General features: G+C 27.2%; 6 protein-coding genes across 13 annotated transcripts; 2 read left to right on the top strand and 4 right to left on the bottom strand.

Moving 5' to 3' along the window:
• Nucleotides 1-28,386: 28,386 nt before the first annotated feature.
• On the bottom strand, nt 28,387-64,791 carry LOC135922138 (diphthine methyltransferase-like). Its single transcript, XM_065456554.1, has 7 exons — nt 64,674-64,791; nt 64,479-64,632; nt 64,316-64,436; nt 64,030-64,199; nt 37,101-37,239; nt 36,868-37,058; nt 28,387-28,595 (listed from the first exon to the last, which is right to left on the bottom strand). The coding sequence occupies exons 1-7, from the start codon at nt 64,782-64,784 to the stop codon at nt 28,441-28,443; spliced, it is 1,041 nt and encodes a 346-aa protein (XP_065312626.1). The 5' UTR covers nt 64,785-64,791; the 3' UTR covers nt 28,387-28,440.
• A 31,053-nt stretch (nt 64,792-95,844) lies between these two features.
• Nucleotides 95,845-97,304, top strand: LOC135925724 (uncharacterized). The gene is made up of 2 exons (XM_065461220.1): nt 95,845-96,129; nt 96,285-97,304. The coding sequence occupies exons 1-2, from the start codon at nt 95,996-95,998 to the stop codon at nt 96,718-96,720; spliced, it is 570 nt and encodes a 189-aa protein (XP_065317292.1). The 5' UTR covers nt 95,845-95,995; the 3' UTR covers nt 96,721-97,304.
• Nucleotides 97,305-97,496: 192 nt separating this feature from the next.
• On the bottom strand, nt 97,497-157,740 carry LOC135925418 (E3 ubiquitin-protein ligase RNF185-like). Of its 6 annotated transcripts, none has more exons than XM_065460911.1 (5): nt 157,657-157,740; nt 157,550-157,616; nt 157,276-157,449; nt 148,362-148,771; nt 97,497-97,742 (listed from the first exon to the last, which is right to left on the bottom strand). In XM_065460911.1, exons 1-5 carry the CDS (start codon nt 157,703-157,705, stop codon nt 97,651-97,653), a joined length of 792 nt encoding a protein of 263 aa, XP_065316983.1. In that variant the 5' UTR covers nt 157,706-157,740; the 3' UTR covers nt 97,497-97,650. The 6 variants fall into 6 exon arrangements, with proteins under 6 accessions (XP_065316983.1, XP_065316837.1, XP_065317102.1 ...); XM_065460765.1 differs by lacking the exon at nt 97,497-97,742 and adding an exon at nt 113,117-113,277; XM_065461030.1 differs by lacking the exon at nt 97,497-97,742 and adding an exon at nt 125,577-125,790.
• Nucleotides 157,741-158,722: 982 nt separating this feature from the next.
• On the bottom strand, nt 158,723-167,100 carry LOC135928906 (KRAB-A domain-containing protein 2-like). The gene is made up of 5 exons (XM_065465363.1): nt 166,897-167,100; nt 166,558-166,851; nt 166,332-166,488; nt 165,974-166,027; nt 158,723-158,838 (listed from the first exon to the last, which is right to left on the bottom strand). Exons 1-5 carry the CDS (start codon nt 167,098-167,100, stop codon nt 158,723-158,725), a joined length of 825 nt encoding a protein of 274 aa, XP_065321435.1.
• A 2,536-nt stretch (nt 167,101-169,636) lies between these two features.
• On the top strand, nt 169,637-221,166 carry LOC135931440 (sarcolemmal membrane-associated protein-like). 3 transcript variants are annotated; one of them, XM_065468551.1, is made up of 19 exons: nt 169,637-169,885; nt 169,926-170,067; nt 170,113-170,179; nt 170,220-170,367; nt 170,408-170,479; nt 183,240-183,317; nt 197,704-197,766; nt 197,807-197,944; nt 197,995-198,132; nt 199,280-199,369; nt 199,594-199,636; nt 200,021-200,236; nt 200,307-200,372; nt 207,593-207,790; nt 217,446-217,574; nt 217,619-217,704; nt 218,103-218,198; nt 220,464-220,701; nt 220,899-221,005. In XM_065468551.1, the coding sequence occupies exons 1-18, from the start codon at nt 169,688-169,690 to the stop codon at nt 220,665-220,667; spliced, it is 2,172 nt and encodes a 723-aa protein (XP_065324623.1). In that variant the 5' UTR covers nt 169,637-169,687; the 3' UTR covers nt 220,668-220,701; nt 220,899-221,005. The 3 variants fall into 3 exon arrangements, 2 of the variants coding, with proteins under 2 accessions (XP_065324623.1, XP_065324624.1); XM_065468552.1 differs by lacking the exon at nt 220,464-220,701 and having other exon boundaries at nt 220,899-221,166; XR_010573042.1 differs by lacking the exons at nt 220,464-220,701; nt 220,899-221,005 and having other exon boundaries at nt 217,446-217,573; nt 217,617-217,704; nt 218,103-218,141.
• LOC135922034 (dynein light chain-like) lies at nt 183,698-184,446 on the bottom strand. The gene is made up of 2 exons (XM_065456441.1): nt 184,259-184,446; nt 183,698-183,851 (listed from the first exon to the last, which is right to left on the bottom strand). Exons 1-2 carry the CDS (start codon nt 184,396-184,398, stop codon nt 183,725-183,727), a joined length of 267 nt encoding a protein of 88 aa, XP_065312513.1. The 5' UTR covers nt 184,399-184,446; the 3' UTR covers nt 183,698-183,724.
• Nucleotides 221,167-288,358: the final 67,192 nt, after the last annotated feature.

The raw sequence follows: 288,358 nt of genomic DNA, 5'->3' as shown, positions 1-288,358 counted from the left end.
TATTTACTATAAATTTAAAAGAAAGTTAGGGATAAAATTGGAATGCCATTATCATTTGAAGGAAGCTGTAGTGTATTGTTAATAGTAATAGAAATATAAGTCAATTAATAATTCTTGAAATTGTTAGTAGTAATAGAAATATAAGTCAATTAAAAATTCTTGCAATTCTTTTTCTTTTATTTCATATCAAAATAATATTTTTTTCTTTCTATTATTCAAATTCTATGATAATATAATAATGAAAATAAAAATTTTACAAAAAATACAGAAGTAACAATTCAATATATATCAGAAGCGATATTGGAATCTTGGATGAAATTGTATAGCCATGTAAAGGCTGAGTTATTAAGGGGCGGCGCTCCAGAAGCGCCGCTACACTTTTTAAAAAACACCTGGAGTGCACTTTTAAAAATCAGAAGCGGGAGTGGGAACTTGCTTCTTTTAGGGCTAGAGTGGAGGAGCGCCGCTCTACCGCTCTTTTAATTTAATGTATAAATTTAATTTATTTTTTAAATATAAATATAAATCTATTTATTTGTTAATTAAAATTCAATAAAAATGAAATTTTATATTATTTAAATTTATGCAATATTAAATGTTGAGCCGAGTTTTATATTGGTTTTTCATATAATCAGTTAAAATATTAAATATCAAGTTTTTCTTTCTTTTTTTTATTGAAAATTTCTTGAAAAATCTTGTTAGCCATATTAATATTCATTTTATAGATATATGATAAAAAATAGTTTATGATATTATGGATCAAGACATCATAGAAGAAGAAATCGAAATAAAAAATAAATTATCTATTTAAATAATTTATTGCAGATTTTCAAATGTTTATAATAATGAAAATATCATTGCGGCTATTATCCATCCTGCATTCAAATTGAAGGATAAAAATGCACAAAATATGGAATTAAAATACATAATTAATTTTTTAAGAAAACAAATTCCTGATGCAAAAATAGTTATTAATTCACGGGAACCCTGCAATGATTTGGAAGATTTTTTGGATTCCATGAAATTGATCATCAGGAAGATAATATATTGGACAAAATTTTTTAAATAATGATATCAAAATTACTATTTTATTTCCTGAATTAAAAAATATTTTTATAAAATACAATAGATCGTTTCCCTCTAGTGCTCCTGTTGAGTCTGTTTAGTTTTGCTAAACAGATATTAGGGGAGAGGAGTGGGTGATTGTTAAATCCAAATTTAGAAAATTTATTACTTTTAAAAGCTAATAAAAGATTATAAATATTTTGATATATCATTTAATATAAATAAAACTTTTTTGATAAAAAAATATGATTTTGTTTCATGTATATTCTATAAAAAATGAAAATCAAAGGAGCGGTTATGGAGTTGCACTCCATTACTAGGAACGGGAGCTAACTCCATTTGAGAAGGTAGGAGCGGGAGCTAGATACTTTTAAAAGGAGCGTTAACTACTCTATGTAAAGGTAAATGAGAGAGGGAGTTTCTTGAATAAATGAACATTTTGTTGATGTAGTTATAGTGGATGTTATATTTCTTGTTATTATATATGTGAATTTACGCGGTTTTAAATTTTGTCTTTTGTATACGATAGATCAATAATATTAGAATATGAACCAAAATTTATGATGGGTGAAGCTGAAGATACTTGTAATATACATAAAGATGAATTTTTAGATATTATTTAGATGGACGTTTTATGGGAGAAATTGGAAATTCAGGTAATGTTGTATTACCAACTCTTTTTGAACAAATAGAAGGGGCTGAAGAAGTCATGTGAAAAAATAAAGATCTTTTGGTGACGTTATACTTGTTATATTGAAAAAAGACAACTTTAGTTTTGCATTATCACCAGCTATCTTAAGTTCTTTACAAGATTTATTATGCAATTTTTCTGTTCCACTTTTTTATTTTATTTTATTTTATTTTATTTTCTTTTCTTTTTTTTATTATAATGATAATATAAATAATTTTTTTTAATTGAAATTTAAAATGTTATTTTAAAAAATAGTTATTGGTAGGTAGGATATCAATAATATAATTTTTCCCATTTATTTCTTTATATTTAATGATTTAGGTCAAAATTAAAATGTAGATGTTATGTTTTAATGAAAAGATAATTAATAATCAATATATTTTAAGTAAAAGCAAGCTGATTAAAATGAATATAAATTAAAAATTTATATCAGTTCAATTAAATTCTAAAAAAGTTATATCATAATATATCAAGTAATATTTTAAATTTAATTTAAATTTTATAAGGAGTGGGGGGGGGAGGCGGTGGAGGGGGGGGGGTATTATAAATTTTATACTTAATACCAGTAGTGGAGATGTGAAACCCCTTTAAGAAAGTATGATTAGGCATAATTTTTGATATTTTTAAATTGATAAAACACTTTCTTTAATTTGCTAATTATATGAAGTCATCTGGAAATTTTTTTCTTCTATTTAAAAAAAGTGGGTAAAAAAATCTAAAAATTTTCTAATTGATAATATTAAAAACACAAAAAAATTGTAAAACGGGACGCTTCCCCAAAAACACTATGATTCGTACGGGGTCGACGTTTGACCTTTTCTATTTATTTGTATAAGCACACTAAGTTTTAATAAAACCTTTAGCGCTTGAGGGTACAAATGAGCTATTATAATCGTTTGCAAATTTACCATAACAAATTCTTCAAATTTTGGAATCAAATTTTCCTAAGATTTCACAAGTCTATTTGACTACTTTTCTATGTCACCGTTACTAAGTATAAAGTATCAAAGCTACAGTCACATGGAGTTTCATATTTTGAAAGAATATAAGAATAATTTTTTATAAAGATGATAGGAAATTTTTTTTTTAGATATTTCGTTTATTTAATTTTTATATTATAATTGCTTTGGTGCTTCTATATTTGTTCTATCTTGAGTATCACTTTTAGTAATTTTCGTAATTTCTTGATAACCTTTTTTTAAAATACTGTTCCAGGCAAATTAATGACTTAAAATATTTAAGCACTACATGTCAGGACTGTGAAGATGCCATAAATATTAAACATAATGACTCCAGATCTTTGGCTGACTTTACACTTTAGGCAGGATATCATAGTTTGGATTTGGTTCGTAATTCGGGCAATTTTTTATAGCTGAAATTGATAAATAATTAATAAGCAGGGCGCTAAATATTAACGCAAACCAAATAGTTATAACTTCAATATTCTCCGTTCTGTCATATGCCAATTCTTTTTATTTTTACCAATAATATAAAACAATAAAATGTACTAATAAAGCCCTGCTTAATAGTTTGGTATAAGTTTCAGAATTAGAGTTTCCAAAAGCTTTCTCACTTCACGTTTAAAGTTTGATATCATAGTTTTCATTATCATAAGGTTAGCCAAATTCATCTTTTCCTTTACACTAACTACTTGATTAAAGTCAGACCCTAATAAAGTAAAAAACATTGGCCTATTTTAGAATTAGTATCCAACTGTTCAGCTAACTTTAACGGAGATGATATTAAGACAACCAAGAAAAATCGATGATGTGTAATTATTGTTGAATTTTGACTTTAGAGTATAATTTGTATAAAATACAAAGTAAAATATAATAATACCTTTTAAGGATATCACTTCTAAGGATATGACTTTATAATTACCAAATATAAATTATATAAAACCAAATTCAAAAAATTGAATTAATATATATTTATAAAAATTACGAGTTTATATAAAAAAAATTAATATGCAAAAACATTTTATATGCAAAATTACAATAAACCATAGTATTATCCGTACATTCAAGTTCGTTAAAAATAATGGGTTTTTATATTCAAAAAAAATTCTTTATGCAAAATTTAAAATAAACAATCATATTCTCCGTACATTCAAGTTCATTAAGGATAACTTTAATATTCATCTCTTATTTAAATATTCAAATCATATCATAAAAAAAAACTATTTTTTTAAATAACTTTAACAATTATTTTTTATCGGAGAGACCCGGCCGAAGGCCGAGCTGAACGGGGTAATTCGACCAATAAGTATTTTAAATCAGGGATAGGGAGAAGTTTTCTGGGCTAGACTGGGTAATTTTTATTTTAACTTAAAATTAGTGTTTTTTTTGTATGTCTCAAAATTTAAAATATTTTATTTTTATGCCTTCATTTTTAAAAATAAAAATTGATATCTAATATATATAATCTCTATAATCAAAACATGATCGTTTTCGTATCTTCTTAATGTATTTAAAATTTAAGGAGACTATATAGTGTTGTTATTTTTTTGAACCTCCCGTTTCAAAGGCGTATATCTTAAGCATGCACCAACTTGAATATAACTAAATTTAAAATATTAATATATATATTAATTAATAGTTGATATTTTTAAAATTTTGCCGTTTATTACCATACTAGCTGACAGGGTTGAAGGGTAATTATTTAGTTTGTGTGTATGGTTACTAAATATACTTTATTAATAAATTTAATATAAATATTAAAATTTAGGAGAAAAAGAGGTAAAATTGTTTGAATGTATACCGTGATTTATTAGAAATATCAAAATTTAAATTTGTGATAGATATCATATTGGGTAAAATTAAAAATAGATGCTTCAAAATTTTTGAATTTTAAATATGGGGTAGACATTGGTCTGAAAATTTTTTTTTGCAGACATAGCCAGGCCTGATCAAAAACCAAGTCCCATAAAAACTTTCATAAAATTTTGCCATTTATTTTTATTTTAATTTAATAAAAATGTCTTAAATTTAATTTTATATTTAGAATAAAATATAGATTTGTGATAGAAATCATATTAGGTAAAATATAATAGAAATGCTTGAAAATTTTTTAATTTTAAATATGGGCTAGACATTGGTCTTAAAATCTTATTTTGCAGAAATCGCCAGGCCTGATTAAAAAACCAAGCCCATGCAACTTTCATATTCTGATTTTATTTTTAAATGAATTATGACTTTGTTCTCAACTAACAAAATTATTATTGTCTTTGGCGGGCTTGAGAAAATTTTCCAAACAATATGGTTTTCAGAGATTTACCTATCTCTAGGCTTGGGAAAAAATTACAAAATTATTATGGGTTGGCTATGTCTGCAAAAAAAATTTCAGGCCAATGTCTACCCCATATTTAAAATTAAAAAATTTATAAGCATCTCTATTTTAAATTTTATAATATGATTTCTATCACAAATTTAAATTTTATTCTAAATATAAAATTAAATTTAAGACTTATTATTAAATTACAATAGAAATAAATGGCAAAATTTTGGTTGCATGGGACGTGGTTTTTTGATGACGCCTATCTGAGTCTGCAAAACAAAATTTTGAGGTCAATGTCTAGCCCATATTTAAAATTCAAAAATTTTGTAGCATCTCTATTTTTAATTTTACCCAATATGATTCCTATCACAAATTTAAATTTTGATATTTCTAATACCCTTAATGCTCACGGGTTACATTGCAACAATTTTACCTCTTTTTCTCCTAAATTTTAATATAAAACATATTTAGTACCATATACACAAACTAACTAATTACCCCTCAACCCCGTTATTCTTGACGGGTTATTAGCTAGTTATCTTATATATGAAGGCATAGTATTTTTTCCTACAATGTGTTATTTTTTCAATTTTAAATCATTTTGCCCTTTTTTATAATTTAAAAATCTCATTTTATTCGAAATGTATTCCATCATGTTTGTAATACCTACCCTATTAATCTCAGAAATGCTGGAACAAATTTCCGATAAATTCAGATTTTTAAATTTAAAAAAACGTGCTCAAAAAATGAAAGTTGAAAAAAACACATTGAGCGGTAATTTGTTTTTTTCCGGCAGAAAATTATCCCATCCAGATGGGGGAGTATATTAACTCTGCTAGAAAGCATATCTGGAGCTAATAAAAATAATCTAATGAATAATGTTTTGAAAATTGGAAAGCATTATCTTAAACTCTCAAATTATGATTCGGATCTCATAGACGAACTATTAATTTTTTTTTCAAAATTTAAGGAAAAGGTTAAATTTGGATTTCCATCTATATAAAAAGGTCTTACATTAAACATGTCATACTTTTCAGAAGTTAAATATAAATGTATTTAATAATAAATGATAATGATAGCCCGGTTATTTTACTTACTAGGACAATTGTTAAAAATCTTGCATTATGATTTCCTATTTGGATCCGGAAGTAATATAATAAGTATTTTAATTTACCTTTTATTTCAGAAATTATCTAGGTGTTGGTTTCTTTTCTAGACCCATTATTATAAATAAAAATTGTGCCAGAATATTTAATAGAGCAAGATAGCACATAGTTAGAATTTATTATTAAATATTTTAAGCATATAGATATGATAATATTAGATTAGCGAAAAGTAAATATCAAATACACGTTATTTGACAAGGTTAATAAATAAACATTCTATAACATGCAGTAATTATGATTCCACTTTATGACTTAGAAAAAGAATGCTATACTGAAAACGCCATTCACAAAATGATGTTTTAAATCTTTTGAGAGAAAAGAGATTCAAACTTCGAATCTTTCCATGCTAGCCAGAAAAATTCTCTCACGCAACTGGCACATCTAGTGCAAAAGTTTTTCTAAGCTGGGGACGTTGAATTCAAGGAGATCATCTTTATGCCCAGCAAATTTAAATAAAATTATTTTTACACATGGTAATTATAAAATAACAAAATTGAGTTTGAATTTATAAGTAGCTTTCTTTTCTATAAAGATCTAAAAATATGCCGATAAAAATAGGTGCCGACAAAACAAGTTTAAAATTAATCTACAAAAAGGTATACAACCCCTTTGAAGTAGTAATAGTTAATAATTTTCGTATTTCTGGCCTCATCCGCAATTGCAAGCTTTTAAAGTTGTAACTAATTTATGCATTATTAATTAAAAACATCTTCACTACGATTAATTTTTGGATCAAAACTTTTCAACTACGTTGTTTAAGGTCGTGCCCTATATTCATAACTAACCCTAAATAAACGGCCTTTTTTTAATACTTATTTTAATAGTTGAGATCTTTTGGGGATATACGATTTAACTTTTATAATCGCTTCTGTGAGCCGGTATTAATGATGGCCATCTAATTAGAACTTTGAAGTTCTGACCATTCAGTATCTTGAGAATACATAATTTTCATTAATATTAATACCCTGTTTCTGAATCTTCGAATTCGGCATAACAGTTTATATCAATTATTTATATGGCATGTTCTATTCTTTCTGCATTATGAATTGTATGACTCAAGCAAACAATGGGAAAATGTATTTATTACACTTTGCCTTTTCCTGAAATTCACATTCGTCAGCACAAGTGGCTATTATATTTGATAGTGAAAGAATATAATTTTTTAAGCTTGCCCAAGGATACCTACGATATCTCTATTTCTCCGAGTCCGATAAAAAATTTTTTAGAATATTTTAAACACCACTTTCTTTATTAAAATAAGGCAGCATTATTGGAATGATTTAATATTTCCCTTATTTGATGCACTCATTAATAAAGAAAATGGATGATTTTTCTACCAATCCTCCAAGATTTGTTTCTTAGTTTCAGGACCTAGCATATTTAACACTATTTTTGAGGTTGTTCATTCACATTTTATGTTTTTTGATATTTTTGAATCAAGAAAGAGAATAGGCCATAAGTTTGTAGTGCAATCTGTAGATACTAAATTACTAAACGAATGTTATTGCACTACCATCACATAAATAAGTAAGGCTGAATATGATTTGATGATTCTTTATTTTTTAAGGTGGACATATGTTTTTGGCTGGTTGAATTTTTACAATTTGGACTCCTCCATGGGCTATTAAATTATGTATTGCATATTATTGCTTTTTTTTGTTTATTAATGTTACACGTTTCTGATACATCACGAAAAATATAAGAATGAATAAATAGATTAGTGTTCTAAAAAATAAATATACATCAAATGGCATTCCCAAGGCAGAGCAGTCCAAAGCACCACCAATTTGGACTAGCTAATGCTAGACGTTTAGATTTACCATACTTATTTATTTTAAAATTTTGCAGATTTAATTTTAATTTTGTTTACCTTTCTCACTATTGTCGTCTGCTTTATATTTTTTGTTAATAAATGTTAACACAAGTTACGATTATTGATTGCAATTCTTTATCGCAAAATCATATATATCTGATCAAATCGGCTCTCAAACATACATTGTTAATGCTGTATAACCAAAATCAAGCACCTAATTTAATAATGTTCGGGTTATATTCCATCGATATTATTCCAAAAGTATTTACTTTACATTATAAATTCTTTGATCTTTAATATATTCATCTAAATGGTTTTCTTTTAAAACAATAAAAATTTAATTATCCAAATGATGTTAACCTATTGGGAAAATATTTTCTAATAGACAATTTGTTCTTCATATACATTATACATATCAACTATTATCATAAAAAATAAGTTGTGTATTAATATTATTGTTAAGATATTAATACCGATCAGTATTATAAGTGAAAAATTACCTTACATTTACACCGATTTGACAAAGTTGAATATAAACTGCAATTTGAATAACAAGAATACTAAAACTAAAATCTATATGGAAGCATGGATTAGTTGTTTATGTAATATTATGCAAGATTACAATAACACGCTGAAGTCATTTTCAATGAAAATGTCAATAGTTAATAAAAATTCTAAATTAATTTAAACTATTATTATATTTAGCAAAAATTAAAACATGATTTAAAAACAAAAATAAGTTTAGACATAAATGTATTCACAAATGCTTACGATGAATTTTACATAAACGGATTCAGTGAATTTTTATCAAAGCCTTTAGATATTACTACTAAAATGAAGGTTAAATCCTTAAGTTGTGATTCTTTTTATTTTAAAATTATTGCCATAATTAGTTGAATATCTGTGTAATTCAAGACGATAGGATTGATTTTAAACCACAATCGAGTATATTTCTAGATAACTTTCAAGACCGATTAAAAGACATGGTTACAATGCAAACATTACTTCCAAGTTTATGATATTATTTATTTATTTTCTCATTTCTTTTTATTTCTAAGATCTGTTTGTAAAAATAAACATTACTTTTTTTAAGTTTATTCTAAAAATGTAAAATTCGTCACTTTCAAAATTTTGTTTATAATATATTGAAAAGTTACATTCACAATATAAGTTATTTATTATTTATTTTATCATTGGAAAGATCCTCAAATAAAAATTAATTTTCTTAACAGGCAGATGTATTTTTAAAATTATAGAAAGATAAATTTTGGGGTCAGAGCACAATTATACTTGCTGTTAAAAAATATTATATGGAAGTCAGAGCAGAGTTTTAAGTACCTCATCGGTGATACTTCAAAAATTTTGATGTATCGTAGTCTTTACACGATAAATTTTTTACGTAGTTACTTTTTTAAATCTTAAATTTTAGTTTAATAATCTCTTTTTAAAACAAATATATATTTATAAATAATCTTTAATTTTACATAAATTAAAATGAAAAATATTTAATTTTACATTATAATAAAATTTATAAATAATTGTTATATTGATGAACAATTAATTTTTCGGACTTATTTTACAAACTATTTCTTATTTTTTAAGAATCAAATATCATATCAATAGTAATTCTAAAATTATATTATATGATTATTAATTTTTGTTAACTATGTATAATATTAAATATTATCTCCTTTTTTTACATAAGTTAAAAATTTTATATTCATTACAAATTACAATAATTTCTAAATATTTACATAAATGATTATGAATAATGTTGTAAACGAATGCATTTACGCGTTTTGAACGAGTTTTTTTCAGGGATTTTAAAGTAAAAAAAATAGGTAGGTTCGGTTCAGGTTCGGTTATTGAACCCAGGCTTGGTTACGGGTTGAGCTCGGATTTAAGAATTTTTGAATTGATAAAAAAAATTCTATATTTAAATCATAATTAAAAACTTAGACATAAATTTGGTATAAAAAATAAATTTTTTATTTCATTATAAGTAAAATATAATTAAAAATACAAAGCTTAGTTATGTATCAATTTTAAAAATTTTATTTAGACGTATTAGCATAATATCTTTAAAGAGTTGTTCACTCATCCTCGATCTATGTGGTGAAAGAATGAATTTCAAATGTGAAAAGATCTTTCAAAGTTAACCTATATTAAATATATATGCGAAAATATGATAAATTAACTTGAGTTGCAGGAACAGCAAATAAGATTTTGGATAAAATAAATAACAGACTCCCAAAAATGCAAAATATGTTTCTTCTTATATAATCTTTTAAAATCGCTAAGTAGTTGTAGTTTCAATACTTTTCTCTGCAATCGTTGGCCCTCTTTTAAGTATTTTCTCCTGCCTTTCTTTTATCAATTTCTCTAGATCATCTTCAATAACTTCATCAGAACTAATATCATCATATAAAATCGGGCTGTTATGTTTTTAATCCGACTCCATAAATTGACAAGATGCCTTTTCGCTCATATCTTATCATCACCACCAAGTAATACTTGGAAAATTTAAGGATTTATACTATTTATATTTAAATAAATGGCAATATATAAAATAACAATTTTAATGTGAATCCAAAATAATTAATTTACTATGCTATTAATTAACCATGTATCTTGGGTCCAGGTATATGGCAGGAGAATTTCATTATCTAAACCTATTGAGAAAAATGGTTTGAATTTTTTTCCAGTTCAATGCAGCATCTTAACCATTCTGCATAAAAATCTGTCAGTGTTAACTGTTCAGATTGGAATCATTTAGTTGCGATTTTTAGTTGTTTTAAAATTTCAACAATCGTTATTATCTCATCAGATTGCTCTGAATATAAATCTTCAAAATTGTATTGAGTAAAATCAACCTTTTTAACATATCATGGGTTGAATGCCATCGATGACAATCTAACTCAGCCTGAGGGAGTCATATTTTTTAATAACTTTTGGTAAGTGGGATGTCTTCAATTTTAACTTAAACTCTAATTTATGGGTGATAATTTTATTGCATCTTAAAGTGCAGGAGCAGCACAACGAACATTATTAATCGGATAGGATTAAATAGTTGATAAAAAAGTATTCAGTATATTATATCATCAATATAATATTTATATACATTCACATCCATATTTTCATCATCTGCTGATTCACTCCTTCAGCGTCTACATGAGCGGGAGGGGTAGGAACAGTTTGCATCCTATTTTTTTGAGGGGGTATGAGGTAAGCTGCTTTAATGGGGGTAGGATAAATTTTTGGGGGGTTATCTATTAAATTTTGAGATGAAATAGGACAAAATTCATTGCTGTAAAAATTAATACTTTTATTATAGTATTATTATAATAAAATTCATCGACCAAATCTATATATTGCAAACAATCATACACATTGTTTACCAAATAAACAATAATTTTAAATGTAATTTAAAAGGTTTAGATATTTCAGCAAGCTCATAATGCCATAATAATAAATTCATTGTAAATAATTGAGGTTTTAATTGAATTTATTTTCTAAAAAATAAATTCTTTATATTCTTAAAATATCGATAGTTGGTAGTAGAGATAGATTAATTTAAGTTATCCTTTATAAATTCTTTGAAAAGAGTATCAATAAATAAATAGGTGAAAATAATGATAAAGTGACACCACCGCGGCGGCAGTAATTTTTTTTTTGGGGGGGGGGGGTGTAGGCAAATGTTTTTGAAGGGGGTTTGCATCCAGTGAAAATCCTGTCATGTAGACGCTGCACTCCTTATATCATAATCAATTTCAGGCTGCAATTTAAAATTTTTGTAAAGTTTTTAGTATATTCTCTTTTATATACTGTACTTCTTTCTTTCAGCTCTACAATTCCAAGAGTTCTCAAAATTATAATGGACATTGATACAAATTGAATATTTACACCAAGAATTGACCTGTTTAATAATAGAATATATCAACTTTTAAAGTTTTCCTTCTACCTCTTTTGATTTCTGTCTCTAATGGATTGGGCTGTTCTATTAATAGTTCAGAATAAATTTTCTTTGTTAATAACTAAATTGAGCCCAGATAAAGTGGATTTATAATTCTATGAAATCCTAATCTTCGATAATTGATAGATGACGACCATTTATCGTAACAAGTTCTATGATAGAACTCATCAAATCATTAAATGTAATATTTTTATATAAATTTTTTTTTGGAAAAAAGTTTCTATATTAATTTTGGATTTTTTTCAAATAACACTTCCTGATATTTTGTTTTTTCATTCAAATAATTTAGATATTCATTGTTGTGATTTCTTTCCAGATGTCTTTCTAAATCTGACAAATGATTACCAGACATTTTTAATTTGCAATATGAGCATACTGATTTATTTTCTATTGTATCAAGAGTAAAATGCTTCTCAAATATGATTTTATCTTTGATCTTAAATCTATATAATAAAATGATGAATTGAGGAACATTTATTAAACTTCCATATAAAAGAGTTAAAGAGAATAAATTTTTAAATAGCAATGATTTCATAGAATTAAAAAACATATATAAATTTAATTTCATTTATAATATGAACTTCATTAATTTATGATAAAAACTAAAATAAATGATTAGCATATATAAATTATAAAATGGTTTTAATAAGTTTACAAAAACTGCCTTACATTTTTATTTAACAATTTATAAGTTAGATTTTGAGAATTCTTTAAATTAACAATGTCCAATATAATAATTTTTACCTTGACTTGTTCACTTTCATTTTTCTCTAATTAATAATCTTTGAGAATAAGTTAAAAATTAGAAATAAATGGCGTAAATAAATTTGTTGTTTAAAATTTATTCACACTCCAATAGGAATCTTTAAGAATAAATTTAAAAAATGGCGTGAATTAATTAAGTTGTTTGATCAAAATTGACACAGATTATTTTTTCCAATTTATTTCCTTTATTTCAAAATTTATATAGAAATACAAACAAAATATTTAATAATTATTACAAAAATATTAAAACGTAATTAAATTTTTCTCAAGAGTCAAATAGTGATTACACTTTTAAAACAATATCTCTTTTTAAAAAAAACTATAAATTATTGACATTCTATAAAATATATATATTATTTTTCAATTATTACAACATGTCCACCCTTAAAGGGCCAAGGACATATACAGTCAAATTAATCAAAATATATATATTTATTTAAACTATCTAGAATCTAAATCATTGTATTCCTAAGAACCTAGGTATGGTTGTTATTATTTTTCATTGAAGCATGGCCCCTTCTTCCATTTCACTCATGTTGTTAACATTTTATTTAAACCCTTCTCTTCGGCATATTCAGTCGTTTCATTATTTTTTTTTTTTTCTTAATCTCTTTGATGATTTGTTGGAAATCAATATCATATTGTATTATGATTGTATTTCTTAATTCTGAATTTCCAAGATCCATGTTATAATTGTTTGAACACATTGGCCTAATTTTCTCCTACTGAATATGACATATTAATGATTTAGGACATAAGCTGATACATTACACTCAGCCAATAGGCGATGAAAGGAATGGCATCAAAGGTATTGTCGTGAATTGGAAAATTTTGGCTCTTGCATGACATATTTTGAATACTTTCTAGTTATTATTCTTTATTATTTTTTTATTTATCCCTCCCAAAATATTTGCGACTCTCTTGGGTTTCTTTGGTATAATAATCAATTGCAAGTAAAAGATCCACAATCTGCTAGAGGCAAATCGTTATTATACTTAATTTAATAAAAAAAATTGTTTTTAATTTACTATACTAAATTAATTAATTTCAAAAAAAATTTAATTTTCTATATTAAATTAAATAATTACAAAAAAAAAATATTTTTAAGTACAATTTTAATTTATTAATTTTTTCAATTTTTAAAAACCAAAATAAATCATTAAACACTTTCACACATATGTAATATACCCTCACAAAATCTGCAAATCGAAAAATTAAGTAAGTTCCAAATGAGACTCATTAATAAACACATTCACACATTGTATATATCATACCCTCACCAAATAAGCATTTAAAAAATTAAATACATTCAAAATGAGACACGTTAAAAACCATTTTTAATATTTTATTTTTATTTCTTTTACATAATAGTCTGACTTAACAAAAATTATCACAATAAATAGCCATATAAAAATCTTCTTTTCTTCTATTATTATCTTCTTATTTCACTTGACATATAATGGCCAATTAAATTTTAAACCGACAAACTTACAATAAAACTTCACAATTTTTCACAATGACACATGTTAAGTCTACCCCATGAGAAAATCTTTGAAAAAATGAAAAATAGCAAATTAAATTTTAAACCGATAAACTTACAATACTTTACAATGACACTTGTTAAATCTCGAATGAGAAAATAACTGAGAAATTGATATTATTTCCAATTCAATTATTTAATAAATATTTAACAATATCTTTTAAATAAAGTAAGATATCGTTATTCTCTTATCACATTAAGAAGTCGACATAATTTCTAATTCAATTAATTAAGGAATATTTAACAATATCTTTTATAAGTTATCGTTATTCCCTTAAAAGAAATAATTTAAGTCTATTAAGTAAGAAATCTTTAATAATATCCTTTACTATTAGGATATCATAATTCCCTTATCACATTAAGGAATTGTAAAGATTTCTAAGTCAATTAAGAAATATCTAACAACTATTACATTAATTAAGATATAAAAATTTATATCTATTATAATTTCACATTCCTTATTATTCCCCCTTTTTTAAATGGTCATTGTGGCGGATTCTGGTAGTTCCGTCCACAAATTTTATGCGATTCAATTATATACCTACATTTTCCCATTATTTATTCTTATTCTCGAAAACACAAGCCCATATAATTTGTCCCACAGAAAGCTTTATATTTACTCTTTCACATGGTAATATAATAGCACTGCTTTGGTTTTAAAAAATCTAAAAACTCTGGTTCTTCGATCCAAAAACAATTCAACAGGAGTAACACCCTCCCGATTTTTGGAGTTATTATAATATAACAGGGCCATCCAAACCTCATTTTTTTCTTGTTTGGCCTTTTTAATCCATTATTTTACTATGGCTACCATTCTTTCAGCCTGGCCATTAGAGCTAGGATGATATGGTGGAGCCAGCACATATTTTATTTGTAATGAAGGGCAAAAATGTCTAAAATCTTTACTTATAAAAGCCGGACCTCCATCAGACACAATTGTTTTAGGAATCCCAAATTTAGCCCATAATTTTTGTAATAATTTAATAACAACCTTGGTCGTTAACCCATGAACTTCTTCATATTCAATCATTTAGAATATGAATCCACATTTAAGTAAATATGTTTTTTAACCAACTCAAAAAAATCAATGTGGACTCTTTCCCACGGTTGACCTGACCTTGGCAACACACCTCTCATTTCTTTACAGGGCATGGAGGCACAGACATTACATGGAACACATTTATTTGTAATTTTTTCAATTTCCATATTCATACCAGGCCACCAAAGATATTCACACACTCATGATTTCCTCTTATCCAAAATATAAAATTTTATCGCGCAATTTATATGGTATTACAGCACGATTTACACGCATTATACAATCGTCCACAATTGACATTTCTTTTTGTATTTTTTTTTATGAAATATGTCTTCTTTTCCAGTTTTTTTTAACCGTTAAACACTTAACTGACTTAAATCCTTGTCCTTGAAGGTATTTAATTTAAGATTTCCCCAAATGGTAGGACCTCCCTTTAACACATACAATATAAAGTACGAATTAACGCTTCTCTATCTATAATTATATTATCAATTACTTCAGGATTTGCACAGTCCGATCCTAATCTAGACAAAATTCTGGCAAATGATTCTCTTTTCCTCGCCGATACAATGGTTTATGATCAGTATAAATCAAAATATTACCAATTAAATATTCACGACATTTGGTTAATCCAAAATACACCGGTAATGCCTCCTGTTTAATAACAAAATACCGAGTTTCAACTTCATGAAAAATTCTTGAAAAAAATAATTGGTTTCCCTAAACCATCAATTAAATGTAATAACGCGCCTCCGACACCTTTATTAGATGCATCTACGGCTAAGATTATTTCTAAATCGTTATTAAAATACCCTAATATCGGTTCTTCGCCAATTTTTTTCTTCAAAATTTCAAAAGCAATTTGTTGTTCTAATTTCCACTCAAAATGAACACACCTTTCTTTAATAAATCATAAAATGGAGATACCATTTTTGCAAAATTCTCCACAACACTATGATAATAATTTACCATGCCAAAAAAGGACTTCAGCTTTACTACTTGGCTGATTCATGTTTAAGATATTTTTTAAATTTTTGTTAAGAAGTTTCATTTCAATCCCATTAATTTGATGACCCAATTAAATAATTTCGGTTACACCAAGAACAATTTTTTCTTTACTAGCCATCAAACGAATTCTCTTGAAGACTTCTTCAAGACGTTGATTATGTTGCTCTGGTGTCACCCCAGTTATCAACACATCATCCATATAATAAAATACACCTTCCAACTCCTGGAAAACAGATGCCATAGTACGTTGAAAAATAGGTGCTGACACACTTTACCCAAAAGGTAACCTACAAAAGGCAATAATCCTTCGTTATCGTTAACAATTTACGAATTTCCTCCTCCAAAGGTAACTGTAGCTGAAGAAAAATCAACTTTGGAAAAACTTTTTGCACCTTTTAAATTGGTCAAAATTTCTTCCATTTTGGGCAATTGATATTTAACTTCAACAACCCACCCGTTTAAAGTTACACAAAAATCAAACGTAAACTCAATTTTCCATTTGATTTTTTCAGGAACCAATGGTGTGGCCCATTCACTATATTCCACCGGATCTTTGACCCAAAGGTCTAATTCGTCTTCGATCTCCTTTTTCCACTCAATAGGAACTCGTCGACATGCTAAAAAAAGTGAAAACCTGATAATCATTAAAACATCCCATAGTGTCTTCAAAAATTATACCATATTTCTCCATTAAAATGGATATATTGTCACACATTTTATTTCGTTTATTAAATTCAAAATCAGTAATCTGATTTTCATTAATTTCAATGTTATTTTTAAAACTATCCGACTCCACAATTGATGAATTTTCAAAAATATCAGAATTAATGAGGGGATTCACTTCCACTCTTATTAAATCTGGCCTTTCTATTATCCACAATACGTTCGGCATTATTTACTGTCAAATCACTATTTATTGTAAAAATATTCCAATAATGGTAATCCAATCCCAACCCATAATAGTTTCAACATTTTTTTTCTACTACTCATAAATCAAGAAAAAAATGTCCTATTATTGAGAATCACTCCCAATCTTGTTTTACCCAAAACCACAATTTAAGACCCATCAAATTGTCTGACACACATAGATTCTTTTTCAAGTGCACCCTCAGGTCAATATTTATAATAATTTTCCTTAGTAATTATTGAAATCTTGCCCAGGTATCAAATAACATTTCAATATTTTGTCTATCAATTTTCGCATTAACACGAGGCATGAACATTGTCCATCCTCTCTTTCAGTCATTAGAATTTTATCCATTTTAATCTGCTGAATTATGTTTATTACATAATTTTCACTTTCAATATATTAATAATTATGCCCAAATTCGTCCCTGAATTTAATATCCTCTTAATATCAATAATTTTTTTTATTATAAATTACCCATGGATTTTTCCTACCTTTCTTAATAATCCTTTTTATTCAGATTATTATTCAATTAAAAAAATTTTATGTCATCGGAATGACATTAAAAATTTCCAACACTGCAACTCTTTATATTCGATTAAAATTCGATTTACAACTATCAATCCCATGACAAATGTCTATTTTATTTTATGTATCCACAGAATTTTTAACAACAATATACGTACTAAAAATTTATTATAAATATATGGTTTCTCAATTTTTATATGCTTTTCTCGCAAATCATATAGTCATAATCCACTCATAGATTTAGCACAATTCATAGCAATATCACTCATTTCTTCACATCTAAAATTGGAGTACTATCCATATTATACATATCTATTTCACTTAGATTTGAAATAATAAAATTTTTTATGTAACGAACTACTGGGTTTATCAATACTGGTGGTCTTTGCGGAAAACCATTTTTAAAATTTATTTCTTTCACCATGCAATTTCTTTTTATAAGACCTAAGAAGCCACATCTATGACAAATCATATCATTTTTATCACTTATTTTTGCATTAACATTTTCATTAATTTTCCGATCATGCGAAAAATAATTTTTTTCAGTATGACCCTTTCGGCCACAAATATTACAATTTCACTAAAATTATTATTTTTAAGTGTATATATGTCTCTAGAAAGATTCTTTAAAATTTCTTTAATTTGACTGATTCACGTAGAATTAAATATTCGCTTTCACTTCGCTTAATTATTAATAACATTATTACTTTTTATAACCTCCACAGGTTTATCAATCACCATCTCAATATTTGCTTTCTAATTTCACCTACAAGCGAATTTAAATTATCATTTATATCTTTCGATATACGTGCACTTTCTGAAATATTAGATACAACACCCATATCTAAACCCTTAACTATGTTATTTTCTTACTACTTGAATTTTTAAGCTCAAGTAAAATTAATTTCAAATATTTTTTATATTTTCAGAAAAATTTGAAGACTTAACAGATGCCATAGAAATTACATCCACAAAATTTGGATCATTTAACTTATTCATCTTATTCAGAAATTTCTTCTTAATTTTATTAATTAATTGTTGAACAACAATTAATGCTACATATAATATGAAAAAAATGAAAGCTGTAACTATACTATTGGTCATATCCAATTTATTAAATTGCATATTAAAAATTTCATAAACATTATTCTTAGAACTTGGCATTTTATTAAAATTAGGCCTCCTATGCGAACTAATGAAAGAATAAGCCATATTTTCATTAAATTACTTGCAACAAATCCAAAAATCAAAAATTTTCATTAATTTAAAAATTAATTATCTTCAACAATTGTATTAATTAGGAACCCTTTCCTAATATTTTCTTATGATATGTGAACTTGTCACAGAATGAATTCAAAAATATCTTCTTTTCCCTTTATAATAACCGCACTTATCCAGGTACGGAAAATCCTGGTTTAACAAGCACCATTTATTTAAAAGTCTACTTAATTTAATATATTCTAAAATTTTAAACATTGACACAGATTATTATCCAATTTATTTCTTTTATTTCAATATTTATATACAAATTACAAACCAAATATTTAAAAATTATTATAAAAATATTAAAACGTAATTAAATTTATTTCTAAAAAGTTAAATTGTTATTACATTTTTAAAACAATATCTTTTTTTAAAAAACTATAAATGATTGACATTTATAATATATATATTATTTTTAAATTATTACAACACTGAATCCGGTTGAACCCTGGTTCAGAAAAATTCCATATTCCCGGATTCGGTTCGGGGTTTTGAAAATTTTATAAAAGAGGTTCAGCTTCTCGGGTTCAGATTTTTTTCAAAAATCAGGGTTTTTTTAAGGGTTCTGTTCGAATCCCTGGTTTTTTTGAAATAAATGATTATAGGCGTTCCTTTTTTTTGACGCATTTTGAATGGGAACGCGTTCCTTTTTTTAACGAACGCGTTGTTTTTATGTTAGTTCAATTTTAGAAAATCTTCTTATATTATTCATTTGAAAATAAAAAATATTAATCCAAATTTTTTAAGAAAAAGGGGTTATTTTTTAATCAGCGGTTTCCTTTATCTCATTTGAATTTTTTTTACCCCGCCATTCTATAAGTTTATTCATTTGAATATTATTTATATTTTATAGATTATCATAAGCATGGTTTTGTTATTTCATCATCGTAATCTGATTCTGAATTATTACCATGGCCCGAATATAATAAATACTTTACATTACATTTTATATTTGAACTAATTCTGTACTACCAAATATAAAATGTGTACAAAAGAGTGTTGTTAAAAAGCCCGATTCAGGTCGATTTTAAAAAACAGCCCGATTAAGATTATAACCAAAATAACCTTATGTAAACCTAAAGATTTTGCACATAGCTAGCAATGCTTGGATATCGATTTGCCAAATCTCAATGCTTACATAATTTTATTTTAACTAAAATCTTAATCGGGTCTTTTTGAAAAATCTACCCAACTCGAGCTTTTTAACAACACTAGTCCAAAAAGTATATCGGTTTTAAAATTTTTAAGTTCTAATTTAAATAGGAATTTGATTATAATATTTATTATTTTATGTCATAATATAAGTAGCCTGTTAATAATTTATTTTAGATTGTTGTTAGGCTTATTAAATTATTATAATAGATACATACAGTAAAAATCATTAAATATTATTTAAATAGATATAAAATTGTTAATATCTTTCGAGGGGCGTACGCAGGAATTTGGTCTGGGGCTGGGGGGGGGGGGGGATAATAAATTTTTTTAAGAAATATTGTTTTTTAAAAAAATCAAGCATAAATTTATTAGAGCTAATAACTATTTCTAATACACAATTTTAAATTAATGTGAATTATAAAAAAATATATGTATAAACCGTCATATAAAAAACTATAAAATAAATGTGAATTAAAAAATATTAAACAGATATAACTGGCGATATAAAAAACTATAATAAATGTGATTTATAAAATATTAGGTGAATATAACCACAATATGAATCACTTAAATGACCCAAAACAGAAATTTGAATTTTTTGAGCCTTTAAAATTTATATATATATAAATTTAAATGTTGGAAATATAAATTAATACACAAAAAGTTACTTAGGAATAATTATATTTTGTATGTTATTTATTTACATGTAAAATCCAATCTCAGGTGGGATTGAGCTAATTTTTCAATTATCTTATCCTTGCTTGTCGTCAAATGCCCATGAATATTCAAAAGATCCAAACCTTTCAATCTACTTTCAGAAGTTGTACTTCTTGGTATGTTTTTCAGAAACCGGGGGCAGGACCGTATTTTAATTTTTTAAATATACCCGGGCCGGGCTCGAAATTCTTTTTAAAAAAACACATGGGCGCCGGGTTGTATATTTTAAAACAGCCTATATTTGAAATCGTTATTATTAGCTATAAAAATCAAAAAGAAATATAATTTATTTAAAAAAAATCCGGGCCGGGCCTGAAAATTTTATTTTAAAAAAAGCCAGGGCGGGCCTGAAATTTTTTTTAAAAAAACCAGAACCGGGCCGTAAAAAATTTTTAAAAAAATCCGAGCCGTGCTCTGCCTTAAAAAAGAGAATGTTCTCTCATTAGTTTACTAATGGGAAGAGTTGCTAATATATATATAAACCCTTTTAATACATTGAGAATATAATCTAAAATGTGTTTGAAATGCAAAGCATGCATTTTTTAGGACTATATCAACCATAGTTAATTTTATAAACATAGTTATTCAGCTAATAAGGCATCATATGATACTTTAACATCTTCGTGATAAAAATCTAACAAATAATTTTTTTCCTATCACCATCTGAAAAAGGTTGGTAAGGCTTTTGTGGAAGTAATATCTGCAGATTGGTAAGTGCTGCATGATGAATTAAAAACCATTCATTTATTTGGGTTATAAATGTATCTAAGAGAGGGGGAATTTGTTTTATAATACTTTTCTACTGATCCTATAATAATGTTTTAACGATGAGCTTGCCTTGCTACAGGTCGAGGGAGACAAATATTAAACACGTATAGCTCTACTTTTGACTCAACAATAACATATAAAATATGAAATTCTTCATCAACATTAGCCCTGTCATGTTTTTGAAAAGTATTACATAGTTGTATAATTAAATAATACACTGACGAGGAAAAAAATCTGGAATAAGCATTGAATCCAATAATTTTCTTGCTTCTGAGGAAATATTTCTTTCAGGCCATTGTGATATTTCAGTAATAGCAAATAATCAGCTCTTCTAACTCCATAAAAATTGTTACTGCTTGATAGCGAAGACTTTATCTCGTTGGACAAGCTTGCAATTTCTTTCTCCCTGTTGGACAATGAGTTTCAGAAATAATTATTATTTAACTAGAAATTTGAAATTGGTAGATAAATATTACGCCATTAAACTTTTGAAAATAATAAGTAAATATAACGTCGGAAAACTTGAATTCGAAATTAATTGATAAAATAACTTAGTAGATAAATGTGATAAATAAATGTAATTAAATATTTAATATGAGATAGGAATAAATACTAACAAATATAATTAATATAAACAATATAATTTTTGAAAAATATATCTGGCATTTGCATTTTTTGGCCTTCAAAGGGGGGGATTTGCCCCCTGCCCCCCCCCCTCCCCGCTGCTTACGCGCCTAAGTGTGCTTCTTTGTAAATTATAATTTCATTGCTTTTATTTTTAAATTTTTATCAAGTGTTTTATATTTTAATTGGTGAACACAATTTAAGATATTATAAATTTTTATACTTTATAAATAATTAAATGACCTTGATCCAACACCCAAATAATACAGAGAATAAAGAGCTGAGTGCTAGAACTTTCAGATTTCTCATTTAAAAAAAAAGAAAAATTATTTATATTTTGATGTCGATTGTTAAGATGATTAAATTTCAGAAAAACAAACATTCAACTTTTTTCGCATAAAGACTGAAGATTTCATGATATTAAATATTTTTTTAAATATCTGTTGTAATATACATTACTACAATTCCTTCTAGCCGGTAGAACACTTCTTCAGTAGGGTTAAGTATTTTTACTGATAGGAATATCTCCCTAATAAAAAACTATAATGCATCGATGTTGTTATGAAATCGATATCAAATACATTTGGGGAAAATATATTTGTTTGATTTGGTTTTAATTACGTTTATAGTATCGCTTTATTATTATAAGGTATGTCCATTTATGGTAGAAAATGAGTTATGGCCGAAAATATTCTTAGAAGTTCGCTCCATTCTTTACGTTTAAAAAACCCCCAAAATTAATTAAATATGTTTTTTCTGTATAATAATAAAGTGGCCTAATGTTTTAATTCTTATATGGCCCATTTTGTTAAACCAATCATAATCATTAATTTTATCATGTGATAACAAAAAAAGAATTAATTTTTAAAAAATTTAAAATTGCCATTTTTAAAAATTTAGAAAATTTAAGGTACAATAGTTAAGACTAGAAAAAGTTAGTTTTGTAACTTATTGGCCTTAACCAACTTTTTAAATTTAATTATGAATTTTAAATAATATCAAATTTAATATTCAGATTCACACATAGGGCTGATAAAATAAAGAATATAAATGTTGTTTTTATATTTTAAAATATATTTTGTTTATATGTGATTAAATTATACTTAGGCAGTTTTCAAAAAAAGTAATAGTATAAAAATAAATTTCTAAAAATTGGATGTTATAGTTTAGATATATCTAAAATAATAAAAAAATAATTTGTCTAAATTTCTTAGTTTTCGCCAAAGAGCATGGTGTTTTCTTTAAATCACTCTCCCGAAAAATTTACCTGAATGATAGGATCCTATTATAATCAAGCAACGATATCTAAAACTAACGAGAAAGTAACGCTACTTTCCCCTCAATCTTATTTTATACGATTATATTATAATTAAATCATAAATATTTTATATAAATATTAGATTCCGTATGTTTAAGAAATCATTTCAAACAATGGTTGCATAACTTTTTGGGAAGTGAAAAAGAATATGTATATATAAGACTCCTGAAAGAAGGTAAATATGTTATAATATTACCCGATATATTTTAATTTCATTAGATCAAGCAGGCTTAATTTTGAAATGTGATTATCATAATAACATGCTAAAATTGGAAAATACTTTACACAATGAAATATATGTACATAATTGTAAATAATATTCTGTTTTCTTCGTAAGGTTCACATAAAGGGTGGACAAACAAGAAATTCTATAACCAATGTATTTGGCTATATTTTTAATATTCAAAAAATAGATAAAAGTACTATGGCTAAATTATATATTAAATCAAAATACATGCGTTAAGTTACGCAACTTCAATGCTTTGTAAATTGTAAAATAAAACTTTTTAAATGGTGCCCGCCGATTTTACAAAAAAATTTAACATGTCGCCGCTAGAAATTTTCAAAAAATGTAGGAGGCACGGCGATCTCCTTCCAAAATATCCAAATATTTTTTATAATGGTATCTTATCATATTGATATCTTTTACTATGAAATAAACATTATAAAATATTTTATAAACAAAATGGTAGTATAATAATGTAAATGTACATTTTTAATTCAAAAACTAACCCTTCCCTATTTTAATTGATTATTAAAAACTATATACGACGATCCTACCCTGGTATTGTATAAAAATGATTTCCAATACAATAAAAAGTGATATAGGCGTTAAATATGTTTGTAAAATAAGCGACGCGATGACATGCCACCCCTTTGCCTTTATTGAAATAAAATATAGTTTATATAGCAAGTTTAACAAAAATCAAAAGGCATTAAATCAAATAGCGTCTGAATTGACATTCAGTTTCAGAAGATTGGTAGGGTACTTGATGTACGATGGGTGTCTAGCAGTCTACATACTGTTAAGTCAGTTTGGAATAACTGAGGCCATGTACATGCATTTCAAAAATTCAGCCATGCCAGCCTACTATTTTATTTAGAGTAATATTATGCACTCGCCGCAAATTTTAGGACTACAGCACTAATAATTCCTATTGTAGACTACTTAAATAAATAAATTTAATTTAAGAGAAATTAGAATAATATAAAATATATTTATAAACAAATAAAATATAAGGGTCAACTATTTTTAAACTGAGTTTCCAAGATGGAATCATAATTGTATTTGAGAGTTTCTATCTCCCTTTTCTGTCAGAGAAGAAATTCTTCTGGTTCGCTTAAAAATGTCTCGATTTTATTGCTCGGTTAATTAATTAAACCTGCAAAATAAAATAAATTGAGCGGATATGGAAATTAAAATAAAGATGTTTCCTTAATTTATAGATACAATATAAAAGGAAGGATCGCTTACAAACAATTTAATTTTTTTTGCTTAAGATGTTGACTGCAAAGCAGTTTTTTGATAAGAAAAATATTCTACTATTATTGAAATATCGGGGGACTTAGCGATTTCATATTTAAATTACTCTTATTTACTTCATTGAGGTTGTTCTTATATGATTTACGTATTCAATACATTTGGTTTACAGATTGGGAAAAAAGTAATCGAAATAATTACCAATTATTCACTTTAATATTTTAATTGGAAACCTACAGATGTCCTAAATTTCCGGATCGACCCCACAATAAATTTACGACAGGGCCGAGTTTTTTCAATTGGTACTTCTTACTAATTTGCTGTATTTTGTAAATGATTACAATAGTTAAATAGAATAATTGATAATTTAAACTATACGATCCAGCACGCGTACCCGTGATTAAATCATTTAATTTATTTTGATATTTGTTACAAAATATATTTTAATTTTTAACTATTTAAAAAAATTTACGGCATTCTAAAAATGTAATTCACAATGTAACTTTTACTAATGAAATATGTTTCATTACTGCCCGACCCCAGATTGAGGCTAGTATTGTTAAATGGCTCAATTTGAGTCGATTTTTAAACGGCTAACTCAATATTTTATCCAGAATAATATTACGCAAGCATGAAGATTTTGCTCATAGATGGCACAAAGGTCTAGACATAAATTAGCGAAATCTCGGGCAATACTTTTCTGGCTAAATTATTGAGTTCGCCGTTTTTAAAAATCGGCTCAAAACGAGCCTTTTAACAACACTAATTGGGGCCAATTATTTGCATTTGTTTCTTACAAATATATTTAAAAATTTTTGCCAAAATTTGAATTGATCAACCTTTACAACTTACCCGTGGGGATGGCGGCCTCCGGAATTTGTAAACATACTTTTTTGTTAACTAATGCAACTTGTTCCACTGTAAAATTATGACTTGTAATTACTTTTGTTTTTCTATTTCTTTCCTTTTTTTAGGTTTTAACTAGGGATGTACCGATATTTTATATCGGATCGATATTTCGCTCATTTTAAAATATCGGTTATCGGCAAATATTATAAAATTTTCCGATCCGATATAAAATGGCGCTTTTAACAAAATTTAAAAAAAGTTATATCTAAAAAACCATTTATTTTTATAAATAAAATCGAAATACATTTTTATGTTTAATTTTTTAAATAGAAATAATTAGTTAATAAACATTCTGCAATATAGTTATTTTTTTTCGCATTCTGTTTAAAAAAGTGTTCATTAATCTCTTCAGTATCTGTTTTTAGTGATGCTAGTGATATTAACAGTCCCCATCACCGCCGACATATCTCTGATATAAAAAGAAATCTTCGATATATTAATTTTAAATAATAATTTCAAATTTCATAATATATTTTTTTATTACTAATTATGTAAATAGATTAATGTTATTACTTCTTATATAAATAATAGCAATTGAATTGAATATAAACTATAACTGACCATTATAATATATTTAAATGACATATGTTATGGTATAGTAAAATTATAGATGTTGTACTAATAAAAAGTATATTAAAAATTAAAACCGGTATCTTTGCGGAATACAAAATTAGATATGATATCGGATCGGTTATCGGCCGATATCAATTTAATATCTGAAATATCGGATCGGATCGGCCTCCAAAAAGTGGTATCGGTACACCCCTAGTTTTACCGAAGGATATTGTTTTTTGATGGATGCCTCTAAATAATTATAATTCGTTCTTAATTTGATTATTCCTCTATCTTTGAATGGTTTGTTAAATCAAATATATGGAATACCAGTTTCTTTATAAAATAATTTTAATGCAACATGAGACTATGGATGCTATTCTTATTTAGCAGGTTGAATAATTTAATTTAAATCAAATATGATGGAGCAAGGGAAATTCTTCCCATATACATTATTCCAGAAAATAAAACATTTTTATTTTATCCTTACGTTTTCTTAAATTTTATTCATAAGTTCAATTTGCAGAGAAAGCACTTAACGTTTATAGATCACAAATATAATGTGCATTTTCCAATAAAATTAAACTATAATTTTATATCACAAAAGACAAAAAAATATATGTTAGTTAAGTGAGTGGATTAGTAATAAAATAGTGTCACTCTATAAACCTTAAAAGAACGAACTAAGGGACTTATGTCTAATCAACATAAAAATTATGTAAACCAAATTCAAGAGTAATTCATGAATAATTTAACTTTAATAAATAATTACCAGAATAAATTACTTGACCAAAAGCCATTATCCAAAAAACTATATGCTAGATCATCCAATATGAAATTTAACATGCCCAACATAAAGAATGCAAAATCGATTTGCCCCGAAAATGATATACAAATGTTTAAAATGGTGGCTTTAATTAATCAGGGAGGATTGTGTGAATCTGTGATATTCGGGGATGTAAATTATTTTCATTATACTTATGTTTTAAACTATTTCACCAAAAGTCGTTTACAATCTTTCCAACTTACAACTGGAAATTAGATTGGAATGAGTTAGAAAACAATAGAAAAGCATTTGCAGCTCTATGCCAATATCTGAGGAGAAAAGTGATTTTAAAAATGGTAATGTTTTAAATTTAATTTTAGAACAATGCTATGGTGGTAGAATATGAATGTGACTCTAATAGGCAATGTAAAGGACAAGATCTATTGTAAATTTTTTAATAATTTTTTTAGCCGACAAATTTCATATTTAAAAAAGAAAATTTATTAATAATTAATGATAATATTTACAAGGAAACACGGTCTAAAACTATTCTTCATTGTCTTACCATCATATAATAACACTTTACTGATGAAACAAGCTCTCAGCGAGGAGATATATATGCCAAAAATAGGAGATGACATGCTACTTTACGATATGTTTGAAGATGAATCGTTTCACGAGTACTACAATCATATCGAAGATATTTGTAACAAAGTAATATAAATAAGAAAAATATAATTGAATAATGGGAGGCCAAGTCAAACCGCTTAATTTCTTTTCTAGCTGTAACAAGAATAAATAGATTTTAATTATTGTGTTTGTGGTCTCCTTTTTAGTTATGTTTAAATTAATTTTAAGTTAAAAAATTAAATATTATTTAAAAGTTGCCCCGAAAAGAATTCTACAACCCGCTTGAATATCGATCTAATCTTGATGAACATTTACCCCAACCATTAATAATGAATGATAGCGATAACTTTAACAAATTTACCGGGAAAAAATATTAACAATGGAAACAATTTGATTATAAAAATATCTAGAAACTATTTATCTCCTAGTTTATTAAAATTATTTATAAATATATTTATCGTTTTTATAAGAGGTATAATAAAATAATTCACAATGTGACGCGCAATAAATGGAAATCATTCTCGTAAAAAGATGATGTTGCCATTATAAATGAATCGTTTTCTTTGGATTCCTCCCATCTAAGCCAATCGACTCCGTATGTCAGTGATTTGTGTTTATCGTAATGAGCTAAAATTTTTAAATCTGTTTTGAATAATTTAAAATCAATTAAAAGAGCAAAAACTTGATCTTAATTACGAGACATATCAAAATTAACATTATAAGCACCAAATTTTTGTCCTACCTAAAACAGCCAAAAGCGTTAATTTAAAGGTTTCTATAATACAATTTAAAAATTTTTTTACACCTTATTTGAAGTTTTATTAATATAATATTATTAAATTAAAAATAAAAAACGATATTTAATAAAATAATGATAAAATATTAACTCCATCAGGTTTGTTCCATTCCATACATTTGGACATGTAATATCACGTTTTATCTTGCATTTTCCACATTGTTTTGATCTTACCTTCTTATTTTATTATTTATATTCTTATTTGCACCAAAATCATCGTGAACCTTGGTCAAATTTTCAATCAACATTTACATGAATTTTTTTTAAAGATTTTGTTTTCAAATGTATTTTTAGATAATCCAAGAATTTATGATAGCGAAAATCCATAACAATTCGATTTCGCAAAATATAAATTTGTCACTATTATCGATTAGGCATCTGAGATACGACCCACAATCTCAGACTCCAGATTTTGTTAAATATAATCTAGTTATCTAAAATAAATCGAAATAGTGATAATAATTCATATATATGATTCAGCACTATCTTCCTGGTGAACATATATTCAGAGATAGAAGTGTTATTAGAAGCCTCGATTTATCCGATTTTTAAAAACGGCTAAAATCCTATTTAAGCCGGTATCACATCAATTCGGCGCAGCGTCAATTCGGCGCGTATCTAATACAGCTGCAATTTATTAAAAATTTATTAGTATGAAAAAAAAGGATGATTAAATAGAATTCATTTTAAATGTTAGTCCTATTAATTATTTCTTTGTATTTTTTTAATTTATTTACTATATGTGTAATATCAATAAAATTTAATAGTATTAAAAAAAATTAACAACCAATACTTATATATACCGATTAATTTAGTGGACAATTCATCACATTATAAGGTATACATATTATTTTGGCTATGTATTTAAAAATAGACCCAAATCGGTCGTTTAACATTTTGATTTGAATTTATAAAGAGAGGTCTACTTTTCTCTGAGATTTTGCTAATTCATCTAGAATCAAATTTTTATCTAGAATATAAATATTTAATAGGGCTAATCCAAAGATTTTTCACCGGTAGTATTTCTTAAATAGGTTTTTAACCTTTTTAAGTTGAAACCTTCATTAGTGCAGGTACTAATTGGTAATGTAGCTAAAATAATTAATAATGTTTTGATATTGGGAACCTAAAGTGCAATTACACATGGAAAGGGTCTGCAGAGCATTTTTTGGTCTCCAAGAAAACTCTATTCTGTCATGATTACGAAAATCAGACATTACAAAGTAACTTATCATATGAGCCTACTATATTGAGATTTTCCTAGCGTAATCAACAGTTTAGACTCAACCGGCAAAAGAAAAAAAATGCTTTTTAAAATAAAAATATGACTAATAAATCTTTCCTTTAATTTAAATAAAAATGTATCAATAAGATAAATAAAAATGTTTATTTTATAAAAATCCTCAATCGTAAATGCTATAATATTTGAGCAATTGGATTGTCTAGAAACTACTCTAGGGTTAAAAATTTCAATAACATATTAGCAATCTCCTTTACTTTCTCATATTTCATGAAATTTTTATCAACATTCTCTCTAATATTTGTTAATATTTTAACAATATCCTTTGCTCTATTCAGAATCTCCCTTAAATCCAAATCAATTTTTTGAAGCATTTTGCTAAAATCATATGTATAATTAAATAAAAAATAAACACAATGAATAGATATTAAAAATTAAAAAATTCTCAGGATCTGCTGAATCTTTTTCGTAGCTTGATATATAAAATTCCAGTGCTGCAAATACAACAATATAGTTCAATAAAGAGTTTAACCTACTTTTGTCTTTCAATGAATCTAGTCGGACAAAATCTTTTTAGTTTCTTTTTTTGATTTTTTAAGTCAAAGTCATGATAAGCCAGTTAATTTTTTTATCCATGACAATTGGAATGTCAAATTTCTCATATTTAATGACACTGGAAATTTATAATTTTATTTTCAATTAGTATATTTATAATTTCAATACCTATAATATAAATAAATAAAAAAATTGCGCATTATGTTGTCGGGCCGATTTGGGCTTATTTTTAAAACGGTCGATTATGATTTTGGCCAAAATAATATGTAAGTTTAGAGATAGAGGTCCAAATCTTTCTTTTTCTTTATTTCTTTCATTCTTCTATGCGCAAATTCTCCCAGGTTACATAATATTGGCTACTAATCAACATACCTTTTAATATGGTAAATTAGTCCACCAAGAAATCGGCATAAATATTGGTTAATTTTTTTTGATATCGGTATGACTAAATACTTAATTGCTAAAATGAATTGCTAAAAAGCAATTAATCATAATCGATCAAATTTTTATTATGTATTTATTTTATGTAAAGAAAATTTTTAAAACTTTTTTTAAAATATACTTAAATTATTTTTTTATTAAATGAAGGATACTGATTAAATATCATATAATATATAATTTTATTTTGAGTTAATATTATCATAAAAGAAATATTTTCATAGCTTATTAAAACATAAATAAATTTTTTTCAATTTTAAAAATTAACAAATATATATCCGTAAGAGGGCGTTATATGTGTAAATATGTAAGTATCATTTTAGGAAACCGGAATGATGATTGGATAGCGCTTTTTTTATATTTGGGTATATATACATATGAAAAACCTAAAAATTAAAAAAAAAATTTAGGTTTCTTTGATGTTTAATTTATGAGTAGGTTTAGAATAGTAAAATAATGGAAATTTTCTAAGGTAAATATTGCTGGCGTTATTTATCAAAATCTCTTAATTTTTGTTTTATATGTGTATATTTACGTGCTAATCATTATCCTAAAAATTTTTTGGAAAATATTATGATTTGACCGAATGCCGAGCTTAAAACCGACCACTTACTAAATATTTGATTGACCAAATTTACTAGTAATACAATTTGAAAAATGTTGATTTTCGTTTTATATATCTATAAATACGTATAAAACATAATCCCAAAAAATATTTTTAAAATATCGCTATTTGGCAGATAACCGACTCGTAACCGACCCAATGACTAAATAGTGAATTGCTGGCGTTTTAAATCAAAATATCTTATATTTTGTTTTATATGTGTATATTTACGTGCTAAGCATTATCCTAAAAAAATTTTTGAAAATAATTTGATTTGACCGATTGCCGAGCTCAAAACCGACCACTTACTAAATATTCGATTGGCCAAATTTACTAGTAATATAATTTGAAAAATGTTGATTTTCGTTTTATATATCTATAAATACGTATAAAACATAATCCCAAAAAATATTTTTAAAATATCTCTATTTGGCGGATAACCGACTCGTAGCCCACCCAATGACTAAATACTGAATTGCAGGCGTTTTAAATCAAAATATCTTAATTTTTGTTTTATATGTGTATATTTACGTGCTAAGCATTATCCTAAAAAATTTTTTGAAAATAATTTGATTTGACCGATTGCCGAGCTTAAAACTGACCACTTACTAAATATTCGATTGACTAAATTTACTAGTAATATAATTTGAAAATGTTGATTTTCGTTTTATATATCTATAAATACGTATAAAACATAATCCCAAAAAATATTTTTAAAATATCTCTATTTGGCGGATAACCGACTCGTAGCCCACCCAATGACTAAATACTGAATTGCAGGCGTTTTAAATCAAAATATCTTAATTTTTGTTTTATATGTGTATATTTACGTGCTAAGCATTATCCTAAAAAATTTTTTGAAAATAATTTGATTTGACCGATTGCCGAGCTTAAAACCGACCACTTACTAAATATTCGATTGACCAAATTTACTAGTAATATAATTTGAAAATGTTGATTTTCGTTTTATATATCTATAAATACGTATAAAACATAATCCCAAAAATATTTTTAAAATATCTCTATTTGGCGGATAACCGACTCGTAACCCACCCAATGACTAAATACTGAATTGCTGGCGTTTTAAAACAAAATATCTTAATTTTTGTTTTATATTTGTATATTTACGTGCTAAGCATTATCCTGAAAAATTTTTTGAAAATAATTTGATTTGACCGATTGCCGAGCTCAAAACCGACCACTTACTAAATATTCGATTGACCAAATTTACTAGTAATATAATTTGAAAATGTTGATTTTCGTTTTATATATCTATAAATACGTATAAAACATAATCCCAAAAAATATTTTTAAAATATCGCTATTTGGCGGATAACCGACTCGTAGCCCACCCAATGACTAAATACTGAATTGCAGGCGTTTTAAATCAAAATATCTTAATTTTTGTTTTATACGTGTATATTTACGTGCTAAGCATTATCATAAAAAATCTTTTGAAAATAATTTGATTTGACCGATTGCCGAGCTTAAAACCGACCACTTACTAAATATTCGATTGACCAAATTTACTATAAATTCTTAGTTATAAATTTATATAATTTTTGTATTAACACTTAAAATTTATGCAATACTATATGCTTAAGTATTTTTATATTTATATAATAAATAAAATCTATAATACTCTCTAAAAATGTGTTATGTGCAAATATTTCAGATAATTTTAATTGTCTAAGAGATAAGCAATTGAGATTCAAAAAAGGGGCAAACCCCATCACCATGATTATATTCTTTCTAATATTTTTTTTATTTTCCTTTATTATTTATATTCGAAATTATTATATTTTCCTGAATTTAAAAATATTTTGCATTATTTTAAAAATAAAAAAATTTGAGTTAGAAGTATATAAAAAATAATAAACAAATAAATAAATAAATACTTTTAAATAATAGCCGTTAAAATTTAAAATTGTTTTATAATTATAAATCATATTTTTGCTATTAAAATGTCTGATCTGTTCTCAAAGTTTTTATTTTGGTAAAATATATATTTAATAATATATTTTAAAATTTTATTATAGGTTAAAGGAAACGATTATCCGCCAAATAGCGATATTTTAAAAATATTTTTTGGGATTATGTTTTACACGTATTTATAGATATATAAAACGAAAATCAACATTTTTCAAATTATATTACTAGTAAATTTGGTCAATCGAATATTTAGTAAGTGGTCGGTTTTAAGCTCGGCAATCGGTCAAATCAAATTATTTTCAAAATTTTTTTTAGGATAATGCTAAGCACGTAAATATACACTTATAAAACAAAAATTAAGATATTTTGATTTAAAACGCCAGCAATTCAGTATTTAGTCATTGGGTGGGCTACGAGTCGGTTATCCGCCAAATAGAGATATTTTAAAAATATTTTTTTGGGATTATGTTTTATACGTATTTATAGATATATAAAACGAAAATCAACATTTTTCAAATTATATTACTAGTAAATTTGGTCAATCGAATATTTAGTAAGTGGTCGGTTTTAAGCTCGGCAATCGGTCAAATCAAATTATTTTCAAAATTTTTTTTAGGATAATGCTAAGCACGTAAATATACACTTATAAAACAAAAATTAAGATATTTTGATTTAAAACGCCAGCAATTCAGTATTTAGTCATTGGGTGGGCTACGAGTCGGTTATCCGCCAAATAGAGATATTTTAAAAATATTTTTTTGGGATTATGTTTTATACGTATTTATAGATATATAAAACGAAAATCAACATTTTTCAAATTATATTACTAGTAAATTTGGTCAATCGAATATTTAGTAAGTGGTCGGTTTTAAGCTCGGCAATCGGTCAAATCAAATTATTTTCAAAAATTTTTTTAGGATAATGCTAAGCACGTAAATATACACTTATAAAACAAAAATTAAGATATTTTGATTTAAAACGCCAGCAATTCAGTATTTAGTCATTGGGTGGGCTACGAGTCGGTTATCCGCCAAATAGCGATATTTTAAAAATATTTTTTGGGATTATGTTTTACATGTATTTATAGATAAATAAAACGAAAATCAACATTTTTCAAATTATATTACTAGTAAATTTGGCCAATCGAATATTTAGTAAGTGGTCGGTTATGAGCTCGGCAATCGGTCAAATCAAATTATTTTCAAAAAATTTTTTAGGATAATGCTTAGCACGTAAATATACACATATAAAACAAAAAGATATTTTGTTTTAAAACGCCAGCAATTCAGTATTTAGTCATTGGGTGGGCTACGAGTCGGTTATCCTCTAAATAGAGATATTTTAAAAATATTTTTTGGGATTATGTTTTATACGTATTTATAGATATATAAAACGAAAATCAACATTTTTCAAATTGTATTACTAGTAAATTTGCTCAATCGAATATTTAGTAAGTGGTTGGTTTTAAGCTCGGCAATCGGTCAAATCAAATTATTTTCAAAGATTTTTTAGGATAATGCTTAGCACGTAAATATACACATATAAAACAAAAAGACATTTTGATTTAAAACGCCAGCAATTCAGTATTTAGTCATTGGGTCGGTTATCCGCCAAATAGCGATATTTTAAAAATATTTTTTGGGATTATGTTTTATACGTATTTATAGATATATAAAACGAAAATCAACATTTTTCAAATTGTATTATTAGTAAATTCGGTCAAATCATAATATTTTCCAAAAAATTTTTAGGATAATGCTTAGCACGTAAATATACACATATAAAACAAAAATTAAGAGATTTTGATAAATAACGCCAGCAATATTTACCTTAGAAAATTTCCATTATTTTACTATTCTAAACCTACTCATAAATTAAACATCAAAGAAACCTAAATTTTTTTTTTAATTTTTAGGTTTTTCATATGTATATATACCCAAATATAAAAAAAGCGCTATCCAATCACCATTCCGGTTTCCTAAAATGATACTTACATATTTACGCATATAACGCCCTCTTACGGATATATATTTGTTAATTTTTAAAATTGAAAAAAATTTATTTATGTTTTAATAAGCTATGAAAATATTTCTTTTATAATAATATTAACTCAAAATAAAATTATATATTATATGATATTTAATCAGTATCCTTCATTTAATAAAAAAATAATATAAGTATATTTTAAAAAAAGTTTTAAAAATTTTCATTAAATAAAATATACATAATAAAATTTTGATTTATGATTAATTGCTTTTTAGCAATTTATTTTAGCAATTCAGTATTTAGTCATACCCGTTTAATTTTTTTTGATATTATTAAATTTTTTATTGATATTACACATATAGTATTTTTGTAAAAAAAATACAAAGAAATAATTAATAGGACTAACATTCAATGACTTCTATTTAATCATCTTTTTTTTATACTAATAAATTTATAATAAATTGCAGCTGTATTAGATACGCGCTGAATTGACACTGCGCCGAATTGACGTGGAACCATTAAATCCACTTCCCGTCAAGACGTTTTTTCTAAGAGGTCTTCTAGGCTACATTTATAAAGGTATTTGAGCAAAAATTATTTAGCCGTCAAATAACGGCATTGGTGATGAATTTTAAAACCGAACATTCTATTATCATCAGAAGCGAGATACATTTTGGTATATTTATTATGAAAATAAATTTATAGGAAATTAAAATATTATTTATATAAAAAAATATTTTCTTTGTCTAAAATTTCTTACGTGTTTTTTTAAATTTTATTATGCAAAAAAATTAATTGACAAATTAAGTTTTTGTTTGGAAAAAAAATTGCTGGAAAAGTGACTCGGAAACCGTTTTAAAAAATACCACCTGTCTCGCCTTAGCCGTTTAATCACCAAAATTGAGGCAGTTAAATTTTTAATATTATTCTAAGTGGAATTTTGTGGAAATGTAAATAGAGTAAAGCTTATCTAATTTGGGCTCTTGATAATTCAAGCTACAATTTGACCAAAATTTTGAGTAACAATCAAATTATATACAGGAAATGCCTTGATAAATTAGGCAACTGTCTAAGTTGGGCAAAAATTTAAGGTGTCTAAATTAGATAGGTTTTACCGTAGTTGAAAATAAATAAAAGTCATGAAATATGAGATATACATAAAAGTTAATAATTAAAAAAAAACTGTCAAATGCTGGTTTTGATGCTTCTAATGTTAACTCTAAATTATTTCAGAGGATTATTAACCACTTCATTATATAATTTATTAATAAAATGACATAAATAGAAGAAAAAATTTTTGAAGATCGATTATCAAAGCATGTTTATTTAAAACGAATCTAATAATTCAATTATTATACATTACCACTATTTTGAGAATATTCTAATATATAAGAGCCAGCATGTGTGCAAGCAAGTAATATAAGATCTCTTCGATTTTTATTACTATCAATAATCCTTCTCCATTTAATCCTCCATATTCCACTATCTAATTTTAATGAAGATATAGGACTTTTATTATTTCTTTGATCCCAAATACAAAATTGCTGATCAAAACTATAATAGAATGTAATTACTTTATAAAAATATTAATTTAACCTTCCAGAAGAGTAAATGAAAGGTGTGTATGAGCTACTTTGAATTGCACAGACCCCCATTGTATGGTATCTAGATTCAAACAAAGGTTTAGACTTGTTATTTCGTATGTCCCATATTTTTAATTTACAATCATCACCACCTATAAATAATTAAATTATTCTGAAAGACTTGATAGTCTAAAATCTTAGAGTAATAATCAATCTCAAATTTTTTAAGTGAGTTTTTTTAATATTTGTTGAAACAAATTTGATATTAGATGCGGAGCTTCCCCCCTTCTGGGTGACTTTGTATTTTAAGAGCTGTCTAACTAAAATATTAAATCCAAAGACAGAGTTGTTAAAGAGATCGACGATCCTGAATTCGATCCTTATTTTGGTAAATTGCAAGGATCCAGGGATGGACTGACTATAAGACCAATGGAACATTTTCCCACGAGGTCATGAGAAAATGTCGATTTTTGAGGTCGATCAAAAAAACAATAAGATAATTTTTTATCTTACAAATAATTACTTTCCTTTTATCATTATTATGTTCATATATTGTAAGTTATTTATAATTATATTTCCATTTTTAGCTTTTGAATATCATATCAATACATTTCTTGAAGATTATCATTTAGATATTGCTTATTTTATGGGGTTTTTCAATTTTTTAAAAAGAGATGCGTTTGCGTTTAAACGAAAGTCAAGTTTTGATTAATTTGCATTTTCCTAGATTATTTTATTATTCAAATTTAATTAGCTTTAAAATAATGAAAAGAATAGACAGATTCGCAATAAAATCTGTGTAATGAAGCAAATATTTGAGATAATAAATTTTTTGAAAATAATAATTTCAAATTATGGAAATTTCATTGAGGATAAGAATTAAATTTAAAAAAATGATAAAATATTCTGAGACCACTTAGAGAATGAGTTTCAGGAGCAAGCGTAGAAAAGGTAAGTCGAAACTTTCCGATAAATCAAAATCCACGGGAGAGGTTCTCTAACAACTTTGTTATAAAAAACAACCGTTAAACTTAATGCTGTTCTAGGGTAAAATTAGGAATTTAATTTAAAAAAAGGAGATATGCAGCAAACGAGTTAGTTTGAATATATTTTATACAAGAGAGCAGCTGATTTTAACGAATCAAATAAAAGTAATAATTCAATATGTCCGGGCCAGGCCTAAAAAATTTTTTTTTAATACCCGGGCCGGACCGTATATTTTAAATCGCCATTATTAACTATAAAAATAAAATAAATGTAATATATTTTAAAAATCCGGACCGAACCAAAATCTCTAAAAAAAAATTGCGGAGGCCTGAAAATATAAGACCCGTGCCGGTGTCGCGTGATTGATTAACTCCACTTAACACATACCTCTGAGCAGAGTTATTAATCGCTACTTTTAAAAGTAGCGCGCTATCGCTATTTGTCAAAAAGGTAGCTCGCTATTAGCTACTATTTTTTAAAAGTAGCTTTAGCTACTTTTTTAAAAAAAAATTAGAAACAAATTTGTTTTATTTTTTGCTTATAATGTTATGTATAGTAAATATATAAAAATCAACATTTATAAATATTAAAATATAGTTATTTTGATTATAAAAAAATTTATGTTATAAAAATAAATATTTATGGTAATTTGTTGCATTTTAGTAGTTTTTATGTGTCCAACTATCTGCCGTGGTACATATATAAGATATCTCTGATCTACTATTAGAGCATCTTTCATCACTTTAAAGTTATCTGCTATTATATTCATTAGTGTCTGGCGACATAAAATTGTTGCACCAGGGGATAGAGTTTTAATCATCATGGTAAATGATGGATTATCAACCAAGGACATTGGCTGAACTGTATCAATTATAAAATCAATAATAACTTAATCAGTCAATTTCTGAGAAATATTGGCATTTGAATTATTAATTAATTTGGTTTGAATTGAATTAGTCTTTTTGGATGTAGAGTCGCCTGTATCAAAATTATTTAAATGTTTCTCCATTTCCTTAAAGCTAGTCTTATAAAATAAATACTAGAATGTAAAAATGCAATTTACCTTTTGGTGTTTCTTGAGGTTATAACTGGATTGATTTGATGGAAATATTTTTTTTACATTTTAAACAAATAAATTTGAAGCCAGTTTTGGGTTTTATATTTATTTTAAAAAAAATTTCAAATCTAGGGAATGGGAAATTTGTATTATAGCTATTAAGAACATTTTCTTCCCTGGTATCTTCCATTTCATTAATATCATTGTCTGAATCACTTTCAACGATTTGGATATCCATAGGCGATGACATTTTAAATTATTAACACGTGATTTAGGTTTATAATACAAATGAAAATATAAATTACAAATTGAAAATATATTTCAATTTCAAAGTTCTGGTGGCTGTGAAGCGGTGGTACATATGACTAGATTATATCTTGAAAATTTACCCTCTAATGAATCCTTAATTAAAATTGAATTCTCTAATGCTTACAACACACTCTCCCAAAACTCCTTCCTGAGTTCCTCAAGTAATCTTTTTCCCAGTTACACTAAGTTCTTTTATTCGTGTTATCAACAGCCCTTCACTCTTCAGTTTACCTTTAAAATTCCTTCCATTGTGGGCATTCAACAGGGAGACCCTCTAGGTTCCCTATTCTTTTGTTTAGGTATTAATAACATCATTAAATCCATAAATTCGGTCTGCTCATTATCCTTGCATTCTTGGTAGGGGAGACCGGGGTAAAACGATAGGCATTTTGCATATTTACCATAAAAATTTTAAACAAGAGTCAAACACAACAAATTATAGATCAATGTGTAGCCCCATCTCTCTTCTACAAGATAAAAAAAAGTGTAGCCCTCTACCTATAATATTTTAGGAGCTATGATTAGTTATGTAAAACTACTCATTTTCGTGGATAAGCACTAGGGTAAAGTGGTTAAAATAATATTTGACACATATTTATTGTTTTATTTAACAAATATTACAAATTTAAGATTTATTTATGATTTATATTTAAAAACTATTCGATACAATAAGGACATGTAAAATAATTATCATAATTAGCACATTTAGAATGTGCCCATTCAAGGCACATTGTACATTTTAGCCATTCATCGCCCTCGCGACTATTTTTATAGTTTTTATTACAAATAACACATAAACAATTATTTTTTGATATCTTTTTTTTTCTCTGAATTAATAATTTTTTTTTATAAGGTGTAGATGTTAATATTTTTGAATTCTTTTTTTTAGATATTTTATCCGATGAAATATTGAATAATTTTGGAATAGGTATTATAGATGAAGGATTGAATACTTTATTATAATTTTTTGAGCATGATGGTAACATATCTTGATAAGGTTCATCAATATCATCTGGAACAATTTCGTTCAATAATATAGATAAATCACTATCATTATTTTGAGTCACTGTAAGATTTTGAGTCACTGTAATATTTTCATCATTATTTTCAAATTCAATATTTGAGTTAGCATTTGAATTATTACAGCAGATATAATCTTGTTCTGTAAATATATTTGGGTTTAAAGGAAATATGCCACATGCTAAGAATCCATTTAATATATTATTTGATGTCACTGCCCTTGGTATTTCATTTTTTAACACTCCTGGAATATCATAAATCTGAAATTGTTGCCCCACATGATTTTTAGATTGAGCATTATTAAAATTATGAAATACAATATAATTTCAATTGAGCATTTTTATTAAAGTTACCAAATTAATAATATTTAGATTGAGCATTATTAAAATTATGAAATACAATATAATTTCAATTGAGCATTTTTATTAAAGTTACCAAATTAATATTGATATTTAGATTGAGCATTATTAAAATTATGAAATACAATATAATTTCAATTGAGCATTTTTATTAAAGTTACCTGATATTTAAATTGAGATTAAAATTATGAAATACAATATAAAACAAACAATATAATTTAATTACTTGTTTAGGCGTTAATCCCATAAATGACCTACTTGCTTCTAATATGTAGTCACACAATCTAGATTCTTCTTCATTTGTAAATATTTGTTTATGATGATCTGAACTTTTAATACCAATTTTACATCTCCTTCTCAACGTTGTATAAGGTATGTTAAATTTTTTAGCAGACAAATTTAATGAAGTATTATTTGTTATTTTATATTTTATGGCTTCATTTATTATATTTACATCTCTGTATATGGTTTATCTTTTATAATTTCTCATTATTTGATTGATACAATAAAAATTATAATAAATGAATTAATGAAAAATGAATGTGAATAATTTTATATTTTAACCGTTTTACCCATAACAGCTTTACCCCTAGGTGACATATATTATAAATATCGTTATTGCGTGACTTCTAATATAGCTAAAGATGTCAGATAAATTTTATTTTATAGCTAATACATTAAGGAACATGTGTGCCAAATTTTGAATCCTGAGGATATGTAAATTTTACTAAAAGCAAAATATACTAGAGAATGATTTTTATATTTTTTTGGGTAAAAAGCAGTTTTTTGACAAAATATATAAAACCAGGTAAGTTTTTTAAAAGATGAACATAGGTAAGAAATTAGATATATAAATACATCTTCACATTAAATTTAAGGTCTTTATACTCAATGGTTAAAAAGTTATTCGCGTTAACATTGTTACCCCGTCAATCGCTTTACCCCGGTCTCCCCTACATTGATGATGGTATCCTGGGAGGATCCAATGTTGAGGTCAATAAAGTCGTGAATATCATCAAGGAGGCCGATCCTGAGAAATCAGAATTTATCACTATCAATACTATCGAACCTAATTCAAATAAATTCAAACTAACGACCATTGATGGACTTCATCATTTGGGAGTCCTTGTTGGTGGTAACTCTGCTATATCTTCCTTCCTTCAGTCCACTCTGGATACTTTATTTGAGTTAGCAGATTTATTCTCCCTACTCATCTCTCATAAAGCCTTTCTTTTTCCTTGTGAAAATTTTTTTCAATATTCCCCGTATTCTTTACGCACTTCGTTCAACCGCCATATTTAAATTCCCCTTCCTCTTGGAGTTTATGAAAATGGGATCAAAGTCCTTATCGAATATTCTAAATCTTAAATTTGATGAAATAGCAAGGACACAAGCCTCTTTACCCACTAAGATGGGAGGTCTCGTTTCAGATCTCCGTCTGATCTCGCCTTAACAGCCTTCATACCCAATTGTCTTTTAACTAAAAATATAATAAATTCTAATTCTTTAAAACCCGACTCGTCTTATAATGATGCAATCAAATGGAAGATTCAAATTATTGTGGATCACCCTCTTCTTGAGCAGAAGGACTGGATAGGCCTATTATTGCATTCTGCGTTGAATCACTCCTTTCCAGAATGCAATTATTGACCGCCCCTTATTCTCCTCACTGCTTAATGGTTCAAGCCATAGTTTCTTGAAGCTATTCCGTCTGTTAATCTGCAATTACTGAACCAAAACGAGCTTGCTCACGCGCTCGGCATTCGATTAAATTGTCTAATTACCCAACCCCACACATGTTCAGGTTGCAGTTCTGCCGTTTTGGGTAGTGGTAGACATAGTCTTCACTGTCGCCTATGTAAAGGTCGAATAGTTAGACATAATCTGTGAAATTCAATAATCCTTAGAGCTCTGAGATCTGCTCAAATCCCCTCTACTCTTGAACCTTCCGGTCTTTTCAGATCTGATGTGAAACGGCCTGACGGGATTTCTCAAATTCCTTGGAAGAGCGGTCAATTCTTGGTCTGGGACTACTCATGTATTGATCCACTTGCTCCATCAAACCAAACATTTAATATTCTTGAGAAAAAGGAGTCACTCAAAATAGCGAAATATTCTTAAGTCTCTCAAGAATATATTTTCATTCCCATCATTTCCACAACCCTTACAACTTTTGGGAAATATGCCTTATCTTATTTCAAGGAACTTGGCTCTCACATTCGTCAACTAACCGGGGAACCCCGCGAAGCTTCTTAAGACAAAGACTCCCATAGCGATACACAAGGCAAATTATATTAGCTTAATAGGCAGTCTCATTCCACAAGATGATCCGTTTTAACCTCAATACTTTTTACTACCCCCCCCCCCTTCTCTTTTTGTTTTTTTCCTCCTTATTACTAATATATATAATATTGTATATTAATATAGTTTATATGAAAGTACTATAAAATATTTTTATTATGATATTATATTTAAATTTTCATGTTTATACTTACCTTCATTATATTTTTAAAAGTAACTAAGTAGCGCGCTAAAAAATTAAATAATTACAAAAAAAGTAGCCGCTATTAGCTATAGCTAACAAAAAAGATAGCGCGCTAAGTAGCTCGCCACTTTAACAACTCTGCCTCTGAGTTAAAATATCACTATGATAGATTAACTCACCCTTTGATAAATAGTGTTAAGGATGGAGTTGATTAATAACAAAGATCTTAATTACAATGTAATTTGATAGGGAGAGTTATATGATCATGCAGTTTTTTTTATATGACTGAAATTCTTGTAAATTTAATTTTTGATATTAAATTTGATTTTCGAATTTAAATTATGAATCGAATTTTAATTTTATTTATCTAATTTGTAAAAACCTGCATCCGAATTCAAAAAGTAACATATTTTATTATTTTAATATAAAAATGATTCAATAGTGAATCTCGATGTTATCAATGATATTTATAATTACCTTAAATGCAAAACCTACCCAACCTCCTATATCGGCGATCATGGGTTAAAAAGAAACTTTAGATTCAAATGTGCCAAGTTTTTCTTAGAGAATGACAAATTATACTATCACCTACATAATGCTGAAGTTATCTCACTCTTTAGCCAACAACAAAAACTTTTAGTCTCATTCCATGGAGGATGTGAGACAAATCTCACAGAAATGTCATTATCAGGTCACTTTGGAATCATCAAGACATAACTATTTATAACATAATTTTATAAACTGGTTTAAGTATTGTTTCTGAATTTTTATGAATATTACTGATAAATTCCACAATTTATAAGCAAGGATACAGTACTCAATATAAAAATCTCTTTCAATTAATAGAATATTGTTTTAAAATATTGCTCAGATTTAGCCTGATATGACCCAAAAAGCTTACAACACTTCTAAATGTACTTTAAAAACATACATTAGGTAGTAAATATTGCTCAGTTTTAACCTGATATGACCCAAAAAGCTTTCACCACTTTTAAAAAAAATTTATAACTTTAAAAACATATACATCAAGCAGTATCAATATACTCATCTCTCAATTGATAGGAAAAATTTTTTAAATTTAACCTTTAACAAATTTCTTTTAACATGCTTAAAACTTTAAAAAACAACATAGCATTTCAATTATGTCATTTAGATATTGGTGGCAAGGAATGAGGCAAGATGTCATTGACTTTGTAAAATCATGCGACCTATGTCAAAGATACAATTCCCGATTTGACAAAACAAGTTTGGAAATGCAGTCTATTCCTATTCCATCTAAGGTATGGACACAAATAGGGGTAGACCTGTGTACATTGCCAGAGAGCATTGATGGATACAAATATATTGCTATTGCTGTTGATTATTTTTCAAAATATATCGAAGCACAGCCTTTAAAGGATAAGACAGCCCATTGAGTGACCCTCTTTTTATATTCACTGTTATGCAGGCATGGCAGGATCTGATGAAATTTTTATGGTTGGTATAACTTTCATATAAATAATTGCGACTTTGGCTGCATTCATAGTGGAGACGGATCCGATTTTTACATCCGTTCTGTCAAAAGTCAATCTCATTAAAAATGATATATATGTTCATAGTGCGTCCGTTCCGATACCTTCCGTCTTAAAAACGGATCCGGCAAATTTTGAAGTCAAAACATTTTGACTTTTTGATCCGGCAAATCTTATAGAGCGTTATAACGTTACTTACAATTTTTTTATAGTCTATGAACATTTATATCATTTTTAATGAGTTTGACTTTTGACGGAACGGATATAAAAACGGATCCGTCTCCACTATGAATGCAGCCTTTATATGGTTAATGAGTGAATGTATGGAAATATTCTAAATACCAACCTAATTTGCTAAATACCGACCAAAATTTATTAAAATGTAATAAAACTCTTATTATTTAATATATTAATACGGAATTACGTGGTGTCCGGCCTCCTATATATTATCCCCCCACGGATGGAACCACCAAGTTAGAATAAGAAAAAAAACATGACCATTCCCGGGATTCGAACCTGGGACCATGGGATAAGTAAGCCAAGCTCTTGTCTACTAGGCCATAGAGGCTTTCCAAAAATCACGATTTTTCAAATATAATTATAAATACGTTTAATTTTTTATAACCAATGGGTATAAAGTCGCAATTATCACAACCAATCATAAAAAAAGTCGCAATTATTCTCAGTCGCAATTTTTTATATGAAAGTTAGGGAAACGAATTTTTATAATATTATGATATTTATCATATTTATAGATCCAAATTAATGATCAGGGGAGCGAGTTTGTAAACCAAGTGAGCAATGAATATCACAAACTCGTGGGAACCCAGCAGAGAGTGACAAGTGTCTACCATCCTCAGGCTAATGACATGGTAGAGAGAGCCTATCGTACTCCTCAAAATTCACTTTTGAAGTGTACAAAAGGCAATCAGAAAGATTGGCCCGGATTTCTCCCTGGTATTGTATTTGCCTACAATATATCAAGGCATGAATCCTCAAAATTTACGCCATATGAGATGATGTATGGCAGGAAAGCTTTACTGCCCTGTGAGGTATGATAACTATTTGTATAAAATTATTATACATAATAAATATTTAATTTTATTATTAAAGGATGATAGAGAACCAAATACAGATCTTGATGATCTTTCTGACATAGAGTATGAATGTAATTTCCAAAGAAGGGCAGACAATATGAAAGGCATATTCAAGACTGCAACACCAAAAGCCCGCCCACCCAATGTTTTAAAAAATTTTTAACCCGCTGGCCCAGCCCGCCCATAGTTTTCAAAAAAATATATACCCGCTCGCCCATTAATTTTTAACCCAAGCTCGCTTATAAAATTTAATTATGGCCATTCTTTCAATTTTTTAAGCATTTAATAAAAATATTTCAGCATTACAACCTCTACAAAAAGTTTATAATTTAGGTAATAAATTTAATAAATTTAATAATTAATTTAAATTATGGACAATTTATTTGATCAAATAGAATATTTATGAAAAAATATAAATATAAAATTGATATTATATGTAATTATAATGCAAAAATAATAATGAATCGACATTTTCTGGATTCAAACACGTTCTTCTTTGTTCTGAAAACCTTCCAGCAATGTTAAATCCTCCAGAAGAAGCATTAGTTGTAGGAATTGCCAATATTTTTCTTGCTATTCTTGATAGCTTTGGCAAATCTCTTTCTTGTCGTTTCCACCAAAGTAGGATATCCGTTTGAAGTATATTCTCTTCCTCAAATCAGATCCGGATTTCCCGTATGCAATATATGTAAAACTCTTTTTTGAAGTGAGTACGGAATGATTAATCTGCCATTCCAAAATAAAACACCATGCTATTTTTGTAATCGTTTTCATGCTATTCGGAATAGTAACAGAACAAAAACTATACACTTTTATAAACCTGACCTTGAGTTAACATTAGAAACAGATGCATTTAACCAAGGATTTGGAGCTGTACTCATGCAAAAATATGATAATGGTAACGAATTTCCAATAGCTTACACCTCAAGAATTTTACAAGACGCTGAAAAGAATTATTCTAAAATAGACAAAGAACCAAAAGCAATAATAAACGGCGTAGAAAAATTTCATAACTATTTGTATGGACCAAAATTTAAAATACGAACAGACCACAAACCTGGTAATAGCAAAAATTTAAGCTCATTAACAAACCAAAGATTATTACGTTGGGCTTATAAATTATCTGCATATGATTATGATATAATGTACAAGAATGGCGCTAATAATATAATTGCAAATGCTTTATCGCGAAACCCAATAGAGAAAAATGATGATAGAATAACAAGCGAAAATAAAACAGTCTTTCTTTCTTTCTTTCTTACTTATGACACATTAACTCTATCAAGAAAAGAACTTAGAGAGGAAACCGCAAGAGATCCAATTTTAAGAAAGTAAAAATATTAATAAATGGTACAAATATATAAAATCAAGTACCAGAATTACAAACTTTTAGAACAAGAATAGATGAAATAGAAAATGATGACGGTATTTTATTTTGGAATGGCAGATTAATCATTCCGTACTCACTTCAAAAAAGAGTTTTACATATATTGCACGGGTATTAAATCAATGAAATCCATTACGAGACATTATATATGATGGGAACAATTAGATAAAGATGTAGAAAAAATAGTAAAGTGTTCTTCACTTAAAAAAAACGATTGGTACTATAAAAAAAATAAATTATTATTGATCATTTAATTAATTATGATTTTTCTTTAGTTTGTTTTTGAACAAAAATTTTTAATTTCCTTAACCCGCCCGCCCATTGTTTAAATTTCTTAACCCGCCCGCCTGTAGTTTCAAATTTTTTTAACTCGCCCGCCTGCCCATTCTCAAAAAATTTTTTACCAGCCCATCCGCCAGCCCACTTAAATGGGTGGGCGTGGGCGGGCGGGCCGAAACCCCGCCCAATGCAGACCTCTAGCTCAGCTTAAGCAGTAACGAGATTATAAAACTCGTAATGCTGCTAAGAATGCACTTTATCACATAAATGATAAAGTGCTTGTGTGGAATAATCGTCGGGCTGACATGGAGGGAAAATGTTGCAACCTTGGGTATGCCCATATACAATTGTTAAAATTTTTAATAGTAAATTTATAATTTTTTAACAAAATATTTATACATATTTAGGCAATGTAGAAATATCGTCTTCAACAGGAAAAATTTTACAAAGGCTAATATAAGTAATTTAATGCACTATATAGAGGGGAACAAAGGTATTATTTTTTAAATATATGAATATAACTTTTTTAATGGTAAAGATACAGTCAAAAAAATTGAACATTGTGAAACTATAGGGGTGTTGAAGATCAAGGTAATATAATCAGTTAATTCATAAAATAATATTGAACAAATAATTAAGTTTGTAGGCTTATATAGTTGGAGAAGGAGAAGGTAAACAAATGCATTTGGAAAAAAAAAAAATATATTTTTAATTATTATATTTCCATTAGAAGAAGCACTATTTGAAGTGTGGAATAAAAGTTTCAGGAGAAAGTTTTATTTTTTAAAAATTGGAAAAATTTTATTTTTGATAAAGCTAAAATTCTAGGGTTGGAAATTAGAAAGGAGGACCGTGTCAAGAGAAAGGGTATAATATATAAAATTATTTAATATATTTTTTTGGATACAGATACTTTTGGTGAAGATCCAATAATAGCTTTTAAAAGTATAGTGAGAGAGGAAGGATATATAGGTGTACAAGATCAGGGTAGTAATATTTTTTAAAAATATGTTATTATTTAATTATCAAATTTAGATGACGAAATTATTGAGGATGCAATAATACCAAAGATAATTGGTAAACTTTTTCTGCCCACAACAAGGAACTGGTTCAATTTCAAAATAATTGGACGTTATCCCAAGATAAAATGTGGTAAATTAAAAGAGATTTTCACAACCGATCATATTGTGGGTGATGGGAACTGTTTTTTTAAGTTAGTATCTTTATATAATATTTAATTATTTACCATGTTTATAGATATATAAGTCAAGAGATATCAAATAGCCAGGATAATTATGATTGCCTGAGGGAGGAATGCGTTCTCTTTATGAGGAGCAAAGATTTCAAATTGGAAAATTTATAGAATATCCTGTAGAGGAATACCTAGTTAACAGAAATGTTATGGAAAACGGTGTCTGGGCAACAGAGGTGGAAATATTATCAGTGGCCACATTGTTGCAGAAAAATATATTAATCTATACCCAATATAAGCGCCCATGAAATTTTTTAATAATATTAAAATATTTATTTATGCAATGTAAATAACAATCATTTTGTTAGAATTATATTCCGAATCCCCATCTCCATGTTAAAATCTATTAAATCACCTTTTTTATTTCTAATAATTATTAACTAATTATGTACTACTGTAAACAAATTTATAATTAATAGCTGCTTATTTTAAAAAAATATATAATACTTTGCCGTCTGGCTGGCACCAGAAAATTTCATATTTTAGAAATATTTTATTTTCTTTATTTGTTATAATAAAATAACTGATGTAAATAGTATAAAATTAAGGCATATGATGAATGAAAAGGGATAGGTTAAGACATTTTTGTTTTTGTAAATTTATATATAATCATAAATATTTTCACATGAATATATATTTTAAAAAAATCGGAATTAAAAAAAATTATTTATTGCAACAATTCTTCTGCTATATGATATTTTGTCATTTAAGGTTGTTCTTGAAACACTCACACATTTTTCAATTGTATAACAATGTTTTCCCATAATTTGTGACATTCCGGGAAGCTCCTAAATATTTTTAACAGTTTAAATAAAAAATAACTATATTTAATGCGGAGTCAATTTATCACGACGACACTTTATCATGCTACACTTTATCACGCGACACTTAAAAATTATATATAAGAAAATTTAAGTGTAATGTTTTTGTTAACAATAATAAAAAAATTTATCTCTTAAAATTCTTAAAAAAAATATATTTATAATTTTTAAAAATTAAGGTTTTACATATATCCATAAATATAATAAGATTTTTTTCTTCTCTGTATATAGCTCAATTTTCTATATTATTATATATTAAAGAGTATATTTTTATTAATTATAATGTTAGAATTCGGATTTACATCAAAAAATAAACCTACCATCCTATATCAAAATAATGAATATACGAAATTTGGAACAAATAAAAATAAATCAATATGCAGGAGCGCCAAAAATAAACTCCAAATGCGATTCTTTTAAAACAACAAAATTGGGCACATCCGAGGAAAATATTTGTGATTTCGAACAGGAACCGATAAATGAGTTTAAGGCGGGATATCCATTTGCAGCTATGCTTGGATGTTATTTTCATTTAAAACAGAGCGTTATTAGAAAAATAGATGATTTGGGATTAAAAGAAATGTATGAGTCTAATGGTGAGTTTCGATTGTAGAGCAGGTGTTTATCGGCCCTTGCATATGTCCTAGAGGATGATGTTGTAAATTCATTTGATACCTTGACAGAAATATATGAAGAATTGAATGGCTCATCGCTTATTTCCTACTTCAAAGAAATAATTTTGCAGCTCCTCTCTATAATGTAAGATTATGTAACAAACAAAATTCGACGTTAGAAGGTGTCGCCAAACAACAAATTGTGTAGAAGGGTGGCATTATGGAATTCAATCCCTATACCAATGTTATCACCCAACGCTTTGAAAGTTTTTAGATGGGATTCAAAAAGATATGCAAAATCAAAATCTATATCTTCAAGTTATAATGCGGACAACACCGTACCTCTCAAAGAAATTATGAAGATATAGAAAAGATTTCAGATATGTGTTTTGAATTATCGACTAAAGGATCTTTAACATTCTTAAAAGCTGCAAGTAAATATTTTATAAATAATTTATTTTTTTTACTCGTGATATATTGATTTATAGTTATTTACTAATAAAAAGTATAAATTGATTCTTATTACTTATGTTCCTGTTTCCGTTGATAAGATGATAATTAAGTTAATGTTGTGTTTGGACCGATGGGTCCCCCAGTCTGAATGGGAATAATACAGTCCGTGATCGGGGGTCCGGGATGGTCAATGACTGGATCCAGGGGGCCGGGTTTTATCGATTTAGTCATGGAATCACTTGGACAACGTAAGTTTCAAAGTTTATTCGAATAAGTGAAATTACCACAAAAAGAAAAATTCAATTTAAAAACACGAAAAATATTTAATGATTAATGGTGTTTTGTTTTCCACCTTTATAATTTTTAAAACAAAAGGGAAAAAAAAATTGTTATTTAATCGCGATATAATCATTCATTTTCAAATGCAATATAAAAATAAGGTATAATATATTAAATTCATAACAAAATAAAGGAAGATGGGAAAACAAAAGAAACAAAAATAAAAGAAATAAGGGGGGATAGAACATAACACTCCTCCCCTCTTAAATAAGGCTACCCGGCCGTCGGCGCCGATTTCATTCTTAATTCTTACAAAAATAAACCAAAAGGGCATTCGCCGCACCGCTGGTTTAGAGCGGATTTAATAACGAAGGTAGATCCTACCTTAATAAAATAAAATAAACGGCATTCGCCGCACCGCTGGTTCAGAGCGGATTTAATAACGAAGGTAAACCCTACCTTAAGTCAATAAAATAACTAAAACGGCATTCGCCGCACCGCTGGTTCAGAGCGGATTTAATAACGAAGGTAAACCCTACCTTAAGTCAATAAAATAAATAAAACGGCATTCGCCGCACCGCTGGCTTAGAGCGGATTTAATTACGACTAAATTTTTAAAACCCGTGGAGGACATAAAAAAAAAGGGATTTGTAACAGGTGGAAGACCACACAAAAAAAAATCAATATATATAAAATCAAAATAAAAAAAAATGTGTTTTTGTGGGAATACGGCATTTTCCTCCCCTCTTAAATACGGCTATCCCGGGGTGGTAGGTTGTTGAATTTGTTTGTACGCTCTTCTTCTTGATTTTCGGGTTCCCGTCGAAGTCGGATATCTCGGCGATGGTATCGTCGGGCTTTTTGAGCTGTTTCCGCGTAATAAACGACAGATTCTAGAACCTCTATTATAGTTCCTTTTTCCCATCGTGGGTTGGGAATGCTTGGGGGTGTACGCACCCATACTAGATCCCCATTTCTTAGATCAGGCTGAACCGGGTAGTGTGTGGTGTGAAATGCTGATTTTTCATGGAGGAGGTCTAATGGTCGTCTGATCTTGCGTCCTAGATATCGCATGGCTGGGGTTTGCTTCGTGGTTGGATGTGGAGTGTTTCTATAGGCTATTAGAAAGTTGGTTAGCTGGGTTTGAATTTCTGTGCGGGGAAACCCTCTTATAGCATTTTTAAAGGTTCGTACGAATCGTTCCGCTATTCCATTACTTTGGGGGGAGTACGGGGGGGGTGTAGATATGGGTTATTCCATGGCGGTCACAATATTGGTTGAATTCGTGGCTCTGGGGTCCGTTGTCGGTTATGAGGTTTCGCGGATAGCCTAGGTGATTAAAAATGCATTCTAACGCTGTTAGGAGTGCCTTGGATGTAGTGTTATTCAAGCGGGCTATTTCTGGCCATTTGGAATAGGCATCTACTAGAATTAGCCAATGTATTTGATGTATGGGTCCAGCGAGGTCGACTTATACAATTTCTCTCACTGTGCGGGCGACGGGCCAGTGGTGTAGTAATCTCTGGGGGAAGTTTTCTTTGAATAGTTGACAACGGTTGCACATTTCACTGATTTTTGTGATATCCTTATTTAATCGGGGCCATCAGACATAAATCCTTGCGGTTTCCTTCATTCGAACAATTCCCGGGTGTCCACTATGAATCTCTTGTAAGATAGCGGGTCGTAAGGTTTTCGAATGTACGTTGGGCGCCAGTGTTGTGTTGGGACCGATGGGTCCCCCAGTCTGAATGGGAATAATACAGTCCGTGATCGGGGGTCCGGGATGGTCAATGACTGGATCCAGGGGGCCGGGTTTTATCGATTTAGTCATGGAATCACTTGGACAACGTAAGTTTCAAAGTTTATTCGAATAAGTGAAATTACCACAAAAAGAAAAATTCAATTTAAAAACACGAAAAATATTTAATGATTAATGGTGTTTTGTTTTCCACCTTTATAATTTTTAAAACAAAAGGGAAAAAAAAAGTTGTTATTTAATCGCGATATAATCATTCATGAAATTGGAATAATAAAATTATACTTATGAAAATTGAAATAAGTTTTTTTCAATAAAAAAAATAATTTAATTTTTTTAAATATCGAAATTTAAATGGAAAAGTGAAAAAATCAGATATTGTCAAAATTTAACTTTTCAAATATATTAAATTAAGTTTTAAGTATATCATGATAAAGTGTCGCGTTATCAAATGACAGAGTGATAAGGTGTCGCATGATAAAGTGTCGCATCTCGCATGATAAAATGTCGCTAGGCGATTTTATGTACATAAATTAATTTGAGGAGTATATGTGGTTACTATAAAAATAGCTTAAATTACCTATGATTGATATATCTTTGTTGGGAACTTTAAAATCAGTTAATTTTATAGTTTTATATAGACTATAGGCAATAAATGGTGTTGAAATTCTTTCAGCACATGTTCCTACCAATATTTTGTTTTGTTCAATTTATAATACTTTCCCTTCTAAATATTTAGGACAGATATTAGTTCTATCTGTTCTATGGATAGATAATAACACGTGATCACCTAAGATAAAGTTATTTCCAATTATTAGTGAATAAATTATATTTTGACGCCCACGATCAATTAAATATGAAATAAAAAAAGATATTAGAAATACTATTCCCAATATTATTGTTAGCACAACTATTTTTCATGTAATTTTGTGGCCAATATTTTTTGAACGTGGACTATTAGTAATATTGACAATCTGGAAGCGCGAATTTTTGTTTTAAACCTTTGCTATTTTAATAGCAATGTATATGCGTTCAAATAGTTTTCCTCATTGGTAAACAATAAAAAAGTCACGGCTTATCTGTGAATATATAAATAAATATATTTAATATCCCCTCTTTCCCTAATCGTTAAAAATATAATCAACATTTCCTTAATATCAAGGAAAATCGCTATCGATATTTAATTATATTATATATAGTTTTTAATAATTTTCTAAATAAAATAAGATCGCCCTCGACTCAGTCTAATTTTTAGAAAAACTAACTTTTAAAAGGGAGTTAATATTTTTCCAGCCTAACCCAGTATAAATTTGTTAATTTATATTATTTTATGGCCTTTGGATGTTTGTAAATAGTTTAAAAGGAATTTATTGGTAAATAAAAAATATTAATATTTTAAATTTTATAACTCAGAGCCCTATACAGAACTAGTATAATGTATTAGAATACAATATTTTTAATATCTAATAATTATATGATAAATATCATTTTTATTTCTTACTCCTTATATTCTTCAACTTGAAGCAAAAGAGCATGAAAAGGCTCAATAATTGTTAAATCTAATGTCATTTTTTTTATAAAATATAGTGAATAATTTTACCTTTGCAATCTGACTCTTCTGATTCACAAGTAAATAAACCTCTGCTGCCAATAGTATCTAAAATTAGGACAAATAATTAATTAATATAAATGTTGTTATTTTATATCTTGCCCATGTCGGTATATTCTCTGATTGGACGAGTTGCACTAACAAGTTCAATATGTTAAATCTCTAACAATATTATTAAGAAATATAAACTATTACTATTTGAATCTTCTTCTTTAATATAAGTATTTAGATTTTTATATTCTCTAATATCTAACATTTCATGTACAATAAATTATTTTTATAGCTTACCTAATTCTGTAGGCTCGGTAAGGTGCAGAGAATTGTCAGGAATATGATTAATAATGGTTAAATCTATTTTATTCGTGAACAAATATTTGGGTAATTTTTACCATTGCTATCGATCGAGTCCTCCACATCAAACGTAGTGGCATATTTCTATTTTTATAGCATCTAAAATTTAGACAAATAATTAGTGGAAACAAAAGGTTTATATCACCAATTTCAATTATCGAATAAGTTATCGAAATCGAAAGATGCATTGTCTCAACTGATAAGGTGTTTCAATTACCCACATATCTTATATTTTTAAAAATTATTCAATTTATGCATTAAAATTTATCTTTAATATAATTATTAGATCTTGAGGGTTCGTTAGAATCGTTTAAAAAAAAATTCATAAATAACATTATTTTTTACTATTGGCCTCCCTTGTATTGGATAATCCTATATCCTTAGAATATGAAGGAGATAAAAAAATAAGTAATCGATTATCAGAACATGATGTTAAATCCATTTCATTTGAACTAGATATTTTTTTGATTATCATTACGAGCATAAAATACCTGGTAAGGTGTGCTCTTAATGATTCTACTATAATTGTTATTTATTTTCGAAACAATTTTGGGAGGCTGGTGGGCCCTGTCAGTTTTGTAAATTTCCAGCATATACGCTGGTATGCGCGTTTCCAAAGTAAAATGTGCTCTTTCGATAAGGAATAAATTTTTTAAAATTTCGACAATTCCTTCTGCTTTTTTTGATAGCAGAGCACTAGCGCTGGTAAATTTGCTCATATGTTCCTTAAGGTGAAATATGTATTTAGAGATCCGATCTGGGGTAGATGCTGTTGTAATATTCAGTTATTATTATTCAAATTGTGATAATATTCAAACAAATATAATGTTTTATTAAAATTATTTAAGTCTTAGACTATGCAAATGAGATGAAAACGCGTTATTGTCGATTTTTCATACTTTGAGGGTTTAACAATTGGAGTTACTTTTTATTTTTTAGTTATAAATTTCTTAATTTTTAATATTTTTTTTAAATTTCATTTTTTATAATTTTATTATGTTTTCACTGTATAATAATTATTATATTATTTATAATTATTCAATAAGGTTATGGTTATATATATTTAATTATTTTATTTTTCTTTAAGGGGACATTCATTTTTTACAATGGTGCTGGAGTGTAGATGTGTTCTTGAGCAACTTCAACATTCAGTCTAATTCCAGGCAATGGTTACATGGGAACAAGAAGTGTTGTCAAATTGCATTCTAATGCAAATATTCGAAAAAAATAAAGAAGTAAGAATAATAGTTTGTAATAAAAACATTTCGAGAATTATAATTAAAATTTAAAGTATTGGGAAAATTAAAAGAAGAAAATTTATCATTAAATAAATTTGAAGAAAGAGATTTAGAGTTATTTTAAAGTTGTAGGTTGAAAAAAAAAATTATTTTACGGTAGCTCATTTAAATTTCGAACTAATTTTTGTAAATATTGATAAGATTATGATACAAAATGGTGTAGGAATATAATGATCTAAAATGAAAAACAAAGAATTATAAAGAAGTTTTTGTTATAGTTATTTAAAGGTGATAAATTATGAATTTTATATTTAAAAGTTACTGGTAAACTAGAAACCAATTGAATTTAACTGAATATAATTGATGAGATGTTTTAGATTTTATATTATAAGTTATTAAAGAATTGATCACTAGAGATAACTATGACAAAGAAAAAGAAACATAAATTGTGAAGATTAAATAAATTTATTTGTAAAAATATTTTATAATTGAAAATATGAGAAGATTAAAATTAAACAAATTTTGCTAAGATATAATTTAAAAAATTCGGTGAATAATATTAGAGACTGAGACGAATATACATTTATTGTTAGAAAATAGTTGATGTTGTAATTAAATTCTTATTAAAGATTTGCGTATAACTTTTATTTTAAGGGCTGCGAGAGATAAAAGAGCCTCAAGGATCTGATATGTGAATACGATACGTATAAGTTGATAATATTTAGTAAAATATTAGGTTGTTGATTAACCAAAAATCTTCATAAAGAGAAACGGCTTTCATCATTAGAAAATTTATGCCGCAATCAAGCTCAATTAGAGATAGGATTTTTATTTTGAATCATTAATAAGATCTGAGGTCATTTAGGCAACATTATTCTAATAATAGTAAAAAGAAAAACAAGAGGAAAATAGAGAAATACTAAAGAAGAAATGATAAAGTTTATCTTAAATTGTTTTAATGGGTTTTTAGATATAAGAAAATATCGTGCAGAGTGGAGAAATAATTTTTTTTTGAATAATGATGATATGGATACGAAATAATTCGGAAGAGAAAAAGAAATTTTTTTTGATAATTAATTAGAATAAGACTATTAACAAGAGTGTAAAATGAAAAAAAGAAGTAGGAGAATTTAAGAAGTTTAAAAAAGAAGAACTGAGTGTAAAATAGTGATATATAATTGTGAAATAAAAAGTGCGTAAGAAATATAATTGATAGGTTATTTTAACAAGTTGTGCTAGAGTTATGAGAATCATAAATTTATGTGTTTTAAAATTGATGATATACATAATCGATTTATTGATGAACAAGTGACAATTATGAGAATCATAATTTTAAGTGTTGAAGATAGAAATAATTGATTTGTTTTTTAACAAGTCTGAGAAAGTTATGAGAATCATAAATTTGGTATGATTTGTTTTTTAACAAGTCTGAGATAGTTATGAGAATCATAATGGTTGGGTGTTGAGAATTGATGATAAACGTGATTGAGTTGTTTTTAACAACGAGAGTGAACGAAAAAGAATAAAAAAGATATTTATTCCAGTTTTTTTTAAACAATGGACGTGAATCACATAAAGGATAAGAAAAGAAGTAGACATTTTATTTTTCTTTAAAGAACAGGAGTGTACAAGGATTTATTAAGTAAAACGAAATAAATGCGTAATACCACAGAAGACAATTTTTTGGTAATAGAACTAAAAGATTTTTAGATTCAAGATTTTAGATCTAAATTCAGCTTTAGAAATGGTTGCCAAAGGATGTGGATTGATAGCTAAAGGACAACTACCGGCATATGGTTCAATGAAGATATGGGTCCGGGGTTTATTGGGGGTAAAGGGGTGGTAGAATTTGACATAATGATATAATTCATTTAGCATATTTTGACTATATATTATAATTTTAAAATTTAATTTAGAAGAAAAAGTGAAATATTTTGAAGTTAAACTATTTAATAGATTATGTAAGGAAGAATTAGTTTAGAGGCGATAACCTTATACATTAAGACGAAGTATATTTTAATGATATATTGAAAATTTGAGAATAATAAGAAAAAGTGATAAAATATTTCAGAAGTTATAAAGGGTTAAATAGATTATTTTAGGTAGAAATAGATTAGATGCGATTACCTGAGACCTTAAGACGTAGATCAAGTGACAATTGCCAATTGTTTACCGAAACTTCAATGTAAGATAAGGAAATCGACAATCATAGGAACAAGAATTCGTGAAAACAATCTTATCGCAGACAAATTATCGTCAATCGTTTACCGAGATAATGTGCTAATCATTATTTACGAGAGACCGTTAGAAACAAGCAAAGATTAGGATAATTTATCAAAAGAATTTAAGACAGACTATAAGAAACAAAAGTTGAAAAAGAGATAGAATTCATCGATATCGTTTACAAGCAATCGTAATCAATTACCAGATATAGTCAATTACCGCGATAAAGAGTTATTAGTCGCAAGAGAACGTAGAAACAAGCAAAGACTAAAATAAGTTATCAAGATGATTTAAAACGGCCTTTAGAAGAGATAAAGATTGTGGTATCAATCAATAATGGGTAACTAGCAATCGTGGACAAACAACAGAAGATAGAATTCAAGAATTTCAAGCTATAATCGGATACAACCAGTCGTTAGAAACTAAGAATACTAGACAAAGGACAGCCGTCTTCGAAATTAAAAGACATTAAAGATTAAGAAGAATTTGTGAGGATACAAGATCAGTAAAGTCGAAATAGAAAGAAAATTGGTCATTCGCAGATGGTGGGTACTTAAGTGGAAGGATGTTGTAATATTCAGTTATTACTATTCAAATTGTGATAATATTCAAACAAAGATAATGTTTTATCAAAATTATTTAAGTCTAAGACTATGCAAATGAGGTGAAAACGCGTGATCAATACTTTAGGTTTTAACAATTGGAGTTATTCATTTTTTATTTTTTAGTTATAAATTTCTTAGTTTTTAATCTTTTTCTTTTTAATTTTTCTTTTAAAATTTCATTTTTTAACTTTAATTTTATTATGTTTTCACTGTATAATTATTATTATATTATTTATAATTATGCAATAAAGTTATGGTTATATATATTTAATTATTTTATTTTATTTTTCTTTAAAGGGACATTCATTTTTACAGATGCCATATCAATTAGATCAATTTCCACCCTCCCCCCGATGGGTTTATTTTAATAATTTTATTTACCAATAAATTCCTTTTAAACTATTTACAAACATCCAAAGGCCATAAAATAATATAAATTAACAAATTTATACTGGGTTAGGCTGGAAAAATATTAACTCCCTTTTAAAAGTTAGTTTTTCTAAAAATTAGACTGAGTCGAGGGCGATCTTATTTTATTTAGAAAATTATTAAAAACTATATATAATATAATTAAATATCGATAGCGATTTTCCTTGATATTAAGGAAATGTTGATTATATTTTTAACGATTAGGGAAAGAGGGGATATTAAATATATTTATTTATATATTCACAGATAAGCCGTGACTTTTTTATTGTTTACCAATGAGGAAAACTATTTGAACGCATATACATTGCTATTAAAATAGCAAAGGTTTAAAACAAAAATTCGCGCTTCCAGATTGTCAATATTACTAATAGTCCACGTTCAAAAAATATTGGCCACAAAATTACATGAAAAATAGTTGTGCTAACAATAATATTGGGAGATAGTATTTCTAATATCTTTTTTTATTTCATATTTAATTGATCGTGGGCGTCAAAATATAATTTATTCACTAATAATTGGAAATAACTTTATCTTAGACGATCACGTGTTATTACCTATCCATAGATCAGATAGAACTAATATCTGTCCTAACTATTTAGAAGGGAAAGTATTATAAATTGAACAAAACAAAATATTGGTAGGAACGTGTGCTGAAAGAATTTCAACACCATTTATTGCCTATAGTCAATATAAAACTATAAAATAAACTGATTTTAAAGTTCCCAACAAAGATATCAATCATAGGTAATTTAAGCTATTTTTATAGTAACCACACATACTCCTCAAATTAATTTATGTACATAAAATATAGTTATTATTTATTTAAACTGCTAAAAATATTTAGGAGCTTCCAGGAATGTCACAAATTATCGGAAAACATTGTTATGCAATTGCAAATTGGGTTGCATGAATAAAATGTACGAGTCGAGAACAACCTTAAATGTTCAACGAAATGTCATATAGCATTGAAGAATTGTTGCAATAAATAATTTTTTTTAAAAATATATATTCATGTGAAGAATATATTCATGCGAAGATATTTATGATTTTATATTAATTTACAAAAACGAAAATGTCTTAACCTTATCTATTTTCATTCTTCATATGCCTTAATTTTATACTATTTACTTTTTTAAGCATTCTCTTTTTAAATCCCTTATTTTGTGGCCTTTTAATTATATTCTATTTGATAATTTATACCAGTTATTTTATTATAACAAATAAAGAAAATAAAATATCTCTAAAAAATGAAATTTTCTGGTGCCAGCCAGACGGCAAAAAAAGGAAGGAAAAGTATTATAATTTTTTTTAAAATAGGCAACTATTAATTATAAATTTGTTTACAGTAGTACATAATTAATAAATAATTATTAGAAATAAAAATATAATTTATTAAATCCTCATGGGGATGGGGATTAAGAATATTTAAAAAATATATTTTTTTTTAAAGATTCCGAATAAAACGCATGGATTCAAGGTAAATGATTCCGTATCCAAATATGACATATATAAATTTAAAATTAATTTTATAAAATATATATTAGAGTTTGTTAGGGCCATAAAATGAGCGATAATAGATTTATATCAGAGACTTGCATAAGTACCAATTGCATGGCCAGGTCCGGATTATATTTTTTGGCCCAGCTAAAATTTATTTTTTTTCAAAATTTGTTTGGATCCGGTCCGGGTTTTATATTATTAGGCCTGGCATGGTTTTTTTTTTAAATTTCCAGGCCCCACCCATATTTTTTTTAAATATATATTTTTATTTAATTTGTATAGCTAATAATAGAGATATAACCAGGGATTTTTTAAAATAAATATTTTAAGAAAAATAAATAAATTAAAATACGCCCTGCAGATTCCTGATTTATATAGTGCATCTAATATTAAAGTTACCACTTAAAAAATCATTTTTTTAAAAAAATGACCAAGTTAAGCCACTCTGAGACCCTATATATCCGCATTTAATATAGTTAAGTGGCTACACTTCATTAATTTATATACCAATTTTTAAAAAAATCTGAGATGATCAGGTTGTAAAATGATCGATTTGATATGAAATGACCCCTTTATGAATTCTTGTATAATTTATTATATTTATATTGGAAAATATTATTTTTATAATAACTAGACATATAAATAAAATACCTTTTTATTTAACCCTTTCGCGCCCAGCGAGATCATTTGTCATCAAAATTTTTAATCAATTAATTTTTATATTTAAAAAACGAATAGTTGCTATTTAGACACATTAATTTACAAAACAAAATTTATTCTTTCATATTTTATCATTAACCTGTCAAAATCATTATTTTATTATATCAGAATATAAGTTCAAAGTTAGGTATTTTAGGCGCCAAAATTTTTACACTTTTACATCGATTACCATTCTATATAAATATATATAAATCAAAGGTAAATAATATTTTTATGATAGATTATTACTAGTATTTCATGTTTAGTAAAAAAAAAATTAACAATAACTATTTTTTATTTGATTTTTTAAAGAAAATCCAAATTGGTAACATTGGGATTTTCTTATATAATTTTTTCCATAAATTTTTTAAAATTAAATATTGAAAATATGATATAGTAAGAATTGAATATAGGCTATTTTCCATTTAGCAAGCCACTATAATATTTGCAAAAAGTTAAAAAAGTGAAAATTTTATTTTATATTTTTTTAAAAATTTAAAAAATTTTTTTTAGATGACCTCAACATGTAATATACCAGAGGGAGATATATCTGATGTATTGATCTAAATATGACCTATGATATTTTACCAGATATTGGGTTGGAACTGGAAAATTATGATAATGATATTATCCCAAGTAATAGGAAAACCCTATGGCGAAATAAGGATTTATATAAATATAATACAGAATTTAAACAAGAATTTTTGCCTCCACCTGATAAGGAAATTTCGCCTTACAAATATTTTAAAAAATTTATAGACGATGATATTATTAACAATTTAGTAGAGCAAACGAATATTTATTCTTTTCAATTATCTGGCAAATCAACAAAAACAAATAGTAGTGAAATTGAAAAATTTCTCGGAATTCACCTTTATACGGGCATTGTTAAATTGCCATCAATAAGGCAATATTGGGCTATAGAGACAGTGATTCCTCAAATTTCTCAATGCATGACAAGAAACAGATTCTTGGAATTGAGAAAATAATTTCATATTAATGATAATAATAATATAATCCTTAGGGGCCAGCCTAATTATGATAAACTTTTCAAACTAATACCATTTATTAGTGCATTAAAAATGAACCTGAGAAAGATTCAATTAGAGGAAAAATTATCAATTGATGAAATGATAGTCCCCTTCAAAGGGCGATGTGAATTTAAATAATATATTAGCTCAAAACCGCATAAATGGGGAATTAAAATTTTTGCTTTATGTGGATCATCTGGAATGCTATATGATTTCGAAATATATTTAGGGAAATGCACAAATATAAAAAAAACTTTGATGGGAATTAATGGAGATATTGTTATACGACTATTAGAAACTGTTCCCCCACATAAAAATCTAAAAATTTACATGGATAACCTTTTTTCTTCATACAATTTAGCAGTTGCGCTCAAAGATAATGGCTTTATCATGTCGGGGACCATTAGATCTAATCGATTATTAGGATGCCATCTGGTTGATGATAAAATCTTAAAGAAAAAAGGAAGAGGGTCCCTTGATTATAAAGTGGATTCTAATAATAATATTATAATTTGCAAATGGTTGGATAACAAATCGGTTATCACGATATCATCATTTATGGGTATAAATTCCATATCACGAACAAAAAGATGGTCGGTATCTGAAAAATCTTTTATTAATGTCAAAATTCCGGCTATAATTCAAGATTATAATGCTGGTATGGGCGGAGTGGATTTCCATGATATGTTAATTGAACTATACAGAATTGACATAAAATGGAAGCGTTTTTACATGCAAATTTTCTTTCATTTATTAGATTCCTGTGTGGTGAATTCGTGGTTACTCTATAGACACCACATCAAACAGAAAGATGATAAATATATATCTCTTTTAGCGTTTAAAGCTCGGATAACTAAAGGATTAATGATGGTTGGAAAGGAAAATTATGGAAAAGAAGGTAAACATAATTTGAAGATTGAAAAAAAAAGAAGAAATTGAATAGTTTTCATCCAATCCCAGATATTAGATTCGATAAAATAGGGCATTGGCCCTCGGCGGCTAACAGACAAAGATGCAAGAATTGCAAAAATGGTTATACCAGATTTGAATGTTTAAAATGTAAAATATCTTTATGTTTAAATAAAAATCGCAATTGTTTTATTTCTTATCATTCAAAATAAATTGTATATTTTTTTACATATGAATATCCCAATGATGACAATTGGTAACATTTTATAATTCTATATATATACACTTTTTAAAATAAAAAACGTTGAAAATATGTTATTTGCGTCTTATTTAACTCAGTTTTAGAAGAAAAAATTTTTTTGTTCACGGGAAGTATGTCGGGCACAAAAGGGTTAAAAAAAATTATATTCAAGAATCAGCTAAAGAGTTGGCTTATTGATCCACTTCGAGATGGAGTCAATTTTTCAACTTGAAACTTTAATCAAGTCATGTATAAGTAAACTTGGCTCAGCCATTTAATAACACTATGCATATGGCAAAGAAGTTTAACTGCATAAAAGACTTATTTTATAAATTTCAGACTATTTTATAAAATATCACAAATATTGCCTAATTGCACACATTATCAACAATATATATAAATTTAAATAATTTTCATGTAAAAAATTGAGATAAGGCTAACCAGAAAATACTTTATTAGAATCCAAAATGTCAAAACTAACAGTCCAAGCTTCATAATCATGACCCTGCCATTTATCAGTTGGTTTTATTTTGGTTGAATTATTAACATGTAAATCACAAAATATTATATTTCCATTAGAACTTGATGCTACTAATTTCTTTGATTTGGACCTATCACATTATATAAAAATAGAATTGAATCAAAATTGAAAATGATTAAATTTTGTAAAAAACTCAAAATCATTGGTTTCACAAATATAAAATTTATATAACTCAAATGTATTTACCCTAAAGATATAGCTAATACTAAACACTCTTCATTTATGAGATAATTATGACTAATAATCTCAACTTTTTTATCTAAATTTACCTCATTCAAACTAATAATACCATCTGAATGAGCACATGCTAATTTAAAAAAATATATAAGCAATTTTTTTTAATTAAAACCTAAAATTCCTTCATTGCAATCAATCCATTTGAGATCTAATATACCACTTCCTTCATATATAGCTAATGTGCATATTTTTTGATGATCAGAATCATAATTACATATATGAAATCCTCCTTGGCGAGTTTGATTAATGGATGTGGGTTGATCATCCTTTATGCAGTTTATATTAAAGTAGAATATTTAAAAAAAACTAATTTATAGGTTCCAATAGCAATAACATTTTCAAACCCTTTTAAAGTACAAAATTCAATTGAGTCAATAGATTTATCAATATTCAATTGAGCTAACAATATACAATTCATTTGCAAAATAAGGAAATTAATAAAATCGAAGACGCTCAACTCAAGAAATGTTCAACTGAAGGAATAATTGGATGAACTATATTTAAATTAAACAAGTATCAGCATTATAAAACAGGACTAAGTAGTAGCCACACTAGGAAAGAGGGGGGGTGGGGCAGTGGCTCGGACACCTTGAAAAATTTATAGAGCTCCCTCAAAATATAAAAAAATTTCATATGAAATTTAATAGGTCATTTTAGATAATTTGCTAAAAAAAGAAGAAATTAATTTTGTAAAATGTTAGCTGAGCTCTTGAGATTATAAAGGCTAGTGATTCCCCTGACGCAAGGGTCAGAGAGATATGGGTTAAGTTAAGGTTTTGAAGAGATATAGGTTAAGATTTATATTGGTGTTTTAGAATATTAATCATTCTTATTAACAACCTATCTAATCTGACAGATCATGTGATTATAAATAGGCGAATAAAAACTAATGACATATAATTAAAACCATCACACCTAGACTGACGATTCGGTCATAATGATGCCTTATTAAAGGGTTGCAATATCCGAAATATTAATTTATTTTATAATACAACGTGTTTTATTAAAAAATAAACAGAAGTAACTATTTATTAGAAAATATTATTTACAACAAATTTTAAATAATTATTTACAATAACATAATTAATTTCCAATGTCAGAGAATGTTCTAATTTTTTGTAAATAGTATAACAAATAATAATTTATTACACTTCATCCAATTATTTTTAAGTTTAACTTAAATTTCCTCAATAAACATCTTTGTTAATTTACGGCTTCTGGGTGAAAAATAATGTAGTATCCTTATCTGCTTCATCTTCTGGCACAAATATTTCTGTAACTTCCGATGAACTTTGAGTTGAAATAATTGAACAATCTCTTAGCTGATCTGTATCCGAAATGTCTCTTGGGAGTTTCAACAATATACGAATACAAACTCTATCCTCTCCTTTATCAATCCCTTCTTTAACCTTTGAAATTATCTTTGTTTACCCAAACGATTGTGAAATCTCGAATTATCTCTCTTTCAAAAATAAGATTATAACTTAGTCTCTTCCCATTTTAATCTCATGTTCTACAATAGGTCTTATCCAATCTAAACTAATTTTCAATTGTCTTTCAAATATAATCTTGGCAGGAGATCTCTCCATAGAGTTATGCTCCCACAGTTGATAGATTTTTAAAACTTATGTCAAAGCCTAGATTATATTGACTCCATAGGCGTAGCAAAGGAAGGGAGACAAGGGGAAATCTTCCCCCCTTAAGAAATTTATGACTTTTTGTGAATATCAATTTAAGCTATTAAAAATATCCTCCTTTGTCTTTTCCACACCCCCTGTCTCCCAAAATGTATCAATATACCTTAAACTATTGATTATAATTCATATTTTTGGAAAAAAGGAAATTATATATAATAAAAGTGAAACCAAAAATGTTTTTTAGGAAATGAAATATAAGCCAAGGATAAGACATAAGACAAAAGTGAAATGTGTTATAGTTACTATTAATAGATTCATAAAATTATTAAATAATATAATATCTAACATATAGTTTTTCATAGAGTGATTAACTTTAACTTATTTATCTTAATAAGATAAAATATAATTATAAAATGATTGATAAAATTAAATTATAAATTAAGTAAAAATTAACACACAATACAAACAATGGAATATTATGTTTCGTAGATTTACAGTATATTTAATTTTATCTAATATCGTATGACAATCAAATAATCTTCCAATAGCTAATTACATATATTACAGAAGACTATAAAATATTGATAAGGACATCAAAAAATATCTTTTAAAGAATAAATGAAAAAAATAATTCTATATTTTAGTAGCATTAATATTTAATATGGTACATACTGTGGGGTGAATAATAAGATGTTTAATTTTTTAAATATTTTTTAATAAATAGATGGCGTTAAAGAATTGAATGCAAATTGTTACTTACGTTTATTATCAAAAGCATTTTCTAGTAAAATTTATTAAAATATTAAATGTAATATATTTTATAACAGTCAAATATGTCTGTAAAAGTGGCATTTTACTTCATATTTTGTAACCAACTCTATATAATAGAGAAATATCAACTATATGTCTACTTACTTTTTATTAAGAAATTTCTTATACTTGTTTGGAATAAATTTTTACTATGTTTTTGTATTAATGTATATATATGTAATTATTTTATATAAACTAGTAAAAATATATTTTCTATATGTTCCAGGATTCAATTTTAATATAATCTATTAACCAATTTCTTATATTTTAAATAAAGATAATATTTTTTTATTAAAATTAACATTCTATCTTGCAAAAATATTTTATGATTATATTTAAACTACCCGCCAAAAATCAGAATTTTTTAATCCCCCCCCCCTAAGAAAATCCTGGCTACACCTATGATTGACTCTCTCATTGCATAATATTGACTTTACAAAGTTAGTATGGAACGCTCAGATAATCGATTAGTTTGTCAATGATAGGATGTTAAACGTATTTAGAGTTTGTTGTTTAATTCACAGTAAAGTTAGAATTCCCTAGATATGAATTGTGATCCATTGTCTGATATAATATACTTAGGTATTCCAAACCTATCAAACCATATTTCTTAAACATTTAATCATAGTCTTTTGAGATATCCTGCACCAACTTCAAGCCATTTGGAGTAGGAAACAACATCAATTGGCATCTATCGCGAATCCACTAATCTAGTAAAATTAAAATGGATTCACTCCCAAGAATCCTAATTATGATTTAATTAAGTTCCATTTTAGGTTTTTAATTAATTTAACCCAAAGTTTCAATTCTTTACAATTCAAATATTTGATACCATTACAATTGAGCCGATGCCGAAGAGTAAAGACAAAAATACAAAAAATTTTTGTTAAATATTTGGTTTTGTCAGCACCCAAATGTCCTTCGTGCATATGTTGTAGCATTAGCTCTCTTAAATCTTTCGGAATGATAATTATATTTTCTTCAAATAGACAATTTCCCATAATGCACAATTCCATCATCATATTATTATTCGCTTTATTTTTTATCATATCACCGTTTCTAATATCGTTTATAAGTAACTTTTGCGATTATTTTGAAGTTAACTGGCATGTCCCATAAAGGCCATGCCATTCAAATCGATCAAATAAGGCATATTTTGGCCGACCTCTTTTAAAATTGTTAAACATTTCTGGAATTATTAAGATAGGTATATAATGAGAAAGCCGTTTATTTTAGCTCGCTAGCACACCTAGTTCCCGAGATATAGGGGTTCAAAATTGCAAAAAAGAGCCACTTTGGAATCTGTAAAATTTTTAAAATGCTTATATCTTAAAAACTATTTATAGTAAAAAAATATTATAATATATCATTTTGTAGGCAAAGAAATTCTCTAATGGGCTTTTCGAATTTTTTTTTTTACTTTTTATTTAGACACCTTTTATAAATATATATACGATGTCAAAACCTTGGCGACGCTATCGATTTTTCCGAAATATACATTTTTATCAAAAATTGAAGAAAAAAGTAGATGGTGCTAATGGTTGAAAAATATTCTTCTTAAGGAAAATGAAAATATTGATACGTTTATAAGAATTGTGATAAATTTTCCAGTTCAGCCCTCCCACTATCCTTAAAATGTTTTACATTTTTTAGATCTCTACTTTGCTACTATAGAGAGCGAATGACTTATTAGCTCGATAATATATAACAGCTGCAGTAAAAACGAATATTTTATTAGGCATATATTCGATTATATTTTACAAAATAAATTGTCTGCGAAATAATTTTAACCTGTCTGTTCAGATTAATTTTATGGGTATAACTAAATACTGCATTGCTAAAATGCATTGCTAAAAAGCAATAATTCATAATCAATCAAAATTTGATTATATCAATATTTTTTTTAAAATAATTTTCATAAACATTTTTTTTAATATACATGAATCAATTTTTTATTCAGTAATATATTGAGAATAAATATCAAATAATTTATAGTTCTATTTTTACGTAATATTATTGGGAAAAAAATATATTTACTAGCTTATTACAACTTAAATTTTATTTTTCAATTGCCAAATCTAACAAATATATATCCATAAGATGGCGTTAAATGCATAAATATGAAAATATATTCTTAGGAAATCAGAATAATTATTGGATATCGCTTTTTTTATATTTGGGTGTAAATACATGTGAAAAACCTAAAAAAAAATTTAAAAATATAGGTTTCTTTGACATTTAATTAATGACTAGGTTTAGAATCGAAAAATATTACAAAATTTGTAAAGAACATGGCATTATTGATCAAAATCTCTTCATTTTTGGTTTATACGTGTATATTTAGGTGTTAATCATTATCCTAAAAAATATTTTATAAATATTGTGATTTGACCGAATGCCGAGCTCAAAACCGACCACTTACTAAATATTCGATCGACCAAATTTGGTATTAATATTATTTGGAAAATGATCATTTTTGGTTTATTTATCTATAAATATGTGTAAATCATTATCCCAAAAAGTTTTTAAAAATATCGTGATTTGACAGATAACCGATTTGAAACCGGGTCAATGACTAAATACTGCATTGCTGGCGTTATCCATGGAAAATTCTTCATTTTTGGTTTATATGTGAACAACAACGTGTTAAGCATTATCCTAAATAATTTTTTGAAAATATTTTGATTTGACCGAATGGCGAGCTCAAAGCCGACCACTTACTTAATATTCGATCGACCAAATTTGGTAGTAATATTATTTGGAAAATGATCATTTTGGGTTTATTTATCTATAAATACGTGTAAATCATTATCCGAGAAAATATTTTAAAAATATCGTGATTTGACAGATAACCTATTTGAATCCGGGCCAATGACTAAATACTGCATTGCTGGCGTTATCCAAGGAAAATTCTTCATTTTTGGTTTATACGTGTACAATAACGTGTTAAGCATTATCCTAAAAAATATTTTGAATATCATGATTGACCGAATGCCGTTCTCAAAACCGACCACTTACTAAATATTCGATCAAATAAAATAATAATATTAATTAAAAAGTTCATTTTTATTTAGTTCGTCGAAACGTTAAATCTAACCGAAGACAATAAAACGATCAGATCGGACAAACTCTTGGACAATGAGGAAAGCTCCCTTGACCCGGAGGAACGTGTCTTACCTCCCCCGAACATACTCATTAGTACTTGATAGCCTTGGGCACTAATACATTATATAGCAATCATAAATTGATAAAGTAGTACACATATTTTTGTAAATAAAACACCAATATAGGGGGTAATAGTCTGCCAAACCCAAATACTTAATTTTATAAACGCCGATAAGCCCCTATATATGATCGATAGATCTATTTGCTAAGCATTGTAAATTCGATAGACTTCCATTGTCTTAGAGTCGGAAACTTATTAAGAATACCCTCCTCGGGTGAGCAGAAATAAAGTCCTATGCATATAAATGCCAACACAAGGTTATAAAATTTCTTTTTATCAAACTTGAATTAATAACCTTTTTAACTCACCAGGGATGTCCTTAAAGCGGTTTTGGATAGAGAATTAAATTCTGAGTTTAATGATATAAATATATTCAAAATTACTTTTAAAATGTTAGCCTTTCCCCTATAAATGTCCTTCACGACAAAATATTTATTTTGTGAACCGGAAACGTAAAGAATTACATCTAAGCGGTTTTGGATAGAAAATTAAATTCTGAGTTCAATGATATAATTATATTCAAAATTCCGTTTAAGATGTTAGCCTTTCCATTATAAATGTCTTTCGCGACAAAAAATTTATTTTGTGAACCGGAAACGTAAAAAAATACATCTAAGCGGTTTTGGATAGAGAATTATATTCTGAGTTCAATGATTAAAATATATTCAAAATTACTTTTAAAATGTTAGCCTTTCCCCTATAAATGTCTTTCGCGACAAAAAATTTATTTTGTGAACTGGAAACGTAAAAAAATACATCTAAGCGGTTTTGGATAGAGAATTAAATTCTGAGTTCAATGATATAAATATATTCAAAATTACTTTTAAAATGTTAGCCTTTCCCCTATAAATGTCTTTCGCGACAAAATATTTATTTTGTGAACCGAAAACGTAAAAAAACACATCTAAGCGGTTTTTGATAGAAAATTAAATTCTGAGTTCAATGATATAATTATATTCAAAATTACTTTTAAAATGTTAGCCTTTCCCCTATAAATGTCTTTCGCGACAAAAAATTTATTTTGTGAACCGGAAACGTAAAAAAATACATCTAAGCGGTTAAATTCTGAGTTTAATGATATAATTATATTCAAAATTACGTTTAAGATGTTAGCCTTTCCCCTCTTAAATGCTTTCTCAAATTAAAAATACCTAAAAAAATTTATGTTTCTCATTTACTTCTTTATCAAGTAATTACAATATATTTATACTTACTTAATATATAAATTCATAACCAAATATAATTTAATTAAAAATATTAATTTAAAAATTAATATAATAAAAACCGCAATTTCAAAGAATTAATAAAAAAATTGAAAAGATCTTAAAATTTCCATATTTTTAATATATTATAATGTAAAGTTATTATAATATTTTTTCTCTAAAAAAAGCAATAAATCAATCAAATATCTTATTAAACATTTTCTTTGTTATTTTTATTTTCAATATTATTTTTTAGCCTTTCGTATTACCAAGCCTTTCGACTTATAGACCTTGCGATTTTAATTTGTTACAATATATTTTTTGATTGATATTTTTTTTTAATATATATTTTGATCGCTAATTTTTTTTATTTTTTGTGTTATATGATTTCTTTAATAAATTTTTTTAAATATATTTTTTTGATGGATATTTTTTTTAAATATATATTTTTTCTCTTGATATATCTTTTGATCGCTAATTATTTTTATTTTTTGTGTTATATGTTTTTTTAATAAATTATTTTAGGTCCGTGAAGTTGGCCCCGCAATTTTTGATTTTCAATGGTTTATCAGTTGGTGTGATTAGTACCCGATTTGTACCGATTTGTACTGTTTTCAGTTCGATTTGTACCATCACCGTTTTTGAGATATTCAAAGAACAAAATGGGGGGCCAACTTCACGACAGCCCCCCCCCCAACTTTTGAACTTAAAAATAAAAAGTGAATAGGTCGATAGAGAATGATTTGTACCGTTTTCAGTTCGATTTGTACCATCACCGTTTTCCAGCTATTGACCGTTGAAAATATGGCGCCAAAAATAAAAAACACTCAACATTTATTTTTTTAAATTTTTTTAACGTACAACGGTAGAGAATTTTTTTCTCTTCCTAATGATGCCTCAAATTAAGCTTTATCTTCATTATTTATTTCGGAAATCAAATTTTAAACCTTATATTATAGCGTGAAGTTAGCCCCCCCCCCCAATATTCAAAATTTGAGATTTTTCAAATTTTTAAAACCGGATTGATTTGTACCCGATTTGTACCGTTTCAAACTCGATTTATACCATTACCGTTTTCCGGTTACATGCCAATACCGCGAAAACTTTAGCGCGAAATGTATTATCGCGAATGCATTATCGCGAATGCATTATCGCGAATGCATTATCGCGAATGCATTATCGCGAATGCATTATCACGAATGTCGATTACCGCGAAAAGATATTATAGCGAATGCATTACAGCAAATGCATTACAGTGAATGCATTATCGCGAATATAATATAGCGAATGCATTACCGCGAATGCATTATAGCGAATATAATACAGCGAAAATATTATAGCGAATGTATTAGCGCGAATGTAATACCGCGAAAATGTTATCGCGAATGTATTATAGCGAATACATACAGCGAATGAATTATCGCGAATGCATTATCGCGAATATATTACCGCGAATGCATTATAGCGAATGTATTATAGCGAATGAATTATCGCGAATACATTATAGCGAATGCATTATAGCGAATGCATTATAGCGAATGCATTATAGCGAATGCATTATAGCGAATGCATTATAGCGAATGCATTATAGCGAACGCATTATAGCGAATGCATTATAGCGAATGCATTATAGCGAATGCATTATCATATCGCGAATGGAGTTTCATGAAAGTTACAATTTTATATTTATCGACTTTCCGACTGACTTAGTTGAATCTGAAAATTAAGTTAAAATGGGGATTGGCTCTAAAAACATTTTTTTATTGAAATTAAGGCTAAGGCTTTTCTTTTTTTTGACTCAAAATATATAAAAAAGATTCTAAGTAATAAAATAGATTTCTCTTTTTCATCTAATCATTTTAAATATTAAACATCAAGTTTTTTCTTTTTAATTTATTGAAAACTTGTAGGGGAGAACGGGGTTATGGCGAACCCTATAGGCAAACCTTAAGAAAATTATAAGTACTTTATCATTTTTAATAAAAAATATCTCATTTTGTTCAGCTCTATTAGTTTTATGATATGTTCAACAAAAATACATCTCTAATAATTTTTTCAAAATATCAATTTTCCTGGAATTTTTTTTGGTAACCGAGTGAACCTTACCCAGGGACGAACAAGCCCTTGGTCGAGGCTATTATAAACTCTGCTTAATTTTCCATATATAAAAGTTATATATTTTTTTATTAGGATATATTTAATGATTTAAAACATAAAAGTGTTATATAAAATTATTTAAAACATTCACAATCTTTGTAAATAAAAAAAAATAAAATTGCAAAGCCATGTAACTAATAACTGACATTGAAAGCAGTCTTGATTGTTATGCTTGATATAATTTATTTGTATACCAAACAATTATTTATCATACAATAACATTTTTCGATTTTTTTTCTTTTAATTGGTCTCTCCTTGGCTTTCAAATTTTTAAAAAATAGCAAAAAAAAAAGGTTCGACCTAACCCCATAAAAATAGCCCCAGTAGCACCACTTTGATTAAGATCATATTTTGAAGTATTTATATTATCAATTTTGTTCGGGTAAATTGTTATTCTATAAAATAGGATTTTTTCTTTTATATAAGATGATTTTTGTGTGGTAAAATTGTATATTAATCTTTATTTTTGAAAAATAGTAAAAGTGTAAAAAGTTACTTTTGAAGGTACGAATGATATAAAGCATTATAAAAATTCTTCAAGCGGTCCGATAGAAATAAAAATTATAGCCGCATATGCAATATATAAGTATATAGTTTTGGTAAAAAATTATCTCTTAGAGTTTAATACTCTAGAAAATAAAGCCACTCTCACTATAACCCTGGGTTCATTATAACACTGGTCTCCCCTAATTATGCGCATCAGAAATTTTTTTAGCTTTAGCTGATAACATAAAATAATATCACAAAGTTCTTTCCAAAAGTGTCTTACTTTGTGGAATAAACAAGAAATGTCTACCAATATGGCAGGTAACATCAAGAAATTGGGTAGGTATCTGATAAATTCTAGTGGAATTCGTATTACGAATCTATGGTTTTGCTTGACAAAATCTTAGTTGAAAAACAAAAGGAGCTTGATGAGTTATATGATAACCATGGGGTTAGCTTGGTGAACTGGGTTAATTTTCCACTTTTTCCTAGAGAATTCAGGAATTAAACTTGATTCCAATTTTTCTTCTCATGTCAAAATTTTATCATTATCAGATCTTTGATAAAATACATAATTTAGAAAATTATCGTATGTTTATATTGTTAGTGGTATTTAATAATGAGATTTGTTTAATAATGCCAAAATATTTTATGTTATAGTTTATGAATTTGAAGAAATCTTTAAAAATATATATGTCCGACTACATTTTTTTATCTTAATTTTCTAAAAGCCACTTTATAAAATTTAAAATATTTTGTATTTAAAATATTTTGTTTTTATGTTATAGTTTATGAATTAAAGGAAATCTTTAAAAATATATATGTACGACTACATTTTTTTTATCTTAATTTTCTAAAAACCACTTTATAAAATTATATATTTTGAGAATATTAAGACAGGAGATTTCATAAAAAACGAATGACACGTTTCGGAGTTAATAAGATTTCAAAACGCGACGTTTTTTAGCCGCCCGGTAAATAATCAAAATTTTTGATCTCATTATCAACTTTCTTCCAATAGTAGGCTAGTAGTCGTTTTTGTCAATATAATCATAAGCTTGACAATTTATAATTGAATTTATTAAATACCATGAGATAGCCCAACAAGCACTTAACTTAAGTTATACATTAATAAATATTTTTAATATTTTATATTTTAAGATTGATTCTAGTAAAAGTTAATTTTTGCCCCAACAAGCCCCAAACCCCAGGCTTGTAGATTACATTGGTTTATTAAGTCTTCTATAGGATAATTGTTATTATCAATAATACACCATTTGTATATAAATAATTCATTGATATTTTATTTTAAAAAATGTTTAAGTTTAATGAATTTTTTAATTTTTTTCTAATACTTTTGATTATCAACCACCAGAAAAGGTGAAAGTTAAAGGGAAAAAAAATAGAATTTAAAGCTATAATAGTAGCCAATGAATACTTATTATATCATATTTTTAAGCATAATATAATTAATTCGACCTAATTCTACTAGCCCCTAGTTACTGATATGATTTACCCTTTCCAGCGCTAAAAAAATATGTTGATAATTTTTTCTTTTTATTATAGTAAATGGTTTTAAATTTTTCATAAATATTTTTAAAAAAATAAGTGGTTATAATACAACCCTCCCCCAAGCCATATCTGGCAAAAAAAATTTAAATAAGATTAGATGAAGGGGAACATTGGATTGAGACCTCTATCTTATTAAATCTTTTGTAATCGTCAAAATTATTAATTTTATAGCTTTAAAACAAACTCCTGTTTCAAATATAAATCTTAAAATGATAAAAAATATATTTAATTATATATTTTGGTGGTTTCAATAGAGATGATATGTGAATTTAGTTCAAATTTAATATTTTGTAAGTTATTTTCAAATCATATTATTCTGCCTGAAAGGGAATGCCTACAATAAATATTTTTGACATAATGATTATGAGACTTTCTGAAATGGGAAAAGAAGATTTAATACATTCGCTATGATGCATTCGCGATAATGCATTCACGGTATTACATTCGCTGTAATGCATTCGCTATAATGTTTTTGCGATAATGCATTAGCTATAATGCATTCGCGCTAATATATTCGCTATAATACATTCGCTATGATGCATTCGCGATAATGCATTCGCGGTAATACATTCGCTGTAATGCATTCGCTATAATGTTTTCGCGGTAATGCATTCGCTATAATGCATTCGCGCTAATATATTCGCTCTTATACATTCGCTATGATGCATTCGCGATAATGCATTCGCGGTATTACATTCGCTGTAATGCATTCGCTATAATATTTTCGCGGTAATGCATTTGCTATAATGCATTCGCGCTAATATTCGCTATGATACATTCGCTATAATGCATTCGCGGTAATGCATTCGCTATAATATCTTTCGCGGTAATCGACATTCGCGATAATGCATTCGCGATAATACATTTCGCGGTAAAAGTTTCGCGGTATTGACGTGATACGCTGTTTTCCAGCTATTGACCGTTAAAGATATGGCGCCAAAAATAAAAAACACTCAACATTTATTTTTTTAAAAATTTTTTTAACATACAACGGTAGAGAATTTTTTTCTCTTCCTAATGATGCCTCAAATTAAGCTTTATCTTCATTATTTATTTCGGAAATCAAATTTTAAACCTTATATTATAGCGTGAAGTTAGCCCCCCCCCCCATATTCAAAATTTGAGATTTTTCAAATTTTTAAAACGGGATTGATTTTTACCCGATTTGTACCGTTTCAAACTCGATTTGTACCATTACCGTTTTCCAGCTATTGACCGTTAAAGATATGGCGCCAAAAATAAAAACACTCAACATTTTTTTTTTTCATTTTTTTAACGTAAAACGGTAGATAATTTTTTTCTCTTCCTAATGATGCCTCAAATTAAGCTTTATCTTCATTATTTATTTCGGAAATCAAATTTTAAACCTTATATTATAGCGTGAAGTTAGCCCCCCCCCCACCCGATATTCAAAATAGTTTGCTTATTTATAAATAAGCATTCAAAAATGGACACATCATAAAGAATATGACTTTATTATATATATAAATAAATATATTTACAAAAATAAACACAATAATATATGATTTCGTTTTATTAAAGAAATATAAATAATGAAGATAAAGCTTAATTTGAGGCATCATTAGGAAGAGGAAAAAATTCTCTACCGTTGTACGTTAAAAAAAATTTTAAATAAATAAATGTTGAGTGTTTTTTATTTTTGGCGCCATATCTTTAACGGTCAATAGCTGGAAAACGGTAATGGTACAAATCGAGTTTGAAACGGTTCAAATCGGGTACAAATCAATCCCGTTTTAAAAATTTGAAAAATCTCAAATTTTGAATATTGGGGGGGGGGGGGGGCTAACTTCACGCTATAATATAAGGTTTAAAATTTGATTTCCGAAATAAATAATGAAGATAAAGCTTAATTTGAGGCATCATTAGGAAGAGAAAAAATTCTCTACCGTTGTACGTTAAAAAAATTTAAAAAAAAATAAATGTTGAGTGTTTTTTATTTATGGCGCAATATTTTCAACGGTCAATAGCTGGAAAACGGTGATAATACAAATCGAACTGAAAACGGTACAAATCGGTACAAATCATTCTCTATCGATCTATTCACTTTTTATTTTTAAGTTCAAAAGTAGGGGGGGGGGGGGGCTGTCGTGAAGTTGGCCCCCCATTTTGTTCTTTGAATATCTCAAAAACGGTGATGGTACAAATCGAACTGAAAACGGTACAAATCGGGTACTAATCACACCAACTGATAAAGCATTGAAAATCAAAAATTGAGGGCCAACTTCACGGACCTAATTTTTTTAAATATATATTTTTGATTGATATTTTTTTTATATTTTTTTATTTTTTGTGTTATATGATATTTTTCAATATATTTTTTTGATTGATATTTTTTTTAATATTTTTTATTTTTTGTGTTTATATGATTTTTTTTAATAAATTTTTAAATATATTTTTTTGATTGATATTTTTTTTTAATTTATATTTGATATCTTTTGATCGCTAATTTTTTTTTAATTTGTGTTATATGATTTTTTTAATAAATTTTTTTAAGTATTTTTTAATATATATTTTTAAAATGATTTTTATATATTTATATTTTACGTAATTTTATCTATTATATATCTTTTGATTAGGTAATAGTGACAAATGTCATAATCGTTATTTTTGAACTTTTTTGAGTTTTTTTAAGATAAATAGGTAAAAATATGTTTTTAAACATGTTAAATTAATATTTCAGTGAAAGTGTAGTATATATAGAAAAGTGACAATTGTCATAATCGTTATTTTTGAACTTTTTTGAGATTTTTTAAAGTATATAGGTAAAAATTTGTTTTGTAAACATGTTAAATTAATATTTCAGTGAAAGTGGTATAGAAAAGTGACAATTGTCATAATCCTTATTTTTATACTTTTTTGATTTTTTTTAGGTAAATGGGTAAAAATATGTTTTGTAAACATGTTAAATTAATATTTCAGTGAAAGTGTACTATAGAAAAGTGACAATTGTCATAATCGTTATTTTTGAACTTTTTTGAGTTTTTTTAAAGTAAATGGGTAAAAATATGTTTTGTAAACATGTTAAATTAATATTTCAGTGAAAGTGTACTGTAGAAAAGTGACAATTGTCATAATCGTTATTTTTAAACTTTTTTGATTTTTTTAAAGTAAATGGGTAAAAATATGTTTTGTAAACATGTTAAATTAATATTACAGTGAAAGGGTAGTATAGAAAAGTGACAATCTTCATAATCGTAATTTTAAAATTTTTTGAGTTTTTTAAAGTAAATGGGTAAAAATATGTTTTGTAAACACGTTAAATTAATATTTCAGTGAAAGTGTACTGTAGAAAAGTGACAATTGTCATAATCGTTATTTTTAAACTTTTTTGAGATTTTTTAAAGTAAATGGGTAAAAATATGTTTTGTAAACTTGTTAAATTAATATTTCAGTGAAAGTGTACTGTAGAAAAGTGACAATTGTCATAATCGTTATTTTTGAACTTTTTTGAGATTTTTTAAAGTATATAGGTAAAAATTTGTTTTGTAAACATGTTAAATTAATATTTCAGTGAAAGTGTACTGTAGAAAAGTGACAATTGTCATAATCGTTATTTTTGAACTTTTTTGAGTTTTTTTAAAGTAAATGGGTAAAAATATGTTTTGTAAACATGTTAAATTAATATTTCAGTGAAAGTGTACTGTAGAAAAGTGACAATTGTCATAATCGTTATTCTTAAAATTTTTTGAGTTTTTTTAAAGTAAATAGGTAAAAATATGTTTTGTAAACATGTTAAATTAATATTTCAGTTAAAGTGTACTATAGATAAGTAACAATTGCCATACTCGTTATTTTTGAACTTTTTTAAGTTTTTTTAAAGTAAATGGGTAAAAATATGTTTTGTAAACATGTTAAATTAATATTTCAGTGAAAGTGTACTAAAGAAAAGTGACAATTGTCATAATCGTTATTTTTGAACTTTTTTTAAAGTAAATAGATAAAAATATGTTTTGTGAACATGTTAAATTAATATTTCAGTGAAAGTGTACTGTAGAATGAGCTGAAAGAAAGAAGTACAGTATATTAAAGAGAATATACTAAAAACTTTACAAAAATTTTTAATTAATATTATACAAATATACACATTTACTTCTGACAATGGTGCAAACTCAAGCTTTAAAGCTCTTGCAGCCTGAAATTGATTATGATATAAGGAGTGAATCAGCAGATGATGAAAATATGGATGTGAATGTATATAAATATTATATTGATGATATAATATACTGAATACTTTTTTATCAACTATTTTATCCATCCGATTAATAATGTTCGTTGTGTTGCTCCTGCACTTTAAGATGCAATAAAATTATCACCCATAAATTAGAGTTTAAGTTTAAATTGAAGACATCCCACTTACCAAAAGTTATTGAAAAATATGACTCCCTCAGGCTAAGTTAGATTGCCATCGATGGCATTAAACCCATGATATGTTAAAAAGGTTGATTTTACTCAAATCCAATATCGAAGATTTAATAAACAAACAAATTTCCGAAGAGGAGATCCCCCCCCCCCATAATTACTCGTATGGATACACTAGTATCAAATGGAATATCATTAAAAGAAGATTGATTTTATATCATTAATGCTAGAATTTATAATACAGGATATGTATATGGGACATACAACAATGGTCCGTAGCACAACAGGTACTTCAGCAGGCTTCACAATAGCCGAAGGAGTTCATCAAGGGTCGGCTCTCAGCCCACTTCTCTTCATTACAGTAATAGATGTATTAGCACACTCTATACCTCAAACAGTCCCGTGGAATATGATATTTGCAGATGATATTGTGATACTTGCCGAATCCAAGGATGAAATGAAAGAAAGATTAGTAAGCTGTATAAATATCATAGAAAAGACGGATTAAAAGTAAATAGAGAAAAGACGGAGTATATGGTGATAGGAAGAGATGAAACGGAGAGTATTGATATAAATGATTGGCAGATATCCGCAATTGAAAGCTGCAAATATTTGGGCTCCACTATACAAACAAACGGCACAATAGAAAAAGAGATAAAGAGTAAGATTAATCAAGGGTGGTTAAAGTGGAGATCTTTATCTGGAGTGCTATTTGACAAAAGAATCCCATACAAATTAAAGGGAAAAATTTACAGTTCCATAGTACAACCAACTATTCTATATAGTTCGGAAACATGGCCAACCAAAGAATCAGACGAGAGAAGTCTACTAACTATGGAAATGAGAATGCTGAGGATGATTGCTGGGGTAACAAGAAAGGATAAGGTGCGCATTACAAGAATACTTAATAGTTTAAAGGTAGTGCCCATTAAGACTAAGTTAATAATAAACAGACTTAGGTGGTATGGGCACACAATGAGAAGGCCTATGAACTACATAGGAAATAAAGTTGAAAGTTTGGAAGTGATGGGCAAACGTAAAAGAGGAAGGCCAAAACTTCAATGGGGCCATAAAGTTAGAGCCAATATAAAGAAGTATAAAATAGATAAAAGAGATTGTATGAATAACATAAAGTGGAGAGAGATGTTGAAGGAGCTTACCACCAGAAAAGGTGAAAGCTAAAAAGAAAAAAAAAATGCTAGAATTTCATTCTACATTGCAATCCATACACTAAATTTCGGTAATATATGCTACGACAAATGTATAAAATATATTCAAAACTACCTTGCATATAACTATTTATTATTCATAACTTCATTTTTAGATACAATTAAGCATCCAATTAATCCAAACTATAAATCAGTGGAATGTATAAATTAATCAAATAACACTTTTTACAAAAACACTAAAAAATTCTATTTTTATTACAATTTACATTCCTTTTATATCGTTTAAATGTTTGAATATTTGAATGTCAAAATACAATTTCTTTTTAACACAAAAATATTGATCAATTTACATTTGAGTATTAAACTAATCGTTTTTTTTTTCAATTTAAAACCTACAAATAAATATTCAAATTTTTCTTTCGTCACTACTTCAAATAATAATGACCACCAAATGCTCTCAAAAGCTAGAACTTTTATATGGCTATAGCTTAAGAATGCTATAATAAGTAATCGAAGCTATCTTTCTAAATGATAGCTTTTCATGGGGTAATTTTTTTCGAAATTCACTCATACGATTTATTTCTTATAATAATATTTTTTTTAACCGATGAATATATTTACATTTCACAGGAAAATAATAATTGTGAATCAAAAAATCACATAATAATTCTTTTTTATACTTTTCGTCGTGCATATATAATATTTTTCTTAAACATTTTAATCAACAAATGCGAATAAAATAAATTATATTCTTTTTGTCCTTCAAAATCTACGACAAATTTTTAAACAAATATTCATCCTTTATGACAAAAATTCTTGAAATAAAATAAACAAAATGAAATTCATCCTAATTTTAAACAAATAATAAATATACAATAGAGTCGATTGACGGATACTACCTATATATAAAAATCGTGCAAACCACCCCTTCAACCTTCTAATAATTGTATCGGCAGTAATCTTCAAACGTTCTATCCATTCTAAGAAAAATAGACTAAAACTGACCAATAAGATTAATCCAGTGGTCAAGTCAAATCTATATGTAAACTATCTAACGGTTCCTGACATACCTTCCAAGAGAACAAAGATACTTCAACTATTTTAGGCGTATGATCCTGTCTACCAGCACAACCATTGATGACATACAACTCTATTTTACACAACCCGGCCACCAACAATATAATCGAAAATAGTTTCATAGCTGTCATTCCCGGATGACCTCGGTGAATATTATGACAATTAGTCTGAGTGCTCTCACAATAACCATCCTGCCGTTCCATTAGTAAACATCACTATCCATTATTAATTCATTCCGACTATAGAAATGAGTTAATAGCTCGAGCTCACGAATTTTATCAAATGTTCTCCAAATTTGTCGAATTTTATGAGATACCCATACCCCTTGAGTTTTTAATCTATTTTTGTTTCTTTTCTGACTGGCGGTATGATATCATCTAAATTAATAAGACTAATATGATTAACATGTATAACATCTCGATTTATTATATTTTCCTAAGTAGGTTATCGAGATAATGCATCAGCTATAGCATTTTCTCTACCAATCTTATAAGCAGAGATCTGAAGCGAAATAAATATCGGTTTGGTTTAGATTTGAATAAAAATAACGGCTCATGATCCGTTCGTGAAAAATATGCATATTGGTTCGGTTCGAATCTCTAAAAACCGGTTTGGATACTTTTATATACAAACCTATATTCAAATTATATATTTTGTTTGTTGCCATATTTTGTTTAGAGTTCTAGAGGGCGGCTTCTTTTTATGATACGCTCAAGAGTTACTTCGCCGTTCATAGTTGTGTCACAATCACTAATATTATATTTTGATATGTTATTTATAAAACTATATGTGAATAATTTATATATTGAATTCACTTTATCTCTAAGCATTATAAGCTTTAAAATTTTTAAAAAATGTTGTAAAATGGCAATATACGAATGTTTATAAAAAATGTGATTCACTCTTATCAATCAAAGTTGATTGATAATAATCTTAAAAACAATTTGGATATAAATTAAAACTATAGCAATATACTAGTAATAACTTTCATATTCTTTTATAAATATAAAATCATGAGGCTTGGTCCTTTTAGCGGTTCAGGTCAGGTTCGGATAAAAAATTATTTAACGGTTCAGGTTTGATAAAGAATACCGGTTTCACGGTTTGGGTTCAATTTAGATCCCTATTTATAAGTAATATTAAAATTGTATTGAGACATCTTGCAAGACTATCTTGTTAAACGATTCTTAGATATTTTAGGAAGATCTCTTTTTTCGCCAAACAAACATTCTAATGGTATATGATCCGTGATATAATCTTAAAATGGTGAAACATCTCTATCCCAAACAACAAAGCGCGAGCTTCTTACCTATTGAAGCATAATGTTCCTCTGAATCTGATATTTTCTGGGAAGGCAGGTAAAGAAAAAGTAAAAAATTTATTTTATTTTATTCAATTTATCATTTTAATTTTTTAAATATTACTACTGAAGATATTTACAATTTTTACAGCTATATATATATTATTATTTTAATACTATTTACATATTAACATTTACGAAAATTAGGATAATTTAAAAGGTCATTAAATAAATTTAAAAGAAAAGATTTTTACAAAAGGTCATTAATTACAAAGTAAAAAATATGCAAATTATATATTAACAGAATCCATCAGCGCCCTTGATACATTTGCTATTAGATTGTTTATTCAACTAGGTAACGTATGTAATAAAACTGCATCAAAGCCAAGGTCTGAAGCGTTCGTTTCAAATACAATTGACAAATCAGCCGAATATGTTATTAATGTCTTTCTAATTCTCAGTAACATTTTAATTTCTTCAAGTTTGCCCTACTGAGGTTCATCCCCAAACCTTATTGCTCGTCAATCAATGTAAAGGAGCAGCCTTTCCATGAAGATTTTTAATAAATCTTATATGATAATTAATCAAGCCGAGAAAAACTCTAAACGAATGCATAATTGTAGACGTCGGAGCTTCCTGGATGGCTTTGATTTTTTCTTGTGTCGGGTATTCCTGTTTTATTTATGTTTACTGCGAAAAAAGAAAGTGTATCTTGTAGAAATTTTACTTTTGACAATTTTGCTTTAAAACCTGCCACTTGTAACCGCTAAACTACTTGAAAATTGGTGAGATGCTCTTGGTTGCCCTACTGAGGTTCATCCCCAAACCTTATTGCTCGTCAATCAATGTAAAGGAGCAGCCTTTCCATGAAGATTTTTAATAAATCTTATATGATAATTAATCAAGCCGAGAAAAACTCTAAACGAATGCATAATTGTAGACGTCGGAGCTTCCTGGATGGCTTTGATTTTTTCTTGTGTCGGGTATTCCTGTTTTATTTATGTTTACTGCGAAAAAAGAAAGTGTATCTTGTAGAAATTTTACTTTTGACAATTTTGCTTTAAAACCTGCCACTTGTAACCGCTAAACTACTTGAAAATTGGTGAGATGCTCTTGGTAATTTTTACCTGACACAATGATGTCATTCATATAAAAACAATGATAAAACAGTCTTTCAACAAATGATCTGTATATCATTGAAAAATAGCACGTGCTTAAGATAACTCAAATGGCTCTTTTAATATAAAAAGTATTCTTTGTGTGTTTCAATTAAATAATCTTGTAATTTTTTTTCAACCCCATTTGCAAATATGAATCTTTTAGATCAATGAAAATATATTTAGCTCCACCCTGGATTTTCGAGAGGACTATTCGTTGGTATGAATGATATGATAATCTGAAAGGATTAAGAGTGACCTTAAAATCCGCACATATCAATTTCCCCATTAGATTTATGTACATTTACTTTTGGGTTAGTCCATTTAGTTGAAGTCGGATCCACAGTGTCAGTATTCTGGTAAACACTAATCAATTTAATTCAAGTTCAATCGGTTGAAGAAGAGGGAAAGTATTCTCCTTGCGGCAAGAGTTATGGAAACTGCAAAATCTTGAATACATCTAGGCATAGGCGTAGCCAGGATTTGCCTAAGTGGGGGGGGGGATTATACAAAAAATAACAAAAACAACCATTTAATACACACATTTATCCCCAGTCTATCTGGTTTCGATCGTATTTTGGGATATCGATCTTGACTTGTTTCTTCCTCCCTCTCCTTTAAATTCATTTCATCGTTTTTTTTTATTACATCTTCTTTGTTTAATCTTTCTTTGTTTACTATCTCTTCGGTTTTTTCTTCTACTTCAGTTCTCTCTTCTAATTCGTATTCTTCAATTAATATATTTTCGGTTCTTTTCCTTAATTGGTCCGTATGACGTATAATCGCATTACCCGCTATACATACTTCATAACGTTATGATCCGAGTATGCTTTCAATAATGGCTTCTTCCCATTTTTTCTCTTTAATATTGTAAAGGTGCGACCAAACTTTTTCATTTATCTGTAATTTTGATTGTGATATACTATTCTTTTTGTTCCCCCGTTCGAATATCTGATCTAACAATCCTCTAGGTTTAAATTCTAGTAGTATTTCAGCGGGACTGTGTTCAGTTTCTGTCCCTGGTGTATTCCTGTAATTGTAGAGAAAAATAGCTAGACTGGTTTTTAAATCCCTCTCGTTTCTTTTATTCATACTCTGTTTAAAAGTTCGAACTAAACGTTCGGCCATGCCGTTTGTCTGAGGATGGTAAGGACTTCCGTGCCCTAATTGAATCCCGTTTTTTTCACAAAAATTATTGAAATCTTTGCTGCTGAATTGGGGTTTTATCAAAAACGATTATCTTGGGAAATCTGAATCTTGCAAAAATATTTCTTAATATTTTTATCGTGTTTCGGTTGTAGTGCTAGTCATGGGAACTGTTTCTGGCCAGCGACTAGCATCTATTACTACCAACCAATAATGGTTTTGAAATGGTCCAGCATAATCAATATGTATTCGGTGCCATGCTTTTGGGGGTTTTGGCCAATTTTGAACTGCTGTCTTTTGAGGCATATCGTGTTGTTCCTGGCATTCTCTACATTTTTCAACCCATGTTTCTATATCTTGGTTTATATTAGGCCACCACGCATATTGTCGTGGTCTCATCTTCATTTTTATCATTCCGATATGTCCTTGATGTATCATGTCCAACACGTTGTTTCGGTATTGTTGTCATATTATCATTTTAGTTCTCTATAATAAACAACCTCTCTCTGTTGTAATTTCCTCTCTCCTTTGGCTATTCTCCTTTAAACATGCATCATAGTTCATTGGCCACCCATCTATTGTATATCTGTATACATTAGAAAGTATATCATCTCGCATTATTTCTGATTCAATTTCGCTTTAAAGGTTTTTGTTTCTTTCACCTGTATTTGATCTAGCGTTTCTTCTTTTGATATTGAAGTTCTCTTTAGGGGTAATCTAGATAGCATGTCAGCATTTGCTATTTATCTACTACTTTTGACTTCAATTTCATATTGGTAACCTGCTAATAATAAAGCCCATCTTTGTATTCTGGGAGTAGATGTTGTTGGTATATCTTTTCCTGGATGAAATAAACACATTAATGGCTTGTGGTCTATTTGTAATGTGAACTTTTTACCATATATAAATTCTTTGAATTTTGTACCCAAATATGATGGCCAGAGCTTCTCTTTCTTTTGGCTATAATTTATTTTCAGCTGCATTTAGCGTTCTTGAGGCGAATGCAATTGGTCTCTCCTTACTCCCTTCTTTATGTGATATTACTGCCCCAATTCCTATGGCTGATGCATCTGTTGCTAATATAATGGGTAATTTTGGATCATAATGTTGTAATATTGGAGTACTACTTATTTCTTGCTTTATCTTTTTATACGCGCCTTTGCATCAATTAGTCCATCTCCAAACAACTGTTTTTTCTAATAATTTGTATAATGGTTTGGCTTTGACTGCAAAATTTGAAAAAAATTTTGAATAGTATGTTGCTGACCCTAGAAATGACTGTAATTGTTTCAAATTTTGGTTCTAGTGCTTTTTTTACTGCCTCAGTATTTTTTTCGGTAGTTGTAATTCCGTTTTTTGAAATATTGTGTCCTAAGTATTCGACATTTTGTTTGAAAAATTTACATTTTTCTATTTTTAGCTTGATTCCATTTTCATCTAGACATTTTAGTACCTTTTTTAAATTTGTCACTTTCTGTAAATATCATTTTAAGCTAATAAAAAATATCCCCCTTGGTCCTCCCCCCCCCACTCCCTGATCCCTAAAAATGTATGCATATATCTTAAACAATAATTTGAAAGAAAGAATGTAAAAGTTGATATTTTTTAAAACTAAAACTATTCATCATAATTTATACATTTTTGGAAAAAAACATTAATATATATATAAGTGAACCAAAAATGTTTTTCAAGAAACGGAATATAAGCCAAAGATAAGTCTTAAGACAAAAGTGAAATGTATTATAATTATAAATAATAGATCCATAAAATTACTAAATAATATAATATATCAAATATTTTTATAAAGTGAGTAATTTTAATTTATTTATCTTAATAAAAGTTAAATCATAAATTAAATAAAAAAATTAAAGCACAATTATTATATGTCGTAGATTTACAGTATATCTAATTTTATCAATTATCATATGACAATCAAGTAATTTTTGTCAATATAGCGAAATATATATTTTACAGAAAACTATAAAATATTGATAAGGATATCAGAAAATATATTTTAAAGTCATTGTGGGATGAATAATATAAAAATTAATTTTTATATCATATTTATTTTAAAAAATAGATGGCGTTAAATAATTGAATGCAAATTGTTGCTATATTTATTGTCAGTAAAATTTGTTAAAATGTTAACTGTAATATATTCTCTAACTGTCAAATATGTCTGTAAAAGTAGAATTTTACCTAGTATTTTGTAACTAATTCTCAGAGTTGTTAAAGGATCGAATCAAAAGATCGCCGATCCTGGATTCGATCCTAAATTTGTCAATTTTCTCGGATTTAAGATCCTGACCTTAAATTGTGGATCGTGATAAAGATCATTTTTTTAAATATTCGATCCCGATCCTTTTAAAAATTATTTTTTTACTTAAAAAAAATAAATTAAAATTTTGAAAATTAAAAATTAAATATTATTTAAAAAAAATATCTATCTACATCATATTTTATCAAACACCATTCCACCAGATTTTATATTTCAAAAATTTCCCAAATTTTTTGTAAGAACAAGTTATATTTATTTATTAATTATATTATAATATAAATTCTAGGTTTTAATAATGTCCTCCATTATAGATTTAGAAGATGGTACATCTACTTCTATTGATGTGAGAGCAGATATAAGTGAGAATTGAGAATCTTTTACCATTTCATAATCTACGTAAGTGTTTTACTTTATGTGAAATGGATGGAAATACCATACAATGATCTATGCAAAATGCTCTTTATGCAAAAACAAAATATCTTCTTCAAAGATTCAAACCTAAAGAGGCATTTAGAAATATTTAATTCTTTTAAAAATACAATTTTTATTATTTGTGAAGATCATAACAATATGTATATAATAAAAATTATAGATTTCCTTCACTATATGATGACAGTAATATATTGGCATCAGACCGCGTACGCAGGAATTTGGTCTGGGGGGAGGGGGGGAGGGGGGATAATAAAATTTTTTAAGAAATTATTGTTTTTTAAAAATATCAGGCATAAATTTTTCTAATACACAATTTTAAATTAATATGAATTATAAAAAAATATATGTATAAATAAAAAACTATAAAATAAGTGTTAATTAAAAATATTAAACGGATACAACTGGCGGTAAAGAAAAACTATAAAATAAATGTGAATTATAAAATATAAAGTGAATATAACAACTATAAATGAATCACTTAAATGACCCAAAATAGACATTTGAATTTTTTGAGCCTTCATAATTTATATACATAAAAAATTTAAATGTTGGAAAAATAAATTAATACACAAAAAAATTTTTAGGAATAATTGTATTTTGTTTGTTATATATTTATATGTAAAATCCAATCTTCTTTGGGATTGAGCTAATTTTTCAATTATCTCATCCTTGCTTGTCGTCAAGTGCCTATGAATATTCAAAAGATCCAAACCTTTCAATCTACTTTCAGAAGTTGTAGTTCTTGGTATGTTTTTCAGAGACCTGCAGGCCCGGGCCCCGGGCCGGACCGTATTTTAATTTTTTAAACACACCCGAGCAAGGCCTGAAAATTTTTTTAAAAAAATATCCGGGCCGGGTTGTATATTTTAAAACAGCCTATATTTGAAATCGTTATTATTAGCTATAAAAATAAAAAATAAATAAAATTTTTTTAAAAAAATCCGGGCCGTACCTGAAAATTTTATTTTAAAAAAACCCGAGCCGGGCTGTAAAAAATTTTTAAAAAAATCCGGGCTGTGCCCTGCAAATCACCTCTGCAGGGCTCTGTTATTCTTCTTAAAAAAGAGAATGTTCTCTCATTAATTTACTAATAGGAAGAGTTGCTAATATATATAAACCCTAGAATATAATTTAAATGTTACAAATGCAAAGCATCCATAGCATTTTTTTGGACTATATTAACCATAGTTAATTTTATAAACATAGTTATTCAGCTAATAAGGCATCATAAGATACTTTAACATCTTCGTGTTAAAAATCTAACAAATATATTTTTCCTATCACCATCTGAAAAAGGTTGGTAAGGCTTTTGTGAAAGTAATATCTGCAGATTGGTAAGTGCTGCATGATGAATTAAAAACCATTCATTTATTTGGGTTATAAATATATCTAAGAGAGGGGACATTTGTTTTATAATACTCTTCTACTGATCCCATATTAATGTTTTAACGATGAGTTTACCTTGCTGCAAGTCGAAGGAGACAAATATTAAACATGTATAACTCTATGTTGACTCAACCATAACATATAAAATATGAAATTCTTCATCAGCATTAGTCCTAGTTTCCTTGAGTTGTAATAAAATGCTCTCCGCTAATCTCATCTTCTTAATCAAGTCAATGTCATGTTATTTAAGTATTACATATTGTTGTATAATTAAATAATACATTCTAATGAGAAAAAAAATTTGGAATGAGCATTTATTCCAATAATTTTCTTGCTTCTGAGGAAATACTTCTTTCAGGTCATTGTGATATTTCAGTAATAGCAAATAATCGGCTCTTCTAACTCCATAAAAGCGGTTATTGCTTGATAGCGAAGACTCTATCTCGTTGGACAAGCTTACAATTTCTTTCTCCCTGTTGGACAAGGAGTTTCAGAAATAATTATTATTTGACTAGAAATTTGAAAATGGTAGATAAATATTACTCCACTAAAAATTTGAAAATAATAAGTAAATATCACGCCGGAAAACTTGAAATCGAAATTAATTGATAAAATAACAAGTAGATGAATGTGATTAATAAATGTAATTAAATATTTAATATGAGATAGGAATAAATATTAACAATAATATTTTTGAAAAATATATCCGGCATCTGCATTTTTTAGCTTCCCCCCCCCCCGCGCTGCGTACGCGCCTAATTGGTATCAATAATTCACCCAAAATTTAAGCTCAATTGGCCTTTTATTAATTTACCAAAAAATTTATTGCTAAAAGAAGGGTTAATTGCTCATTTAGAAAATATACAGGGTCAACCATATGCAGATCCTTGAAATGAATGCATGGATCGATACCTTTTTTGGGAAAAACACGTCACAAAATACTTTTTCCATTAATAATTTTTTTTATTCTAATGATGATTCAGTGAATATTTTTAATAATTATGTTAATTAAAAAAAAACATTTATTGAATATAACATACCTTTACCATCAAACGCTCCTGTGGAGTGCTTGTTTAGTAAAGCTAGACATGTATTTAATGAAAAACGTGGTTGTTTAAATGATGATAATTTAGAAAAAAATTTATTATTAAAGGCTAATTTAATTATAAATAAATATATTCTAATTGTTATACTTATATTACATTATTCAATTACAAAAAATTTATACCATATTTATTTATTTTTTATATTAGTTGATTTTGTATCCATCAGAAATTTAAATAAGAAAAGGATCGTGATCGCGATCCTTTTTAAAAAAAGGTCGATCCTGGATTTCAATCCTCTTTTTCCAAAAGATCGTGATCGGGATTCGATCTTTTTAAAAGGATCGATTAACAAGCCTGCTAATTCTATATAATAGAGGAATATCAACTATATATCTACTTACTTTTTATAAATAAATTCCTTATACTTGTTTAGAATAAATTATTATCATGCGTTTGTATTAATGTATATACAAGTAATTTATTATATTTTATATAAACTAATAAAAATATATTTCATATTTGTTCCAGGCTTATTTTTTTTATTAAAATTAATCTCCTATCTTGTAAAAATATTTTATGACTATATATAGACTAAGGTAATCAGGCCAAAGACCGGGTAAAAGTGGGCCGAAGGCCCGCCTAAAATAGAGTCTGGGGGCGAAGCTCCCCACTAATTTTTTAATTCTCCCTCACTCCTTAGGAAAATCCTGGCTACTCCTATGCTACAGTCTGACCTAATAGTGGTATATTGGTACCTGTATAGCTTTTAAGTTTTAGCATGCAATTTAAGTTTATTTTCCCAATCTATTTCGTTAATTATACTGACCCCAGCTCCAGTATCCACTTCTATTCTTATATCGCTGTTATTTCTGGCATTCTCTACATTTTTCGACCCATGTTATATCTTGGTTTATATTAGGCCATCACGCATATTGTCGTGCCCTCATCTTCATTTTTTCCATTCCGATATGTCCTTGATGTATCATGTCCAACACGTTGTTTCGGTATTGTTTTGGTATTATCATTTTAGTTCTCCTTAATAAAAAACATCTCTCTGTTGTAATTTCCTCTCTCCTTTGACTATACTCCTTTAAACATGATAGTTTATTGGCCATCCATCTATTGTATATCTGTATTGTTTAGAAAGTATATCATCTCGCATTGTTTCTCTTTCAATTTCGCTTGCATTATAAGGTGTTTCTCCCACCTGTATTTGATTTAGCGTTTCTTCTTTTGATATTGGAGTTCCCTTTATGGGTAATCTAGATAGCACATCAACATTTGCTATTTATCTACTTCTTTTGACTTCTATTTCATATTGGTAACCTGCTAATAATAAAGCCCATCTTTGTATTCTGGCAGTAGATGTTGTTTGTATATCTTTTCTTGGATGAAATAAACTCATTAATGGCTTGTGGTCTGTTTGTAATGTGAACTTTTTACCATATATAAATTCTTTGAATTTTGTGACCCCAAATATGATGGCCAGAGCTTCTCTTTCTATTTTGCTATAATTTTTTTCAGTTGCATTTAGCGTTCTTGAGGCGAATGCAATGAGTCTCTCCTTACCCCCTTCTTTTTGTGATATAAAAGGCCCAAATTCCTATGACTGATGCATCTGTTGCTAATATAATGGGTAATTTTGAATCATAATGTTGTAATAATGGAGTACTACAATTATATTTTACTTTTATGAAAATAAATAATTAAAATTACTCATTTTATAAAAATTATATTTGATATATAATATTATTTAGTAATTTTATGGATCTATTGTTAATAATTATAATACATTTCTTGTCTTAAGACTTATCTTTGACTTATATTCCATTTCTTTAAAAACATTTTAGTTTATCTTTTTTTATATATAAATGCTTTTTTCCAAAAATGTATAAATTATGATGAATAGTTTTATAAAAAAATATCAACTTTTACATTCTTTGTTTCAAATTATTGTTTAACCCTTCAATACTCTGTAAGGTATATGAAACCCCAGGCATGCTAGAAATAATATTACATAAAAACGGTTAAATATTATGATCTGGATTCTTCAGTAGCTTCATCATAGAATCTATTTTCCAAATTTCATAAATTTTGGATTAGTTTTTAAGATATAAGCATTTTGTGACTGATTGGGGTTTGTGAGATTCCACCAGAGTAAATTTGTATGTTGTATATTTTTTTTATATTTGAATGTATTAGTGTAATTTTTTTTATGTTGAAGAATAAAGATCCATATTATGAAATATGATGGATAAGTTATTTTTTTAATTTTATATTTGAAATTTAAAATAAGTAAGCTTTAAAAATTTTTGGCACAAATTATAATTATCCTCATCATCTTTAATCTAGTCTTAAGAAATAAAAATATTTAAATATTTTATCAAGCTTAAGGTTAGATCTATCTTATATCCAAATATCAAAAATAATAAATATTACTGGAGATATATACATTTGAAATTGTGGTCTATTAAACCCCATCCGAGTACTAAGGTCATTTTTTTCACCGGAGTATTAAAGGGTTAAGATATATGCATACATTTGTGGGGGTCAGGAAGTGGGGGAGACCTAAAGGGGATATTTTTTATTAGCTTAAAATGATATTCACAAAAGGTGAGGGATTTCTCCTTGTTCCCCCTCCTTGGCTACGCCTATGCATCTAGGTTTATCATAAAATACTTGTTTAAGTTAATCAACTTCTTTAATTTTAACTTCAATCCTCTATTCAAAGATATTGTCATTGGTGGTGTCTTTATGTTATCGATGCTAATTTTTAATTAAAACTTGGCACAGCATTTCTATGTTGAAAGCTAATATCCAAGGTAATGCACATAAGGGAATCTTGTTCGTGTCTGTTATAATCACTGGTAATATCTTTGACCTTGCTCTGATTTGTGCATGAACATTAGTCTCTCCTTTTATATCTAAAGAATGATTTCCATAAGTTGCGAGTGAATCGGTTAAGTTGATATCTGGTGGCCCTCTTTTTCTCCAAATATCTTTCCCAAATAGTAATATTTGAGAACCAATATCAAAATCAACATTTAAGCCTCTGCCTTTAACTACTAGTTTAGACTCGGTTGTTTCTTTTGACAGTTCCTATGTTATTAAGCGAATCGTCGAATTCGGATACCTTCTCAACATAATTTAACGATCTGACTTAACAACATCTGGAATAATGACCTATCTTGTTGCATTTGAAAAAAATCTCCTTAAAAGAAGAACATCTATCGCTTCAGTCACATTCTGTAAGAATGTAAACATCTATTTTACTCATTTTATATATAATTTTATTTTTTCTCAAAACTATTATTAATGTAATATATAATAATTATTATATTTCTTACTAGAATCATTATTACTTCTTATGTTATACCCGTTATTTAAATCAAAATTTTGTTTTGATATCTTAGCTACTTTTGTGTTTAACTTCTTATCATTTCTTTATCTGACGGATTCAGTATAAATCCGAAAGAAATGTCTATCGCTTCTTTCTTTACACCCTTAAGATATTACGCCTGAATATCTCTGTGAAAATAAGGTAGATTCATGCCAGACACTAATTTATCCCACATTTTTGTTTCAAAGATATTAACATATTTACCATATTGAGCCCCCAGTGAAGTCAGTTTATTAACGAATTCTATCAAGTTCCTTCTGTCCTTTTAAGTACGTGAACAGGGAGGGGGGGGGGTAGGAATAGTTTGTTCAATTTTTTTGAGGGGGGGGGTAGGGGGTAGAATAAATTTTTTGGGAGGTTATCTATTAAATATTGATCAAATAGGACAAAATTTACTACTGTAAAAATTAATACTTTTATTATAGAACCTATTATAATAAAATTCATCAACCAAATATATATTGCAAACAATCATAGAAATTATTTTCCAAATAAAACTTTCTAATATCCTTTCAAATATAATTTAAAAGGTTTAGACATTTCTAGCAAGCTCATAATGTTATAATAATGAATTCATTGTAAATGATGGGAGTTTTAATTGAATTTATTATCTAAAAATAACTCCTTTATATTCACAAAATGTCGATAGTTGGTTGTGGAGATAAAATGATTAAGTTATTCTTTTTAAATTTTCTGAAAGAGTATCTTTATAAAAAGGTGAAATTAAAAATAAGAAAACATAAAAAAATTTAGGGGGGTAGGCATAGGTTTTTGAAGGGGGTTTGCATCCAGTGAAAATCTTGTCATGTAAACGCTGTCCCTACGGGTTGCAAAAACACTTTGTAAAATTTTGTAGGTTATCTCGCATATTCTTTTAATGTCCACAAATGTGAGATTACAAAGTTTCATTTGGAAGGCCTGTTTTTGAAATTTTCTATATTGCTAAAATAAGATAAAAACAAATCTTTTAATTCCGTGTCTGTCGAAATATATTTTTTAAAATTAGTATAAACATTCCCAAATTTAAAAAAACGAATGATATCATAATTTATTTCATATTTTTTTAATTTGATGTGACTAAAATTATAATCAACTCTCACTTATCACCCAGAATATTGACAAATACTTATTTGTAATTTTTACATAATAATAAAGATAAAATGTTTATTTCTAACATTTATATGATTGATCTATAATTGAATGTTATTCTCCTTTTAATAGGCTGATATGGATTCCTTTTAATTTATCTATAGATTTAAACTTGCATTCAGATATTATGTCATTTTTCTTTTAAACAAATAAATGTTTTAATATAGTTGTCAATGATTTAAGTTAAATAATTCTTCTATTAGTGTTATAATAAATATTCTTATGAAAATTTTAATATAATAAAAAGTTGCATGAAAAACTTTGGTATAGATTGAATATAATTACCAATAAAAACGAAAGAAAGATTTCAATAAATTTACTATTCGGCCTCTTGACATTAAACTAAACAAAATAGCATAGCATGTTGCTGCTAAAGCTGTTTAATATGCAAATTGATTTTACAACATATTTATTATTATATACTATCATGTTTATGAACATTATTAAAACTTTTATGGTGTACGCATTACCAACTCAAATCTCAATATTTATTCCACTCACTTCAGATGCTTTAAATTATACAAAATTATTCAAATACAAAATTGCAAATTTGAAGGATCAAAATTTGAAATCAAAATCTCCATTATTAAATAACTCAATTTATGAAAATTCTTATTTGATGAATACATCTACAATCTGGTATAAAGAAACTATAAATAAGTTTATAAAAACTGGAGCTTTAAATAGGATCATGTATATTCTTATTGGCATGACCTCTATAGTTCTTTTATATTTTCTTATCAAAGCTATCAGGTAAAATAAAGTTAAATAATGTTTGACAAATATGAATATTATTCCTTATCTTACTAAATTTACATATTAACAAATATAAATACTTATTTTTATATTTATTTTAAATCAAAAATTTGATTAAGCTTTTAAATTCAATATTTAAATTTTTTTGATAGAATAAAAAAGCAAAAAGTTAAAAAATATGGCATATTAAATGGTGGTGATCTTGATTATGATGAGGAATGGGGTGATAATTGGCTTAGAAGTGATGATAATTCTCTCAAAAAACATTATGAAAATGATGATAATGATTTAAACAGTAAAAATCAAAACAAAAGTAAATCACATCTTTTTGTTAAAACCAAACCTTCCAATAATAAGCGATCTGAATATTCATTGCTCAATAATAAATGGGAAATGACACCACTAGACAAATTTGATCCTGATATGCCTGTTAGTGAAGATGATGATGGAAGTGATTTGGATTTATTTAAAGCTTCTCCTGCAAAATCAATTATAAAAAATGGGAAACTTGAAAACCAAGAAAGCAACAATGTTGCAACTAAACAAACATCTTATAAAAGTACCACCAATGCTATTAATTTTAAATGATGTTGGATTAAATTATATCAGTAAGTAATTAATATAAGTGATCATCCTAAATCTGTAATATCATTTTGTAAAAATTATTTTTTTAAAAATATTATTGCATTTTTGTATTTGGTGCAATATGGACATAATTTTTTTATTTTTTGTTATACTCCAATTATATAATGGATAATTAAATATTTATAGCAATTAAATTTTACATGTTACTTTTTTTCTGTTAATATTAGTGTTGTTAAACAGCTCATTTTCAGCTTTTTAAAAATGGCTAACTCAATAATTTATTTGGAAAAATATTATGCAAGCCTTAAGATTTTACTCATAGGTGGCACACAGGTTTGAACATCTATTAACAAAATCTCGAGGCTTAGACAATATTTTTCTGACTAAAATATTGAGTTAGCCATTTTTACACTGTAAAATTATTATATTATATTTTAAAATAAAACATTAAAATGTATTTAAGGTTTATAATTGTTTATATATTGCATCTTCTTTCTTTTCCAAAAAATCTGAGATATAATTATTTTAATTGCATTCTAAAATTATCTTCTTTTTTGTCTTATTTTTCTTTATACAACTCATTTATATTCTAGTTCAAATGTTTTGTTTTTTCTCCTTCAAAAAACCTGTGTAAACATATAAATTACAAATATTGAAATTTATAATTTTAATAATAAGTAAAACATATTTATTGATTTTATTCTAATGAAACTTTTTACTGTCTTGTTTATTTTAAATGAAAAATGATTATGCAAAATTATAATAATTGATAATACAACACTAAGGTAATAAGCTCAAATTTATGTAATAGTCGGAAAAATTTTGTATTGCAAAATTTTATATAATTATGATTTGAAATTTTAAAAAAATCATTCCACAAATTGTAAATTATTGTCATATATATTATTATGTTAAAAAAGGAAGTAATTTATACTATAACTTATAATTATATTGATCAATAAAATTATCAAAAATTATATTATCTTGGCTGTCAAGAAAGCGGGATTTGACATTGGAATCAAAACCTAAATATAAAATAAAAATAAATATATACTAAAATTATAGTTGAATCCTTTATTAAATAAATATAATTAAATCAAATAAATGAAAAATTAAAAATTAATATAAAAAATGAAAATTAAAAAGTAAATTTAAGTTAAAAATAATAATTTAATCATCCATTTTCGCATCATAATTTCTCCATTATATATCCTTTTTCTTTAATCAACATTTGCATAGTCTCAATTTGTATCGAAATTTAATTCTTTTTTCTTGAGTAGATTTGAATATCTTTCGGCTTCGTAATTTTGTTTAAAAGTAATTTGCCTGTCTGGCGTTTTTCTTAATCTAGTAAATTTGCATGTTACCCCAATTACAACACCCTTCCACTTAGATTAGTTCCACCATTCTGCGAATGACCTCCTTTCTTCCGATTTTGACTTTACTGATCTTGTTTCCCTACCGAATCTATTCGTCTTAATCTTTAATGTCTTCTAGTTTCTAACGACGGCGGTCTATTGTCTAATATTCTTCACTTCTAAGGACTGTTTGTATCCGATTACACTCTGAAATTCTTGATTCCTTCTGTTTCTTGTCAACCCCTTGTAAACGATTATCTCTTGATCTCTATAGGCCATTGATGAACTCGATACTTCTGTTATCATAATTCCCGATACATTCTTCTAGCTCTTTTAATTATATTTCGTTTTAATCCCAAATTATCCTAGTCTTTGCTTGTTTCTAACGGTTTCTAGTAACTAATGACGGTAAACGACTAACGATAATTTGTCTGCGAGTAACGATTGTTTCCACGACTTCTTGTTTCTAAGATCATAGATTTTTTATCCTATACTAAAGTTTTGATAAGCAATTGGCTATAATTTGTCAACGATTAACGATAGCATCCTGGTCTTGACCACTTGTTCTACCTAGTCGCTTGTCAAGATATCCACGTTGCCTTAAGATCTCTTATACGATAATGATTACTTGTATCTTTTGATCCAAAATAAAAATCCGATCTCTAATTGAGCTCGATTGCGGCATATATTTTCTAATGACGAAAAGCCGTTTCTCTTTATAAAGATTTTGGTTAATCAACAACCTGATATTTTGCTAAATATTATCAACTTAAATAACAGTTAAACGTATATCTTTAATAAAAATTTATAACGAATTTCTTTTAGCTACATCGATCACTTGTACGTATAACGATCTCTTGTGACGAATTCTTTTTAGCTAAATGACTAATTCTATTCTTTTCCGAAATAAGACCATTAATATTGATACCATTGTTTTATTGCACTCCTTCTTTGTCTTAGTGTCGATACTCTTTTCATACATCCCCTTCCCCTTTATTTAGAATTTCTTTTCAGAGTTAATTAGACTGAATTGTTGGAATTGCCCTGTCGCCTCAATCTCCAACATCATTGTAACATTTTGAAAAGTTATTTAGACTGAATATGTCCATAGAACATAATGTTTCGGCCCACAAATGTAGTGGTTGAGAGAATTTAGAGCATAAAATAAATAGTATAAATAAACTACTAATACTTTATTAATTAATATAAATACTAATTTCATAATCATAATTAAAATAAGAAATTAAAATAATATAAAAAAATTAAAAATTAAGTTCGTAAAATCATAATTTAATCATCCATTTTCGCATCATAATTTCTCAATTATATATCCTTTTTCTTTAATTAACATTTGCATAGTCTCAATCTGTATCGAAATTTAATTCTTTTTTTCTTGAGTAGATTTGAATATCTTTCGGCTTCGTAATTTTGTTTAAAAGTAATTTACCTGTCTGGCGTTTTTCTTAATCTAGTAAATTTGCATGTTGCCCCAATTACAACATTGGCAAATGAGTTTAATTTGTTTTAGTAGTCAGTGATGAATTTTAAAGATTAAATGTACAAATTTTGAGAGGGAAGAGAAATTTTAATTTTTTAGATCTTTCCCAGTGAGTGCTTAGTTATTTATAAGACAACCTTATATTCAAACATAATTTTTTTTTATACTCAGTATTTCATTATTTATGGTACAAAATATTAAATAGTGAATCTGCTACTGAAATGATGATATCAAATAAATTAGTTTTTAAATAAGGAATATTATAATGAAATTCTTGAATAACATACTATGATATTATAATGAAATTCTTGAATAACATACTATGGTCAACCCTGATATTTGTTGATTGGCCCATAAAATTTTAAAGTAGTATTGAAATTCACAAAATCCACTTTGGACACAATGTATAAATGAAAGAATCATTTTTTTACTTTGGACCCACCCTATCTCACCTTAGATAAAGCTTTTATTCCAATTTTATTTTATAGATTATGCTACACATTGATATTAAGTTTGTTTATTAGACCCAATTTTTAACCTTTTTTTGAAAAGATCTTGCTACTTTCTCCCCTATATTATAGACTAATAAATTTTCCAAAAAATACTATTAAAATATAATAAAAGATTCTCTTATGTTAAATTATAAATAATTAATTTTATCCAATAAAAATAATTACTGATACTTATTAATCCCTACAAGGTATCGAAAGCTTCAAACTAGTGTTGTTAAACGACTGAGTCGAGTCGACTCAGTCGAAAACTGAGTCTAAGTTTTGGGTCGAAAAAATCGACCCAAACTGACTTGAGTTATGAACTCTAGTCGTGAACTCAAATCGACTCTAGACGTGAACTCAAGTCGTGAACTCAAATAGACTCAAGTCGTGATTTCAAATTAGTTTTTATTATTAATTAACAATACAATTATTTTTTTTAATTTAGACTTCCAACTTGAGTAAGTCGTGAATAGAAATTACAAGCATTAATTATTATTTATTTATTTTTAGTAAAATAATTTATTTTATTTATTATATTTAAAAGAAATGATATAATTTAATATTTTTTATTTTATAATATATTATGAAAATGAATATTTATTTGATATTTTTTAATAAAAAAATGATAAGCTGCAATGTAAGTTAAGTAATATCATTTTTTGTTACAATTAATTAGTGATTTTCACGCCCAAATTTTAAGCAAAATTTGATTTGATTTGAATTTTAAATGATTTTTTCTTTTTTGTTAATAAACTTTTTTATTAATTCTTTTGTAAATTTTATTTAAATAAATAATTTTTTAGTCGAAATCTTTTATTTATATAGGTTTATTTTTATCATTTTTGTAAAATTATCTATTTTTTTAGTATATAAGAACTAGTTTAAATAATTTATTTTTAAATATTTATATTAAACTTTTATAAGTTATTTTACATGATCGTCTTTGTGATAATTGTCATGTTATTTTTTAACATTTATGAAATCTTTGTACAGAAAAGGATAAAAATATAATTTATATTATAAAGATGTTAAATTATAAATTCAATGATGATCCTTTCTAAAAATGACAATTATCATAATCTGTATTTTTAAACATATTAGTTTATTTTTGACGCTAATGGGTAAAAACATAAATTGTAAATATGTTAAATTAAAATTTCAGTGAAGATGTACCCTAGATAAGTGACAATTGTCATAATCGTTATTTCTAAAGTTTTTTGAAATTTTTTGACGCATATAGGTAAAAATATAGATTGTAAATATGTTTAAGTAAAAATTCAGTGATAGATAAAGTGACAATTGTCAAAATCGTTATTTCTACAGTTTTTTGAAATTTTTTTGACGCACATAGGTAAAAATATAGATTGTAAATATGTTTAATTAAAAATTCGATGAAGATGTATCATAGATAAGTGACAATTGTCATAATCGTTATTTCTAAAGTTTTTTGAAATTTTTTGACGCATATAGGTAAAAATTTAGATTGTAAATACGTTTAATTTAAAATTCGATGAAGATGTATCATAGATAAGTGACAATTGTCATAATCGTTATTTCTAAAGTTTTTTGAAATTTTTTGACGCAATAGATATGTGACAATTGTCATAATCGTTATTTTTTTTTAAAGTAAATAGGTAAAAATATATATTGTAAAGATGTTAAAATAAATTCAGTGAAGATGTACCATAAAAGAGTGAAAATAAGTGATCTGCATCGGGCCTAATTTTTCAAGCCCGGCCCGAACCCAAAATTTTTTTAAAAAGTTTTGCCGGCCCGAACCTGAAATTTTTTTAAAAAAAAATTTACCGACCCAGCCTGGCCCGAATTTATAGAAATATAGAAATTAATCTTTATAATTAATCAAAATAAAAGACATATGTTATATGTAGTTTAGTTTCAATAAATAAAATCAAATTGATATAAAAAATTCAATATAAATTTAGATATATTTTAAAAAAAATATCCCGAATTTTTTTTAAAATATTAGGCCCGACTCGGCCCGTATTTTTTTTTTAAATATTAGGCCCGGCCCCAACCCGATTATTTTAAATAGGGCCGGACACGGGCCGGGCCTAATTTTGCAGATCTCTAGTGACAATTGTCATAAACGTCTTTTTTGAATTTTTTTGAAGCAAATGGGTAAAAATATATATTGTAAACATGTTAAATTAAAATTTTTGTCATAATCGTTATTTTTGAACTTTTTTGAAGGAAATGGGTAAAAATATATATTGTAAACATGTTAAATTAAAATTTCAGTGAAGATGTACCATAGAAAAGTGGCAATTGTCATAATCGTTATTTTTGAACTTTTTTGAATTTTTTTAAAGTAAATAGGTAAAAATATATATTGTAAATATGTTAAATTAAAATTTCAGTGAAGATGTACCATAGAAAGTGAGTCATAATCGTTATTTTTGATTTTTTTTAGAGTAAATCGGTAAAAATATATATTGTAAAAATGTTAAATTAAAATTTCAGTGAAGATGTACCATAGAAAAGTGAGAATTGTTATAATCGTTATTTGGAACTTTTTTGAATTTTTTCATAGAAAATAAGTAAAAATATATATTATAAACATATTATATAAAAATAAGTAAAAATATATATTATAAACATATTATATTAAAATTTCAGTGAATATGACCATAAAAAAGTGTCAATTGTCATGATCATTATTTGTGAACCTTTTTGAAAATTTTTAAAGCAAACTTGTAATATATTGTAAACATGTTAAATTAAAATTTCAGTTAATCGTTATTTAAAATATTTTTGAATTTTTTTGCCCAAATGATCTGGTTTTTAGCCCACGCCCTTCTATCAAATTGGGCTGGCTAGCTAAATAATTTAAAAAGTGCTAACGGACCTTTGAAAAATTTTAACAATGGGCAGGTTAATAAACAACTTTTATTTGTTATTAAAAATTTATTAGGTAAACATTAAAAAATTTATTCTTCATAACTTTTTTTTAAATACCAGATTATCGATAACTGTTGAAGATGTAATCGTCGGAAAAATTTATGAGATAAAAAAAAACTTGTTGGATTTGATTTGAAATTATAGTGTCGAAGTATTTCGTCCTATAATTGATCAAATTATAAACATCAGAACGGTTTTCTGCAAAAAGAGAGTTTATTTTGAATGTGCAATATTATCCTAGGCATTTTGATAAAAATAATAGTAAAGGTATTTCTGAAAAGGCCTTGGAAAAAGTGACACAACAAATATATTGAATGTTAAATAACGTAACGAATTGTGTTCATTTGCCTGTGAATTCAAAGATTTAATAGCAGAATTAAATGAAACGGACGATGATATCGTATGAGCAGGTGAGGAGTCTAATGAAAAAGTAGAATAAGATAATAACTCAGAATATGAATTGTGATAATAAATGTAACAATTGATTAATATGCCTGTATGAAATTCTTAAGATACAATATGCACAAAAGTGCATACACTAATTTATTTTTCACATATGCATACATTTCTTTATAATTTACTCAAGTTAATTGCGAGAGAACATTTAGTAAATTATAAAAAATAGGCTGAGAAATAATATAAACGAAGAAAAATTATAATCGTTTTTAATGTTAGTTGTGAGCAGTGGCGTAGGCATGGGGGGGGGGGGGGCTCCCATGAAAAATGCAAAAAAAAAATTTTTTTTTAAATTTAATAAATTCTTAATAAATGCTTGATTTTTATGTTTTAAATTTATTATAAATAATAATAGATATACACATTTGATTATTTTTATATTTATTTTTGGTTTATTTCACACCACCCAAAAAAGGGAGTTATTTATTCAAACGTATCATGATATTGACTCAAAAAATCATAAAAAAACTAAAAAGATTTTGTCCGACCAGATTCATCGAAAGACAAGAGTCGGTGAAACTCTTTATTGAAATATATGATGTTTTTGCAGCACTATAATTTTATATATCAAGCAAGGAAAAAGATTCAGCAGATGCCGAAAATCTTTTGCAGGCTATTATTAAGCCACAATTTTTAATTTCAATTCAATGTGTTTATTTTTTATTTAATTATACATATGATTTTAGCAAAATGCTACAAAAAATTGATTTGGATTTAAGGGAGATTATGAATAGAGCAAAGGAAATATTAACAAATATCAGAGAGAATGTGGATGAAAAATTTCATGAAATATATGAAAAAGTAAAGATTGCTAATATGTTTGGAATTGAAATTTTTAAACCTAGAGTAGTCTCTAGACAATCCAATCGATCAAATATTGATGCATCTACGATTAAGGATTTTTATAAAATAAACATTTTTATTCCCCTTATTGATACATTTTTATTTCAATTAAAAGAAAGATTTATTAGTCATAATTATATTTTAAAAGCTTTTATTTTCTTTTGCCGGTTGAGTCTAAACTGTTGATTACACTTGAAACAAGAGAGGATATTAAAAAAATCTCAGTTTTATGCTGATGATTTAGTAGGTTCATATGATAAGTACATTGTGATGTCAATTTTGGTATAAAAATCTTGACAGAATAGGGTATTCTTTGAGACCAAAAAATGCACATTTTTATTTCAATTAAAAGAAAGATTTATTAGTCATAATTATATTTTAAAAAGCTTTTATTTTCTTTTGCCGGTTGAGTAAACTGTTGATTACACTTGAAACAAGAGAGGATATTAAAAAAATCTCAGTTTTATGCTGATGATTTAGTAGGTTCATATGATAAGTTACATTGTGATGTCAATTTTGGTATAAAAATCTTGACAGAATAGGGTATTCTTTGAGACCAAAAAATGCTCTGCAGGCCTTTTCCATGTGTAATTGCATTTTAGATTCCCTGCCTAATATCAAAACATTATTAATTATTTTAGCTACCTTGCCAATTAGTACCTGCACTAATGAAAGGTCTTTTTCAACTTTAAAAAGGTTAAAAACCTATTTAAGAAACACAACTGGTGAAAAACGTTTAAATGGATTAGCCCTATTGAATATTTATAAGGAGATTATTTTCGATAAAAATTTGATTCTAGATGAATTAGCAAAATCTCAGAGAAAAGTAGATCGCTCTTTTTAAATTCAAATCAAAAAATAGCAATAAAATTTTATTAGTTTTTATATATAATCAATTTTTTTTTGTAAAAAAAGTTTTATTTATAAGATAATATTATCATATTTTTTTAAATACCATTATTTGCATAATAATTACATATTTTATATAATTGTAAAAAATTACTTTTTTTAAAATAGAGTTTTTATACATTATAATTTTTAATATTAAAATCTATATTATATAAAATATCAACATTTTGAAAGTATTTTAATTAATAAAAATATATACAGATTAAATAAAGGAATGTAAAATATACAATAAAATACCCTAAAATTTTGTTATATGAAAATATAAAACAATTTTAACAAATCCAAAAATATAAGCAATTAAGTGTTCAAAAAATGGAAGGTTTGGGGGGCGAAGCCCCCCAGAAATTTTCTTAACCCCCCCCCCCCCCCATGATAAAATTCTGGCTCCGCCACTGTGTATGAGAACTTTTAGTGGAGATTGAACTAAAAGATATTCTTGTTTATTTGCGCAAAGGTTCAAAGTGAGATTTATCAACGTAAAAATTATATATTATCTTAATTCTTTTATTTAAAAATCATGTAATACATATAAAAAAAACATTTAAAAAATAAATAAATATTGTTATTTTAAATTTTTTTAAATGGCATTTTAAAAAAAATAGGGAACGCTTTTGAACACAAAAAATTTGGATTCATTTTGCATGATAATAAGAATAACAAATAATATGAGTAAATAATAAAAAAAATTTTTTATATTATCATAAATATTTTGATCATAATTTAAATCGAATATTTTTTTATGCTTACTAAATTATGAAATTTTTAGTAAGGGTGTAGCGTTGAGACTGAACCATTTATTAAAATAAGAATTTTTTTTAAAAAAAAACTTACTCGTGCCATCGAGGCGCTATAATCATTGAAATTTAAGAATAAATATATAAATAATACACTTTAAATTGAAATAATTTAAAGAACCAAAAAATCTTGCTATTGTTACAAATTTTAAATAACAATGGGAGAGAGAGACGGGGGAGGGATTGGTCATTTATTTTCTATTTTAATCTTTATTTTTCTGATCTTTTCTCAATTATTTTCTTCTCAATTTTCATTTAATTTTTTTAGTATAACCTAGCAATAATTAATTTTGATAAATAAATTTATAAGTGAGTGCTCATGGCATATTATATTAATATGGGTGGAAATTTTATGTCCCCAAAAAATTTTCTGCAATTATATATCAGTACCCCCCCCCCCCAAAACACAAAATCTTACAAAAAATATTCGAAATAATATTATCATGTTAAATTAAAATTTCTAGAATTGTTAAATTATATATTTTTTTTAAATTCCGTTATGTACAACAAAAATTACTTATATTTTATTATAATTATATATATTTATTATTTTTATAAATACAGTATTTTTTTTTTAAAAATATATATTTACGCGAAATTAAATATTTTAATATACTTGATTTAATATATTTTTAAGTTGTACATGTAAACTATTTGTATATATTAAATAAGTATTCTGTATTATTTACTTTTATATTTGTATGCCTAATAAAATTTTTTAATATTAAATTATTTATATTTGTTTATTATAATCAGAGGATGATTTACCATTTGTGTCAAAGTACCCTTAGAAAACTACAAAAGCTAGGTCTGGAAAGCCAATACAGAACCGATGAAGTCCTAAGCTTCTTTTGTGGCATGAGGGACGGCTTAGCATTTGTTCCTTTATGTGATATGGGCAATGCAATGGCATTCCCGAGATCAGTTACTCCGACCAATGGTAAAGATATTCTTGAATATTTCGATAAAAATTACATTAATGGAGTCAAGGGAGGCCACAAGAAGCAATTCTCAATCCCAGACACGTCAAATTGGGCCTCGATTTCCTCCAGAAACTTGGAACGTGAATGAAAGCACCCTATCTGATGAAGAACCCACAAATAATCAATGCGAAGATTGGGTTCATCATTTTTCATATCTGGTTGGAAATAAACGCCCATCAATTTGGGTATTGATTAATAAAATGAAATGCGAGGTTGCTGCCGATGAAGCCACACTTGAACGATGGCGTGTAGGTAGTTGGACACCAAAACAAAATAGCAGTTATAATACCCAGATTCGGTTAAAGAAACTTTGCGAGGAATACCGTGATAGGGTGCAAAACCTTCCAGATTAGATTTTATGAGGGCGATTTTCACCTTTATTTGATGTCAACCTATATAATTATTATTCTAAATTATTAAATTTGTATATACATAATGATTTTTCAATTAAATAAACAAATCTTATTGCAAATTTTGTCAAATTTAGCCTACTTAATATAATAATTAAGGATGAATATTGTATTTATTACTATAGCAAATAGTTTTTACGAAAATTAGTAATACATGGATTATTTTACTGGGGTATATTTTTGTCCCAGTACCAATTTGAACATCAGCATTTTTTATGGAGGGTATATGAGTAATCTTTAAGTAATGAATTAGGGCCTAAAAAAATTTATTATTAAATTATATTTCTATAATAATTTTTTCTAAAATACTAATTTGCCTATACTTTATTAAATCCAAATAAAAATATACCGATATTATTAGGTCCTAACAGGAGGTTTTTATTCCGAGGTTTTTCGGGAATTTTTTCCGGGATTCGATATTTTATTATATGAAATTAAAAATAATATTGACATTATAGGGGAAATGTGTCATGACTATGTTTTTGCCTTTTTGAAAAAAATTATTAAAAAAGGAAAAGATTTGTTTTGACTTTTAAAGAAAACATAGTACGTCTGATCAATTGCGAGAAAAAATTTTTTGAGGAAGAATTATGAAAATCGATTTTGCGAAAAAAAGGTTTAGTTAACCCCCCCCCCCCCCCCCACATTTATTCTTAAATACCTTATATAAATAATTACAAATTCAGTATCGTTTTGTAATATTTTTTAAAGAAAATGCATGTTCGCATTTTTTAGGCGTGGCGATTAAGTGTGTGAACCCAGGCAGGGTCTTTTCCAGAGGCTCGTGATCAGAGCTGGTTTAGTCAATTTTTAGACCCAAACCACGGGTCTGGGGGTTACACAACTAACCAATTAACAAAAATTAATCTTTTTTTTTATTTAAATAGTTTTCAAATCAAGATATTTATTTATACGTGCAGATTTACAAATCAATCTCCTTACTTTCAAATTTAAATGATTATGTAATTAAAAAGTGTGCTCTCCTCCTCGCCTAATAAAATAAACGGGCGTAGGCTAAAAGTCACCTCGTTTTAACAAAAAAGTTCAAAAATAACGATTATGACAACCAGTTTTCTTTTAAAAAATTCAAAAAAGTTCAAAAATAACGATTATGACAATTGTCACTTTTATATGGTATATCTTCACTGAAATTTTAATTTAACATTTTTACAATATATATTTTTACCGATTTACTTTAAAAAAATTCAAAAAAGTTTAAAAATAACGATTATGACAATTGTCACTTTCTACAGTACACTTTCACTGAAATATTAATAATTTAACATGTTTACAAAACAAATTTTTACCTATATACTTTAAAAAATCTCAAAAAAGTTCAAAAATAACGATTATGACAATTGTCACTTTCTATGGTATATCTTCACTGAAATTTTAATTTAACATTTTTACAATATATATTTTTACCGATTTACTTTAAAAAAATTCAAAAAAGTTTAAAAATAACGATTATGACAATTGTCACTTTCTATGGTAGATCTTCACTGAAATTTTAATTTAACATTTTTACAATATATATTTTTACCGATTTACTTTAAAAAATTTCAAAAAAGTTCAAAAATAACGATTATGACAATTGTCACTTTTCTATGGTATATTTTCACTGAAATTTTAATTTAACATTTTTACAATATATATTTTTACCGATTTACTTTAAAAAAATTCAAAAAAGTTTAAAAATAACGATTATGACAATTGTCATTTTTCTATGGTATATCTACACTGAAATTTTAATTTAACATATTTACAATATATATTTTTACTTATTTACTTTAAAAAAATTCAAAAATAATGATTATGACAATTGTCACTTTTCTATGGTATATCTTCACTGAAATTCTAATTTAACATTTTTACAATATATATTTTTACCGATTTACTTTAAAAAAAATTCAAAAATAACGATTATGACAATTGTCACTTTCTATGGTACATCTTCACTGAAATTTTAATTTAACATATTTACAATATATAATTTATTTACTTTAAAAAAATTCTAAAAAGTTCAAAAATAACGATTATGACAATTGTCACTTTCTATGGTACATCTTCACTGAAATTTTAATTTAACATGTTTACAATATATATTTTCACCCATTTGCTTTAAAAAAATTCAAAAAACTTTAAAAATAACGATTATGACAATAGCTTACCTTATTAATTTAAATTTCATCTTCACTGAATTTTTCATTAAACGTATTTACAGCAGAGACCTGCAGAGGTACCATTTGCACGGCCCGGCCCGGTTTTAAATTTTTTAGGCCCGGATATTTAAAAAAATTTAAGGCCCGGCCCGGATATTTTTAAAAAAAAATTTTTACGGTCCGGCCCGGTCCGGATTTAAAAATTTCAGGCCCGGCTCGGAATTTTTTAAAATTATATTCGACCTGGTATATACAAAAATTCACCTATGAGGTATTTTACCATATTTTTCAAGGAGTATTATCGCTTATTATTTAAAAAATGCATGTAAAAAGCTAATATTTTGAGAATATTATATTGAATTTATAAAAATTATAAAACTGTTATTTATAAAAATGGATATTTTGAGCATATACTATATTTTATATTGCATTTATAAAAATAAAACTAATATTCATAAAAATGGTATTAATATTTGTCATATACTATATTTTATATTACATTTAAAAAAAATAAAACTAATATTTAATTTATAAAAATGGAAAATATTTTGAGAATATAATATATTGTATTTAATTTACTTAATTTATAAAATAAAAATAAATCGCTATTTAAAAAAATGCATGTATAATAAATAGTATTTTGAAAATATAATCTAATTGCACAATATTAATATAATTTATTTTATAATATAAATTTTTAACAAAAGAAGATAATTGTATTATATAATATTGTAAAAAAAAATAATGAAAAATGTTGGATTAAAAACTTTCATGACTCAAGGTAAATATAATAAATATTTGACAGTTTGCAAAGTAAAAAACCAGCATGATTGACGAAACCCTATACTCAAGAAAGATATTAAAAATTCACAAATTATCATGAAGAAAGAGAAGCATATCTACCTTTTCAGGTTGAAGATTACTTCTTCTTTCTTCAAGAATTCTCCCAGTAGTGGAAAAATTCCGCTCACAGCTTGCACTTAAAGCAGAAATTGCCAATTTTGCTAAAATTGGAAATTCGCTTTGATGAGCCGCCCACCACTCTAACAAATTATCCACCTTAAATGTTTTATCTATTATTTATGTAATTATAATATTCATCATCGGGTATTGACATATTACCAGAATTACCATCGCCCCATTTGTCATAAAACGATTCAGTTTGTTTAACAACAGTCGTAATTTGACTGGTCGATGGTAATTCATTTACTTCCTGAGCCTCTTGTAATTTAATATAATCTTTTATATAGTTTTCCATCATTTTGCGATCTGTCCCTGACTACATACGTAATTGCTTGAATTTGGGACAGAGAAAAAGAGAAATAAAATGATACTTGTGTAAAACAAATTTTTCAATTAAAAAATGCTTTATATTAAGTAAAATCAATTACAAACTTTAAGAAGTGATAATCCTTTATTTGATTGTTTTGGTAAAATATATTCTAAAAATTTAGATATGAATTATAAAAAAATATATTAATAATACTTGAATATTGGGGCTTATTTAAGATATTCCTTTATTTGATTGTTTTGGTAAAATATGTTGTAAAAATTTAGATATGAATTATAAAAAAATATATTAATACTTTGAATAAATTTGCAGGAAATTAATAATTAGATCGATCTGTAGGTTGTTAGGTAGTGTTAACCATCACCCAATATTATATTAATCATAACTATAATATAATATTATCTTATGACCATTAACTCATAATGTAAAAATTTTTATAAAAAATATTAAGGCCCGGCCCGGGTTTAACAATCTTAAGCCCGGCCCGGATATATTTTAAAAAAAATTTTTTAGGCCCGGCTCAGCCCGGATATGTTTAAAAAAAAATTTTTTAGGCCCGGTCCGGGTATATTTAAAAAATTTAAAATACGGCCCGGCCCTGCCCGGGCCGGGTTTAGGGCCGGGCCTGCAGGTCTCTAATTTACAGCCTATATTTTAACTTATTTGCGTCAAAAAATTTGAAAACTTTAGAAATAACGATTATGACAATTGTCACTTATTTAAGGGGAAATCTTCACTGAAATTTTAATTTAACATATTTACAATCTATATTTTTACCTTTTAGCGTCAAAAATAAACTAATATGTTTTAAAATACAGATCATGATATTTGTCATTTTTACAAAGGAACATCATCATTGAATTTATAATTTAACATATTTATAATATAATTATATTTTTACCCTTTTGTACCAAAAATTTCAAAAATGTTAAAAAATATCATGACAATTGTCACATTAAAATATTATAAGACGATCATGTAAAATAACATAAAAATTTAATATAAATATTTATAAATTATTTAAACTGGTTCTTTTAATATACTAAAAAAAAATAGATAATTTTACAAAAATGATAAAAATAAACCCATAAAAGATTTCAACTAAAAGATTAATAATTCACAAAAAAATTAATTAAAAAAGAAGATTTTAAATTATTATTAATTCAAATTTTGCTTAAAATTTTTGCATGAAAACCACAAATTAATTGTAACAAAAATAATATTTTACACCTATTCGAAATATTCGTCCTCTAGTCGACTTGAGTTCACGACTCAAGTGGAAAACTCATATTCTCGACTCAAGTCGACTTGAGTTCATGACACGAGTCGACTTGAGTTCACGATTCGAGTCGACTTGAGTTCTCGACTCGAGTCAGCGTCGGGTGAACTCGACTTTTTAACGACACTACTTCAAACCATTAGAGATTGGGGTGACAAATGCCACAAATATTAGATTCATATCCTTAATGTGATGAAATTGTTAATAAATATTTATGAATAATGATCATAATTATGGGTTAATCTTAATTTAATTCGATTTATAAATTGTGTGCAGTGATCTAGATTATATCAGAGCCTAGAGCCTAGAGCCCAGACCAAAGTCTGTCCTGGCAATATGTGCTGGCTGGGTCATATAAAATATAAACTCGAGCCAGGGTTAAAAAAATAGCAAACTGGGCCATCTATAAAACCAGGAGAACGGAATATTTTAAAGCTCAACTATCATCGTATAATATATTTAAAAATTAACATAGTAAGCTGAAAAACGTATGCCGAATCAGTATATTTTTTAAACCCAATTTAATATTAGATTTTATCTATAATTTTATTTCTCACAAATGAACTGTTCTTTTATTTTTATAGCTACAAAATAATGTGATGTGTATAACACATATTATAACAATTATATTTAAGTATTGTTAGTCAACTTAGCCGAAAACTAACTCGAGTTGAAACTAAGTTTCTAATAAAAATTTGTTATGCTGATATTTTTTAGATGTGTCTTTAGTAAATAATTTATATTATATTTTTCTAATTTGGATTAACATACCCTTTTTGAAAAGTCTAAGTTGAGCGTTATAGATAAGTTTGTTAGAGAAGTTTCAGATAATATTTGATATTTTTTGTTATTATTTATAGTTTTTAAAAGGATTTTGCAATTAGTTCTGTGTTTAATAAATAAAAATCATAGTACTTTTTTATTTATGTCGCGATATAAAATAATAATAAAAATATCAAATAAAATAAAATCATTAAAATTTAATAAGACAATAGATATTTTGATAATCATTATTAAAAATACAGGCGTTCTTTGAATATTATGCTAATAATAACCATATGATGAATAGGATAGCTATCCATAAAAATATTTTGGATAAGAACTGATCTTCCAGAAGATGTTGAGAATTTATATATCCAGCGTCTGAACCATTACTAATAATATCTTCATAAAAAATGTAAATAAAATCTTAATTAAATTTTTTGTATATATTACCATATTTAAGAATTATATAATCAGTGGCGTAGTCTTGATCCATAGGGGGGGGGGTTTAATTTTTTGGGGGGCTTCGCCCTTAAACCGCATTTTAAAAATTTGCCAATTTTATGCTTTATTGGTGTCTAACCACTATAGTAGCCAGCATAAATGAAAAAAATATTAGTAACAAAATTTTGGCCATATTTATGATAAATATGCGACTGAATGCATTATTCTGGAAATTTTATCAATGTTTAGTCAATTGTAAATCAATTCAACCCATTCAATGTAGAAAGAAGAATAAAATCGCCCCCCAAACCTCCCATTTTTATGATCACTCAACATATCTTATTCCATGTTAAAAATAATTATTTTAATTAAATTTTTGCATGCATCAAAATTTTTCAGAGAATTTCATTATAGATTTTATTTATTATTTATACAATAAAATAAATTTCAAAATGTATAAATTTTATATAGATTATATTAAAAATTTATTCTAAATAACTATATTTAAAAAAAATAGAATCACAATTGTTGTAATTGTTGAAAAGAAGAAATAAATTTAATATAATGCATAAAATGTCAGTTATTTTCTGACAGGGGAATTAAGTTTTCCTTGGGGGAAGGAAGAGGAGATGATGATCAGGTGGTGTGTTTTCATTGTTAGGAAAAACCACTAGTTGGAGATTGGGAGATATTGGATAAGATGTCAGCTTTGGACCTTTGGGTGATGAAGAAATGGATAATTATAATTGATTATATTATATTTTTCCTAATAGATTGTTTTATTATGGATAAATATAATTTTGAATAAATGGGTTATGTTAAATATGGATCGTCGTTAATGGTCATTGGTATTTATTTAATATTATTAGAAAGAATTATGATGGATTGTTAAGTTATATAATTGAGAGTGAAAAGGCATTTTTATTATATCTGAGTTGACTTGTAATATTGGTGCCGTGACCATGATCGAAAGAGTGGGTTGATTCGGTTTTAAAGTAAAACAAAATTTTTGTTGTATACATATTACATAAGAGGAATTTTGACAAGGCAATGTACTAAAAACTATACAGATACAAGAGTTTAAGGATTTCTATACTTTTATATGTAATTTTAAAAAACGGAAGGTTTGAAAGTGTTAAGTCAATTCTAGCAGGTTTAGAAGGTAATTCAAAAGGGGTGATTGGAGGAGGTAATGATTCATTGGGATTATGGTAGGCATAATCTTGAATACTCATGTAATGCTTTACAACAGCCTTTTGAACAGGTCCTGTATCTGAGTGGAGAAGTGGAGGATCTAAATACATTAGATCACTTTTAGGATTAAGAACTGCATCTAATGTAGCTTTCCACAAAGCATAATTTTCTTTCATAATTTTAAGCTTCTCCGGATTACTCTCCTCCGCCTGTTGTTCTCTATATCTAAGTGTTAGCATTCCCACATCTTCTTTTAACTTGGAATTCACTGCTTTGATGGTTTGAGAGAGCTCTGCTTTAATTCTTTCTTCTTTTACCGCTGTGTACCATTCTCCTGCATCAGATTCAGGTAAGTTCCCCATCTCAATATCCTCCTGAATCAAGAAATAACACAAGTCTAAATCTCTCTGACTCATTCCTGCTGTGACACTCAATGCTTTTGCATAAACTAGTCTAGTAAGTAGATTAGCATTAATGCGAGCACTTTGAGGAGGTAGTAATGAGAATACTGTTTCTGCAATATTTACATCTGTTGGATTATTAATGTGAGACATTAATGATGAAATCACATAATTATTGAATTCATCCTTGGCAGCCTGACTTTGTAAGGAGGCTTTATGATATAGTACTCCTATATAACAGATTCTGGGTGCGGTTATTACCCTAAAATTATCGGGAAGGATTCTTTGCAATCCTATGTAAGGAGAAGCCCTCAATATAGGAGATATAGTAGCTAGATGTTTATATTCTTGAATCCATTCTGCACCCAGTCCATCCATATAATCCTTAAGAATTGGTAAAACAGCAGTTCCCATTCGAATTGTACCTCCATGATATTTTTTTTATATCATTTTGGCTTGTTCAAACAATTTAACTGACCATTCACTAATATCACCCGACTTCCTAAAATCATCTACTCCCATGGAGTTTATCTCTGTTACCAAGGGATCATATGTACCGTCTTTTCTAACTGCGAGAACATACCCTAATGCCTCATCAATATTTGGAGATGATTGTGTAACATCAATTCCAACGGCAGTTAATACTTCACTTATTTCATTTTCAGTTATGAGTTTGTATGGTGATCCAGCTGCAGCAGCTTGAGCACGTTTGCTAATTTTTTGATTAATTCGCTGGGTTCTAGTGTAACTAAATGACAGTACACAGATAGTCATAATAGCTTGTAGCCTAGTGTCAATTCCAGCTAAGTATGCTTGATCTGAGATCTTTGCAGGGACATGGAAGAATTCCTCAAAACGATCCCATCTAACCATTTTGAATTCCGATGCAATATTCTCTCTAGCATGAGGGAAAATAGCATATAACATCGAAATAACTTTAGAATCAATTGATACGCCCTTAGTGCAACATAATAATGCAATGTTTTCCATTGTTGAATCAAGGAAATGTGTGACTACTTTGGGTAGCATAGCTAAGTTAGGATTGCATCTCCCTTTATGTATTGCTTCTTTATAAATATGTTCTGGGTAAGCTAATAATACATTATCATTTTTATCTAGGATTTTCCTGTGTAGTAGAGAAGTTCCCTTGCTCCTATTCCTATTACAATCATTTTTAAGTTCTCCTTATTGTGAAGGGGGTCAAGTGTGGATATTAATGAATATTCACCAGTTAAAATAATAATGGCTGAGTGAACTCCGTCTGGCATATTCCCATCATCAAAGGGGAGATGTAATTGAAATCCTTTGATGGGCCGTTCATGATAAATGACTATTCGATCATTTGGATGTGGGGACTTAAAAGCCCCTAATTCATCTGAATTTTGAGGATAGTGTTTTTCAAACACTGTGGTGAGTGGTTCAAATTCACTCCCAACAAATATTGGATTGACTATTTTGTCTAGAAAGGCTTGATTTGTCTTATTAGATAGGAGTACTGGTTGGGGATTACTTGATCCAGGATTATCGGGCATAATATCTATTATTTCTCTCGAAAGTTGTAATAATATATTATTAAAGAGGGATATATGATAATTCTTGATTATCAATGAGTGTTAGAGAGGTCTAAGTATATATATTTTATAAAAAATTAATTAAGGTGTTGATTTAGGAGTGATATGTAAGTTAAATTTTTTAAAAAATTTATATTTCAAAATGTGTGTTTATATAATAGGTGAGCATTTTTAAATTTTAATAATTTTTGATATTTTGGCTTGTTCAAACAATTTAACTGACCATTCACGATGCAATCCTTAGCTATGCTACCCAAAGTAGTCACATATTTCCTTGATTCAACAATGGAAAACATTGCATTATTATGTTGCACTAAGGGCGTATCAATTGATTCTAAAGTTATTTCGATGTTATATGCTATTTTCCCTCATGCTAGAGAGAATATTGCATCGGAATTCAAAATGGTTAGATGGGATCGTTTTGAGGAATTCTTCCATGTCCCTGCAAAGATCCCAGATCAAGCATACTTAGCTGGAATTGACACTAGGCTACAAGCTATTATGACTATCTGTGTACTGTCATTTAGTTACACTAGAACCCAGCGAATTAATCAACAAATTAGCAAACGTGCTCAAGCTGCTGCAGCTGGATCACCATACAAACCCATAACTGAAAATGAAATAAGTGAAGTATTAACTGCCGTTGGAATTGATGTTACACAATCATCTCCAAATATTGATGAGGCATTAGGGTATGTTCTCGCAGTTAGAAAAGACGGTACATATGATCCCTTGGTAACAGAGATAAACTCCATGGGAGTAGATGATTTTAGGAAGTCGGGTGATATTAGTGAATGGTCAGTTAAATTGTTTGAACAAGCCAAAATGATATACAAAAAATATCATGGAGGTACAATTCGAATGGGAACTGCTGTTTTACCAATTCTTAAGGATTATATGGATGGACTGGGTGCAGAATGGATTCAAGAATATAAACATCTAGCTACTATATCTCCTATATTGAGGGCTTCTCCTTACATAGGATTGCAAAGAATCCTTCCCGATAATTTTAGGGTAATAACCGCACCCAGAATCTGTTATATAGGAGTACTTTACAAAGTCAGGCTGCCAAGGATGAATTCAATAATTATGTGATTTCATCATTAATGTCTCACATTAATAATCCAACAGATGTAAATATTGCAGAAACAGTATTCTCATTACTACTTCCTCAAAGTGCTCGCATTAATGCTAATCTACTTACTAGACTAGTTTATGCAAAAGCATTGAGTGTCACAGCAGGAATGAGTCAGAGAGATTTAGACTTGTGTTATTTCTTGATTCAGGAGGATATTGAGATGGGGAACTTACCTGAATCTGATGCAGGAGAATGGTACACAGCGGTAAAAGAAGAAAGAATTAAAGCAGAGCTCTCTCAAACCATCAAAGCAGTGAATTCCAAGTTAAAAGAAGATGTGGGAATGCTAACACTTAGATATAGAGAACAACAGGCGGAGGAGAGTAATCCGGAGAAGCTTAAAATTATGAAAGAAAATTATGCTTTGTGGAAAGCTACATTAGATGCAGTTCTTAATCCTAAAAGTGATCTAATGTATTTAGTTCCTCCACTTCTCCACTCAGATACAGGACCTGTTCAAAAGGCTGTTGTAAAGCATTACATGAGTATTCAAGATTATGCCTACCATAATCCCAATGAATCATTACCTCCTCCAATCACCCCTTTTGAATTACCTTCTAAACCTGCTAGAATTGACTTAACACTTTCAAACCTTCTGTTTTTTAAAATTACATATAAAAGTATAGAAATCCTTAAACTCATGTATCTGTATAGTTTTTAGTACATTGCCTTGTCAAAATTCCTCTTATGTAATATGTATACAACAAAAATTTTGTTTTACTTTAAAACCGAATCAACCCACTCTTTCGATCATGGTCACGGCACCAATATTACAAGTCAACTCAGATATAATAAAAATGCCTTTTCACTCTCAATTATATAACTTAACAATCCAACATAATTCTTTCTAATAATATTAAATAAATACCATTGACCATTAACGACGATCCATATTTAACAACAATAAAATATGAGTAATTCTTGTGCGGTATTTAAAAAAATCTAATTTAACCAGGGTTGGCATGTCGGTCAATTGACCGGAGGAGTATTTGACCGGTCAAATACTCTAAAATATTAATGGCGAATAAATATTTTGATATAATTAACTAGTATGCATTAAAAGCATGTTTATCAATCTTATTAGGTTATAATTATTTAAAAAATTATTTGTATCATGAATTGTTAAAAACAAAAGAATTTTTTTATTGTTAAAATATAAATATGTAATTTTTCTAAATATAGTAATATTTTTAGTTATTTTTTTGCCTAATCATTGCCATTTCTCGCCTTCTTTATTTTTTTCAATTCATTTTTCTTAAAAAAAATAAAAATACCCGATTTATTATAATCATAATATAATTTTTTCATTCTTATTTTTTAATAAATTTAAATTTTATTTAATATTTAGCCGAGTATAAATTATATTAATTCTCATTTGTTTTACTTACACTTGCTATATTTGGTTTTTAAAATTAATTTTCATTTAAATTGTTCTGGTCAGATTTACGGAATATTATTCAATTCTGGTAAAAAGTTATATATATTATATTATATTTATAATATTAAGAAATTATTGGAATAATTGATCGATAATTATAAATAGTTAAGATTGATTAACTTTACAATAATCAAAATCATTTTTTGTTAAATTTTAATATATTAGGGATTATGGTCAAACCAAAGCATCATGTTTGGAAACATTTTCAAGAAGTACGCGATGGTAAATCAGATAAAGCGGTGTGCAAGTTTTGCAAGATGTCCTATATCACCCACGATGATAGAATGGTCAAACATTTATTAAGCAGCTGTACTATGTGCCCTGTTATAATTAAGGAAAAATTTTATTCAAATTCCAAAATATCAACCTCTACAAAAAATATCACAAATGTAATTTGGAATACTTCTAAGTCTAACTCTAATGAAGAATTGGGTGAAATTAGTGAGAATGATTATCAAATGAACAATATTTTGTCTTGTGACTCAGGAGAATTTGATTCCATTATTTCTAATCAATCTACAAGCAAGGCGATTAAATATAAATCTCAATCTTGTATAACCGGTTTCATAGATAGAATTAATCCCAAAGAAAAAAATGAGCTGGATCAATTGTTTGCAAAGGCTGTATATGCGAGCAATTTACCTTTCCACATCATTGAAAATCCCTACATCCAAGAATTTTTTAAAAAAATACGTCCTATTTACACATTACCCAGGAGAAGGCAGCTGGCTGGATATCTTCTAGACAAAGCGTCAGGTGATATGGAGGTGAGAGTTGCAGATATAATAGATATACTTATCAATTGTATCAGATGGCTGGAGCAACATTAGAAACGAGAGTATTATATCCTGTAAAGATTAAAATTTGAAATTTAATTCTAAAATAGAATTCTATAATATCCATAATTGGGGATGAAAATAATTTATAATATTTAGCTATTTAAATTTTTATCCGTTATGACATGTTTTGACGTAAAAATTACAATATTTTCACTTTATATTATTAGGTTGTATTAAAAAATTAAAAGTTTAAACATGACAAAATGAACATTATATGAAAGTTAAATATCTATTTTAATATTTGGGAAAGTTTTAGATTAAGATCAAATTAGTAATATTACCACCATTGAGGTTAGTAGAAGTGGCTAGTCGGCGCAATCAGTCAATTTTTATTATATTATTATGGTACCCAAATATATATGCAAAATTCAAAATAGTAAAATTTTTATTAAAAAAAGATTATGAAGAAACTATTAAACTGTATGAAAATGATATCTCATTAAGAAAAATACCATTTATTACAGGTTAAAATATAATATTTTATAAATTTATTAATGTGATTGATTTTTCATAATACATTTCAATTTTAATATAATATCAGACCTAAATAAATATCTTGCAAACTAAAATCTTCATATACATATTGTGATAATATATTATATATTGTACAGATAATCATAATATAATATTTTATAAATGTAATATATTAAATAATAATTATCAGAGACCTGCAGGCCCGGCTCTAAACCCTGCCCGGATTTTAAATTTTTTAAATATACCCGGGCCGGGCCTAAAAAAATTTTTTTAAACATATCCGGGCCCTTAATATTTTTTATAAAAATTTTTACATTATGAGTTAATGGTTATAAGATTATATTATATTATAGTTATGATAAATATAATATTGGGTGATGGTTAACACTACCTAACACCCGCAGATCGATCTAATTATTAATTTCCTGCAAATTTATTCAAAGTATTAATATATTTTTTTATAATTAATATCTAAATTTTTACAACATATTTTACCAAAACAATCAAATAAAGGAATATCTTAAATAAGCCCCAATATTCAAGTATTATTAATATATTTTTTTATAATTCATATCTAAATTTTTAGAATATATTTTACCAAAACAATCAAATAAAGGAATATCACTTCTTGAAGTTTGTAATACCTTTCAAAGCGAAAAAAGAGAAATAAAATTGATTTTACTTAATATAAAGCATTTTTTAATTGAAAAATTTGTTTTACACAAGTATCATTTTATTTCTCTTTTTCTCTGTCCCAAATTCAAGCAATTACGTATGTTGTCAGGGACAGATCGCAAGATGACGGAAAACTAAATAAAAGATTATATTAAATTACAAGAGGCTCAGGAAGTAAATGAAATACCATAGACCAGTCAAATTACGACTGTTGTTAAACAAACTGAATCGTTTTATGACAAATGGGGCGATGGTAAGTCAATATCCGATGATGAATATTATAATTACATAAATAAAAAAAATAGATGAAACATTTAAGGTGGATAATTTGTTAGAGTGGAGGGCGGCTCATCATTTCCAATTATAGCAAAATTGGCAATTCTTGCTTCAAGTGCAAGCTGTGAGCGGAATTTTTCCACTACTGGGAGAATTCTTGAAGAAAGAAGAAGTAATCTTCAACCTGAAAAGGTAGATATGCTTCTCTTTCTTCATGATAATTTGTGAATTTTTAATATATTTCTTGAGTATAGGGTTTCGTCAATTATGCTGGTTTTTTACTTTGCAAACTGGCAAATATTTATTGCATTTATTATATTTACCTTGAGTCATGAAAGTTTTTAATCCAACATTTTTCATTATTTTTTTTTACAATATTATATAATACAATTATCTTCTTTTGTTAAAAATTTATATTATAAAATAAATTATATTAATATTGTGCAATTAGATTATATTTTCAAAATACTATTTATTATACATGCATTTTTTAAATAGCGATTTATTTTTATTTTATAAATTAAATAGTGAATTAAATACAATATATTATATTCTCAAAATATTTTTCATTTTAATAAATTAAATATTAGTTTTATTTTTTTTAAATGCAATATAAAATATAGTATATGCTCAAAATATTATTACCATTTTTATGAATATTAGTTTTATTTTTATAAATGCAATATAAAATATAGTATATGCTCAAAATATCCATTTTTATAAATAACAGTTTTATAATTTTTATAAATTCAATATAATATTCTCAAAATATTAGCTTTTTACATGTATTTTTTAAATAATAAGCGATAATACTCGCTGAAAAATATGGTAAAATACCTCATAGGTGAATTTTTGTATATACCAGGTCGAATATTATTTTAAAAAATTCCGAGCCGGGCCTGAAATTTTTAAATCCGGACCGGGCCGTAAAATTTTTTTTTAAAAATATCCGGGCCGGGCCTTAAATTTTTAAATCCGGGCCGGGCCGTAAAAAAATTTTTTAAAAAATATGCGGGCCGGGCCGGGCCTAAAAAATTTAAAGCCGAGCCGTGCAAATGGTACCTCTGCAGGTCTCTGATAAATATTATATAAATTTATTAATGTGATTGATTTTTCATAATACATTTCAATTTTAATATAATATCAGACCTATATAAATATCTTGCAAACTAAAATCTTCATATACATATTGTGAATATATATTATATATTGTCACAGATATTATATATATTACATATATAAATTTTAGCCTGATAATAAGATCAATTATTTAAATTAATTATATCTAGCAAACAAATATAATATATACATTTTTTTTTTAATTGACAATATAATATGATTCAAATTAATACATTTTATTAGATATGAACATTTTAGCATATAAATTTTAGCCTGATAATAATATCAATATATTTAAAATGAATTATATCTAACAAACAAATATTTATATATATATCTATTTTAATTGACAATATAACATGATTCAAATTAATTCATTTTATTGGACATGAACATTTTAGTTATCAGATTATATTTAGCCTGATAATAAAATCAAATGATGTTATATATTTAAATATAGAATTAGATAAATTTTTAGTAAATTTATTATTAATAAATAGGGGAGACCGGGGTTATATTGTCCATAAAAAATTGAGAGGCTGTGAAAAGGAGGAAAAATAATTTATCAAAATAATTTTGATGTTATTTTATTCTTTATATAATTATCTACGGTAGAAATTAATATCTAATAAAAAAATATTATATATTTTTTTAAATTTAAATTTTAAAAAAATGAAAATTTTTGAGTCATGAAAAAGAGACGGGGGACGTATTATCCTTTTGTGGGGCATGTTTTAGACTATCATTTTCTAAGCATTTTATTAATTTTTTTTCATACAAAAATCATAACAAACATATAATATTAACATACAACACATTTATTACATATAAAAAATGGATTAAAATCACAACATGATCCAGCCCATAAATGACAATTACGGCATTGGAACCAATCTTCATTATGGTGGTGAGTTTGATAGTTTTTGTGGCACACTGAACAAAATTCTTTTTTGCCAGCATTCATTTAAACTTTTTTTACTTTTTTTATTATTGGTTTGATTTTTTTTCCAGATTATTAGTCATAGATCTGGCTATTTTTCTGTAAGGTGAAGAGGTTAAAATGGCTGAAGTCATTTGATTACATGTTGTTTTTTTAAATATTGTTGGATGGAGACTAATAATTTCTGGAGCAAAATCTTTTTCCACGTGAGAAGATGATGGAACAGGACTATCACTGACAGATGGTTGCGAAATAATTTCAGATAAATTTAAATTCTCATTTAGGATCGTTATTATTATTATAATATAAAGGATTAGAATTTTCGTCATTAAAAATTAAAGTATTTAGGGGCCATATACCTGAGGATTCAAAACCCTTTTGGATATTTGAAGCTGAGGTGGCTTTTGGAAGGACATCCTTTACTACTCTAGGGATATCATATATAGTAAAACTTTTCCCTGGATGCATTCTAACCCAAGCATCCAAGGCACTGTTGTAATATTTTTTTAGAGGTTCAAAAACAGTTCTATCCAATGTGGCTATACTTGTAGCCTCTGGTGTTCTCAAAGAAATAGTTGGATTTCTTTTAATAAATGCTCCAAACCAGTCTTCACCAGCTGATTGAGTTATTTCCCAAGATTTTGGTACTTGTAAACTATACCTCTTGGCCATTTGATAAGCTAAAACTCTAACCTAAATTTAAACATAAGACATTAAATTATTTATATATTAAGGCAATTTAATTAAAATCCTAATTCTTAAATTTTATTCTGAATTTATTTTATAATTAATATAATAAAATATATCATACATAATTAAACCTCTAATGTATAGGTAAAAACCAAAATATGTTTTAATGCATGATATAATTTATGCTGAATCAATGAATAAATCATTTTAAAATTAATATACATGCAGCATCATTTTATTTTAAATATATATCATACACACATAATTAAATATTTAATATATAGGTAAGATATGATTTAATGCATGATATAATATATATAATGCTACAATTAATAAATCATTTTAAAATTAATATTAATACATGGCAGCATCATTTTAAAATTAATATATATACATGGCAGCATCATTTTATACATAAATGACAGCATCATTTTATTTACATATATATCATACACACTTAAATAAATATCATTCTAATGTATAAGTTAAATTCTTACTTTAAAGTATTTTATAACATGTTAATAATTTTAAAAAATTTTCTCAAGTTTATTATTATTTAACTAAAGAAATACCATGGCATAAATTTAAAGATTATAAAAAAATTCATTTTACAGAGATATATGATATAACAAAGGATTAAAATACTTATTTAGGGCATAATCCTAAAAATAATCTTGATCCTTTAATTAAATAATCTGTTAATTTAGCTTCTTGAATAGGAGAAAATACTGATCTGTGAAGATATAGTTCTTGAAAATCTTCATTCCTTTTGAACAATTTATTATACCTCTTAATGCTTAGTTTCTTAAATATATACTATTTAAATATATAATTATACCTCCCATAACTTAAATTCGTATTCATGGTTATAACTGTCAAAGGTATCTTATCTTTCAGCATTTGAAGAATACTTACCTTTTGATTATCATTATTTTCTTTGTTAGTTTTTCTAATATATGTTCGAACCATTTTACAAAATCAGAACCAATATTTTAATGAATGTATGTAAAAGGAAAAGACGCACCCCGCTAATACCTTCCCCAGGTCCACAGGATCATTTAAAAATTAAATTTAGAATATTAAATTAACATAATGATTGTCAATATTTTTATATATGATAAAATGGAGATTTTTTTATCATTTAGAATTTATATTAAGTCTGAACAACTTTTATAAAAAAAGTTATTCGTGAAAATGTAAAATTTAAAAAAGTTACTTTGGGTATGTTGAAACTTAAATTTGCATTTAAAATTCTTCATGAGCAATTTTGTCCGAAACAATTTTGAACCTACTTAAGCACCTTATTATAATACATATTTGGCTTAAATTTCAAATCTTAAACTTTATTAATTTTTAAATTATTTGAGAAGGAAATACCTACCCCGGGAACACACTATCCCCGGTCTCCCCTATAAACATTAATAAAAGATGTGTGTATTATATGTAAACAGGATTATAAAAGTTTTCATAATTTTGAAGATTGGTTTCAATGTAGAGTAATTCTCTGTCAAAAAAAATTGTTATTTAATTTGTTATAATTATAAATAGAATATTATATAAATAAAGTATCATAGTTATATATTAAAATCTGCGAAAAAAATTTTTTGTCCCATAAGAAGCCTAATAAACCACTTGATTCGACTAGCCCCATCGATGATCCGACTAACCACGGGTTCGGGGCTACTAGGTTCAAAAATGACTTTTACTAAAACCTTTCTAGAAAAATAATTATTAAATATTTAAAAAATATAACAGTATATATTTATAGGTAGATGTTTAAGGTATCTATTGGTATTTTGTAAGATCTTATATGATCATTATTTTCGGAGCTATGATGATTTTGACAAAAATTGCGCCGACTAGCCCTGGTCTCCCCTATGTTTTGAATATAAAAATTTTATGACTAAGATAATATTATAATAATAAAGCAATTTTATAATTTGAATTTATAAAGAGAGGTCTACTTTTCTCTGAGATTTGACTAATTCATCTAGAATCAAATTTTTATCTAGAATAATCTCCTTATAAATATTTAATATTGCGAATACATTTAAACGGCTTTCACCGGTGCTATTTCTTAAATAGGTTTTTAACCTTTTCAAAATTAAAAAAGACCTTTCATTAGTGCAGGTGCTAATTAGTAAGGTAGCTAAAATAAAAAGCAATGTTTTGATATTAGGCAGGGAATCTAAAGTGCAATTATATATGGAAAGGGCCTGCAAAGCATATTTTGGTCTCAAAGAATACTCTATTCTGTCAAAATTTTCATACCAAAATTTGACATCACAAAGTAATTTATCATACTATCATGATATTTCATCAGAATAAAATTCTAAGATTTTCTTAATATCCTCTCGCGTTTCAAGTGTATTTAGACTCAACCGGCAAAAGAAAGTTTAAAATAAAATTGTGACTAATAAATCTTTCATTTAATTGAAATAAAAATGTATCAATAAGGGGGGAGTAAAAATATTTATTTTATAACAATCCTCAATCGTAGATGCATCAATATTTAAGCGATTGGATTATCTAGAAACTACTCTAGGTTTAAAAATTTTAATCCCAAACATATTAGCGATCACCTTTACTTTCTCATTATATTCACCAAATTAAATGATTTTTCTTTTATTTAAAAATTATAAAAAATTATAAAAAATTTTATAACTATCTAATTAGTTTAACATTATAAATTTTATTATTAAATTTATAAATATCTAATTTAAGTATGCGAGAAAAAATTTACAATATATTTTTATTGTTATTTAATATTTTACATATAATTTTTAATATATATTTTTAAACCATGTTATCATTTAAAATTAAAAATTCTTATTTGTTTTTTTAAATATATTTCATTATCATATCTTATATAATTTTATTTATAAATTGAAACCATTTTTTAAATAAAATTATTAGCAATAAGGAAAAAAAAATTTCCGGAGATGGGGGTTCTCTACGTCACTGTATATAATCCAATATAAAGGTACACACTTTTAAAAAAAATTCTGAGAGAATGTTTTGCAAAAAACAATAAAATAAAAAGTCTGCACATTTTTATCATTGTATCCAAATTATATCTATGTAATATATTATCTTATTTGTTTTTGCTGTAACCATAATTAATATATGTCTCAATTTTGCTTTAATGATAGAAAACAGAGTCCTGCACGACTTACCAGTTCAACACAGTAACTTTATCAATAACATATATACTCGACTCTGGTCCAAAAAATATGAGGATAAAATAAAAATTTGGGTCTGCAACAGGTCAAGATCTAAAAAAACTTAATAATGGGCTATTGGTGGGTGCAGGCCTAAAAATTCAATTTTAGGTTTCTAGGAGAAATTCAAAAAATGAAATCATTGAAAAATCTAAGAAGCAAAATTCACAACATGAGTCACTATCAAGACCAAGCAATGCTTTAATTCACCCAGGATATCGTTTCTATCTTCTCAATTAATTTCCTTTCAGCTAGTGTCACTTTTCCATTGTTAATTAAGGTTTTCTAAAATTATTTCTTTAGTTATAGTATGTAATGTATTCACCCGTTTTAATAATATCAATGTCACTTTGCCTCCTCTATATAAAAACGGATAATAGGTAGGAATTTTTAACAAAAAAATCAAAATGTGTCAATCTATTTTTTTTTAGTGCTGGCAACGAACGCGTTCAATTGAAAAAAATGATGAACGGCGTTCCTTTAATTTTTGACGAACTTTGAACGTGAACGCGTTCCTATTTTATGACGAACGCGTTCGAATTTAACGTTCGTTCAATTTTAAAAATATTTTTATTTATTTAAAAAATATATTTCCGAATTTTTTAAAAAAATGTATTATTTATATTTTTTTAATCGGCTGTGTATTTCCTTTTCACATTTCAATTTTTTTAACACATAGTTTATTAATTTGAATATTATTGTTTATATTTTAATTTAATAGATTAGCATAAGCATGGATATTATTATTTAATCCTCATCATCTGCATATCCAAAATCAGATGAATTATCATTACTATGGCCAAATATGATAAATGTTTGTTTAAGTGTAAAATGTGGCAAAAAGTATTATATTGTCAAAAACTTCAAGTTCCAATTTAAAACGACATTTGATTTTATATGATATAACTAAGTTAAATCATTAAATTTGAAGAAATAATGCATTTGGGATATTTGACCCCAACAATAACGATAGTTATTTTAAAATTAAAAAAAATAGTGGCCTCAAATATGGTCAACCATTGATAGACGCCGTATTAAATAAGATTAATAAAAGGTATTAAACCTATCACTCTCAATTAATTACATATTTTTATTTTTTTAAAGATATGAACATATATATATATAAGGATCAATATGTTCTTTCTGCAATTTTACATCCAGCATTCAAACTTCAATGGCCATGGATAAAACTTCCACAAAACGAACCTATTAAAAATAAACTTTAGCGTTATTTAAAAAAATGCTTTGAAAACCCTAGAGAACTGTTAATTTCGAGATATCCTTTTTTTATCGAGATGAGAATGGATTAGAGGAGGATAACTTATCTCAATTTTTTGCAAATAACAAAACAATATGTTTTTAATTAATTCTCCACGTTAAAAGAGCTGTTTATTAAGTATAATATCGCAATCCCCTCATCTGCCCCTGTAGAGCGCGTTTTTAGTTTAGCTAATGCCGTATAAACTGACAAGTGTTCCTGTCTATCAGATAAATATTTGAAAACAATTGTTATTAAAATTCAATAAGAAAAATTTTTTATAAATAAAAATATCTTTTTATTCGCTATATTATATTATATTATATTATCAAAATAAAACTATATTATTTTTTAACATGACTAAAATATGTATTAAAAAATATAAGTTTATTTATATTAAATTAAATTTTAAAAAAATTTATCATAAAATTTTGAACGGTTTTATGAACGTGAACGCGTTCCTTTTTTTTGAACATGAACTTGAACGCGTTCAATTTTGGTCAATGAACGTTGAACGCGTTCGATTTTTTTAGAAATGTTTACAGCACTAATTATTTTTGATTAATTTAATGTGGATTTCAAAAAATATGTCATATATTCATGTCTATAGTCTAGTCAAATGTTAAAATCGATCCAAAGAAGAAAAAATAATTAGAGAAATGTTGAAAACTTTAAATCGAATAGATTTTATGGGATTTCCCAAAATGGGGTCCATACACTTTACACTAAAATTGAAAATGTGATATAAGCAGATATTGAAATTAATAATAATCGATCGTCTTGTATTGATATTATTATAATTATTTAATCCTATTTTTTATTTCAGGTGTCTCTTTCGACATTAACAATGATAAAAGTTGATTTTAACCTTGCCTATACTTTTCCCTTTCCATAACATTACTTTTATTTAATAAGGTAAGGGCGTTTATCTATTCATTTATTTCGCGGTTTGCCTCTTGCGCGCATGGGTAACTGCAGAATTCTTAAAAACGGTGTACGGGCTTCTCTCTTCGTTGCCCCCAATTTCTTAACCCAATTAGATGGGATTTGAAAGAATCCAAGCAGAGCTTTGCTATTTTATATAGCGAAAAAAACTATTGCGTATATTATGGCGTATATATTAAAATAATATATAAAAAGGATAAACATTCTTTTGAACAATTTTCCTACTGGGGTGAAATTGAACCACCTTTAGGCACCAGGAGGTACTCAGGTACACCTTTTAATTTATTATTCTAACATTGACATTATACTTTCAATTGTGTAGAGTCAATGACAGATAAAATTTAGTCTTAATGGCATATAAAAAAAATCTCAAATGTATCTTTTAATTCATTAATGTTGAAATTTATCGTTATATTATAGTATTATTTTGTATATTTATATTTACAAATTTTCATAGCAAGAGTGCCTAACTATTCATTTTATTTCAAAAAAATATTAGCCCTCCCAAATAAACAGTTGCACTCCCCCTTCACTAGCAGCCAACATTGGTAGCCATATACCTAATTTAAAAAAAATAAATATCATGATGTTTTAAGTTTAATTTGGGCATACATAGAATTGAATTTTTGAAGGATAAATAATTGTTTCACTTTTAAAAAAAATTTCCTGAAATGTTTTTCCGCTTACTGGAATCTAAATTAGTCAGAAAAAGATAAAAAAATGATATGAGGGCTTCGAACTGTTAAGTATAGCCGTTCGGTTCGTTTTTTTTAAAGAATTCATATCGGGTTGGTTTCGAATTTATAACGATTCTTTTCGGTTCGTTCCTATTATATATTTTAAAAAAATTAATCCTAAACTATATATATATCTTAGAGAAAAATGTTCTGAATTTATATTTTTATAATACCTTATTTAATTTAACTATGAAGATCATTTCTTATCTAATTAACTAGTGATTTGCCTAATCTATTAAATTGAGTATATAAAGTAAAAACAATAAACTAGGTATTGATTGATAAGATAATAGGTATTTAATTGTAAAAAAATTTTAATTTGAAAAGAAAATACGAATTTAAATTTTAAATTTAGGTCAATGATTTATAATTAATTATTTTTAAAATCGTTATGAATCGGTTTAAAAAATATTTATAACAGTTCGGTTCGCTCTTTTTATATTTTCTTTATAACTGTTGGTTCCGGTTTCGCAGCTCAGTTGGGTTCGAAGCCCTGTATGGAAATAAATTAAAATTTTTTGAATATTTAGAAAATCCTTAATTATTAAATGTTTCTAAACTAAATCATAGTTTTTTTCTACTCTTTATATTTAAATAAAGTAGTGCTGTGAAGTAACATCAAAAAAGTAACGTCATTCGTTACCTTCTTCTAGAGGTAACGGTAACGCGTTTCTTTTTTTGAAACGTTATTTTATATGTTTTCTTAAAAAATATCAACAAAAAGAAAAACACAATTATAAAATTACTTTTATTTATTTTTTAATTCTTAATATAAATAATTTAAGCCGAGTTCTCATTTTTATTTTAAATTCTCGTTGTTAAATTTTCTCTCGAAATTAATATTCAAAGTAAATGTTAATAATGATATTATTATTCTTATAATTTATTTTAAGAATATCAGATGAAGATGATTTAACCCTTCCCAATTTGAAATATATTTTAAACCAATAAAGAAAAGGTAACAAATCTACACTTTGTAATTGTAAATTATATCCCAACATAAATATTTCAACCTCGATGTCCAGCAGTTCAAACTCAAAAAAGCATTTGAAGGTAAAAAGATAAATTAATATTTCATTATTTTACATTACAATATTCTTTCATAATATTTTGAAACATAGAATTAAAATATAAGTAGGGCGATGTCGATATTAAATATCGGATCGGATCAGCACCGATATTTAGCGTTTTCCAAAATATCGGATAATGTAAAAAACCGATCCGATTTTTTACTTTTCTTTTTTTTGTTATTTTATGTTATGTGTATTTATTTTACATTATTATAATATTTTCTAAATAATTTTTTCTTAAACAATGCAAATGCTCAACACCCTCTAAATTTTATTCTTTTTTAAAATAGATTTATATAATTTAAAAGTTTTTTTTATTAAAATAGAAAGGAACACCCAAAGTTTTAATTCTGCGGAATCATCTGAGTTTATCTTCAGTATGGCAGGGGATATAGATACTCCATATTAGTGTTGTTAAACGGCTCATTTTGAGCCGATTTTTAAAACGGCTAACTCAATATTTTAGCCAGAAAAATATTGCCTAAGTCTTGAGATTTCGATAATATATGCCTAGACCTTTATTCCTTCTATGAGCAAATTCTTGAGGCTTGCGTAATATTTTTCTGGACAAAATATTGAGTTAGCCGTTTTTAAAAATCGGCTCAAAACGAGCCATTTAACAACACTACTCCATATCGTAGAAGCTTATTGCCAGAAAATCAAGAGGCTTGTATTTATTTTAAAAAATCTAGTATATTATAATTTTATATATTAAATACAATTTTGTAATTCATACCAAAATAAATGGATATATTATCAAATATAATTTTTTAAATTATAGTCTTAATTGTAGAAATAAAAAAATTAAATTAAATGCATAATTTGATTTTTTGCATAAAAAATATTGATTTCTTAATTACATTTGGTTCACAGGGGGGTGGCGAAAAATCAATATAAATATCGGATCGGTATCAGTATCGGTTTTGAAGCAATATCGGATCGGTAAAAAATATGTGGATCGGCACAGCCCTAAATATAAGCAATTAAATTATACTACAGTATTGGGCTGAATGTTGTTAAACGGCTCGTTTTGAGCCGATTTTTAAAAACGGCTAACTCAATATTTTCGCCAGAAAAATATTGACTAAGCCTCGAAATTTCGATACTATATGTCTAGACCTTTGCTCCTTCTATGAGCAAAATTATCAGGCTTGCATAATATTTTTCTAGATAAAACACTGAGTTAGCCGTTTTTAAAAATAGGCTCAAAATGAGCCGTTTAACAACACTACTGGGAACCAACATTTAAATTCCAAGATTAACAAAATATTGGTTTTGGTTCAAAGTATTATATTGAGTTTTTTATATTTTCTATTTCTTGTTTTAGTATTGGTTTGACTATAATTGTTAATAAATTTAAAGAATAAAAAATAGCGATTTTAAAAAACTTTGTTTAAATAATATATATGGTGAATTCCATATCAAATCAACCAAGGTTTTAACCCGACCCCTTTCAATTTTTCTTAAATTTTGCATACTGATAGTATATATACTATAACTAAGAAAAAAATGAAATTTTACCTTCCAACACTGTTTATCCGCATAGATATGAGCGTTTAAAGCGCGGAAAAATGGTACATTTTAATTTTCAAATATCTTAAGAAATAATTATGTTAGAGAAATAATTTAAATTTTATTATGTAGCTTAATAATAGTTCTTTAATATGAGATAAAAATATATATAATAGAAATCTGATTAATATCGGAAACCGGATGTATAAAATCGGAAATGGCCATAGAAAAAAAAAGTATTTTTTTTCAAAATTTTTTTCCTGTAGATATCACACTGCTTTATATTATTTGTACAAAATTCTAGACTGGGATGAACATGGGTTTAGGAGTTATGACTCTTTATATAGCTAGAATTGATCAAATTTAGCAAAAATATCATCATATTTAAATTTAATGAGTAGTTATGAAAAATGTTTATTTAAAAATTATGTCTAAATGATAGGCCCTTACTCTTTTTTTAATATTTTTATCAAAATTTTTGAGAGGTGGCTGGGATTATGTGCTTTATTTAACACTAGTTAAATTTCGTCTCAAAATTACTTTGCCAAATCTGTTAAATATTTTATTTAGCATAAAATAATCTACTAAAATTCAACAATAAAATTTGCCCCATATCTTCAAAATTAAAAGAAATTATATTATTTGAGGCAAATTCTATAGATTATATACCATTAAAAGTTGATCAAACTAACCTAGAAACACTTATAATCAGCCAACGAATTTGTAGATTATTTAATTGAAAGATTAAACAATTTGGTTCCTCATTCGTTTATAGCTTCACGACAAACATTATTTCGAAACTTTTTAAAATCCTATTTAAATTTTGGAGAAATTTTTGGATATTGCTGATTTTTCAGAAAACTAAGCATTTGTAGTGCAGGACCATGCAAAAGGATTTAATTGGACCAATACTTCCAAATTTTAATTAACGTGAGGATAACATAATAAAGCATGTATATTTAGTGGTTATATCAGATTATTTAAAGCACAACGCAGGTGCATTTTATTTATTTCAAATAAAATTGATCCTCTTCTTGAAATAAAGATTTGATAGAGTGGCTAAAATTTATTCTTTTTCTGATAAAAAATGTATATTACCTTTATATTAAACGATTTAATAAAAAATCTCGATAGCCATTTTTATTTTTTTAATTTTATTTGAATTTTTATTATTTTTATAAATAAAAAAATGTAATATAGATGGCATTATATTAAAATATTTTTATAATATATAATTTTTAATAAAAATATGTATAGTATTGTGATTAAAATTAAAAAATCAATTGAGTATAACCAAGAATGATGTCCTGGGGCGATATGTAAGCAGGCAGCCCATACAGATATTATTTTACTGACGCTATATTGTAAAATATTCATTTTTTTCTTAGTTATAGTATATACTATCAATATGCAAAATTTATGAAAAATTGAAAGGGGTCGGGTTGAGAATCGACTTTTTTTTGTTGAATTGATATGGAATTCATCATATATATGAAATAGTGGCGTAGCCAGGATTTATCCAATAACAAAATTTTAAAGAGAATTTCATTATAGATTTTATTTATTATTCAAATACTATATTATTAACATCCCATTATTTAACCAGCTATGTTGAGCACTAAGCGCTCTTGTTTGTCTGATCAAAATTTTGAAATCAATTATTGCTAAAAATAAATAAAAAATTGTTACATAAAGATGTTATCGGGTAATTCCATACGAAATCGATAACTTTTCGGTTGACCTTTTTAATTTCGATAAAATTTTGTATGCTAAGAGAATATCATCTGAAAGCATCGAATTCAAAATTTTAGCTTAATAGTACTCATAGTTCCAGAGATATCAATGGTCAAAAGTGCCAAAAATGACCTTTTTTCGAAAAATACGATTTTTTGAAATTGAGATAAGTTAAAAAAATAATATTTTAAAAATATAAGTTATATGTCATTTTGTAACTCTATTAAAGGCCTTTTATTAAATATTAAGGATTTTTTTGAAATAATATTGTTGCGGTTTTTATTTACGTTATAAATTTTTAACATAAAAATTCCAGGTGTTTCGCTTTTCAAATTTTTTTAAATTAAATATTTTCTTATTCTCTAACCTAATATCTATTCATAAAAAAATTTAAACTTGGAAGAGCCATGGGTTTTTTAGTTATTACGATTTAAAAAATCAAAAAATAACTAATTTTTTCAAAAATAGATGGCGCTCCTTTATAAAATAACGTGTTTTGTTATAATAATTATTTTTTTCACTTTTAAACATAAATAATAAGATTTTCCAGCATTACTATCAAGAAAAAATATTATATAGATCGTTTGATAGGCTTACTTATTATTAGAGATCTGCAAAGTTAGGCCTGGCCCGTACCGGACCTGGATGGGCTTCGGGCCTAATTCTATTTAAAATAATCGGGTTCGGGCCGGGCCTAGTATTTTTAAAAAAAATTCGGGCCGGGTCGGGTCGGACCTTGGAAACTTTTTTAAATATATATAAATTTATCATTTTTTATTTAATTTTTTAATGTAAAATAAAAATATTTGATTTTATTTATTGAAATGAAACTAAACGACATATAACATATGTCTTTTATTTTGAGTAATTAAAAAATTAATTCCTATATTTAAATAAATTCGAGCCGGGTCGGTAAATTTTTTTAAAAAAAATTTCGGGTTCGGGCCGGCAAAACTTTTTTAAAAAAAATTTCGGGCCGGACCAGGCTTAAAAAATTAGGCCCAATGCAGATCACTACTTGTTATTATTGCTATATTAATAACTTGTAAAAATTAGGTTTTTATAATAAATGATTAAATTTCCTAAAAAGATAGTTAAGAATTGTTGAAAGATAAAAGTTAATTTTCATGCACCTGCCCAATATTAATTAATTTTTATTTTACAAATATTTTGATATTAATTATTTTTCTTCTTAAAATTATCGATAATGTATAAATCAAAGACCTGCAAGCCCGGCCCTAAGCCCGGCCGTATTTTAAATTTTTTAAATATACCCGGGCCGGGCCGGGCCTAAAAAATTTTTTTTTAAACATATCCGGGCAGGGCCTAAAAAATTTTTTTTAAATATATCCGGGCCGGGCCTAAGATTTTTAAACCCGGGCCGGGCCGGGCCTTAATATTTTTTATAAAAAATTTTACATTATGAGTTATTGGTTATAAGATTATATTATATTATAGTTATGATTAATATAATATTGGGTGATGGTTAACACTACCTAACACCCACAGATCGATCTAATTATTAATTTCCTGAAAGATACCGGAAAACTCCATTTTAAATTACTTACTTAGAAGTTAGACTTAGAACAGTTGTGTTAGAAGAATAGTTTAGAAGTGGATATATCCCATAAACAGATTTAAGTAATAAAAAATTCTATTTTGCTAATAATTTTATCTTACTGTAAAATTAAATTTAAACATTGATAAAATTTTCAGAATAAATGATTTCAAAATTTGAATTATTCTCTTAAAATAAAAATGTACATTGATATTTTTTAGCTTCATATATTAGTTTATAAAATCTATTTCAAATTAGATTGAATCTTTTTGTAAATAATATAAAATTTTAATAACATACTTTTTCTTATAACTATAATATTCAGTTTAAATTTATTATAATAAATAAATATAATAATTTCAATCTACATTATTTAATAAATATTGATATTAGATATTTATAATCAATGTAAGATATAAATAATTAATTAATATTTATTATCATTAGAATTAGTGATACTCAATCAATTTTAAGCATTCAAGAAGCTAAAGTAAAAATTAATATTAAATATAAATCTTATAATTCATATCTAAATTTTTAGAATATTTCCAAAACAATCAATAAAAGGAATATCATGGCACAAAACACTAATGATATAATTGACAAAATTAAAAATAATATTTATTCTTTTAAAAATACTAATAATACTTTAAAATCTGATATTTGGACTAAATTTAAAATAATCATAGATAATAATAATAAAAAAAATATTGGCTATGTGCAATGCATAAATTGCTCAAATTTATTATCTTATAATTATAACCATGGTACATCACATTTAAAAAGACATAAATGTGATGGTAAATCCATGAAAATTAATAAATTTTTTTTACACCTGAAAAACCCACTTATAAATGTAATATGAAATATTTAAAACAAAAATTTATAGATCATTCCTTAACACTTTGCGCAAAAGATATTAGACCTTACGAAATGATAGCTGGGAATGGGTTTCTTGAATTCAGCCAGGCTCTAGTCGATGTTGGGGCAACATATGGTAAAATAGATATCAACTCATTAATTTCACATCCCACCACTCTATCACGCCACCTTAAAGAAAAATGTAATAAAATAAGAACCATTTTGGTTGATACTATTGCCCCAGTAATCAAGAATCGATTTATGGCTGCTTCCACTGATATATGGTGCGATGACCATAAAAAGAACTCGTTTATAACAGTTAACATGCACTATATATCAGATGACTGGAAGTTAGTGAAGAGAAACCTATTTACCGCTAAATTTAAAGAAGTGTCTAAGACTAGCCAAGTAGTTAAGGATGAACTATTAAAAAATTTTCATAATTTTAGTTTTAACAATAACGATTTTATTAATATAATTTTTGTTACAGACCAAGGTAAAAATATTATAAAAGCATTGGAGTTAAATGAACGATTAAATTGTTCTTGTCATTTATTAAATACAATTTTAAGAAATTCATTTAACTCCAAATATTTGAAAAGTAATGCCCCATTAATAAAATCAACAATAGATAATACTAAAATATTAGTGGGGCATTTAAAACAAAGTAATAAATGCCAGCATTTAAAAGCCCTTTATCAAGATATAGAAGTCCGCTGGTACTCTAAATACAGTATGCTCAATTCTGTTTATTCTCAAAATGAAGAAATTAAAAAAGTTCTTCTAGAACAAGGGGGATCGGAAAAGTATTATATTATAGACTTTCCGATCCTTCAGGATCTAGTCAACATTCTTGAGAATTTTAACAGAGCTATTGTTGAGTTACAGTTGGACTCTTGTACTCTTTTTAAAGTGGTAATATGGTATTATGAACTTCTTGAAGTTTGTAATACCTTTCAAAGCGAAAAAAGAGAAATAAAATTGATATTACTTAATATAAAGCATTTTTTAATTGAAAAATTTGTTTTACACAAGTATCATTTTATTTCTCTTTTTCTCTGTCCCAAATTCAAACAATTACGTATGCTGTCAGGGACAGATCGCAAGATGACGGAAAACTATATAAAAGATTATATTAAATCACAAGAGGCTCAGGAAGTAAATGAAATACCATCGACCAGTCAAATTACGACTGTTGTTAAACAAACTGAATCGTTTTATGACAAATGGGGCGATAGTAATTCTGGTAATATGTCAATACCCGATGATGAATATTATAATTACATAAATAAAAAAATAGATGAAACATTTAAGGTGGATAATTTGTTAGAGTGGTGGGCTTCTCATCAAAGCGAATTCCCAATCTTAGCAAAATTGGCGAAACGGGTATTGGCTATTCCTGCTTCAAGTGCAAGCTGTGAACGGAATTTTTCCACTACAGGAAGAATTCTTGAAGAAAGAAGAAGTAATCTTCAACCTGAAAAGGTAGATATGCTTTTCTTTCTTCATGATAATTTGTGAATTTTTAATATCTTTCTTGAGTATAGGGTTTCGTCAATCATGCTGGTTTTTTACTTTGCAAACTGTCAAATATTTATTGCATTTATTATATTTTACCTTGAGTCATGAAAGTTTTTTTTTTTTTTTTTACAATATATTATATAATACAATTATCTTCTTTTGTTAAAAATTTATATTATAAAATAAATTATATTAATATTGTGCAATTTGATTATATTTTCAAAATACTATTTATTATACATGCATTTTTTTAAATAGCGATTTATTTTTACTTTATAAATTAAATAGTAAATTAAATAGAATATATTATATTCTCAAAATATTTTCCATTTTTATAAATTATATATTAGTTTTATTATTTTTAAATGCAATATAAAATATAGTATATGCTCAAAATATTATTACCATTTTTATGAATATTAGTTTTATTTTTATAAATGCAATATAAAATATAGTATATGCTCAAAATATCCATTTTTATAAATAACAGTTTTATAATTTTTATAAATTTAATATAATATTCTCAAAATATTAGCTTTTTACATGTATTTTTTAAATAAAAATTAAAAATCACAAATAGAATCTTTTATATTCAAAAATATTATTTGCACAAATTTTTTATAGTATCAATTTGTAATTAAATATCTGAATAAAATATGAAATATACTTATATCCGGGCCGGGCCTTAAATTTTAAATTCCGGGCCGGGCCGTAAAAAAATTTTTAAAAAAATATCAGGGCCGGGCCGGGCCTTAAATTTTAAATTCCGGGCCGGGCCGTAAAAAAATTTTTAAAAAAATATCAGGGCCGGGCCGGGCCTTAAATTTTTTAATCCGGGCGGGGCCGGGCCGTAAAAATTTTTTTTAAAATATCCGGGCCGGGCCGGGCCTAAAAATTTTAAAACCGGGCCGGGCCGTGCAAATGGTACCTCTTCAGGTCTCTGGTATAAATATAAATGCGTAAATCTTTTTAAAGAATCTAAACACTTTAATTATAAAAAAAACCTGCGCAAAGTGACATGGATGACACAATATCCAAACATTGAGGCAGAACATTACAATTGTGATAAATGACGTAAAAGGTTATCACAAAAATATATCGAAAATATAAATTCTGATGGTGAATATGTAAATAACAGCACAGCATCAACATCAATAGATAAAATCAATATAACTTTAAATGAAATAGGAATATCTTCTATTAAGAAAAAAAAACTAACCGAAAAAAATTATCCAAAAAAAGGCAGCAAAAATAACAAAAACGATTACAGATATAATAACAATCCAGATTCGGATAAGAACGATAATAATGATATACTCAATAACATGAAATTACAATATACCAATTTATCTAAAAATAAAAAATATCAATTGCTGACCATTCTGCCTCCTAATTGGAGCGCAAATAAAATAAAAACGATCAACGTTACATATCATATGGCATATAATTCCAAAATCATTTTGGAAGAAAGGGGGATTCTTTCAACTCCAAATCGAAAGCCTGCAAAATATCTCAATCAAAAAACAGTTGATATTGTTAAAAAAAAGTTTTTGCAGTGATGAAGTTAGTAGGGTATTACCAGGAAAAAAAGATTGCATATCTATCATTGAAAAGGGGGAACGAGTGAACGCTCAAAAAAGGTTAATTCTTAATAATTTTAAAGAATTATATAGTCATTTTAAGGCAAGTAATTCAAACTTAACAATTGGATTTTCGAAATTTGCTAGCTTAAGACCAAAAAATTGTATATTAGCAGGGGCTAGCGGAACACATAGTGTATGCGTTTGTAGCATACACCAGAATATTAAACTTATGATTTTAGGCTATGAATTAGCAACATTGACTAAAAATGGTGAGGATACATTAACAACTTATAGATATGTTATAGGCAGAATGATTTGCAATCCTCCGTTACCCACCTGTTATTTTGGTGACTGCAACGAATGTCCTGGCTCGGCACTCTTAAAAAAACGCATCGAAAAATTATTTATAAAAAATGATATAGCTCTTGTTACTTTTAAACAGTGGGTTTCGGTAGATAGAACAACTCTGGAGGCTATTTCTCAATCTTCAGACGAATTTATTAATTATTTTTTCGATAAAATGAATATTCATTCCATTTATTCCAATGGCGTTTGATTCATTTTTTAAAAAATAAATTCAACACTCCACCAAAAAAAATTCACTACTTTTCTGATGGTTCAGCAGCGCAATATAAAAATAGGAAAAATTTCATCAATGTTGGCTACCATGAAATCGATTTTGGTGTTCAAGCTGAATGGCATTTTTTTCATACGGCACATGGTAAAAGTGCCTGCGACGGCATAGGCGGCACAGTAAAAAGGTTAGTTGCCAAGGCAAGCTTACAAAGACCTTACACTGATCAAATAATTACACCTTTACAATTTTATAAATATGCGGAAGAGCATATAAAAGGTATAAATTTTTCTTATGCCACTATACCAGATTATGAAGAAGAAGAGATATGGCTAAGTGAGAGACTTAATAAATCTATCTCAATACCTGGGACACAAAAAATTCATGCAGTGTTTCCGATTGGCTTAACTAAACTCAACACTAAACTTCTAATTCGCTGACATTTATTGTGGAGAATATAGTATATCCACGTGAAGATCCTTTGATTGAGGATCTGTTAATCGATGAGATTAGAGGATATGTGACATGTGCATATGAAGACGATTGGTGGTTAGGATTTGTACAAGTGAATGTAATTAGAGATGAAGTAAAAATTAATTTTCTTCACCCTAAAGGACCAGCAAATTCTTTTGTTTAGAAAGCTGCACAAGATATCCTTTTCATACCAAAATATAATATTTTAACAATAGTTAGCCCATCAACGGCTATTGGGCGTACATATAATTTATCGCAAAACGAAATTTTCATGGCTTCAAAAAAACTAAATTTAATGAAAAACAGAAAATAGGTAATCTCTTTCATGAATTTTAATTTATCTATTATATCTTCAAAATTTATAAAATAATTTTTCGAAAATTAAAATTTTTTATAAAAAAAATGATTATAACCGCAGCTAAATAATCTCATTTCATGATATTAATGCTGGAAAATCTTATTATTTATGTTTAAAAGTGAAAAAAAGTTTAAAAAATCATTATTATAACAAAACACGTTATTTTATAAAGGAGCGCCATCTATTTTTGAAAAAAATATTTATTTTTTGATTTTTTAAATCGTAATACTAAAAAACCCATGACTCTTCCAAGTTTAAATTTTTTTATGAATAGATATAAGGTTGAATAAGAAAATATTAAATTCAAAAAAATTTAGACACCTCGAATTTTTATGTATAAAATTTATAACGTAAATTAAAACCGCAACCATATTATTTCAAAAAAATCCTTAATATTTAATAAAAGGCCTTTAATAGAGTTACAAAATGACATATAACTTATATTTTTAAAATCATTATTTTTTAACTTATCTTAATTTCAAAAAATCGTATTTTTCGAAAAAAGGTCATTTTTGGCACTTTTGACCATTGATATCTCTGGAACTATGAGTACTAGGAAGCTAGAATTTTGGATTCGATGCTTTCAGATGATATTCTCTCAGCATACAAAATTTTATCGAAATTAAAAAGGTCAGCCGAAAAGTTATCGATTTCGTATTTACCCTATCTTATAATATATTATTTTTGTATAGTTTTATTTATATTATAATTAAATCATTGGCGTACGCAGCGGAGGGGGGGGGGAGGGGTGACATGGGGACAAACCCCCCCCCCCAAGCCAAAAAATGCAGATGCCGGATTATATTTTTCAAAAATATTAATGTTAATATTAATTTATATTTGTTAATATTTATTCCTATCTCATATATATATTTAATTACATTTATTTATCACATTCATCTACTAAGTTATTTTATCAATCAATTTCGATTTCAAGTTTTCCTTGGCGTAATTTGCCTATTATTTTCAAATTTTAGTGGCGTAATATTAATCTAAATTTCTAGTCAAATAATAATTATCTCTGAAACTCCTTGTCCAACAGGGAGAAAGAAATTGCAAGCTTGTCCAACGAGATCGAGTCTCCGCCACAGTAACAGCTAATGGAGTTAGAAGAGCCGATTATTAATGCTATTACTGAAATATCACAATGGCTTGAAAGAAATATTTCCTCAGAAGCAAGAAAATTATTGGATTCAATACTTATTCCAAATTTTATTTCTCATTAGAATGTATTATTTAATTATACAACTATTTTATGTAATACTTTTCAAAAACATAACATTGACTTGATTAAGAAGATGAGAATAGCGGAGAGCATTTTATTAGAACTCAAGGAAATTAGAGCTAATGTTGTTGAAGAATTTCATATTTTATATGTTATTGTTGAGTCAAAAGCAGAGCTATACGTGTTTAATATTTGCCCCCCTCGACTTGCAGCAAGCAAGCTCATCGTCAAAACATTAATATAGGATCAGTAGAAGAGTATTATAAAACAAATGTCCCCTCTCCCAACCTTTTTCATATGGTGATAGAAAAAAAATAAAAATATTTGGTAGATTTTTATCATGAAGATGTTAAAATATCTTATGATGCCTTATTAGCTGAATAACTATGATTAAAAGATTAACTATGGTTGATACAGTTCCAAAAAATGCTATGGATGCTTTTTATTTCAAACACATTTTAGATTAAACTCCCAATGTATTAAAATGGTTATATATATATTAACAGCTCTTTAGTAAACTAATGAGAGAACATTCACTTTTTTAAGAAGAATAACAGAGCCTTGCAGAGGTACCATTTGCAGGACACGGCCCAGATTTTTTTTTTAAATTTTTTCCGGCCCGGGTTTTTTTTTAAAAAATTTTCAAACCCCGTCTGGCTGGCCTGGCCCGAATTTTTTTAAAATAAATTATATTTATTTTTGATTTTTATAGCTAATAATGGCGATTTCAAATATTTGGTTTTAAAATATACAGCTCGGCCCAGAAATTTATCTAAAAAAATTTTCAGGCCCAGCGCGGGTGCTTTTTTTAAAAAAAATTACGAGCCCGGCCCGGGTATATTTAAAAAAATTAAAATACGGTCCGGCTCGGGGGCTGGGCCTGCAAGTCTGTGAAAAACATACCTATGAAATACAACATCTGAAAGTAGATTGAATGATTTGGATCTTTTGAATATTCATAGGCAATTAACGCCAAGCAAGGATTGATAATTGAAAAATTAGCTCAAAATGTATAAAATACAATTATTCCTAAGAAACTTTTTGTGTATTAATTTATATTTCCAACATATAAATTTTTTATACTTTATATATTTTAAAAGCTCTCCCAAAATCCTACCTTCAGCCTCATCGTGGCGGGGGAGTGGCAAAGTCTTTTGGCGGCTAATGTAGGTCTAAAAGGTTCCCTGTGATCTGGGTCTAGAATAGGATCACCGTCTCCTCGACGGGGTGTAAAAACAACTTAAAGAGGTTGATGTCAGGAAGGGCATCCGATTGTAAAAACCTTGCTACAAAATTTCCCTATGGTTACAACAAAGCATTAGGAGGGTACAGCCCAAAGTACCCCATGGGCCTCCTCATCCGTCTACGACAAAAAGAAGGATGGGAAACCTGGCGGAACCACTATTCATGAAAATGAAACTTATGACGGCCATAAACGACATGATAAAAAGTGGAGAAACCAGTTTACGGGTGATCGAGTTAGGGTCGCGACATGGAATGTTGGGAGTATGACAGGAAGAGCGGGAGAAGTCGTCGATGTATTGCAAAGAAGACATATAGATGTGTGCTGCATACAGGAGACTAGATGGAAAGGAAATGGGACCAGAATGATTGGCAAGACTAGCGAAAAGTATAAATTCTTTTGGCAAGGAGGTAATGATGGTAAGGCTGGAGTTGGGGTATTGGTTGCGGAGAAATTGGTAGACAAAGTAGTCGAAGTGAGAAGGCTAGACAACCAGATAATGGTTATCAAGATGATTTTTGGTAGAAAGCTATATAATATTATCTCGGCATATGTTCCTCAGGTTGGAAGAAGTGAAGAAGAGAAAGATATATTTTGGGACAGTCTATTGGGGGTGACATCGAGACTGGCGAATGAAGAGGGGATTATCCTGGCTAGTGATATGAATGGACATGTGGGAGCGAGTAGTGAGGGTTATGAAGGAGTACATGGAGGGTTCAGTTACGGCATGAGAAATTTGGAAGGAGAGAGGATTTTAGAATTTAGTGATGCTATGGATATGATTGTCTGTAATACAATGTTTAAGAAAGAATCAGAGAAGCTGGTGACTTAAAAGTCGGGTAGTACCAAAAGTGCTGTGGATTACTTGTTATAAAGGAGATGTGATCGATGTATAGTAAAAAATGTGAAAGTGATACCGGGAGAGGAATGTATAAATCAGCATCGACTAGTTGTAGGAGATCTCACTCTTAAAGGTGCCAGGGTCACTAAAAGAAAGTTTGTCCCAAGGCTGAAGGTTTGGAAATTGAAGGAGGAGAATGCTAGACGTCAATTCAATATGGCATTGGCGATTAAGGAAGCGGAGGTGGCACAAGCATCTGGGGTGAATGACAAGTGGGAAGCCATGAAGAAAGCCTGGGTAATGACAACTGAGGAGGTATGTGGATGGACAAAAGGGCCGCCTAGACATAAGGAGACTTGGTGGTGAAGCCCAGAGGTAGCGAAAGCCGTGGATGAGAAACGGAGGTGTTTCAAAGTATGGTATAATAGCAAAGAAAATAGTGATAATGATATTTCCAAGATGGCTAAAAGAAATGCTAAGAAATTAATAGTGAAGGCTCAAGAAGAAAAAAGACACGAGTTTGCTAAAGAAATGGAATGCACTGATGGAATTGGAAATATGGTTCGAATGGCAAAACAGATGTCAAAAAAGAGGCAGGATGTGATAGGTGTAAAGTGTTTGAAAAATATGGAAGGAAAAATAACGATTGATAGTAGTGGTATTAAGAACACCTGGAAGATTTACATGAAAGGACTTTTGAATGAAGAAAATGAATGGAATAATATTAGTTGTGCAAAGGTAGAAGGTCCAGGGTGTAACTTTGGCAAGGACAAGATAAAGAGAGCAGTGAAAAAGATAAAGAAAGGGAAGGCATCGGGTTTAACGATGGTGGTATCAGAGATGTTTAAAGGTTCTGATGATTTAGGGATTGAATGGTTAATGAATTTAGCAAATCAGATTGTCACAGAAGGTACTATTCCCGAGGACTGGCAAAGAAGTATAATTATCTCAGTATACAAGGGGAAAGGTGATCCTTTAGATTGCGGGTCTTACAGAGCTATTAAACTCTTGGAACATGCAATGAAAGTATTTGAGAGAGTGTTAGAGAAGCGGTTAAGGGAACAAATTAAAATTGATGAAATGCAGTTTGGTTTTACATCGGGAAAAGGCACGACAGATACAATTTTTGTGGTGAGACAAATTCAGGAGAAGTATCTTGCGAAGGAAAAGAAACTCTATTATGCGTTTGTTGATTTGGAGAAAGCCTTTGACAAGGTGCCGCGTGAGATTACAAGATGGGCCTTGAGAAAATCCAGTGTGGAGGAATGGTTGGTTACCGCAGTGATGGCAATGTATGTTGGAGCACAAACAGCAGTACGGACGGATTATGGTGATAGTGACAGCTTTGAGGTGAAGGTAGGACTTCATCAAGGATCCATGCTGAGTCCATTATTATTTATCTTAGTAATGGATGTGGTGGCTAGAGAAATATGTGAAGGACTTCCCTGGGAGATATTATATGCAGATGACCTTGTATTAATGGCAAACAGTGAGGGAAAATTGAGGGATAAAGTTAGTAAATGGAAGATGACTATGGAAGCAAAGGGTCTGAAAATGAATGCATCAAAAACAAAGGTGATGATTGGTGGGGGAAATCTAAAGATGGAAGAATCCGGTAAGTGGCCTTGTGGTGTATGTGGGAAAGGAGTTGCTAGAAATTCTATCCAATGCACCAGATGCCAGAAATGGGTACATAAAAGATGTAGCAGGAAAAGAGTCAGTTTAATGTTAGAAAGAATGACCTTTATTTGTAAAACATGCATGAAAGGGATACATAATAATGATAACCTAAAAAATGGTGGTCTGGATATTGGCAATGGGTTAACCCTAGAAAAAGTGGATAAGTTTTGTTATTTAGGTGATATGCTAAACGCAGATGGTGGTGTAGATTCTGCCGTTGTTGCAAGGATCAGACAAGCTTGGAAGAAGTTCAGAGAGATGTCGTCTATTCTTACAAATAAAAAAGTTTCTCTGAAGTTAAAGGGGAAAGTTTATGTAAGCTATGTGAGGAGTTGTTTAGTTTATGGCGGTGAAACATGGGCAATGAAAGCAACTCACGAAGCCAAATTAGAAAGAACAGAAATGAGGATGGTTAGATGGATGTGTGGGGTATCTCTGAGAAAGAGAAAAACTAGCAAGGAATTGCGAGCAAGATTAGGTATAGAAATGATTGGTATGGTAATGCGACGAAATAGACTAAGATGGTTTGGGCATGTGGAACGTATGACAAGAGATGACTGGGTAAAGAGATGCACAATGATGGAAGTAGGAGGATCAAGACCTAGAGGAAGACCCAAGATGACGTGGACAAATGTGATAGCGGCGGATATGAGAAGCATGAATCTTACAAGTATTGATGCTCAGGACCGTGAAAAATGGAAAAGAAAAATCAGAGGGAAAACTGGCCTACCCGGGTAAACCTGGAAATCGCCATAAAACGGAGAAGAAGAAGATATATTTTAAAAGCTCAAAAAATTCAAATTTCAATTTTGGGTCATTTAAGTGGTTCATATCGTGGGTTATATTCACTTTATATTTTATAATTCACATTTATTTTATAGTTTTTCAATGCCGGTTTATATATAAAATTTTTTTAATTCACATTAGTTTAAAATTGTGTATTAGAAAAGTTATTAATCCTAATAAATTTATGCTTAGTATTTTTAATTAACAATATTATTTCTTTAAAAAATTTATTATCCCCCCCCCAGACCAAATTCCTGCATAAGGGCCTGAATTAAATATATGAATATTTTTTTTATAAAACGATCTTATATATTCTTTTTGTATAGTTTTATTTTATTATATATTTTCAGAAAAAAATAAATATATATTTGTACATATTTAATTTTTTTAAGTAACGAGTAGCCCGTTAATTTTTTGAAAAATTGGTAACGCGCGTTCCTTTTTTTCAGATATAACGAGTAACGGTAACGGGTTTCTTTTTTGTAATAACGTTTACAGCACTAAAATAAAGTGACAATTTTTAAAATCGCCAGCTATTTATAGTAGAGATCTGTATTTTTTTTTAAAAAAAATCGTGTTCGGGCCTAATATTTTTTTAAAAAATCGGGCTAGGTCAGGCCTTAGAAATTTTTTTAAATACAACTAAATTTATCAATTTTATGTTTAATTTTTTATTTAAATTTAAAAAATTTGATTATATTTATAGAAACTAGACGCCATATTACATATCTTTTATTTTGAGTAATTACAAAAATTAATTTCTCAATTTAAATAAATTCAGGCCTGGCTGGCAAAACTTTTTTAAAAAATTTGCTGGGTTTGAAAAATTAGGCCCGATGCAGATCACTAATTTCAGGGGTTCAAAAGGATATAAACAGAAATACACATTACAAATATAAGAAAAGCAGGGTGGCTCATCAGTCGATTACTATAGATGTAATAATTTGTTTTAATATTATACTATACTAGTAACTATAATGAGTTGGTTTCTGTTGGAAGCTTAACTGTATTAAAAATATTTTGTTTATGATTAAAAAATTTAAAAAGGCTAAGGTATCAAACTCAATTAGAATTTACTGTTTTTATAAACAAATAAATAAGCATACTATCTCTCTCTTCTGAAGTCCCCGTCCCGTTGAGAACATTTCCAGTTGGAGTCTGAGCACCATTACTAAAATTAAACATGGTACTGAAAAAACCAAAGGGGAAAGCGCCTATACCAAATGACATGTGTATGCCACCTAATCCACTTTGATTGAAGAATTGATTAGCAAATAGGTTATTTTGAGAGGGAGAGAAGAAGTAATCAAAGTAAGTGTTTGACGAACTGTTTGAGCCATTACTTGTAGAATACGACGTTCTTTGTCCAGGTGGCCTTGGGGGGTATATTTTCGTTCTAGGGTCTTTGCTGCGTTCATTTTTTTTGGTTCTTGAAGTTGAAGAACCATCACCTCTACCATATAATGGGATAACCTTTTCCTTGGTCAGGGCATCTTTACAGACAGGGCATTCGGTTCTATTTGTTTGATTTTTAAAAAAAGATTTTCCATAAATATAAAAATTTATTATAATTTTGTAAAATAAAAGAACGTCAATAATTTAAACGTAAACATAGTCGTATGAACAGGATTTTAAGGGTTAAAAGTTATATTGTCCATGAGTTTAAACAATTTTCCTTCCTGGCTCATTTTTAATTTTAGACTAAATAAGAATTAAATCTGATACACACCGTTTGGACTATAAATGTGTGAGTTTTAGCCGTTTAAAATATTTCACGGCAGCTATAGGCAGGCCTATATTTAGGGATGTAATAATATTTTTTATCAAGATCACTTAGTTTTTTTTTAAATATCAGTTGTCGACCGATATTATCACATTTTTTGACTTGATAAAATGGCATCTTTGTTTAAAATTTTAGACTAGCTTGAGATTCTTTACTTTCCACATGATAGGAAGACTTTTAGATCAAAAAAATTGAAGTGATACTGTACACGATATATTTTAATGATCTTTTTTTATAATATATTATCTTTATTGTATATTGCCACAGAACTGTAAATCAAATATTTAAATTATCGATAATTGTAAGTTTTTATTTTCGTGTTGATATTGTAAATTGAGATATAAATTTTTGTCTTATCAAATAATTAAACGTACTACATATATGATATTATTTTACATCCATCAATAATTATTACTTTCAAATTATATTATTGGAATTTTACCATTGTTTTGATTTAATAAAGATACTTTTGATATTCTTAATTCTGAGCTATTTCCTACAATGATAAAATAATCGGTTAATCAAAATTTAATAGTAGTTAAAATTCCAGTATTTGGATACGGAATCATGTGGGATTCGGAATCTTTTTTTTTAAATATTTATTAAAAATATATTTAAAAAATATTCCGAATCCCCATGTATATTTTTTTTAAATTTTTAAATTATATATTTTTTGCCGTCTGGCTGGCACCAGAAAATTTCATTTGAGATATTTTATTTTCTGTTTTTGTAAATTCATATAAAATAAAATCATAAACATTTTCATATGAATATGAATATGGTGAATTATATCCATATCAAATCGACAAAAAAAAGTCAATTCTCAACCCGACCTCCTTCAATTTTTCTTATAACTAAGAAAAAAAAGAAATTTTACCTTCCAAAACTGTTTACCCGCTAAGATATGGCCGTTTAAGAAGCGCGGAAAAATGGTACATTTTTGACAAAATGCACCTCATTTATTTTCAAATATCTCGAGAAATAATTATGTTAGAAAAATAATTTAAATTTTATTAAGTAGCTTAATAATAGTTCTTTAATATGGCATAAAAATAAATATGATAGAAATTTGATTAACGAAAACCGGATGTACAAAACAGGAAATGGCCATAGAATAAAAAAATTTTTCAAAATTTTTTTTCTGTAGATAGATATCACACGGCTTTATATTTGTACAAAATCCTAGACTGGGATGAACATGGGTTTAGAAGTTATGACTCTTTATATGGCCAAAATTGAACAATTTTAACCCAAAATATCATCATATATAAATTTAATGAATAGTTATGAAATAATGTTAATTTAAAAATTTTCAGAGGTGGTTAGGATAATGAGCTTTATTTAGCATAAAATAATCTACCATAATTAAAATTCATCAATAAATTTTCCCTCATAACTTTATAATTAAAAGAAAGGTTTAATATATTCTTTGACGAGAATTCTATAGATTATATAACATTCAAATAATGGATAGTTGTTGATCGAACTACCCTCGAAACACTGACAAAATCCGCCGAAGAATTTGTAGATTATTTAATTGAATAATTAAACAATTTAATTTCTTGTTTATAGTTTCAGGATAATCATTAATTCGAAACTTTTTAAAAATTTAAATGTTGGCGAATTCTTAGTTATTGAAGACTTTTCAGAAAACTATGCATTTGTAGTGTGGGACCATACACAAGGATTTAATTTGATTAATAATAAGGCTACTATCCACACTTTTATGATTTATTACCGTGAGGACAACATAATAAAACATGTAAATTTAGTGGTTATTTTAGTGTTTAAAGCCAAACGCATGTTCATTTTATTTATTTAAAAAATTGATCGTATTCTTGAAGGAAAAATTTGATAGTGACTAAAATTTATTATTTTTCTTATGAAGTAGTAACCATTGAACTCGCAACTATATGATATAATAAAACATTAATAATATTTTTTTAAATAAAATAGGCCCATCTTACTAATATAAGAATTTTTATAATCAATTAAATTAATATAAATAGCAACAAAGAGAGACTCAAAGATCTAATAAGAAAGCCAACAATTTAAAACTTATGTATATCAAGAATGATTAAATTGAATAATATGGTGGCCATGTTTTAATACCATTTTTATATTTTAAATTTTCTCACTTCATATAGGAGTTCTTTTGACAGCCATTTAAGCTTATTTGCTTTAATATTATTTAATAGTAATACTAAAGGACCCAAACCAATAGGCAACTCTCTAAGTTGGCAGAAATCTTAGTTCCAACCTTGTAATAGACAGGTTTGACTGTAAATTGAATTTTATATTGGATCAGTTTGTTTGAAAATACAATTCTATCCGAAATTGCTTTAAAATTCTAAATGTAAGCCCCAACCTGGATATTTAATATCAGCACAGCCCTAGTTTAACCCCTTCAACAGTGGTGTAGCCATGGAGGGGGTTTAGGGAATTAACCCCCTACCCCCCCTTGAAAAAATGAAAAATTTTATGTTAAATACTAAATTGATAATATGAATGATTAAAACTTAAAACACAACTAACTGTATGTTTTTATTTTATAAATACTAATTTTGAACTATAGTATTTGATTTTTTTAAAATAAATTTTAAATTATTTTGCAAAAAACTTGTCTAGTTTGTCATATTCCTTTTAAAAATATATATTTTGTCAATTTCATAATTAAAACAACCAATTTATTTAATTTCAACAGATGTTAAGTATGGATATACCTCAGGTCCAATATACTACCTTTTTATGCTGCTATTAAATATAAAAGTATCAAAGTTACAACCATATCAAGTCTTATATTTTAAAGGATGATAGGATTTTTCATAATGATAATGTAGTAAATATTTTAGATATTTTGTTTATTTAATTTTTTTAATTGTGTGCTTATAGAATCTTCATTCAATCTTATTTAATGATATTTGAATATTTCCATATTTATTAAACAAACTGAAAAGAAAAAATATCTTCTATGAAGATCATTCAAAAATATCTTGATTCGGGGAAACGGGCTCAGGTCTGGTTCGGGCATGAAAAAAGTTTTTTTTCGGTTTCGGGTTTGGGTTGTAAGAGCTGTCCGGCCCCAAACCTGACCCAAGCCCAAAAAATAAATAATAATATTAATATCCTAAATAGTCATTATTTATAATATTAATTATAAAATCATATCATTTTTTATTTATCACATTTTATCCTTAAAATGTCAATCATAATAAAATGTCATGTCATTATCAATTATTATTTTATAATTTACCTAACAACCGGATACCAAAATATTTTATCACTTAATTGTGTGTTTCCCCAGTGAAGTACAAGATAAGACAAGACAAACTATTTTATGTACTAAAGATAAGTTTTATTCTTTCATTTATTATTTTATTATATACATTCTCCTATAAAACATTCTATAATGCTGTTTTTTCCAAATACAAATTGGTCAAAATTATTTTTAAAATAATCCTAATAACCTTATTTATTCGCTTTCTATAATTAGTAGTAGTAAAATTGTCCATGTCCATATTATTTTTACCATAATCTGTAGTAAGTATATCTTTCTCACATACTAAATTTTTCTAATGTTAAAATTTAATGTTGAAATACTAATTATTAAAGATTCAAATGATCTCTCAAATCTAGTATAAATTCTAATAGATATCTGAAACTAGTTCTAAAATTCAATAGATTAATGATAAACTCTTAAATCTAGTATTGTTTTGTTATTAGTATTTAAATAGTTGATTTTGAATAGTAGATTGATAGTTATTAATATTATACTAATTCCTTATTTAAAATTTAAATGGGTTGAACTTATAAACAGGATAGAGGTTAAAGTTTTTGAGAATGAACTAGCTATTATTATAGTCATTTAAAGAAGTGGCCGAAAAATATATAAATGAATAAACAAATAGGATAATTCCTATTTATAACATGTAGCTTTTCAATGCATGTTGATATTTATTTCAATTTAATTGATTAAAGTCATTTTAAATATTTTTTTTAGATTTTAGACAGTCTAATTAAATAGACTCATATTAAAAAAATTATTTCAATGGATGCCAAATTAAAAAAAATTGGTGAAAAAATTAAGACCAATAAGTATGAAGTAAAGGAAAATGTCAATGGCAAATCTGATGTCTGGAAAAAGTTTTCATTTATATATGATGAAAACAAAGAAAAACTTAATTATGTGATTTGCATTATTTGCAAATTTATTTATGTATATAATTCAATTACAACAGGTTAGATATTTATACATAAAATATGATCTTATTAAATTATTTTAGGCACAAATCAACTAAAAAGGCATAAATGTGTATATACAATAGAGAGTAAAAAGACTCCATTAACAATTAATAGCCTTTTTGGTACTGATCCCAAAAAACTTAAAAATTGTACCAAATTATAAAAAGAGTGTACAAAGGTGATTACTATGTTTTGTGGACGTGATTTGAGATCATTTTATACAATTCATGGGGAAGGCTTTGTTGATTGTTGCCAATATTTTGCCAAATATTGATGTTAAAAGCATCATTCCAAATCCCACGATAATTTCTAGAAATTTAATAGGTACTGCTGTTGTATACGCAATAAATTATTTGATGTGCTGGTTACAAATTTATGAAAATATGGTTAAATTATTATTATTTTTTATAGCCACCACAGACCTTTGGACTGATGATTATAAGAAAGTATCCTATGTAACTCTTACAATTCATTTCTTAAATGATTCCTGGAAACTTAATAAAGTTGTATTATTTACATGCAAGTTTGAAGATGAAAAAAAGACAGATGAAAATATTAAAAAGGAAATTATAAGAAATTTTACCTTGTTGGGTATTGATTTCATTAAAAATATTTATAAAATCCATGTATTCTTTATATCAAGATATAGCAGGGCATATAAATCGGAAATTCCAATCATTACCGACCAAGAGGCAAATATGATTAAAACTTTTGAAAATCATAAAAGATTAAATAATTCTTCTCATCTTTTAAATACAGTATTAAGGAATACTTTCGATAACAAAAATATTGAATCTCAAAGTTCGGAGATATATCAATGTTTTGTTGATTGTAAAAGTTTAGTAACTTATATGAAACAGAGTGGGTATGTTAAATTAACTTTTTATTAAAATATATCATTAAATATTAGATTAGTTAATCAGCTCGATAAAACTCTCCATATGTGTGTTGAGACTAGCTGGAATAGCAGGCTAAATATGATTGAATCGATTTTTAATCAATTTAATGAAATATTGGAGATCCTCAATTCCAGAGGAGAGTCGATTAGGCTAGAAAATATTGATTTTAAAATAATGAGGGATCTTATCAAGTTTCTGACGCCTTTTAAAATTGCGAGTGATGAACTTGAGTGATTTAAAACCCACTATTCACAAAGTTATATAGTGTTATCATAAAATATTGAGTTTTTTAGCGCATCCTAGCTTAAACTCTCAGCTAAACCAGCTATCGTAAAGATGCCAAAAAATATTCGTGGATAAATTTCAAATAGATATATTCCACCAAATTTCGACGTTTTTGTTCCCAAAATTTCGGGTTATGAAAATGTTATCCCGAGAACATTATAAAGATTTGTGTCAACATATTAACACGTTGATGAATGCAGAGAAAATTAACAGAGATCTTATCAAGCAAAAGTCTATAAATATCAACTCACCATCTAGCTCCTGCTCAACTGATAGAGTAGTTTATTAAATTAATAATAAAATTATTTATTAAAAAAAATAAAGTAAATATATATCTTTTAATATTATTATCATATTATGAATATTTTTTTCTTAAGAAAATACTGAGGTAGATACGTTTTTGGATTTGTCTCTATGGGAGGCTGACAATGCGTTTTCTGATGCTAGCGCCGAAGCTGACAAGCTTAAAAAAATACCTAGATCCTAAATTATGAATAGAAGATGATAATATTTTAAATTGGTGGACAACAAACAATAATGAGTTTCCAAATTTAAGTATTTTATCTCTTAAATTCCTAGCTATCCCTGCTTCGTCTGCTAGCAGTGAAAGAGTGTTCTCAGCTGCTGGTAGGGCCTTTGAAGATAAAAGGACTTATTTAAAGCCAGATAAACTGGACACCTCTTTATTTATATATCATAATTATTCACTTTGTGATACTTTTGATAATGATATTGATATGTTAATATAATATAATATGTTCATTATATTTTTTATATATTTATTAACTTTTATATCATTATCATCTATATTCAACATAAATGATGCTTTTATTGTATTTTTATATAATTGCTATAATTTTTAAATTCGCTTGTATATTAATCTTTTTATAATATTTTTTACAAATTAAATAAAATGCAACTTAATATATATCTTGAATAGATTATGGCCGTCAAATAAACTTTTATTTAAGGTGGCGATGAATAAATACACAATTTTTTTTGGCTATTATAATATTCAAACTCAAATTGCAAAATTTTATTTGGGTAGGGGTCGGGTTGGACTAAAAAATGTGTGCTCGGGTCGGGCTCGGGCGAAAAAAAATTTAAATTGGGACTTGGGTCAGGCTCAGGTTGCAAAAAACTACTTTGCAGTCCTCTAGGTGCACATCCTTTAATCAATTGTTAAAAATACGATAGAAATAAAGGATAAAATGTAAAAATATCATTAAAATTTATAATAAATTCATGGGAGGTGTAGATCTCATGGATTCTTTAATATAGAATTCATATTAAATCAAGAAAATGGTATCATAGAATTCTATTTAATATATTTTACTTGCTCATAAATTCATGGCTGTTATATAGACATGATTGTAAAAGTATATCATAGCATGCAAGGATCAATTTAGCTTATATAATTTCAAAATTTCAGTGGAAGAAGTCCTTTGTAAATATGGCAAAGACATTTTAAACACTATGCCAAAATACAAATCAGTTCAAACTGGTATTCTTGAAAAATGTAAGAGAGACCTGCCAAAAGAGGTTAGAAAAAACCTAATGTCTTATTTGCCCAAATATAAAGATAAGGAGGAAAGTTTTGAATTGTGAGGTTGCTTATTTAGAACAAAAGAAGCTTGTCAGAAATGTGGCGTATATTTATATTTTACATCCAAAAATAATTGTTTTATAGATTTTCATTATAATTAAAATGTTCAAATCATAATATTTGTTATGTTTACATAAAATTTTATAAATATACAGTTTATATTATATTAAAAATTATAGTGGAAAAAATTGTAATTTGTATCCTTTAATTGCATAATGTGTATTTTATTACATATACCGTTCATCTTCTAAGAAATTTAAAAAATTTTTTAAAAAAGTGAACCAGAGATTATCTATAGTATCAAGATAAAGAAAAAATGTAGTTTGGCAAAAATATATTCAGGGTTAAGGTTGGCCAAAATCTTGTTACTAATATTTTTTTCCTTCATATTGGCTATTATATTGGTTTAAGTCAAGCATTAATAAATCTCAAAATATTGCATATTTTAGAATTTAGGGTTGTTCAGCCAACTTAAATGGAGATTATATAAAATCCACCAAAAAATCAATAATATGTAAGGATTATTTATAGTAGGGAACCCACCAAAGGCCAGGTAAATGGGATTTGGGGGCAAAACCACCAAAAAAATTTTAAACCTCCCCTCATTTGAAAATTCTGGCTTTGCCATTGCCCTCCCAAACCCAGTGACAGTTTCCGGTTTGATTAGAAGCACAAATTTTAGGTCTCAAGACTTTTATTTAAAAATTTTTTAATGAAACACCTAAAAATTACTAATAGCTTTGTCTAAATCCAAAATTATAATTATCTTTTATTTTATACAAATTAAAAAACATTATTTTCTATTAGCCTGAATTAAATTAAAAATTTCAAGAAAGAGCATTGCCCAATTTTTTTTTCCCCAAGCCTAGCTCAAGGCCGGTTTAATGCTCTATAAATATTAAACAGATAATAAAAATTTTAATGTATATAAATACAGAAGTAGCAAAATTATTGGAAAAATTATTTTGCAATACATAATTTTTGGCTTGCTATCTTTTAACAATACACTCTATGTAGCCTTAGCCTTAGATAAAAAATATTTGTTTTTTAGTATGCATTTTTATATTTTAGCAATCAATATTATGCATTAAAGACGCATGTACATCAGAAATGGTGGTAATAATGAGCATTTAAAGAAGCATCCATTTATTCAAAAATGTTGATTTAATTTATTTTACAAACCAATATTAAAACATATATATTACTTGAATGGTTTAGTTTCAAACCATTGATAGAGGCATGGCCAGCAAAATAAATGACCACACATACTTATAACGGCATCTTTTGCTGTTTCTAGACATATATTACATTCAAAATTAGAAGGATGCTCCTTATCTTCTTCTCCACTATTACTAATATTTTGCTGGGATGATTTTATTCTAAAATAATTTTATATTTATGTAATTAAAAAGATCATTATATTATTTAACAAAAAAAAAGATGATATAAAATATGATTATGCTGAATTCTAAAATATACTTTGGCATTTTAGTTGATGTACTTCCTATGAAATTTGAGTTTGATATCACATTAGGTATTTTAATCTCTAATATTGAAAAATATATATTATATTATTTTGCAACTACTAAATAATATTAGTCGTAATTTTGTAAGATTCTGGCAGTGGCCATCCATCTTCTTTTTCTTATTAGGGATACATAAAGTTTTTTTATATTGTATATTGACAGGTTATGTGTGACAGCTATCTATTATAATCAAAAATGTTTCGATATGTGGAAAAGAAATAATAATAAATTGGTAATTAATTTGTCTCTATTAATACTATGATTAGGAAAAATCTATAGATTGTATAAAATGGTTAGATATCCAAATAGATAATATTTAGTGAATAGAATTTTTTTTAGCTTCTTGTGCTACAGGGAGATACTGCAAAGTATGCCCAACAAAATGGAGGCTTCGATATCAGGCTGTTACCTCATATTTGGATCTAGAAGAGTCTATTTTGAGGACCATTGAAGAAAAATCAGAAGGGAAGGACTTAACGAGATTTTTAACTATAGCTGATACATTAGATTCGATACGACGACCGATTTTTAATTGAATTTGAACTTATGAAAAATTATTTACGCAAATACAATATTTTTCAAAAAATTGATAAGGATTTGACTGAAGTAAAAATCACTATTATCATTATATTGCAATTTAGAAAAGATAATATCAACTAAGAATTGAAAGATATTTATGTGATTGTTGAGGCGAAAGCGTAATTTTTGAGATTTGCAAGCAACAAATATATAAAACATTGCTTATTACAAATTGGTTGGAAATTTTTAAGGGTATCCCTGATGAGTTAAGAAGATTATTAATTCAAGTTTGATAAAAAGTAATTTTATAACCTTGTGTTGGCATTTATATGCATAGGACTTTATTTCTGCTCACCCGAGAGGGTATCCTTAATAAGTTTCCGACCCTAAGACAAGGGAAGTCTATCGACTTAACAATGCTTAGCAAATAGATTATCGATCATAAATAAGGGCTTATCGGCGCTTATTAAATTAAGTATTTGGGTTTGGCGGACTATTACCCCCCTATATTGGTGCTTTATTTACAAAAATATGTGTACTATATCAATTTATGATTGCTATTATATAATGTATTAGTGTTAAAGGCTATCAAGTATTAATGAGTATGTTATTGCGAGGGAGGTAAGACACGTTCATCCGGGTCAGGGGAGCGTTCCTCATTGTCCACGAGTTCGTTCGATCCTACCGTTTTATTGCCTTCGGTTAGATTTAACTTTCGTCGAACTAAACAAAAATGAACTTTTTAATTAATATTAATATCAAATTTGATCGAATATTTAGTAAGTGGTCGGTTTTGAGATTTTGAGAACGGCATTCGGTCAATCATGAAATTTTCAAAATATTTTTTAGGATAATTCTTAATACCTTGAACCAAAAATAAAGAATTTTTTTTTGAATAACGCCAACGATGCAGTATTTAGTTATTGGCCCGGTTTCAAATCGGTTATCGGTCCAGTCACGATATTTTAAAAATATTTTTTGGGATACTCATTTACACGTATTTATAGATATATAAACCAAAAATGAACTTTTTCCAATTAATATTACTACCAAATTTGGTCAATCGAATATTTAATAAGTGTTCGGTTTTGAGCTCGGCATTCGATCAAATCACAATATTTTCAAAATATTTATTAGGATAATGCTTAGCACGTTATTGTACACGTATAAACCTAAAATGAATAATTTACCATGGATAACGTCAGCAATGCAGTATTTCGGTTTCAAATCGGTTATCGGTCAAATTACGATATTTTAAAAATATTTCTTTGGATAATGTTTTACACTTATTTATAGATAAATAAACCAAAAATTAACATTTTAGAAATAATATTACTACCAAATTTGGTCGATCGAATATTTAATAAGTAGTCGGTTTTGAGCTCGCCATTCGGTCAAATCATTATATTTTCAAAAAATTATTTAGGATAATGCTTAACACGTTATTGTACACGTATAAACCAGAAATAAAAAGTTTTACATAGATAACGCCAGCAATGCAGTATTTAGTCATTGGCCGGTTTCAAATCGGTTATCTGTCAAATCATAATATTTTTAAAATTCGGGATAACAATTTACACCTATTTATAGATAAATAAACCGAAAATGATCATTTTCCATATAATATTAATACCAAATTTGGTCGATCGAATATTTAGTAAGTGGTCGGTTTTGAGCTCGGCATTCGATCAAATTATAATATTTCAAAATATTTTTTAGGATAATGTTTAACACCTGAATATACAAGTATAAACCAAAAATGAAGAGATTTTGATCAATAACGCCAGCAATATGTGCCTTACAAATTTTCTACTATTTTTCGATTCTAAACTTACTCATTAATTAAATGTCAAAGAAACCTATATTTTTTAAATTTTTTTTAGGTTTTTCACATGTATTTACACCCAAATATAAAAAAAGCGCTATCCAATAATTATTCTGGTTTCCTAATAATATATTTTTATATTTATGCATTTAACACCCTCTTATGGATATATATTTGTTAAATTTTGCAATTGAAAAATAAAATTTAAGTTGTTAAATAAATTTTTTTTTCAATATTATAACGTAAAAATAGAATTATAAATTATTTGATATTTAATCTCAATTTTTTACTTAATAAAAAATTAATTTATGTACATTAAATAAATATTTATGAAAATTATTTTAAAAAAAATATTATATAATCAAATTTTGATTCATTATGAATAATTGCTTTCTAGCAATGCACAATGCAGTATTTAGTCATACCCCTTCTTCCCCCTTTAAAAATTTTTATGCTTTGTTGTAAGATTTCATTTGATATTATGTTTGTTGTTTAGCCTCAGTCATATCTTTTTCTTTGGTTTGTTCGTAGCTTGTTATCCTGATCGTCTAATCATTCGTTTGGTCATCATCATCCCATTAGCTTGTTCATCTCGTTATTTATTATCATTTATATTTAGTTATCATTGTTCGTAATTATTATTATGATCAATTTATCTCGAATAAAATAATTTTGGAATAATGGAAATAATAATAGAATAAATAATTTATCGGAATCATTCATAGAATAATAATAATTGGAATATTGAATCATAGAATATTTTGAATTGTCGCGATTTATATAATATTTTTTTATTTTTATTAAATTTCAATTATTTTCATTTTTAAATTTTTGAATTTTACTCCCTTATTTTTCAATTTAAACAATTTCTTCATATCATAATTTATCTTCAAATTGTTCTTTATAAAAATTATTTCGCCTTCCATTTTTAATAAACGATCTCCATATCACATTCTTAAAAACTTTTTTAACATCAATATATTAAATTACCTTGTCTCTCTTTATAATATTTGTTTTACGTTTCTTTATTTTCAAAGTTTTTTAAAATTTTTTATTATTTATAAAAGTTTTTATTTTTTTATTTGCTTTAATGTTTATTTTATAATGTTTATTTTATTATTTTCTTTAATGTTTATTTTATTATTTTCTTTAATCATATATTTCTTCAAATTTTATCATACAATTTATCTCTTATAATTTATAAGAATCTATTTCAATTTGAAAATTTGGTACTAATCCAATATTTTTCAAGTTTTTATTATTATGAAATTTATAATTATAATGATCATTTCTTTTATTGTTATGTGTTTCTTTATCATTATTTGTTATCTAATTTTCTATTTCCATAATAATTTTTATTATTCGATTTATTATATTGATTTCTATTATAATAATTGTCTTTGTCACAATAATAATAATTATTATGTATGATTATTTTTATAATTTTGGCATTTAAAATTTTTATTAGGATAATTTTCTTTTATTTTTGTAACCGATTTATAATTACATAAACATTTTATTATAACCAATGGCGTCGCTAGGAGGGGGCGCACAGGGGCTCGAGCCCCTGAAAAATTTGAATAACCCCTGAAAAATTTTTTTTTAGCTCCTTAATATCCCCTTGAACTAAAAATAATTTTTTTTAATTGCCCCTGAACGATTTCTTTTATAATTCTATTATAGATTTAATTTTATTATTTAAAAATTAATAAAGCTATCTAATTTTTTATTAAATGAATACTATTTTAATTATTAGATAAGATTATACATATAAATTATATGTTCACTCAGTAAGCTTGCAATCAAATTCTGTCTTAAAAATATAATATTAATATCACTCACTAAATATTAATTTAGCATTAACAGTTTAAGCTTAATTGACTTTTATTATTTAAATTATTATATAATCCTAATTAAATAAATATAGTCATTTATTAATTGAAAATTAACAAATTTAATATTATAATTAGCCGAGTTTAAAATCACTAATCAACTATATTATTCATTATTAAATTTAATTACCATGCTTTCAAGGTAATTATAAGTATAAGAGATTTCTTTATAAAAATAAGTAGACATATAGTTTATAATCCCCTATTATTTATAATTGGTTATGAAATATTAGGTAAAATACCACTTTTACAGACATATTTGGCAGTTATAATATATTACAGTTAATAATTCTAAAATTTTAATAGTAAATACTTTTGATACCATCTATTTATTAAATATATTATTAAAATTAAACTTCTTATTATTCATCCCACAATGGATGTAATAAATTAGATATCTTTACTCTTTTTTTATATGTTTTTAGTAAAGCTATTTTTTTCTTCTTTGAAAAACAGTTTTGAGTTAAATTTTTAATACGAATATATTTTTGATATTATTACAATCTATTATTATTTTAAGATATAATATACCAACTAGAGGTGGTGCGACAATAATATATAAAATCTTAATTACTTTTATCATATCACTCTGGTTCTTATTTTATAGTTACAAAATGTTTCATTTCTAATATGGCATCCTTGCCGTGTAAATACTCAAAACTTCAATATATTTGCATAATTTCTTCTAAAGATGTTTACTGTTTTTGTTTTATCAATTTATCCAACATAATAAATTCTGATATGGGTTACCATACCATCGTGGGTTTCATGGTTGTGACTGCAAATTAATCAGCATCTATTATTTGTGTGACTATGTAATTTAAGATTATTACTATAGGTGCTGAGAGCATATGTTTGCATATTTTAGATAAGCAATAATGGTCAACTGTGTAGTCGTTTATATGTCATTAAAAATGGAAGATAATCTTTTAGAAATTTAATATCTCACAAAAATTTTATCGATTACTTATCTAGCTTCCATCATGTCATCTAAGAGGAAGCTCTAGCCACCATATAGTTTTATGATTTGGATTGGTTGTTTATATTTTCTTTTTCAAGAATTGTTGATTTAGTTAGGCCTATAAATTTTTTCTTATTAGTCCATTCCAGGGGCTTAGGCAGGAATTTGGTCTAGGGGGGGGGGATAATAAAATTTTTTAAGAAATATTATTGTTTTTTTAAAATATCAAGCATAAATTTATTAGGACTAATAACTATTTCTAATACACAATTTAAATTAATGTGAATTATAAAAAATTATATGTAAAGAATCACTTAAATGACCCAAAATAGAAATTTGAATTTTTTGAGCCTTTACAATGTTTCTTAGGAATAATTGCATTTTGTATGTTATAAATTTACAATGTAAAATCCAATCTTCGTTGTGGTTGAGCTAATTTTTCAATTATCTCATCCTTGCTTGTCGTCAAATGCCTATGAATATTCAAAAGATCCAAATCTTTCAATCTACTTTCAGATGTTGTACTTCTTGGTATGTTTTTCAGAGATCTGCAGGCCCGGCCCCCAGGCCGGACATTATTTTAATTTTTTTAAATATACCCGGGCCGGGCCCGAATTTTTTTTAAAAAACACCCAAGCCGGGTCTGAATTATTTAAAAAAAACACCCAATCCGGGCTGTATTTTTTAAAACAGCCTAAATTTGAAATCGTTATTATTAGCTATAAAAATCAAAAATAAATATAATTTATTTTAAAAAAATCCGGGTCGGGCCTAAATTTTTTTAAAAAAAGCCGAATCGGGCCTAAATATTTTTTTTTAAAAAGCCGGCCGGGCCTGAAATTTTTAAAAAAAAACCTAGGCCAGGCCGTAAAAAATCTTTAAAAAAAATCCGGGCCGTGCCCTGCAAATGGTACTTCTCAAGGCCTCTGTTATTCTTCTTAAAAAAGATAATGTTCTCTCATTAGTTTATTAATGGGAAGAGTTTATAAACCCTTTTAATACATTGGGAATTTAATCTAAAATGTGTTTGAAATAATGCAGAGCATCCACAACATTTTTTGGGATTATATTAACCATAGTTAATCTCATAAACATAGTAATTCAGCTGGATATACTTTAACATATTCATAATAAAAATCTAACAAATATTTTTTTTTTCTATCACCATCTGAAAAAGGTTGGGAAGGCTTTTGTGGAAGTTATTTACAGCTTAGTAAGTGCTGCATGATGAATTAAAAATTCATTTATTTGGGTTATAAATGTATCTGATTTAAGATATACTCTTCTACTGATCCTATATTAATGTTTTAACGATGAGCTTGCCTTGCTACAAGTCGAGGGAGACAAATATTAAACACGTATAGCTCTGCTTTTGACTCAACAATAAAATATAAAATATGAAATTCTTCATCAACATTAGCCCTAATTTCCTTGAGTTCTGATAAAATACTCTCCGCTATTCTCATTTTCTTAATCAAGTCAATCTCATGTTTTTGAAAAGTAATACTTAAAATAATTGTACAATTAAATAATACATTCTAATGAGAAATAAAATTTGGAATAAGCATTGTATCCAATCATTTTCTTGCTTCTGAGGAAATATTTCTTTATGGCCATTGTGATATTTCAGTAATAGCAAATAATTGGCTCTTCTAACTCCTTAAGCTGTTACTATTTAAATTTTCAATTGAATAGAATTCAATTTATAAAAAGCATGTCAAACTATTGTACTTTTTATAAAAATAACTATTAATAAAAATATAGAGTACAATGACATTTAACAAAAAGATACTTATCAATTATCATCTTTCAACTAAATTGTAATAAATATAAAAAAATATAAAATACAATAAATATAATTTAAATTTGCAATTGAATAGAATTCAACTTATAAAAAGGATGTCTATTGTACTTTTTATAAAAATAACTTTGTTATTTTCATTGCATAAATAAATATTTTCTTTAAATATTTTAATATTATTAAAAAATTTCATAGGCGAATAATAAGCCCACTTATATTGGGTATAGATTAATATATTTATCTGCAACAATGTGGCCATAGATAATATTCCCACCTCTGTTGCCCAGACACCGTTTCCCATAACATTTCTGTTAACTAGGTATTCCTCTACAGGATATCCTATAAATTTTCCCATTTCCAATTTGAAATCTTCGCTCCTCATAAAAAGAAAGCATTCCTCCCTAAGGTAATTATAATTTTCCTGGCTATTTGATATCTCTTGACTTATACACCTATAAACATGGCTAATAATTAAATATTATATATAGATACTAACCTAAAAAAACAGTTCCCATCACCCACAATATGATCGGTTGTGAAAATCTCTTTTAATATACCATATTTTATCTTGGGATAACGTCCAATTACTTTGAAATTGAACCGTTTAGAGTGATATACCTTTCAGTTCCTTGTTGTGGGCAGAAAAAGTTTACCAATTTTTTTTGGTATTATTGCTTCCACAATAATTTGGGTTATCTAAATTTGATAATTAAATAATAACATATTTTTAAAAAATATTTACACCCTGATCTTGTACACCTATATATCCTTCCTCAATTAGTGTTGTTAAATGGCACGTTTTGAGCCGATTTTTTAAAACGGCTAACTCAATTTTTTAGCCAGAAATTATTTAAGCCTCCAGATTTCGATAATATATGTCTAGACCTTTGTTCCTTCTATGAACAAAATTTTTAGGCTTGCGTAATATTTTTCTGGATGAAATGTTGAATTAGCCGTTTTTAAAAATCGGCTCAAAACGAGCCGTTATACAACACTACTTTTAATAGCTATTATTGGATCTTCACCAAAAGTATCTGTATCCAAAAAAATATATTAAAAAATTTTATGCATTATACCCTTTCTCTTGACACGTTTTATTTTAGTATCATCCTTTCTAAATTCCAACCCTAGAATTTTAGATTTATCAAAAATAAAATTTTTCCAATTTTTAAAAAATAATATTTTCTCCTGAAACTTTTATTATTCCACAGGACATTTCTTCAAATATTGCTTCTTCTAATGAAAATATAATAATTAAAAATATATTTTCCTTTTTCCCAAATGCATTTGTTTACCTTCTCCTTCTCCAACTATAGTTTTAAGAAGCCTACAAACTTAATTATTTGTTCAATATTATTTTATGAATAAACTGATATTACCTTGATCTTGAACACCCTCTATAGTTTCACAATGTGTAATTTTTTTGACTGTATCTTTACCATTAAAAAAAAGTTATATTCATATATTTAAAAAATAATACCTTTGTTCCCCTCTATATAGTGCTTTAAATTACTTATATTAGCCTTAATATGTAAAATTTTTCCTGTTGAAGAGGATAATTATACATTGCGTAAATATGTATAAATATTTTGTTAAAAAATAATAAATTTACTATTAACAATTGTATAAGGACCTACCCAAGGCTGCAACATTTTCCCTCCTTTCCTGTCAGCTCGACGATTATTCCACACAAGCACTTTATCATTTATGTGATAAAGTGCCTTTTAGCAGCATTACGAGTTTTATAATCTCGTTGCTGCTTAAGCTGAGCCTTTATAATATTTTTTGTTGCAGTCTTGAATATGCCCTCCATATTATCTGCCCTTCTTTGGAAATTGCAGTCATAATCTGTATCAAAAAGATCGTCAAGATCTGTTTCTGGTTCTCTATCATCCTTAAATAATAAAAATAAATATTTATTATGTATAATAATTTTATAAAAATAATGATATATACATCATACCTCACAGGGCAGTAAAGCTTTCCTGGCATACATCATCTCATATGGCGTAAATTTTGAGGATTCATGCCTTGAATTGTAGGCAAATACAATACCAGGGAGAACTCCAGGCCAATCTTTCTCATTGCTTTTTGTACACTTCAAGAGGGAATTTTGAAGAGTACGATTGGCTCGCTCTACCATGCCATTAGCCTGAGGATGGTAGGCACTTGTCACTCTCTGCTGGGTTCCCACGAGTTTGTGATATTCATTGCTCACTTGGTTTACAAACTCGCGCCCCTGATCATAAATTTGGACCTATAAATATGATAAATATCATTATATTATAAAAATTTCATCAACCTTGACTCTGCCATGCCTGCATAACAGTGAGTATAAAAAGAGGGTCACTGAATGGGCTGTCTTATCCTTTATAGGCTGTGCTTCGATATATTTTAAAAAATAATCAACAGCAGCATATTTGAACCCATCAATGCTATGTGGCAATGAACATAGGTCTACTCCTATTTGTGTCCATACCTTAGATGGAATAGGAAAAGACTGCATTTCCAAACTTGTTTTGTCAAATCGAGTATTGTATCTTTGACATAGGTCTCATGATTTTACAAAGTCAATGATACTTGCCGCATTCTTTGCCACCATTATCTAAAAGACATAATTGAAATGCTATATTGTTTTTAAAGTTTTAAGCATGTTAAAAGAAATTTGTTAAAGGTTAAATTTAAATTTTTTTTCCTATCAATTGAAAGAGCCGAGTATATTGGTACTGCTTGATGTATAAGTTTTTAAAGTTATAAATTCTTTCTAAAAGTGGTGCAAGCTTTTTGGGTCATATCAGGTTAAAACTGAGTAATATTTACTACCTGATTATGTTAAAGTACATTTTAGAAGTGTTGCAAGCTTTTTGGGTGATATCAAGCAAAATTTAAGCAATATTTTAAAACAATATTTTATTAATTGAAAGAGAATTTTATATTGAATACTGTATCCTAGCTTATAAATTGTGGAATTTATCAGTAATATTCATAAAAATTTAGAAACAATACTTAAACCAGTTTATAAAATTATGTTATAAATAGTGTAAATATACCTTTCAACTATTTTATCATATGTCTTGTTGATTCCAAAGTGACCTGATAATGATTTCTGTGAGATTTGTCTCACATCCTCCATGGAATGAGACTAAAAGTTTTTGTTGTTGGCTAAAGAGTGAGATAACTACAGCATTATGTAGGTGATGGTATAATTTGTCATTCTCTAAGAAAAATTTGGCACATTTGACTCTAAGGTTTCTTTTTAAGCCATGATCGCCGGCATAAAAGTTTGGGTAGGTTTTGCATTTAAGGTAATTATAAATATCATTGATAACATCGAGATTCACTATTTAATATTTTTATATTAAAATAATAAAATATTTTACTTTTTACGTGAACAAGTTACTTTTTGAATAGGATGTCTAATTTCACAAATTAGATAAATAAAATTAAAATTCGATTCAAAATTTAAATTCGAAAATCAAATTTAATATCAAAAATTAAATTTACAAGAATTTCAGTAATATTAAAAAAATGCATGATCATATAACTCTCCCTATCATTTTACATTGTAATTAATATTTTTGTTACTAATCAACTCCCTCCTTAACACTATTTATCAAAGGTATCATAGTTATTACTTAACTCAGAGGTATGTGATAAGGGGAGTTAATTAATCACGCTACACTGGAGTTAGTTAAATTTCTAATTGATTTATCATAGCCCAGCCTTAGGCTGGAGGAAGTGCACCCTGGGAATTATAAATGGTATGAAATCAGAAATTCCCATGAATAACAAATGGCGAAGGAATACAAATCAGGAGATATCAGAGTTTAAATTATAATATGGGTAAGGGGTTAAGAATGGATATTAAAAAAATATTATTAATTTATGTATTGCCATAATATAAATGAATATAATAAAAAATAAATATATAAATACGTACTAATTATATGACGTAGCGATGACATGACTTAGCGATGACATGATGTAGTGAGCACATCGGAAAATTATAATATATACATGGGGAAATTTAAGAATATGTATAAAAAAATAAGATAATATTAATTGAAGGATGTATAGAAAAATATGTATTTTTTAATAGTTAATAAGAATTTGGAAGAAGGTAGAATAAAGTGAGTAATAAAATTATAATTATAAAAGGAGATATAAATTTAGTAATCTTATCTATTTTAAATCCATAGAATTACTACATAAATAATATAGAATGAAATAAGAATATATAGTAGTTTCCATTCATCTAAATCGAATATTCCACATAATGTTATCCTGTTATGATAAAATAAAATAAAATACCAGTACAAATACAGTACAATCACTTATTAACAATACTAGATTTTTATATTCAACTTTGAAAATAATCCTCCAACATACCAGAAAAACCGAACCCCTCTGATAAGAAATAAGATCATATACGATGTGTAAAACTAAAATTAAAGAGAAAAATGATTCTTAATATGTATAATTAGTTTATTTTATTTTTAAAATATATAATCGTTTATTTTACTTTATATTATATTATGCAAAAAATGTTGAAAAACGTTTTATTACTTGCACGAAATATTTAATTATCTTAGAAAAATATTTATCTTATTTTTCTTAATAACTAATATTTTGTTTTACGTTATTCTAATTTATATTTTATTTAAATTTAGTATTTAAATATACGTTTATATAAAGAGATGAAATTATTATATTTAGAAGCATTATTATTTTGAAGAATTGTTTTTATCTCCAGTAGTACAAAGTTAACGAAACAGATTAAGGCACTAGCTATCATAATGGTACTTTGTTTATTTTCCATTTGGATAGATACTGCTGTCATAATATTTTTAAAAAATCGTTATTTCTTAAAAGCTGGAGGCTAACCCATAAGATGGCGCTTGCCAATCCTGTGGTTCTTGGTAGGAATCAAGTAAAGATCTTTTTTGTCTGAAACCAACTTGATGGTCCCATCCTTAGAGATACTAATAAAATTATGGTTGGTGTTTAGCAAATGTTATTTAGAAAATTGCTATATGACGACTTGGCATATCGATCCCCAATAATACACATGGTCTTTTGTAATATCATAATCTATGAATTCAAAATACAGTAGATTGCTATTGCGCCCAATAACGCCAGCATATAGTTGCGATTTTCGAGAAGTTTATTTAGACGAGCCATGTAAAATTGGTCGGGCAGTTGGAAAAATAAAGCCTCATAAAAATAATGCTATTTTTGATTGTAAGGTTCTTTCAAGAAATCATGCTATTATTTGGTATGAAAATGCAAAAGTAATTTAATATTCTTATATGCATAAAAATTGTTGATAAGTTTTTTCTTAAAGATACAAAAAGTAGTAATGGAACCTTTGCTAACAAACAAAGATTGAGTGAAGGTTGTGAAGAGAGTAACCCCTATGAGATATTTTCAAATGATGAGATCCAATTTGGTGTAGATGTGACTGACAATCAAGGTTTTTATGTTGAACATACTTTTATATAATTTTTTTATGATATAGTTGTGCACTCTTGTATTATTTCTCAAGTCTCATTGTATCATCCTGATGGGAGTGAAGCCTTACCAAAGTAATTTTCTTTGCTTAATTATTCAATCATATATTTTTAGTCTGGTAGCTTTATCACAGGGTGATATACATAAACTTAGTCAAATTATTAGCGAAGTCAAAATTAAAGAAATTAACTTAAATAAAAAACAAAATGATTTCAATGAAATACTAGAGGAAATTTTAAATTCAACATCAGAATCTTGGAAAGTAATACCCTTAAATAATTTAAATTACTTTTTATTTAAAGGCAATGATTGATGAAGATTCACTGTTGTCACGTATCTTAGTTCTTGAAACTGAATTAGAAATTTATAAAAAGGTTATGCTCAGAAAATTCTTTTAAATTTATACTTAAGGCAAGGGATTTTCATAAATTAGATCTCAATTCACTTAAAACAAAATTTAATAATTATAATAATGGTAATTGAAACCAGGGTTGCCATATTGTCAAACAAATGGTGGGAGAGTTTAACCATAGTTCTAAAAATTATTCTTACAAATGTTTACATATTGCATAAGAAATATGCACACAGACTAGGAGGGGGACCATAGTAATTCCTCCATGGGCAATTTAAAATTTTATAAAAATTTCAAAATTGCCCCCCCCCCCCCTCATTCTCCATTCATCACCCCCATCTCCTTAAAAAATGAATACAAATGTGTAAATGATTTAAAAAAATTATCATAAGCTTTAATTTTACCTAAATATTAAGTAGAATAATTAAAATGCACAGATTTAAAAATTAATTTATAACACTGTTTTTTATTTAAACTATTCTGTTTTTTTCAAAAAAATAACCCATTAAAATTATAAAGGACAGAAAGCAGTTGGGGTAAGAATATTAGTTCAAATAGTATTTTAACTCTGGAGCATGAAGACCTTGAATTTGTTGAGAAGATGTATTTTTTTCTAGATATAATTTCCTACCTTCTTATCTTTTAAAAATATTTTTGGTTTGATATATTCTCCTAGTATTCTTTTCTTTTTGCAAAATATTCATATCATAATAATTTAAAATTTGTACCCATGTATAGTGTTGTTAAATGGCTCGACTAGAGTCTATTTTTAAAAACGGCTAACTCAATATTTTATCCATAAGAAAATAAAGTAAGCCTGAAGATTAAATCTCAAGGCTTTGGCAAATTTTTCTGACTAAAATCTTGAGCCATTTTTAAAAATCGGCTCTAATTGAGTTATTTAATACCACTACACTATAGTAGCCAGCATGAATGAAAGAATATTAGTAACAGAATTTTGGCCAAATTTATGATTAGATCTGCCTTTTCAATACATATGCCATCTTTTTTAAGTTCCTTTACTTTATTTGTTGATCTGTTAAATTCATAAAAGCACTTCATTGTTATTGATACAATATCAACTGGAAAAATATTATGCCCTTTTAGCAGCATTTTGTTGCATAGATATAGAAAATCTTTTCATATCATTTTTTTTGAATACGGTCCTAAAATATTTTTTGCAATTGCAGTGCTTTTAGTGTGTTCACAATGAAAGTGTGAAGCAATCTTAAAGTCTGTAAATATTGATTTGTAAATAGTTGACTGCAATCTGCTGATAATTCTCTAAAAAAGTATGTTATAGAATAATAAACATGTAACTTCTGCTATAGCAACTTTTCATTTCTTCTATCAGATTTATTAGTTGAATATTTTGTGAATGATCAATATTTTTTTAAATAAGATAAATGTTTTTTTTGTCGTATCATGTCGATTAACATCATATAGCCCCCAAACCTTATGAAAAATTTGCAAGAACAAATTGTGCAATTTGCCTTTAATATAGAATTGTTATCAATAGGGTTGTTAAAAACCCTATTATTTTTAAAAACCACCCTATTACGATTTTGGCAAAAAATATTATGTAAACCTCGAGATCTGGCATAGAGGTCCAAACCTTTCTGCCATCTATGAACAAAATCCATAGGCTTATATAATATTTTGCCTAAATTTTAATTGAGTCGTTTTAAAAATCGATTCTGACATTTCACATTCATTACAACTTTTTTAAATGGGCATATTTTACATGTCTAAAGTTGTTTATTTAAAAATTTTCCGGAAAATAAAGAAATTTTATAGAATATGAATAAAATTTATAGCTATTTTTGAAATTTTAAGATTTATGGCTATTTAGCGGGATTTTTTAATTTTTTCATTTCGCGGGACATTTGGTCGCGTTTTTAGGGGGAAAGTAATTCACTAAGCAGGAGTGCGCAACCTAAAGCCAGACATATGGTAGGTCTAATACTGAACCCAAAATTTTAAATAAGAGTTCGGATTTGGATGCAGTAAAATATTAAGGGTTCGAAGGTTTCAGGGTTTGGGTTCTGATTTACACTCCCTTTTTTATTTATTAAAACAATTTTTAGCGTAAAATTACACTTCATTCGCATTATTTTTTCTTTATTTATTATGAAAAAAGCGATTCGTAATAAAAAAATTACACCAAAAATATTTCATTATGAGCATGATTTTTTTCTTTTATTTATTTAAAAAAAATAAACATATTAAATTTGCTTCCCTCATCTATATTTTTTTTAACGTATTAAAAATAATTGTAAATTTGTAACTTAGTAAAAATAACACAATTTTTTAACGTTTTATTCATTTTTTTAGTCAGATTAAATTTTTTGATATAGTATTAAAATTATTTAAATCTTATTTAGGAATTTTTTAAGAAAAATTTCTAGAGAAACAATGTTTCCCTTGCTTTTATGGACGATAATATAAGGGTCCTTTCATATAAGATAATCATCCTTTATATAACAAAATATTTAAAATGTTTATGAATAATAAATCCTAAAATTCGTCTCCTAATAAACATACAATGACGGTAAATATTCAAATTAAGCTATTATTTATCACACAATAAAATAATAAATGTAAATAATTAAATTTAGCTATCAATCAGTTATTACATTAAAGCACAAAAGAAATGACCTCTAGGTGAATAAAATATTTAGTATACTATTCATTATTTAATATTGTTTATTTTATACATCAACTCGTATATCTTTTCTTCCCTCTGAAACCTTTTGATTTTTTTATTCATTTCATTCCAATCTCTTTAGTTTTCTTCCTTTAAATTTTATCATGGTATATGTTGTTGCCATATTTGCATATAAGAAATTTTTCTTAATTTGATTTTAGGAAAAATTGTTCACTACCATGCCTTAATTCTGGAACTCCCTATTCCCTGATCCTTTTATTAGACCAAATGATAGTTCATCAAGTTTAGTTAACACACTTGATACTTGTAAATCTTCAGTTCTATCTAGAATCCATTCAGCTCCCTCAGAATCTTCATAGTTCCTCTTTTCTCCTAAACAATTTGAATTTATATTTCTCTTCCACACCCTTATGGCTAGATCTAATTAGTTTTTGCTTCCCAGTTTGGTTCCAGAAATTAAATAAAGAATTCACAGTTTTTATTAAGGATAAGGTGTTGAATTTTGATAATATTCTTATAGATGAATTTACCCCATCTCATTTATTTATTCCTAACGCTCTCCTCAGAATATTGACCCCTGAAAAATTAGATCCTTGGTTAGCAGTACTGCTTTAATTATGACTTCTGATGATATAATTTCTAACATCAATGTCAATACTTTATAATAACTTCTCGAAAAGCAGCTACTGGTCCTCCCATACATTCATCCATACCTGTGATGTGCTTAAGTTCAAAAGGAGACGACAGGTTTTTCGACTGCTTCATACCATTTTTGTTGACTTTATCCAGTATCCTGATAACGGTTTTATAATACTTGCTAAAATTTTTTACTGAATTATCTAAATATCTCCACAGGAAGTTATTCTTCTTATATGTCCTATTCTTTTTGATGCACCCCTTGTGTCATTACCCAAACCAAACGGGTGTATTAGATCCACAGTAAGTCGTTTTTCCTAAATTAGTTGCCAAGGGCGTAATAAGCAGGATGAGTTCAAAGGCCATTTCCCAGTTAGGTTTTGGAGTCGGAGGTGGTTACGAATTGATATCTCTCATTGCTCTTATTTTAATAAATGTTGAATTTGATAAAAATCGTAAATTTGACTTCTAGAATGTCTTCAATAGCACTCATTGGAGTTCATTACTGCCTTCCTTCTTTAAAAATTTCCTAAACATAATTTTCTCAACCCTTGCTGTGTTTTCTTCTCGTTACTCAAATTTGGAGTTTACTTTATTCTTCCAAAGAATCCAGCAAAAGCCATTCCTTGCTCGCTTTAAGTATTCATGACTGACTTGGTTAAAAAACTAAGAATGATATAAATATATGGCATCTTGACCACTGTTCTTTTGGTGTTCCTTTAAATTGTTATTTCAGCTATTGAGTATGTTGAGTTTGAGACCTCTAAAATTGGCTCTTCCTTAAACATGAAAACAATAAGAATATTATCTTTCCCTCCCATTTTAAAGATAATTTTTCACGATGACTCTATTTTTTTTAGGTTATCTTATCGGTTTTTATTTTCTTTTTTTGAGAATTTTGATTGAAACCCTTTTTATTTCTCTGATTTTTTTCTCACCTTTCCCATCATTTTTTTCTCACCTTTCCCATCATTTTTTTCTCCTCATCAAAATATTTTTTTCTATCCAAATTCTTGCACATCTTTAAATCTTTTCCAGCCTTTCAATTTCTAAATTCTTTTAAATTAAAATTTGAACATTTCATCGAATCTCATAGTCCTAAAATTTTTTGATTTTAATTGGCCCTTCACCTTTTTGCCCACTTACTAAGAAGACCTTTGATTTCCCAATCTAGTGGCATTTGTTAGCTTCCTTTTATCTCGGATTTATATTCCAGTTAATTGTACCAATTCTTAATTCGACCAAACAATCTTGGCTCACTTATTTATTCTCCAAGGTTCCAGACACTCCGTTTCTAGCCATAAGAGCTTCATAATTCCTATGCTTCAATATGTCTTTTTTTTTAAAACTCTGTCTCCAGCTAACTAGTCTTCAATTACTTAGAAACGGGAAAAATATACGAATGACCAGACGTGATTTTGAGTGGGGAGGGGAAATGTTATTCGCGAATGATGTGTTCCAAATCACCATATCTTCTTTTTTCTATTAACACTTGCAGATTGACTCATTTCTTTTGCCTTAAAATCAAGACCGCTTTTTGCGGAACGACAATCTTAATTGATATATCGGTAAATCTTTGATATCCGCAGGTTTTCCCAATTGTTTAAAGTTCTTAGGCCTTTTAGATGAGGATTACAAGCGTCCCGATGTCATATCTTTAAGGTCTTGACTCGGCGATTAAAGGCTCGTCTGGGATATGTCATGCTTACCTCATTCCCTTCTAATAGGCATCAAAATATCAAATAGATTTAGATCCTTGTTAAATTCTTCCCCTAATTTTTCGAGGAATCCCGGTTGCCAGTCCCTAAAATTTTAAAATCGATTAGCCAATAAATTATCAATAATTGTTTAATTTTTCAAATTTACATAATCATAGTATAAAATTATAATTTCTAAATTTATAATTATATAATTAAAAATAAAATTTTATAATTGAGTCCCCAAAAAGGAACCATAGTTGTGTCTAAAAATTTCAATTTGTATTTTTTGGCGAATATAAAGAAATCGCTAGGTTCATTAGTAAAAAAGGCCGTATATTATTTCCCAAATTTTTTAAAAACTTAAATGTTGATGGCGAAAAATGCCCGTTCGCAGAGGTCACTACTGGAGTGAATATGAAGTTTTTGAAATTTTTATATTTGTTGGTCTTTTTAATTACTGCCTGTATTATTAGATTGATATTCATGTTTGAGGGGGAGACACATGTGTAATCCCATATAAGTGATTTACAGAGGGCCCAAGGTATGGTTGCCATACCATCAGGTCTTAAGCTATCTACTTGAGATAAGTTTGTTGGTTCAAGATTGTTCGGAATGCGGGCAGCTGTTAGACTTCTATTTATTACATGGTGTACTGCTGTGTGGCTTTGGTGTCGCCCTTGACTAAAAATACAATTAAAGCCATACCTACCCTTTGAATCGATATATGATTTGCATTTGATGCATGCATGAGGCTGTACGATGTCACAACCTAGACGTAAACTAATGGTTACTCTCAGTTGTTCGTCTGATAAGAGATTACCAAGGTTACGAATAGGGAGTGATTTTAACCATTCATGACCACCTGGTCTGTCAGATAATTGAAGGAGTTGAATGCAATCTAAAGGTGGATTGACAATATATTTGTTTGGTATCGAGATTAAAGGTTTGAAATTTTTTGTGTGATGATTGATGGTAAGTCAGTGTTAATCGCCATCAAAATTTAAGTTTTTAAAAATTCTGGGAAATAAAATACGGCTTTTTACTAATGAACCCAGAGAATCTAATATATTTAATCGCCGTAATCAAGAAATGAACGTTTTCGTATAACCTTAATGTTAATTCTTATTTTTGGTATCAACTTTTCTATCATCCTATTGTTAATTTTTATTTTTGGTATCAACTTTCCTATCATCTTAATGTTAAACAAATCGAAGGAGAGTATATACCTCTAATGTTAAATTATTTTTTTTAAAAAAGAAAACTTTTTTTTAAAAATTTATTTTATACATCAACGAGATTCGAACCACTGACTTAACGTTCGTTAGACAAGCATTCTTTTCAGTGACCCCTCTTCTATATTTAATTTTGTAATACGATTCTTTTTATATATAAACTATATTATGATAAAGTAATTTAAATATATCAATATTTATCTTTTTTATTGGAAGCTCTATGCTTGGGAAAACAATTTCGAAATGATTATCGGTTGGCCAGGTTTGAGAAAATTTTTTAAAAATTATAATGGGTCGGGCTGGGCTTGGAAAATATTTTTTATTGGAAGCTGAAAAAAATTTAAAAATTATTATCGGTTGGCCAGGTTTAAGAAAAATTTTTTAAAATTATAATGGGTCGGGCTGGACTTGGAAATTATATTTATAAATTATATTGGGCTACGCTTGGGGAAAATTTTGCAAATTATTACAACTTGGACTCTTGGGATTTTTTTATTATTAACTATGGATCAGACATTGACCTAAAACAAATAAACCAAGGCCTATAAAACCTGATTTCGATTTTATTTTTAAATTCATTATAATTTTTTTAATATTTTATTCCAGTTCTCAACTACCAAAATTATTATGGTCTTTGGTTAGGGTTGGGGAAATTTAAATATTTTATTCCAGTTCTCAATTACCAAAATTATTATGATCTTTGATTGGGGTTAGGGAAATTTTTTCAAAATTATTATGGCCTTGGACCTTGCTTGGGAATTTTTTCAATATTAAATAATAGGCATAGTATCAGTAATATTTTAACAAATATGATATGGGTATCAAGTAAAAGCTTTAAATATATTTTGACTCAAAACAGCATTTATTAAACTTAGTTTTAATGGATTGGACCTGACCTGAAAGTGGGAGGGGGTTATAAAGAATAAAAATTGGATATCATTTTCAAATAACAGGTAACAACTATCATAAGAGTAAAGAGAAAATTCTCATTCCGCGTCATTTTTGACGGACTCAGCAATGCTGACTAACGGGAGCTCTGGTACTCTTAGTTATATATTTTTCATTTTGCCTTTAAAGAAAGACGGGTCATCATACTTTTCTCCCTTATTCGATGATAGACGAATCAGAAATTAAGAATATCTTATGATGTGTGATTCACAAATTTACCTCTTTTTCGCCTAAATTTTAATATTTTTATAAAATATATTATTTAAATATATTTAGTACATACACAAACTAATTACCCCTCAACCCCTTCATTCTAAGTTATTAACTAGTATCTTTATATTCGCCAAAAAATTCAAATTGAAATTTTTAAACACAATTATGGTTCCTTTTTGGGAACTCAATTATAAAATTTTATTTTTAATTATATAATTATAAATTTATAAATTATAATTTTTAACTATGATTATGTAAAATTTGAAAAATTAAAGAATTATAATAAATAATTTATAGAAATTATCAATAAGGACTGAGGAAAAAATAGCTTCCTCTTCTAAAACAAAAAATTTAATCCATGATTCTCATTTATAAAATATTTATAAAATTAAGAGGGAATTTTATTTTAAAACACTTCTTTATCCTTTTTCTCCTTTCCAATATGTATTGCAATTTTTTTATTTTGTTTGCTCAAAAAGTATGCAATACCTATTTCTACAACTATTTTACTAAAATTTATATATTTTTAATTAAAAAAAAATTAATTTAGTTTTTTTTATCTATGTTTTATTATTTAGTTATCTACGTAATTATTGTTTTTTTTCTATTTGACAGTGGAATATTTAGTATAATATTATACATATATTGTATAATTTATTTTATAATATTATTATCATTAGTTTACTACAATATATTGCATAAATTTAATATACAATATTATGTTACATTAGTAAAGTTAGGTAAGGCGATAATTTAATCCGACATGTGCAGTAGATTAAATTCTAACAATATTATTAGTTAATTTTTGCACGCTTATATCAAATCAATTGATATTCATTATTCAAGATTAAAAAGAAACAGTTACATCTACATGTAATTCATTTAGTCTATTCATATTTATTATCAAATCTATTGATATTCATTAATCAAGATTAATTATAAAATATGCTAACATACGTATTTGGATTATACTTTTACAATTTACTGCTTATAATATATGTATAAGCTATATTTATACCTTTAAAATATACATAGATACTCCCTATTTACCGTTTAATTTACTACTTATAATTGATGTTCTAATTGATAAATATTCAAATATTTTTTACCATATATAATTATCATAAATAAATAACATTACTTTTTTAATCTAGTACTGCAATTAATATCTTGTTTATATATGTCTCTTAAATATAATGAACAAATATTTTATACTACTCTATATTTATTATATAAGACTACTTTTTAATCTAGTGCCTATAATTGATATGCATGTTTAATTATATTAATTATTAAACTATCCCCTTACCAAAGTTTCTTATTTATAATCGAGTATATATTTTTAAATTTTATAACACATTTTATTTAAAATTTCTATTATATTTAAAACACTAAAAATTAAAAACTATACAATTAAATATACAATTTCATAATTGAGTTCCCAAAAAGGAACCATAATTATGTCTAAAAATTTCTATTTGAAATTGTTAGCACATGTATAGTTATTCGGCTTCGTTTGAAAAAAGTCGGATTTTATTGCATAGATTTTTAAAAACTTAAATGTTAAAGGCGAGAAATGGCTGTTTAAGTCACTATGAGTAAAAAGGAAGTTGTTAAAATTTTTGTTATTGTATTATTTATCTTTTTTGTTTCTGCCTGTGTTAGTAGATTGATATTTATGTTAGAGGGGAGTGAAGAGACTCATGTGTAGTCCCATATTAGTGATTTTCCGAGAGCCCAAGGTATGGTTGTCCTACCATCATGACTTAAACCATCTTGCTGTATAGCGATTGTGTCCCCCTTGACTAAATATACTATTAAGGCCATGCCTACCCTTTGAATCGACGGGTGATTTACATTTGATGCAAGCATTGGGCTGTACGATATCGCAGCCTAGACGTAAACTAATGACTACTCTCAGTTGTTCGTCTGATAAGATTACCAAGATTACGACTGGGGAGTGATTCTAACCATTCATGACCACCAAAGTCTGTCAGATGATTGAAGGAGTTGAATGCAATCTATAGGTGGATTTATCGGTTTGGTATTTCGAAATTAAAGATGTGAAAAATTTTTTGTGCTTGATGATTGATGGTATATGAGTGTTAATGGGTATTTTTTGTTAATCTGGATGATAAAAATTATGATAAGGATAAAAGATTGAGTGGCAAAAAGTCTAAACAGCCTAATTTAGAAGGTAACTAGGCTAATGATCAATTGAATGGTTTTATGTTTTAAATTTTTTCTAGCAATATTTTAAATTTTCTGAATTGATATGAATTCTTTATGATCAGAAAATGTTTAAAAATTTTGGTATATAAGCATTTGCGTGTTAAAAATAAACTTTGGTGTGCCGGTAGATGGCATAGAAGTTGCTCCATGATGGAAATTTTCGGACTTGGTTGCATTAACTAATGGGGACCCTAGCAGGGTTAAACTATAAGGGAGAAATGATTTTTAGCCTTCCAAATTTGGTGGCTTATTGTTTAAAAAACATAATTCAGTTTTATTTATGTTAAGTTTGAGGCCTGTAGCTTGGGAATTGGTTTCCACGTATTATAAAGCACAAATACATTAGCTGAGTGGCCACGGATGGTCCCATCATCTAAATACCCAAAGATTAAGGTCTAGGTTAAAATTTAGTTTAATTTGTTAAATGAGTTTATGGATTCCAAAGCAAAAAAGAGGATCTAATGGATTCCCTTGTTGTATGCCTTCTTGGGACATAATCTGAAAAGTCCATATGTCAAAGGCATTTGAAAGCCATATGAGGATTCAATAAATTTAGAGTAACAGGGAAAGGTTTATAGAAGACTTTTTAAAAAGAGGTACGATATAGGCTATTAAAGGCGTTTTCAAATCTAGTCTACATATTAATGAGTCTGGTGGCGAGGTTTCTTCTTAAAGATTGAATCGCAATTTTGCAGCCGCCCTTAATCCCGAAACCTAGATTATAAGAGTTTAAAATGTTGACAGCATCATGTTTGATACATTTGATTATGATTTTGGCTATTAATCTTCTAAAAAGGGAGCCTACTGCAATCGGGTGGGTACCACCATCTGGCTTGGATAGAGTGATTAGACGCGCTTCCAAAAAGCATTTGATGAGTTTTTATTGGGATATCCTTATTAAATATTAGGATCCGATATTGCACCGATATTTAGCGTTTTCCAAAAATATCGGATCGCACCGATACCTTAAAAAACCGATCCGATCTTTTTACTTTTCTTTTTTTTGTTATTTTATGTATATTTATTTTACATTAATAATATTTTCTAAATAATTTTTTTTAAAACAATGCAATTGCACAAAACCCCTTAAATTTTATTTATTTTTTAAAAAAGATTTATAGTATTTTAAAAGTTTTTTTATAAAAATAGAAAGGAACACCCAATGTTTTATTTATTTTAAATCTTTTTAAATAATAACACCAATTTTATTATTTACACTTTAAATAAAAGAAATTTTTTAAATATGGCATCTGAATTATGGAAATAATTATATAAAAGACAAAGATAATTTTGCAAAATGCGTTATCTGTGGAATTCTAATTTCACAGGTAAGAATAATGAAAAATTCATTTAATGGCTACCAATATCCGTAAGCGTTTTTTAATTATTTTAGAAATAAAAAAATTAAATTTAATACATAATTCGATTTTTTGCATAAAAAATATTAATTTCTTAATTAAATCTGGTTCAAAGGGGGATGGTGAAAAATCAATATAAATATTGGATCGGTTTTGAACCAATAATCGGATCGGATCAGTGAAAAATATGTGGATCGGCACAGCCCTATTAAATATGTTATTACAAAAGGTTGTTAAATCTTGATGACAGAACTATGGGAAGGGTTTTTTGAATTAATTTATTAAATAAAAAAAATTTGAATAGAAGTAACATTTATTAATAAATATAAAAGACACAAACTATTTTATTTTTTTAAAGCAAAAAAACATTTGCCAATTTGCACATCGTTATTTAAAAAACATTATTTGAAATAAAGCGTAAAACGTTCAATTTGTAAGCTCTATATCTATAAGAACAAATAAACTCGTAATAATTGCTTTAAAAAATTAAAAATATTCCGGAAATTAAAATTAAAACCAAAAAAAATTAGGCTAATAATTATTTAAAATTAAATACTAAGGAAAATATTTAAACTGTTATTCAGTTAGGTTCGAACTCTCGATTTGAGACAATCAACATGTAACTCTGAGTTAAGTTTGAATGATTGTAATGCATACACCTTTATCCATCAATAAATATGGTACCATCTCTATTCTCTGTTGTATTATGAATAAGATTATTTACTCGGTTCCGTCTTCCCCTTTTGAGCTTGATAAAAAATTTAAAAAATGGAAATTTACAATCATATTTACCTAGAAGAAATATTCTGTAGAATATTCTCTATTCTTATGAAGAAAATTTATTGTAACAATTTGGGATCCTATTATAGTATACCATTCAGAATCTATATTATTGAATTACTGTGACACTGATCCAAAATTTTTATTAAGATTCTCTCTTCTCCCGAATAATTTTTAATTGCTTTTATAATTATTATACCGTTTTCGGATGTCTCTCACAGATAAACAGGCGCATAATTTTTCAAAAACAATGGGCGGGCGGGCAGATTAAAAAATTTTAAAACAAGGGCGGGTTGTGGGTTAAGAATTCGCCCATTGCAGACTTCTAGTATGTATATCTCAGAAATGACACGAGATTGGGAGCTAATTTTTTATGCACAAGAAGATATAACATTGAAACTTCCTATATGACAAAAGAGAGCGGGCGATTTATAATTTGTTCAAAATTGGATAGATTTTGCATAGGCTTATTTTGTTTGCCGTTGCCAACCCCTCCTTAAAATATTTTTGCTTGATAACATATTTTTAAGTGTTATTAATATTCCAAGATGGTTATATATTAAAAAATATTTCTCAATCTTGCACCAATTTCGAAATATACACCTTTATAACTAGGTCATTTAAATATCGACAAAAAAATCGGCGCATTAATTTATATTTGTTTTATATACTTATACACATTTGCTAATAGGAGCGATTCCTCTCATCTTGGCTACAGGCTTATGTACCGCTCTCATTATAGCAAAAGAAAATTATATATATACGCTAAAATTATAAATTTAGAAAGTTACAAAATTGTCTGTTATTACTTATTTTTATCTTACAATATCACATAATCAATTTTTAATAAAAAATTTCCTTTATTGGTTGGTCAAATCAATTTTAATAAAAATTTTTTTTATTAAGTTATATATCCTTAAACAATATTCCCTATAAAAAACATTTAAAATTATAAGTATTTTTTAATTTCAATCCTGGAATATAATGTACCTATTATTATTGTATATTTTATTAGCCTTTGGATGAGAACGAAATGAAGCATCAGTTGTTACAACTAAATACCACTAAATATGAGGAGGAAACACTTCTAAAGGTTGGTTTATATTATATTTATTTATCGAATTTTATCCCAATTTTTAATATATAGCTTGGTATGGGCAATCTGGAATATTTTAAAAAATTTTTTAAAAAAGTTACCGCACTTAGTCAAAAAGCAGGGAAAAGTTATAAATGAATTCAGGGAAAAGTTATAAATGGATTATATTGTAAAAATATTATATCTCGTAAATTAATAAAACTTTAAGATAATATAAGAATAATACTATTCTTATATTTTATTAATTAATATTCTTATAAAATCATATCAACTAAATTGTATAATTAATAAAAAATATATACATTCTATATAAGAAAAAACCATAATTTTATTTAGAGAATTTTTTTAAAAAAAGAATTATGTGTATTATTTTTTCTTTCTTATAAATCTTTAACATTTTGTTATCACACCGACTTGAATAAAAGTATAGCTTCATTATCCACATAGAAATACATGAAATTCCCAGCCTCATGGGTCACAAAACTTCCAAAATTTTTGCCTACCACACAATGCCAAGTCGGGCTATGACGTCTAAAATATTATTTATTGATTAATTAAAAGATAAAGAAATAATTTTTTTGTAAGAATCTACCAATAAAATTTTTTAATCATCATTTTATGATTATAGTTATTTGGTCAGATCTTATAGCACCTTATTTGAACATTAATTAATTTATCTTTTATTAATTAATCACCGATTGATCAAGAAATTTATTATTCCTAACCTCCACGTTCACGTATTTTTTTCCTTATAATGCTTCTACTGTTGGGCTTGAAGAGCCTGACAATCAAATCATACTTGGGTTTTTAAATCCCATTCCTTCGGAATTATTATAATAGGTTGCGCATAATGGTAAATTAATAAATAAGGAAATATTTAAAATTTTTTGTAAAAATTTAAATTTTTCGTAAAAATTTAAATTTTTCAAATACGTTACCTATCCATATCTTCCTTTATGGCCCTGGCGATATCCTTTTCCTCTTTGTGCTTGCTCATGGCACTTTTGGCAAATTCTACAGCATCGTTTTGCATCAAGTCTGGCATATCAGCCGCCTTCAACTTGATTTTATGAGACATTTGTTTAGTTTATAAATTAAACAACCTGGATATCGATTAGTTTGAAAATAAATTATTATTTAGAATGAGTTATCTATGAAATCAAAAATCATTTTTTTTTTGAAAATTAGAAACAAAATTTTGAATAAAAAATTTACAAATCTGTGACGATTGTATTATGACAAAAAAATGAAGTTTTGTTAAAACTTATTAATACGAAGTTTTTTTTATAATACGAAGTTTTTTTTATATATAATTATTTACGTTATATATATAAGGAAGTGTTTGATTCATTAGCATGGCATCGTTGGGGAGGGGAAAAGTTGAGATCTAATATGAGCGAGTACTCTTAAAATTTTAATGACTTTTTTTGCACTTATGAACCAAAAAAATTAATTTTATTAGCGCGTTTAAAATAATAAACTAACTTATAAAATTTTACTTCTAAACGCTCAAAATCTTACATTTACATTAAACTTGGGATACCTGATCTAGGCCTCTGAAAAACGGGTCGGATAAATATAGATATTCATATTTGAAATGTAAAATCGAACATTCTTTTAATTATTCGTACTAATTGAAAATTTTATTAATTTGATTGATTTTAATTATAAACTAAAGTTTAATAAACGCTTAATTAGCATTGTCATTAATTGTTACTGATACTAATATTACTGCTCGTTATTGTTCAGGAACGGTTCATCTATCCTCGTTTTTCTTTTTTTTGGGGACGGTCGCGCGTTAGGGGCGGACCGTTTTTTAGAGTTTTGAGCGTGTCGGAATTTAATTATATATTAGTAAATTTGAGGGAACTTCCTTCAAATAAGTTGGACTATTTCGCTCGATCCGGCCAATTATTAGCACTATTTGACTCGGTTATATATATTTTTTTAAGCTCGGCGTTGATATTTAAAATTCATTTCGAATAATTTTCGTCAGGGTTAGCAAGTCGGTCAATTGACCAGAGGTGTATTTGATCTGGTCAAATACTCTAAAAAATCTGAAGAAAATAAAATTAATGTTAAAAAATATAAAAGAATATATAAATACATGTTATCACAATGCTACTTATTTATTGGGTCTCCAATATCAAGGGGGGCATCTTAATAGTAGTGAATTTATGTGTGTGATACAATACAAAAATTAGGCATTTTACAAGGTGGTGATGATCGAAATATTTCAAATGATATCATTCATATATATTTCAGAAGTAAAAGCAGCATATTTAACAGCAAATTATGTGGAAAGCAGTAACTTCCATAATTTTGTTAACAAAATTCCTAGTTCTACTTCTTCAGAAAGAAATTGGAAGATTGTTCCTTACTAAAACAGATCTCCACAACAGGAAAATTGATTAAAAAAATATTAAAGAAAATAACAATATTGAATAAGAATCAGAACAAAGACTGCCACGGAAGGCGAAACATTAGATATTGAATGATAATGAATTTAAAAAATAAAAAATTAGTATTATAGAATCATTTTACTATTATATACAAAATAAAGTTATTATTTTCTTAAAAAACATTTATTTGACTTTGACCAAATCGTATTTGATCGATTAAATACACAACCATAGCTGTATTTTATAAATAGTTTCAAAGATTTTAAATGATCCTTTATATGATTTTCTAACTAGAGCTCGTTGATAAAATATAAATTTATTTTAATAGGCCCGGTTCAGGTTTAGAAAATATTTTTGGGCCTGATCAGTTTCCCGGGTTTGTAATTTATTTTTAAGTTGAGTCCGGGTTTTTAGAATCATGAAAAGATAAAAATTATGTATAATACTATAAGATCAAAAAACAATAGAAATCTTCTATTTTTTGTAATTTTAATAAAAACGAGAAAATGTTTATATATTATGAAAATCCTTGAAACATTTAGTATGGAGCGTGATTTGACATGTTTGACACATATATTCAATATCTGCATCTACGTCTTTTTCCATCTATAATTTTGGATAAATAATTTCCAGATGATCAGTAGGGTTTTCGTTCTGTAATGCTAACTGGCTTGTGTGCCCTGTCCTTAAATTTTTTTCAATTTTTATTGGTGTTCAAAGGAAATAGTAACTTCTCTCCTAAATGCAAACAATCTCTTCTTCTCATCTCAATTCATGAATTTCCAAATTTTTCACTAATTTATCAAAGCTAGATCGATAAAATTGGTTAATATTGGCCACCGCCCTTTTTTTCCTCTCTTTATTCTATAGTAGATATGGGATTATCACACAGATAAACTCCACCCTTGTGTTTGTTATAAGCAGGGATCATATTTGTTTGAGGAATTTTTATTTTAGAATATTTTCTTGGAATACCTCGTCACCACCGTATTATAATTCCAAAGAACTATAAATATTTCGTTAAATTTTTCGAACCTATCATAATATCCTCTTTCTTTTTTTGTTAAAGCATTTATAGATTCAACTGGGCAATGCTCCATTTTATTATCTCTCACAGTTCCAGTTGTAAAATATCCCATTTGTTTTAAGTATGACAAAAGTTTAATTGAGGTATAGAAATTAACAAAATATATTTTATGATAATTTGCTTTTGTAAGGCCTAACTTTATAAATTCTATGATGTATATGTTTTTAGTATTGTGTCAAATGAATATTATATTTCAAATTTAGTATTCTAATTGAGTCATTGTATTCCGGATCATTGGAATAAAAATATCACTATTATTAGACCAAAACATCTTTTACTGTGGGAACGAATGATATCCAGTAAATAATAGAATTCTAATAAATCTCGTAGTATCTTGAATGGTTATACATTATTAGACCTATTCATTTGTTTTGCATAAATATTACTTTGATCTACAATTAAGGAATATAAGTCTTTGCCGAAAATTAAAAAATATATCTGATGGATTTTTACCATGCAAATTGTCTTCAAGTATTATTATATCTTCATTTTCCCCATTGAAAGGGATTGTAGAATATAACGTGTCTGTTTTTTCCATTTTAAATGGCGAGAAATTACAGAATAGCCTTATAGCAGATGGTTCTGGAATGTCGTCATCAATTGAAGCTTTAATTCCCCAACAATATTTGAAGGTAAAACTGTCATTTGTTAAGTCATTTCTTTTTTAACTCTGATACGATAAATTTTAAACTACAAGAACTACACTTTATTTTTCATCTAATAAATTCCAAGAGTATAATCATAAAAATCAATATCTTTTTACAATCAATAAAAATAATAATATTTGATTGACATTCTTCTAAATATAATCCTATATATCTAAATATTAATATTTTATTATTTACAACATGTCCAGGTCCACCCAAAAAAGGCCAAGGACATGTGCACTAAATAAATGAAAATAAATGTATAAAATGAATGTACTAAAAATTTACCACAATAAAATTTTTAATCATTTTGTCTTAATAATTTAATTTCTTTCATCTCGGCATCGGTGTATTCCTCTCCATTCTTGGTTGAGTCTCGAATTTCTTCCGGTTTCATAGAATAACTAGTATGGCCTACACCTGTAAGATCGAAATCACTTTTTTTCATGGACTTCTGTAAAGAATTCACTGGTCTATCTCTTGAATATAATCTATTTCCTTGATACGTCCTAGGCGGCCACACACGATTGCCATAATATTTAACTCGAGAATCCAATTCATTTACTTTATTATAATCTATCACTCCCAATTTTCCTTTTTTTGTCACATTATAATTATTTGAACAGCTCGGTTGATCCTCACCATCTTCCTCACTGTAAAATTTGGAAGTACACATTTTGTTTCTTAATAGGTACGCCGGTGTTTTACACTCAGCAAGTAAATGATCAGTACTTTGGCATCTAAAACACTTTCTGCCCGTATGAGATGGTTTCTTTATCTTCAAGTCTTTCACTGACTTTGGGATTATAATTGTTTTGAGGAAAAATGTTTCACAATCTATTAAGGGCAATTCCCTAATCATTTTTAAATCAACTTTTACAAAAAATATTTTTTGAAATGAAAAAAATATAAAAATTCTTTTTTTCTTATGAAAAAAAATATAATAAAAATTCTTTTAACATCATAATAAAACTTTATACCCCCCTTTTACTTTTAAAACAAATTTCAACTTTTGTTTTTACTAATTCACTATTTTATTTTTTCTTAAAACAAAAAATATATTCCTTTGTCTGTTTTGAATTAACCATCTTATTTCAATTCATAAACATTTTATTTGCTTCACAATTTAACTAAATTCATTAATAAACAATACTTCTGTTTTTATTTTACATTTTATTAATTAAAACGATTCTACACAGCTCGTTTTGTTTTTATCTTACATTTTATTTTTATCTTACAAATAACACACTTCTATAAACTTCTCTTCAACCAAGAAATTAATATATTTACCACGATCAATTTTTATCCATTTCTTTTTTTTAAAAAAGAAACTGATTATTTAACTTAAATCATTGGAAAAATTTATTAAGTCAAACCTCAACTTAAATCATCAGGAAAAATTGTGTAAGTAACGCCTCAACTTAAATAATCAGGAAAAATTGAGTAAGTCACAAATTAATTAAGAATCAACCAGATCACAATATCATGATAAATGGAGTAATAATCATTACTATAATATGCTAATTCTTATAATTAGACTAATATTCACATAATTCTAAATATACATTAATTTTATATCACATTAACTTCGGTTCCCCATTACTTCTAGAATAACTTAACATATTAATTTTATATCACATTAACTTAAATTTGAGAATACATTAATTTTGGAATACAATGTTTTTTTTTTTGAATAACCACAATTTTATAATACATTAATTTTTGGGAATAACATCAATCTGAAAATAACTAATAGTTTATCTACGTATTTTCAATTGATCATTATGACGGATTTCCTTAATTCCGTCTATAAACTTCACACGATTTAATTTGTTTCCTAAATTTTCTAAAATACAACCCTTTTCCCATTTTTTTTATTCTCTAAAATTCTAGCCCAAATCATTTGTCCCACAGGAAATTTTGTGTTGTTTTTATCACATGGTAATTTACTAACACTTCCCTTTGATTTAAGAAAATCTAAAGGTAATCTGGTCCTTCGACCTAAAAATAATTCCACAGGAGTAAAACCTTCTTTATTTTTAGAATTATTATAATACAACTGAGCCATCCAAATTTCAGTTTTTTCTATTTTGCCTTTTTTTATCCAATTTTTCACTATGGCTACTATTCTTTCAGCCTGACCATTAGAACTAGGATGATATGGCGGAGTCAATATATGTTTTATTTGCAATGAGATACAAAAATGTTTAAAACTGGACCTCCATCTGACGCAATAATGTTAGGAATACCATGAGCATAATTTTTTTAGTAATTTGATAACAACTTTGGTTGTTAACCCATTAACTTCTTCATATTCAATCCACTTAGAATATGAATCTACAATTAAGAAATATGTCTTTTTATCCATTTCAAAAAAATCAATATGAACCCTTTCCCATGGTTGATTTGACTTTGGCCATATACCTCCCATTTCTTTACGGGGCATTGTAGCACAGGTATTACATGGTACACATTTATTTGTAATTTTTTCAATTTCCAAAAACAGGCCACCACACATATTCACGAGCCCATGATTTCATTTTATTTTGACCCTAATGACCTGCATGTAATAAACATAAATTATCCCTCAATTTATATGGGATTGCAGCACGATTTCCTCGCATTATACACTCATTCACAATTGATAATTCTTTTTGTATTTTCTTATACGCATCTTGTTTAATTTTCTAAATTTTTTTTCGTATTAAACACAATTTCACTTGGCTTAAATCCCTGTCTTTCATAGTATTCAATTTAAGATCTTCCCACGTTGTAGGACCTCCCTTCAATATATATGATAAATTACACACTAAGCATCTTCCCTATCCAAAATTATATTATCAATTATTTCCGGATTTGCACAATCTGATCCTCATCTAGACAACACATCAAACAAATTATTTTCCTTTCCTCTCCGATATTTAATTTCCACATTGAAACTTCCCACAAATAACAACCACCGTTGTAATCTTGGGGACATCATCAATTCTTTGTTATCTTTTTTGAACAAATGAATCAATGGCTTATGATCAGTATAAATCACAAATTTTTTACCAATCAAATATTCACGACACTTGGTTAACCCAAAAATAACCGCTAAGGCTTCCAATCACAGAATACCTAGTTTCAACTTCATGAAAAATTCTTGAAAAAAAAATAATTGATCTTTCTAACCCATCAATTATATGTAACAACGCGCCTGCAACACTCTTGTTGGATGCATTCACTGCTAATATTATTTCTAAATCATTATTAAAACACAATAAAATAGGTTCTTCACCAATTTTCTTTTTCAAAATCTCAAAAGCATTTTGTTATTCAAATTTCCACTCAAATTGAACCCCCTTTTTTAATAAATCTTACAATGGAGATGCCACCTTTGCAAAATTCCCCACAAAACGATGATAATAATTCACCATACCCAAAAAAGATTGTACTTCAGCTTTGTTACTTGGCTGATTCATATTAAATATATTTTTAAAATTTTTATCAAGAGGCTTCACTTCCACCCCATTAATTTGATGACATAAATATATTACTTCAGTTACACCTAGAACTCTTTTTTCTTTGCTAGCCCTCAAGCCCTTATCACGAATTCTCTTGAAAACTTCTTCAAGACGTTTATTATGCTGTTCTGGCGTCATCCCAGTTATCAGCGCATCATTCATATAGGAAAATACACCTTCTAGATTTTGAAAAACAGATGCCATGGTACGTTGGGAAATAGGTGCTGAAACACTTAATCCAAATGGTAATCTGCAAAACGCAAATAATCCTTTAGGTGTAATCGTTAAAATTTTCGAATTTCCTCCTTTAAAGGTTATTGTAAATAAGCTGACGAAAAATCAACTTTAGAAAAATATTTTGCACCTTTTAAACTGGCCAAAATTTATTCAATTCGGGGCAATGGATATTTAACTTCAACAACCCATCTGTTTAAAGTTACTCTATAATCAGCGCATAGTCTTAACTTCCCATTAGCTTTTTTCACTGGAACTAATGGTGTAGCCCATTCACTATAATCCACCTGAATAATAATGCCATCTTTAACCCAACGGTCTAGTTCGTCGTTAATTTCCTTTTTCCACTCAAAATTAACTCGTCGACATGCTAGAAAAATAGGTGAAAATCCCTCTTTTAATTTCACATCCACTTTATAATCATTAAGACATCCTAAATTGTCTTCAAAAATTATACCATATTTTTCCATTAAAATAGATATATCTTCACACATTCTCTTCAATTTAATGACCTCTAAATCAACAATTTGATTTCATTAATTTCAGTTTTATTTTTGAACATTATCCAAGTTAACCATTAATTCCTCGGAAATTTCGCTCATATCAGGATTAATAGAAAGATTCACTTCCTTTTCTATCAAATCTGCTATTACTATTTTATGAATTTTATTTTTAACATTATTATTCATAATTTTGCATTTAGTATTTATTAGTATCAAATCACTATTCATTGTAAAAATATTCCAATAGTTATTCATGGGACCAATTTTAGTAATCCAATCCCAACCCATGATTGTTTCTATATCTTTTTCTACCACCCATAAGTCAAGAAAAATTGTTAAATCATTTGAAATCACCCCTAATTTAGTTTTACCCAAAACCAAAATTTCAGACCCATCAAATTGTTTAACACACATGTTTTCTTTCTCGAGTGACCCTCAGGCCAATATTTATAATAATTTGCTCTAGACATTATTGAAATGCTGGCCCCAGTGTCAAACAACATTTCTATATTCTGTCTATCAAATTTTATATTTACACGAGGACACGAACACTGATTAATTTCTCTTTCAATCTTAAAAGTTTATTCATTATATTTGAATCACCATTAATATCATTAATATTCATGCCTAAATTCAAGTCTGAATTTAATGGCCTCTGAATATCAATACTTTTTTTTATTAAATATATCGGAATTATTTTTAACTACACTATATATATTACGAATTTTATTATTAATATAGGATTTTTCAATTTTTACATGATTCTCTTTCAAATCATATAGTCATTGCAATTCACTTACGAATTGAACACTGGCCATATGACCCATTTTCTCACATTTAAAACACATTCGGTCATTATCTTTATTGTTCATATCTTTTTCACTTGTATTTAAAATCACCGAATCTTTTATACTATGTACCACGAGATTTATCAATACCGGTACTCTCTTTGGAAAACCAGCTTTAAAATTGACTTCTTTCACCATACAATTTTTCTTTATATGACCTGTAAAACCACATCTATGACAAATTATATCATTTTTATCATTTATTTTTACATTCACATCTTCATTGATTTTTAGCTCATGTGAAAAACAATTTTCCCCACTATGACCCCTCCGCCCACAAATATCACAATTTTCACTAAATTTATGATTTTTATTTCTAATTGTATCTATATCTTTAGAAATATTCTTCAAATTTTCTTTTATTTCTTTTATATCATTTAAAATTACACATTCATTTTCATTTCCTTTAACATTGTTAGTAACATCATGATCTTTTACAACCTTCACAGGTTTATTAATCACAATTTCCGAAATTTTCTCTGTAATTTCACTCATAAAAGCATCTAAACTAACACTTATATCTTTTGACGTCATAATACTTTTACCAACAATAGGCACTTCACTAGTATTTGACTTTTCATTCCCACTGGAATTACTTATTTTCTGGATATTTAAATTTTTAAGTTCAATTAGAATCAAATTTAAACTATTTTTTAGATCTTCAGAAAAATCTAAAAATTTATCAGATGTCATAGGATTCACATCCACAACATTAGAATCATTTAACTTACTCACTTCATTTGTAAAATATTTATTCTTAATAATTAAATGTATAATAAAAATCAATGAAATATATAAGATGAAAAAAATTAAAGCTCCAATTTATCAAAGGTCGAATTAAATACTTTAACAAAATTATTCTTATAAATTTGCATTTTATTAACCATGTTCTCATTAAAATATGGATAATGCGGATTGCAGATAATTAAATTATGTATAATAATATGAAAGTAACTTTTTGATTAATCGAGACAGTTAAATTTTCATGCAACGATATTTTTCTTAAATTTATTTATAACTAATTATGTTGTAGTAAAAATAGCATAAATATTTGCTACTTAATAGTTGAAAATTTTTTTGAAAAGTTGCTGCACAATATTTAAGACACTTATTTTTATATTAAAATGAATTTTATAATGTAACACATTGGTAACATTTTTTCTTATTGTTATTTCATTTTCAACATATTGGTTTCTTCAGTTTCCTTAAAATTTATAAAAATATAAAGGAAACGTAAGACAAAATATTAATGATAAATAATGATGTATTAATATTTATTTACCATAGGCATTTATTAAATAAAATAATTCTATTTGCTTATTAAAATGGATTTTTTTTTGGTTTTAGGAAGACATTTCAAGGACATGACTACCGTTTTCCTAAAACTACTGCCTGATACTAAATTGTATATTAATATTTTTTCAAATTGTTATTAATAATTTATCTTATTAATATTTTTATTTTCTAATGGATCAATAGTAAATATCTATTTGTTTTGATCATGTAGCTGGGGCTTTTCCGAATTCATACAAAATAATTTGGACGTTGCTAGACCACGCAGAAAAAAACTTCTTGCTGATAATTTTGAAAAATTTATTTTGATTAAAAATAGTTTAATCCGTTTTAAATTTCCTAATTAATTATTATAATAATTCTTATAAAAAAATATGGTTATATATATCATTTGACAAAGCAGCGGTTAAATATTTTATGAAAGCGGGATTGAACCTTAACAAACCTTTTTTTAACTGCTGGCCTCTTTGAATATTTTAAAATAAATTTAAATTATATCAATTATTTACTTCTCATATTTTCAATTTCCATTTAAAACCATTTTTACAAAATTATTATAAAAATAAAATGTCCAAATTTAATAACCCATGCCAGGCCATAGATTGATCAAAATTATGAAACAGGCCTGAAAATAAAAAATTAGTTCTGGGCCAGAAAGGTCTAAAAAATTGACTTGTGCAGTTCTCATTTTTTAAAATAATTTATAATGAAATTTCGATTATACATTTTTTATTAGGTATGAAAATGCAGGGTTGGCATGTCGGTCAATTGACCGGAGGAGTATTTGACCGGTCAAATACGGTCAAATACTCTAAAATATTAATGGCGAATAAATATTTTGATATAATTAACTAGTATGCATTAAAAGCATGTTTATCAATCTTATTAGGTTACAATTATTTAAAAAATTATTTGTATCATGAATTGTTAAAAACAAAAGAATTTTTTTATTGTTAAAATATAAATATGTAATTTTTCTAAATATAGTAATATTTTTAGTTATTTTTTTGCCTAATCATTGCCGTTTCTCGCCTTCTTTATTTTTTTCAATTCATTTTTCTTAAAAATAAAAATACCCGATTTATTATAATCATAATATAATTTTTTCATTCTTATTTTTTAATAAATTTAAATTTTATTTAATATTTAGCCGAGTATAAATTATATTAATTCTCATTTGTTTTACTTACACTTGCTAGATTTGGTTTTTAAAATTAATTTTCATTTTAATTGTTCTGGTCAGATTTACGGAATATTATTCAATTCTGGTAAAAAGTTATATATATTATATTATATTTATAATATTAAGAAATTATTGAAATAATTGGTCGATAATTATAAAATAGTTAAGATTGATTAACTTTACAATAATCAAAATCAGTTTTTGTTAAATTTTAATATATTAGGGATTATGGTCAAACCAAAGCATCATGTTTGGAAACATTTTCAAGAAGTACGCGATGGTAAATCAGTTAAAGCGGTGTGCAAGTTTTGCAAGATGTCCTATATCACCCACGTTGATAGAATGGTCAAACATTTATTAAGCAGCTGTACTATGTGCCCTGTTATAATTAAGGAAAAATTTTATTCAAATTCCAAAATATCAACCTCTACAAAAAATATCACAAATGTAATTTGTAATACTTCTAAGTCTAACTCTAATGAAGAATTGGGTGAAATTAGTGAAAATGATTATCAAATGAACAATATTTTGTCTTGTGACTCAGGAGAATTTGATTCCATTATTTCTAATCAATCTACAAGCAAGGCGATTAAATATAAATCTCAATCTTGTATAACCGGTTTCATAGATAGAATTAATCCCAAAGAAAAAAATGAGCTGGATCAATTGTTTGCAAAGGCTGTATATGCGAGCAATTTACCTTTCCACATCACTGAAAATCCCTACATCCAAGAATTTTTAAAAAAAATACGTCCTATTTACACATTACCCAGGAGAAGGCAGCTGGCTGGATATCTTCTAGACAAAGCGTCAGGTGATATGGAGGTGAGAGTTGCAGATATAATAGATAAAGCTCCTTACTTATCAATTGTATCAGAAGCAACATTAGAAACGAGAGTATTATTAATTTTATGGTAATGACGCCTGTTCCAGTGTTCTACAAATTTCTAAATACTGAGGAAAATCGCCATACGGCAGATTATATTGCCCAGGAATTTAAAAATGTAATTCATGAATTGAATCCGGTAAAAGTATATTCTTTAGTTACTGATAATGCCGCTAACATAAAAGCAGCCTGGAGAATTCTAAAATCTGAATCTATTTATAATCATATACAATGTTATGGTTGTGCAGCGCATACATTGCAGTTATTCTTTCACGATTTTGAACGATTGAACGCCTTCAGTGACCATATTTTAATAATTAAAAAAATTGTTAAATTTTTCAAGAATAAACACATACCAGCTGCAGTATTTTCCCGTAATAAGAATCTTCATGGCATACCATCTACATTAAGTACAATTAGCCAAACAAGATGGGCATCGTCAATAAAATGTATGGAGCAAATTCAAATATGCAAGAAAGCTCTAAAAGCATCAGTTGTTGAAGAAGCTGTTTGTGATATTTGTCCCATAGAAATTACTAATAATATATTAAACGAAGAATTTTGGACGAAAAATTTAAAATTTTTAGCTATACTCCAACCTTTAGCTACCTCATTGTTGAAAGTGCAAAGGGATAAATGTACTTTGGCCCAAGTAAAAAACGAGATGCTTAATTTGGAAAAACACATAATACAATCATGCCATGATTCTATATTTTCTCCATCTCAAGAAAAAAAAATTAAGGTTATGTTTGAAAAGAGAAAAACTGATCTAAATACATGTGCTCACAATGCTGCTTGTTTATTGGACCCCCAATATCAAGGGGAGCATCTTACTAATACTGAATTTGATGAAGCATGTAATATAATACAAGAATTGGGTATTTTACAAGGTGGTGATAATCAAAATATTTTGAGTAATATAGTAAATTTCAGAAGCAAAAGCGGTATATTTAATAGCCATAATATGTGGAAAGTTGTAACTTCCATAAGAAACAATCAAATTTCGGCCTCAAGTTGGTGGAATGCATTTTGCCCACCTTGCCCATTAAGAGAAGTCGCTAATATTTTACTAACATTTCCTAGTTCGACTTCTTCTTCTGAAAGAAATTGGTCGGTTTGGGGCAATATTCACACGAAAAACAGAAATAGATTAAAGGCTTCTACAGTAGGAAAATTAGTAAGAGTGTATCATAATTTAAGATTGATTAAAAATATTAAAGAAAATAATGATATTGAATATGAATCGGAACAAGACTCTGCCACGGAGGGTGAAACATTGACTATAGAATGAATTAAAAAATATTATGATATTTATTATTATACATAGATTTATTATAATATTATATAAATGCAAAATAAAGTTAATATTGGTGTAAAAAACATTTATTTGAATTTGACCATATTTGACCGGTCAAATATCGGTCAATTGACCGAATTGTATTTGACCGGTCAAATGCACAACCCTGTGAAAATGTATTAATATAAAATTTTAATATTTTTTCACCTTTAGAAAATTTGATGTTTTTAAATCAATAAGTTTATTTTAAAAAAGATCGTGACTTTGGTACATATTTTACTTTTATAAAAAAATCTGATAAAAATAAAGGGTTAATAATTTGATAAAGATTTTTTTTATTGCGAAATATGAGAATTGCCTTATTTAGAAAAATGCTTGGTTTATAGTTTTAAGTTTTATTGCTTTGTTTTAGCGGAATAGGCTATGGCTATTAGAATGGTTTCTTACCTGGTAACTATTTTAATATATGCAATTAATTCTAATTTTTTTATATATAGACAAGATTGAGTCAAATATATGAAGAAAAATCGATTTTGGAGGCCAATATTGACTGTTTAAAGGTATACTGGTTATATTTATATATATAATATTATATAATAGAATCAAATTTCGGAGAAAGATTATTTAAATGATCAACTCAACAAATCTCTAGCTGAATTGAATAAACAATTAGAAAACTTGAACGAGACGAAGCTATACCTGCAAGAAGAATTAAATAATATTCAGAATCATTTTCAAGTTTAACATAATTTTTTTAAAAATTATTTTAATTTACCATCTAAAAACAGCAAATGGAGCTTAAATATAAAGAAATAATCCAAGAAGTTCAGAATAAAAGCGATTTCCACCACCATGATATTACCCACGATTTTGATGACGTAGCCAAAGAAATTCATTTGCTAGTTGAACCCCACGAAATTTCCCTTGTAAGCCTTAAATTATTATACAGAGCAGACTGTAAGTGGTTGATTACTTGGTTTGGTTTTTAATTTTTAAATATTGAAGTAAGCCATGATTTTTTTAAGCACTATGCATAAGGCAATTTGGAAAAAAATTTGTTAACAGAATATTTACATGATAGAATGTAATTTATTTTATACTCAAAAAGTAACTTTTCTTGAAGTTGAAACCTGAAATTTAAAATTTTCCCTTAATATTTACAAAGGAAAAACGCCAATATTTTATCATTAATTTTTTGATTTGATAAATGACTAAGAACTGACTCCCTATTAATTTTAAAAATAAGCCCAAAGAAACGAGCCATCAAACCTGCCATAGTTGAGATATTTGTTTTTTGATTAGGAACCTTTTTTAAACATGGACATCGATTTCAATTCGAAAATAAAAAAATCCATAACGATTTAAAGAGAGTTTAAAACTGATCCAGATTGTCATATCAAATTCAAAACATGTTTTCATTCGAAAAATAAAAATTAATATATAAACAAAAATATGGCCTACATTTAAAAAATGATATGCTTTTGATTTAAAATGTTACGATTTATAAATCCTGCTTTTTAGATGCAAATTTTGGGTGAACCTTATTTTTTATTTATATGCTCTTCTTTTTGTTTGAAAATATATGGCTCAAACTTATCGCAGACATTTTTTTAAAGAAAATACAATTGCAAAAATTAAACCCCCCCCCCCCTCCCCCCCAGAACTTTAACCGATGATAACCACAAAAAATATAATGGGAATAAAATATCTAAATATTGAATCATCAAACAAATTCCGGTCCCTTATAGCTATAGCGTTTTTTAAAAAAAATTTGTAATCATCTATTTATGAAAAAGAAGGTACTCCATAAGCTTAATATTTATTTATTAATTGTAGGGAGTTAGATAATTCTAGAGTCTCATTATTGTATCTTCAAATACATTCCTTTTTTTGTTTACTATACTTTACGGCTACCGTGTATAAAAACTGCTAAAAGTTAGACAATAGTATTTGTGTTGGTTTTGCTCCTTTTTGACTTGTAATGCAACTCATGGGCAACTTTATCAAAGCTTTTTTTTATCCAATAATGTTTTAAATAAATAATTTATACGTATTAAAAAATGTTTATTATAGCCACTATCAGATGAATTAAACCCCGAGATCGAAGATAAGCCAAAATTTAGTCCTAGTTCAAGCAATACATCTTTAAACACCTTGTTTACTGTAACATTTTTTTATAAACCAAATAATATATTATTAAGTTTAAAAAATTAAATAACGAGTAACCGCTCATTCACAGTTAGCGCCAATTTGACAAAGTATACTAGAAGAATACAAAAATGCAGCATTTGCATTCTTCGTCGCGAATTAGGGCTAACTGTGTTATTTTTTAAAGGGTAATTTTGTTAAAAGTATTCCAAATTTTTAATATTTTATATTTATTTTAGCCTTCGTCCGACGCTCCTTTTATCAATATACCCATTGTTTCTGGTGTGTGATATATTTTACACATGATTTTATACAAAAAAATTATTTTTAATAATTTTTATACGCCATTTTTTTTATTATTTAACATTCTTCACTGATAATTTACTTTAATAGCAAATAAAATGAGTTATTTTTTATTATTTTGTTTTTACAAAATAGGCTAAATTTTACTTATTTTTAGGACCTACAGAGATATTTATATATAGCCCTGCCCTGGGTTCATAATTTTTTTTAATTTAAGGCGCAGTTTTATAAAAGAAAGCCACCCAATTTTTCAAAAAATTGATCTGTATTTATGTCAAATTAGGTATTTTATTTCCATTTCATATTATAACATTTATTGGTTTCTTATATAAATTTTTACATAAACTATTGCCTCATTTCAAGTATATGAAAATGACCTTTCCCCCGACTATACAAAAGATGTAAAGGAGTTACCATCCCAACAGACATTTATATTTGCGATGGATGATGAAACCTTGAATAATTCGGAATTGAGAGATCTTCCCATAACAAAAGCAGAATCTTACCCTCAATGCATACTACCCGCTAAGGACTTCAAAATTAAAGAAAATTTAAAACATTCAATCATTGATTTTAATAGTAGTTTATCTTTATTATTATATAAAATTAAATCCCAATATTTTTGCATTTAAAAAAAATTAACTTTTAGAAACCATCGAGAAAAGAATCGACGAGGTGAATAGGACTTGTCTACAACGATTAAATTTAGTATCAAGTTACAAAATATAAATAATATTTTAAAATATGCGCTTTAAACTCTAAAGGGTACATATTAAGTCATTTCTACATCTATATTACCTCCAATTTTATACTGCGAAGCAATGGCATAGCTAGAAATTTTTCTTTTACGGGATCCAACTATGAAAGTCCGGGGGCTTCATTCCCAGACCCTCGTTCTTGATTAAAATACTTAATATAATGAAAGGCAGAGATGAAGATTATTCGAGAATTAAATAATTTTTGTGTGAAAAGTACTAAATTGCACCAGTAATATTATTTATCAGATAAAAAAAATTAATTGATTTATTTGGATTTTCATTGCTTCAATTTTTGATATAATATATAAAATAATTGTTAATATTTTAATTAAAATCTCAATATAGTGAGAAATTTTTTAATATTCAAAATATAGAACCTGAACTAATATTAAATTTAACGTTTTGATTTTTATGTTATAAATTTAGTGCAAAGTAGTGATCTGCATTCGGGCCGTGCTGGGCCTCAATTTCGGTCTGGCCTAATATCTTTTAAAAATTCGGGCCGAGTCGGGCTTAAATTTTTAAATATGATATCATTACATTTGTCAAATAAATTAATGTATTTTAAAATTTTTGCAAGAAACAAGGCGCTAATATTATTTTTATAATAAAAAAAATTAAAATTTTCTATATATAAATAAATTCGGGCCCTGGCGGAAGGACAAATTATTTTCAATTCGGATCGGGCTATTGGGACAAATAAAAAAATAATTCGTTCGAGATCGGGCAGGACAAATTTTTTTAAAAATTTTTTTGGGCCGTTTTGAAAAATTAGGCCCGATGTAAATCACTAATCACAAGCATTAATAATGTCATCGGCATTTGAATTTAATTGTTTAAAAGTAAACTAGTTTTCCTAAACGATTCCTAAATTTGAAATACATTTCAAATGATAAAATACTCTACTGAAGCTGTTAATTGCTAAGATTCTATCCTGAATTAAATGGTCCTGCTAACTTAGGGCTGTGCCGATTCACAAATTTTCACCGATTCTATATTTTCCGATATTGCTATAAAAATCGATCCGATACCTATCCAATAATTATTTTTATTTACCATCTATCTTTGTATCAATATCATAAAAATATCAATTTTTTCTATTTTAAAAAAGACCAACCAATTTTCACGAATGATTAAGTGCTTTTTATTCTCCAAAATTTAATAATCTCATTTAAAATATTCGAAATGTTTATGGGGTAAATGTAGTGTTGGTAAACTTGGTAAACAGCTCCATTCCGCCGATTTTTAAAAAGGGCTAAATGAAGATTTTAGCAAAATATTATTACTAAGTTTAAACCTTTCTGCCATCTATAAGCAAAATCAATAAGCTTGAGTAATTTAATTTTGGCCAAAATCTTCATTTAAGCGTTTTTTAAAAATGGCGAAATCTAGCCGTTTAACAACACTAGCTGAATGTGACTTAGATATTTTAAATCCTTTTCTTGTATAGCAGATAGTATAATAAAAATTAGTGTAAAATTTTTAATTTTTTAAACATTACAACATATAAATTGTATTTTAGTCCCTTTTAATTTATTATTATGAAATTATTTATGAAATATAAAATAAAAAAAATTAATAATAAATAAAAACAATAAAAAATATCGGATCTGTTTTTTTAAAATATCAGCCCCATCTGATATTTTTTGAAAATGCTAAACATCAGTGCCAATCCGATCGGATATTTAATATCCACACAGCCCTACACCATCATTCAATTTTTTAATTTTATTTATTAATTCATTTGAAAAATTTTTATTAAACGGATCAGATGTAGCTTGGAATTTACCATGATAAATAGAAGATTAGTGTTAAGATATAAAATTAGCCAAGTTACTTTGCTTGCCACGTTGGTCTCATTGTTTGTTAAATCTGAAATATATTTTGGGGTTAGAATATAGGATAAGAAATTAGTCAGTGAAAGTATAATAATAATGTTGATTTTCAGGATGGTGGGTTACAAAAACGATCATATAATAATTAAATATACACTAATTTAAATATATTTCAAATAAATTATTAGATTTCTTATTTAATTTGTGTAATATTTTGTTATAAACAATTGATTTGTTCTCAGAAAAAAGGTTAAAATATATTTATCATTATATAATTTAAAAACTAACCTTGAATAAATAAAGGGAAGAAAGATAGTTCTAAAAATGATTGATTTTTGGGGCATACCAAACAAATGTCACAAAACTAAAAGATTATTTTAAATTAAGGGTATTAACGAATGACCAAATTTTACCTTAGCATTTTAAATTGGACTAATGCAACAGGACACCCAATTGGGAAATAACAGTAGCTAAAATTAAAAATAATAAATCCACCATTATTTTATTAATCAAAAAAATAAATTTTTAAATTTGGTTAAACACTTTTACTTGAGGGTATTCATAATAATATTCATTTTAGAAAAATATTGAATGATTTACTTTCCCACACACGATATCGACTAGTTAGATTTTTTAAAACAATATGCACATTGGTCTACAAATGTCAAAATTTTTAGGCCCGGCCAAATTTGTACCCGGACTGGCCCGTTTCCAATTTTTTTTACCAAGGTAGTCCAGCTCGGTTTTTTATATAAGACCTAACCCAAAATATATGTAGTTTACCAAAATAGACAACTATTTATAATATTGGCTAGTGGTTAATTAAGAACATTACACTTTATGGATTTCATCTAATATCAGAATTCATCAATAATCCTGCCCAATAATTTTTTTGCCAGACCCGACCAGATAAATTTTTTTCAAATATTGACGGTCTAGACATTGCAAACCTCTAATGCACATATCAAATTTTTGACAGCTTTTTATTTGACAAAGTATCAAATTAGCTCATAACTTGTCAATATATATCCTTCAACAATTTCCTGACCAGGTTTCCTGAAGCATTGGCTTTTTACTTGGAAAGTAATATTATACTAAGGTAAAAGATATATGATATTTTTCCAACTGTATTTAATCAAAAAATCGTGATAATTTTTTTGAATTTTTCATAAAATCGCAAATTTTGACTACTCTAAATTCAACCTCTTAAACCACACCCATAGCTACGCCACTTCCACGATGGTATTACAGTGAATTTATTATGTTATTACGAAAGCATTACCCCAAACAATTTTGCATTTTATATTAGACGCGTAGTTTCTTTCTCATCCATCATCATACTTATGTAACCAATTTAATTTCACCTTTTGGTTTAAAAATTTTATATCCATCCGGCCGCCTTATAAGTAATTTGTTCCCTTAGTATGGTTCTTTATTTTGGTTTATATGTTTAGACATAAAAGTATGAAATTAAAAAAAAATATATAAGTCAGCCAGATTAATTATGCCCCTATAATATTTATCCTGGCAATTATTTAAAAAAATATTTTTACCTTCTCCGCCCATTATTTTATTTAAAAAAACTCACTCACACCCACCCGAGAGCTCTTTTATAGGCTATAATGAAATGACATGGGTTATATTAATATTTAATTTATTAATAAATATGCTGAAAAGAATTCATATTTAACACGAAGTTTCATATTTATAGCAGATGCATAAGGCTGCATTTTGATTTCACCAAAAAATATTAGGTTTATATATTTTTTTTAAATGGGTGCAGTTGTAGTATAGTCAGGGTTGGGCAGTAACGCGAAAACTTGTATTTAAAATAATAATTACAAATACTTGTATTTATTACGATTTTACACTAATACAAATAGTTTTTTTATTTATTATATTTTGATTTTGTAAATTTACAATTTATATATTTAAATATTAAATTTATGTCCCGAGTTAGCGAAAAAATTAACATCTTAGATATAATTTTTTTTATAATGATATAAAACTAGAGTAGTTTTCGATTTCATTTTCACCGAAGCAGAGAGGCTTTTTAGTAAATCCTTACCCCTCTATTTTAAAAATGGGTATTATGTAGTTAAAAATATATTTGCAACATAAACTTTTAGATGAAGCCCTCTTAAAAAAAATGAGATAATGGGGCAGGAAAATATTCCATTTTCTTATTTTGAGGAAAATGATTATTTTAGCTTTAAAATTTTATATATGTTAATAATCCATCTAATGATGTAGTTAAATTATTTAAAAAAAAGTTCAATGATATATATTTATGTCAAATAATTTTTATTTAAAATATAATTCTATTTTACCTCTGCTCCGGTGGTACGGATATAGTCGAATACCTTGGCCTTTATGGCTTCGGCATTCCTAAGGCTTTATTTCTCGAATCAAAAATATACACAGCGAATAATCGAGAGAAAACAATAATAATAACAGACAAATATATGTGTGCTATTTATATAAATAAATAAAGGGGATGATTCGTTCTTGGAGATTTGTTGTTATTGATTCTTGCTGTTGATTTATGATTCGGGCCATAAATTAGTAAGTCGGCTGACGTAATGCTAATCTCCCAGTTGTAAGTGGTTGTTGAGGTGTTACTTGGGGATATTAACAGTCCTGAAATTAGAGATGGTGTAGTATCCGAACCTAGTTGACCGATCGATATGATTGTTACTTGACCGAACAGGGATTCTTCCTGGTCTTGCAGCAAGACTGGCGCTTGCAGAATTGGGCCTTCAGAGAGTTCCAAGTGCTCCCTTTGGGCCATCCATATCCTCGATGGCTCGTCCGCAGGGTTCTCGTTAGTTGGGACCCATTGAATGTTTTGGGCTAACGCGGAGAATTGTAATCTTATTTTAAAATTTGCGTTAGCACGATCTCTATTGACGGAGTCCCTGTTCGGTCAAGAAACAATCATCGATCGGTCAACTGGGCTCGCTACACCATCTCTAATTTCAGGACTGTCAATACCCCCAAGTAACACGTCAACAACCACTTACAACTGGGAGATTAGCATTACGTCAGCCGACTTACTAATTTAAGGCCCGAATCAAAAATCAACAGCACCAATCAATAACAACAAATCTTCAAGAACGAATTATCCCCTTTATTTATTTATATAAATAGCACATACATCTATTTGTTAGTTATTATTATTGTTTTCTCTCGATTATTCGCTGTATATATTTTTGATTCGAGAAATAAAGCCTTAGGAATGCCGAAGCCATAAAGGCCAAGGCATTCGACTATATCCGTATTTTCCTAGGGGAAAATATGATCAGGATATAGTTGCGAAGCGGGTAAGTTAGGTAATGCAATGGACCCCACCTGGGGCATACCAGAATTATCGTCGTTGCTGAAAATTGAGTTCTCTAGCTCCGAGACGATAGATATCAGTGCATCGCTGTTACTGTTGCTGTCAGACGAACACGACGTATTTGTGGCATCCGGGATTCCTCGGACATGAAAGACGGCATGTCCGAGTCTACGTCCGCATTGTAACTGGCTGGGGGCAGATCCGGGGCAGGATTATTATTGCTATAGGTATTCTCGCTACCGGAATCTGCCTAGTTATCATTATCATCAGGGGATCACAGCTGATGCCTCAGTTCCCTAAGGTATTTGTTAACCCTTTTAAGCCAGTCTGGGAACTGCGCTGGCTCCCCTCGGGCCTGTGTACAGTGGCCCGGACGAGTATCTCCTGCAGATATTTGTGGTGGCAGCCCTAAAAAGGGCTGTTGGGTATTGGGTGGCCCAAAAAAGGGACTTTGCGTATTAGGGGGCAGGAAGGGGAAGAAGAAGACAGAAAGGAAGAAGGTGAAGAAAGATCAGGCTCGCTATTTCCTCTTCTTACCCCTGGTGGAGGGCGGGTCCTTATTTTCAGGCCTCCTGCGATATGTGGTGGAAGGGGCCCCGTGACCCCTATCGCGAAAGGACCGTCCTTCGTGAACGACCTTGCTCTTCTCCGCAAAAGAATTTCTCCTGATATGAGAGATCATTTGTCCTTGCCGTTGACCAATTCCAATGGATGGCGAGCGCGAGTACTCGGATCCTTTTGGTCATGACCTCAATCAACCGCGGGTCTGATTCTTGATTTCATGCCTGTTCCTGTCTTTGGCCTTGCACCGTGGCTCCGCCAAGTCTTGATTGAGACCGGCCCAAACTTTTCTGAGCCTAGAATATTTCTCCTAGGTGTTTAATGGCGGTGGAGGTACTCTTGGGGGCGGCGATGTCAGTGGTCTGATCTCGCGCCGAATGGGGGTTGAGGTGGCGCTTCTGTGCCCAGAAGGTGAATGGCGACGTTGTTTGCTTCTGTCCACTCTAGACGATAGGGCAACCATTTGAACAGAAATTGCCTGCATGGCAGCCATCATCGCTGCCATACCAGGGTCGGACGGTGTTGCCACCAGAGAATTGTTGGCCGTAAGCTCGTCCAACGCCGGACCTAGAATATCGGGGGCTCCGGCGGCTGTGTGTCCAGGTTGGCTAGCATGTCGAGGTGGTCGCACCATTGAAAAATATACACAGCGAATAATCGAGAAAAAACAATAATAATAACAAACAAATAGATGTTTGTGCTATTTATATAAATAAATAAAGGGGGGATTATTCAATTTCACAGATTTAGTTAATTTAAATAATATTTTATTTGAAAAATTTATAAAAAATTATGAGCTAATACATTATTTAGAAAATTTCCCCAACCCTGAGTATAGTCTTTATGACTTAAGTTATGACAACTTATCAAAAATCTAGTTAGATTCGGAATCTCTAAATCTAAAATAATATAAGTAATATTCATTTTACCGGAAATATATTCCAGCATGTGTATATTACCTACCCTATTATGAATTTCAGGTAATTTTGTCAAGAACTTTTGTTTATTTTATTTCATAAAAAAATATATATGTAATTAAGTGTAGTTTAAAGGTTCACGGAAAAATTGCCTGAAAACCGTAAGGTGGGTCTGAGTACTCTACACAGCCTACATTTTTGATTATATTTTTCATATTTGAAATATGCTTTGTCTCGTAAAAAATTTAAAAATGAGAAATTCCGATTCCAAATTCCAGAAAAACGTACGACGCATATATTTATAATGGCGCATGCGCAACATATGGTCCTTAATGCAAAATAAAAAATATATAAGACACGCATCTATTGTTTATCATATTTACTCAATGTTTAACGAGGATAATGAAATGTAAAATTAATTTTATAAATTTTTGAGAGATATAATATTTTTATATCTACAAATTAGAGAAGACCAATATATTTTTAAATAAATATATGTCAAAATATATATATATAATCCTTAGTTAGGTTAGAAAAATGTATCAGGAAGCTTAACAATTCGCAGATTCTATGCCACAAAAGTTTTACATCCAAAGAAGAATTAGTAAAAGAATGTAAAGCCGCTAAGTCTAAATTGCAAGAAACGGAAAACTTTAAACTGCTTTTATCTGAAGGTCAAAAATCATTGAGGGACAAAGATAAGCTGATATCGGTACTCAAAGGTAAAATCTTTGAATTTATTTAATGATATATATTTGAATTAAACTACTAAGTCTGCATGCCCCGAACGGGCTAGACAAAAATATTATCGGGTTGGGTAACTTATGAAAATATTTTTATGGGCCAAACCAGTCAGGAATTTATCAATTTTTTTTGGCAAATTTAAAATCTTAATAGGACAATTTATTCCGAGCATGTACAAATTGTCAATTGCTTATTTATTGGATTATTAAAAATATATATTTATAATTCAACTATTTTAAGAATTTATTAATGGCAAAAAGGCAACGCTTTATTATAAATTTATTGTTTTACTTTTTATAGTTTTATTTTGTAACTGGCCTATCCCCCATCCTTCCTGCTTGCCGCCTGCAGGTCTACAATACTTAAAATATCTGCATAAATATTTTATTGATCGATAATAGAAGGAAATTAATCAATAAAATAAACTGTCATATTTTTATATCATGGCTGCCCTCTTTACCCCACCTCAAACCTTCGTTGACAGGCCGGGCATCGTGATTGGAACCTTTTAGATCATAAATTATTTAAAAAATATCATGTAGGATTATTATTGATCATTCATACGAATAAAATAAATTAAACCATATGTATAATTCCATACCAAATAGATAATTTTTTGGCCCAACTTTTTTAATTTGGATAAAATTTTGCATACTGAGTGAAGTGAACCTCATTATAAAGCATGGATCCAAAATTTTAGCCTCCAAATACAATAGTTTCGATATCAATGGTCAAAAGTGCCAAAAATGACCTTAGTTAAAAAAATAAAAATTATAAGCATTTTGTAACTCTATTAAAAGCCTTTATTATATATTAAGGATTTATATAAAAATAATAATCTTGCTGTTTTTATTTAAGTTATTAATTAATTTTGAACATGAAAGCTCCGAATTTCTTTGAATTTAGTATTTTATTATTCATTTATATAATCTATATGTAAGAAAAATTTAAATTGGGGCAGCCATGGGTTTTTTAATTATTACGATTTAAAAACAATAAATGAATATTTATTTCATAAATAGATGGCGCTTCTGTATAAAATAACGCATTTTGTTAAAATGATTTTTTTTGGTAGTTTTCATTTTAAATATAAATAATAAGATTTTCCAGCATTATTATTATGTAGTGCTATAGTGTTGTTAATTGGTTGGTTGTGTATAACCCTGATCCGGGGTTTGGGTCTAAAAATCGACTAAACCAGCTATTAGCACGACCCCCTATCACAGACCCGGGGTTTAGAATCGGGGTTCAGGTGAATAATGTTATTCCAAATAGTTCAAATAAAAAATATTTACCAAGAATATAGAAACAGTAGAATGCAATGAAATTTTCTGAGGTTATATAATAAAGCGCTGCAGGCAACTTAGCTTAGGGTTAGAAAAATTTTAATTGAAACCACCTAGGGATTAAGTTGGTTAGCCGAGCGATTATTTCCGGCTATACCATCCTAGTTCAGAATTAGATACGAACTTTCTGGCCGGATTTGTTTAATTTCATCGCTATTTTTTAAACAATTGATTTTTTTCCTAATTTTAGAAATATCTTAACAAGTACATTTGATAACATTAGTTCCGAAATTCGGCATGATTGAGCTTGAATGGGATATTTAGAATACTTTTGGATCTTTTTTATTTAGGGGGGGGGGTGGTATAAACAAGCGTATTTTTGTCCTGCCTATTCTGAAGTCAGAATATATAAAATCTTCATATTACACTTCAAAGTTTGTATAATTGCTATAATTGGATAATGGCTAAATACAAGCTAACTCTGCTCAATCTTCAGGCGCTTGCCTAAGAAAATCCGTTAACATTGAGGCGTTTTAATTTATATTAAATTCTTTCAAATCTGAGCCTCTATCTTTTTAAGAATGACCCCGAAAAGCCTGAGTGATAGTTTTAGGCTAAAACACTTGGTCTAGCTATTTTTTAGCCGGTTAAAAATATATTTGGTTTGAAGAAGTTTAAAATTAGAATTGTAAAATTTTTTAAAAAAATAATCTTATTCTCAAGATTTTCTTTCAATTTTTTAAAAGTAAATGTGTTATTTTAATTATTTTTGTAAACAAAATATTTATATCTGAATTTTATTCAATCACCACACTGAAAAATAATAATTAATAACTTTAACTTCAAAAAATAATAAAAAACGAAAATTATTTTGGAAAAAATTTTCTATATAAATAATAACTTTTAAAAAAAAATTAATAAACAACTTCAAAAATATTAAAAAAACGCATGTTGATTGTAGACGATAATTATGGCAAAAAGTAACAGGCGTTTTTTTTCTATATTTTGAAGTTGTTTATTAATTATTTCATTTAAGTTATTTATATAGAAAATTTTTTTTAAAAATAATTTTCGTTTTTTAAATATTTTTGAAGTTAAGTTTATTAATTATTATTTTTCAGTGCTGTGATTGTGAATGAATGAACCCCATTCAGATAAAAATATTTTGTTTACAAAAATAATTAAAATAACACATTTACTTTTTAATTTTTTTTGAATTTTACAACAATTTAGTTTTAAACTTCTTCAAACCAAATATATTTTTAGCCGGCTAAAAAATGGCTAGACCAAATCTTTTAGCCTAAAACTATCAGGCTTTTCGTTATTCTTAAAAAGATAGAAACTCAGTTTTGAAAGAAATTAATATAAATTAAAATGCCTCAATGTTTTTTCTTCGGCTAGCACCTGAAGTTTGAGCTGAGTTAGCATGTATTTAGCCATTACCCAATTATAGCAATTATGCAAACTTTATAAAAAGTGTAAATTAAAGATTTTATATATTTTAACTAGTGTTATAAATGAAGTTCGTTTTTTTAAAAAAAATGATGAACGGCGTTCCTTTTATTTTTGACGAACTTTGAACATGAACGCGTTCCTTTTTTATGACGAACGCGTTCGAATTTAATGTTCTTTCAATTTTAAATACACTTTTTATTTTTTTTTATTTGAAAAATTTAATATTTATCTGAATTTTTTCAGATAAAGTCTTATATTTTATAATCAGTTTACCTTTTTCACATTTCAATTTTTTTGACACGCCATTATTATAGTTTTATAGTTTATTAATTTTAATATTATTGTTATTTTAATTTAATAGATTAGCATAACCGTGGATATTATTATTTCATCATCATCTGATTCTGAAAATTTAAAATCAGATGAATTAACATTACCATAACCCAAATTTGATAATTATTTACAGTTTCATCCTATATTGAAGGAACTAATTCAATACTTACCAAATGTAAAATGTGCTTAAAAACTATTTTACCAGTTTCAAAATCTTCAAGTTTCAATTTAAAACGAAATTTAGGTGTAATATTAATTATTTCATTTTATATAATATAACTATGTAAAATCATTAAATTTGAAGAAAAAATTGCATTTGGAAATTTTACCCCAACAGTAAAGATAGTTATTTTAAAATTTAAAAAATTAGTGACCTAAAATATGGTAAACTACTGAGACGCAGTATTAAATGGGATTAATAAAAGGTATTAAACCTATCACTATCAAATTAATTACATATATTTTATCTTTTTAAACATTTGAACATATATATGATAATCAATATGTTCTTTCTGCAATTATGCATCCACTATTCAAGCTTCAATAGCCATGGAAAAAACTTCCACATAACGAACCTATAAAAAATTAACTTATAGAGTATAGAGTCGAAAAAATGCATTGAATACCCTAGAAATGATTATGCAATAACTGTTAATTTTGAGATATCCTTTTTTTGAAGAGGAAGTAGAGGATGGATTGGAGGAGGATAACTTATCTCAATTTTTGAAGCAAAGGACAAAACAATAAAAGTTTTTAATAAATTTCCCACGTTAAAAGAGTTGAGTATAATACCGCGATCCCCTCATCTGTCCCTGTAGAGCGCGTTTTTAATTTAGCTAATGCCGTATTTACTGCCAAACGTTCCTATCTATCAGATAAAAATTTTGAAAAACAATTGTTATTAAATTAATACGAAAAATTTTTTGTAAATAAAAAATCTTTTTATTCACTATTTTATTTATAATTATATTAACAAAATAAAACTATATTATTTTTTAACATGGCTGATTATTGTGTTAAAAAATATAAGACATTTATTTATATTAGATTTAATTTTTAAAAAATTTACCATAAAATTTTGAACGAACGTAAACACGTTCCTTTTTTTTGAAAATGAACGTGAACGCGTTCGCTTTTTGTTTATGAACGTTGGTCGATTTTTTTAGAAATGTTTAAAGCACTAACTTGTTTAAAAAATAGCGATGAAATTAAACAAATCCGGCCAGAAAGTTTATCTAATTCTGAACTAGAATGGTATGGCCGGAAATAATCGCTCAGCTAACTAACATAATAACTCATTTTAATCCTATTTTTTTGGTATTTCTAAGTCCTAGGCCCCGATTAAATTTTTTTTAACTCTAAGCTGAGTTGCCTACAGAGCTTTACTATCTAACCTCAGAAAATGCCATTGAATTTTGCTGTTTCTATATAGGTAAATATTTTTTATTCGAATTATTTGGAATAACATTATTCATCTGAACAACAGGCTGAGCCCCGGGTTTGTGCTCAGAGCAGGCCTGAGCACAAAATTGGGTAGTAAATTTTACGACCAAGCACTCGTTAAGTCTGAAAAAAGGAACGCGGTACCGTTACTCGTTGCTTTTAAAAAAGGAACGCGCGTTACTGACTATTTTAAAAAAGTAACGGGTTACTCGTTATTTAAAAAATTAAATATATATAAAAAATATTTATTTTTTTTCCTACATTATATAATATATATAAAATTATGCAAAAATAATATATTATATATAAGATAACATGTTTGTGTAACAATTTTTTATTTATTTTTTAGCAACAATTGATTTTCAAAATTTTGATCAGACAAACAAGAGCGCTTAGTGCTCAACACAGCTTTCGCCGTGCTAGATAAGCGTTCAATTGGCGCAGAGGATGGAGAGTTGTATTATATTTAATAAATAAAAATTTTATTTCGGGGAATTTATTAAAAATATTTGAAGAATTATCTTTATTTTGAAAAGGCTTAATAGGTCATCTTCACAAGGATCTTCATTCATTTCCTCATCAAATTTTTTTTTATCTTTATCAGAAAATATTCTGGTATGTGTTTTGGATAAAGGAATTAAGTTTGCTCTTTCTTTATCAAGATCATTTCTCAAACTCGAAATAACTTCTAGCATTCTTCCTTTGTTGTCTAATTTTATCCAGGGCCAATACAATTTAAATAACGGGTGAATTATTGTAGTATATATTCATCTTTTTATATGTGTCTGAATCTATTAAAAATAAAAGATAATCAAAATATAAATTGTAAGCAAAATTTACTGTAAAATTTTATCTATACCTTCCAGGATTTAATTAATAAGCGGCTTACAAAACTTGAAATTATTTAAAGCCATTTTTTAAAGTTTTAATATTATAATAGTTATCATGAGAATGAGACATCCCAAATGCATTTTTTCTTTGTTCTCTAAAATTGAAGAGCTGTAGCAATCTGTTCTATAACCTATAAAATATACATATACTATTTCTCAATTAACACTAATCATACAATATTCATCCATGAACGACTAAAATCTCTAATTCAGATTTATCATAAGATTCGTCAAATTTTTGGCAATTCTCCTTAATAAAACTATTCTATTCACGGAGTTATAAAAAGAGTTCCATCTTGTTATAACCGGTTTAATCAGATATTCCCATGTTTTCCTTAAAAATGGCTGCACAGTTTGAAGATTGCCCATGTTTATTCCACAATACTTACACTCAGAAAATGTAATTTTTGAAGTGAGTTTTAATAGGACATCGTTAACTGCCTTTTCAATGTCAACACTTGCAATGAGGTTTAAAGTGTGTATTGAACAGGGATGATGCTTAGATAAGTATACAATACTATCATTAGTATTTTGATTTTTAAATAGATCAAATAATGGCAGAGGAACTATTTCATCCGATTCCATTCCTTGTTTATATACTCTAATAAATTTTTATAAATATATTAATTTTTTACACGAATGCTTTTATATAATTTCTAGCATCGTTGGTAATGCATTCGGTCACTTTATTTTGTATCTTATATGTCCTAAAATTTTCAAAGATTATTTTTACTAGATAATAAATGTGCGTTTTTGGTTTAGCATTTTACAAGCTATGCTGGCTGAAATGAACTTTTTAAAAGACAATATTATCAGTCTATAATATATATATATATTATATACCGATGATAAGCTGACTAAGAATCCACAGTTGTACAGAAAATTTTTGGGATAATAAATCCACTAATTTCTTTGCCATGGTGTCATATGCTTTGTTAATTTTTTACAAGGGTAGGCCTAGGCATCACATTTTTAGTTGGCTTCATTTTTTGATAATATTAATAAATGCAGTGCTTTCTACAATTGAATATGGTTGTAATTCTTCAAATACAAAATTAAAAACGAATTCATCAAAGCTGATTTTGCTATTTTTATCTTTGTTATAGATGGATTTTGCATCTCAATGAGTGTGAGTTGATTGGCTTCAATTTTTTTTAATTACTATTCAAATGTTCATTCTCTTTCAATTTTGAGGAGTGTGCAGTCTATAATTTTAATATTAAAATATTAATTATTGAATATTTTATTAAAAATAACTTAGCTTTTTCAATAATTGAAGATAAATTTTTTAAAAATTTAATTGCATTTTTTAATCCCTCACTAAGTTTATTGTCAAGGAAAACATTAAAAAATTGAAATTATGATTAGCAAAGATAATTTTTCAATTACTATTTTTTTTCAGAATTCAGATTTATCATTTAAAAAGGAATTAGGAAAATATATAGGTTCAGTTCTCTAAAACAATATTGCTTTTTTAGTTTTATTCCATATATAATATTTATATTTATTTAAACAAAGTTTTTTAAAATCACTATTTTATTCTTTAAATTTATTAACAATTTGAAGTTAAACCAATACAATACTAAAACAATAAATAGAAGATATTTTTTAAACCCAATATAATATTTTGAACCAATACCAATATTTTGTTAATCTTGGATTTTTAATGTTGGTTCCCAGCTCTATACTATAGTATAGTATAATTTAATTGCTTATATTTTAATTTCATGATTAAGCTTTTCAAAATATTATGAAAGAATACTTCTTTTAATGGTTATTTATAATACCCATTATTTAATATTCTATTATTAAACATATTTAAAATAATATATTAATTCATCTTTTTACCTTCATATGCTTTTTTATGTTTGAACTGCTGGACATTGAGTTTGAATTATTTATGTTGGGACATAATTTACTTTTGCAAAGTGTAGATTTTGTACCCTAAATTTTCTTTATTGGTGTAAAATATGTTTCAAATTGGAGCCAGGGAGGGTTAAATCATCTGAAGAAGTAAGTACTATGGACACAATATTCTTAAAATTAATTATAAAATAGAATAATAATATTAATATTTTCTTTGAATTTTGATTGAATATTAATTAGATTAACATTCGACTGAAAATTTAACGACGAGAATTTAAAATAAAAATGAAGGAATGGTTGTTGGTTGATATGAATAAAAAACTGGGCTTAAATTATTTATATTAAAAAATAAATAAAAGTAATTTTATAGTACAATAAAATATGTTTTTCTTTTTTTAAAAATTTTTTAAGAAAAGATTTAAAGTAACATTTTGCGTTACCGTTACTCAAAAAAGGAACTCCGTTACTTTACAGTACTAATATTATGAAATGAAATTATTTCGCTGCGATTATAATCATTTTTTTTATTGTAAAAAATTTTAATCTAAAAATTATTTTATTTATTTTATAAATATGATAGGAAAATTAAAATTCACGAATGATATTATTTATTTTCGGCTTTTCGAATTAAGTTTTTTTGACACATAGCATTAAAAATATAATTTTTTTTTATTAGTTTTCATCGATTTACCTATAATGCCGTTAAGGTTCATCTCAATATTTTTTTTTGAACTTAATTTTTGTTTAAAATTTTATTAAAATCGGAGCAACCCATTGGTTTTTAGTTATTGTTCTGGGCAAAAGATTCCCAACATTTTTAAAATATTTTTATAATTTATTTTCAGACACGCCTTATTTTAAATTTGTTATTTACAAGTTTTTAACCAATCATTAATTAAGTTAAAACCGCTACATAATAAAGATCTTTTTCATGTTTCTACCTCTGATATCTCTAAAAGTATAATATAGGAGGCTGAAATTTTTCCCATATAGGTAACAAGAACTTTAGTTTGTACACAAAATTCTTTTGAAAAAGAGGGTCAACCGAATCGTGATCTACTTAACATGGAATGACCCATTTAAATACATATAGGCCAGACACTCGGCACGGAACTGGCTTTTAAAACTGTATAATTTTAAAATTGGTCGAAAATTAAAGGAGATTAATTTTACAAAAACCCCGGTCAACTTTTTTATAATAAATTTAAATTATATCAATTAATCAGTTGGAGAATAATAGATCATTTAACAATCATTTACTGCTCATATTTTTAATTTTCATTTGAAACGATTTACAAAATATAGCCAACATTATTTTTTAAAAAAATAACTAAATTAGAAAAATCCGGCCAGGCATAAAAATAGGGCCGGCGTTTTCCAAATTCTTTTTAAAATCAGCCAATTTTTGTGGTCTGATTAATCTAGTGGCATACAAACATATGCTCTATTTATTTTTTTTAAAGAGCGTAATATTTTATTTAAAAAACACAAATTTTTCATTTACAAATTATAATTAAAAATATATATTAAAAAACAAATATATATTAAAAATGAATTAAAAAATATATATGCATAAAAGAGAAATGAGAAAAAAAAATATAAAAAAAGGGTACAAATCACTAGAGAAGAGTGAATGCTTAAAAAATTGGACCGGCAGATTTCCAGGGAAATCTGCTGACGAAGGTAAAATCTTTCACTGGGGTCCCCTGAGATCTGCCTCATTTTTTTCCCAATAGTTTTGATGAAATTGAGAGCATCACTTCCGAACATGCCTAGGGTTGGTAACGATTGGGATAAACACGGTATTGGTGAGGCAAGCATATTTGTTTTTTTTAGGATTTCTGCCTTTTCGATGGCAGAAGATGAGAGGTTGGATTCGGCGGCAAAATCGACATAGGTATAGTCCCAAGCTAGTGGGAGACTATTGGTCCAGGGAATGAGAGATATGCCATCGGGGCGTATGGCGTTTTCTTTTGAGAGGCCCACTGGTTCGAGGATGGATGGAATATTAACTTTTTTAAGAGCAGCTAGGAGGATGTTGTTAATAGATTTATGACGCGGTTGTCGTCCATGGGAGAACTTGCAGTGCAAGGGATGGTTAGCTTTCGATTCGATGGGATGGCCACAGTCCATGCAAATTGAGGGAACCACGGCATTACAGCCAAGGCGGAGGGCTATGGAAATGCATAGCTGTTCGCCGGTCAAGAGAGGTCAAGATTGGAACTGGGGCTATTTCAAAAAAAAAATAATATCGATGATTACATTTTTAACCAGCAATATCGTTGGTACCAAACCTTATTTAATAATTTATGCACATAAAATAAAACCACAATAATTAAAAAAAATTTTTAAATTTCAAGAAAATTTCCAAAACCTTAACATCAATAGCAATAATTTGAAACAAGAAAATGATTACATGAAACAGAAAATCAGGAATTTGCAATCTGAGCTAAATTTGAACAAAGTAAAACTGAAGAGTGTAAAAAAAGGTTTGCTTTTATGTTTTATTTTATAATTATTATTTATTTTTTAGAAAATGAAGTAATTGAAGATCAAACTCAACCACATTCTTTCAAATTTAACGAGAATACGGATATTGGTCGAGAAGACCTTATTACGGTTTTAAATATATTTTTTTAAATATTAAAATTTAGATAATATCTCTACTCAGATTTATGTTTAATAAAAATAAATTCTTGATATTTTGACTGAATGCCAAATTTATCTACTTTTTCATTCATTTTATATTTATTCATATGATTTATTCCTGAGTCCTTTTAATTCACCATTAAAACGCCTTTTTGGTGCCAATGATATGAGAGGAGATACCTCCTTGGCAAAGAAAATGATTTTTTTTTATAAAACAAATGTTAATTGTTTAATTTAATAGCAATTAACTAATAATAAACTATATCCCATGATACTTAAAAATCTATAACAGCAATTATATTCAATTTTTTTAAATAATTAATTTTTGTCAGAGCTTTGAATTGTTAATTTTTATAATAATAATATAGCCCATAAGAGTTGAAGAGCAAGAAGGAGTTTCTTCAAATGGTACATCGGAACGTTTGATTGAAGATTATAAAGAATTAGCTTACCAGGCAAAAATAGTAATTATATATTTCAAAAGAAATGAGATTCAATATGCATGCGAGAGTTAGTAATACTATATTCACTTTTTTTTAAAAATAATGAATTGAATTATATTTAAAAAGTGTAAAGTACCTGATGTTGATATGAATTATATAAAAGCAAATTATTCTGTAAAGTTATTTAACGGTTTTTAAATATTTTAGTTTCAGCTCATTATTTTAAGGCTGCTTTTGAAGCACTTTCTCTCATCTACTATTGCAAGCATTTTAAACGTAGAGTTAGTGAACCAAATCTTATAGTAAGATATTTTTTTCTAAAATAGGATCGATTAATTCATTAACTACATTATAAGTAATCATAGGGTCTATTGCTAGGGTAGCTACGGAGGGCTAAGTTCCATTATTTTTTTTTTATTTTTAGCCCCCTAACATAATTTTGTGGAGAGGCTGAGCCCTCCCTTCAAAAAATTTTATTTCTAAAGTGTTAAAATTGAATCCCTTTCTCTTTATTATTTGGTATAAAGATTAAAATTTTCATTTAGTCAAAAATCTTTTCTATATTTTTATAGCCACAATTTTTTGATATTTTTATTTTTATTATTTTTATATAGATTTTTCTGCTTTATTAAAGTATAGAATGAGGTTCACTACCAACAAGTAATAGTGATAAATAGCTCCATTTTTAGTTTTGAGCCAACTCTGAAGGCTAAACCAATTTTTTTTAAGCCTCGATCGAGGTTTGAACCTAGAGAATAGCTCAATCTTGAAAATGCTCTTGCCTCAAGGCTCAGCGAAGTTTTCTGACGGTTAGGATTTAGCCGATTTAACAAAATTCTAGGCAAAAATACTCCAATTTAAATTTTTTTTAATGTTTAAGTAGAAAATTCAAAATCTTCAAAAAGGTAGGTTGTTAGTTGTTGGGATAAATCAATTTACTTTGAAAATTTTAATAAAGATATTTTTTTATCAAGTTTTTCGGTGTCCTTTTGTCAATTAACCATTTTTATTGATTGTCTGATATTAAAAAAAATCATTACGAGCATGTTGGCAATAATAAAATATTGTTTAAGCAGCGTCTAAGTGACAGAAAATTTATTGGAAGCTGTGACCCCCTTATCCCCTCCTAAAAAGTTTCTCGGCCTTTGGCCACAATATTTAGCCACCTATTATGCTCTAACAACCTCATGATGATCTTAATTAGAAAACTTATAACGAGCCACCATTTATAACCTTAAACAATTAAATTGAACTCCCGTATTCTAAATATAAGCCACGAGAGTGTATAACTTCAAACGGAATACATTTTGTAAAAATTATCAGTTATTTTTATCTTTAATCTACAAATAGTGTTTATTTTTGCTTTATCCTAACCCCCTTCAAAAAAATTGCGAGGCAAATCGCTCCTGCCCCCTCTCTCGAGTAGACACTATACGGGTATTTACAGATGTTGCTAATTCAGAAATTTAACTTTTATTTAAAAATACACCGTTAAACAAATCCACAGTAAGATTCATAGACCAATTTAGAATGACTAGAAAGCATCATGCAGCGTCTAATAGATAACCTTGGAAACGAGGGTTAACTTGAATACATTTTAATAAAATTATCTTTTCATTTTAGATATTCTTTCCGGTATATTATTTATTGGGCCTAAGAACCTAGATGCGATTTTGCGAGAAGCAAATAAAAAGATTCAAATTAAATGAATATGATGGGCTTCGACTATATATCGATGAAGATATTCCTAATGAAAAATTTGAAAAATTCCTTAACTGTGTCTACTGCCGAGTGTGAAAAGTGCTTTTATCTTATGATTTTGATCATGGCAGAGAGTATATAATTTGTCAAATTTAATGTTCATAGATATTAATGAACCTGATATCGGAATGAATTCCAGATCTATGTATCAGAATATGGGAAAGGAGTCATCGTGTGGGAATGAAATCTTTTTAAAGAAAAATACAACCCAAAGATAGCGAAGCATATTTTTATATTTTAATCTATATGGATATTGATGCTATTAAATTTGTTACATTTTTCTAAATATAAGATAATTTATTCTCATATTCGTAATTTAAAAAAAATATATTTTTTATTATATAAAAAAACGCCCCCCCCCTCCTTCCCCCGCCAAGTTTTTAAGCAATACACCACTGTATATAATGCAACAGCTGAATTAAATTATTAATATAGATATTTTATCAATGTTGAGTTTATTATTTAAATAATGTACTATATATTTTCATGATTCATAAATCATTACATATAATAATTATTATAAAGCTCCCCAAATCAAAGCATGACAGCTCTCCTTCGCCATTCACTTTTATAAAAATGAACTTACAATATTTCGCCTCCTTTCTCATGCCCAATGTTAACGAATTGCATTCACCACGCCAATTATCTCAGCATATTTTCAAACTTTTTATCATCTCTTTCTTTGTCCTGATCTTGGCTATGTTATTATTTATTACGCTTAAGGCATGATAACCATTTTAGCATGATACTTATGGCATGTTATGTAAGTTTAAAAATAATATTAATTAAATGAAATACCTTTACATTAAGATAAGTTTAATTATTTATTTGGCATGTGTATATTCTTTTTCTTTTGAAGTAATACGCAAACGAAATATTTATTTTAGTTATAAAAAGAAATTACCTGATATCTTTGCTATATATAAGTATAAATTCTATATTTTCATTAAATAATTAAAGCTCTCTGTATGCTCGTTAATCCCTATACTTGTATTATTATGGTCAATATTTTTGGCATTATATCACAAGATTTCCAAGTTTACTGCCACAATTGAATGATTTCCTGTTATAATTATATAAAAAAAACTTGTTGAATTTTAACATCATTTTGTAACTTTTTCCAAAATTCAATTTTTTTAAATATTTTTTGTTGTATTCAAGCTCAATATTTTATATAATGTGATCATTACTACTATAAATATATATTTATTATTTCTTTTAGATATGTTTTATATAATGCTTAATTCATATTTCATACCATATTGTCCTTTACAATATAATAATTTTATCAAATTAAAATAAATTCACGAGTATATCATAATTACAAAAAAGAAATGTTTTTAAAATTGTATATATAAACCAGGGCCGTAGCCAGGAATTTTTACTTAGGGGGGCCAAGTGCTTACTTGGGGGGGGGGCACTATTTTTTTAAAATTAAACAAGAAATTTTTTCCTATTTTTATTAAAAATTTAATAACAAAATAATACTATAATATGAATATACAAAACAAAATAATACTATAATATGCATATACAAAACAGAATATTACTATAATAGAATACGACGATTTTTATTTTTAAATTTTAATATAAATGAACTAAAAGATAAATTCTTTCTTTTTTCATACGCCATTAATACTAAATTTTGTTTACGTTTATCCTTCATAGACTCTCTATTGCTCGATAAAACTCTCTTTAATGTAGAGAACGAGGCCTCACAAGAAGCCATTTACTGCTGCTTTATATAATTATTTAAATGCATGATTATATTTTTTTTTATACATTATATGTAAGATATTTTCAAAATTATATTTTCTTTAGCTTCTAAAGCTAGCAATTCTTTTGCTATCTTCATTTCATGATGTAGTGTTTCCAATGGGGCCATTTTATCTGATAAAAAATAATCAGGGTCAAGGGGGGGGGGCAATATTAAAAGATTAAAATCATCTTCTGTAAATCGGTCTAATCAGTTTCTGAAATTTCTGATGTAGTATTACTAGTAGTTTGTAGAGGTGATGTTGCTTGAAATTTGTTTAACTTTAACTTAAAATAAGAGTTAATAACTGATTGTTTCTTCATAATTTTAAAATAAACGCTGTAAAATAAAATAACTGGTTATATATTATAATATAAATGTGATACCTATAGAGAATGTTATACACAACAAAAAAAAATAAAAAAAAATGAATGAATGATAATTTAATATTGGGTAAAAATAAAACAGGATAGAAAAAAAAGACATGTTTTTTGAATATTTTTGAATAAATATTCAAAATTTATATTAAAAATATAAAAATAATCAATTCTAAAAAAAAATTTCAAATTGGGGGGGGGGGGGCAGAAAAATTTTTTGGGGCCAAAATTTTTTTCTGGGGGCCAGGTTTGGGGGCCAAAAATTTTTTTGGCCCCCCCCCCCGGGGCACCCCCGTCGCTACGGCCCTGATATAAACAATTGTCACCTAAACTTAAGAAATTTTAAATTATCGTTTATTTATAAAATAATAATAATAAGTTAAAGATAAATTGCTAAACGATATGAGTTATAAAAAAATCATGGCTGAAAAGTCTCAGAGCTAGGTTTTTTAAAAATATCTCTAAGGTGCAAAAGTTTTATTTTTTTATTTGTCAAAATTTCCTTAACATTATTTTCTATTAATAGAGCTTGATTAATATCATAAATTGACTAACCCTGGCATTGAGTCTTTACCAAATACCTAACATATATGGGCTATCTCTAAATATATACACAATCCCTCTATTTTAATGATGAAAATTACAGTAACGTGTAAAACTTCTAAATGGATTTAGGTCGAGTTTTAATGTAAGAGACCACGCCTACACTATAATCAGGGCGCTAAGGAAATGGTTAGCGCGTTTTGGAACGCCAAGACAAATTGTGTCAGATAATGGCGATCAGTTTATTTCTGGAGAATTTCAAAGATTCTGTTTAGAGAAAAATATTGAATTAATATTTTCAACACCTCACCATTCCAAACGAATGGATTAGCTGGAAGAACAATACGAAACTTATGAGAATCGATATTTTGTCACTAGAAATGATATTAATAAGCTAGGAGAAGTTTTGACAACACAGAATAGGCGAGCATCAATCAACGGGACGTTCGCCGGTAAAACTATTGTTGGGGTGCAAATGTTAGGATGAGATGGCAATCTAATATGCAACAAAAGGCATCTCATGATGAACCAATTCATATGAGGGAATTCGAGGTTTCACAGGTACATAATGAAATCAATTCGGGGTGGAGAGAAGGAATTATGAAATCCAGAACTGGTGGATATTTCTATTTGGTAGAAAGTAAAGATAGAACGATATGTAAGCATGCTGATCAATTGAAAAACGGGATATAGCACAAGAAATAGAGAAGTCAGGGCGTGAGGAAGAAAATATGGAGTGGGAAATAGTTGAGAAATTGGAAATGTAGAAGAACCACCTCTAGAGGGTGAAAACGGTGAAACGGAAAAGACTGAAATAAGGGCCCACGGGATAAGTCTTCATTATATCGAGAACTTGTAACAATAATGAGGTAAAAATCACCACGATCGAAGAGGCCTACAGCTAGAGGTGTCACAGCTTACTTCGGCCAGATAAATTATTTAGATGGAGAGATCATCCATTCTTTTATTTGATTAGTCTCAGCTGCTGTCTTGTGTTTTATATATTTCCAAATTAGTTAGCTACATTTTAATATTAAATTCCTAATTTTAGATAGATGCATTAATAAAGGTTGTCTTAGAGAACTAGATAACAACTTATCCTGGATTTGAATTTAAAGTTTTATTTCATATTATCTCAAGGAAATTCCCATTTATACTATTTTCATAAAACTTTGTTATCTCAAATATTTGTTTATTACATGGATATTATTGCAAATCTGTCGATTATTTTTATTTATTATTTTAAAGCTAATTAAATTTGAATTAAATAATTGTTAATAAGTCAAGTTTTTGTGACGTATTAAAAAATTTGGGTTCATTCCCCGAGGAGCCCGATTAATTTAGAATTTTTTTTTTCATATAGCCATTTGTATTAATTATAATTGTTAAATTATATATTTTTTTTAAAATTCCGTTTTGTGCAGCAAAAATTACTTATATTTTATTGTAATTATATATATTTTTTTTAAATACAGTATATTATGTTTAATATATGTAAATAGTTTTTAAAAAAAAAACAATTTTGAATTCTTAAAGTCAAAACTTAAGATGAAACATGTGAAATTAGACCTTATAATCTGAATTCCTATGCGTTGACGTAGGTAGACGCCTTCTTTCTGGTCCCTTGATTTAGTTTTTAAGGCTCTGCTAATCTTTTTAAAAAAATAATTGTACAAGTTTTTATATTTCAATTTACTGGTCATTCTAAATTGAGTTTTTTTTATTTTAACTTCAAAAACAATCTAAATCAAAATATTTTATTCTAAATTAAATTTTATTTTGTATATCAGAAACGTTTTTTGTATTATTTTAAACTTTTGATGTTCAAGAATTTCCTTTATAGTTTGTCTTGTATATTTCATGGTTTTTATATAGCACTTCATCAAGAAAATTATTATGTAACAAATCTCTTCTAAACATTCTTCATGTCCCAATCCACGAGCGGTTAAATTCTGAGTTTAATGATATAATTATATTCAAAATTACGTTTAAGATGTTAGCCTTTTCCCTATAAATGTCTTTCGCGACAAAATATATATTTTGTGAACCGGAAACGTAAAAAAATACATCTAAGCGGTTTTGGATAGAGAATTAAATTCTGAGTTCAATGATATAATTATATTCAAAATTACGTTTAAGATGTTAGCCTTTTATCTATAAATGTCTTTCGCGACAAAATATTTATTTTGTGAACCGGAAACGTAAAAAAATACATCTAAGCGGTTTTGGATAGAGAATTAAATTCTGAGTTCAATGATATAATTATATTCAAAATTACGTTTAAGATGTTAGCCTTTCCTCTATAAATGTCTTTCGCGACAAAATATATATTTTGTGAACCGGAAACGTAAAAAAATACATCTAAGCGGTTTTGGATAGAGAATTAAATTCTGAGATCAATGATATAATTATATTCAAAATTACGTTTAAGATGTTAGCCTTTCCTCTATAAATGTCTTTCGCGACAAAAAATATTTTTTGTGAACCGGAAACCTAAAAAAATACATCTAAGCAGTGAAATTCTGAGTTTAATGATATAATTATATTCAAAATTACGTTTAAGATGTTAGCCTTTCCCATATAAATGTCTTTCGCGATAAAATATTTATTTTGTGAACCTAAAAAAATACATCTAAGCAGTTTTGGATAGAGAAATAAATTCTGAGTTCAATGATATAATTATAATCAAAATTACGTTTAAGATGTTAGCCTTTCCCCTATAAATGTCTTTCCCGACAAAAAATTTATTTTGTGAACCGGAAACGTAAAAAAATACATCTAAGCGGTGTTGGATAGGAAATTAAATTCTGAGTTCAATATAATTATATTCAAAATTACGTTTAAGATGTTAGCCTAACCCCTATAAATGTCTTTCGCTAAAAAATATTTATTTTGTGAAACGGAAACGTAAAAAAATACAACTAAGTGGTTTTGGATAGGAAATTAAATTCTGTGTTCAATGATATAATTATATTCAAAATTACGTTTAGTATGTTAGCCTTTCCCCTATAAATGTCTTTCGCGACAAAAATCTATTTTGTGAACCGGAAACGTAAAAAAATACATCTAAGCGGTTAAATTCTGAGTTTAATGATATAATTATATTCAAAATTACGTTTAAGATGTTAGCCTTTCCCCTATAAATGTCTTTCGCGACAAAAAATTTATTTTGTGAACCGGAAACGTAAAAAAATACATCTAAGCAGTTTTGGATAGAGAATTAGATTCTGAGTTCAATGATATAATTATATTCAAAATTACGTTTAAGATGTTAGCCTTTTATCTATAAATGTCTTACGCGACAAAAAATTTATTTTGTGAACCGGAAACGTAAAAAAATACATCTAAGCAGTTTTGGATAGGAAATTAAATTCTGAGTTCAATGATATAATTATATTCAAAATTACGTTTAAGATTATAGCCTTTCCTCTATAAATGTCTTTCGCGACAAAAAATTTATTTTGAGAACCGGAAACGTAAAAATATACATCTAAGCGGTTTTGGATAGGAAATTAAATTCTGTGTTCAATGATATAATTATATTTAAAATTACGTTTAAGATGTTAGCCTTTCCCCTATAAATGTCTTTCGCGACACAAAATTTATTTTGTGAACCGGAAACGTAAAAAAATACATCTAAGCAGTTTTGGATAGAGAATTAAATTCTGAGTTCAATGATATAATTATATTCAAAATTACGTTTAAGATGTTAGCCTTTCCTCTATAAAAGTCTTACGCGACAAAATATATATTTTGTGAACCGGAAACGTAAAAAAATACATCTAAGCGGTTTTGGATAGAGAATTAAATTCTGAGTTCAATGATATAATTATATTCAAAATTACGTTTAAGATGTTAGCCTTTCCTCTATAAATGTCTTTCGCGACAAAAAATTTATTTTGTGAACCGGAAACGTAAAAAAATACATCTAAGCAGTTTTGGATATAGAATTAATTTCTGAGTTCAATGATATTATTATATTCAAAATTACGTTTAAGATGTTAGCATTTCCCCTATAAATGTCTTTCGCGACAAAAATCTATTTTGTGAACCGGAAACGTAAAAAATACATCCAAGCGGTTAAATTCTGAGTTTAATGATATAATTATATTCAAAATTACGTTTAAGATGTTAGCCTTTCCCATATAAATGTCTTTCGCGATAAAATATTTATTTTGTGAACCGGAAACTTAAAAAAATACATCTAAGCAGTTTTGGATATAGAATTAATTTCTGAGTTCAATGATATAATTATATTCAAAATTACGTTTAAGATGTTAGCCCTTACCCTATAAATGTCTTTCGCGACAAAAATCTATTTTGTGAACCGGAAACGTAAAAAAATACATCTAAGCAGTTTTGGATAGGAAATTAAATTCTGAGTTTAATGATATAATTATATTCAAAATTACGTTTAAGATGTATAGCCTTTCCTCATATAAATGTCTTTCGCGATAAAATATTTATTTTGTGAACCGGAAACGTAAAAATATACATCTAAGCGGTTTTGGATAGAAAATTAAATTCTGTGTTCAATGATATAATTATATTCAAAATTACGTTTAAGATGTTAGCCTTTCCCCTATAAATGTCTTTCGCGACACAAAATTTATTTTGTGAACCGGAAACGTAAAAAAATACATCTAAGCAGTTTTGGATAGGAAATTAGATTCTGAGTTCAATGATATAATTATATTCAAAATTACGTTTAAGATATTAGCCTTTCCTCTATAAATGTCTTACGCGACAAAATATATATTTTGAGAACCGGAAACGTAAAAATATACATCTAAGCGGTTTTGGATAGGAAATTAAATTCTGTGTTCAATGATATAATTATATTCAAAATTACGTTTAAGATGTTAGCCTTTCCTCTATAAATGTCTTTCGCGACACAAAATTTATTTTGTGAACCGGAAACGTAAAAAAATACATCTAAGAAGTTTTGGATATAGAATTAATTTCTGAGTTCAATGATATTATTATATTCAAAATTACGTTTAAGATGTTAGCATTTCCCCTATAAATGTCTTTCGCGACAAAAATCTATTTTGTGAACCGGAAACGTAAAAAAATACATCTAAGCGGTTAAATTCTGAGTTTAATGATATAATTATATTCAAAATTACGTTTAAGATGTTAGCCTTTCCCATATAAATGTCTTTCGCGATAAAATATTTATTTTGTGAACCGGAAACGTAAAAAAATACATCTAAGCAGTTTTGGATAGAAAATTAAATTCTGAGTTCAATGATATAATTATATTCAAAATTACGTTTAAGATGTTAGCCCTTCCCCTATAAATGTCTTTCGCGACAAAAAATTTATTTTGTGAACCGGAAACGTAAAAAAATATATCTAAGCGGTTTTGGATAGAGAATTAAATTCTGAGTTCAATGATATAATTATATTCAAAATTACGTTTAAGATGTTAGCCTATCCTCTATAAATGTCTTTCGCGACAAAAAATTTATTTTGTGAACCGGAAACGTAAAAAAGTACATCTAAGCAGTTTTGGATATAGAATTAATTTCTGAGTTCAATGATATTATTATATTCAAAATTACGTTTAAGATGTTAGCCTTTCCCCTATAAATGTCTTTCGCGACAAAAAATTTATTTTGTGAACCGGAAACGTAAAAAAATATATCTAAGCGGTTTTGGATAGAGAATTAAATTCTGAGTTCAATGATATAATTATATTCAAAATTACGTTTAAGATGTTAGCCTATCCTCTATAAATGTCTTTCGCGACAAAAAATTTATTTTGTGAACCGGAAACGTAAAAAAGTACATCTAAGCAGTTTTGGATATAGAATTAAATTCTGAGTTCAATGATATAATTATATTCAAAATTACGTTTAAGATGTTAGCCTTTCCCCTATAAATGTCTTTCGCGATAAAAATCTATTTTGTGAACCGGAAACGTAAAAAAATACATCTAAGCGGTTAAATTCTGAGTTTAATGATATAATTATATTCAAAATTACGTTTAAGATGTTAGCCTTTCCCATATAAATGTCTTTCGCGATAAAATATTTATTTTGTGAACCGGAAACGTAAAAAAATACATCTAAGCAGTTTTGGATAGAGAATTAAATTCTGAGTTCAATGATATAATTATATTCAAAATTACGTTTAAGATGTTAGCCTTTCCCCTATAAATGTCTTTCGCGACAAAATATATATTTTGTGAACCGGAAACGTAAAAAATACATCTAAGCGGTTTTGGATAGAGAATTAAATTCTGAGTTCAATAATATAATTATATTCAAAATTACGTTTAAGATGTTAACCTTTCCCATATAAATGTCTTTCGCGATAAAATATTTATTTTGTGAACCGGAAACGTAAAAAAATACATCTAAGCAGTTTTGGATAGAGAATTAAATTCTGAGTTCAATGATATAATTATATTCAAAATTACGTTTAAGATGTTAGCCTTTCCCCTATAAATGTCTTTCGCGACAAAAATCTATTTTGTGAACCGGAAACGTAAAAAAATACATCTAAGCGGTTAAATTCTGAGTTTAATGATATAATTATATTCAAAATTACGTTTAAGATGTTAGCCTTTCCCATATAAATGTCTTTCGCGATAAAATATTAATTTTGTGAACCGGAAACGTAAAATAATACATCTAAGCAGTTTTGGATAGAGAATTAAATTCTGAGTTCAATGATATAATTATAATCAAAATTACGTTTAAGATGTTAGCCCTTCCTTTATAAATGTCTTTCGCGACAAAAAATTTATTTTGTGAACGGGAAACGTAAAAAAATACATCTAAGTGGTTTTGGATAGGAAATTAAATTCTGTGTTCAATGATATAATTATATTCAAAATTACGTTTAAGATGTTAACCTTTCCCCTATAAATGTCTTTCGCGACAAAAAATTTATTTTGTGAACCGGAAACGTAAAAATATACATCTAAGCGGTTTTGGATAGAGAATTAGATTCTGAGTTCAATGATATAAATATATTCAAAATTACGTTTAAGATGTTAGCCTTTTATCTATAAATGTCTTTCGCGACAAAATATTTATTTTATGAACCGGAAACGTAAAAAAATACATCTAAGCGGTTTTGGATAGGAAATTAAATTCTGTGTTCAATGATATAATTATATTCAAAATTACGTTTAAGATGTTAACCTTTCCCCTATAAATGTCTTTCGCGACAAAAAATTTATTTTGTGAACCGGAAACGTAAAAAAATACATCTAAGCGGTTTTGTATAGGAAATTAAATTCTGTGTTCAATGATATAATTATATTCAAAATTACGTTTAAGATGTTAACCTTTCCCCTATAAATGTCTTTCGCGACAAAGAATTTATTTTATGAACCGGAAACGTAAAAAAATACATCTAAGCAGTTTTGGATAGAGAATTATATTCTGAGTTCAATGATATAATTATATTCAAAATTACGTTTAAGATGTTAGCCTTTCCCCTATAAATGTCTTTCGCGACAAAAAATTTATTTTGTGAACCGGAAACGTAAAAAAATACAGCTAAGCAGTTTTGGATAGAGAATTAGATTCTGAGTTCAATGATATAATTATATTCAAAATTACGTTTAAGATGTTAGCCTTTCCCCTATAAATGTCTTTCGCGACAAAAAATTTATTTTGTGAACCGGAAACGTAAAAAAATACATCTAAGCAGTTTTGGATAGAGAATTAGATTCTGAGTTCAATGATATAATTATATTCAAAATTACGTTTAAGATGTTCCCTTTCCCCTATAAATGTCTTTCGCGACAAAATATTTATTTTGTGAACAGGAAACGTAAAAAAATACATCTAAGCAGTTTTGGGTAGAGAATTAGATTCTGAGTTCAATGATATAATTATATTCAAAATTACGTTTAAGATGTTAGCCTTTCCCCTATAAATGTCTTTCGCGACAAAAAATTTATTTTGTGAACCGGAAACGTAAAAAAATACATCTAAGCGGTGTTGGATAGGAAATTAAATTCTGAGTTCAATATAATTATATTCAAAATTACGTTTAAGATAATTACCTTTCCTCTAAAAATGTCTTTCGCGACAAAAAATTTATTTTGTGAACCGCAAACGTAAAAAAATATATCTAAGCGGTTTTGGATAGAGAATTAAATTCTGAGTTCAATGATATAATTATATTCAAAATTACGTTTACGATGTTAGCCTTTCCCATATAAATGTCTTTCGCGATAAAATATTTATTTTGTGAACCGGAAACGTAAAAAATACATCTAAGCGGTTTTGGATAGGAAATTAAATTCTGAGTTCAATATAATTATATTCAAAATTACGTTTAAGATGTTAGCCTTTCCCCTATAAATGTCTTTCGCGACAAAAAATTTATTTTATGAACCAAACTTAAAAAAATACATCTAAGCGGTTTTGGATAGAGAATTAAATTCTGAGTTCAATGATATAAATATATTCAAAATTACATTTATGATGTTAGCCTTTACCCTATAAATTATTTTCGCGACAAAAAAATATATTTTGTGAACCGGAAACGTAAAAATAACATCTAAGCGGTTTTGGATAGAGAATTAAATTCTGAGTTCAATGATATAATTATATTCAAAATTACGTTTAAGATGTTAGCCTTTCCCCTATAAATGTCTTTCGCGACAAAAAATTTATTTTCTGAACCGGAAACGTAAAAAAATACATCTAAGCGGTGTTGGATAGGAAATTAAATTCTGAGTTCAATATAATTATATTCAAAATTACGTTTAAGATAATAGCCTTTCCTCTATAAATGTCTTTCGCGACAAAAAATTTATTTTGTGAACCGGAAACGTAAAAAAATATATCTAAGCGGTTTTGGATAGAGAATTAGATTCTGAGTTCAATGATATAATTATATTCAAAATTACGTTTAAGATGTTAGCCTTTTATCTATAAATGTCTTTCGCGACAAAATATTTATTTTGTGAACCGGAAACGTAAAAAAATATATCTAAGCGGTTTTGGATAGAGAATTAGATTCTGAGTTCAATGATATAATTATATTCAAAATTACGTTTAAGATGTTAGCCTTTTATCTATAAATGTCTTTCGCGACAAAATATTTATTTTATGAACCGGAAACGTAAAAAAATACATCTAAGCGGTGTTGGATAGGAAATTAAATTCTGAGTTCAATATAATTATATTCAAAATTACGTTTAAGATAATAGCCTTTCCTCTATAAATGTCTTTCGCGACAAAAAATTTATTTTGTGAACCGGAAACGTAAAAAAATACATCTAAGCAGTTTTGGATAGAGAATTAGATTCTGAGTTCAATGATATAATTATATTCAAAATTACGTTTAAGATGTTAGCCTTTTATCTATAAATGTCTTACGCGACAAAATATATATTTTGTGAACCGGAAACGTAAAAAAATACATCTAAGCGGTGTTGGATAGGAAATTAAATTCTGAGTTCAATATAATTATATTCAAAATTACGTTTAAGATAATAGCCTTTCCTCTATAAATGTCTTTCGCGACAAAAAATTTATTTTGTGAACCGGAAACGTAAAAAAATACATCTAAGCAGTTTTGGATAGAGAATTAGATTCTGAGTTCAATGATATAATTATATTCAAAATTACGTTTAAGATGTTAGCCTTTTATCTATAAATGTCTTACGCGACAAAATATATATTTTGTGAACCGGAAACGTAAAAAAATACATCTAAGCGGTTTTGGATAGAGAATTAAATTCTGAGTTCAATGATATAATTATATTCAAAATTACGTTTAAGATGTTAGCCCTTCCCCTATAAATGTCCTTCGCGACAAAAAATTTATTTTGTGAACCGGAAACGTAAAAAAATACATCTAAGCAGTTTTGGATATAGAATTAAATTCTGAGTTCAATGATATTATTATATTCAAAATTACGTTTAAGATGTTAGCCTTTCCCCTATAAATGTCTTTCGCGACAAAAATCTATTTTGTGAACCGGAAACGTAAAAAAATACATCTAAGCGGTTAAATTCTGAGTTTAATGATATAATTATATTCAAAATTACGTTTAAGATGTTAGCCTTTCCCATATAAATGTCTTTCGCGATAAAATATTTATTTTGTGAACCGGAAACGTAAAAAAATACATCTAAGCAGTTTTGGATAGAAAATTAAATTCTGAGTTCAATGATATAATTATATTCAAAATTACGTTTAAGATGTTAGCCCTTCCCCTATAAATGTCTTTCGCGACAAAAAATTTATTTTGTGAACCGGAAACGTAAAAAAATATATCTAAGCGGTTTTGGATAGAGAATTAAATTCTGAGTTCAATGATATAATTATATTCAAAATTACGTTTAAGATGTTAGCCTATCCTCTATAAATGTCTTTCGCGACAAAAAATTTATTTTGTGAACCGGAAACGTAAAAAAGTACATCTAAGCAGTTTTGGATATAGAATTAATTTCTGAGTTCAATGATATTATTATATTCAAAATTACGTTAAAGATGTTAGCCTTTCCCATATAAATGTCTTTCGCGATAAAAATCTATTTTGTGAACAGGAAACGTAAAAAAATACATCTAAGCGGTTAAATTCTGAGTTTAATGATATAATTATATTCAAAATTACGTTTAAGATGTTAGCCTTTCCCATATAAATGTCTTTCGCGATAAAATATTTATTTTGTGAACCGGAAACGTAAAAAAATACATCTAAGCAGTTTTGGATAGAAAATTAAATTCTGAGTTCAATGATATAATTATATTCAAAATTACGTTTAAGATGTTAGCCCTTCCCATATAAATGTCTTTCGCGACAAAAAATTTATTTTGTGAACCGAAAACGTAAAAAAATATATCTAAGCGGTTTTGGATAGAGAATTAAATTCTGAGTTCAATGATATAATTATAATCAAAATTACGTTTAAGATGTTAGCCTTTCCCATATAAATGTCTTTCGCGATAAAAATCTATTTTGTGAACAGGAAACGTAAAAAAATACATCTAAGCAGTTTTGGGTAGAGAATTAGATTCTGAGTTCAATGATATAATTATATTCAAAATTACGTTTAAGATGTTAGCCCTTCCCCTATAAATGTCTTTCGCGACAAAAAATTTATTTTGTGAACCGGAAACGTAAAAAAATATATCTAAGCGGTTTTGGATAGAGAATTAAATTCTGAGTTCAATGATATAATTATATTCAAAATTACGTTTAAGATGTTAGCCTATCCTCTATAAATGTCTTTCGCGACAAAAAATTTATTTTGTGAACCGGAAACGTAAAAAAGTACATCTAAGCAGTTTTGGATATAGAATTAATTTCTGAGTTCAATGATATTATTATATTCAAAATTACGTTAAAGATGTTAGCCTTTCCCATATAAATGTCTTTCGCGATAAAAATCAATTTTGTGAACCGGAAACGTAAAAAAATACATCTAAGCGGTTAAATTCTGAGTTTAATGATATAATTATATTCAAAATTACGTTTAAGATGTTAGCCTTTCCAATATAAATGTCTTTCGCGATAAAATATTTATTTTGTGAACCGGAAACGTAAAAAAATACATCTAAGCAGTTTTGGATAGAGAATTAAATTCTGAGTTCACTGATATAATTATATTCAAAAATACGTTTAAGATGTTAGCCTTTCCCCTATAAATGTCTTTCGCGACAAAATATATATTTTGTGAACCGGAAACGTAAAAAATACATCTAAGCGGTTTTGGATAGAGAATTAAATTCTGAGTTCAATGATATAATTATATTCAAAATTACGTTTAAGATGTTAGCCTTTCCCATATAAATGTCTTTCGCGATAAAATATTTATTTTGTGAACCGGAAACGTAAAAAAATACATCTAAGCAGTTTTGGATAGAGAATTAAATTCTGAGTTCAATGATATAATTATATTCAAAATTACGATTAAGATGTTAGCCTTTCCCCTATAAATGTCTTTCGCGACAAAAATCTATTTTGTGAACCGTTAACGTAAAAAAATACATCTAAGCGGTTAAATTCTGAGTTTAATGATATAATTATATTCAAAATTACGTTTAAGATGTTAGCCTTTCCCATATAAATGTCTTTCGCGATAAAATATTTATTTTGTGAACCGGAAACGTAAAATAATACATCTAAGCAGTTTTGGATAGAGAATTAAATTCTGAGTTCAATGATATAATTATAATCAAAATTACGTTTAAGATGTTAGCCCTTCCTTTATAAATGTCTTTCGCGACAAAAAATTTATTTTGTGAACGGGAAACGTAAAAAAATACATCTAAGCGGTGTTGGATAGGAAATTAAATTCTGAGTTCAATATAATTATATTCAAAATTACGTTTAAGATAATAGCCTTTCCTCTATAAATGTCTTTCGCGACAAAAAATTTATTTTGTGAACCGGAAACGTAAAAAAATACATCTAAGCAGTTTTGGATAGAGAATTAGATTCTGAGTTCAATGATATAATTATATTCAAAATTACGTTTAAGATGTTAGCCTTTCCCCTATAAATGTCTTACGCGACAAAATATATATTTTGTGAATCGGAAACGTAAAAAAATACATCTAAGCGGTTTTGGATAGAGAATTAAATTCTGAGTTCAATGATATAATTATATTCAAAATTACGTTTAAGATGTTAGCCCTTCCCCTATAAATGTCCTTCGCGACAAAAAATTTATTTTGTGAACCGGAAACGTAAAAAAATACATCTAAGCAGTTTTGGATATAGAATTAAATTCTGAGTTCAATGATATTATTATATTCAAAATTACGTTTAAGATGTTAGCCTTTCCCCTATAAATGTCTTTCGCGACAAAAAATTTATTTTGTGAACCGGAAACGTAAAAATATACATCTAAGCGGTTTTGGATAGGAAATTAAATTCTGTGTTCAATGATATAATTATATTCAAAATTACGTTTAAGATGTTAGCCTTTCCCCTATAAATGTCTTTCGCGACAAAATATTTATTTTGTGAACCGGAAACGTAAAAAAATACATCTAAGCAGTTTTGGATATAGAATTAAATTCTGAGTTCAATGATATTATTATATTCAAAATTACGTTTAAGATGTTAGCCTTTCCCCTATAAATGTCTTTCGCGATAAAATATTTATTTTGTGAACCGGAAACGTAAAAAAATACATCTAAGCAGTTTTGGATAGAAAATTAAATTCTGAGTTCAATGATATAATTATATTCAAAATTACGTTTAAGATGTTAGCCCTTCCCCTATAAATGTCTTTCGCGACAAAAAATTTATTTTGTGAACCGGAAACGTAAAAAAATATATCTAAGCGGTTTTGGATAGAGAATTAAATTCTGAGTTCAATGATATAATTATATTCAAAATTACGTTTAAGATGTTAGCCTTTCCCATATAAATGTCTTTCGCGATAAAATATTTATTTTGTGAACCGGAAACGTAAAAAAATACATCTAAGCAGTTTTGGATAGAGAATTAAATTCTGAGTTCAATGATATAATTATATTCAAAATTACGATTAAGATGTTAGCCTTTCCCCTATAAATGTCTTTCGCGACAAAAATCTATTTTGTGAACCGTTAACGTAAAAAAATACATCTAAGCGGTTAAATTCTGAGTTTAATGATATAATTATATTCAAAATTACGTTTAAGATGTTAGCCTTTCCCATATAAATGTCTTTCGCGATAAAATATTTATTTTGTGAACCGGAAACGTAAAATAATACATCTAAGCAGTTTTGGATAGAGAATTAAATTCTGAGTTCAATGATATAATTATAATCAAAATTACGGTTAAGATGTTAGCCCTTCCTTTATAAATGTCTTTCGCGACAAAAAATTTATTTTGTGAACGGGAAACGTAAAAAAATACATCTAAGCGGTGTTGGATAGGAAATTAAATTCTGAGTTCAATATAATTATATTCAAAATTACGTTTAAGATAATAGCCTTTCCTCTATAAATGTCTTTCGCGACAAAAAATTTATTTTGTGAACCGGAAACGTAAAAAAATACATCTAAGCAGTTTTGGATAGAGAATTAAATTCTGAGTTCAATGATATAATTATATTCAAAATTACGTTTAAGATAATAGCCTTTCCTCTATAAATGTCTTTCGCGACAAAAAATTTATTTTGTGAACCGGAAACGTAAAAAAATATATCTAAGCGGTTTTGGATAGAGAATTAGATTCTGAGTTCAATGATATAATTATATTCAAAATTACGTTTAAGATGTTAGCCTTTTATCTATAAATGTCTTTCGCGACAAAATATTTATTTTGGGAACCGGAAACGTAAAAAAATACATCTAAGCGGTTTTGGATAGAGAATTAGATTCTGAGTTCAATGATATAATTATATTCAAAATTACGTTTAAGATGTTAGCCTTTTATCTATAAATGTCTTTCGCGACAAAATATTTATTTTATGAACCGGAAACGTAAAAAAATACATCTAAGCGGTGTTGGATAGAGAATTAAATTCTGAGTTCAATGATATAATTATAATCAAAATTACGTTTAAGATGTTAGCCTTTCCCATATAAATGTCTTTCGCGATAAAAATCTATTTTGTGAACAGGAAACGTAAAAAAATACATCTAAGCAGTTTTGGGTAGAGAATTAGATTCTGAGTTCAATGATATAATTATATTCAAAATTACGTTTAAGATGTTAGCCCTTCCCCTATAAATGTCTTTCGCGACAAAAAATTTATTTTGTGAACCGGAAACGTAAAAAAATATATCTAAGCGGTTTTGGATAGAGAATTAAATTCTGAGTTCAATGATATAATTATATTCAAAATTACGTTTAAGATGTTAGCCTTTTATCTATAAATGTCTTTCGCGACAAAATATTTATTTTGTGAACCGGAAACGTAAAAAAATACATCTAAGCGGTTTTGGATAGAGAATTAGATTCTGAGTTCAATGATATAATTATATTCAAAATTACGTTTAAGATGTTAGCCTTTTATCTATAAATGTCTTTCGCGACAAAATATTTATTTTATGAACCGGAAACGTAAAAAAATACATCTAAGCGGTGTTGGATAGGAAATTAAATTCTGAGTTCAATATAATTATATTCAAAATTACGTTTAAGATAATAGCCTTTCCTCTATAAATGTCTTTCGCGACAAAAAATTTATTTTGTGAACCGGAAACGTAAAAAAATACATCTAAGCAGTTTTGGATAGAGAATTAGATTCTGAGTTCAATGATATAATTATATTCAAAATTACGTTTAAGATGTTAGCCTTTTATCTATAAATGTCTTACGCGACAAAATATATATTTTGTGAACCGGAAACGTAAAAAAATACATCTAAGCGGTGTTGGATAGGAAATTAAATTCTGAGTTCAATATAATTATATTCAAAATTACGTTTAAGATAATAGCCTTTCCTCTATAAATGTCTTTCGCGACAAAAAATTTATTTTGTGAACCGGAAACGTAAAAAAATACATCTAAGCAGTTTTGGATAGAGAATTAGATTCTGAGTTCAATGATATAATTATATTCAAAATTACGTTTAAGATGTTAGCCTTTTATCTATAAATGTCTTACGCGACAAAATATATATTTTGTGAACCGGAAACGTAAAAAAATACATCTAAGCGGTTTTGGATAGAGAATTAAATTCAGAGTTCAATGATATAATTATATTCAAAATTACGTTTAAGATGTTAGCCCTTCCCCTATAAATGTCCTTCGCGACAAAAAATTTATTTTGTGAACCGGAAACGTAAAAAAATACATCTAAGCAGTTTTGGATATAGAATTAAATTCTGAGTTCAATGATATTATTATATTCAAAATTACGTTTAAGATGTTAGCCTTTCCCCTATAAATGTCTTTCGCGACAAAAATCTATTTTGTGAACCGGAAACGTAAAAAAATACATCTAAGCGGTTAAATTCTGAGTTTAATGATATAATTATATTCAAAATTACGTTTAAGATGTTAGCCTTTCCCATATAAATGTCTTTCGCGATAAAATATTTATTTTGTGAACCGGAAACGTAAAAAAATACATCTAAGCAGTTTTGGATAGAAAATTAAATTCTGAGTTCAATGATATAATTATATTCAAAATTACGTTTAAGATGTTAGCCCTTCCCCTATAAATGTCTTTCGCGACAAAAAATTTATTTTGTGAACCGGAAACGTAAAAAAATATATCTAAGCGGTTTTGGATAGAGAATTAAATTCTGAGTTCAATGATATAATTATATTCAAAATTACGTTTAAGATGTTAGCCTATCCTCTATAAATGTCTTTCGCGACAAAAAATTTATTTTGTGAACCGGAAACGTAAAAAAGTACATCTAAGCAGTTTTGGATATAGAATTAATTTCTGAGTTCAATGATATTATTATATTCAAAATTACGTTAAAGATGTTAGCCTTTCCCATATAAATGTCTTTCGCGATAAAAATCTATTTTGTGAACAGGAAACGTAAAAAAATACATCTAAGCGGTTAAATTCTGAGTTTAATGATATAATTATATTCAAAATTACGTTTAAGATGTTAGCCTTTCCCATATAAATGTCTTTCGCGATAAAATATTTATTTTGTGAACCGGAAACGTAAAAAAATACATCTAAGCAGTTTTGGATAGAAAATTAAATTCTGAGTTCAATGATATAATTATATTCAAAATTACGTTTAAGATGTTAGCCCTTCCCATATAAATGTCTTTCGCGACAAAAAATTTATTTTGTGAACCGAAAACGTAAAAAAATATATCTAAGCGGTTTTGGATAGAGAATTAAATTCTGAGTTCAATGATATAATTATAATCAAAATTACGTTTAAGATGTTAGCCTTTCCCATATAAATGTCTTTCGCGATAAAAATCTATTTTGTGAACAGGAAACGTAAAAAAATACATCTAAGCAGTTTTGGGTAGAGAATTAGATTCTGAGTTCAATGATATAATTATATTCAAAATTACGTTTAAGATGTTAGCCCTTCCCCTATAAATGTCTTTCGCGAGAAAAAATTTATTTTGTGAACCGGAAACGTAAAAAAATATATCTAAGCGGTTTTGGATAGAGAATTAAATTCTGAGTTCAATGATATAATTATATTCAAAATTACGTTTAAGATGTTAGCCTATCCTCTATAAATGTCTTTCGCGACAAAAAATTTATTTTGTGAACCGGAAACGTAAAAAAGTACATCTAAGCAGTTTTGGATATAGAATTAATTTCTGAGTTCAATGATATTATTATATTCAAAATTACGTTAAAGATGTTAGCCTTTCCCATATAAATGTCTTTCGCGATAAAAATCAATTTTGTGAACCGGAAACGTAAAAAAATACATCTAAGCGGTTAAATTCTGAGTTTAATGATATAATTATATTCAAAATTACGTTTAAGATGTTAGCCTTTCCAATATAAATGTCTTTCGCGATAAAATATTTATTTTGTGAACCGGAAACGTAAAAAAATACATCTAAGCAGTTTTGGATAGAGAATTAAATTCTGAGTTCACTGATATAATTATATTCAAAAATACGTTTAAGATGTTAGCCTTTCCCCTATAAATGTCTTTCGCGACAAAATATATATTTTGTGAACCGGAAACGTAAAAAATACATCTAAGCGGTTTTTGATAGAGAATTAAATTCTGAGTTCAATGATATAATTATATTCAAAATTACGTTTAAGATGTTAGCCTTTCCCATATAAATGTCTTTCGCGATAAAATATTTATTTTGTGAACCGGAAACGTAAAAAAATACATCTAAGCAGTTTTGGATAGAGAATTAAATTCTGAGTTCAATGATATAATTATATTCAAAATTACGATTAAGATGTTAGCCTTTCCCCTATAAATGTCTTTCGCGACAAAAATCTATTTTGTGAACCGTTAACGTAAAAAAATACATCTAAGCGGTTAAATTCTGAGTTTAATGATATAATTATATTCAAAATTACGTTTAAGATGTTAGCCTTTCCCATATAAATGTCTTTCGCGATAAAATATTTATTTTGTGAACCGGAAACGTAAAATAATACATCTAAGCAGTTTTGGATAGAGAATTAAATTCTGAGTTCAATGATATAATTATAATCAAAATTACGTTTAAGATGTTAGCCCTTCCTTTATAAATGTCTTTCGCGACAAAAAATTTATTTTGTGAACGGGAAACGTAAAAAAATACATCTAAGCGGTGTTGGATAGGAAATTAAATTCTGAGTTCAATATAATTATATTCAAAATTACGTTTAAGATAATAGCCTTTCCTCTATAAATGTCTTTCGCGACAAAAAATTTATTTTGTGAACCGGAAACGTAAAAAAATACATCTAAGCAGTTTTGGATAGAGAATTAGATTCTGAGTTCAATGATATAATTATATTCAAAATTACGTTTAAGATGTTAGCCTTTCCCCTATAAATGTCTTACGCGACAAAATATATATTTTGTGAATCGGAAACGTAAAAAAATACATCTAAGCGGTTTTGGATAGAGAATTAAATTCTGAGTTCAATGATATAATTATATTCAAAATTACGTTTAAGATGTTAGCCCTTCCCCTATAAATGTCCTTCGCGACAAAAAATTTATTTTGTGAACCGGAAACGTAAAAAAATACATCTAAGCAGTTTTGGATATAGAATTAAATTCTGAGTTCAATGATATTATTATATTCAAAATTACGTTTAAGATGTTAGCCTTTCCCCTATAAATGTCTTTCGCGACAAAAAATTTATTTTGTGAACCGGAAACGTAAAAATATACATCTAAGCGGTTTTGGATAGGAAATTAAATTCTGTGTTCAATGATATAATTATATTCAAAATTACGTTTAAGATGTTAGCCTTTCACCTATAAATGTCTTTCGCGACAAAATATTTATTTTGTGAACCGGAAACGTAAAAAAATACATCTAAGCAGTTTTAGATATAGAATTAAATTCTGAGTTCAATGATATTATTATATTCAAAATTACGTTTAAGATGTTAGCCTTTCCCCTATAAATGTCTTTCGCGATAAAATATTTATTTTGTGAACCGGAAACGTAAAAAAATACATCTAAGCAGTTTTGGATAGAAAATTAAATTCTGAGTTCAATGATATAATTATATTCAAAATTACGTTTAAGATGTTAGCCCTTCCCCTATAAATGTCTTTCGCGACAAAAAATTTATTTTGTGAACCGGAAACGTAAAAAAATATATCTAAGCGGTTTTGGATAGAGAATTAAATTCTGAGTTCAATGATATAATTATATTCAAAATTACGTTTAAGATGTTAGCCTTTCCCATATAAATGTCTTTCGCGATAAAATATTTATTTTGTGAACCGGAAACGTAAAAATATACATCTAAGCGGTTTTGGATAGGAAATTAAATTCTGTGTTCAATGATATAATTATATTCAAAATTACGTTTAAGATGTTAGCCTTTCCCCTATAAATGTCTTTCGCGATAAAATATTTATTTTGTGAACCGGAAACGTAAAATAATACATCTAAGCAGTTTTGGATAGAGAATTAAATTCTGAGTTCAATGATATAATTATAATCAAAATTACGGTTAAGATGTTAGCCCTTCCTTTATAAATGTCTTTCGCGACAAAAAATTTATTTTGTGAACGGGAAACGTAAAAAAATACATCTAAGCGGTGTTGGATAGGAAATTAAATTCTGAGTTCAATATAATTATATTCAAAATTACGTTTAAGATAATAGCCTTTCCTCTATAAATGTCTTTCGCGACAAAAAATTTATTTTGTGAACCGGAAACGTAAAAAAATACATCTAAGCAGTTTTGGATAGAGAATTAAATTCTGAGTTCAATGATATAATTATATTCAAAATTACGTTTAAGATAATAGCCTTTCCTCTATAAATGTCTTTCGCGACAAAAAATTTATTTTGTGAACCGGAAACGTAAAAAAATATATCTAAGCGGTTTTGGATAGAGAATTAGATTCTGAGTTCAATGATATAATTATATTCAAAATTACGTTTAAGATGTTAGCCTTTCATCTATAAATGTCTTTCGCGACAAAATATTTATTTTGGGAACCGGAAACGTAAAAAAATACATCTAAGCGGTTTTGGATAGAGAATTAGATTCTGAGTTCAATGATATAATTATATTCAAAATTACGTTTAAGATGTTAGCCTTTTATCTATAAATGTCTTTCGCGACAAAATATTTATTTTATGAACCGGAAACGTAAAAAAATACATCTAAGCGGTGTTGGATAGAGAATTAAATTCTGAGTTCAATGATATAATTATAATCAAAATTACGTTTAAGATGTTAGCCTTTCCCATATAAATGTCTTTCGCGATAAAAATCTATTTTGTGAACAGGAAACGTAAAAAAATACATCTAAGCAGTTTTGGGTAGAGAATTAGATTCTGAGTTCAATGATATAATTATATTCAAAATTACGTTTAAGATGTTAGCCCTTCCCCTATAAATGTCTTTCGCGACAAAAAATTTATTTTGTGAACCGGAAACGTAAAAAAATATATCTAAGCGGTTTTGGATAGAGAATTAAATTCTGAGTTCAATGATATAATTATATTCAAAATTACGTTTAAGATGTTAGCCTATCCTCTATAAATGTCTTTCGCGACAAAAAATTTATTTTGTGAACCGGAAACGTAAAAAAGTACATCTAAGCAGTTTTGGATATAGAATTAATTTCTGAGTTCAATGATATTATTATATTCAAAATTACGTTAAAGATGTTAGCCTTTCCCATATAAATGTCTTTCGCGATAAAAATCTATTTTGTGAACCGGAAACGTAAAAAAATACATCTAAGCGGTTAAATTCTGAGTTTAATGATATAATTATATTCAAAATTACGTTTAAGATGTTAGCCTTTCCAATATAAATGTCTTTCGCGATAAAATATTTATTTTGTGAACCGGAAACGTAAAAAAATACATCTAAGCAGTTTTGGATAGAGAATTAAATTCTGAGTTCACTGATATAATTATATTCAAAAATACGTTTAAGATGTTAGCCTTTCCCCTATAAATGTCTTTCGCGACAAAATATATATTTTGTGAACCGGAAACGTAAAAAATACATCTAAGCGGTTTTGGATAGAGAATTAAATTCTGAGTTCAATGATATAATTATATTCAAAATTACGTTTAAGATGTTAGCCTTTCCCATATAAATGTCTTTCGCGATAAAATATTTATTTTGTGAACCGGAAACGTAAAAAAATACATCTAAGCAGTTTTGGATAGAGAATTAAATTCTGAGTTCAATGATATAATTATATTCAAAATTACGATTAAGATGTTAGCCTTTCCCCTATAAATGTCTTTCGCGACAAAAATCTATTTTGTGAACCGTTAACGTAAAAAAATACATCTAAGCGGTTAAATTCTGAGTTTAATGATATAATTATATTCAAAATTACGTTTAAGATGTTAGCCTTTCCCATATAAATGTCTTTCGCGATAAAATATTTATTTTGTGAACCGGAAACGTAAAATAATACATCTAAGCAGTTTTGGATAGAGAATTAAATTCTGAGTTCAATGATATAATTATAATCAAAATTACGTTTAAGATGTTAGCCCTTCCTTTATAAATGTCTTTCGCGACAAAAAATTTATTTTGTGAACGGGAAACGTAAAAAAATACATCTAAGCGGTGTTGGATAGGAAATTAAATTCTGAGTTCAATATAATTATATTCAAAATTACGTTTAAGATAATAGCCTTTCCTCTATAAATGTCTTTCGCGACAAAAAATTTATTTTGTGAACCGGAAACGTAAAAAAATACATCTAAGCAGTTTTGGATAGAGAATTAGATTCTGAGTTCAATGATATAATTATATTCAAAATTACGTTTAAGATGTTAGCCTTTCCCCTATAAATGTCTTACGCGACAAAATATATATTTTGTGAACCGGAAACGTAAAAAAATACATCTAAGCGGTTTTGGATAGAGAATTAAATTCTGAGTTCAATGATATAATTATATTCAAAATTACGTTTAAGATGTTAGCCCTTCCCCTATAAATGTCCTTCGCGACAAAAAATTTATTTTGTGAACCGGAAACGTAAAAAAATACATCTAAGCAGTTTTGGATATAGAATTAAATTCTGAGTTCAATGATATTATTATATTCAAAATTACGTTTAAGATGTTAGCCTTTCCCCTATAAATGTCTTTCGCGACAAAAAATTTATTTTGTGAACCGGAAACGTAAAAATATACATCTAAGCGGTTTTGGATAGGAAATTAAATTCTGTGTTCAATGATATAATTATATTCAAAATTACGTTTAAGATGTTAGCCTTTCCCCTATAAATGTCTTTCGCGACAAAATATTTATTTTGTGAACCGGAAACGTAAAAAAATACATCTAAGCAGTTTTGGATATAGAATTAAATTCTGAGTTCAATGATATTATTATATTCAAAATTACGTTTAAGATGTTAGCCTTTCCCCTATAAATGTCTTTCGCGATAAAATATTTATTTTGTGAACCGGAAACGTAAAAAAATACATCTAAGCAGTTTTGGATAGAAAATTAAATTCTGAGTTCAATGATATAATTATATTCAAAATTACGTTTAAGATGTTAGCCCTTCCCCTATAAATGTCTTTCGCGACAAAAAATTTATTTTGTGAACCGGAAACGTAAAAAAATATATCTAAGCGGTTTTGGATAGAGAATTAAATTCTGAGTTCAATGATATAATTATATTCAAAATTACGTTTAAGATGTTAGCCTTTCCCATATAAATGTCTTTCGCGATAAAATATTTATTTTGTGAACCGGAAACGTAAAAAAATACATCTAAGCAGTTTTGGATAGAGAATTAAATTCTGAGTTCAATGATATAATTATATTCAAAATTACGATTAAGATGTTAGCCTTTCCCCTATAAATGTCTTTCGCGACAAAAATCTATTTTGTGAACCGTTAACGTAAAAAAATACATCTAAGCGGTTAAATTCTGAGTTTAATGATATAATTATATTCAAAATTACGTTTAAGATGTTAGCCTTTCCCATATAAATGTCTTTCGCGATAAAATATTTATTTTGTGAACCGGAAACGTAAAATAATACATCTAAGCAGTTTTGGATAGAGAATTAAATTCTGAGTTCAATGATATAATTATAATCAAAATTACGTTTAAGATGTTAGCCCTTCCTTTATAAATGTCTTTCGCGACAAAAAATTTATTTTGTGAACGGGAAACGTAAAAAAATACATCTAAGCGGTGTTGGATAGGAAATTAAATTCTGAGTTCAATATAATTATATTCAAAATTACGTTTAAGATAATAGCCTTTCCTCTATAAATGTCTTTCGCGACAAAAAATTTATTTTGTGAACCGGAAACGTAAAAAAATACATCTAAGCAGTTTTGGATAGAGAATTAAATTCTGAGTTCAATGATATAATTATATTCAAAATTACGTTTAAGATAATAGCCTTTCCTCTATAAATGTCTTTCGCGACAAAAAATTTATTTTGTGAACCGGAAACGTAAAAAAATATATCTAAGCGGTTTTGGATAGAGAATTAGATTCTGAGTTCAATGATATAATTATATTCAAAATTACGTTTAAGATGTTAGCCTTTTATCTATAAATGTCTTTCGCGACAAAATATTAATTTTGGGAACCGGAAACGTAAAAAAATACATCTAAGCGGTTTTGGATAGAGAATTAGATTCTGAGTTCAATGATATAATTATATTCAAAATTACGTTTAAGATGTTAGCCTTTTATCTATAAATGTCTTTCGCGACAAAATATTTATTTTATGAACCGGAAACGTAAAAAAATACATCTAAGCGGTGTTGGATAGGAAATTAAATTCTGAGTTCAATATAATTATATTCAAAATTACGTTTAAGATAATAGCCTTTCCTCTATAAATGTCTTTCGCGACAAAAAATTTATTTTGTGAACCGGAAACGTAAAAAAATACATCTAAGCAGTTTTGGATAGAGAATTAGATTCTGAGTTCAATGATATAATTATATTCAAAATTACGTTTAAGATGTTAGCCTTTCCCCTATAAATGTCTTACGCGACAAAATATATATTTTGTGAACCGGAAACGTAAAAAAATACATCTAAGCGGTTTTGGATAGAGAATTAAATTCTGAGTTCAATGATATAATTATATTCAAAATTACGTTTAAGATGTTAGCCCTTCCCCTATAAATGTCCTTAGCGACAAAAAATTTATTTTGTGAACCGGAAACGTAAAAAAATACATCTAAGCAGTTTTGGATATAGAATTAAATTCTGAGTTCAATGATATTATTATATTCAAAATTACGTTTAAGATGTTAGCCTTTCCCCTATAAATGTCTTTCGCGACAAAAATCTATTTTGTGAACCGGAAACGTAAAAAAATACATCTAAGCGGTTAAATTCTGAGTTTAATGATATAATTATATTCAAAATTACGTTTAAGATGTTAGCATTTCCCATATAAATGTCTTTCGCGATAAAATATTTATTTTGTGAACCGGAAACGTAAAAAATACATCTAAGCAGTTTTGGATAGAAAATTAAATTCTGAGTTCAATGATATAATTATATTCAAAATTACGTTTAAGATGTTAGCCCTTCCCCTATAAATGTCTTTCGCGACAAAAAATTTATTTTGTGAACCGGAAACGTAAAAAAATACATCTAAGCGGTTAAATTCTGAGTTTAATGATATAATTATATTCAAAATTACGTTTAAGATGTTAGCATTTCCCATATAAATGTCTTTCGCGATAAAATATTTATTTTGTGAACCGGAAACGTAAAAAATACATCTAAGCAGTTTTGGATAGAAAATTAAATTCTGAGTTCAATGATATTATTATATTCAAAATTACGTTTAAGATAATAGCCTTTCCTCTATAAATGTCTTTCGCGACAAAAAATTTATTTTGTGAACCGGAAACGTAAAAAAATACATCTAAGCAGTTTTGGATAGAGAATTAGATTCTGAGTTCAATGATATAATTATATTCAAAATTACGTTTAAGATGTTAGCCTTTCCCCTATAAATGTCTTACGCGACAAAATATATATTTTGTGAACCGGAAACGTAAAAAAATACATCTAAGCGGTTTTGGATAGAGAATTAAATTCTGAGTTCAATGATATAATTATATTCAAAATTACGTTTAAGATGTTAGCCCTTCCCCTATAAATGTCCTTCGCGACAAAAAATTTATTTTGTGAACCGGAAACGTAAAAAAATACATCTAAGCAGTTTTGGATATAGAATTAAATTCTGAGTTCAATGATATTATTATATTCAAAATTACGTTTAAGATGTTAGCCTTTCCCCTATAAATGTCTTTCGCGACAAAAAATTTATTTTGTGAACCGGAAACGTAAAAATATACATCTAAGCGGTTTTGGATAGGAAATTAAATTCTGTGTTCAATGATATAATTATATTCAAAATTACGTTTAAGATGTTAGCCTTTCCCCTATAAATGTCTTTCGCGACAAAATATTTATTTTGTGAACCGGAAACGTAAAAAAATACATCTAAGCAGTTTTGGATATAGAATTAAATTCTGAGTTCAATGATATTATTATATTCAAAATTACGTTTAAGATGTTAGCCTTTCCCCTATAAATGTCTTTCGCGATAAAATATTTATTTTGTGAACCGGAAACGTAAAAAAATACATCTAAGCAGTTTTGGATAGAAAATTAAATTCTGAGTTCAATGATATAATTATATTCAAAATTACGTTTAAGATGTTAGCCCTTCCCCTATAAATGTCTTTCGCGACAAAAAATTTATTTTGTGAACCGGAAACGTAAAAAAATATATCTAAGCGGTTTTGGATAGAGAATTAAATTCTGAGTTCAATGATATAATTATATTCAAAATTACGTTTAAGATGTTAGCCTTTCCCATATAAATGTCTTTCGCGATAAAATATTTATTTTGTGAACCGGAAACGTAAAAAAATACATCTAAGCAGTTTTGGATAGAGAATTAAATTCTGAGTTCAATGATATAATTATATTCAAAATTACGATTAAGATGTTAGCCTTTCCCCTATAAATGTCTTTCGCGACAAAAATCTATTTTGTGAACCGTTAACGTAAAAAAATACATCTAAGCGGTTAAATTCTGAGTTTAATGATATAATTATATTCAAAATTACGTTTAAGATGTTAGCCTTTCCCATATAAATGTCTTTCGCGATAAAATATTTATTTTGTGAACCGGAAACGTAAAATAATACATCTAAGCAGTTTTGGATAGAGAATTAAATTCTGAGTTCAATGATATAATTATAATCAAAATTACGTTTAAGATGTTAGCCCTTCCTTTATAAATGTCTTTCGCGACAAAAAATTTATTTTGTGAACGGGAAACGTAAAAAAATACATCTAAGCGGTGTTGGATAGGAAATTAAATTCTGAGTTCAATATAATTATATTCAAAATTACGTTTAAGATAATAGCCTTTCCTCTATAAATGTCTTTCGCGACAAAAAATTTATTTTGTGAACCGGAAACGTAAAAAAATACATCTAAGCAGTTTTGGATAGAGAATTAAATTCTGAGTTCAATGATATAATTATATTCAAAATTACGTTTAAGATAATAGCCTTTCCTCTATAAATGTCTTTCGCGACAAAAAATTTATTTTGTGAACCGGAAACGTAAAAAAATATATCTAAGCGGTTTTGGATAGAGAATTAGATTCTGAGTTCAATGATATAATTATATTCAAAATTACGTTTAAGATGTTAGCCTTTTATCTATAAATGTCTTTCGCGACAAAATATTAATTTTGGGAACCGGAAACGTAAAAAAATACATCTAAGCGGTTTTGGATAGAGAATTAGATTCTGAGTTCAATGATATAATTATATTCAAAATTACGTTTAAGATGTTAGCCTTTTATCTATAAATGTCTTTCGCGACAAAATATTTATTTTATGAACCGGAAACGTAAAAAAATACATCTAAGCGGTGTTGGATAGGAAATTAAATTCTGAGTTCAATATAATTATATTCAAAATTACGTTTAAGATAATAGCCTTTCCTCTATAAATGTCTTTCGCGACAAAAAATTTATTTTGTGAACCGGAAACGTAAAAAAATACATCTAAGCAGTTTTGGATAGAGAATTAGATTCTGAGTTCAATGATATAATTATATTCAAAATTACGTTTAAGATGTTAGCCTTTCCCCTATAAATGTCTTACGCGACAAAATATATATTTTGTGAACCGGAAACGTAAAAAAATACATCTAAGCGGTTTTGGATAGAGAATTAAATTCTGAGTTCAATGATATAATTATATTCAAAATTACGTTTAAGATGTTAGCCCTTCCCCTATAAATGTCCTTAGCGACAAAAAATTTATTTTGTGAACCGGAAACGTAAAAAAATACATCTAAGCAGTTTTGGATATAGAATTAAATTCTGAGTTCAATGATATTATTATATTCAAAATTACGTTTAAGATGTTAGCCTTTCCCCTATAAATGTCTTTCGCGACAAAAATCTATTTTGTGAACCGGAAACGTAAAAAAATACATCTAAGCGGTTAAATTCTGAGTTTAATGATATAATTATATTCAAAATTACGTTTAAGATGTTAGCATTTCCCATATAAATGTCTTTCGCGATAAAATATTTATTTTGTGAACCGGAAAGGTAAAAAATACATCTAAGCAGTTTTGGATAGAAAATTAAATTCTGAGTTCAATGATATAATTATATTCAAAATTACGTTTAAGATGTTAGCCCTTCCCCTATAAATGTCTTTCGCGACAAAAAATTTATTTTGTGAACCGGAAACGTAAAAAAATATATCTAAGCGGTTTTGGATAGAGAATTAAATTCTGAGTTCAATGATATAATTATATTCAAAATTACGTTTAAGATGTTAGCCTATCCTCTATAAATGTCTTTCGCGACAAAAAATTTATTTTGTGAACCGGAAACGTAAAAAAGTACATCTAAGCAGTTTTGGATATAGAATTAATTTCTGAGTTCAATGATATTATTATATTCAAAATTACGTTAAAGATGTTAGCCTTTCCCATATAAATGTCTTTCGCGATAAAAATCTATTTTGTGAACCGGAAACGTAAAAAAATACATCTAAGCGGTTAAATTCTGAGTTTAATGATATAATTATATTCAAAATTACGTTTAAGATGTTAGCCTTTCCAATATAAATGTCTTTCGCGATAAAATATTTATTTTGTGAACCGGAAACGTAAAAAAATACATCTAAGCAGTTTTGGATAGAGAATTAAATTCTGAGTTCACTGATATAATTATATTCAAAAATACGTTTAAGATGTTAGCCTTTCCCCTATAAATGTCTTTCGCGACAAAATATATATTTTGTGAACCGGAAACGTAAAAAATACATCTAAGCGGTTTTGGATAGAGAATTAAATTCTGAGTTCAATGATATAATTATATTCAAAATTACGTTTAAGATGTTAGCCTTTCCCATATAAATGTCTTTCGCGATAAAATATTTATTTTGTGAACCGGAAACGTAAAAAAATACATCTAAGCAGTTTTGGATAGAGAATTAAATTCTGAGTTCAATGATATAATTATATTCAAAATTACGATTAAGATGTTAGCCTTTCCCCTATAAATGTCTTTCGCGACAAAAATCTATTTTGTGAACCGTTAACGTAAAAAAATACATCTAAGCGGTTAAATTCTGAGTTTAATGATATAATTATATTCAAAATTACGTTTAAGATGTTAGCCTTTCCCCTATAAATGTCTTTCGCGACAAAAATCTATTTTGTGAACCGTTAACGTAAAAAAATACATCTAAGCGGTTAAATTCTGAGTTTAATGATATAATTATATTCAAAATTACGTTTAAGATGTTAGCCTTTCCCATATAAATGTCTTTCGCGATAAAATATTTATTTTGTGAACCGGAAACGTAAAATAATACATCTAAGCAGTTTTGGATAGAGAATTAAATTCTGAGTTCAATGATATAATTATAATCAAAATTACGTTTAAGATGTTAGCCCTTCCTTTATAAATGTCTTTCGCGACAAAAAATTTATTTTGTGAACGGGAAACGTAAAAAAATACATCTAAGCGGTGTTGGATAGGAAATTAAATTCTGAGTTCAATATAATTATATTCAAAATTACGTTTAAGATAATAGCCTTTCCTCTATAAATGTCTTTCGCGACAAAAAATTTATTTTGTGAACCGGAAACGTAAAAAAATACATCTAAGCAGTTTTGGATAGAGAATTAAATTCTGAGTTCAATGATATAATTATATTCAAAATTACGTTTAAGATAATAGCCTTTCCTCTATAAATGTCTTTCGCGACAAAATATTAATTTTGGGAACCGGAAACGTAAAAAAATACATCTAAGCGGTTTTGGATAGAGAATTAGATTCTGAGTTCAATGATATAATTATATTCAAAATTACGTTTAAGATGTTAGCCTTTTATCTATAAATGTCTTTCGCGACAAAATATTTATTTTATGAACCGGAAACGTAAAAAAATACATCTAAGCGGTGTTGGATAGGAAATTAAATTCTGAGTTCAATATAATTATATTCAAAATTACGTTTAAGATGTTAGCCTTTTATCTATAAATGTCTTTCGCGACAAAATATTTATTTTATGAACCGGAAACGTAAAAAAATACATCTAAGCGGTGTTGGATAGGAAATTAAATTCTGAGTTCAATATAATTATATTCAAAATTACGTTTAAGATAATAGCCTTTCCTCTATAAATGTCTTTCGCGACAAAAAATTTATTTTGTGAACCGGAAACGTAAAAAAATACATCTAAGCAGTTTTGGATAGAGAATTAGATTCTGAGTTCAATGATATAATTATATTCAAAATTACGTTTAAGATGTTAGCCTTTCCCCTATAAATGTCTTACGCGACAAAATATATATTTTGTGAACCGGAAACGTAAAAAAATACATCTAAGCGGTTTTGGATAGAGAATTAAATTCTGAGTTCAATGATATAATTATATTCAAAATTACGTTTAAGATGTTAGCCCTTCCCCTATAAATGTCCTTCGCGACAAAAAATTTATTTTGTGAACCGGAAACGTAAAAAAATACATCTAAGCAGTTTTGGATATAGAATTAAATTCTGAGTTCAATGATATTATTATATTCAAAATTACGTTTAAGATGTTAGCCTTTCCCCTATAAATGTCTTTCGCGACAAAAATCTATTTTGTGAACCGGAAACGTAAAAAAATACATCTAAGCTTTGAGAATTAAATTCTGAGTTTAATGATATAATTATATTCAAAATTACGTTTAAGATGTTAGCATTTCCCATATAAATGTCTTTCGCGATAAAATATTTATTTTGTGAACCGGAAACGTAAAAAATACATCTAAGCAGTTTTGGATAGAAAATTAAATTCTGAGTTCAATGTTATAATTATATTCAAAATTACGTTTAAGATGTTAGCCCTTCCCCTATAAATGTCTTTCGCGACAAAAAATTTATTTTGTGAACCGGAAACGTAAAAAAATATATCTAAGCGGTTTTGGATAGAGAATTAAATTCTGAGTTCAATGATATAATTATATTCAAAATTACGTTTAAGATGTTAGCCTATCCTCTATAAATGTCTTTCGCGACAAAAAATTTATTTTGTGAACCGGAAACGTAAAAAAGTACATCTAAGCAGTTTTGGATATAGAATTAATTTCTGAGTTCAATGATATTATTATATTCAAAATTACGTTAAAGATGTTAGCCTTTCCCATATAAATGTCTTTCGCGATAAAAATCTATTTTGTGAACCGGAAACGTAAAAAAATACATCTAAGCGGTTAAATTCTGAGTTTAATGATATAATTATATTCAAAATTACGTTTAAGATGTTAGCCTTTCCAATATAAATGTCTTTCGCGATAAAATATTTATTTTGTGAACCGGAAACGTAAAAAAATACATCTAAGCAGTTTTGGATAGAGAATTAAATTCTGAGTTCACTGATATAATTATATTCAAAAATACGTTTAAGATGTTAGCCTTTCCCCTATAAATGTCTTTCGCGACAAAATATATATTTTGTGAACCGGAAACGTAAAAAATACATCTAAGCGGTTTTGGATAGAGAATTAAATTCTGAGTTCAATGATATAATTATATTCAAAATTACGTTTAAGATGTTAGCCTTTCCCATATAAATGTCTTTCGCGATAAAATATTTATTTTGTGAACCGGAAACGTAAAAAAATACATCTAAGCAGTTTTGGATAGAGAATTAAATTCTGAGTTCAATGATATAATTATATTCAAAATTACGATTAAGATGTTAGCCTTTCCCCTATAAATGTCTTTCGCGACAAAAATCTATTTTGTGAACCGTTAACGTAAAAAAATACATCTAAGCGGTTAAATTCTGAGTTTAATGATATAATTATATTCAAAATTACGTTTAAGATGTTAGCCTTTCCCATATAAATGTCTTTCGCGATAAAATATTTATTTTGTGAACCGGAAACGTAAAATAATACATCTAAGCAGTTTTGGATAGAGAATTAAATTCTGAGTTCAATGATATAATTATAATCAAAATTACGTTTAAGATGTTAGCCCTTCCTTTATAAATGTCTTTCGCGACAAAAAATTTATTTTGTGAACGGGAAACGTAAAAAAATACATCTAAGCGGTGTTGGATAGGAAATTAAATTCTGAGTTCAATATAATTATATTCAAAATTACGTTTAAGATAATAGCCTTTCCTCTATAAATGTCTTTCGCGACAAAAAATTTATTTTGTGAACCGGAAACGTAAAAAAATACATCTAAGCAGTTTTGGATAGAGAATTAGATTCTGAGTTCAATGATATAATTATATTCAAAATTACGTTTAAGATGTTAGCCTTTCCCCTATAAATGTCTTACGCGACAAAATATATATTTTGTGAACCGGAAACGTAAAAAAATACATCTAAGCGGTTTTGGATAGAGAATTAAATTCTGAGTTCAATGATATAATTATATTCAAAATTACGTTTAAGATGTTAGCCCTTCCCCTATAAATGTCCTTCGCGACAAAAAATTTATTTTGTGAACCGGAAACGTAAAAAAATACATCTAAGCAGTTTTGGATATAGAATTAAATTCTGAGTTCAATGATATAATTATATTCAAAATTACGTTTAAGATAATAGCCTTTCCTCTATAAATGTCTTTCGCGACAAAAAATTTATTTTGTGAACCGGAAACGTAAAAAAATATATCTAAGCGGTTTTGGATAGAGAATTAGATTCTGAGTTCAATGATATAATTATATTCAAAATTACGTTTAAGATGTTAGCCTTTTATCTATAAATGTCTTTCGCGACAAAATATTTATTTTGGGAACCGGAAACGTAAAAAAATACATCTAAGCGGTTTTGGATAGAGAATTAGATTCTGAGTTCAATGATATAATTATATTCAAAATTACGTTTAAGATGTTAGCCTTTTATCTATAAATGTCTTTCGCGACAAAATATTTATTTTATGAACCGGAAACGTAAAAAAATATATCTAAGCGGTGTTGGATAGGAAATTAAATTCTGAGTTCAATATAATTATATTCAAAATTACGTTTAAAATAATAGCCTTTCCTCTATAAATGTCTTTCGCGACAAAAAATTTATTTTGTGAACCGGAAACGTAAAAAAATACATCTAAGCAGTTTTGGATAGAGAATTAGATTCTGAGTTCAATGATATAATTATATTCAAAATTACGTTTAAGATGTTAGCCTTTCCCCTATAAATGTCTTACGCGACAAAATATATATTTTGTGAACCGGAAACGTAAAAAAATACATCTAAGCGGTTTTGGATAGAGAATTAAATTCTGAGTTCAATGATATAATTATATTCAAAATTACGTTTAAAATGTTAGCCTTTCCCATATAAATGTCTTTCGCGATAAAATATTTATTTTGTGAACCGGAAACGTAAAAAAATACATCTAAGCAGTTTTGGATATAGAATTAAATTCTGAGTTCAATGATATTATTATATTCAAAATTACGTTTAAGATGTTAGCCTTTCCCCTATAAATGTCTTTCGCGACAAAAATCTATTTTGTGAACCGGAAACGTAAAAAAATACATCTAAGCGGTTAAATTCTGAGTTTAATGATATAATTATATTCAAAATTACGTTTAAGATGTTAGCCTTTCCCATATAAATGTCTTTCGCGATAAAATATTTATTTTGTGAACCGGAAACGTAAAAAATACATCTAAGCAGTTTTGGATAGAAAATTAAATTCTGAGTTCAATGATATAATTATATTCAAAATTACGTTTAAGATGTTAGCCCTTCCCCTATAAATGTCTTTCGCGACAAAAAATTTATTTTGTGAACCGGAAACGTAAAAAAATATATCTAAGCGGTTTTGGATAGAGAATTAAATTCTGAGTTCAATGATATAATTATATTCAAAATTACGTTTAAGATGTTAGCCTATCCTCTATAAATGTCTTTCGCGACAAAAAATTTATTTTGTGAACCGGAAACGTAAAAAAGTACATCTAAGCAGTTTTGGATATAGAATTAATTTCTGAGTTCAATGATATTATTATATTCAAAATTACGTTAAAGATGTTAGCCTTTCCCATATAAATGTCTTTCGCGATAAAAATCTATTTTGTGAACCGGAAACGTAAAAAAATACATCTAAGCGGTTAAATTCTGAGTTTAATGATATAATTATATTCAAAATTACGTTTAAGATGTTAGCCTTTCCAATATAAATGTCTTTCGCGATAAAATATTTATTTTGTGAACCGGAAACGTAAAAAAATACATCTAAGCAGTTTTGGATAGAGAATTAAATTCTGAGTTCACTGATATAATTATATTCAAAAATACGTTTAAGATGTTAGCCTTTCCCCTATAAATGTCTTTCGCGACAAAATATATATTTTGTGAACCGGAAACGTAAAAAATACATCTAAGCGGTTTTGGATAGAGAATTAAATTCTGAGTTCAATGATATAATTATATTCAAAATTACGTTTAAGATGTTAGCCTTTCCCATATAAATGTCTTTCGCGATAAAATATTTATTTTGTGAACCGGAAACGTAAAAAAATACATCTAAGCGGTTTTGGATAGAGAATTAAATTCTGAGTTCAATGATATAATTATATTCAAAATTACGATTAAGATGTTAGCCCTTCCCCTATAAATGTCCTTCGCGACAAAAAATTTATTTTGTGAACCGGAAACGTAAAAAAATACATCTAAGCAGTTTTGGATATAGAATTAAATTCTGAGTTCAATGATATAATTATATTCAAAATTACGTTTAAGATAATAGCCTTTCCTCTATAAATGTCTTTCGCGACAAAAAATTTATTTTGTGAACCGGAAACGTAAAAAAATATATCTAAGCGGTTTTGGATAGAGAATTAGATTCTGAGTTCAATGATATAATTATATTCAAAATTACGTTTAAGATGTTAGCCTTTTATCTATAAATGTCTTTCGCGACAAAATATTTATTTTGGGAACCGGAAACGTAAAAAAATACATCTAAGCGGTTTTGGATAGAGAATTAGATTCTGAGTTCAATGATATAATTATATTCAAAATTACGTTTAAGATGTTAGCCTTTTATCTATAAATGTCTTTCGCGACAAAATATTTATTTTATGAACCGGAAACGTAAAAAAATATATCTAAGCGGTGTTGGATAGGAAATTAAATTCTGAGTTCAATATAATTATATTCAAAATTACGTTTAAAATAATAGCCTTTCCTCTATAAATGTCTTTCGCGACAAAAAATTTATTTTGTGAACCGGAAACGTAAAAAAATACATCTAAGCAGTTTTGGATAGAGAATTAGATTCTGAGTTCAATGATATAATTATATTCAAAATTACGTTTAAGATGTTAGCCTTTCCCCTATAAATGTCTTACGCGACAAAATATATATTTTGTGAACCGGAAACGTAAAAAAATACATCTAAGCGGTTTTGGATAGAGAATTAAATTCTGAGTTCAATGATATAATTATATTCAAAATTACGTTTAAGATGTTAGCCTATCCTCTATAAATGTCCTTCGCGACAAAAAATTTATTTTGTGAACCGGAAACGTAAAAAAATACATCTAAGCAGTTTTGGATATAGAATTAAATTCTGAGTTCAATGATATTATTATATTCAAAATTACGTTTAAGATGTTAGCCTTTCCCCTATAAATGTCTTTCGCGACAAAAATCTATTTTGTGAACCGGAAACGTAAAAAAATACATCTAAGCGGTTAAATTCTGAGTTTAATGATATAATTATATTCAAAATTACGTTTAAGATGTTAGCCTTTCCCATATAAATGTCTTTCGCGATAAAATATTTATTTTGTGAACCGGAAACGTAAAAAATACATCTAAGCAGTTTTGGATAGAAAATTAAATTCTGAGTTCAATGATATAATTATATTCAAAATTACGTTTAAGATGTTAGCCCTTCCCCTATAAATGTCTTTCGCGACAAAAAATTTATTTTGTGAACCGGAAACGTAAAATAATACATCTAAGCAGTTTTGGATAGAGAATTAAATTCTGAGTTCAATGATATAATTATAATCAAAATTACGTTTAAGATGTTAGCCCTTCCTTTATAAATGTCTTTCGCGACAAAAAATTTATTTTGTGAACGGGAAACGTAAAAAAATACATCTAAGCGGTGTTGGATAGGAAATTAAATTCTGAGTTCAATATAATTATATTCAAAATTACGTTTAAGATAATAGCCTTTCCTCTATAAATGTCTTTCGCGACAAAAAATTTATTTTGTGAACCGGAAACGTAAAAAAATACATCTAAGCAGTTTTGGATAGAGAATTAGATTCTGAGTTCAATGATATAATTATATTCAAAATTACGTTTAAGATGTTAGCCTTTCCCCTATAAATGTCTTACGCGACAAAATATATATTTTGTGAACCGGAAACGTAAAAAAATACATCTAAGCGGTTTTGGATAGAGAATTAAATTCTGAGTTCAATGATATAATTATATTCAAAATTACGTTTAAGATGTTAGCCCTTCCCCTATAAATGTCCTTCGCGACAAAAAATTTATTTTGTGAACCGGAAACGTAAAAAAATACATCTAAGCAGTTTTGGATATAGAATTAAATTCTGAGTTCAATGATATAATTATATTCAAAATTACGTTTAAGATAATAGCCTTTCCTCTATAAATGTCTTTCGCGACAAAAAATTTATTTTGTGAACCGGAAACGTAAAAAAATATATCTAAGCGGTTTTGGATAGAGAATTAGATTCTGAGTTCAATGATATAATTATATTCAAAATTACGTTTAAGATGTTAGCCTTTTATCTATAAATGTCTTTCGCGACAAAATATTTATTTTGGGAACCGGAAACGTAAAAAAATACATCTAAGCGGTTTTGGATAGAGAATTAGATTCTGAGTTCAATGATATAATTATATTCAAAATTACGTTTAAGATGTTAGCCTTTTATCTATAAATGTCTTTCGCGACAAAATATTTATTTTATGAACCGGAAACGTAAAAAAATATATCTAAGCGGTGTTGGATAGGAAATTAAATTCTGAGTTCAATATAATTATATTCAAAATTACGTTTAAAATAATAGCCTTTCCTCTATAAATGTCTTTCGCGACAAAAAATTTATTTTGTGAACCGGAAACGTAAAAAAATACATCTAAGCAGTTTTGGATAGAGAATTAGATTCTGAGTTCAATGATATAATTATATTCAAAATTACGTTTAAGATGTTAGCCTTTCCCCTATAAATGTCTTACGCGACAAAATATATATTTTGTGAACCGGAAACGTAAAAAAATACATCTAAGCGGTTTTGGATAGAGAATTAAATTCTGAGTTCAATGATATAATTATATTCAAAATTACGTTTAAGATGTTAGCCTATCCTCTATAAATGTCCTTCGCGACAAAAAATTTATTTTGTGAACCGGAAACGTAAAAAAATACATCTAAGCAGTTTTGGATATAGAATTAAATTCTGAGTTCAATGATATTATTATATTCAAAATTACGTTTAAGATGTTAGCCTTTCCCCTATAAATGTCTTTCGCGACAAAAATCTATTTTGTGAACCGGAAACGTAAAAAAATACATCTAAGCGGTTAAATTCTGAGTTTAATGATATAATTATATTCAAAATTACGTTTAAGATGTTAGCCTTTCCCATATAAATGTCTTTCGCGATAAAATATTTATTTTGTGAACCGGAAACGTAAAAAATACATCTAAGCAGTTTTGGATAGAAAATTAAATTCTGAGTTAAATGATATAATTATATTCATAAATTACGTTTAAGATGTTAGCCCTTCCCCTATAAATGTCTTTCGCGACAAAAAATTTATTTTGTGAACCGGAAACGTAAAAAAATATATCTAAGCGGTTTTGGATAGAGAATTAAATTCTGAGTTCAATGATATAATTATATTCAAAATTACGTTTAAGATGTTAGCCTATCCTCTATAAATGTCTTTCGCGACAAAAAATTTATTTTGTGAACCGGAAACGTAAAAAAGTACATCTAAGCAGTTTTGGATATAGAATTAATTTCTGAGTTCAATGATATTATTATATTCAAAATTACGTTAAAGATGTTAGCCTTTCCCATATAAATGTCTTTCGCGATAAAAATCTATTTTGTGAACCGGAAACGTAAAAAAATACATCTAAGCGGTTAAATTCTGAGTTTAATGATATAATTATATTCAAAATTACGTTTAAGATGTTAGCCTTTCCAATATAAATGTCTTTCGCGATAAAATATTTATTTTGTGAACCGGAAACGTAAAAAAATACATCTAAGCAGTTTTGGATAGAGAATTAAATTCTGAGTTCACTGATATAATTATATTCAAAAATACGTTTAAGATGTTAGCCTTTCCCCTATAAATGTCTTTCGCGACAAAATATATATTTTGTGAACCGGAAACGTAAAAAATACATCTAAGCGGTTTTGGATAGAGAATTAAATTCTGAGTTCAATGATATAATTATATTCAAAATTACGTTTAAGATGTTAGCCTTTCCCATATAAATGTCTTTCGCGATAAAATATTTATTTTGTGAACCGGAAACGTAAAAAAATACATCTAAGCGGTTTTGGATAGAGAATTAAATTCTGAGTTCAATGATATAATTATATTCAAAATTACGATTAAGATGTTAGCCCTTCCCCTATAAATGTCCTTCGCGACAAAAAATTTATTTTGTGAACCGGAAACGTAAAAAAATACATCTAAGCAGTTTTGGATATAGAATTAAATTCTGAGTTCAATGATATAATTATATTCAAAATTACGTTTAAGATAATAGCCTTTCCTCTATAAATGTCTTTCGCGACAAAAAATTTATTTTGTGAACCGGAAACGTAAAAAAATATATCTAAGCGGTTTTGGATAGAGAATTAGATTCTGAGTTCAATGATATAATTATATTCAAAATTACGTTTAAGATGTTAGCCTTTTATCTATAAATGTCTTTCGCGACAAAATATTTATTTTGGGAACCGGAAACGTAAAAAAATACATCTAAGCGGTTTTGGATAGAGAATTAGATTCTGAGTTCAATGATATAATTATATTCAAAATTACGTTTAAGATGTTAGCCTTTTATCTATAAATGTCTTTCGCGACAAAATATTTATTTTATGAACCGGAAACGTAAAAAAATATATCTAAGCGGTGTTGGATAGGAAATTAAATTCTGAGTTCAATATAATTATATTCAAAATTACGTTTAAAATAATAGCCTTTCCTCTATAAATGTCTTTCGCGACAAAAAATTTATTTTGTGAACCGGAAACGTAAAAAAATACATCTAAGCAGTTTTGGATAGAGAATTAGATTCTGAGTTCAATGATATAATTATATTCAAAATTACGTTTAAGATGTTAGCCTTTCCCCTATAAATGTCTTACGCGACAAAATATATATTTTGTGAACCGGAAACGTAAAAAAATACATCTAAGCGGTTTTGGATAGAGAATTAAATTCTGAGTTCAATGATATAATTATATTCAAAATTACGTTTAAGATGTTAGCCTATCCTCTATAAATGTCCTTCGCGACAAAAAATTTATTTTGTGAACCGGAAACGTAAAAAAATACATCTAAGCAGTTTTGGATATAGAATTAAATTCTGAGTTCAATGATATTATTATATTCAAAATTACGTTTAAGATGTTAGCCTTTCCCCTATAAATGTCTTTCGCGACAAAAATCTATTTTGTGAACCGGAAACGTAAAAAAATACATCTAAGCGGTTAAATTCTGAGTTTAATGATATAATTATATTCAAAATTACGTTTAAGATGTTAGCCTTTCCCATATAAATGTCTTTCGCGATAAAATATTTATTTTGTGAACCGGAAACGTAAAAAATACATCTAAGCAGTTTTGGATAGAAAATTAAATTCTGAGTTCAATGATATAATTATATTCAAAATTACGTTTAAGATGTTAGCCCTTCCCCTATAAATGTCTTTCGCGACAAAAAATTTATTTTGTGAACCGGAAACGTAAAATAATACATCTAAGCAGTTTTGGATAGAGAATTAAATTCTGAGTTCAATGATATAATTATAATCAAAATTACGTTTAAGATGTTAGCCCTTCCTTTATAAATGTCTTTCGCGACAAAAAATTTATTTTGTGAACGGGAAACGTAAAAAAATACATCTAAGCGGTGTTGGATAGGAAATTAAATTCTGAGTTCAATATAATTATATTCAAAATTACGTTTAAGATAATAGCCTTTCCTCTATAAATGTCTTTCGCGACAAAAAATTTATTTTGTGAACCGGAAACGTAAAAAAATACATCTAAGCAGTTTTGGATAGAGAATTAGATTCTGAGTTCAATGATATAATTATATTCAAAATTACGTTTAAGATGTTAGCCTTTCCCCTATAAATGTCTTACGCGACAAAATATATATTTTGTGAACCGGAAACGTAAAAAAATACATCTAAGCGGTTTTGGATAGAGAATTAAATTCTGAGTTCAATGATATAATTATATTCAAAATTACGTTTAAGATGTTAGCCCTTCCCCTATAAATGTCCTTCGCGACAAAAAATTTATTTTGTGAACCGGAAACGTAAAAAAATACATCTAAGCAGTTTTGGATATAGAATTAAATTCTGAGTTCAATGATATAATTATATTCAAAATTACGTTTAAGATAATAGCCTTTCCTCTATAAATGTCTTTCGCGACAAAAAATTTATTTTGTGAACCGGAAACGTAAAAAAATATATCTAAGCGGTTTTGGATAGAGAATTAGATTCTGAGTTCAATGATATAATTATATTCAAAATTACGTTTAAGATGTTAGCCTTTTATCTATAAATGTCTTTCGCGACAAAATATTTATTTTGGGAACCGGAAACGTAAAAAAATACATCTAAGCGGTTTTGGATAGAGAATTAGATTCTGAGTTCAATGATATAATTATATTCAAAATTACGTTTAAGATGTTAGCCTTTTATCTATAAATGTCTTTCGCGACAAAATATTTATTTTATGAACCGGAAACGTAAAAAAATATATCTAAGCGGTGTTGGATAGGAAATTAAATTCTGAGTTCAATATAATTATATTCAAAATTACGTTTAAGATAATAGCCTTTCCTCTATAAATGTCTTTCGCGACAAAAAATTTATTTTGTGAACCGGAAACGTAAAAAAATACATCTTAGCAGTTTTGGATAGAGAATTAGATTCTGAGTTCAATGATATAATTATATTCAAAATTACGTTTAAGATGTTAGCCTTTCCCCTATAAATGTCTTACGCGACAAAATATATATTTTGTGAACCGGAAACGTAAAAAAATACATCTAAGCGGTTTTGGATAGAGAATTAAATTCTGAGTTCAATGATATAATTATATTCAAAATTACGTTTAAGATGTTAGCCTATCCTCTATAAATGTCCTTCGCGACAAAAAATTTATTTTGTGAACCGGAAACGTAAAAAAATACATCTAAGCAGTTTTGGATATAGAATTAAATTCTGAGTTCAATGATATTATTATATTCAAAATTACGTTTAAGATGTTAGCCTTTCCCCTATAAATGTCTTTCGCGACAAAAATCTATTTTGTGAACCGGAAACGTAAAAAAATACATCTAAGCGGTTAAATTCTGAGTTTAATGATATAATTATATTCAAAATTACGTTTAAGATGTTAGCCTTTCCCATATAAATGTCTTTCGCGATAAAATATTTATTTTGTGAACCGGAAACGTAAAAAATACATCTAAGCAGTTTTGGATAGAAAATTAAATTCTGAGTTCAATGATATAATTATATTCAAAATTACGTTTAAGATGTTAGCCCTTCCCCTATAAATGTCTTTCGCGACAAAAAATTTATTTTGTGAACCGGAAACGTAAAAAAATATATCTAAGCGGTTTTGGATAGAGAATTAAATTCTGAGTTCAATGATATAATTATATTCAAAATTACGTTTAAGATGTTAGCCTATCCTCTATAAATGTCTTTCGCGACAAAAAATTTATTTTGTGAACCGGAAACGTAAAAAAGTACATCTAAGCAGTTTTGGATATAGAATTAATTTCTGAGTTCAATGATATTATTATATTCAAAATTACGTTTAAAATATTAGTCTTTTCATTTAAAATGTTTTCGCGACAAAAAAAATTTTTTTCGAACCGGAAACGTAAAAAAATATTTCTAAGAATATGGATGGAAATTTAATTTTGAGTTCAATGTTATAAAAATACTTAATTACGTTTAAAATGTTAGCATTTTCTTTGTGAATGTTTTCGCAACAAAAAAATAATATTTCGAACCGGAAACGTAAAAAAATACATCTAAGCCTTTCTGGATAGGAAATTTAATTCTGAGTTCAATGATATAAAAATACTTGAAATTATGTTTAAAATGTTAGCCTTTTACCTCTGAATGTTAAAAATATTTTTCGCACCGGAAACATAAAAATATACATCTAAGCTTTTATGGATAGAGAATTTAATTTTGAGTTCAATGATATAAAAATACTTGAAATAATGTTTAAAATGTTAGCCTTTTCCCTCTGAATGCTAAAAATATATTTCGAACCGTAAACGTAAAAAAATACATCTAAGGATTTATGGATAGAGAATTTAATTCTGAGTTCAATGATATAAAAATACTTAAAATTACGTATAAAATATTAGCCTTTTCCCTTTGAATGTTAAAAATTTCTTTCGAACCGGAAACGTAAAAAAAAACATCTAAGGATTTTTGGATAGGAAATTTAATTCTGAATTTAATGATATAAAAATACTTAAAATTACGTTTAAAGTGTTAGTCTTTTCATTTTGAATTTTTTCGCAGCAAAAAAAATATTTTTCGAACCAGAAACGTAAAATAATACATCTAGGCATTATTGGATGGAAATTTAATTCTGAGTTCAAATGATATAAAAATACTTTAAATTACGATTAAAATGTTAACCTTTTCTTTTTGAATGTTTTCGCGAAAAAATAAAATTTCGAACCGGAGACGTAAAAAAATACATCTAAGCATTTTTGGATAGGAAATTTAATTCTGAGTTTAATGATATAAAAATGCTTAAAATTACGTTTAAAATGTTAGCCTTTTCCCTCTAAATGTTTTCGAGACAAAAAATTATTTTTCGAACAGGAAAAGAAAAAAATAATATATTTAAGCATTTTTGGATAGGAAAATTAATTCTGAGTTCATTGATATAAAAATACTTGAAATTATGTTAAAAATGTTAGCCTTTTACCTCTGAATGTTAAAAATATTTTTTGAACCAGAAACGTAAAATAATACATCTAAGCATTTTTGGATGGAAATTTAATTCTGAGTTCAAATGATATAAAAATACTTTAAAAATTACGTTTAAAATGTTAGCCTTTTCCCTCTGAATGCTAAAAATATTTTTCGAACCGGAAACGTAAAAAATTACATCTAAGTTTTTTGGATAGGAAATTTTAATTCTGTATTTAATGATATAAAAATACTTAAAATTATGTTTAAAATATTAGCCTTTTCATTTTGAATGTTTTCGCGACAAAAAAACCATTTTTCAAACAGGAAACGTAAAAAAATATATCTAAGCCTTTTTGGGTAGAGAATTAATTCTGAGTTCAATGATATAAAAATAATTAAAAATACGTTTAAAATGTTAGCCTTTTCCCTCTGAATGGTTTCGCGACAAAAAAAATAATATTTCGAACCGAAAACGTAAAAAAATACGACTTAGCCTTTTTGGATAGGAAATTTGATTCTGAGTTCAATGATATAAAAATACTTAACATTACGTTTAAAATGTTAGCCTTTTCCCTTTGAATGTTTTCGCGACAAAAAAAAAAATATTTCGAACCGGAAACGTAAAAAAATACAACTAAGCCTTTTTGGATAGGAAATTTGATTCTGAGTTCAATGATATAAAAATACTTAACATTACGTTTAAAATGTTAGCCTTTTCCCTTTGAATGTTTTCGCGACAAAAAAAAAAATATTTCGAACCGGAAACGTAAAAAAATACAACTAAGCCTTTTTGGATAGGAAATTTGATTCTGAGTTAAATGATATAAAAATACTTAACATTACGTTTAAAATGTTAGCCTTTTCCCTTTGAATGTTTTCGCGACAAAAAAAAAATTTCGAACCGGAAACGTAAAAAAATACATCTAGCCTTTTTGGATATGAAATTTGATTCTCAGTTTAATGATATAAAAATAATTTAAATTACGTTTAAAATGTTAGCCATTTCCCTCTGAATGCTAATAATATTTTTTAAACCGGAAATGTAAAAAAATACATCTAAGCATTTTTGGATATGAAATTTAATTCTGAGTTTAATGATGTAAAAATACTTAAAATTACGTTTAAAATACTAGCCTTTTCCCTTTGAATGTTTTCGCAACAAAAAAAATGGAAAAGTAAATAAAGACATCTAAGCATTTTTGGATAATAAATTTAATTCTGAGTTCAATGATATAAAAATACTTAACATTACGTTTAAAATGTTAGCCTTATCCCATTGAATGTTTTCGCAAAAAAAATATTTTTCGAACCGGAAACGTAAAAAAATATATCTAAGCATTTTTGGATAGGAAATTTAATTTTGAATTTAATGATATAAAAATACTTAAAATTACGTTTAAAATATTAGCCCTTTCATTTTGAATGTTTTCGCGACAAAAAAATATTTTTCAAACCGGAAACGTAAAAAAATATATCTAAGCCTTTTTGGGTAGAGGATTTATTCTGAGTTCAATGATATAAAAATACTTAAAATTACGTTTAAAATGTTAGCCTTTTCCCTTTGAATGTTTTCGCGACAAAAAAAAAATTTCGAACCGGAAACGTAAAATAATAGCCTTTTTGGATAGGGAATTTGATTCTCAGTTTAATGATATAAAAATAATTTAAATTACGTTTAAAATGTTAGCCTTTTCCCTCTGAATACTAAAAATATTTTTCGAACCGGAAACGTAAAAAAATACACTTAAGCATTTTAAATTTAATTCTGAGTTTAATGATGTTAAAATACTTAAAATTACGTTTAAAATATTAGCCTTTTCCCTTTGAATGTTTTCGCAACAAAAAAAATGAAAAAGTAAAAAAATACATCTAAGCATTTTTGGATGGAAATTTAATTCTGAGTTCAATGATATAAAATACTTAAAATTACGTCTAAAATGTTAGCCTTTACTTTTTGAATGTTTTCGCGACAAAAATAATATTTTTCGAACCGGAAACGTAAAAAAATATATCTAAGCATTTTTGGATAGGAAATTTAATTCTGAATTTAATGATATAAAAATACTTAAAATTACGTTTAAAATATTAGCCCTTTCATTTTGAATGTTTTCGCGACAAAAAAATATTTTTCAAACCGGAAACGTAAAAAAATATATCTAGCCTTTTTGGATAGGGAATTTGATTCTCAGTTTAATGATATAAAAATAATTTAAATTACGTTTAAAATGTTAGCCTTTTCCCTCTGAATACTAAAAATATTTTTCGAACCGGAAACGTAAAAAAATACACTTAAGCATTTTAAATTTAATTCTGAATTTAATGATGTTAAAATACTTAAAATTACGTTTAAAATATTAGCCTTTTCCCTTTGAATGTTTTCGCAACAAAAAAAATGGAAAAGTAAATAAAGACATCTAAGCATTTTTGGATAATAAATTTAATTCTGAGTTCAATGATATAAAAATACTTAACATTACGTTTAAAATGTTAGCCTTATCCCATTGAATGTTTTCGCAAAAAAAATATTTTTCGAACCGGAAACGTAAAAAAATATATCTAAGCATTTTTGGATAGGAAATTTAATTCTGAATTTAATGATATAAAAATACTTAAAATTACGTTTAAAATATTAGCCCTTTCATTTTGAATGTTTTCGCGACAAAAAAATATTTTTCGAACCGGAAACGTAAAATAATACATCTAGCCTTTTTGGATAGGGAATTTGATTCTCAGTTTAATGATATAAAAATAATTTAAATTACGCTTAAAATGTTAGCCTTTTCTTTCTGAATACTAAAAATATTTTTCGAACCGGAAACGTAAAAAAATACACTTAAGCATTTTAAATTTAATTCTGAGTTTAATGATGTTAAAATACTTAAAATTACGTTTAAAATATTAGCCTTTTCCCTTTGAATGTTTTCGCAACAAAAATAATGGAAAAGTAAATAAAGACATCTAAGCATTTTTGGATAATAAATTTAATTCTGAGTTCAATGATATAAAAATACTTAACATTACGTTTAAAATGTTAGCCTTATCCCATTGAATGTTTTCGCAAAAAAAATATTTTTCGAACCGGAAACGTAAAAAAATATATCTAAGCATTTTTGGATAGGAAATTTAATTCTGAATTTAATGATATAAAAATACTTAAAATTACGTTTAAAATATTAGCCCTTTCATTTTGAATGTTTTCGCGACAAAAAAATATTTTTCAAACCGGAAACGTAAAAAAATATATCTAAGCCTTTTTTGGTAGAGGATTTATTCTGAGTTCAATGATATAAAAATACTTAAAATTACGTTTAAAATGTTAGCCTTTTCCCTTTGAATGTTTTCGCGACAAAAAAAAAATTTCGAACCGGAAACGTAAAATAATACATCTAGCCTTTTTGGATAGGGAATTTGATTCTCAGTTTAATGATATAAAAATAATTTAAATTACGTTTAAAATGTTAGCCTTTTCCCTCTGAATACTAAAAATATTTTTCGAACCGGAAACGTAAAAAAATACACTTAGCATTTTAAATTTAAACCTGAGTTTAATGATGTTAAAATACTTAAAATTACGTTTAAAATATTAACCTTTTCCCTTTGAATGTTTTCGCAACAAAAAAAATGGAAAAGTAAAAAAATACATCTAAGCATTTTTGGATGGAAATTTAATTCTGAGTTCAATCATATAAAATACTTAAAATTACGTCTAAAATGTTAGCCTTTACTTTTTGAATGTTTTCGCGACAAAAATAATATTTTTTGAACCGGAAACGTAAAAAAATACATCTAAGCATTTTTGGATAGGAAATTTAATTCTGAGTTTAATGATATAAAAATGCTTAAAATACATTTAAAATATTAGCCTTTTCCATTTGAATGTTTTCGCGTTAAATAAATTATTTTTGAACCGGAAACGTAAAAAAATATATCTAGCCTTTTTCAATAGGGAATTTGATTCTGAGTTCAATGATATAAAAATACTTAAAATTACGTTTAAAATGTTAGCCTTTTCTCTCTGAATGCTAAAAATATTTGTCGAACAGGAAACGGAAAAATACATCTAAGTATTTATTGATAGAGAATTAAATTCTGAGTTCAATGATATAAAAATACTTAAAATTACGTTTATAATGTTAGCATTTTCCCTTTGAATGTTTTCGCTACAAAAATAATATTTTTGAACCGGAAACGTAAAAAAATACATCTAAGCATTTTTGGATAGGAAATTTAATTTTGAGTTTAATGATATAAAAATGCTTAAAATACGTTAAAAATATTAGCCTTTTCCCTTTGAATGTTTTCGCGATAAAAAAATTATTTTCGAACCGGAATTGTAAAAAAATATATCTAGCCTTTTTGGATAGGGAATTTGATTCTGAGTTTAATGATATAAAAATACTTAAAATTACATTTAAAGTGTTAGCCTTTTCTCTCTGAATGCTAAAAATATTTGTCGAACAGGAAACGTAAAAAATACATCTAAGTATTTATGTATAGAGAATTAAATTCTGAGTTCAATGATATAAAAATACTTAATTACGTTTAAAATGTTAGCCTTTTCTCTTTGAATGTTTTCGCGACAAAAAAAATATTTTTCGAACCGGAAACGTAAAAAAATACATCTAAGCTTTTATGGATAGAGAATTTGATTCTGAGTTCAATGATATAAAAATACTTAAAATTACGTTTAATAAATTAGCCTTTTCCTTCTGAATGGTTTCGCGACAAAAAAAATATTTTTCAAATAGAAAATTTAATTCTGAGTTCATTGATATAAAAATACTTAAAATTACGTTTAAAATGTTAACCTTTTCTCTCTGAATGTTAAAAATATTATTCGAATTGGAAACGTAAAAAAATAGCATATTTGGATAGGATAATTAATTCTGAGTTTAATGATATAAAAATAATTTAAATTACGTTTAAAATGTTAGCCTTTTCTATCTGAATGCTAAAAATATTTTTCGAACAGGAAACGTAAAAAAATACACTTAGCATTTTTCGATAGAAAATTTAATTCTGAGTTTAATGATGTAAAAATACTTAACATTACGTTTAAAATGTTAGCCTTTTCCCTTTGAATGTTTTCGCGACAAAAAAAAAAATTTCGAACCTGAAACGTAAAAAAATACATCTAGCCTTTTTGGATAGAAAATTTGATTCTCAGTTTAATGATATAAAAATAATTTAAATTACGTTTTAAATGTTAGCCTTTTCATTTTGAATGTTTTCGCGACAAAAAAAATATTTTTCAAACCGCAAACGTAAAAAAATATATCTAGACATTTTGGATAGAGAATTAAATTCTGAGTTCAATGATATAAAAATACTTAACATTACGTTTAAAATGTTAGCCTTTTCCCTTTGAATGTTTTCGCGACAAAAAAAAAATTTCGAACCTGAAACGTAAAAAAATACATCTAGCCTTTTTGGATATGAAATTTGATTCTCAGTTTAATGATATAAAAATAATTTAAATTACGTTTAAAATGTTAGCCTTTTCCCTCTGAATGCTAATAATATTTTTTGAACCGGAAACGTAAAAAAATAAATCTAAGCATTTTTGGATAGGAAATTTAATTCTGAGTTTAATGATGTAAAAATACTTAAAATTACGTTTAAAATACTAGCCTTTTCCCTTTGAATGTTTTCGCAACAAAAAAAATGGAAAAGTAAATAAAGACATCTAAGCATTTTTGGATTATAAATTTAATTCTGAGTTCAATGATATAAAAATACTTAACATTACGTTTAAAATGTTAGCCTTATCCCATTGAATGTTTTGGCAAAAAAAATATTTTTCGAACCGGAAACGTAAAAAAATATATCTAAGCATTTTTGGATAGGAAATTTAATTCTGAATTTAATGATATAAAAATACTTAAAATTACGTTTAAAATATTAGCCCTTTCATTTTGAATGTTTTCGCGACAAAAAAAATATTTTTCAAACCGGAAACGTAAAAAAATATATCTAAGCCTTTTTGGGTAGAGGATTTATTCTGAGTTCAATGATATAAAAATACTTAAAATTACGTTTAAAATGTTAGCCTTTTCCCTTTGAATGTTTTCGCGACAAAAAAAAAAATTTCGAACCGGAAACGTAAAATAATACATCTAGCCTTTTTGGATAGGGAATTTGATTCTCAGTTTAATGATATAAAAATAATTTAAATTACGTTTAAAATGTTAGCCTTTTCCCTCTGAATACTAAAAATATTTTTCGAACCGGAAACGTAAAAAAATACACCTAAGCATTTTAAATTTAATTCTGAGTTTAATGATGTTAAAATACTTAAAATTACGTTTAAAATATTAGCCTTTTCCCTTTGAATGTTTTCGCAACAAAAAAATGGAAAAGTAAAAAAATACATCTAAGCATTTTTGGATGGAAATTTAATTCTGAGTTCAATGATATAAAATACTTAAATACATTTAAACCTTTCCTTTCCTTTCCTTTCCTTTCCTTTCCTTTCCTTTCCTTTCCTTTAGCCTTTTCCATTTGAATGTTTTCGCGTTAAATAAATTATTTTTGAACCGGAAACGTAAAAAAATGTATCTAGTCTTTTTCATTAGGGAATTTGATTCTGAGTTCAATGATATAAAAATACTTAAAATTACGTTTAAAGTGTTAGCCTTTTCTCTCTGAATGCTAAAAATATTTGTCGAACAGGAAACGTAAAAAATACATCTAAGTATTTATGGATAGAGAATTAAATTCTGAGTTCAATGATATAAAAATACTTAAAATTACGTTTATAATGTTAGCATTTTCCCTTTGAATGTTTTCGCTACAAAAATAATATTTTTGAACCGGAAACGTAAAAAAATACATCTAAGCATTTTTGGATAGGAAATTTAATTTTGAGTTTAATGATATAAAAATGCTTAAAATACGTTAAAAATATTAGCCTTTTCCCTTTGAATGTTTTCGCGATAAATAAATTATTTTCGAACCGGAATTGTAAAAAAATATATCTAGCCTTTTTGGATAGGGAATTTGATTCTGAGTTCAATGATATAAAAATACTTAAAATTACGTTTAAAGTGTTAGCCTTTTCCATCTGAATGCTAAAAATATTTTTCGAACCGGAAAGGTAAAAAATACATCTAAGTATTTATGTATAGAGAATTAAATTCTGAGTTCAATGATATAAAAATACTTAATTACGTTTAAAATGTTAGCCTTTTCCCTCTGAATGTTTTCGCGACAAAAAAAAATTATTTCGAACCGGAAACATAAAAAAATATATCTAAACTTTTATGGATAGAGAATTTGATTCTGAGTTCAATGATATAAAAATACTTAACATTACACTTAAAATGTTAGCCTTTTCTCTTTGAATGTTTTCGCGACAAAAAAAATATTTTTCGAACCGGAAACGTAAAAAAATACATCTAAGCATTTTTGGATAGGAAATTTAATTCTGAATTTAATGATATAAAAATACTTAAAATTACGTTTAAAATATTAGCCTTTTCATTTTGAATGTTTTCGAGACAAAAAAAATATTTTTCAAATAGAAAATTTAATTCTGAGTTCATTGATATAAAAATACTTAAAATTACGTTTAAAATGTTAACCTTTTCTCTCTGAATGTTAAAAATATTATTCGAATTGGAAACGTAAAAAAATAGCATATTTGGATAGGATAATTAATTCTGAGTTTAATGATATAAAAATAATTTAAATTACGTTTAAAATGTTAGCCTTTTCTATCTGAATGCTAAAAATATTTTTCGAACAGGAAACGTAAAAAAATACACTTAGCATTTGTGGATAGAAAATTTAATTCTGAGTTTAATGATGTAAAAATACTTAAAATTACGTTTAATATATTAGCCTTTTCCCTTTGAATGTTTTGGCAACAAAAAAAAATTTTTCGAACTGGAAATATAAAAAAATACATCTAAGCATTTTTGGATGGAAATTTAATTCTGAGTTCAATGATATAAAATACTTAGAATTACGTCTAATATGTTAGCCTTTTCTTTTTGAATGTTTTCGCGACAAAAAATATTTTTCAGAAAAAGTTACCATTTAATATATATTTGTTAAATACTTCGTATTCCAGTATTTACAATATCTTTATACTTACTATCAATTTAGTTTTGAAAAACAACTAAAAAATTCAAAAATTACATTTTTTTAAAATTGTAATCATAACGGAAATATAATTTAATCAAAAATTTAATTTCAAAATTAATATAATTAAATTAAATTTAAACCGCAAATTTTTACAAAGAATTAATAAAAAAATTGAAAAGATCGTAAAATTTCCAATTTTCAATATATTATAATGTTGTTATTACTTATTTTTCTCGTAAAGAAAGCAATAAATCAATCAAAATTCTCATTAAACATTTTCCTTGTTATTTTTTATTTTCAATTATTTTTTAGCCTTTCGTATCAAGCAACCTTTCGACTTTAGACCTACCCATCTATTTATATTTAGAAATATTATTGAAATATAAAAAGGCCAGTTATTTTTAAGAATATTCTGAAAATCATAAAAGCAATATAAAGGACTAATTATTCCAATTTAATATCAAATTCTAAAATATTATGCTTTAAAAAAAAAAAATATTCTAAGTGACATCACGAAATTCATAATTGATATCTGTTATTACAAGTCATATGATGTGCCATGGTAGTTTATTACGTGTTAAAGAATGTTAATTTTCAGATTCAGTAAAAATCCAGTTGTTGATTTGCCTTTGTAATGGTTTTTGTACTTGCTTGATCATTTCGGTATGTCTAGGATTTCGTTGGATAGCTTCTCTTTGTTCTGCATGGCTTGTTCAGGCATGATCAACTCAGTTCTGCCTGTTCTAGCCTGATCGTCATGGTACAACTTGGAATCTTGGTTTGATTCTCTCAATTTGCTTTTTTTATGGCTTGTTATATAGATATCGGATAGAAAAGGCTGGGCTTAATCAGCTGAGTTCGGCATGGTTTCCTTGGAATGGCTTGTCCTATCTTGTTCAATTTGAATTTGTATCGAACTTCATTGACTTGTATTTTTATGGCTATTAGATTGCCGAGCGTATCCTGGCGTGTTTGGCTCGGATTTAGCTTGGACTTGGAGATCGGTTTGGTTTAAATTTATTATGTCAGTACAGCCTGGCTTGATACGATCCAGTTCTGTTGGGCTTTTACATGGCATGATTGCCTCAGTAAGCTTGCCTACAGTTTGCATCCTATTTTTTGAGGGGGTAGTGGGTAAGCTGCTTTAATGGGGATAGGATAAATTTTTTGGGGGGTTATCTATTAAATTTTGAGATGAAATAGGACAAATGTTATTGTTGTAAAAATTAATACTTTTATTATAGTATTATTATAATACAATTCATCGACCAAATCTATATATTGCAAACAATCATACACACTGTTTTCCAAATAAACTATCCTTTTAAATTACATTTAAAAGGTTTAGATATTTCAGCAAGCTCATAATGCCATAATAATTAATTCATTGTAAATAATGGAGGTTTTAATTGAATTTATTATCTAAAAAATAAATTCTTTATATTCACAAAATATCGATAGTTGGTAGTAGAGATAGATTAATTTAAGTTATCCTTTATAAATTCTTTAAAAAGAGTATCAATAAATAAATAGGTGAAAATAATGAAAAAGAGACACCGCCGCCGAAGGCAGCGGGAATTTTTTATGGGGGTAGGCAAAGGTTTTTGAAGGGGGTTTGCATTCAGTGAAAATTCTTTCATGTAGATGCTGATTCTCCCTCTTCTAAAAAGCCTTCCCATAATTTCATCTAAGCTGTCATAGAGAGCTTGTCGTCCATATGGTTTATGGTTTTGGTTGTCAAGTTGTTGCATAAGTCATCTTAATCGTTGGCTTCTCCCCGTCGGTTTGTTTAAATCGTAAGTTAGATATCCTTATCGTAATTTGTCTTCATAAATCGTGATTTTGTCATGTAGCTTTCTTATAGTACTCAGTGGTTATTATTATCAATTTTCCAAAATTGTTATTATCATCAGTCAGTCACGAATAATTAGAAATAATAATTCATCAAGTTGGATATAAGAATATATGAAGAATGATAAATGAATAAGATTGTTATATAATATTTTTAGCGTTTTCATTTTAGTGTTTAATTTATTTTTCGCGTTTTAGTGTTATTTATTTTTATTTATATATTAATATTTTCAATCCATAGGGTTAAAATATGCAAATAAATATTATGCACATTTCCCTCTCTTTAAAAAAAATTTTAAATTTCACACCCTAGTTTTAATTTAAAAAGTGTTTTTTAAAATAATAATTCTTCATAAGATAATTTTCAATTAAATATTTTTCTAAAATGAAGATGCTTAGTTTTTACATAACTTCTCTTTATAATACTTTTGTTTGTCTCCAAAGCTTTAAATTTCAAAAACTTTTTATCACATTAAGTATTACTTTAAGAGTAATTTTAATTTTTTAATTTTCTAATATTTGCATTCTTAGCTTTTTTAATCACAAATATTCTTTTAAATTCAATATGATTTATATCTTTTAAATCTTTTAATTCATATGCTTCAATTACATTTTGATATAGACTTAAAATTATAGTTTTATTTTCTTGTTTAGGATTTTTAATGGTTTATCTTTGTAATATTTTTTGATTATACCTAAGAATTTATCTTTAGGTAATTCAGTTAATTTCCACAATTCGTCATAATTCAAAAAATCAAAAATATGAAAAATATCAATAGGCATTTCACTAAGAAATTCAACTGTCAATTCATTATTAAGTAAATATTTTTTAAGGCTTTTTATGTATTAAATATGTCCATTATGATTGATTTACATTTAAGTTATTTTATTAAGTTAATTTGTACCATAAGTTATGACTTTATCTCGGCATAGAATTTTAATTTATAATAACTTTTCTTCTTACGTGGATTTAGAATTATTTGTAAATCATCATTGGTTTCATTATATAGAATTCATAGCCTATCGTCCAACTTCCATATTGGTTCTAGGTCATCACGTAGTTATATATTGGTCATCACATTGGGTTAGATATTGGTCATCACATTAGGTTAGATATTGGTCATCACATTAGGTTAGATATTGGTCATCACATTAGGTTAGGTGTTGGTCATCACATTAGGTTAGATATTAATCATCACATTAGGTTAGGTATTAGTCATCACATTAGGTTAGATAATGGTCATCACATTAGGTTAGGTGTAGGTCATCACATTAGGTTAGATATTGGTCATCACATTAGGTTAGGTGTAGGTCATCACATTAGGTTAGATATTGGTCATCACATTAGGTTAGGTGTTGGTCATCACATTCCAGTAGACCCGGAGCCGGAGCACCATGAAGAAGAGCGCTTGGAACACTTGTTTCTAAAATAAAAAATGTTCACTTTATTTATATTTCTTATCGTTTATATATCTTTTTACAATTATAAATTAGAATATAATTAAAAGGTTAAGTCATAAAACGAAAAGCTAAAAATTTATGTGATACGTGATATATAGCGCTTTTGCCCTCTAGCGTTGAAGATTCAACAGAGCTACGCTAGGTTTTTCTCATTTCCATCTAATTGGAACAATTTAATTTGGGTATAAAATTAAAAATATGAGGAGCCCTCCACACGTTTGTGGGCAAGCCGCACGTACTTGTAGGCACAACATTTCAAAAAATGTTGCTTAAACCTCTATAGGCTTTAATTTAAAAGGAGTGGGACAAAGAAAAAGCCTATACCCGAGAACTACATTTAATTACTTTAAAGGTGGGTGATGGCTGATTTTAAGCTTAATTTCTTTAGTGTAAGTTATAATTACTATCAATATTGAGATATAATGTTCATAGAATCTGTAAATAAATATGATTAAAATAAAATAATATTTACCGTTCTATCACTTCAAATTTTCCACCGGATGAAACCGCCTGAAGACGGGAAATTTGAAAAATTTCACACCTGTAAAGTAAAATGTCAAAAACTAAAATATTTGAATAATTTAAATATATAAAAATTAATTTAATGAATGCGCGTTACATAAAATTAAAACATATTACTATTTAATAACCAAAATATATAATATTTTAATTTTTAATTCCTATAATATAACAAACATAATTCAAAGCAAAATAAAATATAAAAAGACTTATAAATTATAAAATATAACCTCTTTTTATTGCTAAAAAAATAAATACAAAAGAAATTATATCAAAATTTTTTTTTATATAATTCAAAATATTTATTAATAAGATCATGTATATTCAATATTGTTTTCGGAGTTATTTCTAAAAATAGAAAATGTGATAAATTTCATAATAGATTCCAAATCACATGTTAAATAGTTTTATTTTTCTTAGGAAATCTGGCATAATAATTTTTACAAGAAATAATAGGTTATTAATATAAGCTACATCTTCATATAATAAATATTTTAGATTTAATTCTGACAAAAATTAGAAATTAATATTTAATATGAGATATCATACTTATGAAAGGAAATTTTGCTTCCTGAACAATATTTTTGGTTACAGCCATATGCACTACAATATATTACCTTTTTTTTAAATATAAAAAATATATTAAATTTTATAATAAATTTCAAATCATAATATATCTTTCCTCACTTTAATTTTTGTTATTGAATATATAAATATTAAATATTAAATTAATTCTTATAAATCTAACTTTATAAGATATATATTTGAAAAATCTTAAAAATATTCATGAAGTATTAAAGTAAACAATAAATCCTTACTTCTCTGGAAATGACAAAATTTTAAACCATATTCTTATTACTATACAGATTTTATTTTATATTGATTAGTCTATATAAAATATTAAAGATATTCATTTAAATAAACTGCAAATGTTAATAAAGAGCAGAAATATTTAATTATATTCTCATCACTATAAAAGGTATATATTCTAAGTTGCTTAGTCTAAATAAATCTTAATAATATTCATTATGTATTAAACATCACCTTTACTTTCTTTGTAAACGTTAATAAAGACGAGAAAATATTTAATTATAATCTTAATACTATAAAGAATTTATTCTAACTTGATTACTCTAAATAAATATTAAAATTTTCATTAGGCAATAATCAAAACAGTATAACTATAAATTACTTGCTCTAAAAATGTATTTTAATCATCTAGTAAAAAAAATTAGAATATAAATATAATATATAATAAAAATAAACCTGAAATTTATGAAATTATCATACGTTTCTTTCGTAAAAGATCCAAACACAAAATGGCAGCTACTCACTTCAATTTTTACAACTTCAAATACATTAATCGACAGTCTATAGTATTAATGTCATTTCTTTCTATCCTGTTTTTATCCAATAATAAGTCAACATCATTTCATTCATATAAGTGAGTACAAGGGAGTATATCAACATCGATTGCAATACAAAAATATTCACAAAAATAATAAATAATACAGATGCAACTACATTTGCGGAGTATACATCTATCATGTATTTCAACATTCACAGAGCTATATCATCACAATGTGAGTCGAATATTTTTCTCATGATATTTAACGACTCCAATATAACGTCGGTCTAGAATTGGAGTGCTCCACTCGACATTTTCATAATTTTTGAGTTGAAAGTGGATAATAACTTATTTATTCATAATATATATAAAAACTAGATTAAAAAATATTAATTTTTGCCAAAGTTATAGCTCTGTCAATTTTGCTCTATTTGCATATAACGATGTAATTTTTGCTTCATATGCATGCCCTATCATATTATCTTATTTAATCACGTGTTGTATTTCCCTCTTTTTTTAATTTTTTGCTTTCCATATTGAATCGTATAATTTTCATTAAATTTATCTCTATTCCTATTTCAATGTCGATGTAAATTTTATATTATTACATATTAAATATTTGAATTATTATGTATTAGTTTGTTAATATAATAAATTTCATTTTTTTTATTTAATCAAGCTGGCAATTTTTGATAATTTTGGATATCTATTTTTATTTAATTTCCACCAGTCTAATGGATTTGTAAAGTGGCTTCATCCACATATTTGCTTATTTCTAAGTTATTATTGTTGTGACTAGGTTTAACCTGATATATTTTATAAAACCCTTAATTTCTAGTTTTAAATAAACATGGGAAAAAAATCATGAAGCATTACCATAACAGGGCTAAGAACCAACTCTCAAAATTTTACTGAATCCAAATTCTTTTTTTAAACTAGGAATTTATTAGGTGATGTAAATATAAAATTTATTTATTTAATCAAGATAATCTCTGGCAATTTTTGATAATATTGGATATCTATTTTTATTTAATTTCCACCAGTCTAATGGATTTGTATAATTACAAATTGTGGCTTCATCCACATATTTGCTTATTTCTAAGTTATTATTGTTGTGACTAGATTTAACCTGATATATTTTATAAAACCCTTAATTTCTAGTTTTAAATAAACATGGAAAAAAAATCATGAAGCATTACCATAAAAACAGGGCTAAGAACCAACTCTCAAAATTTTACTGAATCCAAATTCTTTTTTTAAACTAGGAATTTATTAGGTGATGTAAATATAAAATTTATTTATTTAATAAAAATAATCTCTGGCAATTTTTGATAATTTTGGATATCTATTTTTATTTAATTTCCACCAATCTAATGGATTTGTATTATTACAAATTGTGGCTTCATCCACATATTTGCTTATTTCTAAGTTATTATTGTTGTGACTAGGTTTAACCTGATATATTTTATAAAACCCTTAATTTCTAGTTTTAAATAAACATGGAAATAAAATCATGAAGCATTACCATAAAAACAGGGCTAAGAACCAACTCTCAAAATTTTACTGAATCATAATTCTTTTTTTAAACTAGGAATTTATTAGGTGATGTAAATATAAAATTTATTTATTTAATCAAGATAATCTCTGGCAATTTTTGATAATATTGGATATCTATTTTTATTTAATTTCCACCAATCTAATGGATTTGTATTATTACAAATTGTGGCTTCATCCATATATTTGCTTATTTCTAAGTTATTATTGTTGTGACTAGGTTTAACCTGATATATTTTATAAAACCCTTAATTTCTAGTTTTAAATAAACATGGAAAAAAAATCATAAAGCATTACCATAAAAACAGGGCTTAGAACCAACTTTCAAAATTTTACTGAATTACCTTTCTCATAATTTAAATAAAGATTACATAAAATTAAATTTGATTAAATAATTGTTTAACATGCACAATTTTTTAATATTTCTAGAAGCATAGCAAATGAAAGAAAAAGACTAAGGGAATGTGGTGAGATCTACATCAATATCAAAGGTAATTTGAAAAGAGCAAGGATGGTTCAGAATGATCATTCCAATAAATGTAGATTTCAGTGTCATCTAAAAGTAAATGTAGATCAGAGTAAAATTATTCATGAGGTTTTTTGGAGCTTAGCTGATGAAGCTAAAGGTTCTTTCTATAGCAAATTTATTGTTAGGACTCCATGTAAAAGAAGAAAATATTCTTTAAATTATAAAAACTATTCATACTTATATTTTTTTGAAGTGGAGAATGTTAAAGTTAGAGTCTGCAAACAATTTTTTTTACAAACACTTGATATTAGTAATAAACAAATTAGTTATTTTTTTAAACATTTATACCAAAATACTGGAACTAATTTGGCTCCTAGAAAAGGTAAAAATACTAAAAAAGTTATTTCTGATCAAGATAAAGATTTCATCACCGATCACATAAACTCCATTCCAAAGGTCCATTCTCATTACAGGCGAAAAGATTCTTTCAAGGAATACTTTGATGGAAGTCTCAATTTTAAAATACTATATGATCTATATTCTAAAAAATGTGATGAATTATCGAGAATTACTGTTAAGGCGCATTTTTATACAACAATATTTAAAAATAGTTTTAATATAGGATTTGCTAAACCAGTAAAAGATAGGTGCGATAAATGTGAGCGGTATTTAATTAATAAAGAATATATGAATGAAGAAGAGATTTGTAACTACAATAAGCACCATGACGATTATGTTGAGACGAGTATTGAAAGAGGTATGGACAGAATCATAGCTAGGTCAAAAAAATTTTTAGTCATATCATTTGACCTTCAAAATGTCATAACCTTACCAAGATCTGAGATTGGATCTTCTTATTATAAAAGAAAATTATCTGTTTATAATGAAACTGCATATTGCAGTCAAGACAAACGTGGTTATTGTGCTATTTGGCATCAAGGCCAAACCGGAAGAACTGGTAATGACATAGCTTGCAGTGTGATAGCATTAGTAGATGCGATATTAAAAAAATTTCCAAATATCCCTCATCTAATTCTGTGGGCTGATTCCTGTGTCGCCCAAAATAAATATTCTATTATAATTTATGGTTTAAAACATTATTTAGCAAATAACACGACCAGTCAAATCGAAACAATACAAATCAAATATGGTGCTTCAGGCCATTCGATTTTACAAGAAGTAGATTCAATACATAGCCAAATAGAAAGATACTTAAGAAAAAATGAGATCCATAGCCCTCTAACTCTTTATAGATTAATAAGAGGTACTAATCGCAAAAACCCATTTGAGGTAATTGAAATGACTTCAAATAATTATTTCGATTACCATTCTGCTTAGAAAAAATTCAAATTTAACCACATACCGTTCACTAAATTAAAATCAATAAAAATTTCAAAAACGGAACCTTTTTATTTGCAATATAGATCGTTTAAATCTAACAATATGATTAAAGTGTCTATTTTACAGGATTCAAAAACACGTAGGCCCAATTTTGACAAAGAATTAGTTACAACAAATTTTTCGCATATTAAATTGATCCCGAAAACGAATGGCAAAATAAACGATGAAACTAAAAAATAGATCAATGTAAGAGTTCATGCCCAGAGTTGATAGAGAATATATGGAAAATATTATTAATTAAATATTAGATTGATTTTATATCCATTTTTATTAATTGTAAGAATAAATTAGAAAATATAAAGATATAGTGTTAATTTATTTATTAAATTTAAAAAAATGTAAATGGAGCATTTATAACATTAAAAAAAAATCATAAAGTGTTATATTTGCTACACTTGCATTTTGATTTTATCAAATAAATTTTATATTTAAATTTTTTGATTAAAAATTATTTAGGCTATAATTAATTAACAATATGATAAATTATTTCTGAAATTTTGAATTAAATTGAGCTATAAGTTTTTCCTATATTTGATTTTAAACTTTAATGTTGATTTTCTCATTTTAAGCTTTTGCACAAGTGGAGCACTCCAATTCTAGACCGACGATAGTGCAAACCTTACTAGTGGCAGAACAAAAATGAGCAAGGCTATCACAAGTGTTTTAGTACCTGAATCCTAGAGGTCAATTCTAGATGATAATTCTAACAGATGCATCTAATAAGGGAAATATTAAAACATTTCCCTCGATCCTTTGCTATTTCAACAAAAATAAGAACATTTCAATAAAACTGTTAAAATTTTTTCCTCGGATAGTGAAAAATCCAACGATGTAGCTAGCCACATAATGGTAAATATAGCTGATTCAGGGTTATCAATGATTTGCATGTCAGCTTTTTGCGCTGATAGTGCCTCTGTAAATTTTGGCTAAAACCAAAGTTACTGAATTGAGGCAGTACAAGAATGAATTAATACCAATTGGCTGTATATGCCATATACTACATAATTCTTGAAAGAAAGCAATGAATGTACTATCTGTGGATGTACAAATGTGATGAAATGTTTTAACGAATTTAGTTATTCAACTAAAGAGTTAATGAATTAAAAGAGTTCGTGAAGTGGTCTGACTTGGAATGGTGTGAGTTGTTGCGATATATACCTATCAGGTGGTTGTCATTAATACATGACATCGATAGAATTTTAAAATTTTACAAACCCTTAAAAAAATACTTTTTAAATAAAGATTTTAAAGCTGTCCTAAAATTTTGAAAAATTTTGTCGAGTATGAAATGGCAGAAGCATATTTGGGATTCGTTTCACATGTAGGAAATCTACTTCATGCAGTTAATAATCAGTTGCAATCAGAATATTCTTTATTAAAAAAGATTCACAAATCATGCTACAGCTCTGTTCATCTCTACAGATAAAAATTGATAATAAATTTTATGGCACTATTGCTAAAAATATTATATTAAAATGTTCAAATAATACTCTAATTAATACATTTTTAAATGAAGCAGATATTTTTATTAAGACAATTTTAGAATATTTACAATAATTTGATTTTAATAACTCTATTTACAAATGTATAAATATTATGACCTTGGAACAGAAACCATCAATTGATGGTTTTTATAATTTAATAAATATATTAAAAATACCGAAAAACATTGATGCCTTGTTTGAGGAGATTGTAATTCTCTTTATTTTTTATAATTCGCCAAAGTTCTTAAAGTTAGATAGTCTAAAAGCAGTGGAGAAATGGGTAGAATTTTTTCGTAATAACGATAATTCCCCATGCTTGGAAAAAATATGCGAGTATGTCTCCTTACCTCATTCTAATGCCTCATCCGAGCGTATTATTAGCCTAATTAGGACTGCCAGGAAAAAGAAGAGAAATCGAATTGCTTTAATAACATTAGAGGCCGAGCTAATGGTTAAACAAATATATAATATGTCACAGGGCGTATCCAGGATTTTCTTATGGGGGGAGGGTTTTTTTGGGATGGGGGGGGGGCTTCGCCCCCAAACCCCCTTATCTGGCCTTCGGCCAACTTTCCTCCGGCTTTCGACCGGGTCTTATGTTTAAGCTATTCCATTAAATTATTCATAATTTAATAATAATTATATTTCTATTTGTAACTATTATACTAATTCGTGCTAATGGATATTACAAGCCTATTTTTTATTATTTTTAGTTAGGTATATTATATTTAATAAAGTTTTTTAAATGTAAAGTTGAAATAAAGTTTAATGTCATTTTTTTTATAAAATTTGCTCTAAAAACTAACCTCAGCTTAAATTCTCATACAATGATAGTATAATATAATTTTTTTATTGAAAATACTAATAGTAGTGTGTATAAAATATTAATGTTGTTAAACGGCTCGTTTTGAGCCGATTTTTAAAAACGGCTAACTCAATATTTTCGCCAGAAAAATATTAACTAAGCCTCGAAATTTCGATACTATATGTCTAGACCTTTGCTCCTTCTATGAGCAAAATTTTCAGGCTTGCATAATATTTTTCTGGATAAATAACTGAGTTAGCCGTTTTTAAAAATCGGCTCAAAACGAGGCGTTTAACAACACTATAAAATATTGACTATAAAATAATTTAAAAAACAAGTTTTTTTAAACTTCTTATCAAATACAATATTATACAAATTTTTTTATTAAATACTATAATTATAATGTGATCTTTAATTTTCGTGGGAATTTTGCCAATTCATCAAGAATTTTGTTTGTCATTGGAACCAAATCTCTGTGGATATTTAACAGAGCTAACCCATTTAGCCGAGATTCGGAAGTAGTACTTCATAAATATGTTTTCAACCTTCTTAAGTTGGAAAGTTATTTCATTCGTACATATTATAATAGGCAAACATGGTAGGAATTTGAGCCAAGGTTTCTTTACACCGATTGAGCGCATCAATAGCATGCTCAAGTAAAATAGCTAAACGTAGTAAATATTTATACCACAAATGCGAATTCACTTATTAAATTTATTTCAGTATCAATATCATAGGAATAAAATTTTGCTAAATATTTAATTTTACCAATGGTAACATTAGAAAACGAAGATGGATCTTTGGGTATTAAAACTTGAAGATTGCTAAAGACTTGTTTTTTATCTAAAAACCGTACTTTTATTTGCGATAAAAAAGTATCTAAAAATGGGAGGAAAGTGGATATTTTATAATATTCTTCAGTTGAGCCAATATTTATTTTACATCTCAATAATTGCCCAGGTGCTAGGCGAGGTTTAATTAGTGTTATATCATAAAATTTAGCCTTCGATTCAACGTCTATATAAATATTATGAAAATATTCATCTACATTCATTCTTATTGTATCTACCTGTTCATATATATTTTCCACCAAATCAATAACCTGGACCAAATCTAAATTTGTATTTTGTAAATTTCTACAAAGTAGTGAGCTATAGGAAAATAATTTATTGATGCAACTAGCAGAAATGATAAACTCTGATTGATCAATTGAATTCAATAATGATATCGCTTCTGAAGACACATTACTTTTTTTCATGCTCAGCCTTATTTAACTTTTGTATTTCTATTTCTTCTGTTCTACAAAATCGAAGTAAAAAATAAAATGTTTAAAAAATTATAGATATTTATTAATAATTAATATTAAAAATACTTATTAATTCTAACTTACTAATAATTTTGAATTTAATAAAATAATTATATATAATAATAAAATAAATTACCATTTGATTTCAATCTCTTTGACTTAAAATTTTTCCATTTTATTAATATTTTTGAATAATGTTAATGTACTCACAAGGAAAGGAAATTTTAATAAAATTTATTTATAAAAAATAAGTATTATGTTGAAAAATTGATATTCAAATATTTGTTTAATTTTGATGGGGGGGGGGGGGGGGGGGGGTAAAATTTTTATTAGCTTAAAATGATATTTATGAAAACAGTCAAATTTGCGATGGGGGGGGGAATTTCCCCTTCCCCCCCCATTGGCTACGCGCCTGATATGTCATACCAGGAATTTTATAAATATCTCAATAACGACGGTAAACATTTAGTTCTATTATTTAAATCTCAAATAAAATATAATAAAGTTTTAGAAATGGCGCCATAAAATTTATTGTCAATTTTTAACTGTAAAGATGAACACATCTACAGAATAATTTTGTGAATCTTTGTTAAGATTCTTCTGATTGCAACTACACATTAACAGCATGTAGTAGATTTCCTACATGAGAAATTATTCCTAAATAAACCTCTGCCATTCATTATTGAAAAAAATTTTCAAAATGTTAGGACAGCTTTTATAATCTTTATTTAAGAAATATATATTTTTTAAGGCTTATAAAATTTTAAAATTCTATCGATGGCGGCTATTAAGAACATATCGCAACCAACATTGTGCTGACTCATTTCTGTAAATACACTCTGTTTCTACCAAATTCACTGAGGCATTGTCAGATCAGAAAGCTGACATGCAATTTATTGATAATCTCGAATCTGCTATATTTACCATTATATGATTAGCTATGTCTTTGGATTTTTCACTATTTGAGGGGAAAGAATTTAATAGTTTTAAAGAAACAACCTTAATTTTGTTGAAATAGTGGAGGATCAAGGGAAATTGAATATTTCCCTTATTAGATGCATCTGTTAGAATTGCATATGTATACCCATCTTTCAAATCGTCAAGAATTGACCTCGATTTAGGTCCTAAAACATTGATGATACCCTTGCTCATTTTTGTTCTACAAGTATAGTTTTCATTTATATTAGAGTCGTTAAATATTATGGGAAAAAGATTCTACCAACATTGTGATGATAATCTCTGTGAATGTTGTACTACAAGATAAGTGATTTAAATTGCCGCAACTGTAGTTGCATCTGTATTATTTCTTATTTTTGGAGTATCTAATTATGTATTTAAACGTGATACGTGATAATTAAGCGCCTATCCCTATAATGTTATACACACACACGGTAGATTTCCAATTGCGGTGGACATTCGCAAATAATATATTTTTAATTGTAAAATTAAAATCGTTTTTTTTATAAAATTTATCTTGTTTACTTTATTATATATTTAAAAAAGATCGTTGGTTTTTTTTATAAATTAATATATTTTAATAAATCAACATGTTATTTTATTTCGAAAAATAGTTACCGACTTTGAAACTAATTATAAAATATAATAGGCGGATAATTAATTCAATTCAAAATATCGGAAGGCCGGCAAAATTTTTTTTAGTACTTTTTATATTTCTACCGCAATTTTCATATTTCTCCAGCATAATACCAAATTTCTCCCGCAATTTGAAAATTTTGACCTGGCAACCCTGCATACATATGTTCTTGCAGGTCATTGAACATATTTGTGCCTAATATTTTTGCCAATATTAGACATTCTAATTTTTTAACAGCATGTTTTTTTTGTTATTTCATGTACTTTTCAAAAGCCCTGAACGAGCTCTCTGTTATTTTGCATACTACAATATATTACCATTATCTTAAAATATAAAAAATATATTAAATTTTATAATAAATTTCAAATCATAAATATCTTTCCTCACTTTGATTTTTGTTATTGAATATATAAATATAAAATTAATTCTTATAAAAAAAATATTCATTTTCTAACTTAATAATTCTAAATATATTTGAAAAATCTTAATGATATTCATGAAGTAAGAAAGAAAACAATAAATCCTTACTTCTCTGGAAATGAAAAAATTTTAAACTATATTCTTATTACAATACAGATTTTATTTTATATTGATTAGTCTATATAAAATATTAAAGATATTCAATTAAATAAACTGCAAATGTTAATAAAGAGCAGAAATATTTAATTATATTCTCATCACTATAAAAGGTATATATTATAAGTTGCTTAGTCTAAATAAATCTTAATAATATTCATTATGTATTAAACATCACCTTTACTTTCTCTGTAAATGTTAATAAAGACCAGAAAATATTTAATTATAATCTTAATACTATAAAGAGTATTTATTCTAACTTGATTATTCTAAATAAATCTTAAGAATTTTCATTAGGCAATAATCAAAACAGTATAACTATAAATTACTTGCTCTAAAAATGTTTTTTTATTCATCTAGTAAAAAAATAAGATTATAAATATAATATATACTAAAAATAAACTTGAAATTTATGAAATTATCATACGTTTCTTTCGTAAAAGATCCAAACACAAAATGGCCGCTACTCAATTAAATTTTTGCAACTTCAAATTTAATTTTAGCATTAT

The sequence above is a fragment of the Gordionus sp. m RMFG-2023 genome, chromosome 1 (assembly GCF_954871325.1).
Source record: "Gordionus sp. m RMFG-2023 chromosome 1, tfGorSpeb1-WG-v2, whole genome shotgun sequence".
Lineage (NCBI taxonomy): Eukaryota > Metazoa > Nematomorpha > Gordioida > Chordodea > Parachordodidae > Gordionus > Gordionus sp. m RMFG-2023.
The sequence above is the reverse complement of the archived record's forward strand: the minus strand, read 5'-3'. Positions and strand labels throughout refer to the sequence as shown.

What these genes read in the sequence shown, in the direction of transcription:
- LOC135922138 (XM_065456554.1), bottom strand. Translation starts at nt 64,784, where the DNA reads ATGAATTGTATATTGTTAGCTCAATTGAATATTGATAAATCTATTGAC. An exon ending in TTGCAATGAAGGAATTTTAG is followed by an intron (nt 64,437 to 64,478) that starts GTTTTAATTAAA and finishes TTTTTAAATTAG; the next exon opens with CATGTGCTCATTCAGATGGT. An exon ending in AGAATATTCTCAAAATAGTG is followed by an intron (nt 28,596 to 36,867) that starts GTAATGTATAAT and finishes TATTCAAAACAG; the next exon opens with ATTTAAAAATTTTAGCTCAT.
- LOC135931440 (XM_065468551.1), top strand. Translation starts at nt 169,688, where the DNA reads ATGAATTCAAAATACAGTAGATTGCTATTGCGCCCAATAACGCCAGCA. An exon ending in AGATGTGACTGACAATCAAG is followed by an intron (nt 170,068 to 170,112) that starts GTTTTTATGTTG and finishes TTTATGATATAG; the next exon opens with TTGTGCACTCTTGTATTATT. An exon ending in CAATATACCCATTGTTTCTG is followed by an intron (nt 199,637 to 200,020) that starts GTGTGTGATATA and finishes CCTCATTTCAAG; the next exon opens with TATATGAAAATGACCTTTCC.
- LOC135925418 (XM_065460765.1), bottom strand. Translation starts at nt 157,705, where the DNA reads ATGGATGGCCACTGCCAGAATCTTACAAAATTACGACTAATATTATTT. An exon ending in ATTACGACTAATATTATTTA is followed by an intron (nt 157,617 to 157,656) that starts GTAGTTGCAAAA and finishes TTTCAATATTAG; the next exon opens with AGATTAAAATACCTAATGTG. An exon ending in TTTGAAACTAAACCATTCAA is followed by an intron (nt 148,772 to 157,275) that starts GTAATATATATG and finishes TCAAACAAATAG; the next exon opens with AACCGAATGCCCTGTCTGTA.
- LOC135928906 (XM_065465363.1), bottom strand. Translation starts at nt 167,100, where the DNA reads ATGCAGTCTTTTCCTATTCCATCTAAGGTATGGACACAAATAGGAGTA. An exon ending in AAGCTTTACTGCCCTGTGAG is followed by an intron (nt 166,489 to 166,557) that starts GTATGATGTATA and finishes TTATTATTTAAG; the next exon opens with GATGATAGAGAACCAGAAAC. An exon ending in GCAACGAGATTATAAAACTC is followed by an intron (nt 166,028 to 166,331) that starts GTAATGCTGCTA and finishes TTAATGGTAAAG; the next exon opens with ATACAGTCAAAAAAATTACA.
- LOC135925724 (XM_065461220.1), top strand. Translation starts at nt 95,996, where the DNA reads ATGAATACATCTACAATCTGGTATAAAGAAACTATAAATAAGTTTATA. An exon ending in TTTCTTATCAAAGCTATCAG is followed by an intron (nt 96,130 to 96,284) that starts GTAAAATAAAGT and finishes TTTTTTTGATAG; the next exon opens with AATAAAAAAGCAAAAAGTTA.
- LOC135922034 (XM_065456441.1), bottom strand. Translation starts at nt 184,398, where the DNA reads ATGTCTCATAAAATCAAGTTGAAGGCGGCTGATATGCCAGACTTGATG. An exon ending in ATAAAGGAAGATATGGATAG is followed by an intron (nt 183,852 to 184,258) that starts GTAACGTATTTG and finishes ATAATATTTTAG; the next exon opens with ACGTCATAGCCCGACTTGGC.